Source organism: Sarcophilus harrisii, chromosome 5 (assembly GCF_902635505.1).
Source record: "Sarcophilus harrisii chromosome 5, mSarHar1.11, whole genome shotgun sequence".
Classification (NCBI taxonomy): Eukaryota; Metazoa; Chordata; class Mammalia; order Dasyuromorphia; family Dasyuridae; genus Sarcophilus; species Sarcophilus harrisii.
In genome coordinates, this window is record NC_045430.1 from 244,135,311 (window position 1) to 244,402,443 (window position 267,133).

At 35.4% G+C, this 267,133-nt stretch overlaps 3 protein-coding genes across 9 annotated transcripts; 1 reads left to right on the plus strand and 2 right to left on the minus strand.

Annotated features, from left to right (window-relative positions):
• Positions 1–9,212: 9,212 nt before the first annotated feature.
• Positions 9,213–35,708, minus strand: LRRD1 (leucine rich repeats and death domain containing 1). Of its 2 annotated transcripts, XM_031940001.1 has the most exons (6): positions 34,971–35,034; positions 26,844–29,049; positions 24,395–24,593; positions 16,481–16,642; positions 11,805–11,922; positions 9,213–9,452 (listed from the first exon to the last, which is right to left on the minus strand). In XM_031940001.1, exons 2-6 carry the CDS (start codon positions 28,902–28,904, stop codon positions 9,266–9,268), a joined length of 2,727 nt encoding a protein of 908 aa, XP_031795861.1. In that variant the 5' UTR covers positions 28,905–29,049; positions 34,971–35,034; the 3' UTR covers positions 9,213–9,265. The 2 variants fall into 2 exon arrangements, with proteins under 2 accessions (XP_031795861.1, XP_031795862.1); XM_031940002.1 differs by lacking the exon at positions 26,844–29,049 and having other exon boundaries at positions 9,217–9,452; positions 34,971–35,708.
• An 11,761-nt stretch (positions 35,709–47,469) lies between these two features.
• KRIT1 (KRIT1 ankyrin repeat containing) lies at positions 47,470–87,118 on the minus strand. 4 transcript variants are annotated; one of them, XM_031940005.1, is made up of 20 exons: positions 86,977–87,040; positions 83,347–83,401; positions 79,975–80,089; positions 78,028–78,116; positions 76,122–76,225; positions 75,201–75,360; positions 71,206–71,298; positions 69,997–70,126; positions 68,988–69,231; positions 68,679–68,794; positions 67,827–67,970; positions 64,836–64,992; positions 62,957–63,064; positions 57,279–57,435; positions 52,838–52,989; positions 50,497–50,663; positions 49,931–50,018; positions 49,015–49,221; positions 48,126–48,242; positions 47,470–47,579 (listed from the first exon to the last, which is right to left on the minus strand). In XM_031940005.1, exons 5-20 carry the CDS (start codon positions 76,221–76,223, stop codon positions 47,511–47,513), a joined length of 2,211 nt encoding a protein of 736 aa, XP_031795865.1. In that variant the 5' UTR covers positions 76,224–76,225; positions 78,028–78,116; positions 79,975–80,089; positions 83,347–83,401; positions 86,977–87,040; the 3' UTR covers positions 47,470–47,510. The 4 variants fall into 4 exon arrangements, with proteins under 4 accessions (XP_031795865.1, XP_031795864.1, XP_031795866.1 ...); XM_031940004.1 differs by lacking the exon at positions 83,347–83,401 and having other exon boundaries at positions 86,977–87,118; XM_031940006.1 differs by lacking the exons at positions 79,975–80,089; positions 83,347–83,401 and having other exon boundaries at positions 86,977–87,057.
• A 563-nt stretch (positions 87,119–87,681) lies between these two features.
• ANKIB1 (ankyrin repeat and IBR domain containing 1) lies at positions 87,682–242,097 on the plus strand. 3 transcript variants are annotated; one of them, XM_012551293.3, is made up of 20 exons: positions 87,682–87,759; positions 130,928–131,197; positions 141,819–142,119; positions 155,471–155,653; positions 160,689–160,806; positions 173,247–173,455; positions 176,562–176,650; positions 187,377–187,521; positions 192,145–192,311; positions 202,761–202,849; positions 214,261–214,391; positions 218,374–218,508; positions 219,888–219,974; positions 220,066–220,132; positions 223,379–223,524; positions 224,665–224,843; positions 226,391–226,442; positions 233,689–233,800; positions 237,598–237,734; positions 237,962–242,097. In XM_012551293.3, exons 2-20 carry the CDS (start codon positions 131,010–131,012, stop codon positions 238,700–238,702), a joined length of 3,276 nt encoding a protein of 1,091 aa, XP_012406747.1. In that variant the 5' UTR covers positions 87,682–87,759; positions 130,928–131,009; the 3' UTR covers positions 238,703–242,097. The 3 variants fall into 3 exon arrangements, with proteins under 3 accessions (XP_012406747.1, XP_023360884.1, XP_031795863.1); XM_023505116.2 differs by having other exon boundaries at positions 233,707–233,800; XM_031940003.1 differs by lacking the exons at positions 87,682–87,759; positions 141,819–142,119 and having other exon boundaries at positions 131,048–131,197.
• Positions 242,098–267,133: the final 25,036 nt, after the last annotated feature.

Sequence of the window (267,133 nt, forward strand, 5' to 3'; positions counted from 1 at the left end):
AGTAAGGAAAAGTCCATTTAGCCCCATGTTTACTAAGTAGGCTTTTTTTAAATAATAGAAATGAGTATTAGATTTTATCAAAAGTCTTTTCAGCATCTATTAATAAAATGATTTATATATGTGTGGTCTTCCTTATATTAACAAACACTGCATTCTTGGTCATGGCATATAATCCTTTTAACATGTTGTTATAGCCTCTTTGTTAATATGGTCCTAGTAGAGAGATTTAAATGGAATATTGTTTTGAAAAGCTCTGACTCCCAAATCAGATAAATTCCCAGGGGAGACAGAACTTGTTACTTGTATAAGTGACAAGCTTGTGTAAGGTGTCAACAGGACGGAAGGGGCCTCTAATCTATGGCTGGCTGGAGCCCAGCAGAGCAGGCTAGAGTCAGGAGAGTCAGGAATCAAACAGAAGTTTTAATTTCAAAGTGAGAGGATTGGCAAGCAAACTACATGTGCCAAGGCCCTGTCCTAAATGGGGGGGATAAGAGGGGGGGGAGAGAGGGATGAGGAGGGGGGTGTGCAGCTTTAGGGTAGCTGAGCTTTGATTTATACATTTGTGACTAGACAAAGAATCAGACAGTGTAGGGTAACAATAGTAGTGAGGCCCAGCAATGATGTCTGGTGACAAAAATTCTGCTCACATCAGGCTTTGGTGTCTGAACTTGTTGCCGTTTGCCCGAGTTCAGGGATCATCGGTTCTAGAAGGTGAGCACAAAGTTGTTGTGCCAAAGTCAGTCTTACTGGGCTTTAGCTGTGGAAAACAAGGTGTCTCCTAATATTTTGGCTTTTTTCCCTTTTGGCCAAAGGGAAGAAGTCTAAAAGAATCCCTTATAGCTAATAAAAGAGAGGAAGAAATAAACCAAGATGTCACAAGAGGCCAGGTAAGCCAGGAAAGGTTTCCTAGGGGCTCATGTTGAAGGGACCTAGGCAAGAATTGTGTTCCAGGTGTCATTGCTAGTCTTTGTTTGCTTGCAAGCAGAAAAGGGATGGGCCAAGAATGGAGTCAGAGAAAATACCAACCGGTGCTTGAATCAGGACACATAATGAAAAGGAAGAGGAGAAAAAAACAAGGCTAATATTCAGCCCTTATCTGGAATCTTGGAACTGTAGTGTCATGGATATTGGCTTCATGGATATTGGCTTCGTCTGAGCCTGTATTAGATAAACTTTGAGGTTCCTGGAGAGTTCTACCATCCACTCTGAAGCAGCGGCTTTCTTCAGATGATCCAGGAGTCCGCACCCATAAGTTTGGCAGCTGTGGAAATAAATCAGAAGGACCTGGCAAGGTCCCTTAGAGAAAACATATCAATTTCTTTTCTTTTTATTATAGCTTTTTATATATAAAACATGTATGAGTAATTTTTCAACACTGGCCCTTGCAAAAACTTGTTTCAACTTTTCCCCTCCTCTCCACCCTCTCCCCTAGATGGTAGGTAGTCCCATGCATGTTAAATATGTTAAAGTCATATCAATTTCTGAATCTGAGTTTCTGATCATTATAACCTAAGTATTTAGTTAAGAGTATCTAAACAACACTGAGAAATGATCCAGTTTCCCAGTCACACAGGACTAGGTTAAACAATAAAGTTTTCCTCATAATTGCATAATATTACATTAAGTCAGGTACAGACAGATCAAACTACTTAGAGATTTTACAATTGTTAGAAACACGCTTGATACCGAAATTCAGGTATCAAGTTAAAGTTTGTGACAGAGAGTCCAAAAGAATTGGATATTTCTGGCCAGAAGTGGACTCCACCCTTCTTTAGGAAGAGGGAGAACTGGATACAGAAGCAAGACAAGCTTTATGCTATTAAGTTTGTCATAGTTCTCTTCCTTCAGAAAACAGATTAGTCAGTTCTCTTCTGGGTTACAGTCTTTTTAATACAGCTGCTTATGTTTCCCCAAAATATGTATAAGCATGTCCCCCTGCCCTTGTCATCTGTCCCATGTTCAGTTAATGAGGCTCTAATTTGATGCAGAATATGTCATATAATAGGCAACGAGCCTATCAAGCAAGCGCAATAAAGAAAAGTCTTCTTCTGATCATTGACCCTGGCCAGTTTAAGCCAGTTTCTACCCTGGACCCCTTTATCAGAATTTTGTAGCTAAGTTAGTTTCTCCTTCTGAAAACTCATTAGTCAGCAGTACTTATTATCTTACATTACCTTGAAGTTTGCAACATTCTGTGGAAACCTAACTTTTCAGTATTTCCCAAACAGTGGACTAGTTCTGAAAAGGGAGGATTGATATGTCACCAAGATAAAAAAAATTTAAACATAACTGAAATCAAGTCTCTTTGTACTCTAGTGACCCGTTCTCAATATCCATTTAACCAGCACATTTTGAGTCCTACATGTCTCATGTAGCGATCTGATTTCTAGATAGTTTTTCTTGGACAGTAGGCTCTATTCTCTGAATAGCTATAAAGGGGGCTTTGCTTCTCTGATTCCAAATCTAGGGGTTCTGAGATAATTATGACAATATAATTTAGTACAATCACTTAAATTTCATTCTTCAATCTTGAAACTTCAGAGAATTTCAGTTTATATACCATTTGTTGTTTCTATTCTTATCTAAATCCTATATTGGATATAAAAATCTTTTTAAAAATTTATGAAGATCTTCTGAGTTATGGGACCCTGCCGAGAGGGAGTACTGAGGCCACCTCTACCTCTGATGCACAGGAAGTCTTCTGCCATGTTGCAGAAACACCCTTGTTGAGCAAGGAGCAATGATTTGTTGTCATGGGAATGAGTGTAAGCAGAGGGTCACAGCCAGTTGATCCGGGAGCAGGGATTCATGAACAGGGCCTCTCCCCTGTGAGTGAGTTGCTAAATTGTTGCATGGGCTCTCCTCCCATTGGCAGATATCACGAATATACAAAGGAGCTGCTTCTTTGAATGGTAATTGGGGATTGCCTACTATTCATTTTTTTTTTTTTTTTTTATTTAATAGCCTTTAATTTACAGGATATATACATGGGTAACTTTACAGCATTAACAATTGCCAAACCTCTTGTTCCAATTTTTCACCTCTTACCCCCCCCCACCCCCTCCCCTAAATGGCAGGATGACCAGTAGATGTTAAATATATTAAAATATAACTTAGATACACAATAAGTATACATGACCAAAACATTATTTTGCTGTACAAAAAGAATCAGACTCTGAATTATTGTACAATTAGCTTGTGAAGGAAATCAAAGATGCAGGTGTGCATAAATATAGGGATTGGGAATTCAATGTAATGGTTTTTAGTCATCTCCCAGAGTTCTTTTTCTGGGTATAGCTAGTTCAGTTCATTACTGCTCCATTAGAAATGATTTGGTTGATCTCGTTGCTGAGGATGGCCTGGTCCATCAGAACTGGTCATCATATAGTATTGTTGTTGAAGTATATAATGATCTCCTGGTCCTGCTCATTTCACTCAGCATCAGTTCGTGTAAGTCTCTCCAGGCCTTTCTGAAATCATCCTGGTTGGTCATTTCTTACAGAACAGTAATATTCCATAATTTTCATATACCACAATTTATTCAGCCATTCTCCAACTGATGGACATCCATTCAGTTTCCAGTTTCTAGCCACTACAAAAAGGATTGCCTACTATTCATACTGATCACACTAGCAAAAATGTTTGTCAACAAGGCTGTACAGCATGATAAACTGGAGCTCTTTTCACACCCTGTGAGTGTCCCGCCCCATTCATCTCGCCTCCGAGATCAAAGGACTCATATGCTATGAGCTCTTAAAAGATGGTGGCAACAAGGGTCCAACCATAAAATGAATTCTTCTGCCTTTTAAAAGTGTCAGACAAATACTTTAATAATGAGAAAAGAATTTCACTTTCTTTACCATTGTATAATTTATGTGTAAAAAAGCATATTCTAATTTTGAGAACTTATTACTAAACATACTCAAAGTCTGAATTTCCATGATAAATAAATTTGGAAGCCAATCATATAATCCTGTTGCTTTCTCAACATTTATTTCATTTATTTTCAAAACTCTTAGGTTACATCTTTGTCTTATTACTTTGTCTAATCTCTCATAGAATACCATCATTATATTATAATTTGAAGGGTTAACAAGAGGTTGCTAAAAGGTACAACTTACCTTTTATTTTTCTCTTCACTCTAGGATTACTTCTAAACTAGCTGCCTTCCTTCATTGCCCTAAAAGAATAAGGCTATTAACATTTACTTTTAAAACTTTAATAAAATCCAGTCCTTATTTTTTTCTTTAAAAATTTTGCATAGTTTGATGATCAATTCTGACGGACGTGGCTCTCTTCAACAATGAGATGAACCAAATCAGTTCCATTTGTTCAATAATGAATAGAACCAGCTACACCCAGCGAAAGGAGTATGAATCACACTATATAGCATTTCCAATCCCTCTGTTTTTGTCTGCTTGCATATATGATTTCCTTCTCAGGTTAATTTTACCTTATTTCAAAGTCCAATTCTTCTTGTGCAGTAAAATAACTGGATGGATATGTATACATATATTGTATTTAAAATCTACTTTAACAAATTTAACATGTATTGGTTTACCTGCCATCTGGGGAAGGGGGGGAAGGAGGGGAAAAGTTGGAACAGAAGGTTTTGCAAGGGTCAGTGCTGAAAAATTACCTATGCATATATCTTGTAAATAAAAAAGCTATAATAAAAAAAAAAAAGAGAAAGAGAAAAATTCTACATAGCCATATCCCAAAACTCATTAAGATATTTCAGAAAGGGGTGAGGCTCAGGAGTTCTCCCCTGCAAACTTAAAATGATTAATGTTTAACCTCCTTAATCTGCTAAATTTTTAATAATTTTAATGTTTTGTTAGAAAACAAATAGCAAAGTTGATGTTTTTAGGAGTTCCACAAACTTTGATTTTTGGGTTTTATTTCTGTAATTCCAACATAGCCAAAGCTGAAATGGAAGAAAAAGTGTCTTCCAGATTTTTTTTCCCTTTTTTCTTATAACCTAATCTTCCATGTAAAGTCTAAAATGGAAGTTAGTCCTGCCTACCAAGACAATTGTTTGAATTATGAAAATTCATTAATCTTTCCCAGTGTTCTAAACTCTCTGGCTATAGCTTTTAGAAGTCTTTCTGGCTTTCTACATTTTAAATTTTTCAAGGTAATACAATCTCGCTGCCAACATAAACATGACAGACATTTTATTTTTTACAAAGACACAAATACAGACAAAATGACAAGACAGATACAGACACAGATACTTTTAACAAAACATGCCGTTACAGTCTATACAGTTACAATCCACACGGTTACAAGGGCATGCAATTTCAATTTTACAGAGGCGTACAGTTTAAAAAACAGCAGAGGCACACAGAGGGACAAGAAGCATGTAGTTACAATTTTACAGGGGCATGTAGTAAAAGAAAACAAAAAACTAAACAGAGGGGTGCAGTTTAAGAAAGGATGTCCTTACCAGAGTGATCCAAGACAAATCAGGTCATGAGAGAGCACTAGAGTTTTCCTCTCCAAGAATGCAAAGTTGAACCAAAACAGGAAGACTGAAGCAGAGACAAGGGCAGATGACTCACCAGGGGAGGGGGATTGGATTCCAGAGAAATAAATCTCCTGCTGGTACCAGAGTCCACTGGCCCTATTCCATGTCCACCCCACCGCTGCCACCAATTGAACTGAATCAGCTTCTAATCTGTGGGTGGTCAGATCTGAACAGAGCAGGCTGAGAAAGGAAAGACAGGAATCAAACAAAAGTTTAATTTCAAAGGGAGGGAAGTGGCTTGCAAGCAAGGAGGTAAAGTGGTTCTGCCCCTAGTGGGGGGACCCACTTTAATGTGCCTAACAACTAACATCATCATTTTCATGCTTCTGTTTTACGACTATCTCTTCTGCTATGTGACCTTGGGGATGTTGCAGGGAGAAGGGGTCAGATGGAAAGAAATAGTGTGGAGGCATAAGAGTTAGTAGATGATTGGCCACATAGGCTGGAGGAGATGGAGGAGATAAAGAGAAAGCCAATGTTGTGAACCTGAAGCACTAACAGATTGATGGCATCTTTTGTAAAGACGGTAGAAGACCTCTAGAAGAGGGAGGTTTGAGATGTCTCTTTTGGTGTTCATTCGTTTCAATTGTGTCTCACTTTTCATCACCTCGTTGGGTATTTTCTTGGCACAGGTATGGGAGTGGTTCACCATTTCCTTCTTCAGCTCATTTTACATTAGAGGAAACTGAGGCAAACAAGTTAAGTGACTTGCCCAGGGTCACACAGCTAATAAGTGTCTGAGGCCAGCCTCAACTCAGAAAGAGAAGTCTTCCTGATTCCAAGCTACTGCTGTTTACTGCTCAATATGGAAACATTCAGTGAATAGCTATTAGGTCCAAGGCTTAAAAAAAAACCAAACAAACAAAAAACCCTATTAATCACATCATCAACCCCTCTACTGCTGATTGGCTTTTTCTGTCTATAAAGTGGGATAACTGCCAAGAAGGGATAGAACAGTGTTACATAAAGAAATCTATATTCCTATGGCTCTGTTCTTTTTCTGGCAATAAGACATTTATCAGTGTACTATGGAGCCACCTAACAGTCATCTAGTCTCAGTTTGAGCACATCCAGTTCAAGTGCACTTATTTTTCTTGAGGAAGCCCATTCCACTTTTGTATGACTTCAATATAAATACATAAATAAATTTTCCCTAATATCAAGCTCAACTTTGCCCTTCTGCAGCTTTCACTTCCTGTCCAAGGTTCTGCTCTGGAGCCAAAGAGAAGAAGGGTAATCTTTTCATGAAATAGTCCTCATGTGAGATGGACCTAAAGAACAAAGTGTCCATTCTTCCTAGATCTTCTGCCATGTAATGCCAGAGAAACTGAGCAAGATAAAGATTAGAGAGTATTTAATAGTTTATTAAATGGAGAGATATACTGGAACCAAATGGTTCACGGTCTGGTCCCAGGGTTGAATGAGGCTATCGTCTCCAAGAATCCAGCCAACAATCAGAGTTCTCAATGACATATATACATGCGGCTCAGATGCAAAGGGTAGAGGCAGGGACGGAATCAGGGTACTGAGAGCTGGAGGGGGATTCTGACAGGGTGGGGTGAACCTTGGGAGAGGGGGATGACATAATCAGGGGGAGGCACCCCAGACATGGAGAAAGGCATATTGATAAGAGAGTATCTGGTGTTCTATCTAATAGCTTGGGATGAGGAAAGGAATTCTGATATTCTAAAACATAAGATCGTTTATCCTTATCAAGTATTCTGATAAAGAGGGATGGGAAGTTTTGCAGAACTGAGAAGCAGGGAAACTGAGGCAGGATAGGGAAACTGAGTCAAGATAATAAAAGAGAACTGTGGCATAACACTACTATCACCACTACTACTACTACTATAGATATCTTGAATATATAAGTCTTATAGGAAATGAATGCCTACATTTTCATCAAATTGTTGCCTTCCGGATATTTCATCCTAAATGGTGATAGTGACCCTCTACAATTGCTTTAGGGTTTTTTTGGCTACTGGGAAACTGGTAATTCACATGGAAATTGCAGCAGAAAAATGAACAAGGTCTCCTTCAATTTGTTCTTGCAAAGTTGATTCTTTTGAGCCCAAGCACAAAATTTTATACTGATCCTATTGAATTTCTTTTTATTAGATTTGGCCCCAGCTTCTAGATTTGCAAGTTCATTTTGTATCCTGACTCATCATCTAAAGAGCGGCTCTCATTATAAAGAAGGGAAAGGGACCTGTATGTGCACGAATGTTTGTGGCAGCCCTTTTTGTACTAGCTAGAAACTGGAAACTGAATGGATGTCCATCAGTTGGAGAATGGCTGAATAAATTGTGGTATATGAATATTATGGAATATTACTGTTCTGTAAGAAATGACCAACAGGATGATTTCAGAAAGGCCTGGAGAGACTTACACGAACTGATGCTGAGTGAAATGAGCAGGACCAGGAGATCATTATATACTTCAACAACAATACTATATGATGACCAGTTCTGATGGACCTGGCCATCCTCAGCAAGGAGATCAACCAAATCATTTCCAATGGAGCAGTAATGAACTGAACCAGCTATGCCCAGAGAAAGAACTCTGGGAGATGACTAAAAACCATTACATTGAATTCCCAATCCCTATATTTATGCCCACCTGCATTTTTGATTTCCTTCACAAGCTAATTGTACAATATTTCAGAGTCTGATTCTTTTTGTACAGCAAAATAATGTTTTGGTCATGTATACTTATTGTGTATCTAATTTATATTTTAATGTACTTAACATCTACTGGTCATCCTGCCATCTGGGGGAGGGGGTGGGGGGTAAGAGGTGAAAAATTGGAACAAGAGGTTTGGCAATTGTTAATGCTGTAAAGTTACTTATGCATATATCTTGCAAATAAAAGGCTATTAAATTAAAAAAAAAAATAAAGAGCGGCTCTCCCTCTCAGTTTTAATTCCTGGACAAATTCTAGAATATAGTTCAATCATGGTAAACTCTGGTTTTATAAACAGTTATGCAGATGGATAGATTGAGAGATAGATAGATGTGAGTGTATAATTATGGCCCTATTTTTATTTCACTTTGCATCAGTTGCTACATATATTTTCATATTTTCTCATATTCTTCATAAATTTATCTTTTTATGGTGCCATAACATGAGGAGAGAATCATAAAATAGCACAGGATAAATTATCTTTTGAGGTTGTTTTTATTTTGTTAAAATTATGATAAAAAAATTTCTGGAAAAAAAAAGACTGACTTAATTTTTTTTTTTTTTTTACCACTATTTACTTAAGATGAGCCACTTATTTTTCCCCTGTGCATCTTTGATTGTATGATCAGCAGCAGTATCTAAGTAATGGATCTTCAGATAATATGCATCTCAAGTGTATGCATCCTTTAATATGTTTTTATTTTATCTGATTCAAGACCTAAGTGGTTCAGATTTGTGGAGGTAGTTTTGAAATCTGAGTGTTGATTTATGGTCATTGGTTACAAAGAATAAAATTTCCCATGGGTAAAAAATTTCATTTAAAAACATCCCCTCCCCTAATTTTCAAAGCAACATAGCAAGTAAAAAGAAAACACTACATGTGCAGCATTTTATCATGGTTGCTTGAGAAGTTATGCCATCAGATGTTGATAGAGCCACGAGCTCACTAAAAATATTCCATTATTCTAAAATAAAGTTACAGTGCAAATATTCATTTTTATAGACCCAGTGACACAAATGTTTCATAAGCTTTCATTTTATTTCTATATATACTTAGAATTTGAATAACTTGGTACAAAGCTTTAGAGCTGAGACTTTATCAACCAGTTCTTGTACCCCTGTAATAGTTATTATTCTTATAAGCTGGTCTCGCAATACAACAGGATGTAGAGGTGGATCTTTTTCTACCCTCCATATGTTGAGTGCTTCAAGAATGGCTTCTTCCAATTTAGTATTAATCCTAAAGTTGAGAAAAAAATCTTTAATTTTTATTATCACAAAATTATGAACTAAAAATCATTATCATCATCATCTCCACCATCATCATACTTGATCTTCTTCCTAGATCTCCTGCCATGTGTTCTTAGACAAGTGCCTTTTTTCTGCACTAGATCTCAATTTTTCCTACTACAACTACTACTATAAATATCATGAGTTTATAAGTCTTATAGGAAACGAATGCATACATTGTCATTAAATTCAAATGCCACACTTTTTATCCTTACAAGAACACACTAAACTTAGCACTTGTCTCAATAAGTATACACACGCACACACACACATATACACATATGAATGTGTGTGTATTAAATATAAAAAATTTTAAATAAAGAAATTCAAAATTATTGAGTACAAAGTGGTTTGGAGAGAAGGCACTAGCACTTGGGGATATCAGGAAAGATTTTATCTAGAAGATCATACTTAAGGAGAGAAAGGTTTTTAGGCAAAGGGAATGGTTAAAGTAAAACCATGGAGATGGGAACTGGAATGTTATATGTAAAAAAAAGCTATTTGGGCTTACTTTAAGAGTGGGAGGGAAAGGGAGTAATGTATAGTCAGGTTGGAAAAAAAAGGAAATAAGCATTTATTAAGAGCCTACTATGTACAGAACTATGCTAAACGCTGTACAAAGATTTCATATGATCTTTACAATAAATCTTTACAATATGGGAGGAGAAAGTTTGGAACCAGGCTGGGAAGGGCTTTAAAAAGTTCATTTTTTTTTTTTATCCTGGAAGACTAGGAAGCCATTGGAGTTGACAGAGTAGGAGAGTCTTATGGTCAGGAAAATTCCTTTGGCAGCAGTGTGTGGAATGGACTTGGAGTGGTAAGGGACTTGGAGGAGATGATCAATTAGGAGGAAGCTACAATTACCTAAGGAAGAAATGTTGAAGCACTAAACTAAGGGAACGTGTGCATGAAGAAAGAGATGGTGTGGAGGTGTAAGAGTTAGCAGCTGATTGGCTGCATTGAGGGAAATGGAGGAGATAAGGAGAAAGTCAATATGGGAACCTGAAACATTAGCAGAATGATGGTCCCTTTTGTATTCTGTATTTAGAGACGGTTAAGGAGAGGGAGGATTTGGGGGAAAGGATTTGCTTTTTTCATTCAGTTGTTTCACAATCCTGTCTGCTGCTTTGTGACCCCATTTGGGATTTTCTTGGCAAAGATACTGGAATGATTTGCCATTTCCTTCTCCAATTCAGTTTACAGATGAGATAACTAAGACAGAATTTAAATGGGTTGCCCAGGCTCACACAGCTAGTTAGTGTCTGAGGCCAGATTTGAACTCAGGAAGAGGAGGCTTCCTCACTCCAGGCTCAGTACTCTACCCACTACACCATCTAGCTGCTCTGAAATGTCTCTAAAATTGCCATAGGGTAAGGGTACTAGTGTCATCCATCACCAGTAGAAGTACTATAACTGCTGTTTGATGCCTTGATTATATAGCCTAGGTATAGGCTAGAGCACTGATCTTCCCAAACATCCCTCTTTGCTCTTCTGACAGTTTATCTGCCTGTTTCTCTGATATGCTTTGTGTTTTAAAATTTCAAGTTACCAAATAGCTAGTACAATATTATTATTGATATCTTAGGCTAATGAAAAGGTTTCTAAATTGGAACATCCTATTATCTTAATACTATGCAGATCACAAAATTACTATTCAGGTTTTATGAAATTAAATTGATAGATTCTCCTGTTCATACTTCAATCAAAAAGGATAATAGTTTAGTGAAACAGAACTATTCCTCCCTTGAAAATAGTGAATGAGCTTGGCTCCTTGACAAGCAAGATTTGTGAAATGCAAACATTCATGTGTAATGCAAAATATCATTAATGACCTATAAGTAAAGCACAACCTATTAGAGGACCAAAAAGCAATTGGTCAATTTATAAATTGTTTTTACTTTGTTTTGTGGCATGCATGCATATATGTTATTGTTATTTAGTTGCTTCTTTCATGTTTGACTCTTCATGACCCATTTGGGATTTTCTAGGCAAAGATACTGCCATTTCCTTCTTCATCTCATCTTATGGATGAGGAAAATGAAGCAAGCAAAATGAAGTGACACAGGGTCCCACAGCTAGTGTCCAAGGCTGGATTTGAACTCATGAAGAATCTTTCTGATTCCCAGCCCAGTGCTCATTATTCATTGTATCACCTAGCTGTATTTCAGATATGTATATCATTATAAAATATTTGCCACTTATTTAGTAGTCTAAAGTTTGCCAGGTGTTTTATATGTATTATCTCATTTATATACATGGATACATGAAAGGGAAAACTATAAATCTTATTATGCAGAAGTACTTCTTCATCAGAACGTCAATCACTGGCTTCTTCATTTGTAGCTTTTGGCAGAAAAACTCAAAGTACGTTTTAGGGAGATTTCGAGAAACTATCCTGAACAATTTCTGCAAGATTTTCTCTGGAAAAAAAAAAAAAAGGAAGTTTTAAGTTAACTTCATTTGACAAGGATTTTAGTTTTAAATCAACATCATATATAATTTACTAAGGAATGTTTCTGTATCTTATTTTATTAACACACATATGTCTGATGTTCACAATAATTCAAACAAAAAGCAGAGCCACTAATCCACAGTTTCTCCTATCCTGTGACCCTGCTTAATTTGTCTTGGCAATAACGTCTTTGTATAACTTTAGCATTAAAAGATACCTCAGAGACAATCTAATCCAAGCCTGCGCCCTTCTCCACTCCATATTCTAGTTTAAGAATCTGAAACATAGAAAGGTTAAGTAGCTGACCAAATTTACACAGAATTAATCCCTGAGCCAGGATACTGATCTCAAATCTTGTGATTTTTCCACTGGTATTTAAATAGAGCTTTTTTTCTCTTTCTCAAGTAATCTCTGACTGGCTTATGCTGTTGCTAACCAAATTTGAAAGTCATTGTTCTCAACCTTCTACACTACTTGAGTTTTTCATTTTCCCCATTTAATTAGGAGTCACCTTAGTTTAGCTGATCTTCAGCAAGGATTCAATTTTAGAAGACAGCTCTGAAGTAGATGATGAATGTAAATGCAATTTTTTAAATTAAAATTTTGGAGAATGAGGAGAGTGAGAAGGGATAGGAATAGGATTTTAAAAATGGAAAGAAAAAGAATGAGAGCTATTGAGTAGCTTATTTTAATTTAAAGAGAACAGAAAAAAGACCAGAAAGCAGAAACAAGCTAGACGACTTAAAAAAAATAACAAGTTGAATATATATGCCGGAAACAAAAGCAAGCTGTACATAATAGTGATCTGTAGTTTTATATACAATCCTCTCTTTCTCCTCTATTATGTATATGGAAATACCCATTTTATTTGGGATTTGTTAAGTTCAAAATAAAAATAAAATACGCAAGTGCAGTGTTTTATGACTCTTTCTAAAAATCCCTAATACTGAATGCCAAATGTCATTTCTTTCTTAACAGAGGAAGGTGACAAAAGTTAATAGAATGCCTAGCTCCTCTGACTTCAACATAGCTCTGGAAACTGGGAGATAAATCGTATTAGGAATTGGGACATCAAGATCCTAATCTTGGCTACTTTGAATTTCGAATGTGTTTGCCTAGTTACTTGTGAATTGTGATTCCTTTTAGGTGTTTTGCATTTTCTATAACATAGAACAAAAGATATCCTAGACTAGATATGTATATTGTAACCTCTAATTCTTATATAGGATCTGAGTACTTTGCTACAAATGCACATAAGCCACATTCAAACTTTGTAAAAGATATATTCAGAGATTTTCCTGTAAGAAAACTTTGGGGAGGGACAAAATAAGCCAAAGAGACACGACTTTGGGGTTCAACCACCAAGACTGAATTTGATCTGTGATATTTTAGGGAGTTGGACTATGGGTTCTATCTATAAAATGGGAGGATGGGACCAGAGAATGCCATGATAGACTTGATTCTCAGGCCTCTTCAAGAGCTTAAGTAGCAATGATTTACATCAGAAGGTAGTATTACCCTGGCCATAATCGGGGTAGTCATCCCACTCCCCTGTTCTCCTTTCATGCTTTGGGCTTGTAAAACCTCCTTGTTCCACAGGAAGATCTTTTAAGAGGCTTCTCAGTTCAGATCAGTACCCTATCTTACCTCTTATAAACTGATTAATGAAACATTTTATCTCTCTCCTGAGTGGTGGACTATAGGGACAGAATGAGGTATGTCCTGTCACACATATTTTGCTTAATTGTACTTCTTTGTTACAGGGAGGAGGAGTTTGTTTGTGTTTGTGTGCATCAGTGTACCTCTGAGTATGTATGAAATGGGGCAAGGCAATGGGAGTGGCCTTGGAAAATGACAATAATGTAAAAAAACATCAAATCTATATATATTTTTAAAAGCTGTGAGGAATAGGCAGCAGCAATAGAAAATTTACACAGGATGTTAATATTAACAGATTTTGTAGCCAATGGGATGTTATTTCAGGAAGAACTAGTCTCTTTCCTACAACTGTTGGACAAGAATAGCTCTGGTCCCAGTATTTTTAGTATTATACAGATCCAATCTCTTGCTGTTTCTTCCCTTGTGGGAAGTCCTGTTACATAGGATTTATCAATATATATGGTGGTTGTAGAAGTGAACAAGTGATAGCTAATCTGAAGTGTTCCAAAATGAGCGTGAATGAATCAATGAATGTGTCAGTGAGATCCTTGAATGGAAAGAATCATTCTTTAAAAACAAGGAAAAAAAGTTTTACTGATACTCTTTTTTCACATTACTGTAACTTCCAAATGACTATTTTCCAATTCACCTCCTAATAGAACCCTTCCTTATGTGTGGGACAGTATGGTCCACAAAACAGAGACTTTCAGAGTAAGAAAAAGCAAAAAGAGGTTTACTAAGATCTTGCAAGAAAGGGCATCTTCCATCTGACAAGGTGGTTTGTCAGCAAAGAAGTGCAAAGCATAACTTTGAAACATAAAATTAAATACCCCGAATGCAGAAGCCCCATTGTTTGGGGGAGTCCAGGCTTATATTCTAATCTCAGAAATCTAACCCAGAAATAGTACAAGTCAATAATAATAAACTCTTAATTTAAATTACTCTAGAGAACTGATATATAAGGCAGATATAGAATTCAAAGCCATTCTCCCCTTTAAAAGAAATACTTAAATGTTAATTGAGAAGTGGTAGGAAGTAGGAGAGGAAAACACTTGCAACTTTTTAGCTGTAGCTCTATTATAAAGTCTCAAATCACAATTTTGGTTTAAAGCTATATTCCCATGAGAGTGTGTGTCTTCACTGAGTTAATTCTTCACACTTAAAACAAAAGAATAAAGGAAAACCCCCTAACACACTGACCACATCTAATGATATAAGCCTCATTCCACACTTATGGTCCATCACTTCTCTAACAAGAGGCAAGAATCATGGAAAAGAATCATTCTTCCTTCTCCAGTGGGCTCTTCTACTTTTTGTACGTATTAGTACAGATCTTAAGAACCAGAATTATTGCTATTATATTTTAAACTCATATAATAGGGAAGACAGGGATGATCTTATTCTTATTACTTAGTTGTCTAAGCAACTAGCATTCATTAAGCATCTACAACTGTTGTACCACAGTTTCCTTTTATTGTTCTGCCTCAGTTTCTCTAAATTTTCTGCCTCAGTTCCTTGAATTGTTCTGCCTCAATCCCCCCGGTTGCAAATCCCCTTCCTGATCATTAGGACTGAGATAATTAGGGCTGGGAGCCTTGACCATTAGCATTCCATAGGGAGATAAATTACTAAGAGAAATGCTTACATATCTCTTGTTCCAGACTTTGTCTCTAGTGACTACGCCCCCTTCACCCCCAATTTATCAGAATTTATGGTCTTACCCTCAACCTGTCAGAACCAAATTGATCGTCCCTTCCTAGAAATTCCTGCACTCACCAGTGTTTGGACTCTACCCTTTGCCTTTGTCTCCCTGATCACTTAGAGCCATATATAAATCACTGGACTCTCACATTCGATGCTGGATTCTTTGAGATGAAAGTCCAACTCAGCCTTGGAGGCAGAATGGATTCTTCTCTGCCTCCAGACTCTCTCTCCTCAGAAACTCAAATAAAATATTAAGAACTCTCAAATCTCTATCTTGCCTCAGTTTCTCCAGCATTACACAACTATGTATCAGAAACTGCAGCCAGGCACTGGAGATACAAATAGAAAAGAATTTAAGTTCTCTGGGAATTGAATGGGACCAAGTGAAGATGTCTCAAAAAGTTTATGAGATGGATTAGGTCAGGCCCTAGGGCTTAAATCACCATCCTTATTCCTAGAGGGCTGTAGGGTAAGAAAGGTCAGACCCTAGGTCTAAGCTCTGGGGGAAGTGAAGGAACCCAGGAAGTAGACAATGTTGTTTACCACTGGTCAATGATTTTTCAGTCCATCCAATGAAGAGACTTGGGTCTTTTGCTATTTAACCAGATTCATTATTTCCTGCTCCCCTAGGGCCAGGCACATGCTGGGAGATGGGAGTAAGAAGCTCTGGGTCTGCTCAGCTGACTTGCTCCTTACAAGGATCTAAGAAATGCTTCCTCTTTGTATCTGAAGATGCCTCTGACTTTGAGTCAGAGACTCCAGTACCCATCCCACACAGAATACTTATGTATGTTCACAGATAAATATGCAAAAGATATATAAATACACAGTATTTGGGGAAGGGAGGGGGATATTCACACAGTATTCACACCTAAAAGAACCAAGTATAATCTCTAAAAGGCAAAATAAGAACTCTTTAACTAGACCTTTGTTATTTACAAATGATAGGTTCATTGATTCAGTCAAGAAGCATTTAATAAGTGCAAGCTGTTAACTGGGCTATACTCTGAGAATATGAAAAGAAACAATTCTTGCCTACAAAAAGGTTACAATGAACTGAGAGGCAGGAGTTAGGGACCATTATATGCACAGAGGAGGCAGGAGTAAATATAGACAAAGTCATCTCAATTGAAACTCTTACTGAGTACTTATTCATCACCTACCGTCTCTGTCCTCGGCTTTCTGGAGATAATGTCCAATGACATTTAGTACCTTCCCTTTACAGATTTCAGCTGGAGGCTTAACCAAAGGATTCTCATCAAAATTTATTTCCCTCAGTGAAGAAAGATTATTGAGACTATTAGGCAATGTTGTCAGACGATTTCCTAATAGAAAAACATCAGTATTAAAATTGTTCCTTCAGTGAAAGAAAGTTAGGGAGACATTCAGTGAATAGTGTTAAGTACAAGTCTAAAAAAATTTGAACCAGCCAAGAATTTGAACTCAGGCTTTCTGAACCCAACTTTAGCAGACGTATATAAAGACTTGATAGGGTGAAGGACTTTGGAGGGTTTACTCAGTGAGACTGTGAAATCCAGAGTAAGAACATATATCCCAAGTACATGATTCAGGCCTCTGCCCCTGGTTGCTTAATGACTATTTCATGGAATCACCAAAGTTTGGAATTAGAAGAGAGCATACCAGTCCCAAATCCCAACCCTGAAAAGCACGCCCTCTGTGGCAACAGCCATCCAACTGTCATCCAGTCTCAGCTTGAGCAATCCAGTTCAAGGGCACTGCCCTTCTTGAGGAAAACCATTCTACTTTTGGATGACTCCATTTGATACAAAATATTCCCTATTGTCAAGCCCAACTTTGCCCTTTTGCAGCTTTCACTCACTGTGCCAGGTTCTGCTCATTAGGGCCAAAGAGAATGGGGTAATCTTTGTTTCGTGTCCTAGTCTTTCATATGCTTAATGATACTTATCATATTGATGAAATATAGCTTCTAGGGGAGACAGCAGTAGGAAGGTTCCATTGACCTCAGAGTGCTTCTGTTCTAACAATCTAGCCATCAATGATTGTATGATTGTAAAAAGTCTTCTGGCCTAGGGATATAATACTATTTCTTCCCTTAGACTTTAGGGAAGATACCTTAGTAAATCCTAAATGCTAACCTTAAGAGTGCTATTGTTCTGACAATCTGTCAATGGTTCTAAAGTCTTCTGGCTTTAGGATAGTCTTAGATCTGCTAGTGAGTGATAAACCAGATTCCTGAGACCATTCCTCAGTTCTACTTCTAGGCCATAAAATTAGTATATCAATGATGTGAAGAACTGGATAAATGTCCCAACTCTAACCCGACTCTAACCCTAAATGCGTTGCCCCTTGACTTTGATATGGGTTCAAGCCTGCAAATTCTTTTGAGATACCTCTGGATACAGGTCCCCAACCTTTTTGGGATCCCTTCTGTGCCTCAACATTATCTCCCTCTGAATCTTTTCTTCTTTGGACTAATCTTTCCATTTCCATCATGTGAGACAGACCCAAGGAACAAGTGTCCATTCTTGTTGCTTCTGGATATTCCATCCTTAAAGGTGATGGTGACTCTCAGAATTGAACCCCATCCTCCAGAGGACTGAAGAGAGAAGCACGATTAGTCATTCTTTCCTGTAAGATGAATTATTACTCCTAATTCAGTCTACAATTGCTTTAGGGTTTTTGATGCCCTGATTCTACTCTCATGGAAATTATAGCCTTCTTTATTTTTCCCAGGCAAGCTGTTTAGACAAGACAAGACAGACAAGCCTCCCCCAATTTGTTCTTGAACTCAAACACAAGACTTTGGATTGATTCTAATGAATTCCTTTTATATGACTCAGCCATTGATCTCTTAAAGGTCTTTCCTCAAACCTTTTTTTCCTTCACTTCTCTGCAGTCTTCAATATTCTCTCCTCCTTGACACTTGCTTCTCTCTAGGTTCATGAGACACTACTCTCTCCTGATTTTCCTCCTACCTATGTGACTACTCTTTCTCAGTCTCCTTTGCTGGATTCTTCCTACAGCTCATGCTCTAGGATGATAGGTGCTTCTCAGGATTCTGTTTTAGGTCCTCTTCTCTCTCTCTTCCCTCAGTTATCTCATGGATTTCATTGCCATATCAATGATGATTATTCTTAAATCATAAATTGAGCACAAACTCTCTGCTGACTTCTACTCCCATATCTCTAACTGCCCTTTAGGCATCTTGACCTGAATTCAAGTCAGTTCCAATGGTCATATGATAGAGAGAGCTATCTACATCCAGAAAAGGGACTAGGGAAGAGGGGGAGGCACTGAGTGTGGATCACAACATAGTATTTTCACCTTTTTTGTTGTTGTTTGCTTGCTTGCTTCTTGTTTCTCATTTTTTCCCTTTTTGATCTGATTTTTCTTGTGCAGCATGATAAATGCAGAAATATGTTTAGAAGAATTACACATGTTTAACCTATATTGGATTATTTGACATCTAGGGAAGAGGGTTAGGGGAAAGGAGGGAGAAAAAACATTTGGAACGCAAGGTTTTGTAAGGGTTAATGTTGAAAACTATGCATATGTTTTGAAAATAAAAAGCTTAAAAAAACTAAAAAAAGAAAAAAAAAAGATAACTTGTCCAGTAGATTTCCAAAACTTAGTATATACCCAACTCCTTATCTTTTCCACTAAACTTTCCACCGCCCCCTTCTTATCTTCTCCTTACAGTGGAGGACCACCACAGTAGGAGTCGCCTAGGAGTTATCACCCTCAACTCTTCAGTCTCTCTTGCCACTCCCCCTATATCTAGGCTGTTGCCAAGGTGTATTGATTTTACTTTTGTAACATCAAATACATCCACTTCTCTCTGATATGTGCCAGAGGTACTATAGACCCTTTTTCTCCTCTTGCCTCAATACCGGCAACAGCCTGTTGATGAGTCTGCCTGCCTCAGGCACTCCACTGCAATTCTGCACCATTCAGCAAGTGATTTTTCCTAAAGCACAGATCTGATCGTATTTTTCTCTTCCCCCACTTCCCTAATCAATAAATTCCGATGGCTTTCTATTGCCTGGGATCAAATATAAAAACGCTCTATTTAGCATTCAAAGCCTTTCATAATATAGCCTGCTGTTACCTTTCCAGTCTTCATACACCTTATTCCCTAAGATGTAATCGGCAATCTGGGACACTGACCTTTTTGTTTTTCCACTATCAAGAGGCTTTATCTCTCAGCTCCAGGCATTCTCTATACTCCATTTCAAGAACATTCTCCCCCAGTAGCTCCAGCTACTGACCTGTCTGACTTCCTTTAAACCCTACCTAAAATCTCACTTTTAATGCCAGTGCCTTTCCTCTGTTAATTATATTTTATTTATCCTGTATAGAGCATGCTTTATATATATGTTTGCATGTTGTCTCCTCTATTAGATTGTAAGCTTCTTGAGAGTAGAGACTGTTAACTTGGTTGACTGGTTGATCATGTTATTCAACTCTCACTATTGGACAGTTTTGATTTGTTTTATTACTCTTGAATTGATTCTTTAGCCTTTTCTCAGCAGAAGTTATTCCAAATCTCTTTTCTCCTCAAACTTTTTGCAGAAGACTTCTCCTCTCTCTCTCTTCTCCTATTTGAGGATCTTGCCTTTTTACTAAAATATTGAGGTCAGTTAATGTGAGCTCTCTCTTCTCTTTCCTATTCTCTTCATCTCAAAATCCTCTGGCCCCATCTCTTACGCTCTTTTCCTTTTCTCCACGGTCTATCAAACAGGCGGCTCTTCCTGCCAAAGTCATTCTTCCACATGTGTATGTGATTCCATTCCCTCTTAACTTTTCCAATGGATTATACTTCCTCAGTCATCTCCTTTCTCTAGAATCTCTCTTTACTGAGGCCTTCCCTATTGGCTTCAAGCACATCAAAGTCTCTTCTGTTCCTAAAAAACCCCACAAAACCTTAAATTGATCCTATCATCTCCTCAAGTTAATGTCTGCTTACTTGCTCAATTAAACTCCTGGGAAAAAAATTGCTTACACTCAGTACTTTCACTTACTTTCATTTTCTTTTCATTGACTCTTTAATCTTTTCCAATATGACTTAGGATTTCCTTACTCGAAGAAAACTACTCTTTCCAAAGTTATCAACTGACAAATCTCAATCCAGCTTCAGTTACTAGCTGTGTGATTCTAGACAAGTCACTTAATCCTATTTGCCTCAGTTCCTCATATGTAAAATGAGCTGGAGAAGAAAATGTCAAACCAGTCTAGTGTCTTTGCAAGAAACCCCTCCCCCCCATGTCTATGTAATTATGTTTGTTATCTTCCTATGTAGCTATCTAGGTCTCTATCATTGATCTGTCTATATAACTATCTATAAACCTATGTATGTATGTATGAATCTACCCATCTAGGGATCTCTCTGTCACTATCATCTATCTGTTGGTCTCTCTATCTGTGTAACTATCTATTATGAATATATGTGCATGGATCTGCCTACCTGTGTATTTATCTATTCATCTACCTATGTATCTATGTATCCATTATCCATTTTTCTATCTATCGCTCTAATTTCTCCCTTGAATTTTGGTTCTACATCACCATTTCAAATTGGTTGTCCCATCAATATCTTAAATTCAACACATACAACATAGAATTCAATTCTCTACTTGCCCTTCTTGTCTTCCAAAGTTCTTTATTTCTGTGAAAGGTGGCACCCTTTCTTCCAGTTCTCAGTTTGAGAAGTCAACAAGTATTTTTGAAATGCTTATCATGTGTCAGACACCGAACTAAATGCCTTACTCTCACCTTACTGCACATCCCCAAATCTTGTTTCTTCCTCCATATTTTCTGCATCCAACCCTTCTCTCTACACAGCTACCCCTTAGTTTCAGGTTTCTATCACTTCTCATCTAGATTATTGTAACAATCTCTTAACTGCTCTCTGAGCCTCAAGTATCTACTTAAGTCCATCATATGCACTGCTGCCAAAATAATTTTCCTTAAGCACAGATTATTACTCTCATACTCAACAATTCCAATTTTTTTTCCTATTGCCATTAGTTATTAAAGCCGTTTGCATTCTGGCCCTTACCTATATTTCCAGTCTCTTGGGTTATTAATCCCCCTCTCATATTCTTTGATCCAACCTGACTGGCCTTATTTCTGTTCCTTATACCTGGCCCTCCATCTTCCAATCTCCATCATTATTTCACCCTCTTTGTCCCATGTACCTAAAACATACTCCTGCCTTATCTCTCTATCTCAGAGTCCATGTAAATAAAGATTGTTTCATTTTTTGTACTTGTATCCCTAGTACAATACATAACACATGGTAGATGCTTAATAATTGCTGATTATTGGATGTGCCAAGCACTATGCCAGTAGTTCTCAAACCTTTGTCCTTAGTATCTTCAAGTTGTTAAAAAAAGACTATTGAGGATCTGTTCAAAGAGTTTTTGTTCACATGGGTTATATTTATAGATATTTATTATATTAGAAATAAAAATAATTTCGAATCTGTAGACCCTCTGAAAGGGTTTCAGAGACCCCAACAATTCTTTGGGCTACAAGTTGAGGACCACTGCACTATGCCCTCCAGATTAAGAATACGAAACAAAACTGCCACAGTCTTGTCACTCAAGGATTTACATTCTATTGGAGAAACACAGCACACAAAGAGAAAGGAGCTGAAAACAAAATATATTATTTGTGAATGGATGCACAGAACATTTCTAAATGTTCTGTGAGAATCATTTTGCTGAATTTCTGTTAAGGTATGTTGTAAAACTTCTTTTTAAAAATATTTTGGTGGTTCATATTTGTTTTCTGATATTATGTTAATAGCATGTGCACATCTCCACTTATTGCACCTTTAAAGTGTTTCCTGTTTATTCTTTTTTCAAACGGACACCTGGATGAATATGAGATGATTCAGGGGGGAAGACATGGAACATCTGTCAGTCAATATTTATTGTAAATATTTAAATCTTGGGGAATGCAGGAGAAGAAAAAAAGAGAAATGAACACTATAGAAATGAACTTTTTATTTGTGTGTGCATATATATGTGCATGAAATAAACACATATATACAACCCATGTAAACATACATATCTGTATATGTACATTGTACATCTACAAATGTGTATATGCACACATATGTACAGTATTTCAGGTCTCTTAAGAATTACCCTGAACTTGTCTTTTTGAGTTGCCATATTTTCCAGGAGTCCCTGAATGTGTTGACATAATTGTTGTTGTGCCCCAAGTGTCCTTGGGAGACGAGATAGTCCCCAGACAGTCTGTGCCAGGCTGGGATAATACCTGTGCAGCTGGGGTCCTTTGCACATAAGCGACCCTCCTCTCTTCATAGTCAAGTGGTTCCCAAAGGAAAAGAATGTGGCTTTTGCCATGATCTTGCCCCTTCCCTTCGGGAAGGGTTTTGTCCTTTTCCGCATCTTTCCTTTCCCAGTCCCCACCTCTCCCCTTCCTGTTCTCTTCTTCTCCTTCTGTCATAAATAAGCACACTTCTCTAAGGATTATGAACTCTTTTTCTTGTAGTGAACTAGATTTTCACTTAAGTTTTGTAATGTTGTGATTGCCTATTGATGAAAGGCATGCTTTGTTTTATTGTGCTTTGCTTTATTGCATTTTTTTTTTTTTTACAAAATGAAGGTTTGTGGCAACCCCGTGCCCAGAAAGTCTATTGGCGTCATTTTTCCAACAGCATGTGCTCACATAGTATGTCTGTGTCAGACTTTGCTAATTTTACAATATTTCAAACTTTTTCATTATTATTATCTCTGTTATGGTGATCTGTGATAGTGATCTTTGATGTTATTATTGTGATTATTTTGGGAAGCCATAAACTGTGCCCATATAAGACAGTAAAAGTAATCAATAAAACATTCCCCAATAAATGTTGGGTATGTTCTGACTGCTCCACCAGTTATACCCCATCTCTTTTCCTATCCTCAGGCCTCCCTATTCCCTGAGACACAATAAGATCAAAATTAGGCCAATTGATAACCCCACAATGGAAGGAAGAGTCAATCCAGGTGCCTACCTTCATTGCTATCTTATTGTAAGAAACTGCCAAAGCCACCCCAGTCTTCAACAACCACCACCCTGAACTGTGAGCATCCATCAACACAGAGGCAAGACCTTCTTTCACCATGAAAAGATGACAACTTTCCCTGACTCCTCAGACAATGATTAGCCATTTTATCAATAAAGTATTTTTAAATTAAGGTATTTACATTTTAAAAATATAATACTACTAAAGTGAACTAGAATATAGTTTAAACATAACTTTTATATGCACAGAGAAACTGGCAAAATCATGTGACTTGCTTCATTATGATATTTGTTTTCCTCCAGTTCTCTGCAGTATCTCTGAGGTATGCCTCCATATGCACACACCTCCAGTTTCTCCAGTTCCACATACAAAATTTCCATCTTCATATATGTACGAAACATATATGTACATACCACACACATACCTGTGTGAATACATTCAGCTTCTCCGGCTGAGGCACATATATTTTCAGGTCAGGAACTAAATCATATTCTTTCTTTGTATCCCTTAAACGCATGTCCATTGATTTCACATTTTCTTAAGAATTTAAGAGCTTGGGGCAGCTAGGTGGTGCAGTGGATAGAGCACCAGGCCTGAAGTCAGGAGGACCTGAGTTCAAATCTGCTCTCAGACACTTAAACACTTCCTGGCTGTGTGACTCTGGGCAAGTTACTTAATCCCAATTGCCTTAGCGCAAAAAAAAAAAAAAAAAAAAAAAAAAAAAAAAAAAAGATCTTGAAGAAACTTTGGCAGTTATTTAGTATGATATCATCAGATTACATCTGAGGAAACTGAGACCTAAAAATGACCTGCTTGAAGTCACACAGGCGGTTAAACAGGACTAGGGATGAAACTCTGATTCTCTGACTCAAAGCCCAAAGTTCTTGCTTTCCTACCATTGGTGGTCCATCTGGTTGGATTTTTTTCATTTCTCATCTTCAAAAGTTCTCCATCTAATCTACTCTTTATCTCTAGCAGACATTTCTAGAAGAACACACCTACCATACTTAATCTCTTTTTTATTTTCTTCAGGACAGAAAGATTCAATACTCACCACTCATGTTCAGATGCTGGAGCTTGTTTAAAGATTCAAAAGATAATGGAAGAAGACCTATCAAGTTGTTATTGGCTTTGAAAGTGACCAAATTTTTTAATTCTCCAATATTCTTTGGAAGTTCTTTTATAGTATTATGTGAAATATCAAGGATTTCAAGCTGAGTCAAATTAGACAGTTCATCTGGAACTTGGGTTAACTGTAACAAAAATTCGATAAAAAGTTACACTTTAGAAGTCATCCATATTATTTTTTTTTTCCAAAAATAGTAAAGGATTGGCAAGGAGATATTTTTAGAAGCAATTATGGGGAGCAGATGGACTCCTACTATTATGATTCAATCTATTATAAGCAGAGGTAATAGCAAAGTGGGGAAAGGGGAAAGGAGTTGCTCTATAATGGATGTATTTGGATATATGTATGGAAAATTATTAGCTTTGATCCATACCTCAGCCCATATAAAATCTGCAATTATTTCCAGGTGGTTTAAATTACTAATATAAACAAAGTTCACAAAACATATAGCATAGAGAAGCAAAAAAACAAACAAACCCCAGAAGAAAACATTACAACATATATATATATATATATATATATATATATATATATATATATATATGTATACTAGTTTTTAGATGGGAAACATCTTGACTACTAAATCAAAAATAATTGATTTAATCAGACTCAAGATGGATGTATTCAAATATTAAACAAAAAATAAATTCTTTTTCCAACAAAATATAATGTACTAAATATCTAAAGGAAAGCAACAAAACAGAGAAAATATGGGGTGACCTGAAAGCTTTAATAGCTTGAAACTGCACCAAAGATTTTAAAGCATCCTGTATGTGTGACATATACAACTAATAAAGGCTATAAAATGTGCTAGAAAATATAAAAATATACAAGATTAAGCTTCTTTTATAGTGGATAAGTGGTCTAAAACAGATAGATTTTATGTAGCTGCAAAAAATGTCCTCAAACAGTGAAAAATATTATAAAGAAATTTTGAGATATTAATATGTTAGATATTAAACTAGAAACTATAAATTAGAATGGTCTTAAAACTATATTGGTAAGTATATGGAGAATCTAGTGCATTTTTATATTTCTGGGAAACTTATTTGTTTTTATAAAGGGGAAGGAAGCTAAATATTTCAACCTATAAGTCAACAGTTTCATGCAAATTATTTTTTCCTTTCTTTTTTGGGGGGGTGGGGTGGGGAGAGAGGCAATTAGGCTTAAGTGTCTTGCCCAGGCCCACACAGCTAATTAAGTGTCAAGTGTCTGAGTTTGGAGTGGAACTCATGTCCTCCTGACTCCAGGGCTCAATGCTTTATCCACTGCACCACCAAATTGCCCCTAATCCCAGAAGATCTTGACAGACTGGAATGGTGGATTGAATATAACAAAGTGAATGAATAATAGCAATAACTGTAGAGTCCTACCTCTTCAATTCAGATAAATCTATTGCATTCATACACAGGAGTGGGGAGATTTGGCAAGAAAATGGCTCAAATGAAAAAGAATTAAGGGATCTAAATTCCAATAGACTTGGTATATAGAAAATGCTATTATCCACATCCAGGGAAAGAACTATGGACACTGAATGCAGAAAAAAGTATATCGTGTACTTTTTTGTTTTTTATTTCTCTGGTTTTTCCTTTTGTTCTGATTTTTCTTTCACAACACAACTAATATGGAAATATGTTAAAAATGACTGTACATGTATAATCTATATCAGACTGCTTGCTGTTTTGAAAAAAGGAGAAATAAGGGAGGAAGGGGGTGAAATTGGAACTCAAAATGTTACAAAAACAAAGGTTACAAACTCTCTTTGCATTTATTTGGAAAAAATTACTATTAAGTTAAAAAAAAGATTAAGGTTCTAAAAGCAAGTTCAGTATGAGTTATCATGTGATATACTGGCCAAAAAAGTAATGTGGTCCTAGGGTATAAGAACAGAAGTCTACAAATTTCAGCTCAATTTATTTTTGGCAGCTATCCAACAACCATTGTACAAAAATAGGGGGAAAAAAAAGAGCCTTAGGATTTAGTGAGTGAGGGCTCTGTCCCTACAAGTATTCAAGCAAAGGATCTTTGGCAGGAATGCTGTAGAAGAGTAACTGTGTTGTGGGCTGCACTCGGAAGTCCTTTCCAACTTGGAGTTTCTATGGTTCTCTGATTTGAGAGAGGATTCCCATAAGCAGCCATTTAATATCTAAAAGGGAACCATGAAGGATAAGATGCTTTAGCTACTGACTTTAGTTATACCTGTCAATTAAGCTATTTTTTCCCTGTAAGGCTCCCTTATTAAAAGCTGGGTTTGAAATCTTTAAGTGGAACAGCAAACTGGTTTAATTTAAGTAGCTAAATGTTGTAGAACTCACTGCTGAAAATACAAGCTCAAATATTTTTTCTCTTGATGAGGGGAAAAATTTTTTTTTACCTTACTTCCATTCTTTTGGCATAACTGCAATTCCTTCAGGGTAGAGAGATGGCACAATTCAATTGGAAAAGATCCAAATCTGTTGCTTGAGAAGTCCAAGTTTTGGATGGCTTGTAGATTCCTGATTTCAGAAGGGACATACTGTATTTGGTTTTCAGAAAGATCAAGTATCTGTAGGTTTTCTAATGTGCACAGTTCTTTGGGGAAAATTTCAAAATTATTGCCATTTAAAATAAGCACCCGAAGAGAAGTCATATTGGAGATAGATGGTGGAACTTGAGATATTTTGTTCTTACTAAGATTTAAGTAATCAAGGTTAAAAAGTCTACATATGTAGTCAGAAAAGAAGGAAAGATTGTTTTGACTTAATTCTAAATGGATCAGTTGTCTACTAAATGAGAGGTCGAGAGGTATTTCTGAAAGGTCATTTCCATTAAGGTTCAAATATTCAAGAAAGCTCAGAGCACAAAGGCCTACTGGGAAATCCTGTATTTTATTAAAGCTCAAGTCCATTTTCCTTATCTGATTGCAATTTTTAATTTCAATCGGAATGCCTTTGATTGCATTTCCAGAAAATTCTAACACCTTAAGATATTTCATATGGGAGATGTTCACATTAATAGCCATGATTTTATTACGGTTGATGTAGAGTGCTCTTAGATTGCGGAGTCTGTGAATGTTACCAGGAATTATTTCTAAGGCATTGTCACTAAGGCTAAGACATTCTAGTTTAGCACAGGAGTAAATTTCCTTATTTAGTTGTTTCAATAAATTTTTGTCAAGTTGAAGGACCTTGAGCTCTTTGAAATTCTCAATGTTGTGGGAAAGAGATTCCAATTTATTGTCAAGCAGATGGAGCCTTTTTAATTTCAGCAGCCGGAATATTTGCACAGGTAAAAATGTCAGTTTATTGTGGTTCAAGAAAAGTTCTTCCAAATTTTTTAGCTGTTTGATTTCTTTTGGCAAACTGCTTATGAGATTTTTTGAGACACTCAGTTTAATCAACTTTGTAAGGTAGCAAACGATGTTAGGAAATATTGAAAATTGATTTGAGTTGAGATCGAGGACCATTAAATTTTTCATATTGGCCATCATTTCTGGTAGACGTTTTAAGCCATTTCCAGACAAGCTTAATGTTTCCAACTTTTCAAGACTTCCTAATATTGTAGGAAATTCCAAAAATTTATTATTATCCAAGAAAAGTTGCCTCAACCAAACAAGCTGTGATATTTCTGTTGGGAGGGAGGCTATGTGATTATGGCAGACATTTAACACACATAGATTAGAAAGCAATTTAATTTCAGGTGGTAGTGCTATCAATTCATTTTCTTTCATGGACAGTAATTCAAGACTTGCCATATTTGGCTCTACTTCAAAAGTTTTTATTTTGTTTTTATCTAAATAGAGATATTTTACATCCTGAGTTTTAAAAAGGCCTTTGGGGAATTTCTGCAAATTCTTGGAGATCAGCCTAACCCTGAAGTTTTCATTTTCTGTGTAGCTCTCAAATTGTAAACTTTTTTTAGTATAGTCTTCAGAAATTTGTGGAATAACCTCTATTATTGTTTCCTCTTCCTCCTCCTCTAACTCCTCCAACTCCTCCTCCTCCTCATTTCCCTCTTCTTCCTTTTCCTCCTCCCCTTTTTCCTCCTCCTCCTCCTCCTCCTCTTCCTCCTTTTCCTCTTCTTCCTCCTTTTCTTCTTTTTTATCTTCACCAAAATCATCACTCCTCAGCCTTGCTACTTCTTCTGGTGGGAAGCCTACCACTTCTTCTGATTTATGAATTATCAATTCTTCAACTACTGCTTCCTGTAATTTGTCAATATCTCCTTCAATCTCTGGAAGGTTATAGTTTTCATTTAAATCAGAAGTTCTTTGAATTGATGAACTATAAGAATGATTTTCTAGCTGTGATGGGATCTCTTTTTCAACATCATTTTCAAGATTTTCCTCAAGGTTTTGTTGTTCTAAGTCAGTAGTACTTTTATCCTTTTCTTTTTCAGAAGATAAATGTGTTGTTACAGGATTTTCTTGGTTTTCAGGTAGTTCTGAATAGGACATTTTTAAAAAATCCTTTCTAACTGTTCCCTGTGACTTCTTTCACTTCTTCAGCAGCATCCTTTCTTCAAATATACTATTTGTGGGGGAGTTTTCTGCCAATGCAAGATGGTAACTTGATTTTAATGAGTATTTTTACGGATTTCTTCTGAAAGTAGAAATTAAAAGGGTAGATGTTTTTTGACAAGAGGGAACATATAGTGAACATTTCAAGTTTATGAACAAAGTTTATGCTCTCAACTTGATTCTATATCAGTGAGATTCATTCTTTGATGAATTTAGAAAATTCACAGTGGAATCTTGGATGAATACTTTGAAGAAGGTTAAATCTATCCTCAAAAAAAGTGGCATTTTATAGTCTATGTTTCCTACATTTCTATGATCAAGTTAATCTATCCCTTTATAGTTAAGGCTAATTCTCTCTGACAATTCCTCATGTAAAGTGAAGATCATTTATACTTAAGAGCTCCTATAGCTCAGAACCCTATAATTTTATAGGGTTATATATATATTATATAATTTTATAATTCTATACACGTATGTAATCCCCTATTTACTCCTATGCATATGTACACATATATATGATTAAGGCAAAATGGAGAGATATGAGAGAGCAGAGTTAGGACAGAAGCAGCATGGTACAGTGGATAAAGAACTGGCCTTAGCATCAGGATGACAAGGGGTCAAGCAAGTTCTACTTCCAACCTACACTGGCTGTGAGATGCTGGGCAAGTCACTTCATCTCAGTGCCTCCAGACAGCTCTCCAAGATGAAAATTTGCAAAGTAGGTGCTAATCAGGATGCTCTCAAGGTCAATGAAATCAAAGGTTTGATCCAGAAAGAATCATTCATGCACACATACCATGCGTTGTGGTATGGAGGGAGGGATGACAGCTAGAGGACTTCACTAGTTCCCTTTCACTGAACATATAAAGAAAGGAAAAATCATTATATGTCCTCAAAGAGCTGGCAATCTATTTAAGCAGGCAACATGCAAACAACTTTGTATAGATAAAATAGGGTATATGAAGATAATCATATTAGGTTGTTTAGTCATTTTTGCTGGACTCTTGACTCTTTTTGGCCTTTTCTTGGCAGATAGATATTAGAGTGCTTTGTCATTTCCTTCTCAATCATTTTACGGATGAGAAATGAGGCGATTTGCCTCCAGTCACACAGCAAGGAAGTGTTTAAAGTCAAATTTGAACTCAGGAACACGAGTTTTCTTGACTCCAAGCTCAGGGATAGGTAAAGGCTTTTTGAAGAAAGTGATTTTAGCTGGGATTTGAAGGAAGCCAGTAAAGCCAGGAGGCAGAGAGGGGGAGGAAGAACATTCTAGGAATAGGGAACAGTGAAAAAAAATTTAATAAAAGTAGAACAGAAATTTGAAGGATTTATTGTACTTTACTACATATTCTCCTGCAATAGCATGTATAACTGAGCACCGACTTTACCTAAATTTCCTTAAAAAAGACTAAAGAGAAGGGCTTTGGTTTTTTAGATATGTAGTCTTTGTCTTGCTACTGTGTAGCTTTGTTTTCTCTTTCCATTTACAATTTTGGGGCTACATAACTCAGCTGATTAGAGGCAAATGGGATGGCTGAACTAAGAGTAGGAAAGGGTTTCAGAGATTTTCTTGATTGACTACTTCATGTTACAAATGAGGAAACTGAGGCCCAGAAATATTAAACAATCTGTCCAAGATTGAACATGTAGACAGGAAGTGACCAACCGAGCTGGCACTCATTCCACATCCAGTTGTTTCACGCTCCACAATCAGAGACCAATTGTTTCATCTTTTTTTTTTTTTTTAAACAGAAGAAGGTATTGTCTTTCTATCTATGATAGATATTGCCAACTCAACATGAACAGAGCATAGTTGATAGGAACAGGACTGATTTCATTGGCATAGGAAATTAACAACCAGAACTCTAGCCAGCTCTCTAAGGCTCTCATGTTGAAAAACTCTGAAGCTGTGTTTGTAGAGGGAGTTTCCTCACCTTAATTTCATTTTTTTAAAAAGATGAAACAATTTAAAAATGGCAACCTAGATAAAAAAATTTTCTTCCATGTGGTGGAATTTTAGAAATTGAAATTTTGGAAGTATAAAAAGAGATAACAATAGTGGCAAAATCAAATTCCATAGCAGTTATAGGATTTAATCTTACGTGAAAATCAATAGTAGAAATTTACACAAACCTCAAAATCCTTTAAAAAAGGATACACAGATAAGAGGTATTGAAAGAAAGAGGTATTGAAGTATTGAAATTGTTTAAGCTAGTTCTTGAGTAAAGAAAAAAGTTTAGAAGGAGAGGAGAGAGAGAGGGAAGCAGAAAGAGACAGAGAGAGACAGAGAAGACAGAGAGAGACAGAGAGAGCTGGAGAAAGGGAAGGAGGGAGGGAGGGACGGAAGAAGGAGTAGGAGAAGGAGGGGGGGGAAGAGGAGAGGGAGAGAGAGGAAAGGAGGGAAAGGGAGAGAGAGGAAGAAAGATTACATTATTGCATAATAAAGAGCCAAAATTCATCTTTCAGAATAAGAGATTACCAAAACATTTCTTAATCTGGAAATTCGAGGGTTTTATAAATTATTGTTTAACAGGGTTTATCTATTAGAATCACGAAGTGTCAGAAACTTTCAATGATCTGATGAGAATTGCAAGTAAGACCAAACATCCAGGGGGGCTCCTGCTCTTTGGGAAGCACTGCAGAAAGTAGCAATCAAGAGAATGGGAGAAAAAGAAGAAAAGTTCAGATTGTCGTTCTTTGGAACTTTCACTTGCCCACATCATCTCTATTTTCTCCATCTAGAGGCTGGGAGGATCAGAAAAGGGATCATCACTTGCCTTGCCCAGGGGAAGACAGAGCAGTCTGACTGGACCTTTCCCCCCCAAGAGTGGGAAATGACTTTTACAACAGCTTTTCTCCTGTTTCTGTGGGGATCTTCATAAATTAAGAAAGTGTTTTAAGGAAAAGGCTCAGGCCCTCAGGGAGAGAGAGAATAATGAGAAAGGTATTTTGGTACACAACACATTGAACAAAACACAGGATATGACAGATTTTGCATTAAAATATTTGAAATGAGGTTTTTGAAAATTTTAAATAGTTTCTCTAGTTTTATGTACTTTTGAAATAATTTGAAAATAAAGAGAATAAGAAAGGAAAATTGGATGGTGAGGTATTAAAGAAGTAAAGCTAACCTTTTTGTAGTGGCAAGGAAACTGAGTGGATGCCCTTTAGTTGGGAAATAGCTGAAGTTATGGTATATGAATATAATGGAATATTATTGTTCTATAAGAAATGATGAGCGGGCTGATTTCAGAAAAGTCTGTAAAAAGTTCATGAACTAATACTGAATGAAGTGAGCAGAACCAAGAGAACACTATACATAGCAACAAGATTATATGATGATCAGCTGTGATGGATTTGACTGTTTTCAACAATGAAGTGATTCAAGGTAATTTCAATAGACTTGTGATGAAGAGTCATCTGCATTCAGAGAAAGAACTATGAAGACTGAATGTGGATCAAAGCAGAGTATTTTCATCTTTTTGTGTTAGTTTTTTTTTCCCTTTCCTGTGCTTTTTTCCCCCTTTAATCGGATTTCTGAGGGGTGCAGCTTGACCAATATGGAAATATATATAGAAGAATTGCTATATCAGATTGCTTGCTGTCTTGGGGGGAGGGGAAGAAAAATTTGGAAACAAGGTTTTGTGAAGGTAACTATTGCGTGTATCTTTTTGCTTGTATTTGGGGGAAAAACGTTCTTTAAAAAAAAGATGGCTAAATAAAGTAAAAGTTGAAAAAAAAAGCTGAGGTCTGCTTCATTGCTAATATTTTAGAAAGCCAGACCCCCCAAAAGATATGGGGGCAAATGCTTTATTCTCCACTGGGTATGTCCAGTCTTAAAAAGGAAGCTAGAGATTGAGTTGAAAAATGAAAAGGAGATAAAGACACAAAAAAGGAGTAAAGGATTCATTTAAGCAGTTTACCCATGATTTTATGTAAATTTTCAAGGCTGAATCAATATTTTATGATCATTAGTGAAAGTCAAAATTTGGCTGGGACCCAAGAAATATCATGATAGCTGACCAATCCCTCCAGTAGCTTTTTGGAACAAGTTTCATTCATTGAGTTTGCATTCCCAGCTTACAGCATAGTATCTGATACAATGCTTGCTGATTGGATGACTGAAGAATCAAAATTACAGGTGATCCAAAGGGTAATGAGAGTGGCTGAGACAGGTAAGCAAATGATCCGAGCTGACTAGTCTAAGAGAAGTGATGAAAAATATATTATTATCAAACAGTTCCATTGAACGAAAAAGGTGGGCCTATGCAGCTGAACTGGTATCTAAGAATAGAAAAAGAATTCTAATGGTGGGGAAAGGCCCTGTGGTTTTTACCAAAAATACTCCTCCAGGATGAGAAGACATGGATGAGATGAGACAGACCCCTCTATGGTTTTTCTTCTAAGCATTGAGGGATCATTTTCTTAAATCAAGATATTGTTTAGTCTTTTTCAGTCAGGTTTGACTCTCCATGACCCCATTTGGAGTTCTTGGCAAAGATCTTGAGTGGTTTGCCATTTTCCTTCTCTAGCTCATTTGATAAGATGAGGAAACTGAGGCAAACAGGGTTAAGTGACTTGCCCAGGGTCACAGAGTTAGGAAGTGTCTGAGGTCAGATTTGAACTGTGGTCTTCTTGTCTCCCGGTCCTGCACTCGATCCACTGCCCCACTTAGCTGCCTTAAATAAAGACACTTGTTTGACATGTTATCCTGTAGAAGGGTTCTCCTAGGTACTCTATTTTGCCAACACTGACTTTTTTTTTTAATGTGACATTTTAAAAATTAATTAAATTAAATTAATTAAATTTGAAATTGCTGCCTGTTTGAAAAATAAGAAAATCTTGCAGTATTTTTAAGAGGGCAGGCCTCTGCAAACTTAATAATGTCTAAAAAATCTAGGATTCTAGTTGAAAAGAGGAGTGAAGAGAAAGGGGGAGAAAATGAAAAACTTAAAGTTGTCTGCTGTTTCTGAACAACCACAGTGAAGGTGGGATCAAAGGTAATTCTAAAGGGGAAGAGTATGGGGCTTGCCATGACTACTTGTCCTATATGTTAGGGGGGGTGGGGGTGGGGTGGGATTCTCTTCCGGTTTGGGTTGGACTAGATGGCCACTGGGGTCTCTTTCCACTCCAATTCTGTGATTCTTAGACCTGGAAAAGAGAAGAGGAAACATTTCACTCTCTCTCTAAAGAGGAGGAGGAGGAGGAGGAGGGCTAAGGGTGCAAAATGTTTGTTGCACATCCTCTCAGACTAAGCCTAGAGGGTGCAGAATGGGCTGTAATCTGCAGGACGTTACAGGCAGCAGACAGTTGCAGCCATACTTGTTTCCAAATTTAGAGCAGGAAGGGCTTTAGAAGTCATAATCGAGACCCCACATCTTACAAATGAGGAAAATGAGATTAAGTGCTTCCTTTTCGAGGTCTCACAGATGGTAAAATGGCAGAGCCTCCGGCCCTGAACAAGTCACTATTGTTTGCCTCAGTTTCCTCATCTGTAAAATGGGTATTTTATAATAGCAGCACCTACCTGTTAGGATTGCTTTGAGGATCCATGGAGATAATAATGATAAAGTACTTAGCACAGTGCCCGACACACGGTAAACACCTAAATGTTAGCTCTCCTCCTCCTCCTAATTATTATTACTCGGAACTCTGGCCTCCTGACTCCCTCCTATCGGGTGCTCTTTCCATTGTCCTCGGGCGGACGCTGCTTCGGCCAGGATTTGCTCCCGTTTTCCTCCGTGACAGCGGAGGATGCATCGGCTGCATTGGGGGAGGTCTATTTTGGAAAAGGGGAGCCGAGTGGAGGAGAAAGGCTGAACCTGGGGTTTCACTGGGATAGGGAACTCCCGGAAAGGGGGAAATCCCTTTACCAGTGCAGGGCCCCACCTTCTCCGGAACTTCTAGTCCTAGAGGTGACAAGTGCCGACCCCCCTGCTAAGTTAGTTTGAAAAGGGGAAAAGGCCGGGCTGCGGGCGCAGCGAGGGAGCGCGCGTAACGTACCTGGAGAGCCTGCGGAGGCCCCGGGCGCGCCCAGGTGGAGCCGGCCAGGCGCGCGCGCAGCCCCAGCGTCCGGGGCCGGCCTCGCACGCTCGGAGACGGGTAGGCGGCCCGGGGCTCGAAGCGGGGGCGCCCCTGAGAGTTACGGGCGGCGGGGAAGGCCGGAGGGCTGCGGGCAGCGGGGCGAGGAAGCCGAGGCGGCGGGGGAGAGGGGGGAACGCCGTTCTTGCGGGGCCGCCCGGCCATCGCGCTGGGCCCTCCCGGGAGACGGGGCCCCTCCCGGGCTGTTTATGAGATGGCTGTGGCGTAGGTGGTACAAGGGCCCCTGTCACCTGGCCCGGTGCTCCTGGTCATCCCGCAGCCATCCCTCGGTCTTGGCCCCGGCCTGCGCGGCTCGGCCCCACGGGAGCCCACTAGAGTTGGCGTGGGGTTCTCTTAACCATTCCAGGGTCGGGGAGTCTCCACGTGGCCTGCGGCCGATAAATGGGGTAACTTAATAGAGTGCCGGTTCTTTTGAGACTCAGTCGATCTGCTTCTTCCTCTCCCTGCTGCTCCCCTTTACTTTTCTCCTGGTTCCCGCCGGGAGAGTCCCACTCCCACCGCATCCTACTTCGAAGCCAGGACCACTGACCCCCGCCAAAGGACACACAGCTAGAAGGGGAGGTTCCCAGGGCCGGCACCCAAACCGTTTTACTCAGTCACAAAGTTCTGGCAAGAGTAACCCAATGAAGAAGAAATGAAAGCTATCATAGTCATGTGAGGGAAGAAATGTTCTAAATCATTGTGGATTAGAAATGCAAATTAAGCGTAGGTGGGAGGAAACCAAATTATCCCTCTGCAGATGATATGATGGTATACTTAGAGAACCCTAGAGAATCAATTAAAAAACCATTTGAAACAATCCACAACTTTAGCAGTTGCAGGATACAAAATAAACTCTACAGTAGCAAAGCTGGCCACATTGTTCAATGCCAAGTGTAGCTCGCCAAAAAAGTTATTTTATGGAGAACCCAGGCAGGGCATACCCTCGTAAGATGGTCAGATAAAAACCAGTACTAGGACATTCTCAAGATGTCTCTTTAGAACTTTATAATGGATTGCATGACATGGAAGACATTGGTACAGGACCACCCAGCATGGCGTGCCCTCATCAGAGAAGGTACTGTGTTCTATGAGCAAAGCAGAATTAAATGAACACAAGAAAAAAATATCAGATGCACAAAATTAAAGAAGCTACCCAAATGTTCACATGGACTATTTATTCCCCATCTGAGGCAGAGCATTCTAACCTTGTATGGGTGTGAGCAGTCACAATCTGATACACTGCAACTCTAACATAATGTCATTTTGGTCCTCTTCAAGAATGAAGGACAACCAACCAACCAACCAACCAATCAGATTGGCTAATGTGACAGAAAAGAAAATTGCTAAATGCTGGAGAAGATGTGGGAAAATTGGAACCCTAATGCACTGTTGGTGGAGTTGTGAACTGATCCAACCATTCTGGAGAGCAATTTGGAATCATGGCTAAGGACAATCAAATTCTGCATAATCTAGCATTATCACTACTAGTGACCCAGATAAAAAAAAAATTTAAAAAGACCTACATGTACAAAAATGTTTATAGCAGTTCTTTATGTGGTAGCAAAGAACTGGAAATTGAGGGGATGCCCATCAACTGGGGAATGGCTGAACAAGTTGTGGCATATGAATATAATGAAATACCATTGTATGATGAGAGATGAGCTGGAGGATTTCAGAAAAACCTAGAAAGGTTTACATGAACTGATGCTGAGTGAAGTGAGAACTGGGAGAACATTGTACATAGAGACAGTAATACTGTGCAATAATTAACTATGTTAGACTTAGCTATTCTCAGCAGTACAGCAATGGAAGACAATTCCAAAAGACTTGTTATAAAAAATGCCATCCACATCCAGAGAACTATGGAATCTGGATACAGTTCAAAGCATCCTATTTTTACTTTTGTAATTTTTCATGGTTTTTCCCTTTTCTGTTTCTTTTACAACATGACTAATGTGAAAATATGTTTACTTGATTGCACATGTGGTATATTTGTAGTGGAATGCAGGATAGAGCAATTGGTAGGGAGAGGAATCATAAACATATTGTTAAAAGTATAGGTAAGAAATTTTTTCATAGAAGGTGTATGAGTTGGTCATAGCGGAAGCGTGGGTACGATGCTCAGACTCATAGAAAGGCCATGGTAAAGAGGAGTGTTTTTAGTATAAATGAAAGTGTATTTATGTCGGAGAAGTTTGGCGTAAGGGAGGGTTTCTAGGAACGGGATGGTTGTGATGGCATTTATAGCAATAATGTTTGCGTACTCTGCTAAGAAAAATATAGCAAAGGGGCCAGCAGCGAATTCTACATTAAAGCCGGATACTAGTTCGGATTCTCCTTCGGTTAGATCAAAAGGTACTCGGTTTGTTTCTGCTAGCGTGGAGATGTATCATATTATGGCAAGGGGTCATGTTGTAATGCTCAGTCAGAAGTTTTCTTGAGTAATTGAAAGTTTTTTTAATGTAAATGACCCATTAATTAGTATGATTGATAGGAGAATAATAGCTAAGGAGACTTCATATAACCTAAATCAGATTATTTTTCATCTTGGGGAGGGGGAATGGGGAAAGAAGAAAAAAATTGGAACTCAAAAATCTTTTTTTAATGTTAATAATAATTTATATAATAGAGGGTGTTTTTATAAAAAAGAAGTCAAGAGTATTGTCCCTAAATAGAAGTGGATATGACTTCCAATGAAAAATGAGGTAGCATCAAAATATCTTTTTAATTCTTTATATGGGTGCTATCAAACTATATAATTCTTTTTTTTTTGAATTATATTTTTTATTATAGCTTTTTATTTACAAATTATATGCATGGGTAATTTTATAGCATTGACAACTGCCAAACCTCTTGTTCCAATTTTTCCCCTCCTAACCCCCCACCCCATCCCCAGATGACATGTTGACCAATACATGTTAAATATGTTAAAGTATAAATTAAATACAATATAAGTATTCATGTCCAAACAGTTATTTTGCTGTACAAAAAGAATTGGACTCTCTGATTCTTTTTGTACAGCAAAATAATGTTTTGGTCACGTATACTTATTGTGTATCTAAGTTATATTTTAATATATTTAACATCTACTGGTCATCCTGCCATTTAGGGGAGGGGGTGGGGGGGGTAAGAGGTGAAAAATTGGAACAAGAGGTTTGGCAATTGTTAATGCTGTAAAGTTACCCATGTATATATCCTGTAAATAAAAGGCTATTAAATAAAAAAAAAAAAAGAAAAAAAAAAATTGGACTCTGAAATATTAGCCTGTGAAGGAAATCAAAGATGCAGGCGGACAAAAATATAGGGATTGGGAATTCAATGTAATGGTTCTTAGTCATCTCCTAGAGTTCTTTCGCTGGGTGTAGCTGGTTCAATTCATTACTGCTCCATTGGAACTGAATTGGTTCATCTCATTGCTGAAGAGAGCCACACCCATCAGAATTGATCATCATATAATATTGTTGTTGAAGTATATCATGATCTCCTGGTCCCGCTCATTCACTCAGTATCAGGAACTCAAAAATCTTATATTGTCTTAGAGATGTTACTGGGGCACATTTACCATGGTAATGTGATTACTGACTGCTTCACTGTCTACAAGGAAATTGGATCATAAACTTCAGAGATATATCCTCATGCTAACTAGTAATACTCGTTCTTGCACTACTTAACAAGTTTCAATGTTGCTAAACCATGGGGATCCAATCTGTTATGTTTTGCTCTTCTCACATACCCACCAACCACAGAATGTGATACTTTTGTTACTGTATTCTGTTTGACAGGATACATCTAGCAATATGAGCTTTGTTTTCATCAGCAAAACTTGATTATTAAAAAAATGTATTGATGTGTTTCAAGAAGATCCACATGACTGGAGAACAAAAGTACCCCATTTTAAACTACTCCACACTCTGTAGGTCATATTAATCATATCATCCATGTCTGCTCATCCTGTGAGTCTTGTTAAAAGCTTTTGTTAAACTATTTCCCCCCAATTATCATGATTTATTTCTTATTCTCCCTCTACCTACTAGAAAGAAGAAAAGTAAACTCCTTGTATCATATGAGCATAGCCAAATAAAATAAAAATGTTTCTCATTTTGCATATTAGCCCCCCTTATCTCTGTCATGAGGTAGGGAATTTTTTCATCACTTCGCTGGAACCATGGTTGATTTAATTTACTTGAATTCTTAAGTCAGAAGTATTTGATTTTACAGTACTAATGTCATGGTATAAATTGTTCTATTGGTCCTGTTCTCTTCTTCAGTCTGTATTAATCCATACAAGTCTTGCCAAGTCTTTATTTCTTATAGGGCAACATTTTTTAAACCTTTAATTCAGCTTTATTTTCAGTTCCAAATTTTCTCCCTATTCCACCCAGAAAAAAACAGAACTCTTTACAAATTTCCATCTTAGCCATGTTTTTTAAAAAAAGGCAACCCCCCCCCAAAAAAAAAACATACTACCATCTGCACTGAGTCCATCTATTCTCTATTGGAGATAGATGGGTATATGGGTATTCCATGAGGACTAGTACCTCTGGCATGAGGGATTTCAGTTGCTCATCCATATTTGGTGTTCTCCTGATACTGAGTTCTCACCTGTAGCTCCAAGAAATAGCTACATGCCAGGAAAATCTTGGCATATGGGCTAAACCAGATTAAGGGTAATCAATAAGCCACAAACCCTTCAGTGAGTTAGAGGTGTATCTACCCCAAGAATATGAAGATTCTTCCTCCTTTCCACCTGTCCCGAAATGGGTGCATGAAAACCATTTGTTCCAATAGCCACGAAGGCAAAAGCTGTGGAGTGCTTAAGGGCTTGATCAGAATCAAAAATGCCAAGGTCATCCACTGCAACCTGGGCCTTAGGCTTGGATTGAACCTTGCAGATTGCACTTATATTTGCCTAGGGAGTTTTGCTTCATATCTCCCTGAAGCCTGAAGGGTCAGCCCATTTGTAATTACTATAGATCAACTTCACTTGCCTTTTGCTACCAGTCCCCAAAGTCCACATGGTTGATGTTGTTTTGAGTGACTTCTTTCCTCCTCCAAGAAACTAATATAGTTTGAAGTATGTGTGAACAAACTTGTGAAGAGGTTCGGCTCCCCTCGATTCCCAGTCAGGAGCCAAATGATGAAGTTTGGAGCAGAATAGGGAGTTGTGGCAACCCCCTTCTGGTGGTGCAGGTCCTTCGTAAATGAATTTACAAATGTGAAAAGTTAAATTGGCAAAGGAAGTTTATTATTAAAGATTTAGCAGACAAATCCTCTAGCAGAGAATGCTTCCAGCAGAGAAATCCCAACAGAGAGGTGAATAGGTCTTGTTAGGGAAATAGATGAGAAAGATAAAGAGGGATTAAAGCTGAAAGAGAATATCATTTCAGCCGGAAGAGGTTACAGCTATGCCAAGGGGAGAGAGAGGTGCCTTGCCATGGCATGTTAGGTCCTCTGCAGGGGATTGAGCTGAGGGAAGCTTGTTTTATGGACAGTTCTTGGTGGGAGCTGGGAGCAGTTTGAGCTGGAATCAGAATAGAGTATCTTGGAATTGAATGAGTGTCTCTGGGCTAATGTCCAACTCAATAGAGTTGGGCTAACTCCAATCCAGCTTGGGCTAAGTAGGAGAGGCCTTGGACTCAACTAGTCCTACCCAGATAACAGAATGAAACCACTTTATCTTGATTCCCTGGGATGCTTCTCTCAAGGAGAGCTTAGCGTCCCCTGCCCAAAGTCAGAGAAAGAGAGAGTTTCAGGGCTCCCCTCATCACTAGCGTTTAGAAAAAGCGATGATTATTTTGTTTACAATTCTAGAGTGCAATATGTTTATATGAACCCGATAATCACGGGTTTTTAAATAAAAAAATGAGACCTCAATTTACTAGTAATTAAATCAGATTTTTTTTTTAAATTTAAAAACATTACTTCTAATATGGCTTGGAACTTACCTTCCTCTTCAAGCTATGGATAAATTTGATCCTTTTGTTACTTTAGAATATGTACAAGTTTCCTTCTCCCTACCTTTGAGATACTAAAATTTCAGTTTCTTTAAGCTTTTATTAATACTCTGTTGATAAGTAATCTGGGGTATTTACCACCAAAGGAGAATTCTAATTTTACTTTTAATCTTTGAAAAACAGGATGAAAATCCAGCGAGATGGCTTTAAAAATACAGTCCAAATTTGGAAATATGTTTAATACGATTGTATTGGTATAATCTTTATCAGCTTGTTTGGGGAAGGAGGAGAGGAAGGAAGAAGGGAGAGAAAATTTGGAACTCAAAATCTTATAAAAAACGAATGTAGAAAACTATACATGTAATTGTAAAAAATAAAATGCTATTTAGTTGGGGGGAAATAAAAATACTGTAACATTTAATGGCATTTTTCTAAATCATTATCAAAGAGGGTTGCTACAATATACTCTCTGTTCCTGTTTCTTTCCCCCATTTATGTTTTGAATAATGTCAACCTGAAAGGCTTATTTCATAAATCTTAGTGAGATGTGGTTCTACAATTTAATGTAATTGATTGCCATCTCAATTTACTATTGCAACAAAACATACTGCTATTAACTAGAATTGGCTTTCCTATCACTTGGCATATTTCCACTTGACCAGACTAGCAATAGTATTATGTGTACAAGGTCATGAAACCAATTGATCAATCAAGAAGAGCAAAACATCAGTATATGTAGTTTTATCTTTTTCTTCAGATGAGCTGCAGCTGATTTTTTACCTTTGGTGTTATGTGGTGAATGTAAGCAAAACGTAATAATGACCTAAAGTATGGGGGTTGGGGGTGTTATGACACATCATTATAATACATCTGAAAAGCCAAAAGGAAATGATCTGTGGGTTGTTTTTGGAGAGCTCATATTTTGGCTCTTCATGTTCCTTGAGGTCATAGCTATTTGGATTTTTTCAAGTCTCAGTGCCTTGCATATATGAGAGCTGTGATGTGGTGATGTGCCATATATTTCTATATAATTTGGATAAATATTCAGTATATCTGGCAGGTTTCATTGTTTTAAAACCTATTGTCTTGGACATATTTATTTCAACTGTGTTTTTTGAGATATGTCTTCATGATGTTGATGCAAATTGTGTCTCCTTTAACTTTTGGGGGGCAATAATGGGGGTGAACCTTGAAAAACTCTCCTCTGGGAGAAGCCCACCTTCGAGGAATCAAGATAAGTATTCTCATTCAGCTGGAGATCAGGCCAGGGATATGGTCACACCCTCCATTGAGTTAAGTCACTTTCAGGAACTCAAACTCCTAAGATGAGTGATCTCTTTTCTATTAGAGGTGTAAGATCTGGCATTGTCAAAAATTGAAGGAATCTCATTCAATTTTGATTTGAAGCTGAAGCCTCAGACTGCTAATAAAGACAGCTCTGAACCCCTAATCTTTGCAGAAGCCAAAACAGTATTATGTTTGCCGAAGAAGTTCTCTTTTTGGCAAAACTGCATGCCAGGACTTCTGCCCACTGTGAAGATACTTTCTTCTCAGTGTTAACCTTTACTATCTCCCTAACAGGACCTTTTGACTAAGAAGTTCATCTTGCTAGCAAAGCTGGCTTCTCAGTGCCAAGAAAAATACCTTTTGCAACACAGATTTTGGGGTTTTCGAATTCTTTGGCATTGGTCGTTCTCTTACCAGAGGGGATTCCCCACCCCAATTCTCATATCTCATCACAACTACCACTAACCTCATTACTATCACTTTCCAGTAGAATCCCTTTGTTTCCAGCAAAGCATCATTTAACAAATCCCATCAGCCATGGCCATGACCGATGAGGTGCCTGCTTTATTCCATATTTATAGTCTACCATCTCTCTATTGAGAAGAGATACATTCCACTGTCAGTCAAGAGTCTAGATTGCATGGAATGGAGTTCTGAAGTTTTTTAAAGATCATCTTCTTTACTTTTTCATGGTTCTTGTGACTCATTGTGTCCACCCATGCCTGAAGGCATTCTGGGTACATGTCATGATTATTCTTACTTCCCCATCGTTGCACAAGCCAGTCTTGCTGCTCTTTATCTGTCCATAAAACAACTTAGCCTGGCTTTTTTCTTTTTGTGAATTCCTCCATGGACTTCACTTGCCACAGCCCTCCCTTCCTTTCTCTGAATTCTATTTTAGTCAGTACTAGATTCATTCTTTTCAGTCTGGTCTTACTCTTCCTGGCTGAGATACTGGAGGGGTTTGCCATTTCCTTCTCTGGTTGTAGCCAGATCATAGAATTTCTGGGGGATAATAAAGTAAAAACAGAAAGATAGCAAGGGTCCGAGTTGTAAATGGTCTAAATGCCAAACAGTACTTTCTTTATGGTCCTAGAGGTAAGAGACCCCCTAGCATTAACTGTCTGGCAGGGGTGATGTGGTCTGAGTTGAGGATGAATCAAGAAATGAGATACGGACCCATTAGGAGGATATTATTGCAAAAGACCAGGCAATAGGTGATGAGGAGCCTCTATAAACAAACAATAAACAGTGACCAAAAAATCAATTAAAAAAAGGTGAAAATACTATGCTTTGATCTACATTCAGTCTCCACAGTTCTTACTCTGCATGTAAATGGCACCTTCTATCACAAACCTATTGGGATTGAGGCCATTAGATTTAGCAATTAAGAGATCATTAGACTTGGGAGATGTTTAAGTTGAATGATAAGGTTGGAAACCAGAATGCAGAGGGTTTATGAAAATAGATGAAGTGGAGTAAAATACGGGATAACAGATCATGAGAATTTTTTAAGTATAGGGGAGATGTGGGGCTCATTGTAAGCAGCAAGGGAGAAAAAAATATTCTAGACTTAAGAGTGGGTATGATAGTGAGGGCAATCTGCTGGAGAAAACAAGAAGGGATATATTAAGGTTGCATGTAGAGGAATTGTCCAAGAAAGGTCACATCTTCATTGAGACAGCGGGATTGTGGCCATGGGAGGAGTGAAGGGAGATTAGGCAAATGAGTTCAGTTTTTCTGAATGAGGTTCTTAATAAGGAGGTTAGGAATGCTGGCATTTGGCACCTGGACAGGGACAACGCACAGAATTAGCCATGGTTTCTACTATAGCAAGGACATATGGGATGGTATATCTATATGTGATTGTTCCTTGATTTAATTCTTTTAAAATTTAAAATTTAATTCTTTTAAAAATATATAAGGGGGGGGGCACAGCTAGGTGGCACAGTGGATAGAGTACCAGTTCTGAAGTCAGGAGGACCTGAGTTCAAATCTGACCTCAGACACTTAACACCTCTTACCTATGTGACCCCGGGCAAGTCACTTAACCCTAATTGCCTCAACAACAACAACAACAACAAAATTATAGGGGAAGAGATGTGCTGGGAGCTTTGAGAGGAAGATGGTTTTACATGAGTACTGTGGAAAGTAATATAGGGAATTCATTAGGAAGGCCTAGAAGGCCTGTCTTGGTGCAGAAAGGGTCCTATTTATATGATCATCCCTTAACATCACTTTGCTTCCACATTTTACAATCCAGCCAAATTAGATATTGTTTCTTACCCCTATCACTTAGTTTTCTGTCTCCATGTCTTTGTAGTGGCCATCCATCATCGCCTATCCTGAAATTTGCTCTCCTACCTTCCACCTTGCCACCTTCAAGTTCTTTTTTTTTTAAAGATGTAGTTTAAACACTATCTTCTGGGAGAGCTTTCCTGATCTCCTAATTGCTGGTGCCTTCCCTCCCAACTACCTTTAACTTAACCACTCTAATGGTATGTGTAATTTATTAACTTTTGATTTATACTGTTTTATCTATTTTTATATGTACTTTCCTTCTTCCTCCTTAAAATGTAGCTTGTTTTGTCAGGATCAAATCATTCTGGGTCTCTGGATCTACAGTGTCTACTTACCACAACGTCTAATATTGTGGGCTGAGTGCAAGTGTAATTCAGTTTTCTGAATTTTTCTAACTCTATTCTGAATCTGCCTTTTGCCCTCTGGGATTTTAGGCTTTTAGAGCTGCAGGTATTACTCTATGGAGCTCAATGTCAAGGAACTGAAATACAGCTCACAGGAGAGAGGCAGTGCAATAGATGCCACTGGGTACTAGGGGTTTCCAAGCTTTATAAAGGGGTAAAGGATTGTACAAAAGCTATGAGCCATGTGGAGTAGGGAGGAAATGATTGAGTGACTTGTTTGTTATCAGGCTTCTTGTTAGCAGGAGAGGCTGTTTTATGGTTTGAATACCATAAGAGATCCTAAATCCCAATCAAAACTATTGGAAGCAGTGAATGAGAGGTTTACCTTTGTTCCTATTGTTGCCTGATCTACACAGATGGCAGGGTGAAGGCAACAGGAGATGATTCTCTAAGCCTATAGGAGCATGGGGGAGAGGATGAAGATGGGGAAATAGGACATCTATTGCATCACTGTTACATTACAAAGGCTTAAGAATAAGAAGAAAATTGGCTTTGTATTACCTCACCCTCAGCCAGTCTCTCTCCTTGTTCCATCATAGATTATACTTTTTAGAGGTAATAGAGGAAATGGCTAGAAGCTATGCATTGGCTAACAAGGATGAACATTTGAAGATTTCCTTACATTGACTGATCAGGTTTTATGTGTTAAATTTATGCAAATCTTTTCTAGTATATACGGTTATATTTTTCCTTTAAAGATCTCATTTTGGGATGGGACCTGTTGATGAGGTTAAACTATTTGGTTCAAAATCAATGGGAACTAAAATGCATAGTTTTTATGCATTTTAAACTGCTCTAAAAATAAGACATACTTAACAATCAAAAAAGAAACATGTCTTTATGCCAACATATTAAAACCTCCCAAATGATTTCTTGTATTTATTGCTCTTGTATTTATAAGCAAAAATTTTGCTTTATTATTTGCGTCACCCATATATTTCTTGCCAAAGAACATTAATAAGTGGGAATGTTCAGGAATGTATATGTATATATACATACACACACATATACATATATATTTAGATCTTTATAAGAAAAATATTTATTATGTTAATTGTGATTTTATGGATATGGCTTTCAATAGTTTATATCAAGAATCACCTGGATAACATTTTGAAATTATTGAGGAAACATGTATTTAAATACCTTAAGCAGCTTTAGCATCCTAGTGGTACCAGACAAACCTTTTACTCCAGCCAAACTAATTTACCCATTATCTCTTTTGATCACCTTTCTACTTTCCTGCCTTTCTACCTCCATTTAAAGCTTGGCTTTGGAATATTTTCTCCTTTATTGTATGTACACGAACTATTCAAATGAGATTTGTAAAATATTACAAGCTTAGGTAAGTTTGCTATATGGTATGGTTCTTTAGGGAACTGACAGATTTATATCTCCCATAACATTCAACAGTATAACTTTTATCTGATATGAATCTTATAGGCACAAATAAATAATATCTGCTGAATTAAGAATAACTTCAGGCTGAATTAAGAAATTCCATAAACTCTTTTTTTCTCTGAAAATTTAGAATTCCTTCTATAAAAATTAGCATAGGAAACTTTACACAAGTCATTTCATAATCATTTCTGACAAGTCACTACTTTAAAATGTTATTCTGAAAAGCAGAAGTTATATAAATGCATATGTATGTATGTGTGAATATTCAGACTCTGCAGAATAGCTAACACTAGCATTATTGCCTTAGAAACTTTTTTTAAGTTGTTGAAAGATTAAAGTTTCCAAATTAAGCATAGAGTAATCAAATTATTCAACTTCACATCAGAATTAATTGAACTAAGTAACTAACTTTCTGATGATACATCTATTCTGTATAATAAAAGAACAACTGATTTATAAAAAGAATTCAGGTACCAATAAAACATAATTATTGACAATCTAGTGACCATCATTTACAAAATTTGCACTTCATTTTAAAACAACAAAATTTTCCTCTGGATTCAAGAGGAAAAAAGAAAAAACTTAAACACCTTAAAAGCCAGATATACTTTTAAACCAAAGTTCTGGAAGAAAGTTAGTTACAAAATTTTCAGATTACAGTAAAATGTTCTTAAATAACACTGTTGCATGGTATGTGTGTGTGTATATATATATATATATATATATATATATATATATATATATATACACACACACTCATTTTTATTTCATTAAATTTTAAAATTTCAAGTAGTTTTTGATATAATACTTCAAAAAAGTATATTAAAAAGTTTTTAATTTTGTTATAACTACACTAAATTTTCTAATAGAAGAAACTTCTCTGTAAAGTTTAAAATTTGATTTATCTAACAATTTGCTAATAATCTTTTTTTGGTGTCAAAATTTAAATGGCATATATCAGAGAATTAAAAAAATAGTCATATTACACAAATACATAAAGTAACAGATTCTGTACAAAATAAAAAATATACATGCATAATACAACAGGCTAAATATCTTGATAAAGCTGGCAGTCAGTGAAAGAAATCTGTGTTCACAAGACTTCTTCAGAATCATTCATTTCTCTCAGTAGGCATTAACTGTCCATTAAGCTTCAAGAGCAGTTTTACGACAAGACCTGCCTACAAAAGATGTTAGTATGAAATTGATCATAAATTAATATGTATAAAATATATCTATGACAAAGTAACATTACCCATTTTTTTGAGAGCAGCCTGCTCCTTGACAGAAAGCTTTATGGAGCAGCTAAGAAATGACTGACTATTGACTAATAAGGCTGCTGAAAGTACTAATAAATGGCCCAGCTGGATGAAGCCAAAGACTGGAGGGAGAAGGAGGACATAAATTTGCAAGAAGGAGATGAATTGTTACTACTTTGGCAAAATAGCCCATGCATGTGGCCAATTAAGATAAATTGAAAGGAAAAATTAGTAGATGTTGAAGGCAAGCTCCAGATCTGCCTTTTCTAAATAAGGATAGGGCTTCATATGTTAAACAAAGGCAGCCTCTCCATCTTGTTTTTAAAACATGTTACTTTTAAGTTAAGCACTTATATTGGAGAGACTTTTTGAAATGAAGTATTAGTATTTTAGTTTCAAAAGAATGGGCTTTAACAAATATGGCAGTTTGGTTCTATCAGATATCTCTAACATTAAAGGAAGGCCTACCTGTTTGGTGTGTACTATAAAGCTCATTTTATTTTCCAGACTGTGAATCTGAAAGCAGGTATCAGCATCTCCCAACTGCCACATAAAGCAGCCATACTTGAGACTGATGAGTAAAGTCTACAACAAAATTGGAAATGATCATTGATTTTAGATATTAACACTGGGCTTTTAATTAGAAAACTTTGGAAACAAGGTAGCCTCCAATTAAGTCTCTATGGAAGAATTACATTTATAGTATAATAAAATAACAATCATAATGACAATCCTTGGTCAGCAAGAAAAAGTTAAATCATGGTCATTATATTCTGTTTTAAGAAGGATAACTTCTATACATCAAAAGGCTGTCATCATTTTAGGAAGCTTTCCATAAAAAATAGTGCAAATTTAACATATATGTGACTTCTGGGGGTATGTTTCAATTATCTGGAAAACAGGCAAACTAATTTGACTGAAGTTATCTTCTTGACAGATCTGAATTATGTAAAAAAGCTAAAACTAGTTTTTTAAAACTTTAGTTTATCACAATTATTTACGTCTTACTTTAGTGTCAAAGGCAAAACAATATTTTCCTTCAAATATACTTATTAGAGGACTCAAAAAATAAACTGAAAAGATTTCTTATTTAAAATGATGGTGCTATTGAATAGAAATGGGCATAAATACATAGTGAATAAACTTAGAGCTTCATGATATCTATTCTAATACTGAGCCTTCTCTCATAGGGAAAAAATATTGTGAGATTGATAAATGATTTAAAATTTGAAAAACTTAAGTCTTTATATATTATATATTAGGAATTTTAAAAATTAGCCTATTTGTTATTTTAACTGATATGAAAGGTGGGTCCTATTTCATTTGGACTGTCAAAAACAACTGCACATTTATTTACCTTTGTTTCCATATTAAGGAGATGTAGTCCTTTTATATTCACGCCTACATAAACCCGAATGACTTTATGGCTGCTAGAACTTGCTTTGGTAAAGACTTGTCCTGTAAAAAATGCTGCTCCATATGTAGGAACTTCCCAGCAATTCTGTAAAAACATGCGTTGAAGGTGGTGCATTTCCTTACTGACACCTTCACTTGTACTAAGATTCTGGAAGCCGAGATGAAGAGGGGGAAAAGAAAAAGGTTAAATAATAATAAAATTTCATTACGGTAACCACCACATTACAATGCCACAAATAAAACAATTTCACAAAACCAGCACTATTTAAATTTGAGAAAATTATTTGTGTCTTGAAGATTTTCTCAGATTTTGGTTGGAAATCGCCTAATAGTGACCCAGGACTATTCTCTTCTAATAGACCTAAACTATACAAGTATGTGTGTGTGTGTGTGTGTGTGTGTGTGTATGTGTGTGTGTATGTATCTATACACACACACACACACACACACACACACTTTTAACTAGATAATTAACCAGGAATTCCTCTTAAAATTCCGGAAAGTGACAATTACCTAGTTAAAAGCACATTTCTTCCTAATATGTATCTATTTATGAAGTCACAGATTTGATTGGTCGGAGTCTGTCCTCCACCAAAGTGAGACAATCCTTATTTCAAATGAGAAGATTAGACTAGATGTCTGTGAAATTCCTTTCAGCTTTAAATCTAATAACCTCTAATCCTTTAATCCCTTCTTCTCTTCACATGATTTTCCCAGTTTTGAGAATGACATGAACAGATTCACTTCATTTTTGTGGTTATGAAATTATAAAATTAAGAAAAATATTTTAAAATTCCAAGTTAATAAAATACCAAGTAGTATATAAAGAGTTTTAAATATTTCTATTAAGTGCTTACCTTGTATTCGTGAAGTATTCTATTTGTCCAGTGAGGTGCCTTACTTTTCAATTTGGTGATTGGAACTATGGATTTTAGATTTTCTTCACTATAACATAACAACATATGTCAAATAAATAATTTATCAGCAAAGTACAACAATGATTCTGTCAAACATAAAATGTTAATTTCAAGCTGAATATCTAAATATAATGTAAACAATCTTGTGTGATATAAGCTTCTTAAAGGCAGAAATGGTTTCAATTTTGCCTTTATATCCCTAACATATAACATAGTGCTTAGAATGTAAGAAGTACTTAACGAATGCTTAGTGTTTGGTCTGTACAGAATCAGAACATTCAACTTAAAAAACCATAAACCTATCCTTTCATGTTCCATTTAGAATACTGTTATTTCCTTTTGTCATTAGCTCTAATACAACCCATCCCCACTTCCACTCCAAGACGATACATGATTCTGTATCAAATCAACTTCTTGAAAATTCTCATAGGCATTATTTATAGTAACTGGAATGTGTTTAAATTAATCAGATTATCTTTATGTAATAATGTAATTTAAATACTTACTTGAGGAAACCTTGTTTGTGCTTTTTACTTTCATAATTCCCATAAACTATCTGCAACAGTAGACTTGCCAGTGTTATCAACTTAGCATCAGGAGACGTATAAAAGCCTTTCAGCAAATTATATCTAGCTTCATCAAAGAGAATAAGAATGGCTAATGGGTCTTCAATCTTTGCAAGGGAAAAGAAAAGTATGATTAACATACTACATTTTCTTATTACAAAGTCAGCATAACTTTTCAGTTTATTAATAGAAAAAAATAAAGGTACTACTTGAACATTAGTGAGGTATTGCTACTGAAATTAATGACATTATAAATATGGGTAATTTCCAATATTTAAATTAGTTGTAATATTTTGCTAACACTATACTATCTTTATACCTTATATATTGTTAAACCTCTAGAGCAGTGGTTCTCAAAGTATCGTCTAGAGAATCCTGGGGATCTCTGAAAATCTTTTAGAGGGTCTACAAATTCAAAAATAATTTTTATTTCCAATATGGTAAATGTCTATAAATATAATCCAGATAAACAAAACCGCTTTGGAGAGATCCTCAATAATTTTTAATAGGATAAAGATACTAAAAACAAAAGTTTGAGAACCACTGCTCTAGAGTATCTAAATATATCAGTTATATACAAATGTTTCTTTTTTGTTCTTCAGAATAGGCAAAGCTTAAGATAAATATTTCATAAAAATTCTAATTTATAATGATATAAATAATGGTTCTTTTTATACTGGACATAACTAAAATGAAAATACTTTAATCTAGCTAGCTAGTGATATAGTGGATAGAGTGTATATGGCCTCCAACATGGAACTAGCTGTGTGATTCTGGGCAATTCACTTTACAAACTCTCTGCCTCAGCTTCCCCATCTGCAAAATGGAGATAATTAATGATGTTCTCTTAGGCAGCAATATGGGGAAGTAGGATTTTTTTTATAAATATGGATTAGCAGGCATTTTCAGTCATGTCCAACTTTTTGTGGTCCCATTTACCATTTCTTGGCAGAGATACTGGAGCAGTTTGCAATTTCCTTCTTCAGCTCACTCTACAGATGAGGAAACTGAGGCAAATGAGGCTTCCTACTTCAGGCCCAGAGCTTTATCCACTATGCCACCTAGCTGCCTTAAGTATGGATAAAGACAGTGAAATTTTTATGGTTTGAATTTTTCGAACTTATTTGCAAATACTTTTAAAAATGAAAATCACTGTAGAAAAGAGATAAAATGAAGAAATCAGGGCTATATTTTTTGCTGCCATCAAGTTACTTGATCTTGAAATGAACTATTTTCTCCCAATTTCTACAAGTACTTTGGACCCTCATATCTATTTTATCTTCCTTCTAGTGGATCTTAGTATCAAGTCATTACCTTGCCAAATTCATCCCACATTTAGCAGCCAAAATAAGCTTCCCTGAGTGCTATTTTTAAAACTGCATTTCTATTTCTGAAATTCTGTTTAAAAAGCTCTTTAGGAATCCTATTCCAAATCCTACCTTTCTAGCTCAACAAGCAAGCAGTCCATTAAATTGACACCATTCCCCCCCAATCTAGCCAATCTTATTTTTAGTAACAAAGGCAGATTTTCTATTTTAGTGAAGTATTTTTTCTACTTTAGATGGCTATCAACAATGTTTGCAGACATCTTTTAGCTGTTTTTTAGATATTTCCTTTACCCACAAAACTATTATGTATTCTGTTCCCTCCTCCTTTTAAAAACATACCTCTCTAAGGAAACACTCTCTGGTCAGTTCTACAAAAATTATCTATACTTTATTTTGCAAATTCTCAGGTCTTATATACCTAGTGTGCAATATATTTAAATCTATAAATCGCTCTTACATTGTAGCTTCTTAATTATTGTCAAGTAGCAAAAGAAGATATGCCATGTGTGAAGAGTAGAGAGAAGGGTAGTTTGACTAGAACATAGACCTACTAGCAACTTAAGTAACGTAGTCTAACCAAGATGATACGTTGTTTATCACATTCTCACATGACACTGATTTCTTCTGGAAGAGCTGTGTATTTGGAGAACTTTTCATTCCACACAGCTAGGAGAGGATGAATATAATTATATGGTAACAGCTATTAAAATTGTTTTTAAGTTTTGATGAAAATAAAAAAAGAAAATTAAAATTAAAAAGAAAATTATTGTCTGGAATGTGAAAGTACTTATTCTGTTTATTTATATTGTTTATCCAACTACCTCATATCTCCTCTGGTTAGCTCTTCTAAATTTTTTGTTAGCTGTCCCCAAGTAGAGTGCTATATGGTAGGAGGTACTCAATAAATAGAATTACTTAAATGGAATCACTGCCATGAGGATCTATATGCAAACCTTTTTCTCAACTTCCAGTGGAAGTCTCACATCTCTTCTTAGGAAAAGCTGTGGCGTTTCCCTTTGAGGATCCAAATTTGTCAATTCATTCAATATTTCTGGCCAGTCACGAACATGTTGTAAAGGTTTGTGATAGGGCTTCAGCTGAAGGCCTGAAAAAAAAAAGCTTCCCTTTTAGAAATGATTATATAACAGTGACTCAATTTTATCTACGCATAAGAATTGCAAGGAAAATAATTAAATCTAAAACCTGAATTCATATAAATTAGAGGACAATCCTTCCCTTCTTTAAAAAAGAATTATCAATAAGTATAGAGCTACTTCAGTTTAATGTCATCTTATAAATAATTTGAAAATGCCTTAAAACAAAACAAGAGATATTAAATTTATCCAAAGTCCTTAATAATCTCAAAGCACTTTTTGATTATATTCCAATGGATAGATTTCAAAAGAATCACATATATTTTAGCCTTTAGAGAGATCACTGAGTCCATCTCTTTCATTTTATAGGCAAGAAAAGAAAAGGGAATTGTCTAACGTCATACTTAGCTAGTGGCAAAAATGGAAACAGGGTCCAGCTTTCTGCCTCCCAATCTAGTGCACTTTTCACTATATTACACCAAATGACCAGTCTAACCAGATTCAATTACTTCCCTAACTTTTCCTTCATGGTAAAAATATACACAATCAAATCAAGTTTTTAAAAAATAAAAAAAAAATACAGTTCTAACTGTATTTTGATAGAAAACTATTAAAAAAAAAACCTTGACTATGGAAAATAAAAAAAATGTAAGAGTACTTTATAAGGTACGTCACATATAAAAACAAAAATAGAATAATAGAAAATTTAAAAACCATTTTGGGACTGATGGTGTTAAAAACACACATCCTCCTTAGACAATCTTTGCTCTTTTGAAGTCACTAAAAGAATGCTAGATTGGGGAAACATGAGAGGCTAGGTTCAGATCCTTGTTTATAAATATTCTCTGTGGAGTCAGATCATAACCCTTAAACCTCTGGAGCCTTCATTTCTTCATCTATAAAACATTGATTATACAATATTCCCCAGTATATGTATATTGTAACATAATTTGCATAATGTAATTATGTAATATACAATGATATACACATGCATTATATAACTCATAGGCTTCGTAAGAGGCTCAATTAAGACAAAGACATAAAGCACTACCTAAATGCTGGTTATTATTAACAATGAATGGAGTGAATGATCTCATTACTAGAAGATTCAGAATGACAGAAATCTTTATTTGAGCTGGTTTGTTTCTCAATTCATCAGTTGTGAAGGCTGGTTTGGGTTGTGCTATTCCTATGACCATTGTGCTCCACAATTAGCCCATCAGCAGGAGAAACGAGGGCAGTAATAATTGCCCTCCAGGATGGTGTTGGGTACGAGGAGGCCTTCGAGAAACACCTTCAGGGCTCACCCCTATTCGCAGGGATATGGCTGAGTCAAATGCCCAGGTAGGCCAGAGGTGGTAAAGCTGGGAAGAGAACTTGTTTTTTGTTATTCCTAACATGAGAAGAAAAAAATTTCCATGTAGGTAAGGAGAACAATGAAAAAAATGGTATCTCCTCTTGATTTATAAATAGCCAGGCCAACCAGTATACATGATCAGATGAGATTCCTTACTGATTCATTTTATAATTAGAGATGTGATCTGACAATTGAAGGTTGTCTCTTTTACATAGGCAAGGTCTGTATTTTGAATATATGAATGAAAAAGATGGATAAAGAATTATAATTGAACTGATAGACTTGGAATGCAGATCAAAGAATATTTCTCTCACTAATCTTATTCGTGTTGTTTTTTCCTTTTGATCTGTTTCTTCTTTCACAACTGTGACTAATATGGAAATAGATTTTATATGTTAGCACATGTATAAATTAGATCAAACTGCCTACCATCTTCGGAAGAGGAAAGGGAAAGAAGGGAGAAAAAATCTGAAATTCAGTCATGTAAAAATGAATACTAAATTCATGTAATGGGAAAAAATAAAATATTTTAAAAAAGAAAAGAAAAAAGAATTATAATTTCTACCTAATTAACTATGTTTTTAATGAACTGAACCAGCTACGCCCAGAGAAAGAACTCTGGGAGATGACTAAAAACCATTACATTGAATTCCCAATTCCTATATTTATGCTCACCTGCATTTTTGATTTCCTTCACAAGCTAATTGTACAATATTTCAGAGTCTGATTCTTTTTGTACAGCAAAAATAACGGTTTGGTCATGTATACTTATTGTGTATCTAATTTATATTTTAATATATTTAACATCTACTGGTCATCCTGCCATCTGAGGGAGGGGGTGGGGGGTAAGAGGTGAAAAATGGGACAAGAGGTTTGGCAATTGTTAATGCTGTAAAGTTACCCATGTATATATCCTGTAAATTAAAGGCTATTAAATAAAAAAAAAAAAAAAAAAAAGAGAATATTCCTGTGATCTTGGGCAATTACTTTCCTTGCTCCTAAAATCAAGGAATAAATTACCACTATTAATAAAAAAAAAAAAAAAAAAAAAAAAAAAAGAAAAATGGGACAAGAGGTTTGGCAATTGTTAATGCTGTAAAGTTACCCATGCATATAACCTGTAAATAAAAGGCTATTAAATAAAAAAAAAATTAACTATGTTTTTACTTATTAGTATAATGAATTTTACTATCATGCTTTTGCATTTTTTCTATTACACAAATACTTGGACTTTTTTTTACCTGAGGCAATTGGAGTTAAGTGACTTGCCCAGGGTCACACAGCTAGGAAGTGTTGGGTCTGAGGTCACATTTGAACTCAGGTCCTCCTGACTTCAGGACTGGTGTTCTATCCACTGTGCTACCTAGCTGCCCCAATACTTGGACTTTAAAAATTAACTTGATCTGACATTTATATCTGATAGATTCTATGAATAAGATAACTAAGTATGATTTTAACAATGTGCTATTTTTTTCTTTGAGTGGCAAACTTTAAAAAATTCCTGTCTTAAGAGTGAAAATTCCTTGAAATACTATTTTATATCTGCAAAATACATGAAACATGTTTCAGATGTGATCACATTTTATATAGATTCTCTGTATATGCACATGCATGTGCATGCGCACAGACATACAGATTGTTCAAAGAGAAAACATATCTATCTGATCACATATTACACATTATTTGCAATTCTTTCTTCTTTTAAATCCAAGTTTTACCTGAGTGAAAAAAAATCTTCTAATAGTGATTTAGACATAAGAGCATTAGGTTATGTTTTCTTGTGAGTCAGAATATATTTCTTTTAAAACTTCTGAAAATTGTTGCACAAAATTCAATTTTCTCAGGAAGAAACAGTTTTCACCTTTAGCTCTTTATTTCTTTCAAAAATAGTACTACTTTAAAATTATTTTGCCTTGTAACAAAAGCAATCTCGCTTCTTTCCTTTTTATTAACTCCTTTCTAAATGAGAGAATTATGATACTAAAATAAAAATGGAATGTTTGCTAACTATAATACTTAAAAAAATAGATGATATTCTGAATAAATTATGTGATAACAGCTACTTTCCTCGTTGGCAATGTGACAATTAAAAAGTTCTAAGAGACTGAATTCCAGGATAAATTAAAATCAATTTTACTGACTACCTCTAGAAAGCAGTTCCCTTGATTGTCATTGTCCCCTCATTAGCCATCAAGAGAGCAAATCCCTTGAACTTTTGATATTTATAAAGTCTTTTAAAAAAGGATTTCACTTGAGGGTGAAAAGCAGCTCTGTCTGATTGGTTGACAAGAGTAATGAGAAGTGGGCAATAAATTAAACCAAGGATCTTGGGGTCCATGACCTGTGGCACCCAAATCTTAATTAATAGAGATATCAATTTTTACATCATTTCTTATGACAGAAAGAAAGAATCAACACTTCCTCAGACCAATCAGGAAAAACACAATGAACAGGAACACATCTCATAGCCTGAACTTAGAATTTCTTTTGCAGTCTGTTAAGATCTTGGCCTGAGTAAATTTTTCAGAGAGATTTCTTACGCTGATTTATTTCTGGATGAAATGGAAACAGGGAAAACCTTAGTCCTAAAGTAACAGTTACTAAATATAAGAGAGAAACATTCATTTCTCACAGTAAACTCCCAAATACAAACATAAGACTAATTTTTTCTCAGTAAGGAATCACACATCATTCCCTCCATTTTATAGATGGAAAGATTCTTAATATTAAAAATAACACTTAATCTTTTAAAAAAAAGCATAAATACATAACAAAAGAAATGACAAGGAGGAGAAAGTACAAAGAGCAAAATAAAAGTAGCAGATTAAGACAGGAATTTTGAAAATATTGGATTTTCAGTTTTATAACACAGTAGGCTCTCCCGCCCAAGGCATTATTTTAAATTTATCAACAATATTTACAATATAATAAAACTTTTCTTACTGAGATTTTCTGAACAGATCCAAATAGTGAAATACTGCTGTGTTTCATGAGAAAGACGCATTCCTTCCATAATCTGTTGTACTGTGGTATTGTTTCCATGTTTTAGTTCAACAGAACGGTAAGATCCATCCATTCGATATATCCGTACCTTTTCATACTACAATAAAGAATGAAATCATATGCTATATTAAACAGATTTCTAATATGGAAATATCATTCAGACTGGTTAGTGATCAAGTAAGAATTTTTGGGCCATATTTATTGACAATTATCCATTATATATACATATATTTGGTGAAGAGTACCTAGCAGCTGGTATGACTTGCTCATAGTCACGTAAAATATATATCCACAGATATATAGTCTCCTTCTTAAACTTTCTGCAAGAAATTTTAAAAACCTCAAAAGCTGGTATAGGAGAAATTTTTAGGAGGTCCCCTTTTAGTAGTCTAACTACACTGGAAAAAAAGTTTGGTTAATGACTTAAAAATCAGTAGATGAGGGGCAGCTAGGTGGTACAATAGATAGAGCACCAGTCCTTAATTCAGGAAGACCTGAGTTCAAATGTGATGTCAGATATTTAACATTTCCTAGCTGTGTGATCCTGGGAAAGGATTGCCCAATTGCCTCAGCAAAAATAAATAAATTTTTAAAAAAATCAGTAGATGATAGGAGCAGGGATGAGTGGGAGGTGGAATAGATTCCAGACTTTCCTGGCCTTGTGAGATGCAAAGAATGGAGGATAAAGGGGGTTTTAGGAAATGTGGTGTCATAGAGGAAAGCCAGAATTTCATTAAAGATGGAAACTCAAGGGTAGTGAGTTTGTGGACAGTGCAGTAGAGACTATCAGTGGAAGATGATTATGCAATGGGTAAATTGGGTTGGAATGGAACCGAGGATGAATACATTGTGTCCTATTAGAGGCAAGATAAGCATGCCACTTGTACCACAGGCAGCATGACCAATACTGGGGAACCAATACAATCAGAGGCTGATCGTTGTGGTATAATTTGGAAAATTAATTCACCCCAAAATTATAATAACTGGATTCAGAACTTTGACATTTCAGAGTATGGGCCTTCACAAGATCATCTTCTTTGGGGATGCTTTAATCCCCTTACTCCAAACTCTTGTCCCCCTAATTTTCTACCATTCTCAACAAATGAACCCTTCATCCTTGGGCAAGGTACATAACCTAATGCAGTCTTTTCTGCTTCAGGCCACTGGGCAAGGTACATAACCTAATGTAGTCTTTTCTGCTTCAGACAGAAATTCGTTTTTCATAATGCTATTCTACCACCACTTTAACTTAACATCTGAGTTCATGATCTTTACTCCATCTTAAATAAGTCTAACATGGAAGGGCAGGCAGTAGATGAATAATAGAAAATCTAGAAGAGTCCTGGGTTAGGGAACTTTTGGGAGATTAGGGAGAGATGATAATCTCTGAGAGACAAATGAAAGAGCAAGTAGAGAAAGATTAAATATGTAAGAGGGAAAGGATGACCAAAGTGAGGTCATTGGGGAATTGGGTAGAGTGGTAGCAAGAGAGCTGTCTTAGGAGGGATCAGGCTTCATGTGAAGGTTTGATTTACAAATGCATTAGAAAGCTATAAAAAAAATTATTTATTAAATAAATAAGTTTAGAGGGAAAAAATGCTATTTGGAGGGAAGGATTGGGACACAGGTTTCTGAATACAGTAACAATCATTTAGTCTTCCAAGGACGGATATTCAGTAGGTAAAGGTGAATAGAAAGGACATTCCATGCATGGGATGGAGGCAAGAAAGTGTATGCTTGAGACACGAAGTGACTAGGAGGTTTCTCCAATGTTTTTGGGGGGAGGGAGGGGAGAGAGAGGAAAAAGGAGGGGAATGAAGGGGAATAATTCCCAGTATGTGTGCATTAAAGCCCCAATTTAAAGTAGCTAGGACAGAAAATGGTTTGATTAGTAATTACAGATAGAGGCTGAAAGAATGATGGGCCCAGAGTCAAGAACTTCTGGGTTAAAATCTAGTTCATAATATTCGGCAGTTGTGACCTTAGGCAATTCATAAAATCTATAGGTACTTCCTGTAATTAAGACTCATCTAATAAGTCATAGAAGAGGGGTGACTTCTCTTGGTGGAGGAAATTCTCAGGACACAGTTCCTTTGGTTGATGGAGGATTGACTACTGGGGAAATCCAATATTTTTGCATGCCAATAACATTATTTGGGGTTAATGTCAATAACTCTGTAGTAATTTAAAATAAAAATTTGTTACAGGTCTAAGGATACATGCATAAATGTCCAGGATATCCTGATTATACATGGGAGTCTTATGTACTATAAAACATAGATATAAAGACACTTAATAAATGTTGATTAATTGCCTGGGTGTTTGTATATCTGTGTGTATGAGAGACTGTATAGTGAATATACACACAAACACATCACAATAAAATACTGCTACATAATAACAAAATACATAAGTTGTCTAAAACGAAATACATAAGTTGTAACAAAAATTCTTAGTTAGTCTAACTTTTTAGAATATTCAAAGGCTTTAAAAATATATATCTTTTGTCTTTATAACAGTCATTTCAGCCCTTTCCTTCCCAGGAGGGCAACACCCAAAGCAAAAAATTCAAGTCCCTTTTTATCATCCCTATTGCCACTAGATGGTATGGGCAAACAGCAAATCCAAAGGACGCAAGTCAAGCCCAGGATAAGCTAAATCATGCTGAGGGACTTTGGAAAGGTAAAGTGAAGGGGACTGAAAAGAATGAGGGATGCTGGTGGCTTTTTTCCTCTGGCATTTTCCTCTTCTGTCCTCTTCTCATTTCTCAGGATCTAATCTGACTGACACTGAGTAGATATTGTGGGGCATTGCTACTATGTATCTTGGAGTTACAATTTTTTCCCCAAATAACAAAATTTCTCTTCCATCCCATTGCAGGAAAAAAAAAAAAAAAAAAAAAGAAACCTCAACACTTGTAACCATGTAATATGAATTGTAAGCCTCATTAGCAGGCAAGTCCAGGAGCCCGGGCTCCTAAGGACCTTTCACAGACCCCACTCCCAGTGCCATACATAGCATGGTCAGGAAGGCTGAGGGGGTGGGGTACAGTTCTCATTTTGGACAAAAATGCTTCTCTCCTCCCTGTCAAATAGAATGTCTACTGTATCACAAAGTGATAATACAGAACTAGCTCATACTGTGAAAGAAAGAGGAGTTTGCTGTAATCCTCCCTGACCCTGACCCTTAATTCAGAGAATTAATACTGTTATCTGACAAACTAAAGTTTACAAACAAGAATGATTGTGATAGAAGGATTAAAGAATTTAGGGTTGGATAACAAGAAAAGGATAAGGAATTTTCAGATGGCTACATGGCTACAGGGAAAGAAAATCATAGAAAAGGTGTCCAAAACCAGAAACACAGCATCCTTGGGGAGAACGTGGAAGGGAGAGTGACAGCCTAAAGAAACCACAGTTTGTAAGTGAGCAACAGAGGTATGCAAGCTTAGTGTGGACACAAAATACTCCTATCACATGGTGGGAAGTTCAGAAGAAAATGGACAACAAGAAAGATGGTTGGCATGAGGCAACAGGAGAAGTGCCAAGGATGCCAGATTAAATACTGGCATCCTTTTAAATTTACCACTAGCTATATTACACTAACATCCCTTGTCCCCTTGAATTTCTAACAGAGAGTTGCAGATCAAGCTGGATGAAGCCCAAGCCCTGGTAAGATCTTGGGATTTATCCAGGATTTGAACCAGGGCTCTTTCAATCCTGAAACTAAAGGCCTTCTGTTGCTCCAGGCGCTCAGAGTCACTGGAGACATGTCACAAGATTGATTTCCTTCACTCACTATAAATTCAAAAGAGGCTAAAACTGATATATCCAGTTAGTGATCTATTTGTGGTAAAAGTTATGTTGCATCTGTGGGTAAAGTCTATATTTGGGTGTGGACATAGTAGTATAAATTCTTGGAATCAGAAATGATGGGTTCAAATCCTGCCTCTCAAAGTTTTCAGAATGATAAACACTTCCCAATAGAACCTCACTAGGTTCAGTCCAAGATCTAAATAATTAGAAATCTCCAACATGGGCCCTGAGCATCAAATTCTACACTGCACCTCATCATACATGCTGTTTTCCATATGTGTTAACCTTGTTTTCCAAGATGTACTGGGCAGGGTCACATTTTATTCTTCTGAATCCTTGAAAACACCAGCAAAACACAAAAACAAAGAGAAGACCCTCAACAGATACTTGTTGGTTGATAAAAGAGAAAGATGGGTTGATAATACTTAAAATAACAATTTAAATTTGAATTTTCTTTAGAAAGTTATTTTCGATAGTTTTCACATTTTTGACATATGAGTCTAATAACAACATTGTTCTTATTGCATATCTAAGTTTCCTCTGGTTGCTGATAATCCTTTATTCAACATTACATTGTGGTGGAAGTGAGCCCAAGTTCGGAAGAGCTACAGCACCAAGCTTTCTCATGCTATGAAAAGTGCTACCAAGAAGCTGTCCTGACAGCATAGTGTGCCCAAGGCTGCTGTGTGCTGCCCTATCTGTGGCTCACTGCCAGGCTTGTCAGATATTTGGGTCAGGAGCATCTCCTCTCCTCCTCCCAGCCCCAGGAACTTTTCAAGGCAAAGTAAATCTGTGATTTATATTGTTGGAGAGCATGCCCACAATGGAAAAATTTTAGATTATTTAAGTGCTTGAGAAATAATATAAATTAAAATCACAATAAATTTTAGTTCTTTCAGCAACATAATACATTAAATAGCAATATGATCTAGAAGTGACAGATAAGTGGCAAAGTGGATAGAGTGCTGGGCCATGAGTTCAAATCCGGACCCAGATACCTGGCTGAGTGACCCTGGGCATTTAAGTCATTTAACCCTGTCTGCCTCAATTTCCTCATCTGTCTGCTGGAAAAGAAAATGGTAAACCATTTTAGCACCTGTATCTTTGCCAAGAAAACTACAAATGAGCTTACGAAGAATCAGATAAAAATAACGAAAATAACTGAATAACAAAACTCTAGAAACATGCAAAAAGGATATATGAACATTGTCCATTCTAACAAACAACTAAATGCAATGAAACCTTACTAATTTTTTAACATATATATATAGTTGGTAAGCTACATTGAATGAATAAAATTAGTGAATTTTTAAAAGAAATATATAACTTTTAAGCAAATATAGTAACTTGAGACATAATAATATAGTATACCTTAATAGAAATCTTGCTTTAATGAAAACACAGAAATTTCTGGAGCCACTGAAGTGGTCGCTTCTACCTAAAAATAATGTTGACTCTACCAAAAAATAAAAATATTCTAAGCATTTTAAACATTCTTTCTACAAATTTTATAGTTTTGATTTGTCCCATCAATGAGAAGCAGTTGCCAAGCAAAAGCAAATGTCTATATAACTGGAAAAATCACGAACATAGAATTATCAGAGTAATGTAACGAGTGTTTACTAACATGTCAATTCTAATCACCCAGCTGTAATATCTATCTGGCCTCTTGCCTCAGATAGAAAGGGGCATACTTAATAGCTTGCCATCAGTAACCTGTGCTACCTTGTCAAAGGCTCATAAATAATAGATAAACTTAAAAACATGTAACAGCTCAAATCTGTTTAAAAAGACAATTCCTACTGGTTTGTTTATAGCTTCCTTCAACAGTTTTGCAGTCTCCTCCCAGTCATTCTGTTTGTTTTCTTCACAGACATTTAAAGGAGACCTTCCTTGTTGGTCAATAATGTGCTTCAAAGAAGGAAAAAAAAAAAGAATTGTAAGTATCAAGTTATTTTCTAAACAGAAAGTTCATTGATAACTCTTACAGCTTCCCCCAAATCTTAAACTTTGAATCTCAATAATGCAATAGTAAGGCAGTATTATTGTGCCTCAATTTACAGCTATTATTCACTAACTACTTTCTTCAGTCTTCAGTTTGTCTCTTAGGAAATTCTGAAGTACTTACTATTTTGTATATGTTTAATATGTGTCCAATGGCTAATGTTCACAAACTTTGTTCAGTATCTATTGTTTTCTGATTATAGATACAATCAAGGTTTTGCAAAAGTTATTTTATTTTTCTCTTAAGTTATTTTATTAATATGTACCCTAGAAGCAGAAGGAACCTTTTTATTTTTATTTTATTTTTTTCTTTTGCAACATGACTTTTATTTTTTTTATGATAGTTTTTTATTTATAAGATATTTGAATGGGTAATTTTTCAGCACTGACAGTTGCAAAAGCTTTTGTTCCAATTTTTCCTTTACTTGCCCCCCACCCTCTTTCCCAGATGGCAGGTAAACCAATACATGTTAAATATATTAAAGCATATGTTAAATACAATATATGTATACATGTCCATACAGTTATTTTGTTGCAGAAGAATAATATTAATGTACCATTAACCAGTGAAGGAAATAAAAAATGCAGGCAGACAAAAATAGAGGGATTGGGAATTCTATGTAGTGGTTCACATTCATTTCCTTGAGTTCTTTCACTGGATGTAGCTGGTTCAATTCATTATTATTCAATTGGAACTGATTTGGTTCATCTCACTGTTGAAGAGAACCACATCTATCAGAACTGATCATCATATAGTATTGTTGTTGAAGTATATAATGATCTCCTGGTTCTGCTCATTTCACTCATCATCAGTTCATGTAGATCTCTCCAGGCCTTTCTGAAATCTTCCTGCTGGTCGTTTCTTACAGAACAATAATATTCCATAACATTCATATACCACAATTTATTCAGCCATTCTCCAATTGATGGGCATCCACTCAGTTTCCAGTTTCTAGCCACTACCAAGAGGTAACAAATATTCTTGAACATACAGGTTCCTTTCCCTTCTTTAAGATTTCTCTTTGGGATCTAAGCCCAGTAGTAACACTGCTGCATCAAAGGGTATGCACAGTTTGATAACTTTTTGAGCATAGTTCCAAATTGCTCTCCAGAATGGCTGCATGTGTTCACAATTCCACCAACAATGTATCAGTGTCCCAGTTCTCCCACATCCCCTCCAACATTCCGCATTATCTTTCCTTGTCATTCTAGCCAATCTGACAGGTGTGTAGTGGTATCTCAGAGTTGTCTTAATTTGCATTTCTCTGATTAACTTGGAGCATCTTTTCATATGGCTAGAAATAGTTTCAATTTCTTCATCTGAGAAATGTCCATATCCTTTGACCATTTATCAATTAGAGAATGGCTAGGTTTCTTATAAATTAGAGTCAATTCTCTGTATAATTTGGAAATGAGGCCTTTTTTAGAACCTTTGACTGTAAAAATGTTTTCCCAGTTTATTGCTTTCAGAAGGAACTTTTTTATAGGAAATCACTAGAATATTGGTTAAATGTTTAATTACAAAGGCAAAACTTGCATATAAATATGAATTGTTTTCATCTATGTTTATAAAATGATGAATAACTCTCAATGTCAAGACTCTTGGAAGGACTACAACTGCATACTGTGCCATTATTATTTGTGTAGTCACTCTTTTTAAAAAGTGAAAGCAACTTACTCTGTCCACTTCTGGATGGTTTAGAAGGATTTGCACTATTTCAACATGTCCTCCTCCAGCAGCAAAATGAAGGGGAGAACTAAGCTGTCCATTTAAGAGGTTTGGATTACACTTTCCTTTTTCTAGCAGCATGCGAGTGGCCTCAACTTTTCCATACCTACAGAAAAAAAAAAAAAAAACTTATTAACTACAAAAATCACCTGTGATTTATTTTTTAATCCTATTTTTAGACAATATTGCAAAGATTGCTAAGGTTTTCTAGGACATATAACAAGGGATTAAGACATTGACGTAAATGTGTATGGTGACTAAGTTTATTTCTGAGTAGTTCTGGTTCAAGCTGAGTGTTTCTATTTCTGATGAACTGGGAGAAAACATCACTTCTAATATCAACTGAGGGGGAATGGAAAGGAGAGAAATACAAAGTAAAATAAAGTATAAGGCGTCTGCTTGTTTTTGTTCAGTTGTATCTGACCCTGGTGACCTTATTTGGGGTTTTCTTGGAAAGGATACTTTGGGAGTGGTTGGTCATTTTCTTCTCCAGCTCATTTTAGAGAAGAGAAACTGAGGCACAAAGGATTAAGAGACTTGTCCAGGGTCACACAGTTAAGTGTCAGGCTGGATTCAGGAAAATAAGTCTTCCTGATTCCAAGTCTGGTATTGTAGCCACTGAACCACCTAGCTGTTCACTTAGAAGGTAAAGATAAAGAAATATGTCAGAATTTATAAATGAGGCAATTAAAGTTAATAAATAATTAAGGACTTAATTCAATAACTACAAAATAACCTCAAGAAAAGAAGTCCATGAAAAAGGTCCACATGGTCTCACTAATCTGATGTAATTTAGGATTAACAAATTAAGACTAATGAAGTAAAAATAAAAATTAAATCAATAAATATTCATTAGGTATCTATTAGTGCAAGATATTTTTAAGGCCTGTAGAACATAGTAGTATAAGATATGTATGGTCCTTTCCTGTAATGTTCTGACTAGCTTTCTGGAGGGCCTTTGGACCAGCCTTGGTCTCAGAAAAATAATCACCAAGAGAATAGTCAGGGATAAAGTCCAAAGTCTTTATTGTCTCCTTCAGTCTCCCAGTCTGTGTTAGCAGCCTCAGCCAGCCAGCCAGTCTATACATCCAAATGTAATGTCCTACTTTCTAGAGCCCCCCAAGTTGGGGTGACAAAATTTCTAGAGCCCCTACACCGGGGTGGATTAAAACAATGTCCAGACTAGCTTTCTGGAGGATCTTGGGACCAGCCCGAGTCCTTGGTCTCAGTGGAAAAGTGATGAAGGCAGGACAGCCACTATGAGGCTGGTCAAGTCTTCCTCACCCCTTTTCCCCCCTCTTTGTGGCTGAGTTTGCTCCTAGTTTATATACTCTATTACAATTAAATCACTTCATCATACTGAGTATAAGCCAATTATTATATTACTAGGGAACCATTATTTGTTGTAAGATTAAATCAATCATACTGAACTAGAGAACTATTAATCACCATGCTAAACTAAATAATAACCATTGTCTTATCAATTCCACTGAGTTAACACCTTGTTGCAAGAATCCTTGCCTCAAGTATATTTCTTCAGAGTTCTGTCCCATTACACTTCCCCTAATGGAGTTCACAATGTGGATGGGGAAATAAGATATAAATGAGAAAAATTGAGCTATACAAGGGTTAATTAACAAGCAATACAACAGTATGGTAAATATTATAATAGAACACAAAAAATAACATAAGAGTTCAAAACAGGGAGAACTCACTTTAGTCTAAGGTGAGCAGGAAAGATTTTACTAAAGAAGCAGGAAATGAGGCCCAGTCTTGTAGATAGTGTAGAAAGTGGACAGGAGGTAAGGAAGGGGAAGGGCGTAAGTGATCTGAACAAAGTGAAGAGTCAAACAGAAGACAGAAGAGTTGATGCTTTTCCTACAATAGCCTAAGCAGTAGACACTCTCTTAATCCATATCTGGCAAAGCTACCAAAACAATTTTCTTAAGGTAAATTCTGACCATGTCAAGCCAGAGGGTTTCCTATTGCCTTCAGAAAAGACGTCCTCCCTTCACCTTTAAGATCCTTTGTAATCTGACAAAATATCTCTGGGCTTCACATTTTTCCACTAGAATCTAGTCAAACCTGACAACCAGCTGACCTGAGCCTGCATCCTTCACATCTGGAAGGTAGCCATTGCTCATCTCTGCTTCCATATATGGGCTGCCTCCTCCTAGACATTTCCTATTATACCGCAGCTCAGTATACCCTCTCTCCATGGCATTTTATCTTGACAAAATGGATCTTGATCTTCTCCTTATCACTTTCTACCTTATCTCACACTTCTCTGAGGTACTAGTCACGTCTTTTCCCATATCATCTCATCCCCTTTTCACTGGTAGAATAAAGTTTTTTGAAGACAAGCACTTGTGATATTTTAAAAAATCTCTGCATACTCAATAACTTGAAGAAAAGGCTTTTATAAGTTTACTAATTGATCTCTAATCTCACCTAGTTGGGAATTCTCTCCAGTGATACAGATTGCAACCCATCAATCCTCCCCAGCCTTTGAGACACCTGTCTATGCTCTCTCCCAAGTTCTCTGGAGGGAGTCCATATAATGAGTTGGGATCTTCCTTTCTTTCTCCAGAGGAGTATTCTGGCTGCTTACCTGTCATTCTCTGTTCTGGCCATGTGACCAGCCCAACTTCTCTTACTGTTACAGTTATTTACATTAGTAAGTAAAACTGGAATATTAATTCCAATCTTGATAATTGTCAATTCATTAAAGAACTAAAGATAATAAGTACATGGGGATACTTGAAAATACCAATTCCTCAAGACAGCAACTGCTATCTTTTGATTTTTTTAATTAATTACACAAAGCACTAGAACACTGTAGAAATGAAACAAACATTAAATAATTATAATTTAAATAACAAAATCATAATAATTACAAAAATATAGAATGTAACCATATTTTTAAAGAAAGATACTTACCAGCATGCATAATGAATAGGTGCCCAGTGGTCATTATCTAGCTGGTTTACTGAAAAACTATCATTGAGAAGACGGTTCAATAATTCTGAATCTCCTTCACAGGCACTTCGATGAAGAGGGAAATCATCTACCCACTGATGTTCTCTAATAATGATAAAAGAAATAAAATTCAAAATGTACTTGAAAACAAAAGTGAACATACCTATATTACATTTGTTAATTTGCCTTAAAAATCTGTTTTAAGTTTAAGCAAAAGAATGACTATTTTTTGGTGAATATTCATTATTATTTCATACATCATGGTTTAATGGGCACGAATCCTTCCTGTCAATGATGCAGGATGCAGCCATTCTACGACATGGCAGCCAGACTTTAAGACTGATTGGAGGAACTTTGTGATCAACCAGTTAGGCTGCTCTCTAGGTGACAAAATTCACCACTAGGCTCATACTCAAACTTTTTCCACAGCTTGTGTCTAATGGACACAAGATTCAAGAACCAAGGGTCACTTCTACTCCCCAGAAAGGAATTGAGAGGATTTCAGTAGAGTATAGAAGATGTATTTGTGTATAATTAACTTTATTTTTATTTTTTTGTTGTTGTTGCTCATTCTTTTTTTTTTTTTTTTTTTTTTAATAGCCTTTTATTTACATGTTATATGCATGGGTAACTTTATAGCATTAACAATTGCCAAACCTCTTGTTCCAATTTTTCACCTCTTACCTCCCACCCCCTCCCCCAGATGGCAGGATGACCAGTAGATGTTAAATATATATAATGAACTTTAAACAATAATTTTAGCATGGGGCTTCAGGAAAAAGAGAAAAAAAAAGAATGCAAGTAAAACAGTACTTGTCTTCTGTAACACTGCTCATGCTTCTCTGCCACTTTTCTTGCTTAGGAATCTGAATTTTTGAATAATCTGGAGCTCCGAGGCCAAAGTATGGATTTATTACCACTTTATCTACCTAGTAGAGGAAAAGAACCAAAAATTTGAACTATGTAAGTTATAAATCCCTCAAACAAAATAAGTACCAATACCTGTTATTGTGATGTGCATAACTGATAATAAAGGTTTTATAGAGAAAAACAAATGGACATTTATGGACACTGTTAAATTGCTTTGGAAAATAGACGTAATTCTTTCAAATGTTTACTTACCCTGTTTGTATACTGCAGATCTGACCCAAACAAAGGGTTATAGATACAAGTATCTGCTTTTTCCAAGGCTAACATCTTACTTTTTATTTCTAATGCACTATAGCCCATATGAAGTGAGTTTTCTATCTGGCTTGGTTCAGTGGCATATGCTGGGTTGATGACATTAGTTTTTATCCGCTCAAGAGGAGAAGGTCGGAATAAAGCTGGAATGAAATGAGATTGGGCATGTCGCTCATCTAACCACCTGAAAAACAGGAAGGACAAACCATAGTAGTCCTTGTCCAGAAGCAAAGACAAACAAGTCAATGTGCTACTTACAGAACAAGCCTTTAACAATATATATTCAAACTGCCTTGATGGAGATTTTTATTATCATTACTAATTAAGTCATTTGCTCTTTGTTTTTCTGTTGCTTAAAGCACCCAATAACATGTTTCTTTTTAATATTCTATATTTACATTAGTGATAACACCTTCTTTTAAAAAAGTAGGGTATACTTTGTAACTTTCATTATATTAATCTCCATAAACACCATTATAGCATGAGTGAGTGGCAGCCTTATTTATTTTCAGTCTTATTTTATTAATGGAAAATTAAAGGTGTAGGAATTACAGGACTTGCTCTCTAATAGAGTATTATCAAGATTGCCCCATAGCAGGGCCCTAGACCACTGTTCCATCTATGCAACTGCCATCCTTATCATCACTTTATAGAATTGAGACAATCGACTGTAAACCAATAACATCTGCACTGAGATTTGTCTAAAACATTTGTGATTCTGTTTGCAGATCCATGATTTCATTTGTGTAAGAAACTCCTGGTGTGGAAATCCTCTCTACTGGTACCAATCAATAACTTAAGAGAATTCAGAAACAAATATACAACAGAGCATGTTACATTACCAAGGTACTCTCAAAAGCTGGATGTAAGCTAGTATTTTTCATGTTTGAAGAATATTCTGAGAATATTTTAAATAACTTGAAATGTTTTTTCTAATGACATTTCTTACTTATCCAGAGCAATTAACATTCTTGCTGTAAGAGTGGCAAAGTGGGTGCTGGATTCACTACAGACTCGCATGATATCTTGTAAACAGTAGAAAACTGGACATCCTGGACTATATGAATATTTAGTATTATCTAAAAAAAGGGGATGAAAACAAGTAATCAGACTTATAAAACACAAGGTTGCCTACATTCTTCATTTTAAAATATCATTTTGTTAAAATTGCAAAGCATTCATCAAACAGCAAATCATTCCTCAAATGAATACAATATTATTAAGAAAGAAACCTGGAAGATTTGACACCAATTTGTTTCTTCTGGCTCAATGATTCAAAAGCATTGTAACTCTCGTGATCTTTTACCATCTCTTAAATAAAGGCCAAACTTTTAACTCTAGGCAAAAGAGAGTAGCTATATTCTCCTTCCTAAGGCGATCAGAATGGGCTAATAATGTTGGGTTTTTTTTTTTTTTTTTTTTTGATCAGATCTGTTATTTCATTGATATATAGAATTCCTGGAGAAAAAATGTTTTTTTCTAAAAGCCGATCAGCACTGTTTTACAATTTAGTGCCATGGATTTGTGGGGGACCCTGAAAGATTAAGTAACTTAACAAAGCCAATGTTGTAAGACATAAGACTTAAACCCAGGATTTTTTCTGAGTCTAAGGTCAGTTTCCAGCCATTATGCTAGGCTGTCTTTCTTGCTATCACAGTCAGGCATTACACAGGTTAGCCCTGTACAAATCAATTTCTAATCAGGCCTGGATTAAACACATTTTTAATAGTTCATATACTTTTTAGTTATAGCCACTGATTTTTGTCAGGTACACAGTTTCCCTTTAAGGAGGGTATTCTCTTTGTGCCTTGTATGAAACACTATATCCTATTGATTCATAAATATATGTCTGTTTCCCTCTTGTCTCTCTATAAGAAAAGTTCTTGCTTATGATATGACTGCTATAAAACTAACTCCTTAGCTGCCTTTTCTTGGGGCTACCTTCTATCCCACATTTTAAAATAAGACTAAAGAATAAAACTGTCCCAAATTTCATTTTGCTTGTCTATTACTTTCTTTAAAGTGAAACCAGAACTAATTATTTTCTTTGATGTGTATGTTTTTAGACTATAAACATCATCGTTTATATTCATACTATTTTCCCAATAAATATTAGTTTAGCATCTAAAGTTTATATGGATTCAAAAGAAAACTGTACCTTTGACAACTGATGGAACAATAAATAAAGATGCCTCTCTGCCCACTTTTTCTCCATCGAGAGGAAATTTCTTCATCAATACTACTCGTTTTCCTTAATATAAATATATAAAAAAAAAAATCAATTTGCAGGATATAGTCAACTCTTAAATCCACAGTAGCAGAACTGACAAAATATTATATTACTACAATAATAAAGGATATTCACAATAGAGATAATCAACTTAGCTAGCTTGGGGCCACAGCCTAATTCTTTAATAGGGGAATTTGGTATGTGGAACAAGGGAGTAACCTTGATCCAGTTAGGGACTGGGGTAGCTGTTTATCAGGACAAGGCTTTTCAGATTGGATATCAAGGATGCTTTTATGTTTCAAGACTGTGAAGCCCTAACAGCCTGTTCATGGAGGAGGGGACTAGAGAGTGTTGGTTGGAAACTGCAATGCCATAAAATCAGCCTTTGAATATAGTGCTGGCTGAATCTTTTTCTCTATATTCTATCTTCCTTCTTGACCCCAGGCTTTTTCTGAAACCTTTTAATTTGGGGGGGGGGTAGTGAATTTGTTGGAACTGGGGGTTAGGATGCTACTGCTTGCTTTAAATTTTAACAATATCCTATTCCAGTCCTGCAAAGAGAGTCACACAAACTTTGTCTTAACTGTTTCATCTTCAAAGATCTCTTTCTCGTGTCTTTGACCTTACTGTTCCTTTTTCATCCCTGTCCTGAAGCTGGATTAGGGAAAACTCCTTTCCCTATAACAAATGTCCACATCTTAAGAAAAGGGCCTGTGGCATAGATGCAGTCTAAAAGAACAGCAGTTAGGCTAGTCTCTGGATAAGTTACAAAGAGGACATATGGATAAATATATGTATTAAATATGAGAAATTAAAGTATATTCTTACCTAAAAATGATCTAAGTATTTTGGAAAATAGAAAATTTAACAAAGTAGAAGAGGGGATAAAGATTTTTCTAATGCAATTCCAAGGAAATGAAACAAGGACTGCCTTTGCTATTCTTTAAAAAAAAAAAAAGTTATATTCATTTTATTTTAGCATTTTCTGGAATTATTTTAATTTCAATGCAATAAGAATTCAGTACTGAAATAAAAAATAAATCTTATAAAATATTCTGTGGGGTTTTTTTTTGTATCTTAAAAATAACACTATTTTAGACAAAAAATATATATGCTAAAAAAAAAAAAATCAAATGGTATATGGTGACTACTTCATTAGAAGTCTGAGAATTCCCCAAAGGCCCTTCCTATGCCAGCCAGCCAGAGGGATTTGTGAAGCTCTATCTCAATTCAGAAAGTATGACATTCTCTATAGACTTGATCTCTCAAAAGGAAGAAATGATGATTAAAAAGTCAGAGCAGAGGATAGGCAATTCTGTTCCAGTTTCATTGTCATGGAACTCTGCTGACTTATATTGGACTGTGAACCTCCATTCCCAGTTGTTCTAGATTCTGCTTTATATTCCCTCATTTCCCATCTGAACTCTGCCAAGATCCTCTCATCCAGTATAAATTTCTGAAGCCTGAATCTTATCCCTTGATTCTGTTTCAGCTAATACCTGCCTCCCTTTATTTCCAACTTTTTGACAGTAACATCGGTAACCCAGCTGGACAAAAAGCACCTGGGAGGTTTGTTCTTTCAGCTTTGGCCAAGTATCCTGCTTCATCTGTAGATTCATGGTATCTGTATGGCTTATCTTTCAAACCTAAAGAAACCTTGCCTGTTGTGACCATTTCTTACATCATTAATTCTATGACTTGATCTTCCCTGTTATATTATTGCTCACAATCTAGTGGTGACACTTCTTTTAACTGCCCATTTTAAGCACTGTAATTATATACTGTAAATATATATTATATAATTATAACTATGAGGCAATTCAAGTACGATTTGTGGAATCAACTATATTACTAACAGTTACTATATTTTTACAAGGTTCTCTTAATTGGATCATCAGGAAATAGTTTCCTGAATGTAGTAACATATTTTCCTGTCTTAGTAAATATGGGTACATCCTGCATATACTTCACTGTTAACAAGGTGAAATGTTACAGGGAGCAACTGGTTCCACAGGAGCATGACTTTTGCACATATGCTAACTAATATGCCCACACTACTAGGGCTCAAGTTTTAATTCTAATTATTAACAATCATATAATTTAGTCTTGGGATATGACTAAATGAGAAGATGATAGAATTTTGTGATGTTAAAATAAGGTTGGTTATAATATGTTAACAAGATTATTATAAAATAATATTTTCAAAACAAATGCATATGCAACCTTCCTATAATCTCTAATCACATATTTAGAACTGAGAAGAATCTTCAGAATGATATATGGCAACTTCTTTTTTTTTAATTAAAATTTGTTTTTTTTTAAATATTACTAGCTTTTTATTTTTCAAAATACATGCAAAGATAGTTTTCAACATTAACCCTTGCAAAACCTTGTGTTCTAAAATTTTCTCCTTGCCTCCCTTCCTCCCTCCTCGAATAAGTAATCCTATATAAGTTAAACATATGCAATTCTTCTAAACATATTTCCTTGGTTTTCATGCTATTCAAAAAAAAAAATCAGATTAAAAAGGGAAAAATGAGAAAGAAAAAAGTAAGCAAACAACAAAAAAGCTGAAAATACTATATTGTGATCTACATTCAGTCCCTATAGTCCTCTATGTCTCTGAATTTGAATAGCTTTCTCCATTTCAAAATTACTGGAATGGGTCTGAATCACCTCATTGTTGAAAAAGCCAAGGCCTTCACAGTTGATCATCACATAATCTTGTTATTGCTGTATATGAAGTTCTCTTGGTTCTAATCATTTCACTTAGCATCAGTTCATGTAAGCTTTCCTGTTATTTTTGAAATAAGTTTGCTGATCATTTCTTATGGAACAATAATATTCCATTACATTCATATACCATAACTAGCCAGTTTCCATTTCCTTACACTACAAAAAGGGCTGCTAAAAACATATTTGTACATGTAGGCCCTTTTTCCTTTTTATTTTATTATTTTTTTATTATAGCTTTTTATTTGCAAAACATATGCATGGGTAATTTTTTCAACATTGACCTTTGCAAAATCTTCTGTTCCAAATTTCCCCCTCCTTCCCCTCATCCCCTCCCCTAGATGGCAGGTAGTCCAATACATGTTAAATATGTTAAAATATATGTTAAATGCAATATATGTATACATATTTATAAGTTATCTTGCTGCACAAGAAAAAGCAGATTTAGAAAGAAAAAAAAAACCTGAGGAAAACAAAAATGCAAGCAAACAATAACAGAAAGTGAAAATGCTATATGCAACTCCTTTTTAAATAACTTTTTTAATGGATGAGAAAATAGATATCCCAGAGAAGTGATTGGCTCGAGTAATAAGTGGCCAAGACAGCCTCTGGACCTATATCCTTTGATTTGAAAGCCAGTATTCTTTCTAATGGCCCTTGATCTTTGTAGTTTTCCTAGAATCTTGCCTTTCCTTCATCTCTCACATCTAACTATTAACCAAGCCTCCTTGATAATAATTCAGTAATAGTTATGGGAGCTACCTCTTATGGTATCATAGGCCCAATGCCACGACCAGTCCTCATTCACTTACACTTTGTACTTTTTTGCTTCTGTGACTTTGCTGGAATGTCCTTCTACTTGTACATGTAGGTGCTTAACTGAATTATTATTGTCATTTTAAAAAATCTGCTTTATTATTATTTGCTTTATTCACTTCTTTCCTTTCTTTCTGAAGAGTACAATGTTCATACCGAATAATTTAAATGCTCAGTGGTTCACAATTTTTGTTTTCTGTCAAAACCAAAAAGGTTCTCAAATAGCTTTGTCTTCCTGCTAAGCTTTTTTTTTTTTTCTCCTTTAAAATTTTTAGGCATTTCCAAAAAGAAAGAAAAATGGCAAAAGTTAAATTATACATTGGTTTCTGCACATTAATGTTTGAAGTACATCTCTCACAAAACAAGTCTCTTACCTTTGATACCCTGATTGGCAGGAGAAATTGGTTTGGTAGTCTCTACTACATAATCCAAAATGCTTTGTGTTATTTCACTACTTCCCTGAAGTTTAGTTTCAAGTAAAACCTTTTTCCTTTTTTTCTTTTGTCCTTCAATGGGAACTTCAAGCAACAAAATCTTATAAAAATACAAAGAAAAGTAGGGAAAAGAAAAAAAAGTTTAATATAGCCACATTATATTACATCATCACAGAAGTCCTTGCAGAATCTAGGTAATATTGGTCTGATGGGTTTTGGATAACCAAACCTACAACAGCTTCTACTAAAATCCTACTCCATTGTTTCATCTGAAATGGTGATAGGTTCTTGATATTTAAAGATTCTCCCTATTAGAGAGAGAGAGAGACCTGTGAAAAGTGATATCATGACCACAGTTTCAAATATGGGCCCCAAGATTGGACTATATGTCTATTATTGAAGAATAACCTAGCTAAGTTTGGAAAGATTCATCAAAAACTGACTAATTCATCAAAGTATTTTTGATCCTAGAAAAACATGATGATCATGTAAGAAGGCACATAAGAGCTGCAAATTATTCTGCTAGAGGAAATATTCAATCATGGATCCCCAAAATGTTATGTGACCTAGAAACAAATCACATAAATTAAATAATAGAGAGGAAAGTTGAGTGAATCTAGGATTCAACTTTCTAATGAGATTCTGAAACTCATTTCACAGAAAGATGACATTTCTGTTGTAATAAAGTTTGCCCTCCTAACCAATAAACCTAAGTGTATTCCATTTAAAAATGGCAGAAAGATAATGTAATTAGTAAGTAAAGATTAAAGAGTACTTTAAACAAACAGCAAAATAGAATTATAGTTACAATACTGTAACAACAGTATTGAAAATGACACATTTTAAGTATCAATCTCTTACTTCATATGATTTAGCTCGATATTCCCGGGAATTGAGACTGGCAGTATTCTTTGGACGAATGACAGCAACATATGCATCTTCTATATTTTCTGGATTTCCCATGACTTTATTAAAAACAAACAAAAAAGCAAAAAAGGCTCATAAAAATCAAACCCCACAATTTCTGAAAGAGTAAAATAAACAAGAAACTACAAAATTGATAGAAAGGTTTAAAGTAAAATATCTGACACATTTTCCAGACATTGATTCTGATTTTTTTATCTTCAATAATTTTTACGTTCCATTTTCTAAACTCATTGAATCAGTATATAAGAGGCATGAACAGGCAACATAATTCAGTAAGATTAGGTTTCTGTTCAATGTTCTGAGATTATGTTTCTATTCAATAAAGTAAGCCTAAGATTAAGGTTAAATTATTTTCTTTAAGGTTTAATTTCTTCATGTGTAAAGTATACATACATGAATATATTAATGGAGGTTCTCATAGGTTTTTTTAAACTTAGATTGAATTTTTGAATAAACTGGTATTAGTGATTTAATTATATTTTCTGCCTTTTTCTAAACCATGGAGATGCATTTGAAAACAGTAAATTATGGAACTGGTATTAGCATTTGCTAGCTAATTGTAATATGGTATTGTTTAAACTATTTAAAATAAAGAATAACAATACAGCTGAGAATCAGGAAGTAAGAGAGATCCTGAATCCATAAAATAAATATAATGCACTTTGTTCATAAGTGAGTTGCATGAAGCTTTTTTATACTTATTTTAAATGCAATTTTAAGTTAGAATATAAACCAGTAGCAAAAGAATGTAAGTGAATACCAAATACAAGCTCTTTTGAGAAAGTATTGTTGTCTGCAATCCCAACAACACACAGTGATTTGCTTATAGTAAAAGCTTAACAGAGGTTTGTTAAATTTAACTAAATTGGTTTCTTAGGCATGAAGAAAAGAAACTAGCAAAAAGAGAGTATAGTGCAGTTGACAATTGCTCAGAAAGCAGTGAAGAAGCAAAAAGGGGCAGCTGAAAAAGAAAAACTGAAAAGCATAGTAATTTGGGGACATTTGGTAAAGGGGGAAATAATCTTATACACCTCTCTATCTCAGAAAGCACTGAATCATAGCTTAAACAGAGGAACAGATGCTCCTACGGATGATCATGTGTCATTAATGTTACATTCAATATAATCTGTTTAAGCAGCCAGAGAAGCATGTGATCTTAGAAAGATTTCCACTCAAAATGTTTTATGGAAAAAAGTTTTGCTATACTCTTCTTTTCTATTTACATGACAGAAAATAATGTCGTAAAATTATATTTCTAGATATTACTAATACAAATTAAAAATTTGATTTTTTAAAAATGTCAAATGAGTGAAGTCAGTCACAACAATTACTATTACTACTACAATAGAAAATTGTTTATTTCTAGGAAAATAATTTTAATAATACAGTAATAGAGGAGAAATTTACATTAATTTATCATTGCTGACCAAGAACAATATCACTTTAGAAGAGCATTTCCCAAAATGCATTCCATAAGATATGCCATGAGAAAATTCCCATGCTTGTGATTTACCCTTTAAAATATCAAAATTCAGAAATATCACATGAAACAAAATTTTAATATAAAAATGGTTTTAATTTCTCCTATTTTACTTCCAAATTTCACTTACTTCTCTTTACTTTAGAAGTGGATATTATCCTAAGCTCCTAGACTAGTATCTGTGGACTTTGTCAAATTTCACACCCCAAAGGTTTTCACAGTACAGGTTTTGGAAATGCCTTCAAACTTTTGACTGGGCTTTAGACTAATATCTCTCTTCACTGGAAACTAATAATGTAGTTCATATAGTGATTCATTTAAATACAAAAAAAAAAAAACTTTATCAGATCTAAATTTTACCTTATGACATCCAGGCTTTACTTGTTCTTAGGGGAAGGTAACAGTTCTTTCTGGGACTCTCAATCCGGAACTTAATGGCATTAAATTAACTTTAAAATACAGAAGGAAAAAATACCCACAATTAAAAAAAAAAGATTTTTTTGTTATTTTTTCCCCATAATTAAGCTTACTAGATACTTAAGAACATTATTTTGAACTGAGGGATTTAGTAAAACACTAGGACACACACAACATCTCTTTTGAGAAAAAGATGAAGGCTAATAATACCTAATAATAAGCACAATTTATATGCTGCTTTAAGGTTTGCAGGTTACTCTTCAAATATTATATCATATGATCCTCAGGACAACCCTGGAAAGTAGTGCTAGCATTATTTCCATTTTACAGATGAAGAACTGAGGCAGACAGTGACATGTCTAGGATCACACACTTATTAATGTGTTTAATAAGGAATTTGAACACAGGTCTTCCAGATTCCAAATCAAGGACTTTATGCTCTGCAGCACTTATCTGCCTAATATAGTAATGTGTCTCAAAGTAGGCAAAAGAGAGGTACATTTTGCTTTGCTAAATTCAATCTTGTATTTTCAACTGGGACAATCAAATACTTGAAATCTATGGAGTTTATAAGGTTATCACTTTAAAAGGATCCAGAATTCGTGAAGGTAGACATTATACTACATAAATTCTCTGTATGTTACAATGGCAACTACAAATAATATTATTTAGATACTGCATTCGACATAGTATTTATTGAGGCACTTTGAAGTCACTATTAAGGTTACAGAAGGTCCTTTGAAAAGACCCTATTAAGGTAGGTACGAAAGGGATTGTTAGTATATTTTCCCCTTATTTTAGAAGAGTAAGACAAATTCAAGACTATATTACTGGGAAATGATTTAACACAATAAGGCAAAGAGATGATTTTTGGAAGAGATCTCTACGGTCAGTCTGCTTTGGTTCTTGATTAAGAATACCTTTCATATTCCTAAGTAATTTTGTGGCCTCTGTTTGATGACTGACAGTATGCCAGGTAGTCCACATTTGAACAGCTTGACTTGCTTCTACAGAGCAATTTCTTCTCTACTATTTTCATGCTTTAGACCCAAATACAAACTTCTCTCTTCTACCTAAGGGCCCTCAAATACTCCAAGACTGCTGTCACATTTCTCTTAAATTTCTTCTCTAGGTTTACAATCTCCTGTCCTTTCTAGAGAATGATGCCCAGGAAAAAAACCCAGTAATACTAATGTGTTCTGATCAAGCAGTGGGATGATCCTTTCCCTGATTCCAGACACAAGGTACTCTATCAGTGCAGCCTAAGAGCATATTAATTTGTTTAGATGCCATGTCATTGGGTCCTAGTGACCTTATAAGTGCATTAAAGATGCCAGATCTTTTCTATATGAATTCATCTGGTCAAAGACATACTATAACTATGCTATTGATTTTTTTAATCTAAGCATAAATCTATTGAAGTGTTATCTTTATTAATTTTAACATCATTAGATTTAGGCTATTGTCTTAGCCTGGGGAGATCTTTTTGAATATTGTCATCCAAAAATAAATAATAGCAGTAACAGCATCTACCTCACAGTGTTTTGTTAGGATTAAAGATAATATATGTAAAGTGGTTCACAATATGTTAGCTCTTATTATTATTAGTATCCAATCTATGAACCTTCCCCACTAGCTTTATTTGATCTACAAATGTGTTAATTTTAGAAAGTAACTGGCAAAAATGTTGAACAAAACATATCTTATTTGCAGCATGACATGGTAGACTTGATTTGGACCTGGTCAATCTGTGTTTAAATCCCAAATGACACATCACTACTTTTATCATGACTAGGCAAGTCAATGACTTCACCGGGGTGGGACTAAAAGTCCCTTCCAGCTTCAGCACTATAACTCTAAGGTGCTCCAGATAATTAGTTCTTGAGGTACCATGCCTTTTTCTGCTAAAAACCCGAAGCCCAGTGAAAGGAACCACCATGATTTCTTCTAAGTTCTTTTTTTAGCAGGTCCTATATAAATTCCTGTTGGCAGCTCTAGTAACAGCCTAGAAACAAACAGAGATGCTTTAGGTTTCCAAACACAATTCAAAGCAATTGTAAAATGTAATTCTATCAACAAGGAAAATACATATTTATTTGTAAAAATGTTTTTATTATTTATTGTCTCTAAATTGGTTTTGGCTAAGGATTTTGCTCAACAGATGAACTACAGTTGATTCCCAAACGTGATTAAAAAAAAAAGATAAAAACATGAAGGATGTGATATATACCATTTTTTTAAATGGCCAACATTACCTTCCCCAACTTCCCAAATTTTTAAAATGAAATATTTTTAAAGATTTAAAAACAATTATGAACATTATACCTGAGACAAAGTAGAAGGCAATGGGATAGTTCAGTTGAGATAGAAATAAGGGAGAAGAACTGGTCATCCTGCCATTTAGGGGAGGGGGTGGGGGGGGGGGTAAGAGGTAAAAAATTGGAACAAGAGGTTTGGCAATTGTTAATGCTGTAAAGTTACCCATGTATATATCCTGTAAATTAAAGGCTATTAAATAAAAAAAAAAAAAAAAAGAAAAAGAAAAAAAAAAAGAAATAAGGGAGAAGAGAATAATACTGATCACCTGGAAATTAAAAAAAAAAAGTTGTACAGTTAAGGCCAAAATTTATTTGGCAAGAGATTTTGAGAGACTATACTGAGAATGGCAAGAAAATTAGCAAAGAATGTCTGTGGTTTGTAATATTTAGCTTCTAATGACCAGGTAAATTTCATAATAGGATGAGTAGGTGAGAGGTTTAGAGTGAAAACAGAGACAAAATCATGTGTTTACTCTTCCTTCACTAGGTCTTTTCTTTTATTTATCACCTGAAGGAACAGCTCTTGCAGAATGATTAGAATGTGCCAGATGTTTTTTTGAGGGGGGAAGAGGTTTGAAGTTAAGCAAGTGGGATCAATGCCCCAGAATTGAGGTGTGGCTCTTTAGACAGATCATTATCCAAACATTTGAAGGAAGACTTTTCAAGAATGTAAATATCCCAGAAACATTTTAAAGATTAAGTGTGTCAAATTGGACCCAAATCTTTCTCTCTGGAGCCTTCCAAATTCCAAACTTCCCTATTTTTGTTGAAAGTAACCAGTATCTTTCCAATTTTTCAGGCAATCATTCTCCCAAACACCAGAAATCCAGTAAATTGTCCAATCTTGTCTATCTTCACAACTCTCTCCTAATGACATAGGTCTCCACTCATGCATCCACTGCCTTCAGGCCCTAATGACTTCCCACAACAGCCTCCAAACTCTTCTTCTTCAAGTCTTTCATCACTCTATTCCATCCTACAGGTTTGCTTCTTTGTTAAAGTAATTTTCCTTAAACACATAGCTAATTAGATGACTCCCTTATTTAATCAAGTCCAATGGCCTCTGGATAAAACAAAACAAAATAAAAAACCTTTGTCTATTTAGCTTTGTAAAGCATCATACAAGTTGGCCCCAAATTTTTGGATATTACTCTTCCTTCTGCACTCAGCAATCCCAGCAAAGTAACTTTTTCACTTCCTTATAGCCATACCATCTTCTGTCTTAAGGTCTTTGAATGGCCTTCATCTATAACTAGAATTCACTCCTTTTTCCTTGCCCCAGAGTTCATCAGTCACTTAACACTTATTAAGCATAGTTTGAGGGGTCCACAACAGAAAAACTATGTACAAATAAGCTATATACAGGATAAACTGATAATGATCAATAGAGAGAAGGCACTGGAACTAGAAAGGATCAGAAAGGGTTTCTTGTAGAAGGTGGAATTTTTAGCTGGCAATTAGGAAACCCAGGAAGTACAGAAGAGACTTGCATGCATGGGGGGACAACCCAGCATCAGATGAAATGTTCTGTTCTTAGAATGACAAAGGCCAATGTTGCTAGATTGAAGAGGATTTGTGAAAGCATTTGTGGTGAGAGTAGGGTCAAGACATTAGGTATAAGAAAAGGGGGAAGGTAGCAGGAAGGCAGAGGTCTGAATGCCAGAAGATTTGCTATTTGATCCTGGAGATGAAAGGAAGGCATTAAGAGTTTACTGAATTATGAGTGTTTGTGTGTGTGTGAGTGTGTATATATATGTATGCTGGGAAATGACCCAGTCAAATTTGTACTCTAGGAAGATGAATGGATGACAGCTTGTGGGGAAGAGACTTGTGGCAGATACAGGCTACTGCAATAGTTCAAGTGTTAGGTATTTGCACAAGGGTAAAGGTAGTATCAAAAAGGAGATTGGGAGTAGTTGAGAGATGTCATAAAGGTAAAATCAAATGTTTTTGGCAAACAGATTGGATATGTGGGGTAAGAGAGGGTGAGGAGTGGAGGAAAACACCTAGCGTTTCAAGCTTTGGTGATAGGAAGGAAGGTGGTCCCCTGAGAATTGTAACAGGGAAGTCTAAAAGGGGGGGAGGAGAGATGAATTCAATATTGGACATATTGAGCCTCAGATGTCTAAGGGTCATCCAATCTGAGATGTTCAATAAATACTGGAGATGTGAAACTAGAGGTCAAGCAGAGGGTATGGGACTGGAGAAGATTTGAGAAGCATCCACAAAGACATATTACTGAATGAAAGGGAACTAATGAGATCACAAGTCTAACATTATAGACACTGGGAGAAGAGGACCCAGGGCAGAACTCTGTTCGCCTCCAAAGCTTAGCAAGTGTGATCTGAGTGAAGAGCCAGCAAAGGAGACTTGGAAAGGAAAGAGTCAGAGTGAAGGGAGAAAAATTAAGAGACAAGTGTCATGAAAACCTAGAGTAACATTAATAAAGTAAGCAAGTGTCAAAGGCTGCAGAGAGGTCATGAAAGATGAACATTAAGAAAAGGGAACTACATAGGGCAATTCTGAGATCATTAGTAACTTTGGGGAAAACTTTTAGGTGAATAATAGGGTTTGAAGCCAGAATTTATTTATTTAGTTTTAGAATTTTAATAGCTTTTTATTTTTCCAAATACATGTAAAGATAGTTCTCAACCTTAATTTTTTAAATTAAAGCTTTTTATTTTTCAAAACATATGCATGAACAATTCTTCAACATTAGCCCTTGAAAAACTCTGTGTTCCACCTCCTTCCCTCACACCTTCCCATAGATGGCAAGAAGTCTAATATATTTAACCTTCCATTTTTGCAAAATTTTGTGTTCCAAATTTTTCTCCCTCTCTCTCTCTCCCATTCTCTCCCATAAACAGCAAGCAATCCGATATACATTAAACATGAATTCAGAATTTAGATAGTGAATAAAAGACTGAAAGGAAAGTAGAGGTACCTCTTGTAGATGGCCTTCTCAAGGACTTTAGTTAGCCAGACAAGTCAGAGAAGATCTAGGATAACAGTCACGGAGAGAGGGATGGATGATTATTTTAATTAAAGTAGGTGCTTTTTTATTAAGCACCTACTGTGTGTGTGAGGTACCTGAAATACAAAAAAAAAAAAAAAAAAGCAGCACTGGGAGGGGAACAGAGATTGAGGGATGTTGGGAGTTGCAATCTCTAAGCTGATTGGCAAAGCCCAGCACTGAGATCAAATGTGTACAGCACTCATGCAGGAACAACATTTCCTTCTATGACTCTCATTAGTGGACTACTATTTCCTATATTATTTATAATTGACTTGATTACAGCACTAAACATTATCTAAAAAAATCTGGTGACAAGAGGAATTTGGGCAAGTTAACTAGAAATGATTCCACAGGTATATTCTGTCCTAATAAAACTAATCTCTCACTGAGACAAATGATAAAGGAGAGAACACCATGGAAAGCATTGTCACTATGGGAGAGACTCCAAAGCCCCAGGAAATAATGATGTTTACCAATTTAGACTCAGAAAAGATCAGTATGTCTATGAACCAAAAGATGATTAAAGTATAACCAGGAATTGCCCTAAAGGCCTATGTACACGGTTGCAAGTCAGGGAAATAGAGGAATCAAACAATCCATAGAATTGACAAAGAAGACATAAGTAAACTAACAAAATTCACTGACATTTAACCTTAGATAACATTTACCTTTCCATTATTAGCTTTGAGTAATGTAATCAATAATTAACACTTAACCATAAAAAACTTACTCAAACATTAAATGTCAAATGTAGTTAACATATAAAGGTCAATTAGTCAAGACACATGTCTGAAGACTATGTTGACCTAAAAAAAAAAAAAAAAGTATATGATCATGATATAGTATAAAAATAAAGTCTGAAGGAACCTGAGAGAAGTGGCAACATCACTTCCATCAGTTCCTCCCTCAAACTACCCCACGACTCCTGTCTTCCTTTGATGCCAACCTATTCTTCCTGCTCAGCTCCCTGGACCTCCTGCAGAGGGAGGTTCTCTTGAGGATGGAGGATGTTTTTGTAAGCATCAGGGAGGAAACCAAGAGTAAGAGAGAGACTGAAGATAACGAAAGTAGGGATGATAGAGGGGCCATGTATTGGAAAAATCAGGATGGAATGGGTTTATTGTGTATATATTAAAAGGGTTTTAGCCTTGGCAACAAGAGTTCTCTCTTCTTGTGAGACAAAAATGAAGGTGGAAATAGCGATAGAAGGCATCAGGATAATAAGTATGAGAGGAAAAGGATGAGTTTTTCACAAAACTGATCGCAATTTTTCCCCCTGTAAAATATGAGGCAAGGTTTTCAGTTGGGGAAGGGAATGGGGAAATGAAAAGATTTAGAAAAGACTGTGGTGGGTGAGAGAATGAATTAGGGAAGCCAAGAAAACTTGTCTTGCAGCAGTGAAGGCTCTTCCTTGAAGAAGCAGTTTGTGAATATTTTCAACAGGAAGCTTTTCCTGATTCCTTCAACCAATAGTTTCTGCCCTCTCAAGCAATACTGTATCTAAACACTTAAAACAAGTTATTCTTTGCATTAGATTACCTACGATAAAGTTCCATTCAGCTCCAAATGTAAGTTCTATGTTTATGCCCAGACATGTGCAATAAGAACAGAAAGTATTAGTTTATTTGGAGAAAAAGGAGAAGTCAATAGTACTCTCCTTGGCCAGTACTGATTGGTGTGTTGTGGTCCACAAGGTCACAGTCAGACAAGAGTGAACAACAGAGTAGGATGAGCTTTATAGGTTGGCTGGCATGCAGATCATATGGAAAAGACTAGTTCGAAAAAGGAAAGCAGCACAAGATTTGGGGGGCTTTGAATGGCAGCCAAAGGAATCTGAATTTTACTCCATAGCCAAGTGAGAGTTATGGAAGGGCTTTGAACAAAGGAGTAATGTGACTAGATTTCTGCTTTAGGAAGACAAGTTGCTATGAAGAATGGTTTGAGGAGAGGTAGAGTATAGAAATGAGAAGACATTAGAATCACAATAGCATAATGTTAAGGGAGGAAAGGAAGGCGATACAAATATAGCAAAACTTAAATTTGACACTGAATATTAAAAAAGAGGGAGGAAATAGTCAAATACAGCATCAAAATTTGGAACTTATAGGACTTTGGATGAATTGAAGTGTTGATATATAATGAAGTCAGAAGAGGAACAGACTTAGGAGAAAACATAATTATCTCAATCTACAAGTTCAATTTTCAGTCCTCCTAAGACATAGAGCTAGAGGTGTTTTACAGGCAGCTGGAGATGTGCAACTACAGACCAGGAGAGGAATGAGAACTTTCAATTTCTATGTCATGACCTTTTTGCTTTTTACCTAATGCCAGGTATTAGCAGGACTGAGGTGAAGGTAAGCAAATCGAATTGGCTGCATAGGGTAAATGGAGTATAACCTGTCAATCAATAAGCATTTTTAAGTGCATTCGAAGAGGGCCATCCACCCCATACTTTGCTGCTTTTACTTTCATTGTTGCCCAGACTAGAAAGTCTTTTCCTACTTCACTTGCTGTACTCCCACTATCTATTCTTAAAGGCCAATTCAAGTACATCATCTCCAGAAAAACATTTTTGTTTTAAAACTTTAGCTGACTTTCCCCTTTGAACTTCATAAAATATTTTGTAACTTTTAGATCCTTATCAAAAAAATACATTTTGTACGGCAGCTATCTGGGTTTGATTCACCCACCCTTAAGTAGACAGACATCTCTAAGAGGGAACCAGAGGGCTTTCTTCAAAATTTCCATTTCTCCCAGCACAGGGATTTGCACCAGGGGCAGATACAATAAATACTTAAAACAAAACAAAACTGAATAGTTCCTTCGGGTTTTAAATTTTGGCTGTTTAGGAAAAGCGAGCCCCCTCTCTCCTCCCCATCCCCACTAGGTGAATTGGAAAGTAGGGACAGTTAGAACTCGGCCATCTCGAGTCACAGAGATGCTGGCCACAACGGAGTCCACAAGCTTTTATTAAGCACCTACTGTGTGTGTGAGGTACTCGAAATACAACAACAACAAGAAGTGGGAGGGGAACAGCCCCTGCTCTTCATCCCGGGGAAACAACCAAGGAGCAACCAGCCTGAGCCGGCCGCGCTGCGCGGGGGCGAGGAGCTGGAGGCGAGAGGAGGAGGAATGGGCGCCACATGTGCCCCAGGAGGCCGGCTGTCACTCCCCAAAAGGCGGAAACCCGGATGAATCACCCGCCGAAGAAGGGCCGCGCCCCGGCCCAAGCCAGGTTTGCTCCCCGCCTCCTGCCGGGGCTCTTCCCCTCCCTCTAGTCTCAGTCCCGGGCTTGGAGACTGCTTTCCCGCCCCTCCCCGTGCTTTCGTCATCCCGGTGTCTGGGGTCTGCTCCCCGCCTCCTCCCCCATTTCCCATCCGGGATCTGCTCTCTCCCAGCCCAGAGTCCGCTCTTCCCTCGACTCCCCCGTCCCGGGTTTGCTCCTTTTCCGGAGGGGATCTTCCCCCCCCCCCCCCCCCCCCCCCCCCCCCCCCACCTCTCGCGTCGGGGTGTGCTGCGCCCCCGCCAGGAGGAGCGCAGGCCGAGCGCGATTCTTACCCGAGCCGCGCGGGCAGGGCTGAGCCGATTGGGGAGGGAAGACGGCAGTCGCCGCCTTCGCATCCCCGCCCTCGCCCACGGCGACCCCAACGGCGCGGCCCGACTTCCGGGGCCAGGCCGACCGACAGCCACCGGAGCCCCGGCCCCTCTTAGCCCAGCGTCGCGTCCTCCGCCGGTGCCTCGGGCTGCCAGCTGGAACCGCCTACCCCGGGTCACCGCCTCGCCCCGCCCCGCCTCGCCCCGCCTCCTGGGAATCCGAGGAAACCACTTCCGGGGTCGCGCCCCCTACACCCGCCTGGCACGATCGGCGGCCGAGATTCAGTTTCCGGGTTGCCGGGCTGAGGCGCTGCTCCCGCCGCCGCCGCCGCCGCCGCCGTCACCGCCACCGCCACCGCCGCCGCCGCCGCCGCTCCTATTGCCTGAGCCTGCTGTAGAGCGCGGCTCGTCAGAGTGGTCGACCTCGGCGGGAGCGGAACGTGAAGGCCGGGCGGGCTGGCGGGCGGCGGCTTGAGAATGAGGCGGACTTGAGCGCGAGGCGGCGGCAGGAGCCCCCTCCCCCAGCCCCCCGAGAGGCGCGGCGGCGGCCCGGAGACATGGGGGGCGCCCGCCCTGCCTAAGGCCCCGAGCTGCGCCCCGGGCTCCCTCCTCACCCCGTGACCCAGTCCGGGACGAGGAGCGGGGGAGGGGAGGGAGGTCTGGCCCGGAGCCCCTGCCTCCGAGAGGCGGCACAAATCCCCGGCGCGGAGCCCACCGAGACCCCCGGGCCCTGCCCAGCCAGCCTCGGTGAGTTCCGTCCTATCGTTGCCGCACCGCTTGGGAGGGACCCACTATCCCATCCCCTTCTCCCCAAAAAGAGGTCGGGGTGCTGACCCCTAACGAAAGGTCGGAGGCGCTCCGCAGGAGGCGCCGGGGGTGTTGGCATCCCCGGGCTGGGACGGTGGGCTCCCGCTGCCGCGTCGGAAGAGGGATAGAGACGGAGAGGCCCTGGCGCCACATTCTCCACAAAAGCCGAGTTGCGGCCGGTGAGGCTCCCCCCCTCGCTTCCCGGGGTGCCGTGGGTCGGGCGGCCCCCGGGGCGAGGCCCAGGCTGTAGCTGCTCCGTGGCCTCGAACCGGGGCCGCAGTGGACGTCTCCCGGCTTGGGAGCGTCTCGGCTGGAGCTGCTTCTCGGGGTTTGTCCGAAACGCGCAGGTGACTGGGGAGGCTTGCAGAGGTCTCCAAAGGGACTCTCTGCGAATCCGTTCGCTTTCGTTATTTTAAGTTGTCAACTTCAGAACGGGACAATCTGGAATATGAAAGATTTTCTTGGGCAAATTGTTTTGTAGACTTCCAAGTATCTCGTCGGATTTAATACTCTCTGAGTAATAATTTATAATTTTCCAAGCCAGGAAACTCGGCTCTTTTTTTCCTTCCTAATAAACTTAGTCAGACGTCTCCCTCCTCTTCCCAGCAGATGACACATCTTGTCTTTATGCCTCGGATCCTCCTGCTCTTGTTAGGAAATTTGTCTAGGAATTGGAGACAGCTTTAGTATACAGTTGAGGAGTTTGGATTCAAATTTTTCATTCGTGTTTATAAGATTAGCTTTTCCAAATGAGCCAATGTGTGGAAAATTTTTTGGAAACTTTAAAACGCTGTAGCTTTACAAATGTCAGCGATTATTTTTGAATTCCAGAAATTAGGCGATTTTAGAATAAAATTTTGATGAATTCAGTTATGAAATGACCTGGAGACTTCATCACTGTGGTATTCCATCAGGTACTATAGGAAGCAAATTAAATTTTTATTAAGAGATAATTTGGTTACGTTAAAGACTAAGTTTTTATTCTGTTATGTAGATTACTAATATAATATCCCCCCCATGTGTAGTCGTTTGAAAATATCTATTTTAAAGATTAAAATATATGGATTTCTCTTAAGCAAGCTTTCTTGGAACTTGTAATTTCTGAATTTGTTTTACTTGGGTTTTAAGTGCTCATGATCCATGTAATTCAGTTGGAAATTGTCCTAGACGAATTATGTTCAGGAACTTAATCTTAACTATATCAGGAAGTATATTTTACTGGTTTGTTTCAGGAACAGAGAGCACTGTTGTGGGTTCAAGCCACAGGTTTGTTTTGATTTTAAATGGTGAAAATATCTAGAATCTTTCAAGGGAAAGAGGAGTAGAGTATATGTAAAAAAAAACTTGTAAGGAGGTAAGGAATCATATATGGGGGAAACATTGATCAAGAAACTTAGTTTCTACCTTCTGGATATCCACTCAGTTTCCTCTTCTCTTTTGCTAGGAGTCTTACATGTTCACAGGATGAAAACATGTAAATTCAGAATGTGCTATAAAGGAACCATGTCTGATTATTTTTTGAACTGAGTTTCTGCTCCCCATTGTGGGGGATCTGACTGATTTTGTGTGTGTGTGTGTATAGTATATGCTTGTTGATAACATTGCTCCCACCTTTGTGGTATCCTTACTTTAGAAGGAGCTAGTTTCCTTTTGTTCCTGATTTCTTCTGTTATGGAGTGGCAAGGACTTGTGCAAATGAACTACAAGGTAAATTTTGAGTTAAATGATTCAATAAATGAGTGGTCACTAATTTCCAATTTAGATTGATTTAGATTTAGATAAGCTATGTCTAGAAGGAAGCTGAGAAATCATTTCATCTAGCTTTATGACATAGGGAAAGAATGTCAGACTTCAATTCAAATTCTGGTCCTATCTTGTAGTTGTTGGACCAGTCAATCAGAAAGCCTTTAATGAAAGCTTCCTATAAGTTAGGTTCTGGATATATAAAGATAAATGAAGCAACTCAGCTTCTAAAAAGCTGAAATTCTGTTTTGGTATACTGCATGTTCACACATAAGTAAATACTAGATATATATTAAAAAAAATAAATGCAGTGAAGGGGGGAAGGGCATGAACAACTATTGGAAAAGGGAAAAGCCTTAACAGGCCAGCAATCTTAACAAGGTCATGAATTCAGTGAATCTGTAAGATTGCTTTAAATTCAGAACCCAAGAGTACAGAAATGCTTATTTTATAGCTAAAGAAATCTGCTTGGGAAAAGTCGATTGATTTCCCCTAGGTGTCAGAGCAGGCCCTTTTTTCTCCCTTTTAGTCTAGTATTTTCATTTTGTCCCTACTAATGTTAGTACTTAACACTGTCTTTCACTGGAGTGGATACTCTGGTGCTTGTCTGTTTTTTCTTTAAAAATTTTTTTTGTATGTACAGTGTTTAGAACATAGTAAGCATATAATGAATACTTTTAGAATGAATCAATTCTTGAAACTTAAGCAATCAACAGACTTTGCTGGGCCCCTGTTTTTAATCTTTTTAGCTTGGTTGGACATGATGGGTTTTGTATTTCTCTCAATGTTTTAGTGAAGCCCTACCATCAGAAGATATCAGAGGAAGACTTTAGTGTAGGCCTATGTTCACAATGAGTAAATTTTGTTCTCATTCTCAAATATGAATCAAAATGAACCTAAGTAAGTCCTAATAGCTCGATTTTGTCTACTAGGATTATTAAAACTTCTTAAGTACTTTTTAAAAGGCATTTTCTCTTTAAAGTTCATTTATATGACATTTGCAAAAACTAATTAAAATGTTAGCTTTGCCTTTTTTTAAAAAAATTATTTTTTTATTTTATTTTAAGTAAAATTTAACCCGAGGAAAATTTCTCAGTTTATGTTGAAAATTCTGAGCTATTTTATTATTTTTTTTTCTTATAAGGCATTTTTTCTTTAAAGTTCATTTACATGAAATTTGCAAAAATAATCTCAAATGCTAGCTTTTCTTTTTTTCTTTTTCTTTTTTTTTTTTCTTTTTTTTAGTAATTTATTAAGATAACCTGAGGAAAGTTTCTCTGTTTAGTGTTGAAAGTTCTAAGCTATTTTATTCTTTTCTTTTAACTATTTTAAGCAAATCAGTATACAGATGTACTGTATGCTAGGTACTTGCTAAATGTTTCTGAGAGATACAAAAAGAAGCTAATCACTGCTCTCCAGGAGTTTGTTAGCAGATCACAGATTTAGAGCTGATGTATAGCTCTTTTTTTGTCCATGCCTCTTATTTAACAGAAAAGAAGAGTCTAAAAGAAGGGATGAAATTTGCCTAATATCATACAGGTGATAAATAGCAATACCTGGACTTTTAAATCCAAGTTCTATGATTCCAGATTTACTATAGGAAATTTCCACTTAACCAAGTTGTATTGAGTCATTTTGTTTGTTTCCAATTTTTTAAATTTAATCTTCACATCTGATAACTTATTTTCTTGTTCATGTTATGACTTCTGCTTTGAAACTTATTTGATCATCTTTCTGATCTTTGAAGTAGCTACTTCAGAGGTTTTGTTCTGATAAAGCAAAAGATTAACACTAGATGCCCCTAGGCTTAACATTTTTCTTATCTTTTGAGATTCTGATTTATGTTTTTTAAAAAGATAATGTAGGAAAAAAGGAAGAAATTCTTAAGCATCCATTATGTATCAGGAGCTGTACAATTATTATTTTGTTTGATCCTCACAATAACTCTGAGGTAGGTGCTAGTATTATTCCCATTTTACATTTGAGAAAATAAAGGCAAATAAGTGAAGTGACTCACCCAGGGTCACACAGCTAGCAAGTATCTGAAACTGGACTTAAACCCAGATCTTCCTGACTCTAGATCCAGTGTCCTATGCATATAAAATGAAAAACTTGGAGAATTGCTGCTGTAGACTGCTTGTGAAAATTTCATTTGTAGTTTTCTTAAAACAATTTCAAGTTTTCCTAAAACAAAGAATTGATAACTATTATTGCCCTTTTCAATTTCCAATAGAAATTCTTATTTCTAATAAAACAAAAAGGTTAATTATCCTTTACCCATTCAGTTTCAGTGAACATTTATTTCACTTTTAACATAATATGTCAAACACTAAAAATTCTCCTCAATATAAATGTTTATTAGCCTTTGTTCTTTTTTGTGAATCTTTATTTCTTTGAATATTTTCCTGTATTATGTATATTGGTATTCTTTTACATTTTTGGTGGTTTCACTTTGCTCAGTGTTCAATAAAGTGCTATTAAGAAATAATTGATGAATTCATTATCAATTATTGTTTGAGAGTTATCTGAGAATTCATGGTTTTCCCATAATAACTTCTTCTAGATCTAGAGACTTAGCTAATTTGGGTTTTTCAACAGTCTTTTTGAGCTTATTTTTATTTTTACCCTGCTCACATTCCTGTAGTTAACTAGCATTTATTAAGCCTGGTGTCAGCTACCATGCTAGGGCAGTGATGGTACAAAGAAAGGCAAAAACAAAAAAAATCCAGCCTCTGCTTTCAGGGGGCTCATGATCTACTGAAGGAGCTAACGAGCAAACAAGGATATAAAAACAATAGAAATACAGGATAGTTTTGAGAGTAATCCCAGAGAGGAGGCTTCTTGGCAGAAGGTGGGCCTTTAGTTGAGACTTGAAGGAAACCAGGAAGCAGTGATGCAAAGGGAGAGATAATCAGGTATGGAGGATTGCCAATGAAAATTTGGAGTTATGAGGAAAATGTCCTTCCTGCTCAAGAACAGCTAGGACATTAGTATCAATGAATCACAGAATATGGAGAGGTGGAGTAAATATTAGAAAATATTAGAAAGGTAGGGAGGGGGGCATCTTTACTTTAAAAGATGATAAACAGTGAATTTTTACATTTGATTCTAGACACTGTAGGGAGAAATAAATTTATTTAATTGGGGAGGGGGTGATGTCAGAGCTTCAGTTTAGGAAGATCAATTTGATTGCTGAATGGATGGTGCTCAGGAGTGGGAAGAATCTTGTGGTATAGGCAAACCAAAAAGCAGGTATGGGCTAGAAAAATAGATAAGAATAATCTACATATAGATGAAAATTTAATCCATGGGAGCTGATAGTCGAATGAAATAGTATAGAGGGAGAAGAGAACAGGGCCTAGGACATAATCTTAGAAGGATTCCTACAGTTAGCAAGCAAGATCTGGATGAAAGTCCAGCAAAGAAGGGAAAGAGGGAACAGTTATACAGGAGAAATCAGAGAGGCCAGTGATCAGAATCCTAGAGAAAAGAGTATCAAGAAGAGACTTGAGTGACAGTGTCGGAGATTGCACAGAAGACAAGGAAGATGAACATTAATTAATGGCCAATACATTGGGCAATTAAGAAATCACTGGTAATTTGGAAAAGTGTCATTTGAAGGATGAGATCAGAAAACAGCCTGCAAAGAGATAAGAAAAAAATTGAGTGAAAAACATGTGAAAACAGCCATTGTGGATGACAATGGCTTCAAAAGGGAGGCAGGATAAGAGAGATAGCTAATGGGGACTAATGGATCTAGTGAGAGGTTTTTGAGGATGAAGGAGACGTGGGCATGTTTGTACTGATCAGGGAATCAGCTGGGAGAAAGGAAGAGACTGAAGATTAATGAGAATAGGGATGATAGAAGGAGCAGTCTCCTTCTATGAGACAAGATGAGATGAAATGGGGATCATTTATGCATGTAGAAAGCTTATTCTTGCCAAGAAGGTCTACCTCTTTATGTGAGATAGGGATGAAAGAGGAAGTAGTAAGGAAAGGCACTGAGTGATGTGAGATGAGAGAAGAAAAGAGGGACTAATTGTAGTTTTGCATGCTTTTCATCTGTATAGATTTTTTCCCCCATATTCCGTAGTTATCTCTTACAGAAAATAGCAGTCCATTATATTTATTTACCACAATTGGTTTATCCGTTTCTCAATTGAGTGATACAGTGGAAAGAGCATTGTAGTCATAGGACCTGGTTTCAAAACCAAACACCAACACTACCTATGCAATGCAATCTTGGGGAAATTGACCTCCCTCCCTCAGTTTCTTCATCTATAGGGAGAGGGAGGTTTGGCCTTGCAGGTACTTTCTAGTTCACTATCTATGATCCTGTTAGATACAATTCAGGAATCTACTTTGTTTTACAGTTCTTTGTTCTTAGAAAAAGTGCTGCTATAAATATTTTGATGTATGTGACATCTTTCTTTTAGTCATTAACCTCCTAGGGATATATGGGAAGGTAGATTTTAAGAATTGCTGTGGTCAAAAACTAGTTCACTCTGTGGTCAACCTGGTAGTGAACCTCTCCACATAGGTAGGGTATATAGTCTCTTCTTGCTTGCACCTTTCTGAATCGCCTTGGAATCGAAGGTGGTTTTTTTTTTGTTTTTTTTTTTTTTTTTAAACAGAATTGACCTTTACCAAATAGGGTTCACTAGTTTCACAGTTTGGGTTTCTTTGAATTTCTACAACTGTTCTTACATCCTGGGAAAAAAGGGTCTTTGGCTACATCAGTAATAAAAACCCAATTCAACAATTGTTTGTTTTCCCAAATTCATTCAAACCTTATTTTTGGTGTTTGTGTGATGTCAAAGAACCAGGTTAATTAATTTTTCAAGTGCTGCTTTTTAGTATCATAAAGACACAGCTTTATTCTGACTGTAAAATGAAATGGTCATGGCACATAGTATTTTTTCAGAGAATCTCAGTAGGAATATCGGGACTATCTAGACAAATCTAAATCTCAACAAGAATCTATCCTACATACTTAACTATGTCAAAACTAACATAGCATTGAAGAGTCCTTTGATATGATCAAAGCATATATTTAACACCAAGAACTAGCATTGTTTGAAACTCCCATTACAAGCAAAGGAAGGCAAGGATACTCACTATTTCTACTCTTAATTGATATGGTTCTAAATATAGAAATAAGAGAACAAAATTTTCCTTGCTTGTAGATGGTGTGATGGTTTATTTAATAACCCAACAACAAAACCTAATTTATTCAATTAATAATTTCAGCAAATATCATCTCTTTATGTTTAAAAAAATAGAAATAATAGAAATTTTCTATAATTTATAAATCAGGATCTATGTAAATCTATACACATCTAAATCAAATAATAGAAATTATTAAGAATAATTACAAAATGTATGAAATATCTGGGAATTAATATATAAAGATGTTTAAAAGATCTATATAAATACCACAACTATATAACTGTTTACAAAAAACAAAGAGAGACTTAAATAATTGGAGACAAACATCATGATTGCCAATATGATAAAAGGTGATGACACTACGAAGTTAACTTATGTATTTAATACAGTACCTCAAGTTACCTAGGGCAATGGTGTCAAGCTCAAATAGAAACAGACCACTAAACTGTACATAAGTATCCCTACAGGCCTCATATTGATTTCATTTTAAAATGTAATATTATCTCTCTTATTTTTATTTAGTTTAATTATTTCTCATTTTTAAAATTTTATTAAAGCTTTTTGTTTTCTTTCTCTCTTTTTTTTTAATTAAAGCTTTTTATTTTCAAAACACATGCATGGATAATTTTTCAACATTGACTCTTGCAAAACCTTTTGTTTCAAATTTTCTCCTCTCTCTCCACCCCATCCCCCAATTGCAATTCTTTTATATATATTTTTACAATTATTGTGCGAAACAAGAAAAATCAGATGAAAAGGAGGGGGGATCTCATTTGTATTTTAATGTTGTTATATGACACTTGGGGATGATATGGGCCATTTGTGGAACATGTGTTTGACATCCTTGACCTTTAGTATATTCTGGAGAACTAGGCAAAACAGTTGCAATTCATTTAGAATGACAAATTTTTTAATTCCAAGTGAAATTAAAAATAAAGTATGAATAGCATTCTAGATTTCAGATGATAGTAAGAAAGTAAATCTTCAAAATTACTAGTGAAATGGAGCAGACTGAAAAATGAAAATGGAAACAATCATAAATCTGTGTTTGATAAATCCAAGGATATAAATAATTAGTAGAACGACTCCCTTGGATAGCATTTGGGATTTTGTGTAAGTATATTTTATCACTTTGGAAGTCATTTTTAAAGCAAATATATAGGAGATAGTTTGAAATTAAAAAGGCTTTTGTATGTATATAATCAGTGAAGATTGTATAAGAAGTGGGAACAACCATTTGAATCAATTATCAGTGATGAGAATTTAAAATCAAAAATTGTTCAAAAATTGATCTTGGAAAATTTGTGTGACTGAGAAGATGTCATCACAAAATATCATTTGTGAAAGCTTGCCTATGCCTTCCTTTTCGCTTTCCTCAATGAAATCCTTGATATGTGTGAAAATTATTCTGAAGATTTTGTAAAGATGAGCAAATGGGCATGTGTGTTGATAGTTGTTAATATTTTCTTAAATAACTTTTTTCCTAATAATAAAGTCAGTATTTTTTCTAAATATTTCTGATCTCTTCTTTTCAGATAAGTGATGTGAGATTGCTTGTTTTTTCTTACTACTAAGATGATACTTCTTGGTCATTATAATTTGTATGACTTTTGTTTGTTACATTGTAACTTTTACATATCCTATCTATCTTGGTACCATATTGTTTGCACTGCAGCTGTTATTCTTATCTCCACCATAAAGTTTGAATTCCAGACATCAAGTTCTTAAATAAGTGAGGGTAGTATGTTTTGTTTTGTTTTGGGGTTTTCTGCCCCCTTTTTATGTATTGTCTTCTCCCTTTAAACTGTAACTTTATTGAGGAAGGGATTGTATCCACTACACAGTGTTTAGTATACATAGCTTCCATCTTCCATCCATCCATATAGCTGTATATTTATCTCTTTCTCCTTTGATTTTAATTTGAAGCCAGTAAACTTTTTGACTTATTATCACAGCATACAAAAAATATATTTTTATTTGTTTTCATTTTTAAAACATTAATACTTTTGTCTTGACACGAGAGCTTCCTAATAAAGACCTAAATATTCTGCACATTCCTTTGAAAACCATTAGCATAAAATATAAATATTGGTTGATTTTATTTTTTAATAAGTTGATTGAATATCAGTGTTATTTCTGGTTATACAGATTTACATTTTGAGGTTTATCATTGTATTTTTAAGTGAGATTATTAGATCCTCAGAATTTATTTTTCAGTGCCTTTGTAATAATACTTGCATTTAGTAATCATTATAATAATATAAATGGGAAAACCAGAATCTATTTATATGCAGTACCGTGATGACCATGTTAGTACCCTGAATACTTTAGAATCAGTCGCAGGATAAGCAGAAGTCCTTGATCTTTATTCTTTGTCAAAGGGAGAGGAGAGGAATGGACACCAGAATCTTGTCTTTTTTCTACTGCCCAGAGTCACATTCCCTTGTCCTACTCCACTCTCTAATCCCTTCTCCAAAAATCTCTCTATATGCCAACACAGAGTAGTGGGCAGGGCCGTTCTTCATCCAAGCATATGCTAATAGAGTATTGTCCACTTGGTAATTATAGCCTTTAGTGCTCTGACCTCAGTGCATCAATTCAGTTTTAGCCCATTACACAGTACCTTGTGGAAATTTACTTTTCAATTTTATTAATAATTCTTTTGTTTTTACATCACTCATATGTAGCAATATATTCTATACCTTTCATATTTCTTTAAACAAAGAGACTATTCACCAAAACTATGTAGCAATATATTCTATATCTCTCATATTCCTTTAAACAAAGAAACTATTCACCAAAACTAAGTATCAAGTCAAATCTCTTAGGGGCTAAAGCTTGGTCATAATCATTTTATCACACTGAATTGATTTGATTGCCTGTTATGTAACACTTGATTTAAGGCTTTTCAAGTAAGGAATTTAAATGCCTACCTGATGATACTGAGTAGCTATCTACCAACATGATTTAATTGAAAGAGCACTGGAGTTGGAATCAAAAGACTTAGGGTTGAATCTACTAAATGTATTTTTAGACAAATTCCTTAAACTGTCTGCAAAGGGGAAATAGTAATAAATACACTGCTTGTTTTCATATTGGAAAGTGATAAAGATTAGGATGATGAGAAAACTAGAAGGAATGCAATATGAGGACTGATTAAAGGAAAAAACTTACAAAGAGAGATTTCCAAAAGTGGAATGGATGTCTCAAAAAACTGAGTGCCCCATTAATGGAAATCTTGTAACAGGCTGAATGACTACTTGTTATCATATGGTAATGGGGATTACGATTTAGGAATGGATTTGACTATTTGAAGTGTGAGGTTCTTCTAACTTTTAAGTTTCTGTATTTCTAAACAGGACTGTTGTAAGGAAAAGTACTATATAAATGAATCATTATAAGGGAAAATAAACAAAAGATCCAGTTTCCCCTGAAATTTTCTCTGAAATAACAGGTTCATACCTGTCACTCCTGGATCATTTTATCTTTAGTACTTAGACCTCTTTTTTGAAGGATAGCTCTTTTGAGTAGATTAACATTTTTTAAAAAATTCATTACATTTAACATTGAACACCAACTCAACTAGCCAAGTGTGTTTCGTTAATTTTTATTTAAATTAATTTCAGTGAATAAGTTAGAATAATTTATAATCATTCTTAAGACCTCAATAGGATCTTTATCTGTAGATATTTATTCTTTTTTCCTCCTCTGATATGATCTTAGTGTGCATTTCATTTGAGTTCTGCTTTTTTTTTTTTTTAATATTTCAAAAAGATAAATCTTGGAGTAGTATTATTTTTAAGTGATTCAGGCTACAGGTACAGTAATGGAAGTAATGGGTTAGACATTGTGGACTATTTTAATTTTCACTGCATTTTTATCTAATGATTTGACAAAAAATGTTTTTTAAGTTTGCAGGCTCATAAGCAATGATAGATTATACCTATTTTTCCCTACAGTACCTCTAACATTGAATTTCATTGCTCTTAATTATTTTTATCAGTTTGCTGGGTATGTTAGTGTCTGATAGCCTTAATACTTGTCTATTTGATTATTAACATTTTTTTCAAGTGATTAACTTGAAAAGTTGGTTTTTTTTTTAAGTAATATCCTTTGACCATTTATGTATTGTTTACTAAGAATGAACGCCGACTTCACCAGTTCTTTCTTTTATTTTTAAACATCAAAATGTTTAATTAGCCATATACATAATTAACTATAAAGTCATGGTTTCAAGTCCTTTTCTGAATAGATTGTCAACAAATACTTTAGGTTACATTTATTAATTGAATATTTTTTCAATTTTTATTTTTAGAGGTTTATTAAATTGTGGTCTTTTTGCACATATGTAGTTGGATGTCTGATGCATTTATAATAGCTCCATTAATTTATTTCTTTTTTTCCTTGTACCTAGATAGTTTTGATTATAATCACTTTTGCCTTCATTTTTTCTTTTCATTCTTGTCCCCCTTTTTTCCCCCACTTATATTTCATTGTAATTTAGTCTTTTGTAAAGAAATTTCTGAGAATTTTAATTGATATTGTTTGTTATAATAACAATAACAAAAAGAAACAATGGAACTTAAGCACAGTGTTTGATAAACTGGAAATTATTTTTTCCTTAGGAAAAAACTGATAAAAATTTCTGGGAAAATAGAAAAGCAGTCTGGTAGAAATTAGGCTTAGAGCCACACCTGATAGCATATTTTACAGAATGTTTTAAATGAATGTCAATTTGGTATTAAATATCACACTTAAGAAAAATAGAAAAGAAACATCATATACACTTTAAACATGTATGCATAGGAAGTTCTTTTAAAATTGTATTTATTCTGAATTGAAGAAATTAAATGAGGCTGAATTTAAGAAAGAAAACAAGCATTTCTATAACAGTTGAATAGAAAAAAGTTGAAACTGGAAATTAATTTACAACTTGCTATTCCTTTTAATAGTTATCATGTACCTTTTTTTCTTTCCTCCCCCCAAGATGACTTCCATTAGATACAAATGTGTGTCTGCAAAATCATTCTGATGAGGTGCAAATGATGAGGTGGAAGAATTGGGGTGAGATTGGAGGCACAGGTCCAATAAGAAAGAATTTGCAAATCTGAAATCTCTGTGGCAAAAAGGGATTTATTGGCACTGAGAAGCCAGCTTCTGCTAGGAAAAGAAACTTCTTAGTGGCAAAGTCCTATTATGAAGATAGCAAAGGTTAACACTGAGAAGATCTCTTATAATGGGCAAAGTCCTGTTTTAGGACATCTGTAATGATGTCTGGGTATGTAGGCCTAGATGTTTTAGGGCTTGCTTTGATCTTTGGCCTAGAGACAGGGGCCAACTCTTGAGAGACAGATTTTCAATTCAGTTTAAAATTGAATGAGATTATGAGTTATTGAGAGTTGTTTGTGGCAATTCAAAGGAGAGTTAGTGACCAAGATCTCCAATTGAATGAAACCACTTAACTGGTGTTTTTTTTTTTTTTTTTTTTAAGACCTTTCTCAGCCTCTCGGAGCTCCTTGGAAGGGATACACATCTGGTCATCCCAAAAAATCTCAGTTTATATCATCCCCCTTTGGGCCTCTTCCAGAGGAGAATTTGGATAGTTTCAGGATTCACTCCCATCAATTCTATATATTTACTTATATTTTTTTCCCTGGATACAGATATACAGATAGCATCTTCCCTCATAGGTCCTTTATAATTAATTTGGGTATTCATAATAGACAAAATGACTTATTCATTCAAAAGGTCTTAAAACAATGATGGTGGTATTATATACAACATTCTCTTGGTTCTGCTTATTTACATATTTTTCTAAGATCATCAAACTCATCATTTCTTATAGCAAAATAGTAGTCTTCCATCACAATCATATACCAGTTTGTTAATTCATTCCCCATTTGACAGGTATTCCTAAAATTTTCACATCTTTGTCACCACAAAGAGTTATAAATATCTTAGAACTCAAAAGATTGTTTTCCTTTTCCCCTAATCATCTTTGGAAACAGGCTTGGTAATTAGTTATTACTGGGTCACAGTTCCAACAATAAATTAGTGTTTAATTTTTTCATATCTTTTCCAGTATTTTTCACTTTTCAATCATTTTAGCAATTCTGATAGGTATGAAATTATATCTCAAGATTATTTTAATTTACGTTTCCTTGATCAGTAATGATTCAGAGTGTTTTTAAATATTAAATATTTTAAAAAATGATTTCTTAATTGGAAAACTGCCTATTCATATGGTCATATTTGACCATTTATCAATTGGAGAATGACCAGCATTATAGACTTGATAAAAGTTCTTCATATATTTGAGATATGAAACCTTGATTTGAGAAATTATATTTAAAATTTCTTCCCCTACTTTTCTGATCTTGGCTACATTTGTTTTATTTGTACAAAATCTTTTCAATTTAACATCAAAATTATCCATTTTGCACCTTATTGTTCTCTCATTTATTCATGAATTGTTCATCTATCCATAAGTCTGATGTGTTAATATATTCCATGTTCAAATTTTCTTGCAGTATCTCTATCTGGGTCATTTTGTGGTAAGTGGTATAAGATACTGCTTTAGATGGAATTTCTGCCATATTGCTTTCCAGCTTTTCCAACAATTTTTATCAAATGATGAATTCTTATCCCCAAAATAACCTTTACATTTACGATTGTACTAATCATTGTACAATTGTACATAGTAATAGATTATGTATGGTTCAGACAGCATTTAATAAAAAAAGCTGGAGAGATCTCTAAAAGCAAAGCAAAGTTTATTAAACGTTCTCCTGATCCCTTCCAGCAGATAATCGAAGGGAGAAGGTGCCATAGGGGGCAGGGTCAATACTTTTAATCCCTAATGCAAATACTCCCTCCCACCACTGACCATCATCCTTATTGGCTGAGGATCTTACATTCTACCCAAGAACTACCAGGAACTACCCAAGAAATTGAACTTGACCAATAAGTACATAGTTGCCCATATTTGACAGAAATTGGGAGGATAACAAGAAGGGGACTTAAGTATGCCCTTAGGAGGATAGCAGGGAAGGGGCTTAAGTATGCCCTTGACTTAATGCTTAAAGTCCTTCAGGCCTACTCAAACTTTGAAATAGATGAAGGGTTACTCGATTTTCACAACTATCTTAAAAGATCTCACCTCATCTCGTTCAACTACGTGTCTGTTATGTTTTCCTGATCTATGTTCTGTTTCTTAGCTAGTTCTAGTTGGTTTTGATGATTACTTCCATATAATATAAAAGATCTGGTTCTGTGCTTAACTTCCTTATTTGATATATATTTTTTTTCATTAATTCCAGGATCTTCTGTTTTTTTCTAAATGAATTTTATTATTTTTTTCTTAACACAGTAAAAATTTTTTTTAAAATAATTATTAATTTTATTGATTTATTTTAATTTTTTCTGAATAATTTTGGAAATTGTTCTTGACCAAACAAGGGAAAGAGGCGATTTCAAAAGATAAGTTAACTTTGATTATAATCATTAGAACTATGATATGAAGGGAAGCAGCTCAAAGAGAAAATTTTTTGTCACATTTCTCTGATAAAGGATTTGGTATCTAAAATGTACCACACATCCCACCTTTCCATTGATAGATAAGTGGTTAAAGGATATATAAACAAACACTTCTCGAAATAATTGCAGACTGTTAACAATCACATGAAAAAGGTGTTCCAATTCACTAAAAATAAAAGGACAAATTAAAATACCTCTTACTTCAAATCCTGCAAATTGACAAAGATGACAAAATATGAGAATAGTGATTGTTAGAGGGACTGTGGGAAGATAAGTTCACAATTGCAGTATTGACTGATGGAGTTGTAAAAATTAATGTATTAAAACCATTTTGGAAAACAATCTGAAATTAATGAAACATTCATATCCTTTAACCCAGAGATTCTATTACGAAGTCCAAGACAGTCCCTTTTCCTACGAGACTGTTATAGCAGCACTTTATTAGAGCCTTGAATTGGAAGCAAAATGGATTGAGGAATGTCTGAACAAATTAAGTCAAATTCATGTGAATGTAATAAATCATTGAACAGAAGCCACGTGAAACAGATACATAAAAACAAGACTAAAATAGCTACTGCAATCATGTAAAATAAGTCAAAAGTTAATGTTGAAAAATTACAAAGAACAAGAATACCTTGAAATGGTCAAAGAATACGAACAATTTTCAGACAAATTAAAGCCATTTCTAGTCATATGAAAAAATGCTCCAAATCACTATTGGTTAGAGAAATGCAAATTAAGATAACTCTGAGATACCATTTCATACCTCTCAGGGTGGCTAGGGTGATGAGAAAAGATAATGATAAATGTTGAAGGGAACAGGGAGAAACTGAAACACTAATGCATTGTTGATGGAATTGTGAACTGATCCAACCATTCTGGAGAGTAATTTGGAACTATTGCCCAAAGAATTAAACAAATTGTGTTATACCCTTTGATCTAGCAATGTCTGTAACCCAAAAGGATCATAAAAGAGGGCAAAGGACCCATGGGTTCAAAAATATTTGTAGCAACCCTTTTTATAATGGCAAGGAACTGGAAATTGAGTGGATGCCTATCAGTTGGAAAATGGCTGAATAAGTTATGGTATATGAGTGTAGTGGAATATTATTCTTCTATAAGAAATGTTGAGCAAGTTGATTTCAGAAAAGCCTGGAAAGATTTATATGAACTAATGCTAAGTTCAGTGAGCAGAACCAAGAGAATAAGACTAGTTGATGATCAATTGTGGTGGAATTGGCTTTTCTCAACAATGCAGTGATTCAAGGTAATTTCAATAGACTTGGAATGGAAAGAGCCATCTGCATCCAGAGAAAGAACTAGGGAGACTGAATAGGAATGGAAGCATAGTATTTTCACCTTTTTTGTTGTTGCTTTTTTTTTTTTTTTTTTTTTTTACCCTTTTTGATCTGATTTTTCTTGAGCAGCATGATGAATATGAAAATATGCCTAGAAGTGCATGTGTTTAACCTATATCAGATTGCTTGCCTGTTTTGGGAAGGGGAAATTTTTGATACAAAGTTTTGCAAAGTTGAGTGTTAAAACTCTTTGCATGTGTTTGGAAAATAAAATACTATTTAAAATAAAAAGAATAGCTTGAAAGAGAGATGAAATATCTCTATTTCATCACCCTTTTGCAAACGTGAATTCCACAGTTATTATATTGATCATACTTTCAAATTTTTTTCAGTGTTGGTCACTTATGCCGATTTTTGTCCTTTTTTTCTTTAAAAGTACTATTTCTTATATGGGACGGCTCTCTCAGAGAAGGGGGTAAATGAGATACTAGGAGAAATTATGCTGATGTAAAAACAAGATTCCCCCCCCCCCCCCCAAAAAAAAATTTTTAAATATCTGAAGTTATCTAAAATTCTAAAATTTTCAAAGTGCTTTTACATTTATTATCTCAGATTAATTTGAAGAGCATTTTTTAACTTAATTTGATCCCTCCATGAAGTAAATAAATATCCCTTCAAATATAAATTCTTTGTATTCTAGTGAACGAGATGAGGTGAGATCTTTTGAGACATTTGTGAAAATCGAGTAAGCTTCCATCTATTTCAAAGTTTGAGTAGGCCTGAAGAACTTTAAGCATTAAGTCAAGGGCATACTTAAGTCCCCTCCCTGCTATCCTCCTAAGGGCATACTTAAGTCCCCTTCTTGTTATCCTCCTATGACATCAGTGTTTTTGTTTCAGTCAAATATGGGCAACTTTGTACTTATTGGTCAAGTTCAATTTCTTGGGCAGTTCCCGAGTTTAGAATGTAAGATCCTCAGCCAATAAGGATGAGGGACAGTGGTCAGAGGGGATATTTGTGTTAGGGATTAAAAGTGTTGACCCTGCCCCCTACGGTGCCTCCTCCCTTCGATTATCTGCTGGACTTGTGGGATGACCGATTCTTCCGAGAACTAAAAATAAACTTTGCTTTGCTTCTAGAGACCTCTCCAGCTTTTTTAATTAAATGGTGTCTGAATCACACATTAGGTAAACTAATTTTCAGATGTTTTGTAGTTTCTGATAAAATGCTGTTTGGTGGTTTTTTTTTTTTTAATTTTGTTTTTCTTGATCTTTAAATAAGATCAACAAACAAATATTTTTTTGTGGATTGATCTGTACTGCAATTATATTAAATTCATTGTTTCTGTTAATTATTTGCTTGAGGGAGTCATTTCCTAAATTTATTTCTATTATCAAGTAGTATTTTGTAATATTTTGATTGATTCAGTTCTGTTGATTATTTAATATCTTTTTCTTGTCCTGTTGTAATTGTAAAGATTTCTAGGATGATGCAAAATAAAAAACAGAGTTGGCATTTTTGTTTTGCGTTTATTTTTATTTGGAATGTTTTTCTATTGCCTCTTAGGAAAATTTTAATGGTTCAGAGAAAAGTTTCTTGTTTCTTTTCCTTTTTGGCATTTTTATTATTAATTGACAGATTTGATCTTCAGCAAAGTCTTTCTGCATCAATTGATATAGTTTTATTTTTTCAAGCAGCTTTTGCTTTATATGTTTTATTAAAAAGTGGCAGGGTGAATAGCAGAACTAATGTTAGATTTAGAATGACTTACATTGAGATATCTTGGCTTCTGACACAAATTTTCCCTTTTGATTATTTCTCCAACTTCTTAAGATTGCATTTTGTGCAGAATTCTATTTACTGATGAAATTATAGTTTTGGACAATAGACAAAATGTTGACAGGTTTTCTGACATTAAAACCAACTTTGAATGCTTGGAAGTTTTAAGCCATAAGAAGTCATGAATAAATAACTTTGTGTATTGGCTGTATTCTCTTGGTTAATTTTTTTGTTTAGTTTGCATTCCATATTAATATGATCCGAAATATTGAATATACTCCAATCATTTAAGGAAACTTGTTTACAATTTTCTTTTTTTAGACGTTTCTTGGTCAAAAATTTAACAGCATATTTGCCTCAGATATGACTGGGTAATGGGTATGTGAACTGTGTATGTGTGTGTCTGTGTTTATACATTTCTTTTTAGTGGGAATTACCTAAGATAATGATCAGAGATTGTTTTATTTCTAATATGTCCAACTGACTATTGTATTCCTAAATTTAAACTATTGGAAGGTTTGGTGTGTTTTCACTGGTTCTCTTTCATGTTCTACACATGCTCTCTCTTCATCTTGGCCTTCTGGCTTTTCTGACTTTCTTCAAGTCTCAGATAGAGCCATACTTTTTGCAAAAAGCCATCAAGTCCTCCTTAATCTTAGCACTTTGCCTCTGGGATACCTATCTGTATTTTGGTTTTGCTTGGTTGTTGGCATTGTATTGCCTTCCCCATTAGGCTTTGAGATACTTGAAAGTAGGGGCTGAATTGTTTTGTTTTGAGGTTCAGTATCCTTTTCTCCTTCTTTGCATCTACAGAGCTTATTATTAGCAAGGTACCTGGGGCAGTTTTTGTTTAATAAATTCTAGATGTTTGATTGCACTGATTCTGAATATAGGGTCAATGTTGTGGAGAACTACCTTTGCAAAATTCAGAGATTTATCACCAGGTGGACTATAGTGTGAGATGAATTTTTTTTTTTTTTTTGAAGATCATTTATTAAGTTAATGGAGAGTTGTTTTTTTCCATCAGTGAAGAAAGAAGTACTAGCACTGATAAAATTCCATATCTTTGAGATACTATTGAAGAAGGTTTGATTTTAATGAAATTCAGATCACTTTATTCCAGCAAGACGACTGGAATTGAAGAACTTATTTTATACAAAGAGTTGCCATTAAAAAACAGGTTTAATTTATTTTTCATAAGATTTCCTTTAAAATTACATTACTGGACAACTTGCAAAGCTTTTGGAGTAGTTTTGCATATTTAAAAATGATGTCACATAGGATCCCAAAATGTAGGTTTGATGTTTGCACCAATTTGTGATCTTGGGCAAATCACTTAACCTCCCTGAACCTTAGTTTTTCTGCCAAGAGACTGAAACACCTAAATTTAAATCCAGTCTCAGATATTTAATGTTTGTATGACCACCAGAGGCAAATCACTTACTCTCTGTTTGCCTTCCTTTCCTCATTTATAAAATGGGGATAAGAATAACATCTGTGTTGTGATGATCAAATGGGGTAACACTCTTAAAAGCAAGATCTTAGTTATTGTAATTGCTAAAAAGGCGTGTAAATTTTTCGATTGTTGAGATCTAGATTTGGGGTACCTAAATGAAATTAGGGTTTAGTTAAGGTCTAGTGGCAGGTTTGGGGTACAGGGACTCAAACAGAGCTCCCCTGTAACCCCCTTGGATTCGGCACAAGGATACGGCGGTAAATGAGGTCTAGTAGCAGCAAGAGTCCCCAATAAAAGCATTTATTAGCCCTAGAGCTAGATTGATAAAAGAGGTTTATTACTGAGTTTAGAAGTAGGAGATAGGTGAAGGTAGAGATAAGGAGGGCACTGGACAAAGGGTCCTCACATGGCTTTCATGTTTGGAATCTCTGCCAAGAGGGGTTCCCAGTGTGACCCTTTTGTAATAGGAGACTTAGCTCGAGGGGCTTTTGGGTGTAGCCCCAAAGTTGGCTCAGATCCGGGTGGGGCTGGGACAGGTCAGAATCTTCTATTGGAATTCAAAGGAACCAGGATTTGTGAGTCAAAGGGTAATTTACATTAATTAGGGGGGATTGGGAACAAAGATTGGAATCTTTCCCACATCAAGATCATTCAACAAACATTTTGTAACCTAAGTACAAAACATTTCACTTTTGTCCTTCACCAGATGGGTGAGGGTGGGTGATCTAAAACAGATGATTGATAAATCCAGGTGATGAATTCAGAAATAATGGGTAGGGATGGGTGGGGGGATTGGTCACAAAACCCATATACTTTTTACGACCTTACCTGGAGCCAAGACTTTTGAATTTTGTAAATGATGAAGTCTTTTTCTGATAGCTGTTATGGGATTGGAGAACTGTGGAGAGGAGCATTGAATGACAGTCTGGGAAAAATAAAAGAAGAATACCTCTCAAGATTGTCTTGATCCACAAATATTTGATAATCGAATAAAAGTCAGGAAAAAGGTGTTTAGTTTTATGGCTGGGGAGTATGAGAGCACATTTAAGGAGTAGTGCATTTGAGAGTACAACAAAGACAAAGAAATTGTCCTTGAATCCCAGCTTTGGTGTTTACCTCTGTGATGTATGGTTGATTCATTCCATAAGTGAGATGATTAAACTAAATTATAACTAAATCTAATCCTAATAAATTAATACTCATGATGCATGTCATTAAATAAATGTTAAATTATCTTCAGCATACTTAAGAAAATGATATGAACCTAGGAATGGAGGGAAATAGGGCACATAGAAATTTCTTTTTACAGGGAAGTATTTCTGATATATGATGATTCAGTGATGTTCAAGTTAAGTACTTCTAGTAGTTATATATCCAACCTCCTTATTACACAGATAAGAAAACTGGTGAGACTGAGAGATTAGCTTGTCTGAGATTACAGAGGTGGTAAATGGCTCAAATTTCAACATGTTTTCTCTGCCTCTAAACCAACATTCTTTCTATTTGGCCAAACTATTTCCTGTTTAATGTTAATTTCTTAAAGAAGAGAAAGTAGAGTAGTATATGTTGTTACATTAGACAGACAGTATTCAGAAAGTTAAATATTTATGCTTAATTTTAATGTTCTAAAGAACTGTGTTATATCTTTTAGAAATAGTTTACATAGGGTATTTCCTTTTCTGTGAGGCATTGCTATATTTTCCTAGAAATATGGACAGTACATTTTTCTATTAAATGGAATTGATCCTTGAGCTTCTGAAAGGGTATCTGTATTTGTAAAGGGTTTTAATATTAAATTTTATTAAAAACTCAAATAGCTTTAGAAATAAGGACAATAACATTACTACATAGATTCATTTTGTGTTTCACTATCCAAATAACAGTGACATTTATATTGAAACCTGTATATAGAATGGTACAGCCAGGAAAGAAATATGGGCCAAGCTCATTGCTCTTTCTCTAGACTGTTACTAGGACTGTGACATCAGAGGTAAATCAGCCAATCATCTGCCCAACTGTTGGTTAAATGATTGTAACTTCAGAAATAAACTTAGTAGGGTTCCTTTGTTTTCTGTTTCTCTTAGGACTTCCCTGTATAATAGGTAATGGTCATGACTACTTGGTTACCTGAACTTTGGATGCCCTCAAGGAAATTTGCCCAGATGTTTCACTCTCTAGAAAATTTATTTTTGTGTTTTAATTTGTAATAGCCAAGTTATTTTAAAAACAGAACAATTATACTTTACACATTTATATTGAGTGATCTCTTAATTCCAATAATGTATATTTTCCTTTGATCCTTCTCTTCACCATTCTCTTAATCCATTACATTCCTCCCTATCTTATTATCTTGTAGGATCTTTTCTTCATGTTTATTTTCAGTCCTTTGTAATTAACGAATATACCACTGTATAGTCTTCTCGCCTATAGATTGAGTTAACAAATATATCCTAAACACATGGTTGTCCATCTCTTGTCTCATTCTTGCTTAAATGATGAACTTTTCACTCTTGTTTTACATTTTCTGAGAATAAAACCATATATTTGCATTTCTCATCAAGACTTTTATATCTCATCAGTGTAAGAAATCGCCAAAGAGAAAAATCTTTTGTTTAGGCAGTCTTCAGAACTAGTGATGATAAATATTTTATTAAAAAATAGATTATAAATCATGAACATTGTAAGTTGTGCTTCATGCTATCTTCCTCATGTGTCTTTTATTCTTCCTAGGATATTCATATATCATTGACAGTATAAAGAACCAACATTATCATGAACCTGAAGTTCATCTTTCCTCAAAAAAAAAAAAAAGTGAAATTATTTTGTTTAAAAATAAAGATGATTTTTTTTTTTCATTCTCTCTCTCCCTTGGATTAGAATGAACTCCAAATTGGTATTTTCCAGAATTCTAATGAATAGGCAGATGATTTTGAGATAAAATTAGATTCCTCTAAAAGGAAATTTCTCCAAAATTGTTTGACAATATTTTTAAAAATGTATTCATTTTCAGTTGCTCTATTTCAGCAAATAAAGGCTTATTTAAATTGAGCTAAATTATTGTGCTTTAAAAATTACTAGTTTTATAAAACCTAACATCTTTACACTAAAGTTAAAAATCCCTTTTGACTACTGAAAGAAACTACATACACATTATATATAAACACATATATTTAATTTTCTAATGACACAGTAGAGGGGAAAAGGAGATATTTATACCAGCAGTCATCATGACTTTGGATTGTTGTATAAGCTCTCTATATATCTTGGCAGAATTTTTTCCTTTACAAAAAAATCTTGTTTCTTTAGAAGTAAATATGGAATCAAAACTAACTTGCTTAGTTTTAAATTGCAACATATGTGTGGATTGGATTTTTTTCCTTTTTAAAAAAATATTTTATTTGAAAAAACAGTAAGAAAAAAAACCAGAAAAGAAATACCAAAGTAAAGCAAAATAAGAGAACATTGTCCTGTGCCCAGCAGGACAACAAATTCCACATCAAGAAAGAGTGTGTGTGTGTGTGTGTGTGTGTATTAGTAGAAGAAATCATATTTATGATTGTCTTTTTTCTTTACTTCCATGTAAATTGTTCTCTGGTTCTCTGTTGCAAACCTTATTTACTTTATTCTTTCTCCCCTTTCATTCCCCACCCCCAAGCAAGCTGCAGTTAAGAAAAGATATATATTTGTGTATGTATATGTAGATATACATTTATTTACATATGCATACACAAATATATTTTATATATATATACATATACACACATCCACATACACACACGCCTTGCTGCTGCTTTAATTAAATTCTGCTCCATAACTTGTCTTGCTATTACTTAACCCCCCCCCCCCCCAAAAGATCCCTCCCTTTTTTTCTTTCCTCATCTGATATTTCCCCATCCGCCCATCCCTCCCCCCTTATTTCTTTTTGGAGAGTGCTATACCCTTCATGGTATATATGTAGTGTTGCCTATTTAACTCATTCCCAATGTAAGTTTTCAGAACTACAACTCCTCCTCCATGCTTCTGTGTCTATTCTTCCTCTGTCTATCCTCATTCATATAACATAATTACTATTTGTATTTTAACTTGTTATGCCTCAGTTTCCCTGGTGGCAATCCCCCTTCCTGGCCACTAGCATTCCAAAGAGTCATAAAACTCCAGATAGCTTATCTCAAATATTTGGGCATCATCTGCCTCAGACATCCTGGCTTCTAGGCTTTTTTTCAACTTATCAGAATTTATAATCCTTACTTCTAACCTGTCAAAACTGAATGTATGTTCCTTTCCTGGAACTTGCCGATGAACAGTGCTCTACCCCACTCACCTTGCCTTTTTTCCCTAATCGCTGGAGCCCTATAAGAGTCTCTGGAATCTCTTGCTCATTGTTGGATGCTTTGAGACAAGAGTCATATTTACCAGCTGGCTAAAATGGCTTAGCCAGTCCAAACTCTCCCTCTATTAAAATATTAAAAAACCTTTAATCTCTGTATTGTCTCAGATTCATCAGCATTATACACTCTGCCCCAATCTTTCTTTTGAGCTACCCTATTGTTGAAGTAAATGTTAAGCATGTATGTAGTATACATTTTCTAATGTTTCTCATTTAAAAAAAAAAAAAAAACTACATAAACAAGTCCATTTTTAAGCAGTTTATCCATGTTAAGTTCCTTGACCTTTCCTACTTGACTCTTATGTTAAATTTTCTGTTAAGTTCGGGTTTGGTTGATAGAAAATCCTGAAAATCTGCAAGTTCATTAAATGTCCATTTTTTTCTCATTCAAAATTATAGATAATTTAGCTGGATATGATATTTTCGACCACAGACCTAGTCCTTTTGCTTGTCTATAGATATGATTCCAAGACTTGTGGTCTTTTATAGTAGCTGCTGATAAGTCTTGTATAATTCTAATTGTGGTCCATCATATTTGAAATCTTTCTTTTTTCTTGCAATTTTTTTTTAGTTTTTCTTAAATGTCTTTCATTTGATTTTTTGAATTCTTTTTTTTAGCTGTTTTATCAATTCTCCCTGGGCAGGGAGCCATTTCACCTTTCTCTTTGGAGTAGAAGCTTTTTTTTTTTTTTTTTAAACTACAAGTGTCCTCTGAAGATGAACCCTGGTTTTTCCTGTTCCCATAGTAACTTTCTGTTACTGTGGTGAGGTTTCTGTGGTGAGGTTCATTCTTTGCGAATTAAATTTTTTTTTTTCATGAGTTGAGAAACCCCAAACCAAGAACTTCCGCCTCCTGTAGGTGCCCACAGCCAGAAGTGTTCCTGCCCCAATGCCTCTACACTATCTGCTGGGCTTTTTTCATGAGTTGTGTATTAGTGTAAGCATCTCTAATCCTGGGGTGGGAGGATGGTGCCTCAAGCTTCCCTTCAGCTCTTTACTCTTACCAGGAACCCCAAACCAAGAACTTCCCCCTCCTATAAGTGCCCACAGCCAGAAGTGCTTCTGCCCCAATGCCTCTACACTATCTGATGTTCCCAATCAGGTGAGGTTCACTTAGTTCCTTTCCTGCTGAAGCTCCAGCTACTCCTAGCTAGCCTAAGGGCCCCCATCTTGATGTATCTACAGATCTAGCCCAGAGGTGTTGCATTTCAGACAGGTTAATCCCCAGCCCAGGGCCTTTCTTCAGATCTTCTCAGACTGTATGCAAAGGCCCCTGTTCTGCCCTAAGTCTGATTTTTCTTGAGTCTATGTTCACCCTGAGATGCAAATTTGTTCTGTTTGTGGGGGAAATCTAGAAGGCTTGAAATTTACCAACCTACTCTGTCTTCTTCCCAGAATTTCTTCTCCCCCATTGGATTTTGTATTCTCTTCAGAATAGAGGTAATTTAGGGATGGTTTTTGCTACAACATGTTCCTAATATGCTAGAAATAATGTTAAAAACTTTAAAACTTAGTAATTGTATAGCAGGTTACTGTATTTATATTCAGTCATAAAAGAAGCTTCATGAATAAAAAAGGGAAATGAGGTAAATGGGATCAGATGAAGATTTTTCAAAAAGACTATGGGGTAGAGTAGGCCAGATTTTAGGCCTGAATTTCAGGAGTACATTATCCCTATTCTCAGAAGGCTATAAGGCAGAAAAGGTCAAACTTTAGGTCTAAGCTTCAGGAAGTAGACAGTGATGTTAATCATTGGTCAGTGGTTAAGATGAGGGGAGCCCGGAAACTCTTCTCTTTCTCTCTCTCTGACTTTGGGGGGAAATGCTAAGCTCTTCCCTGAGAGACCTGTCTTAGGGAATCAAGTAGTTTCATTCTGTTATCTGGGGAGGACTATTTGAGTCTATGACCATTCCTACATAACCCTAGCAGGAGATCTAGATTTCTATAGACCTCTATTGAGTTGAAAATTAGCTCAGGAGCACTCCTAGTAAACTGTCCCAATCTTACCTGAAATCTAGGCCTGGGGACAGTAATCTCATTCAGTTGAAAGATTTAGGTCTGATTTCAGTCGCCCCCAGTTTCTAGCCAATGTTTCAGTTATAAAAGGGGGCAGCTGGGCTTAATTCTTTGCAGCCCAGGCCCAAAGTAGCAATCATATCAAGGGATTCAATGCCTGCTGGAAAGACACTCTCTTTTCATCGTTAACCTTGTATCTCTTACGTTATTTCCCTAACAGGACTATGCCCTCTTTACCTTCCTGCCAGGATTTCTCTGCTAGGATAGTATTTTTCTGCTAAATACTTTATATCCCTCTGTCCAGACCTTGCCACCGAGGAATTCAGTCTTTCTAGCAAAGGCTGACTTCCCAATGCCAATAATAAAATTTCTTTTTGCCAGTTTAGCTTTTTGAGTTTGTAATTCATTTACAAAGGATCTACGCCAACCAGAAGGGGTTTCCCACAACTCCCTGACCTGCACCGAACCTCATCATTTTTGGCTCCCTGACCAGGAATCAAGGGGAGCCGAACATCATCAGTTATTTCCTTTTAAATACATCCAGTGAATTTAAAAGTCAGCAGAACGTGGGGGTTGTACTTGTGTTTTTTCTGCTATATAATCCATTCTCTACTTCCACCATGTGCCACACCCCATGCTAGACTGTCTATTTGATGTGCTTGGATTTCTTGCAAGGACTTGTGTGAGATGGGTGCTAGACCCCCTTTCCCAAATTAACTAATCAGAGACATCTTCAGGTACAAAAATAAATCATTTATTTAATCCTTGCAGGGAGAGACCCAGACACACCTGGGAGCCATCCCAACTCCCAGCCACATGTGCTGTTGGAACCTGGCCAGCTTCCACCTTGTCCAGGATTTGTTGAGGTCTAGATTTGGGTTACCTAAATGAAATTAGGGTTTAGTTAAGGTCTAGTGGCAGGTTTGGGGTACAGGGAGTCAAACAGAGCTCCCCTGTAACCCCCTTGGATTCGGCAGTAAATGAGGTCTAGAAGCGGTACGAGTCCCCAATAAAAGCATTTATTAGCCGGAGAGCTAGATTGATAAGAGGTTTATTATTGAGTTTAGAAGTAGGAGATATAGGTGAAGGTAGAGATAAGGAGGGCACTGGATAGAGGGTCCTCTCATGGCTAGCATGTTTGGAATCTCTGCAAAAGAGGGGTTCCCAGCATGGCCCTTTTATAATAGGAGACTTAGCTCGAGGGGTTTTTGGGTGTAGTCCCAAAGTTGGCTCAAATCCGGATGGGGCTGGGATAGTTCCGGATCTTCTATTGGAATTCAAAGGGACCAGGATTTGTGAGTCAAAGAGTAATTACATTCACTAGAGGGGTTTGGGAATCAAAGATAGGAATCTTTCCCACATCAGATTTACAAGCAAAAGACCCAAACCTTCTTATTGGATAGTCTAAAAGGACTTAACCATCCTTGACCCATGGTCACCAATGTTGGCTACCTCCCCACAGCCTGCACTTCCTGCAACTTCATTATCTCAGGGTTTAAAGTTCATCCCTCCAGAGATCATGTGACACACACCCTCTTCTCCGCCTCCCAGCTCTGGGAACCGGGATCATATGACTCAATACTGAGAAATAACTTCATCCAATCAATCCCATTCAGACTGAATATGTGCTTTTTTTTTGTTTATATCTGGAGTTGCCTCCGAGTAATCAATTTGGGTAAGGGAAGGCCTAGCTTCCCATCCCATACATGAAGGAAAAGGAATTGGCATTTATTGAGAACTCTGGTGTCCATAAAACCTTTCTTTCTTTTTCTTTTTTATTTATTTGCTTGCCTGTTTTATTTATTCACTCATGCATTCATTTATTTTTGCTGAGGCAATTGGGTTAAGTGACTTGCTTGGGATCATGCAGCTGAGAAGTATTAAGTTTCTGAGGCTTAATTTGAATTCAGAGCACTGGCCCTGAAGTCAGGAGAATCTATCTACTGCACTATCTAGGTGGCCCTATAAAGAAAAAGAGCTGAGCAGTTCTTAGGCCCAAGGGGCCTTAAAATGGTGTGTAAAAAATGAAGCTTGGTGATTATTTAATCAGCTTGGTTATTTGAATTTTCCTTCAATTATATAATAGTAGATTAGAAATTTCTAAGAGGAATGGGCTAGAAGCATAAAGTAATAAGATAAATTATAGGAAGGTGAGAGCAGAGTGTACTAATAAAGTTTTGCGACTTTGCAGAGAGAGAGGAACAGCACGAATTCCACAATAAATCCCAAAGTAATCACTGTTAACTTCTTTTCATCAAGAAAATGTTAAATGATGTAAATAAGACATTTCAGGAAAAAAAAGTCATCACAATTTCTTTTGGAAAAAATGTTGTGGGTAATTAATTCAGTTGTGGAAGCATTTATTATTGATATGGGGGGTGAGGGAGTGCTTGAAGAGCTCAGTAGACTTACAGTCATAGATGAGTTCAGATCCAGCTTATGTGGGTTTGGAGAACATCACTTAACCCATATTAACTCAGTTTCCTTAGCCTTTAAAATGGGCATGGTAATAGTACCTACCTTTTAGAATTATTACCAGAATCAAATTGTAGGGTCTTAATAAACATTTATTTTCTTCCTCTTCTTGCCTCCGTTGTTCACTTTCCTTCTCTTTTTAGATTCTAGGGCTATAGATAATAATGGGGGAAAAAATTTCCCTTTGCCTAATTTTTACATTACACTTTACATTTACATTAACTTATATGAATAGCCATATAATTTATTTTTTATACCAGGTAAATTAATGTTCTGTAATAAGTAGAAAGACATAATAACAGATTATCACAAAACAGCTTTGTATTCCCTTTTTGGAATGTTTTTCACCAGTAAAGTTCAGAAACCAGCAAGCAACTGCCTATTTTTTTTTTTCTTTTTATAATTGAAATATCCTGTGCCATTAGGAGAAAGGTCTGAGGATGAGTAACAAGAGAAACTATATCATTATTAGGGTCCTCATCTGCAAGCATTCGCTTAGTATCATAAGGTGCTTTTGCTAATTGTTGGTGTTACAAAGAAAGAAAAAAAGTAAGCTCCTGCCCTTGATAAATTTTCATTCTAATGGGGGCTATGTCTTGGAAACATCTATGTACATATTGATATATTCTGTGTAAATCTTAGAGGATGGGGAGAGGTCAGGAAAGGGCTTTGTAGGGGGACTCTGGATTGAGTCTTAAAGGAAGCCAGAGTTGTCTCTTAGCTTTCTTCCTGAATTTGTAGTCAACCTGTAATTAAACCTGAAGGTTCAAATTCTTCCTTAGATCCTTAGGAGTTTAATGTCAATTCAATTAGCTTCTCTTTATCCTGAGTCTTTTCATATAAGTTATTTAATAGCAATATCATAATTTATTATTCTTGAGATAGCTAAACTGTCAGGTGAATTTTTTCTGTCCATAGTATATATAACACTATTTATACTTGAATAGTACTTTTTATTTTGAATGAAGTTGAGGTAGTGGGAATAGATTAAACAAGTCTAACGCTTGAATGTAATTTTTAATGAGTAAAGTAGTTTGTTTGTTAGGTTAACTTTAGGTTGTCCTCAGCATACTTTGTCTTTGTATCCATGAAAATTAGTTCCAGGAAGTGTCTCTAAAAGTTCCATGTAATATACAATGTGATCAGTGCATCTTTAATTTTTTCTCCTCACACTTGTATCAAAACACTTCTTTACTCATTTTTGTATTTGCTTGTGGCAGCAAGATCTACATTCAGTGATTAAACTGGTGGCTTTTTCATTGATTCTTTGTGGAATACTTTTGTTTTTCTTCTGAATTTTGTTCTCTCCATAAAAATGTATCTGTTATGTTACTGTTTTAGTATAAGGGATAGCAGAATTAGAGAGACCTAGGTTCATATTATACTCAGGTCCATACCTACCTCTAACTCTTAAGAAAGTCATGTTTTTCTAGGTCTTAGTCATCTCTGAAATTTAGTTATTAAATCATAACTGGATTGAGGGAAGGAATCCCCATGCCAGAAATCCTCTTTTTAATCTATTGAATGTGATAATGTTAAAATTGTTTCCCTGATGGTGACATTCTTTGTTTTTTTTTCTTAAGTGTTCATAATTTTTTAAATCTCAAAAGTTAGACCAGACATAATTTTAATAAGAAGAATACTATAGTATAAAAATGTAAACCTGAGACAAGGTTATTTGTCTTGGAAAAGTAAGTACTGATTTTCCAAGGAGCCTGATACATAACATAAAGTTAGTGCTGTATATTTTCACATTTTATTATTGTTATTATTTTTTAGAGAACAGAAGATGAGTATAGCAGCTGAATTTTCTTCATAGGCATTCATAGGTGGTATGTATCAATGGATACTTTGAACTCTTTTCCTCTTGAAGCACTGGATTTAGAACCATGGACTTTAAGCTGAAAAAGTCTTAGAGGTCTTCCATAGCAATCCCTTCATTTTACAAATAGAGAGATTGGATATAGAATTGATATAAGAATTCAAGCCATTCTCCAATTGATAAATGGTCAAAGGATATGAAGACAATTTTCAGATGAAGAAATTAAAACCAATTCTAGTCATAGGAAAAGATGCTCTAAATCACTATTGATCAGAGAAATGCAAATTAAGACAACTTTGAGGTAGGAAGTACCACTACACACCTCTCAGATTGGCTAAAATGACAGGAAAAGCTAATGACGAATATTGGAGGGAATGTGGGAAAACTGGGACACTAATATATAGTTAGTGGAACTGAACAGATTCAAACATTCTGGAAAGCAATTTGGAACTGTGTCCAAAGGGCTATAAAACTGTGCATACCCTTTAATCCAACAGTATTTATTTCTACTGGGCTTGTATCCCAAAAAGATCATACAGGAGTAAAAGTGACCCACACATGCAAAAATGTTTGTGGCAGCTCTTTTTGTAGTGGCAAGAAACTGGAAACTGAGTGGATGCTCATCTGTTTAAGAATGGCTGAATAAGTTAGGGTATATGAATTGTTATGGAATATTTTTGTTCTGTAACAAATGATCAAGATGATTTCAGAGAAGCCTGGAACAACTTAGATGAATTGATGTTAAGTGAAATGAGCAGAACCAGGAGATCAATCACAAGATTATACAATGATCAATTCTGATGGACGGGGCTCTGTTCACCAGTTCCAATGGTCTTGTGATGAAGAGAGCCATCTGTACCCAGATAGAGGACTGTGGGAACTGGGAGTGGATCACAATATAGTATTTTCACTCTTTTTTTTGTTGTTTACTTGCATTTTGTTTTCTTTCTCATTTTTTTTCCCCTTGTGTAGGATGATATTCGTGGAAATGTGTTTGGAAGAATTGCACATGTTTTAACATACAGGATTACTTGCCGTTTAGGCGAGGGGGTAGGAGGAAGAGAGGGAAAAAATTTAGAGCACAAGATTTTGTAAGGGTGGATGTTGAAAATTATCTATGTGTATATTTTGAAGACAAAAGGTTTTAACTAAAAATAAATGGAGAAATTGGTCCCCAGACAGGTTTAAATGAGTTCCCTCTAGTCACAAAGCAAGGTGGTGGTAGAGCTGGGACCGAATTTAGGTCTCCTTGATCGTCCTCTTCTTCATCCCATTGAGTAGTATTTTAATTATATACCTTGCTGCTTGAACTGATTAGGTTTTTAAGTTGACAGAGCTGGCATGGGAATGATGTTATAATAAATCCGAATGATCCTAGGCAGAAAAAAAATTCCCTACCCTTGTCCTAAAACATAGGTCTGATTGTGTCATCCCTCCCACCTAACATTCCTATCTTCCACCTGAATCAGCTTCATTAATGCTTCATTACCATTGCGATAAAATATTCAGTCTTCTATTTGTCATTTAAAGCTCTTTACTTGCCTATATACTTCTGAACAGGGTTCTCCGTGTCAAGTCTGTCTTTACATCAACTGTCCCCTATATCTGTAATGCTGTTTCCTCATCTCCAGTTGTTTTTTATCTCTGACTTCTTAAAATCTTAGTTCAGATCACATTATTTGTAAGATGCCTTTCATGTAAGATGCAAGCTTCTTCTCTAAGATTATCCCCCATGTCATCCCTTTATCTATAATGTTCCTAATTTTTTCCCATATTGTCTCAATTAGACTGTGAACTCTTGGAGGTTAGTGACTGTTTAATAGCTTTCTTTGTGCTCTCCAGCTTTTAGCATATTGCCTGGCACACAGTAAACACTTAATATATGTTTATTCACTGACGGTTGAGATCCACAAATTTTCAATTTTATATAGTTATTGCATCACAGTGGATGGATAGGACCAGGGGATACTGCCAGAAAGTGGGCAAAGAGGCAGTGTTTAAAGGGGGAAAACATTACTCCTTTACCTTGAGTTATTGTAACAAAAATGAACTCAACCGGTAATTAATTAATAGCCCAGTAACAAAAGTTTTCATTTTTTTTATTTTTTTTATTTTTTAGGGGAATTCTCTTGAGTTGCTCTATTTCATCAAAAATAAAATAAAGAAAAAATATTTCAACAGTAAAATTGTTTTGAAAATAGGTGAATCTGATCGAGGAATTGCTTTAGACCTAGTCTTAGTCTTCTGGATCATTATGAAAATTAGTTGTTTGTAGTATTGTGGAGTAGGCATTATATTAAAATTTTTCTGGTGCCATTACATGCCCTGAAAGTGACTTTTAAAAAATCTCTTCCCCTCATGGCAAAGAGGTGGAGGACTAGCACAGAACATCACCTGCATTGTCGGATGCAGTCCCTTTAATGGATTTGTTTGCTTGGTATTTTTTATTTGTCATGAAGAGTTCATTATAAAGGGAAGTATTGAAATGATTGCAACCAAAAGACAACAAGAACCAATAAAAATATTTTTAAAAATTTAATTAAAGGTATCATTCTTTTTATCTCATTCTCATTAAGTTAGCTTGCAGCATGTTTAAGTAAATTAAACCAGTGGACAATAGCATAACTACCTTTTTGCAAATTTAATTATCAAGCTGAAACAGTATTTCCCAAGTTTTACTTTTTTCACTTGAAAGAAGGAGTATGGTTTTTTGTTTGGTTTCATCTTAATAATCCATTGGGTTCTCTGATTTTTAAGAAAAATGTTTTTAAAATATTCTCTTACCTCTTGTATTAGCATATGCCTCAAACTTAGGTTCCTTGTCAACTGTAATCACTTTTCTTTTAAACTTTAATTATTTCTCAATTATTCCTTTTTTGCTTCTAGTAATGTATTTTGGCTTCCTGTTCCCTTAGGGTAAAGTCCAAACTCCAGAGGGTAGTATTCAAACCTCTTTCCAATTTACCTCTCCCTTCCCATTTTACCTTTCTAGGTATTACTCCTCCACAGAAACTCTGCTCCATCAAATTGGTTTCCACTGTCCAAACAAATACATCTTTGCTTTCCTACCTTTGTGACTTTGTTCATCTTCATTCTTGATCAGAAATACCCTCTTTATTTACATTGGACAATGGAAATCCTAGAATTTAGATCTTAGTGTTACTTCAGAAAAAATTGATGATTTTTAAAAATTGTTTAAATTTTATTTTGACTTAAACACCGACAAAGTGAGCATTTATGTATATGTAATATAACAGAAGAAAAGGCTTTTACATGAAATTATAGGTCTCCGTTAAATATAAATTATTTTTCTTTTGAACATATAATTAATATGTAACTTGAAAAGCTTTTCCCGCTCATCAGTTTATTCTGATCTTTTTTTCTGTGTATTTTAAAAAGAGATTCTTCAGTCTCCATTCCTCCTTCCCTCCTTTGCTTCCTGTCTTCTCTGGGATGCTACCCTACCCCACCATAATCCTAGTTGAAAAAACAAAGGAAAAAAAAAAACCCTTCTAACAAATATACATAGTAAGTCTAAATAAATTTATACATAGGTCATTTTAGAAATCACTTCTCCCAGAAGCATGCTCTGGCATTAATTAGTTTTCTGGAATCATGGGCTAGTCATTGGAATGATCGGAATTATTCATTCTTTCAAGAGTTTTTTTGCTTTTTTTAAAAATAATGTTATTGTATAAATTGTGGTTTTGGTGAAGGATACTCATTCAAAAAACTGTTTTTGACTCTCTGTAAGGCAATATGCTGAATTATATAGAAGATCCAATGCAGAAAATTAATCTTAATAGCTAGGGTAACCTGGGAAGGCTTCAGGAGAGAAGTAGAATTTGAACTAGTCCTTAAAAGACAATATGGTATAATGGAAAGAGAACTGGATTTGGAATCGTAGACCCACCCCAACCCCCTACCCCCGAGTTCTAATTCCAGTTCTGCTAATCATTGCCTGATAGATCCTGAGCAAAATACTTAAAAATTCATTGGATTTCCTTACTTGTAGAAGGAGGGTGGCACATTAACAGATTATTAGTAAATTCATAAATTGGTACTTCAGAAAGCAATTGGAATCATGCCTTGAAAGTCACTAAATTGCATACTCTTTGATCCAGCAACACCCTGTACCCCAGAGATGAAATAAAGAAAAGTCCTATCTACAAAAATGTTTAGTGTAGATTTTTTTTTAAATGGAAAAGAACTGAAAACCAAGGGTTGTCCATCAATGAGGTAAGAATGGCTAAACAAATTATAGCATATGAATGTAATAGCCTCATACTGCATATAAAAACTGGTAAAATGATTAGTTTCTGAAAAATCTGGGAACACTTGAGTGGATAAGGATTCTTCATCATTTTAGGAAAATGTAATACATGTTTATGAAGTAACTTTATATTTAATTTTTCATTAATAAAATCATAATTTTATTTGAGTTCCTTAATATTTTAAATGTAATTCCAACTATGCTAATCATCATATGCTCTTTGAGTATGTGCTGTGTGTTTAACACAGGTGTAGGATGCCAATTAGAAGTAATAAGCCAGATGATAATATTTATAGTGTTCTAATTCTGCAGAATGATTTGCCTATTCCAATAGAGCCCTATAACTATTGTGTATGGAAAATATTATAGATTGGTAAGGAACCCAAGGCTCTATCTGCTTTCTAAAGAAAGTATGTATACCCTTTGTCTCTAAGGAATTTATACTGTAATTTGTTCCAAAAAAAAGAACGCACATAAAAGTAAAACAAACTGTACTTCATGTAATTCCTGATATTTATTACATGCTATATGCGTTATCACATAACGGATTTTGTTGTGGGAACTAGAGTTCAAGCCACATGAGGGTTGAGAAACTCTCCTCCCTACCACCCATATTTATTAATTTTTATCCCTTATTCTGCCCAATAATGATGTCTTACTGTAGTCAGTGGTTATTTTGTAAAGATCTTTTACTAGTTGACAATACCTGGGACATAGATACTTAAATTCTTTGTTGGTGACCAACTGAATGCTGCACTATAGACAGTAACTGTAGAAGGATGGAACTGGTAATTTTATGCTCTTACCATAGTGGTGTTTTGTATATTTTTGAGCAAGGAAGTTATGAAGCTTTGCACAGCATTCCAAGAAGATTGAAGTAAGTGAAGAGTATGTGCTTCTGATAACATAATGAACAGACTTGGATCTGCTATCCAAGCTATTTTCTCCATTACAGTAAAGTTTGGTAAAATGACAAATCATATTATTCTTGACAGAATTTGGCTTTAATGAACAACATGAACAAGTAACTTCGCTTTTCTGGGCATCGGTTTCCATTTCTCTAAGAGGTTGGATTAGATGTTCTAAATTATCTTTAGGTCTAAATCTTATGATTCCATCTTCTAGCTAAAACAGAAAATTATTTATCCTTGAAATAGTCACTTTGCACCCAACCCCACCCCTTCCTTTAAGTAAGGATATATGTAATAACATGGAAACATTTTCCCTTCTCCCTCTTTTAAAATTTTATTATGTTTTAAGGATCTTGGTAATTAAACTTCGTAGAACCAGTTGCTTTAATAAATATGGTTAGCTTGTGGCACCATCATTTTTCCTTATAAACCTAGGAATATCATCACAAATATGATGTTTTATTAGGAAGCTTTATTTTTCACTAATATACATGATAAATTGGAGAAGAAAGACTGAAAACAGGAAAGCTTGATGGGAGGCAATTGCAGATGTGTATAAAATGAGTGTAAAAGGTACAGCTAAGGATGGTTATAATAGGAATGGAAGAAAATCAAAGACTGAGAAAAACCAGGCCTTTCCAATGGGAACTTAGTTTGAATTGCTACTCTGGCAATAATCCTATATATGATCTCAGTGATTTATGGACTTAAAGCTCCTAGAATTCTTCTAATCCTACATCTATTTGAGTGTTTATTGTAATTTCAAAAAAGTTAAGTGACAACAGAAATATATGGGTAACACTATGATTTTTTACAAATGAAATGAAGAATAGGAAGAGATTTGTCCTGGCTTCAGACAAGATTACGTCAGATAATTTATATGGATTAAAAGTCCTTGTTGGAAGTAGCACAATTTTGAGAGCAATGAATGATCAAGTCTTAAGGTAACTAAAGGATGAACAATGAAGACTACTGCCCCATATTCCTAATTTCCCATCCACATAATGTTTTTAAGAATAATATATGCATAGGACATCTAGGTGACACAATGACTAAAGCTTCTATCTTGGAATCAGGAGCACCTGAGTTCACATTCCATCAGACATTTACCGGCATGATTCTGACTAAATCACTTAACTCCAATGGAAAGACCATTGAAGGATGGAAAACAATTTAAGTTCCCATTGTATTTATCATTTGTTGGGCATGAAAATGTGTTTGATTCACTAAAGGACAATATTTCTTTTTTTTTTTTTTCTTTTTTTCCTGAGGCAATTGGAGTTAAGTGACTTGCTCAGGGTCACATAGGAAGTGTTAAGTGTCTGAGGCCAGATTTGGATTCACGTCCTCCTGGTTTCAGGAATGATCCTCTGGACAGTATTTCTTTAAAGACTGAATAAGCTGCTTTCCATATGCATATCAGTTATAACACAATTTTTTGAGAGATATGACAACAGAGATAACCAGATCAAGAAACAGTTTCTCTAAATCTAGAGTTCTTAGTACTCATGAGATCTGTGTGTAAACTTCAGGGGTATGTAAACTTGGGGGGAAAATACATGTTCCCCTACTAATCTCTGCTTAAAGTGTAATATTTCCTCTTTATTTAAGAACATGCTTCTCAGAAGGGACCCATATGTTTTACCAGACTGCTAACGGTTTCCATGGCACAATACAAGTCAGTGAGATTCTCTTGATGCTTTTGTTTGAAGATAGCATTGTATTAATTATATCAAATCTTGGAATATTTAGTCTCTTAAATGAGCTGTATAAACTACTCGGAAGAGTTTAGCTATGACAGGGAATGGCATGCAGAAATACATCAGACAGCATACATAAATATACCATCAGTTCACAGTAAGGGTGTATATTCTAGGAGGACTAGCACCTTTAGTGTGAGGGCTGCCCCTCCACTTTTTGTGCCTACCTGTTCATCCAATTGTCACCTGTGGCTCCAATCAGCTGGAGCATGAGCGGCTGCCACATACCAATAAAATGTCTTGGCAGACAGGCTAGACCAGATTGAGGATAACTGCTGGGCCTCAAACTCTTCAGTGAGATAAGAGGATATCTGCCATTAAATATGTGAAGATTTCATCTGATGGAATGGGTAGGTGTGAACAGTTTGTTCCAAGGACTGTGAAAGTAGCTGAAGCAAGTGCTGTAGAATACTTAGAAGGCCTGATCAAATATCAAAGACTCCAACATCATCCATCCTTTGCCACTGCCAGTTGCTCTGACTGTTGTCTTGCCACTGGACTTTCATGACTTGGGAAGAGAGAATGGGGCAAGATGTCTTTGTGCAACTCTGCCTTACCAAATCTAATTCATGCACAAATCAAAACACCACCCCATAATGTCATTGATTCTCTTCAAAAACAAAGGACAAACTACAGCAGTAAAAAGAGTAGATGCTACTGTCCAGATTGACATGTAATTCAATGGACAACTGATAATATGGAGTTCATCCATTACTATTATATCTTGGACAGATGCTTAAATTGACAATTAGTTGGGTCAAGGATTAAGCAGTAAAATTAATAGGATGGATTTCCTTTGAGAAATTACAGCATTCTATTACTGTTCTGTAAGAAATGACCAACAGGATGATTTCAGAAAGGCCTGGAGAGACTTACACGAACTGATGCTAAGTGAAATGAGCAGGACCAGGAGATCATTATATACTTCAACAACAATACTAGATGATGACCAGTCCTGATGGATCAGGCCATCCTCAGCAACAAGATCAACCAAATCATTTCTAATGGAGCAGTAATGAACTGAACTAGCTATACCCAGAAAAAGAACTCTGGGAGATGACTAAAAACCATTACATTGAATTCCCAGTCCCTATATTTATGCACACCTGCATCTTTGATTTCCTTCACAAGCTAATTGTACAATAATTCAGAGTCTGATTCTTTTTGTACAGCAAAATAATGTTTTGGTCATGTATACTTATTGTGTATCTAAGTTATATTTTAATATATTTAACATCTACTGGTCATCCTGCCATTTAGGGGAGGGGGTGGGGGGGGGTAAGAGGTGAAAAATTGGAACAAGAGATTTGGCAATTGTTAATGCTGTAAAGTTACCCATGTATATATCCTGTAAATTAAAGGCTATTAAATTTAAAAAAAAAAAAAAAAAAAAAAAGAGGTGAAAAATTGGAACAAGAGGTTTGGCAATTGTTAATGCTGTAAAGTTACCCATGCATATATCCTGTAAATAAAAGGCTATTTAAAAAAAAAAAAAAAAAAAAAAAGAGAAATTACAGCATTCTTTTAATGACTTCAAATAATTATCTGAAACATGCCCCTCTCTCTATTTTTTGCTGAGGCAGTTGGGGATAAGTGACTTGCCTAGGGTCACACAACTAGCAGTGTTAAGTGCCTGAGACTAGAGTTGAACTCAGGTCCTCCTGATTTCAGGGCTGGTGCTCTATTCACTGCACCACCTAGCTGCCCCACATGCCTATATTTTTAATGCCAGAGTCCTAATGCTATGTAAATATGAATCACAAAATACTATAGTTTCAAAGAATTGGAATTGAGTACCATCCAAAGGACAATACATAAGTATTGTGTGGGTGTGAGCAAGCTAAGGCATATCACAAATATCTAATTATGAAGAAGAATCAGTTTAAAAGCTATCATCAAAGAAACATATGAATGAAAAAGGACAGAGAGCTGATCATATTGTAATGATAGCTAGCCCATTTCTATAGCATATTAAGATTTGCAAAATGCTTTACATATATTATCCCATATGTAACATGGGATAAAATATCAAATAAACAATTGATCTCAAGAGCCCAAGGATAGCCTACATATGCCATTGATATTCTACAAGTATCACTGTCACTTGAAGAGGGGCTGCTTGTGGTGAACTTATACAAAGACTTGGACAAATGGAACAGGACAGACAAGCTTGTATGAGTGGCTGGCTGTGTTCTTGAAAGGAGTAGTCCCATCCATGAAACCACAGACCTATTTGAATATTTTAAGAAAAGATAAATTAGAATTTATAGATTTTGAAAGAACTCTTTCCTTTGAAAGGAAAAACTGAAGTTGGAATTACTAGACTTAGGTTCATATATTCTTGCTTTTCTCTTTGGAAATTATCACAATTTTAAAAATTATATTTAAATATTACAAAAAATAAAGGATAAAATCCACCCCTTTAAGTTGCAGTGCAAAATGGAAGTACTTCATTGTTTCAAAGGTGCAAAATCAAGAAAAAAATGTGCAAGCACAATAAACACACTCAAAATAATTTAAAATAATATTTCCTGATATATTGTATTTGTATGATATAGAAATCAATTTTTTATTTCAACTTTATAAATAAATGAGGAATTTTGTTTTGTCACCTTTTGCAATTTCTTCAATATCTATAGTCTTCTGTTCTTGATCTTTTGGAGAAAACATTCTTGCTTTCTCTTTGAGCCTTAGTTTACTCATCTGTAATTGAGAAAGTTGAATTATATGTTTCACTAAAGCATCTTCACCATTTTTTTTAATTTGCTATTTTATCTTTTTTATAATTATGTAATTTTGATTAGCTGTGCCAGTTCTGTAGTAGTGAGGAACTGAAGTGTGTTTATGGACCACTAACTTAACTTGTTAAAAGAGAATTGGAATCAGGAAATTGGAAGTTGAAACGAAAGAGACCACATCCACATAAATTATAATTAAGAGATAAAATAAGCATTTTCAGAGTTATTTGGGGGATACTACTCTCTTGCCTTGATACCTCTCTACATAGTCTACCTTGAGCATATAAGAATTATATGCAGTGCTTGCATGCTTCTCTAGGTAGCAAAGTTTTCATTACCTATATTAATACACACTTTAGTGCTCAGAAGTAATTCAAAGAGGCATCATTATTTAGTAAATCATTTTGTAAATATAAAGAATGGAAGAACATACCCAGAAAGTTTTTTAAAAAAGTATTTGGGTTCTACAAGGAATAGTAAAGTAATTGTGTGCTTTGTAGGATAAATAATTGTTTTTTTTTTTTTTTTTACGTGAACAGTTGAGAAAATACTTATTCTATGCTCATCCATGCAAGACTTAATTCTTATATAAAGCAAGATTAAAATATTGCTTATGTTTTCTTAAGATTCTAAAGATTATCCAACCCTAATTATATTCTAAAAATGTTACCGCATTCTCAGGTAGGATGGTATGTGGTTTTTTTCCCCTTAAATTACGCTGTATAACTTCTTTTTGATGAGGTATATATTATTTTAGAGATAAATCTATGTGAATAAAACATGTAATTTGCAAACACAAGGCTACATCTCTTGCTTGAAAGTGAGATTAAATTATTTGTAATTCATCTTATACATAAAATATTATTTTGTTATTAGAAAAAAGAAGATAGGTCCAAACAATCTTAATGCTTTCAAACATTTAAAAGAGATCTTTAAGTGTGATTTTTCTACTGAAAAGTGAACTAACCATATCTTTCCTCAGCTTAAAAGGGTTCTAAAAACCCTTAATTAAAAAAAAAAATCATGCTTCAAACTTTTTCGAGTCTGGCTTCAGCCTCTTTTTCTAAGTTTATGACCTATTACTCTCCCCATGTGATGGAGCCAAAATGACCTCTTGGCTGTCTGATCCAGCATCTCCTACCCCTTCCTTTTATACAAGCTCTTCTCATACTTAGGGAGAGATCCCAGAGCCGTGGAGTCAAGAAACAGGAGAGCTCTGTACCTATCAATGAAAACAAAGTTAATATATGATCATTAAGAAGAGTTATAGTGGTGGACAGGAGCAGCAAAGCCTGTTTGTAAGTTATATATAGAAGGTGACATTTGAACTTTGTATTTTAAGGGGATTCTCTGAAGGAAAAATGAAGTGAGGGGGTGTGCATTTTAGGTGTGGGGAATATACAGTGGTAGAGAATCATCATGAGAAACGGAGTAGTCCAGTTAGGTTGTATTATAGAATGTGGGCAAGGGAACAATAAACTAAGGCAGGTCATATAATTTCCCTGGTGATTGTACTAGGTGATCTTTATGGTCCGTCCTATCTCTTACTCCTTGATGCTCTAAGTTATATCCCAAGAAAATAATAATTTCTTGAAGGAATGCCAAGAGAATGTTAGCCAGTTGGGGGGGTGGATTGTCTTAGTGATGCTTTTTCTTTCTTTTATATTTGTTCCTCAGTGTTTGCCTGTTGTCTGGTACAACATATTAAGAACCCAAATGGTTTTTAAATGATTGAAAACTATAACAGTCAACTAACATTTATTAAGTGCTATAATGTGCCAGGCACTATAATAAGCCCTGAGCATGGGGGGTGGGGGGGGAATAATCCTTGCTCTTAAGAAATTCATAGTCAAAAAGGAAAAAAGCATGCAAAATGTTTATGGGAATTATATTTGTATGCATTCATTCACAGAATCAACAAATTGGGGCCACCTCAGAGGGAAAACACTAAGATTAAGGAAGGCTGAGAAAGGCTTCTTGTAGAAATAGAAACTTTCATTGAGACTTGAAGGAGGCCAAGGAAATGGGGGCGGGGAGGGGAATTTGAGGCAGGGGGACAGCCAAAGAAATGTTCATGTTGAGATGTTGGCGTGTCATTTTTAAGGAAACATAGGAAGTCCAGTGAGTACATGGAATGGAATAAGGAGCAAAGATATGACTAAGGTGATAAGGGGTCAGATGATAATAGTGGTAGAAGCCAAATGGAACTTGATTGATTTTGGAGCTATAGGGAGATTCTGAAGTTTACTTATGAGAGCATGATAAAATCAAATATTTAGGTAGTGTAACACTCATGCCTAAAATTCTTAAGACAGATAATTTACATTTTGTTTCTGTCATCCTTTGCTCCCAGATTATTTGTAGAAAACTGCCTGGAGAGCTCTGTAGCCACCAACACGTTCTTCTCAGGGCCAGTTTCCAATGAGAAGTTTGTGGTCAGCATTGAAAATAACATGTATCTCAGATAACTTTGGAATTTACCGGACAAATCAAGGATCTAGAAAGTATTGGGTGTTATAATAATACCTCTGATGTGTGAATTTGTTTAAGGTTTACAACTTACCTGACAGTAATCAAGTGAGGTAAGAATACACATATTATTTTTGATGAACTCTCACAATCTAGAGGTAACAGTGCAACATATTGAGAAAACTAGATGTGATGTGATGTGATATCCTGATGTGATAATCTCATTTTAGAGTCAAGCCTGTATAATCGAGACACTTCTTTTTAGGCCTTCAGGTTCTGTTAGTCCTCATGTTGACCTTGTTTCCTATCTAGGTATCCCCTTCTAATTTTAACTTTGGCCTTATCCTTTATGTTTAGTAGTCAAAGAAATTAGATTTGTTCTATAGCTTTCTATTAGTTAAGGTAGTAAGAAGTGATTTTAAATGGTAGAGAGCTTACCATTAAGTTGTTAAGCTGTCTGACCCTTCGTGATTGCATTTTTATGGGTTTTTCTTGGCACGATAAAAAGATGCTTTGCTGTTTCTTTCTGAAGGACCCCCATTTTTATAGTTGAAACCAAGACAAACAGATTAAATGACTTGCCCAGGGTCACAGAGCTAGTGTTTGAGCTGGGCTTGAACTCAGGTTTTTCTGACTCTCAGATCCAGTACTTGTTCTTTCCATTGCCTCAATTAATTGCCCTAGCTTCCTGACACTGTCCTAAAATAATGATTTTGTAAGTTGTTCTATTGATCTTTTGTATTGAATTGTATCTCATATATTTGAACACCTGTTCTCCTTTTTTAGTTTGAGATTGAGCAGTTTTGCTTTTCTTTCACTCAAGAGTTAAGGTTTAATTCTTTACTATGTATATAAGGAAAACGTTCAGTGATTTCAACTGCATCAAATTGCCCACTGCAGCATGAGTTGTGTCCATGTGACATCAGTAGATAATTACAGGGATGTTCAACCAGATTTTCCTTGACTCAACAAAGAGACAAGTTGGAAAACTTGTATTTTAAAGTTCATTTTATGGGGCAAAGTACAAAACCTGGGCATAGTTTTAAGACAGTGTGGACATGAAATGGTGTTACAGTTTAACAGATGTGAAAGTTAATTTGTGCATCATTAAATATTTGAGTGAATTTTCTATTTAAATAAAAAAAATTTTAACACTCTGGTTTTCCTCCTGTTGTATTTTTCAAAGCTACAGTTAGTTTCTAACTTAGTTTCTTAAGGGAAAGCCTCTTTGTGAATATTACTTTACAACCTAATTTGAAATCTTTTTTTTCTTTAGAATGTGAAGCATGTTGCAAAAGTACTCAAGAAGTGGCTGAAGGGGAAAGGGACAAGGTGCCACTAGCTACCAAGGTAACATCATGGGAAATACAACCACCAAATTCCGCAAAGCGCTTATCAATGGAGATGAAAACTTGGCCTACCAAATATATGAGAGCAACCCTCAGCTAAAAGAATCCCTAGATCCAAATTCGTCTTATGGGGAGCCTTACCAGCACAATACTCCATTGCACTATGCTGCTAGACATGGAATGAACCGGATATTAGGGTGAGTGTTACTGTAACTATACATAGCGACACACATACACACACACACACACACACACACACACACACACACACACACACTTTTTGCAAAGCACATGGGGTTAAGTGACTTGCCCAGGATCAAACAGCAAGTAAATGTTAAGTGTAGGGGCCCTGATTTAAAATCAGGTTTTCCTGATCCCAAACTGGTACTCTTTCCACTGTGCCATCCAGCTTCCCTGTCTACTCCCCACTGCCCATTTTGCTACTGTATTTGAGGGATGCCTTCTGAGAATTCATAAACGAGCATTAATTGATGTTTTTTTCCTAGAATATTTAAATGATCATGTAGAAGTATTATGGTGGGGTAGATAAGTTATTGGACTTAGAATCAGGAAGGTATGAGTTCAAATCTTGTTACTGATAATCCGTGAGACTTTGAGCAAGTTGGTTTCTTTGAGTCTCTGGAAAATCCCCAAGATTTATTTGTTGAGATGTAGATAGTTGTAGTACAGTTGGGGGAAGGAGTGAGTTCTTCCCCCTAACATTCCTAGCAAAGCATTTATTTATTAAGGAATCAAAAGTAGTTTATATATTTTCATTAGATATTTAGTAAGAATTTCATTTTCCATAATACAAGTAATTTTGTATTGCAGAACATTTTAATTCTACAAAAGTAAGAGACTAAGGATTAGGTATTGAAAAGGCACTGAAAATAAAAACATATATATTTACTTCAGCTTTACTTTGATACTTTGAAGATTACATTATATCAGTGTTGATACTCAGTCTACCAGAAATATTACTCTTCTATAATTTCTTTCTATAATTTTTTGTCTGTGTTTTCTTATTAAATGTTTCCTATAGATTTTTTAAATATCTAGGGTATGGATTTTGAACCTGGGGTCCATGAACTTTAAAAAATATTTTTAAATAAATAAGCATCTCCTTTGTAATTTTGTGTTTTTTAATGCATTTAAAATATTCTGAGAGAGGTCTCTGGGCTTCATCTCACATGCAGAAGGGGCCATAACATTAAAAAGATTTAATCTATGATCTACAATGTTGAGTTACTCACGTGACTCATTTATTGTCTGTTCTCTATTCTGTATGACTCATCTACTGTGTGGAAGAGGTCATATTTGTGCCTGGTGACCATTGTGACCACTTCCCCTCTACGTTGGAGCTTTTCATTACCCTTTGAGTTATTTCAGAGCAACTTAGAAAGAACTTGCATTTTTTTGATGCTCCATTTTAATAGGATTATTTTTCCTACTGATGTTATGTGACTATTAAGGAGTTTGGGATCAGTTAAAGCAGGGTTTCTTAAACTTTTTCCACCCGTGATCTCTTTTTGCTTGAAAAATTTTTATGTGACCCTTGGTATATGGGTATACAAATAAAACATTTACTGTTCATCATAATTTTGCAATCTTCACATTCAGTTAAAAGAACCCCTTATGGAAAGGCTCATCACAGTTTTAAGAATCAGGGATTTAAAGTACTTCTGAGACTTTTCCAAATTGCAACCCAGTCATTGCTTATTTCTGAGCCCATCTGAAACACATGTCCATTTAAACACATTGATAAACTCCTCTGATGGGCTGTTCATTCTTCTTCATGTCATGCTATAACGTGAAGTTTTTGTTTGTTTGTTTGTTTCCTTTAGCATGTAAAGCACCAGTATCCCAAATCAGTAAATACATTAGAATCTTTTACCTTGTAACTTAGTTATGTAACCCACAACTTTAAAAAATCACTTGGGAAATGCTGTGACTTCTATTATGCTTTCAGAGTGCCTGCTTTATAATAATGTAAAGTATTATAAAAATATTTTGGAGATGAGAAATCCAGTTTGAGTTCATAGTTGTGGACCTCTTGAGTTACTCCCTTCTCTAATACAATACTTGGTGGTTATCTTTTTCCTCTGGTTATTTTCCCTTCTTTGGAAATAAATGTTTGTTTAATCACTTTGAAAATTGATATCTCAAATGTTTTTAAAGCTGTATTAAATCCATTGTTAATTTCTTTTGTACATAAGCCTGGTCATTCTTTTGGACTTTATCCTAAGTTTTAATACTACTCTTTGACATAGTTTGCCTGGTATATAAGTGGGAAATTACAAATGTTATGCTATTACTAGACTATTGTAGTAGATTAAGTAGAATAAGTAGATTATTGTAAAAAAGCAACAACAATGCCTTAAGACTAGACAAAGTGATTTAAATGTCCTATGAGTGATATGAAAACATTCTCTCTGTGACATCTCTATTTTCTTGGTGACCCACCCCAAAAACCTTTTCATCATCTTTTATGGTGATATCCCTTTCACTCTTTATATCCATTGAGTTCATTCGGTTTACTTTCAAAATTGTTTTTAGATGTATCTTCCCCTTACCATTAGTGTAGTTTTGTTATCTATTCAACAAGACTGGATTACTTCAGCAGGTTCCTAAATAGCTGCTCAATTTTCAGTCTCTTCTTTCTATACATAATACATGCCAGAATAACCTTTCTAAAACAGCTTTTATCAGTCACCTTCATAATGAAGTATTTATTAACTATAACACTAAATCTCTTCATGATCTGGCCCAGTTTATCCTTTCAAGCTTCACGGGTTTTCACTTATCAGCTCTCAATTCTAATCTAGTATTTCTTAGTCTTCCACAGAAGCATGGTAATACCATCCTCCCTTTCTTTTCTAATCCTAATGTTACTACTGCATTCTAAAATGTTTTCTTTCCTTTTTGACTGCTTATCCTTGAGAACCTATTTTAATTTCACTTTTTCTGTGATACTTCTTCCAATTACTTTCATTTATATATAAAAACACACACACATAATATATGTAAGTATATAGGTAAATATATATACATACATACATACATACATACATACATACATACATACAGTTTTTTAAAAATAGAATACTATTTTATTTTTTCCTATATTGTAAATTCTTATAATTCAAGAGTAGTGTCTTCTGTTCCAATTGTAACTTTCAGCATATATCGATCAAAATTTTACTAAGTTAGTAGTGATTATATTATTTTCCTTAAAATAAAGCTTTCTGAGCATAGGGACTATTTCTTTTTGTATTTTCTCTCCAGCACCTATTAGTCATTAATAATTTATTAAGCTCTCACTATATTACAAACTTGGGATTCAAAGAAAGACAGAGTTGTTCACCTTAAGTTCACATTCTAATGAGGAGGAAAACGTGGGAATAACTAGGTACACTGAAGATCTATGAAGAGTAAGGTAGAAGGTAATATAATAGCAGAGGTAGAGGTGGGGAAAGGAGTCTTTTTACAGAAGTGAGACTTCAACAGACTTAGTCTGGGAAGGAGGGAGCAGAGGGGAGACTATGGAAACAGGAGATAGAATGTCTTGTATAGGGGAGTCTCTATAGGCCATGGTAGCTGGATCATAAAGTATATGTAAGAAGATCTGAAAGGCAGGAAGGGGTCAGCTTTTAAAGAACTTCAAAAGTCAAATAGCATTTTACATCTAATTCTAGAGAAAGATAGTAGGCCGTAGGAGCAGTCATCTTCACCAGAGCTACACTAGAGAAAAACCTCCTTGACAATTGAGTGTCCAGTGCATTGGAGTGGTAGGGATCTGAGGGGGGAGTTAAGGAGATTGTAACAACTAGAATTTATACAACACTTTCATTTTTTTCAGAGAACCCTACTACATACATTGATGTTATTTGTTTTGATACAAGGATGGTGACTTGGTGAGTGGAGAAGAGGGGACACATTTAAGAATTGTGAAGAGAGAAAGATTATACTTGGGTTTCAAGTATGTATATTAAACTGCTTGGGTGGGAGAATAGTAGTACCTTTGGCAGTAATAGAAAAATTTGGAAGAATGGATGTTTTGAGAGGAAAGACAGTGAGTTTATTTTGTCCCCATTGGATTTGAGATGCTCAGGACAAATCCAATTTGAACTATCAAACAGCTAATGATGGAGGTCTGAAATTCAAGAGAATTTTTAGGGCTTGAATTAAGAGACTGTTGAATCATCTGTATAAAAATGAGAATTGGGCAAGATGAGTTGATTGTGGTTCACTAAGTGACATAACTTAGAGGGAAAAGGGAAGGGGGTCTAAGAGTTGAAGGAGAGAAATTTGTGTCGAGGCCTGGGATCAAGTTGTTGTAGGTCCTCCCCTAAAGATTGTTGGCCAGTGATTTTATGTCCTATGACACCCAAGGAAATCTATCTCACAACAAGCAGAAGAATAGGAAATCGGTTAGGAGGTGGAATTGACTTTGGGACCTAAAATGGAAAAAGTCTTGACAGATGGCTTGGTGTTGGCAATGGTTCTTGGGCTCCAGGGAAAACTGACAGGGCCTGTCCTGGCATTGGCACACAGAAGTTGGATGTCTTAAGTTTCACTTATTTTCATTGTTAAGTGAAACTGTAAATATATCTGTCCTCCCTGTCATTCTCGCAAGTCCCTTCCCCAAAAATCCAAAACCAAAACCCTGATTTCACAAGTAATGATAATGAGCCAAGCTTTGAATGATGGCTGATTTATGGATTCTCACTTATCAACACTTGATTGCCAGAATTTTAGCGTTGCAAGACTTGAGCACATTGCTTCAATTATAACCAGATAGCTAATTTGCTTCATAGGTTTCTTCTTTACCCTTAATAACTCTGACTTTCTTAGAGTTATTTGCCCTCTTAGTAGTCTTGATTGTTACTTTTTATTTACTTAAATTAATAATTGCATTGGAACAAATAATCAACTCTAGTTACTAACTGTAGGATATTCTGTTTGGTACTGCATAACATCATGACTGAGGATTTTTTACCATGTGTGCCAGCATGGTTTTACAATTTGGAAACTTCTTCAGAATTTTATCCCATGTTTGATCTTATTTTCCTTTTCCATATGAGAATTTTAAAGCTACTTTTCCTTTGTCTTGCATTCATTGTATTCATCCTGGCCAGATTTCTGAATTAGTTGGTAGTCATCCTAATTTTACCATATTTTTGCATGTGATTCATTGTCCTAGTGCTTCTGATGTCTGTGTATGGTATCAGTATGAATTGATGCCGTTTGATATGTTTGACTACTGAAATCTGAGTAGTGTGAAGGACTAGACTAGACTTGACTTCATGATTTGTTATCTGCGAAGGCAGATAAAGAAAACTATTAGACTGCCTTGTTTTCTCATAAATGGTAGTATGGCAACAACAACAATTGCTTCTGCTAGAAAGCAAATCCCCCCGCAGCATGACTGATTGTAGTAGAATTAAATGTCTGCTATTAATACCCTTCCTACTCCCCTCCCCCAAATAATATTTTATGAATATTTTCTTTCAGTGAAGATGGAGTCGACCTTAAAATAGTCTGATGTTTTAAATAAATAAATAAGTAAATAAGTGATGGCTTATCAGCTCATAGTTATAGAATTTTTTTTAAAAGGCCTTAAAAATCACCTGGTTTCACTTTATTTTTACAGATGAGGAAGTTTAGCAAACTGAAACAAGTAGAAAAGACTTTAAAATCATTCTCCTTGAAGAATGGTAGATGGCCATCAGAAACTAAGTCATTATTTGGAAACTGGTGTTCCTTTACTGCCTTCTGTGGCAAAAATTCTTCAGATAATAGAATCAATAGAGTTAGAGAGGAATGAATAGTACATTTACTTTTCCCTGATCTTTCTTATATTCAACAAGTTTCTGAATTATAGGAAAAACCTTTCTATTTTGAAATAGTAAATATAAAAATAAATGCTTACAAAGTTGAGAACTATGACATTTTTAGCTTTTTAGGTATTGGGCAAAACTGGGCAGTTGTATTGGTTCCTCCCCTCACTATCTTCCCTCTTGCCCAACCCCAATGTTGGGGAGAGTTAGTAACAACTAAATTTTGGTTCTAGTGAGCATTTCTGAATAGAATTACCCTGTGATATTTTGTAGTAATAATGACTTAGTTTTCTCTCTGTATTCCCTCATCCACACACTCCACCCCACCTCTTTTATTCCATCTCCTTTTTTTACGTTTAGATTCAATGCTCTGACTTTAACAACTTCTAGAACCCATTTCAACCCCAGGCCTAGAATGTTCTCTCTTCTGTTTCAGCTGCTGATTTCTTTTAAGTATCAGCTAAAATCCTACATTCTTCAGGAAGCCTTCACCAACCCCTCTTAATTCTAGTGCTTTCCTTCTATTAATGATTTCAGATTTATCCTTTATGTGTGCATATATACATACATGTATGTATGTACATAGCTTGCTTATATATATTTATTTGCATATTTTCTCCTCCTTTTAATTGTAAGCTCCTTTAAGGGCAGGGATTGTCTTTTTCCTTTTTCTTGTAAGCCCAGTGCTTTTTTGTGAACTGATGTGCAGCATAATTTTGGCAAAGGTGTATTAAAGAATTTTTGTAAAATCTTAGCTAATTTTCTCTTAATAATCTAGCAATTATGTTTGTTTTTTTAGAATTTGAGTGTTTTTACTTTTCATATTATGAAGAATAGAAATATATTCTAAAGAATCCATTTTGTAATGTTTTAGATTTTTAAAATTATCATCAAAAAGTCTACATAGGAGACATTTGGCATCAACAGCTATAGTGAGTGTATTTTCCACAACATAATTTGGGATGCATGGAAATTCCTTTTTAAAGAAAGTTAAAATATGCTTTCTTTTCTCCTCAAAGTCCTCTTGGAAAGCACAGAGCAAAGGAGGGCAATGCTCCTGTTCTCCAGCATCCCTAAATTGAAATTCTGTTGAGTTTGGAATATATTATACTGTCCCAGTTTTTATTTGAACAGTAGATAGTGTTAGGGTCCCCATTTTGCTCCTGGTTTTAAAATTTTCATAGTATATTAGTAGTAAATACCCCTTAAGCATTAGGAATAGTATTCGGTGTGTCTGTTTTTTCTTAGTTCTTAGTATATTGGCTCCTTTTTATTACAGTATTATTTATAAAATGTAAATGGTTTATTTTATTTATTAAAACATTTTTGGATTAATGTTATATTTTCTAAATTTTCATCTGTAAAGTCTGTTAGTGGATTTAAAATAAGTAGATCTTGTGATCAAATATATGCTCTGTGTAAAAATCTATATTATCAATAATAAAGTGCATTTGTAAGGATTTTGATTCACTTAAGTTGAAATTCTAAATAGCTTTCTGTTAAGATATCAGCACTACTTAATTGAAGCAGTAAACTTTTATTAAATGTCCATTGTGCATATCAGGTTTCTTGTTAAATACTGAAACTACAAATAAGATTAAAAAGTAGCTCATCACTTCCAGGAGTTCACAGTCTAATGAGGAAGACAACATGTAAATAAGCTATAGGTAGGATAAATTATAATCACAAAGGGAAGGCATTAGAATTAAGGGGGAATCAGGAAGAACTTCCTGTGAAAGGTGAAATTTTAGCCCAGGATATGAAGGAAGTCAAGGAAATCCGCAGGTGGAGATGAGAGAAAGAAAATTCAAGGAATTGGCAAAATTCCTTGCCAGTGAAAGTCAGTGCAGACCTAGCATCTATCCATACTTCCTTCTACTTTTCCAGCTTTGAGGTCGATATCTCAGCCTCATGGAATATAATGTCATTCACATCAGACTTTCTAGGAGTTTGGATCTTAAGAGAAGACCCTGAAGAATTTAATCATATCCCTTCTTTCTAACCACTAATACTCTGTCTGAATTTATTTCTTGATGGTTAGCATACCCCAATTCCCTTATACACCCTCCACTGACTGATCTACAAACCCCATTCTGTACTGCCCTCCTGTCTTGTTCCTGTTATTTCAACTAGAGTGTGCTGGAGATTGTGGCTATCAAGACCTCTAGTGTTCAACTTTCAGAAAGAACATTTACACCTTGGCAATTGTAAACATTACAACCAGGACTTGATTTGTTGTTTTGTTTATGGTCATAGACTTAAGAAAGTGATCAACATGGCTGATTTAGGATCCATTTCCCCCAGCTCCTTTCTCCCATCCCCCTCCAGTCACATCTAGTTAACTGTTAAGCATTTATCATCAAATCTTTAGCCTCAACCCAAGCTTCATATGTCTCACTCATTTCCACTGAGACCTCTAAAATGCCTATTCTGTAATGAACAGACTTTTCTTGTTCCTTCTACGATACCTGACCCTCTCCTTATGACCCTGCTTCCTTCCCTGCCCTTTCTAATAGAGGTTGCCTTATATCACAACTTCTTTTCATAGTCATAGTGGGAAAATTGGTCCTCATTGCCACTTCTAGACTTTTCTTCTGTTACAATAACTCACTACCTTCTCCTTTATTTTGAGGTTCACAATATACAGATTTGTTGCTCATCCAAAATCTGGTATCTGTTATTTATCAACTTCCTCACATACTCTGCTTCTTTCCTTAATGAATTCAGTACCTGATTTACAATCCTTTTCTTGAGCCCAAATCTGGCTTTCATAACTAGGGAGTTCAACAGACATACTAAAAATGCCTCAACTACTTTAACTTCTAGTTTCTTAGTCTGTTCAATTTCTATGACCCACTTCTCCACCCCACTTCCGTTACACATGTCTTTATGTTCATGAATTCTTAAAGAGCCATATTTGATCATAATCTTTTATCATTCCATTTTGCCCTATTTCTCTTTTCTTCTTAGTCACTCTGACCTCCATTTTCACCATTCTTTTTCAGTTTTTTTCTAATTATTACCCATATATTATCTTTACTCTTCTTTTTTCCCCTTTCTCTACTCCTTGGTGAACTATTTCAATCTCACACCTTAACAATGCAGATTAGGAACTATATAGTGGCTAAGAATTTTGAAGAGCCACCTAAGGCATAAGCTTGCTTCTTCATTGCTTCCCTCTGAGTAACAACACTCAGTGGATAGCAAGTTTTGGCTGTGAATCCAAGGCTACTCTTCTTTCCTTTTTGTCTTATTGTTTCTATACAATTTCATAACTCACTAACTGTTCCTCATTTTCTATTCATAAATTTCTTTAAGCTAGAAGCATTATTCAGCTGCAAACGTCACTTACTAAGTAATTTAAACTTAACTTTGTTGTGCCTGTCCAAGGCTAGCATTAGAAAAGTACTTCAAAAGTTTAGATTCCTAAGCTCCTGATAATTAAGAAGTATCTATGGTGACTTTATTCAATTAGGCAGTTGGATAATACAGGGAACAAGAGCTAGATAGTCAGGAAGACTCATGTTCAAATATAAGAGTTACTAGTTGTGAGACCCTGGACAAATCATTTAATTTCTTGCCTATTTTCTCATCTATAATGTGAAAGGACTAATAGCACCTTGAACATGCTGGGAGGATCAAATGATATGAAAATAAGTGCTACATAGATATTAGCTATAATTATAGAGTGATGACAATTTATCCTATTTCGGTCAGCAGAAATAAATGATTGAGCACCAAAAACCTTGTGCACTATCACTCATTTGAATTCTAGTCCCAGAAAGGATAAGACACCTTTAGACACCTAGGGAATTTCTATAATACTCCATTGATGAGTCTTGATGAAGAGATAGCAATTAGTTTTAAATTGACCTTTATTTTCAAAATTTGTCTTCTTTTGGTTTCTTTTATAGAAGGAATCTTTTTATATTTTTCTGTCTCATTTTTAGATGACAAAGTTGACTTCAGTGTATGATTTTGGACTGCAGGAATGACAAAACATTTTGTAGAAAGCTGTTTTATACTCATTATAAAAATAAATAATAAATAAATTGTATTGTTATAAAATAAATTTAAACTCATTATAAACACCTTATTGAGGTGTTTGAGTTTTTTTTTTTTTTTTGGTTTTGTTTTGTTTTGTTTTCATTCTGGAATAATTTGTCTTTGAAGTATAAATCTTATATAGAGATCTGCATATCAAAAGAGAAAATGGATCTATGTTTCATTTGCCAAATAATACGTGAAATACTTTGCTTAAATCTGGTTAATCGTTTAGAGACATTGCTTTTTAAGAAGGATGAGCAACCACTTCCCAAATAGAATATACTTTTTCTTGTAGAATTTAGCAGAGTCCATATTTCATTAATAACTTCTAATGGACTCATTATTTGGTTTATTTTGTTTACCTAATAGCTAATAACTCCTTTCCCCGAAATAAATTGGTTTTAAATAGCTTTCTTGTAAGTTGTTCTCTAAAGTACTAATGGTCATATTTCAAGAAACAATATTAGCTACCATGCTCAGATAATCAGAGGCAATATAAATGTCTACCATCTTGTGCCAAAGTCTATCTAATGACTCTAACTTTTAGAAGAAAAATACAACTGAAGCAAAGCAAAAAATGAAAACCCAAACTATTAATAGGTCTCGATCTTCATGCCATTGAAATTTTAATCAGAAAAATGTCCAAGATGTTTTTTCGTCATCTTATTTGTTATTGTTTAAGGATAGCCCCTTATTATCCCAAGAACTGTTATATGTAATAAAAGTTTGTGACTGCATAAATTTTTGTAATTTTTTTCATAACAAATAGTATACCTACCAACCTGCAATGAATCGTATGCTAATTTAAAATGGATATCGAATTTGAGGCCTGAGATTATCCCTTTGAATATAACATGTGTTACATAAGAAGAAAAAAGTAACAGACTAAATGCTTACTAGCTCTTGTACTTTCCCCCCTTTACCATTATAGGACCTTTCTTTTTGTTAGAGATGGAAATCCAAATAAGCGGAATGTGCACAATGAAACATCTATGCACCTGTTATGTATGGGGCCTCAAATTATGATCTCTGAGGGAGCCCTTCATCCTCGCTTGACACGTCCCTCTGAAGATGATTTCAGAAGAGCAGATTGTCTCCGGATGATCTTAAAATGGAAAGGAGCGAAGCTTGACCAAGGCGAATATGAAAGAGCAGCCATTGATGCTGTTGATAACAAAAAAAACACACCTTTGCACTATGCCGCTGCCTCAGGGATGAAAACCTGTGTAGAGGTAAAACTTTAGATGCTTGTGCTTCCATTCTGTATAGCCAAATGTGTGGCAGAGTTCATGTCCATCAACTGCCAGTAAGTTAATAGTTTTACCTGTCTTGATATTAATGGAAAGAACATTGATTTTGGAATCAGAAGACCTCAATCTTGCGTCTGATATTTACTAGTTTGTTTCTTTAAGAAAAGGGCTCCCTTCCCACTGGCAGGGTAGAGTACCAAATACAGCCACAATGCTCAAGACTTGGGAGAGGGGAAGAAATGTGAACAAAACATGCTGTCACCTCATTTTACTTCTTGTGTATTAACATATTGGGAGAAATTGCTTAGATTAAGCAAGCTTCCCTAGCAACCTTTATAATGAAGCCATGATTTTGTCTTATTAGAAACTTATCTGGATGTAAATCTTTCTGTCTGCATAAACAATTAAACCACAAAAGAACAATATAGTTGTAACTTGAGTATACTCTGGCAAAAGTCACTTTTTTGTTGTAAATGTTACCACCAGGGTACTTACCAGGGTAATGGCACTGTAACAGAGCTCCTTTTTTCCAGATATGATTCTGACAGAATTTGGTTGCTACCATGACTGCCTTCTTCAACTGTAGTATTGATGAGTTTTAGGTTTTAGGGTTCCTTTTAGTAGGGAACCAAATGATAAGGTCTAGAATTTAGGAAACCAAAATGACATTAGGATTTCTGGTGGTCAGGAAGTTAAATGATAAGGCCTAATGATAGATTTGGGATTTAGGGAACCAAATGGAGAGGTTTGGCTCCCCTGCACCCCTTGGGATTCCAAGGAAAGTTAGGAGTTTGGGAAACTTCCTTCTGGCGGTGCAGAGATTCTCTGTAAAGGAATAAGAGGTTTAATTATAGGGATTGAGAAGTAAGGTTAGAAATCCTGACAGAGAGGCATAAAGTCTCGTTAGGGAAATAGATGAGGATACAGAGAGGATAACACTGAAAAAGAATATTATCCCAGTAGGCAAAGGTTTCCTTGGCATAGCATGGCATAGCCTTGCATGTTTGGAACTTCTGCAAAGAGAGGATTTTAGTTTGGCTCTTTTATAGTAGGAGCTTTGGCTACAAGCTGAAGGGGGCTCGTGGGTGGAGTTCTACAAGCTGGATTTCAGATTGGGCTTGAATTTGAATAGAATTCAATGAGTTTCAGATAACAGAATGAAACTGCCTTATTTGCTTTCCTTCACTGAGGCAGAGTTGAAGGAGATTTTCTCCTTCAAGGATTTTTAGAGTTTCGGGGTCCCTTCTTTAATATGGACACATTTGGGAGGGGAAAAAATTTCTTTGTAAATCTTAAAATGATAGCATGCTGGGAGGACAAAGAGGAAATTAAAAACAATACCTGATCCGAGTTTTCCCTTCTGCTGTGGATGCAGCATTTATAAAGGTTAATAAATGCCAGATAATTTGAAGAGGGAAAGAGCACTCACAATCCAGAAGATGGATCAAAAATCATTCCTTTTCTCCAATAGCCCACATTCTATTAGGGACTTGCACATAATTGTGTGTATACAAGATATTTTCTGGGTAAATTGGAGGTAAGATTTCCCCTGAATAAGATACCTGAGTTGTGCCTTAAAGGGAACTTAGGAATTGAAGAGAGGACAAAGGAGTGCATTTTGGCAATTCCCAGTTGTCCAGGAATAATCCCACAAGAAGTTTCCATTTCACTTGATGGGGAGGAGATAAAACCTAGCCAAAAGATTTATGGGAAAAGTTTCAAAAGAGGAAAAAATGTTTGCAGAAGCAACATCTTGGAAGCCGGGAGTAAAGTACTGTTTTGAGAATAGCAAATAGTTCAGTTTAATTGTAGTCAAAGAACTTAAGTGCCAAGCTTAAAAGGGGTTGTCTTCTATACAAGAGTCAGTGCTTGAGCAGGCAGTGATATAGTTAGGCCTGAACTTGAGGACCCTCAACACAGAATTGAAAGGCGAGATCAGTTAGGCTGGCTCAGACTAGAAGTATAAGGCACTCACCAAGGATGGTGACTTTATAAACCATAGGTTAGTGCTTGTGGTGGTAGAACAAACAGAACATGGTAGTTGACTGGATATGTGGGTTGAGAGCAAATGAAGAGTGGGGGACAACCATGAGATTTTGGCTTTGGGTGGCAAAGAATAGTGAGGTCATAACTATCATAAGTTCTAACTTTTGACACAGACCAGAGAGAATGCAGAAGTTTGTGTTGAAGGTGCAGTTTTCATTGACTTTTAAACACTGATATGTTTCCCCTATCTTTTAGAAAATGCTGTGTCAGTAGCTATCCTTGATGCTGTTGTGGAATTCACTGTTTTAAGTAGGATTCTTTCCTAGGATATAAATGCATAGTTGAAGCCACCTAGGTAACCTGCTCTGCCATAAAACATCTCACCTGGCTCTTTGTAACACAGTTTGTTCTGCAGGATTAAGAAACAGTTTAGTAAACATTGGTTCAGAAGCCTGTATTTAGCTTTGTTTTCATATTTGAATTTTTTAAGAGACATTAAATGAGAATTCTCTTTTTTATTAGCTTATTATTATTTTTTTTTACTATATATGCATAGGAAACTAAGAAGAGAAACTGGTATCCTTTTTATGCTGCATCAACTATTGCCTTTTTACACCACATAGCAATTACTGTTTTGGTGACCAATATTATAAGTTGCTTTATAGAATTCTTACAAATATTCTGGTTTCCAAAAAAGTGTGCTTCAGTTTTGTCTGAGTTTTCTATTAATTCTAGCACCTTCTTGGCCTGTCCTTCATAATCTCACTTGGCTACAGCCACATTCATGCTAGATAACTATAAAATTGGAGGAGCATTCTTTTCTGCCTTTTTCTTTGCAATCTTCAGGGTTGAGAAAGCCAGTAGTCTTCAGCTCTTGTGCCTTGGAAGGAGTGAGTTGATTTCCCAATCCCTGAACTTCTTGATAAACTACTCTCTTTAGTAATTTATCACATTGTTTTCTGTTGTTGCCATCAGCCTCCCTAGTTAACTATTTGTAGCTGACTGATGATGTATGTCATTTGCCAAAGGCAGTTCAATGGGGGAGAATTGCAGATTGTTTAGAGCCCGATTTACAAGTATATTGCAATGGTTTTTATTATTTATTTGTCTTAAAAATATACTCTTTTAAAATAGATCGTTTTTAATTTTTTTTTTTTTTTTTTGCGTTTTTCCAGATGTACCTCTGTATCCTACATCTATCTCCTCCTAAAGAGACTATCTTATATAACAATTTTTTTTTTACTTTAGCTTTTTATTTACAAAACATGCATGGGTAACTTTTCGACATTGACCCTTGCAAAACCTTGTGTTTCAACTTTTCTCCTTCTTTCCCCCACCGACTATCTCATATAACAAAATTTTTTTTATTATGGCTTTTTATTTACAAAACATGCATGGGTAACTTTTCGACATTGACGCTTGCAAAACCTTGTGTTTCAACTTTTCTCCTTCTTTCCCCCACCTCTTCCCTAGATGGTAGGTAGTCCAATAGATAACAAATAATTTTTTTAAAACATGTATTCTTAAGAGTATTAAAATTTTTTAATTATATGATATGTAATAGTAAAGACTCAGGCCCAACATGATCTACAACTGCTTTAGTGAATGAATTAAGAAGTTTTTTAAGTGATTGTTTTGTATCAGGCTCTGTCCTACATTTTCATAGTATAAATACAAAAATGAAAACAATCTACCCTTAAGGCATTTGAATCCTAATAAGGAAAAACAGTGAATACAGGGTAGTGATAGCCAGAACAGATATTTTAGTCTTAAAAGTAACAGAGATGATGAGTGGAGTCATAGGAAAATTGATCTGGCATGCCCTTTCCAGGAATGGTTGTATTGATTTGATGATTGTTCCCAGAGCCAGGAAGAAAGCAAGGTAAATGATAAATTGGAAGAAAAGATAAGATAAAGATGCTGCATTTAGATACATGAATTTAATAATCCTGCCCATTTAAACGAACTGTATTCTTTAAAAAAATTGACATATAACTAGAGTAAAAACATTGGCTTTGGCTAATATCATTTTTTTTTTTTTTTTTATAATTCTTTAACTGATACATGATTCACCACAATAAGATGGTTGAAAAAGCTAAGAAAACATCTCGTCTTACAGAAACTTGATCCTTATAAGGTACAAGATCGCCACCAAGGACAGCACTTCTTTAGTATACAAGCTTATTTGCAAAATACCGTGGAGGAGGATAATGGAAAGTTAAAAGCAATATTGCTTTATAAGAGAACACAAGCAGTTGAAGAGAAAATTAGCTTGAAGAGAGTTTGGAATACTATATAGACTAAAACAACACATTCTAAAAAGATGTAGTAGTGCAAAGTGATGTGTGAACTGAAACAGAACTTTTGACATTTTTGCAAATTGATCTGTTTTCATTGATGATGATATTACATTACTGCTTGTATTACTGTGTCACAAAATGATAAAAGATATTCATGTATTTAAGAAGATAAAGTTGAGTAGGAGTTCACCCTGATCACATAGAAGAAATCTGTACTATACAGATTCCAGAAGAACAAAAAGTTCATATCTAAATATGTAATTAGTTATCTATTTTTAAGGTAATTTAAACAGAGGATTCCAAAAGAATAAAAAAGATCATAATTCTTTTATATGTGACCATGAAGAACATAGCAGCTACCATTATATATTCCTTCCTGTTCTTAGTTTTTGTAACATTTTATGAGAATAATCTACACAGAAGCCAATGTATTGATTGATTTATTTTGCTTATATTTATTTGGTACAAAGGAGAATTTCTATTTTGAAAAAGAGGGCGAAAGCAGGTTTATTCAGTGGGCAGCTAAGTTAATAATGGAACTATTTCACAACTCATTTCTTGCCTATATAAAAAAGTTCAATAGCATTTTCCCTCCTTTTGTAATATTTCCAATAAATCCTTTTGTCTAGGTTTTGTTCCTACCAACCAAGATAATGGTTCTTCTTAGATAACTGAGAATTCCTCAAAAGTCTAATCATGAGTTCAGAACTCATGTCACCAGGGCCCTGGCCCATAGGCAGGCATTCCTTACTCTTTTTATTCAGATCAAAAAGTGAGACTTTATTGATAAGCTCCTTTAGAAGATAATCTCACGTGCAGCCTAGCTGAAGATTCATGGAATCTCACCTTCACTATAAGTTAAACATTGAATTCTGTTTCCACTTCTTAATTTTGTGATGTCAATTCTTGGCCAGCTATTAAGAGAACATTGTAGCCAATGTTAACAAATGAGCAGAAGAGACTGATTACTACTTCTGTAGTCTCTGAAATAACAGAAGGAATTCATCTTTTAGACAGGGATTGGACTAATGGGCTATAATTTCTTCTATCTTATCCCTAAGAGTATTTAATTAGAAAAAATTAAATTTAAGAGCACTTATTCTCCACCACTTCTGATACATGTCAAATAACCCAGAGGCCAACTTTATATTTAAATATAGTACAGCACATTATCAACAATGTTATACCCAAGAATTAGCATTAAAAACAACATAGAACACATATGACAAGAAAAGTAGGCAGACTGGACCTCTAACAATGATAAAAGACAGATTGACAGGCTAATAGATACATCTCTTCCTTCGCTATCCCTACTTACAAAGTATTTCTTTGAGAGGTTTATGAAGCAATTACAGCTTAAAAAAATGCTCAGAATGAAGCAACATGGAGGGTTGCAGTCTTTATTGGTGATAGGAATAGTCACATGTAATGAGATCATAGATCATGAATGGACTTGTATAGATTTTATCTCACAGGTTACATGAAATATTTGACCAATAGTCAGTGATTATAAAGAACATAATATTTTCCTTAAAGCAAGAATTTATAATATTTTCTGCCTTAGTAATTAAATCAACCTTTTCAATAATTATTTCACATGCAACTTACCACATACTCAATCATTTATACTTTAAAAGTCCTGGTCTCTAAGACTACATTTAAAAAAATATTTTTGGTATGCCACATAATTGATACTAATGAAACCTTCCAAGAAATGTAATATGGTGTGTGGTAGGTCCATTCTAAAATAATTAATATAATTAGTCTCTCATACTGACTATCGAGTAAATATAAAAGGACAGAGTGCCTCTGCTTTCCTATCCCTTCCCATATGGTTTCTACTTTGTCTACAAGTATATCATGGCACAAGATAAGGTTACATGCATGAGTAGCAGATTTAAGAGACTGCTTTTCAATGCTGTTATCCACAAAGAACATCTTTAGTTATATATAAAGTGCTTTTGGTAGGATCATATGAATTATCTTAGCTACCTTTATTAAATACAGCGGTCATTTCAGCTTACCTTATTGAAAAAATTGGCCTTAAATAGCACTCCCATCAATTTTAGCATGGACTTTGCCTCACATTATACTTTCTTTCCTTACATTTAGCAGTAAGTATAATTTAATATTACATTTTGTTAAGCTGAGTTTTACAGAGAAAGCATATGTATGTGTAATTACATGCAAACATTGGTTTTCAGATTCCTTATAACTTCAAACTTGATTGAATAAGTTGAATAGAATGAAATATGACCTGTTATGTAACATTCATAAAATCTTTGGGAGGAAAGAAATCTTGAGAAAATCCCACACAATCTTCTGCTGAAAAGAAATGGAAGAGACTCAGAGACCTATCAGATCTCTCATGACTGGTCTTATCATCAGTTTGCTTTTATTCAGGCAACTCCCTTTTTGTTACTCCATTTTTTGTTGTTCATTCGCTGTGAATGTTAAGTATGTGAATAGGAAGACTTGAGGCTTCAGCAAAGATTTTATTTTTCATTAAAATAAAATACATTTCAGAAATATCAACATTTTATTTTGTTTTAAAAAGTACATAAAAGGAGATTCTAAAACTGGGCACTAGTTCTATCTCAGTCACTATCTCTTTTAACTTCAGCTAGGCAATTGAGCATTTCTTCCTCAATTTTGTCAAATTTAAAATGAGAATGTTGAATTGAGCAATCTACAAATCTCTTCTGGTGCTAAAATTGTGTGATCTTATGATGATACCATATGTGGTATCATAAAGTAAAATACTTAACACTTTAAGTACTTTGATTTGAATAAAATCTTTGTTGGTTAAAGACAGAAAATTCTGTTTCAACATATCATTCATTGATTGGCATATAATATATATATTTAGTGATTCTTAAAGGATGGTCTTAATTGACTAAGGATTTTGATTTAGGGAATTAGAATGCTTGGTTTTTTTTTTTTTTAAATTATATAATTTTCATTGTTAACCTTGTTTTTAAATGCCATATTCACTTTAAAGTATCTCCTTTTCTCAGCAAGCTATCCTTTTGTAACAAAGATGTTAATTATTTTAGAATACACCACATTGCACATTGAGTTTCTTGAAATGTTTCATTTGAAATGCTTACATAGTAAGCAGGCAATGATAGAATAAAAAGAGCATGTGTATACTCATTAGCTACAATACTTGGTACAGGGCAAGAAATCTTTAATCAAAAACTTACTACAAAAGTTTTTTGGGGCAGCTAGGTGACACAATGGATAGAGCACCAGCCCTGAAATCAGGAGGACCTCAGTTCAAATCTAGTCTCAGACACTTAATATTTCCTAGCTGTGTGACCCTGGGCAAGTCACTTTACCCCAATTTCCTCGGGAAAAAAAATTTGTGAAAGAAATATTGAAATGAACAAAATTTATAGTGTGATTGAAAATACCTTTAGAGTCTACTTTCTTTTAGTGTCCATGTTGGACATAAAATATCTGTGGACCAAAGGAGTAAGGTCTAAGCAATTTGTATAGTGGTCTATTCTTTTGTCCATTGTTTCTTTGCCAATTGAAGTCGAGTGGGGAGTTCAGAGAAGGAGTTGGCCAGGCTGGTGATAGATGAACTGTGATGTAAGAGATAACAAAAGTTAGTGCTGACTTTATCATCATCCCCACTTTCATAACATTCAACTTTTATTATTAATTATAGAACTATAATATTTTTGCTTTTTGACATACACCACATTGCACATTGAGTTTCTTGGAATGTTTCATTTGAAATACTTACATAGTAAGCAGGCAATGATAGAATAAAAAGAGCATGTGTATACTCATTAGCTACAATACTTGGTACAGGGCAGGAAATCTTTAATCAAAAATTAACTACAAAAGTTTTTGGGGGCAGCTAGGTGACACAATGGATAGAGCACCAGCCCTGAAATCAGGAGGACCTCAGTTCAAATCTAGTCTCAGACACTTAATATTTCCTAGCTGTGTGACCCTGGGCAAGTCACTTTACCCCAATTTCCTCAGGAAAAAAAATTTGTGAAAGAAATATTGAAATGAACAAAATTTATAATGTGATTGAAAAGTGATACCTTTAGAGTCTACTTTCTTTTAGTGTCCATGTTGGACATAAAATATCTGTGGACCAAAGGAGTAAGGTCTAAGCAATTTGTATAGTGGTCTATTCTTTTGTCCATTGTTTCTTTGCTAATTGAAGTCGAGTTGGGAGTTCAGAGAAGGAGTTGGCCAGGCTGGTGATAGATGAACTGTGATGTAAGAGATAACAAAAGTTAGTGCTGACTTTATCATCATCCCCACTTTCATAACATTCAACTTTTATTATTAATTATAGAACTATAATATTTTTGCTTTTTGACACCTTTGTTACTTGTGCTCTATGAGGGAGTAAAAATTGCATTAAAGAAGAAAAGAGCCAGGAAAAGCAGTTGAATCAGAACTAGATATGTGGATGGAAAATCATGCGAAAGGCAGCATAATTTCAAAAGTAAGAAAGGAATTGAATTTTCAAGGTAGCCAAATGAAAGGAATGATAGTAACAGATCTCTGGCAGCAGTGCTCAAAAAAAAAGATCAAGTTTGTAACTAAAACTCACCAGCCTCTTCTGTCATGCCTGTAAATTCTTGATGAGAGTGATAAAACACATTTTTTGATAGCACATCATGTGGAAAGTCTTCTACTTGCCTGATAGGTATAGAAAATCCAAGATTATTATGTTTTTCTTTTTTAAGTTTTTGGCATTACAAATCAAAGCCTTAAAATCTGTTCTTTATCAAGTTGTGTCAAATGTGTTTTAGAAAAACAGTGATGAGTACATCAGATTTGTGTGCTTACCACTGTCATACATAATGTCACTTAAATGCATATAGAACACCAGATCTTTTAATTGCTCCTTTTTGCCAACAGCATCATAGGGAATCCAACAAATCCCAGAATATTATAGACCTCCTTAATGAAATCCTTGACTGACTCAATAATTCATATTGCAAAAATCAGTTGGATGAAAATTTTCTATTGTCTAGGTTATTATTTGCAATTGGATAATTGGCCCACTAGTACATGTGTACTGCTTATGAACAGTGGTCTGAACCTAAAATTAAATACAAAAAAAAAAAAAAAAGAGATTAGGTTGGATTTTATTTGGGAAACTGCAAATTACCTTCAAGAATCTCAAGCATATCCCTGTCAGTAAAACCTAACTTTTTAACATCTATATTCTTTTAGTGTGATATGTTATACAGCTACAAATTATGCAGTGTCAGAATATCTTAAGAATTAAAACTGTAAATGGTCCAAAGACTGTTGTGGTAAGGTTTTAACATATGCCTTGGGGTGTACAGGGGAAAAAATTTAAAAAGGTTTAGTCCAAGAAATGTGTAATCATTAAAGGATGTGGGTCAATTATGTAATGAGTACAAAGTATTACAGGCAGACAGCCTGGGTGGTTCTTTGGTATTCACAGAATATTAAAATACTTAGAGAAAGGCTAGTCATACTGCATATGGATTTTCCTCTGGAGATGATAGAAAAGAATTTTATTTGATGAGAAAGTATAGTTGAGATATAGTTTGTACTATTTGGAAATTGGTGTGATTGTTGTTATAATTATCTATTGAAGTACAAGGTTTCCCAAAAGTCTTAATGCAGTTTTAATCAGTAAAGTTTTATATTGAGTAAGGTCTAAAATTTGGTACATGAATAACAATATTATTCTGTAAAGAACTGCAAATTCAGTAGTATGGGAAGGCATGAACTGATACCTACAGAATTGTTAAAAACTATATTTGGCTACAACATATAAATGGAATACATAAATTAAAAATTGAAACCAAATATATGAGGTAGTTATAATGACCAAGTCTTTTTTTAAAAAGTTGTTAAAAATGGCATCTTCCTTTCCTCTTTGCAGAGAAGGAAATGTATGTGGAATGTTGCCTTTCCAATTTTACTCTCTAATTTACTCTCCAATACTATAAATAGGTTGACTTTGTTCAGTTACTTTTTTCCTTTTTTTAAAAATTTATTGTTACAAAGGAAAGGTCATTGTGTAGGGAAAGGGAACATAATACTCATGTGCAGATGACATAAGAAAAATGGAATATTAATAAAAGTAAGATAAAAAAGGACAAAGAAAATGGAATAATAAAAAGTATAGCGAAATTGCTTAATAAATCAAGGACCCAATTTCATCCACTTCCATTTTTGTAAACAGAAGAAAACAAAAGGGAGAGAATTCAGCAAAGAAAACATTTTTCTTTTTCTTCCCACCCATCCCCTTTTTTCACTTTTTTAAAAATTAGATTTTTTTTGTTTTTTTAAAAACTGAGTCATTTTATCTCCCCTAGGCTAGCAGTATAGGGCCTAGTTCTGGGTATGAGGTTAGTTACTCTAATCAGCCCAGAAGCTTTGACCTGCTTTCTTTTCAACCTGAACCATTTTACCCCTTCTTAAACAACATTGTTACCCATTGTTCCTTGGGGCTTTCTATTTATATTAATGCTGTAATTAGTATGTATAGCTAGTTATCTTAGCCCAGGATTACTCAGAACACTTCTGAGCTCAAAAGATGCACTAGCAGGGTAGCTACATGTTGCAATGGGTAAAGCACTGGACCTGAAGACAGGAAGACTTAAGTTCAGATCTGGTCTCAAAATACTTAACATTGTGTGACCCTGGACAAGTCACTTAACTCCAGTTGTCTTCTCCCCCCCCCTCCAAAAAACCCAAAAACCTCAGTCTTCGCAATACCTGGAATTGAAGGCATGAGCTTCCATAGATAGCAAGTAAAACTTTTTAAATCATTTTTTTAAAAAATGTACTCAGACTGAGACAGGTAAAATAGAAAGAAAAATACTACAATATACATACATACATACATATATGCACACATCTAGTTTCTGCTCTATTCGCTTTCCCTTTGACAGCATGAGATACTGATTTTTTCTTTAAGACTTAATTGCTTATCACATTTTCATTTGTTCTTTAGGCTTTAAAATCTGCAACTAAAATTTTTTCCATATTGATGAAATAAAAGTAAAGCAGATTTAGGGCCATATACTTTAAATTTGTTCTAAACTCGTGGAGTAATTTTGTTGGGGATTTAAGACCAATTAATTAAAACATTTCTGTTAGCCATCTATTACGGAAAAGTTACTGTATTAGGTGATATGGTATATACAAATATTAATGGAACATGTATCCTTAGGACTATGCTGATAAAGTAACACAAATAAGTCTAATAGGAGGTGGTAATGTAAGCCTTTTATCATTTAAAACCATAATTTTTATGTTTGGAATCCCAGAAAGTAGACAGACATGTACTAGTATGAGCCTGTTTGTTTTGCACATTGATTTTTGTTTTTGATGGGTGTGTTTTTTGGTTTGTTTTTGTTTTTAAATGCCTGGCATTGTTTGGGACTTTGGGGAAGGTAAAATAATCCCTGCAGTCCCTGTGTGACAGTGGACTTGCAAACTAAGATCCAACTGACTGGGTATCCAGGAAAGCAGTTTAGAGCTGAAAAAACTGACTGCCATGACATTTCAAAGGCATAATAAATATTTTCAACATTCAAGCATTAGTCTGCTCAATACTTATCAGTAATACATTGAGTGACCCAGATGATCCTAGCCCTCCCAAGGAGTCATCTACTGACATATATCTGCTATAGGTATTAAGGGTACAGAGAAGAGAAACATAAGAACTTTGTGCTATACTCTTTTTTTTTTTTTTTTTTAAGTATGATCAAAAAAAATTTTCAAATACTTACGAAAAAATCCAGTATTTACTGTAATTTTGTTGGGCTTGTATGTAGCAAAATTCCTTTCAAATATTGTGCTTTACCCAGTTTTAAAAATGCAATTAATGGTGTGTGCTAAAATTTAGGCCTTTCTTGTTCCCACTCCTTCTCCATATTTCAGTCAAATTGAGTATTTCAGCATTAACTGGCAACTGCAGATTATGTATGATGGATCATAAACAAATTGATCTACGCAGTATATTTGTAGAGTATGAGAAGGGATTAATCCCTAAGAAGAGAAAAACAGCTGCTAGGGCTTGAAGGCTGATTTCCTGGGTGGGCGTAGGGTTAAAGTAACTAAAGGAGGTGAAAGCAAGGCCTAGTTTTTTATTATTAAACTAGTTTAGACTAGGGTAGAAGCTGATTTCTCCCCCTTCCAGAAGCTGTAGTTAACTTGTTTGAGTTGTGTCCAACTCTTAGTGAGCCCAATTAAGATTTTCTTGACAAAGATACTGAGGTGTCTTGCTAAGTGACTTTGATCTCAGTGTCATAGCTAGTAATAAGTGTCTGAGGCTGGATTTGAACCGAGTCTTCCTGGCTCAAGATCAACACTCAATCCTCTGTACCACCCAGTTGTCCCTGGATAACACATTGAATGAGAAGTATAGTTTATGCAGTTGGGTCTCTTGGCTCCTAGGAACCTACTAATTATATATCCATCCTTCTGAGCTAAACTTAAACTTATGAGGTTGGAGATCAGGGTTTTTTAACTTTATGACCTCTTAACATTTAATATGATGTCTTACACATACTAGATGCCCAAGAAATATTTGTTGTATTACTAGGTAGCTTTGATAATGATAAGCCCTTGTTATAGCTGAACAAGAGGTATAATGACAATGGTCTCAAGACTTTTCATTTGTTATAGGGAACTCTAAAGATTTCCATCTACTAATGGAGACCAACACATTTCTCTATTATTTATAATCTTAGAGAATTGCCTGGGACACACAGGTTGTGTAACTGGTCCAGAATCACATAGCTAATATATAGAGAGGTATCTTTGATTTCAATCTCAGCTATGCTGTCACTTCTCATATCTTACACTTAGTAGAGTCTTAATAAATACTTTTAAATTGGATTAAAAATAAAATTCTAATATTGATGTTAATTGCCTAGATGTATGTGTGTGGGTATGTAAATATACAATAAATGCATAGAGATTGCTTTTTCAAACTTTTTAAAGGACTACTTGAATATCATGTGTGTTTTTACCTTCATTTAAAGTCTGTTATTGATTGATTTTAATATTTTTTCCAGCTTTTAGTAAAACATGGTGGAAACTTGTTTGCTGAGAATGAAAATAAAGATACTCCTTGTGATTGTGCTGAGAAGCAGCATCACAAAGACCTGGCCCTCACTCTTGAATCTCAGATGGTTTTCTCAAGAGATCCAGAAGCTGAAGACATAGAAGCTGAATATGCTGCTTTGGACAAAAGAGAGGTGATCTCATTCAGAGAGAGATCATTTTTTTTTTTCTTTTTATCAGGATGTGTATTTTCTCATCTTACTGCTATAGCAGATAATAGTCATGTTGATGGATAACCTTAATTTCTTTAAAAAATTTTTTTAAAAGTGTCTCCTTCCTTTTCTCCCCACCATGTACTAGGAAGTCTACCATTTGACATATAGATACATGTGATACTATGCAAGTTTCTATTTTTTCTGTAGTGGTGGTAGCATCTTCCTTCATGGGGTAATACTTGGAATAGCTTAATCAAAGTCTTCAAATAATATTGCTGTTACTGTATACTATGTTTGCTTGGTTGTGCTCATTTCACTCTTAATTGTTTCATACTTATTGATATTTTTCTAAAATCAGTCTTTTCATCATTCCTGCACAGTAATATTCCATCATAATATACCAGCTTGTTCAACCATTCCCCAATTGATGAGCATCCCTTCAGTTTCCAGTTCTTTGTAACTACAAAGAGAGCTACTATAAATATTTTAAAACATAAAGGTTCTTTTTCTTTTTCTCTGATCAGCCTGAGAAGCTGACAGTGGTATTGCAGGGTCAGAAGATATACAGGCTTATAACTTTTTGAGTATAATGCCAGATTGCTCTCCAGAAAGGTTGGCTAGGTTTACAATTCTGTCAGCAGTGTTTTAATATACAAATTTTTCTATATTTCCCTTCAACATTTGTCATTTTCCTCTTCTATCATTTTAGCCAATCTAATAGGTATGAAGTGATAACGCAAAATTGTTTTGATTTGATTTCTCTATAATCAATAATGATTTAGAACATTTTTTCATTTGTCTACATATAATATTGATTTCTTCATTGAAAAACTGCCTTTTGTATACTTTGAATATTTAGCAGTTGGGGAATGATTCATTCTTAAAATTTGATAAAGTGAAAGATGAGACCTTTATTTGAGATGCTACAAAAAATTTTCCCCCAGATTTCTGCTTTCTTTCTAATCTTGGCCACATTGGTTTTATTTACATAAAACCTTTTAAATTTAATGTAACCAAAAATATGCATTTTATATCTGACAATGCTCTCTTTTTATTCATGAATTCTTCTCTTATCCAAAAGATAGTAAGCTTAAATCTTTACATTTGTCACATATGAAGTTACTATGATCATTTACTGTATGTTAATGTGTATCCTCTTTCATTGATCCACAGTTTTATTTCTATGGCCAATGGCCCTTATAATATTACATTTTAGTCTTTCCTTTACATTTTTTAAAAATTCCTTTGATATTTTTGACTTGGGTTCTTCCAAATGACTTTCATTGATTTTTTTTTTTCTAATGCAATAAAATAATTTTTTGACAATTTAATTGGGATGCCATTGAATAAATAGATTGGTTTAGGAAGAATAGTAATTTTTATTATATTGGTTTTACACACCCATGAACAATTAATATTCTTGCTTCTGATTTTTATTAGAAAAACCTTGGCATTTTTCTATTACAGCTGTTAACTCTTGATTTTAAATATTTATCATGTTAAGAAGTTTTTCTGTTTATTACTATACTTTGTAGTTTTTTTAATTTAAAGAGATGTGTTTTGTCAGAAAAAGATTTCTCTGCATCTATGTAATTATTCCTATTGTTATGTCTTTTTTCTGCTGAAATTTTCTATTCTTTAGAATTGTGTTACTTAGTGATTTTTTAAGTCATTAAGGGCATTTAATTGAATATAATTCTGTATTGTAAATGTGATGTTTAGCATTTCTACTTTTCTATATATTTTCTTTACAACAGTAAAATTTTTGTAAAGGTGCTATTTACTACTGAATATATTATTATTCATTAATCATCAGGTAGCTCTTAATTTCTGTTAAGTTCTGTTCATGTTCTTATATACTCTCTTGTTTGTGTTTTAGTCATTTTTGTTTACATTTCAACTAATGTTCCCTAACTGTAGTTTCACTTTTTTATTTTTCCTTTTGACATTCACTTAAATTGTTAATGTATTTTTTCTGTTTATTTCTTTATATCTTGTTATTTCTGATATTTTTTAGTTCAATTTCATTTCATTTTCTCATTTGTTTCAATCTCTGTGCTTCAAGTATATTTCTTTTAAACAACATATTGCTACATTCTGCTAATTGACACAGTAACCTGGATTAGCCAATTGTCAGAAGATCTGAATTCAACTTTGACCTCAGACACTTACTAGCTGGGTGATCCAGGGCAAGTCACTAAACTTTTTTGCCTTAATTTCTTCAGTTGTAAAAAGGTATTAATTCAGATGAAAGTAAAGTTAATGAGAGATCCTTTTCCCTTCAGACCTGATGTTCTATATTCACTCTGTGGTAGGTGCAATTATTATTACCATTTTGCAAAGGAGGAATTTGACAATCAGAGAGTTTGTGATTCAAACCCTCATACTGTTTTTCAGACATCTCAAACTGGATGTTCAGTAAGTATTTAAACTACGTATATCTAAAACAACTCATTATCTTGCCCCTACACACTTGTCCTCCTTCTCCCACCTTCCCTTCTTTAGTACTGCAAAGTGTAACACCATCTAGCCAGTCTCTCAGAGTCAGGAGCTAGAAGTCCTCCTGGCTTCCTCATTATTTCTCATACTTTCCCTCATCCTCAATATCCAAGCTGTTATCAGGGCCTCTTTATCACTTTTCCAAAATCTCTTGAATATATCCCACTTCTCTTCACTAACACTCCTCACCTCACTCTCACATCTGGGTTATTGCAATATCTTCTGGTGTGTCTGTTTTCCTCAGATCTCTCCCTATGGTAATACATCCTCCATTTATCCACCAAAGTGATTTTCCTAAAACACAGTTCTGACCGCCACTCAATAAACTCCAGTTGCCCCTTCTTGTATTCAGGAACAAATATAAAATGCTCTGTTTGGTATTCAACTCTTTATATCCTAGCCTCCTTTTTTCTAGGCTTCTTATACATTACTTCCTTATACCTACTCTTCAGTCCAATGTCACCGATCTATTAACTGTTCGATGAGCAAGATCCTTTATCTCTCGGCTCTGGGTGTCTTCTCGGCCAATGCCCCATGCTGGCAATGTTTGTTATGACTGCTGATCTCACTGATTTACTTTGTTTCAACTAAAATCCTTTTCTTTTACTTTAAGCCTTCTCCGACCCTTCTTAATTTTAGTGCTTTCCCTCTGTTAATTATTTACTATTTTTCCTGTATACAGCGTCTCTTGTATATATTTGTTTGCATGTTCTCTCTCCTATTAGATTGTTAAATTCCTTGAAAATAGGGATAATTCTTGACCTTTTTGTGCCCCTGCATTTAGCATGGTGTCTGGCACATAGTAGGTGCCTAATAAATATTTATCCATTGGTTTCTCTTTCCTCTCTCACATGCATCTTTTTCTCATCATAAAACCAACTTTCACTTGATCCTGCTATTCCTTCAATTATCAATCTAAATCTTTTCTTCCTCACAGCCAAGCTCAGAGAGAAAAACTTCCATTGGTAATCAAATCCTAACTTTGGACTTCACTATAAAGGCCTCAAACTATACACTTTCATGTTACCAATGATTTCTTTCTTAAAAATTTATTTTTTTAATCAAGAACTGAATGAACATGATCATTATCAATAATAACTTAATTGCTACTTCCAATAATCTTTTCTTATTCCTCATTCTTCTTTTCCTCTCTACAGTGTTTGTATCCTATGGACTTTACAGATAGGTATTTCCTTGATATTCTTAATAATTCTCTTCCAGTTCTACCACCAGTCAGACCACTTCTTTGACGGATTATAATCCATATTCCTAACTGTGTGTACCCCCAAGGAGGGCCTCTTATACTTCTTAGTTTAGTTATTATCTCTCTATTAACTACCAGTTTGATTAGTCAGCTACTGTTGGCTTCTTTAGCTTTGTTTACAGACACTTGAGGGGAGCATCCCCCTTTTTGGCTCTCCCCTCTGCTGAATGATTTAGTAAGCTTATTTCTAAATTATTTCAGTTTAGAATCTTCATGGCTAAAAGGGTTATTGTGAGGACTAAATAAGACACCATGTAAAGTACCATGCAAGCTTATAAAAATGCTACATAAATGTTGCCTCTTAGAACTACTATGACTATATTGCTACTATCACCAATTTTTACATTGTCTCCTTTGTGGATATTATCCTCTATTCCTTTTTTCTATTGTACCTCTCAGTCCCAAATTCCCATAATCATTTTGTTCTCATTTGCTGTCTCCTCTTACTTTCATGCCCTTATAACATCATCCTGCATTATAGAGTTTGCTCCTAAGAGCTAAAATTTCCATTTTTCTTAGACTTAATGTTGTTCATAGAAACAAAGTCTTCCTCTGCACCAATATCCTATAGATGATAACCATTGTAAGGTTTTTATATCCTATTACAAAATATCCCTCTCTTCACTTTGTGAATATTCTTTAGTAGGAACATTTCTCCCTATTGATTCAAGATCTCTTCTCCTCCCTCCTTCAGTTCTCTCTTTGTCACCTTATCCTTTTCCCTATAGCTTCACTTTTTTTTTTTCCTGAGCACCACAGAAATTATCTTCCCTCATTGTTTGCTCATGAACTTGATTTATATAATTCTACATTCACTTTTCTCTTTTCCTTTTCTTTTGATGTACCTTCTCCATTCTTTAAGTTTTTAATTTTAACTCCAACTTTTATTGGTTTTGCTTGCTGTTGCTTTCTTTTAACCTAATAAATGTTTTTAAAAGGTTTTTCCCAATAGTTTCTAGGAATGATAAAATTTATTTCATTATTCTGTATTTGGTAATTGTTTATTTTTCTTGTGTTGCTGTTTTGCGATGTTTGTAAATCATATATTTTTAAAGGATTTTTGAAGGACTTGAAACAAATTGTCTTGCCTCAAAAGCCTGTTCTCTTTCTACTACCACATACTGCCTCCTATTCACAATAGGAATATAGAATAATAGTAATATTTTAGTGAATAACAAAGTTTTGTTTTTGTTTTTTTTTAACTTCAGTTAATCAACATCTGACTTACTTTTGATTCTGTTCTTTTCACAGCCATATGAAGGATTAAGACCACAGGATCTTCGAAGACTGAAAGATATGCTGATAGTAGAATCTGCTGACATGCTTCAGGCTCCATTGTTCACTGCTGAGGCTTTACTCAGAGCTCATGGTAATGACAGAAATATAGTAGCTTTCAGATGATTTAACTACTTATATGAAGACCTGAGTAAATATATGCAAAGATATTTTTTATTTTTACTAACAGCAAATCAAGCTTTAGGTAATAGATTAGTTAGAGAATCAACATGTATTGATTATGTTATAGATTCAAATGAGGGAAACTGAAAAGTATACATTGGATTTTGTGGTTTGTAATCTGCTTTCATAGTCATTTACAATGCCACATTTTAGCAAAGAGTATAGTTTAAGCGCAGTTTAAAAAATAGTTTCCAGAGTCTAGTCCTCCTTTTTTGGAATTACCTTCCAACTAGAAAATGTTGATGATATATGGTACTACTTCATTAAAATTTTTAAAAGAAAATGGTTCCAAGGGTGTTCGTTTTATTTTATGTGAGTTATTTTCTATCATTAAATTATAATCACAACTGGAATTTATTTAGTTCTATAAGATTTTAGTTCTTTAAAATTCTTTATAGATAATATCTCATTTGAACAATACTATTACCCCATGAAATAGATTCAGTAAAAAGAAACAGAATTGAAGAGGTGATTTTCACACATGGAATTTGAACTGAGGTCTTTGTGTTTGTACCTCCTATATTCTTTACAACAGCTTATCAAGATTTACACTTTTTGAAATGACTTTAAAAACTTTAGAGTTTTTATAGACAAAATTTTTTTGAATCTCTTAAGAGGGTTAAATGGCTTATTTAGGATTGCATAGATTTTTTTATTCTGAATTTGCAAGATTACAACTTTAGAGTTGAAAGCTCAGGAGTAGATACTGGGTCCAACTGCCTTATCTTATCCTGGGAGGAAACTTAGCTTAGTAAAGCTAAATGATTCCACTCAAGTCCATCCATCCACGTGATAAATGTTAGAGTTGGGATTTGAATGAAGAATCACTCATTAAACAGTTATTATTTGCTGTATAGTGCATTGACTTCTAGAGATCCAAGTACAAGAATGAAGGCAGTCCTTTTTCTCCCTCAACTTGTGTTCTAATAGAGGGAAATAGTAGTAGTAGTAGTAGTAGTTGTAGTAGTAGTAGTAGTAGTAGTAGTAGTAGTAGTAGTAGTAGTAGTAGTAGTAGTAGTAGTAAAGAAGAAAGATCAGAGCCAAAACAAAATCGATTGATGCGGCTTTTGCAGGAGTAGGGCAGAAGTGGCTTTCATTATGGCTCCAGCACTAGAAAAGGGAGAGGCCTGAAGGTGAGGATCAACGTGGCTTGTGGTAAAAGTTGCAGAATCCAGCCAGGGCCATGGATTCACACAGGACTGAAGCTACCACTACTCAAGTTACAGTGTTAAAAGGGATTTATGCTCTAGGGTTTAGTTCCTTAGATTTTGGATTTCTGATTTCTAATTTGAACCCAAGCCTTGAAGCAACCCAAATTCTCTAAATACAGAGTATTCTGAATACAGTACTTTTTAAAAATGGAACCAATATAAACCAATAGTTCTCATTTTATATATAATCTTTTTAATATTATTCCTCTTGGGAAATTATTTGATTACTGATTGCTATAACTCCTTGTGATTCTTTACAACTAAATAAGCATTGTTTATTTCTTCACTGCTCATTAAATGTTGGGCATGGGGGAAAGGTAGCCTCTCTACTCTCAAGAAACTTCTAATCACTAGTAATCACAACTTATTTGATTTCATCCTGTCTTCTCCAAGAGATTGTCTTCAATTTCTCCCTTATTGACTCATTTCCTACTGCTTACAAAGATGCCTGTGTCTCCCCATTCTAAAACAGAGCCCTCACCTGATCTTTCTATCTCTTCTAATTCTTCTATTTTTTTCCTACCTTTGTAACTAAATTTGAAAAACCCATCTATCATAACTACTTCCTCTTTTCTCCTTTTACTCTTCTTAACAAATTAGTTTGACTTTTGACTATTATTCCACCGAAACTGCTGTCTTCAAAGATACCAGTGATCTCTTAGTTGCCAAATCCAGTGACTTTTCTTTAGTCTTTATAATCCTGGATTTCTCTTTGACACTCTTGATCATTATCTCCCCTTCCCCTGATAATCTCTTCTCTGTACGTTTTCAGGAAACCTCTCTCTCCTACTTTTCCTCCTACCTATCTGACTTTTTTTTTTTTGTCTCGTCATGGATCCTTCTCCAGATCGTGGCCTCTAAGTATAGCAGTCCTGTGTTTTTAATTACTCTCTTTATGGTGTAGATTCTCAAATCCACATATTCTGTCCTAATCTATTTCCTGACCTCCAATCTCACATTTCTATCTGCCTTTTGACATCACAAACTGGAGCATCAATTAGTCATCTTAAATTCATGTCTAAAACATAACTTATATGTTCCTTCTCTCTTCAGACACTACTGCTCCTCTGGCCCAAGCCCACATCACCTCAAGCCTTCAGTTATTGCAATATCTGTTGGTGGGTCTGCCTTCTTTAAATCTCTTCCCACTTTAATTCATCTTTTAGTCAGACTCTAAAAGTGATTTTCCTAAAGCACAGGCCTGAATATGTCATCTTCTTGCTCAATAAACTGTAGTAGCTCCCTGGTACCTCTAGAATTTTATACGAAATGTTCTGTTTTAACATTCAAAGCTCAAGACCACACTCATACATACATCTGCTTTTTCTAGTTTTTTTTGCCTGAGTCTTTCCCTTTCCCCTGCCTGCCAATACTCAATCCAGTTTAATGATATTGTATTCCATGACATTCAATGAATAAGACACTCTATCTGTTCCTGGCATTCCCTCTGGCTGTCCTCCCATGCCTGTAAACATTCTCTCCTCTGTTCCAGCTACTGACTTCCCTGGCTTTCTTTTAAGTCCCAGATAAAATTCTGCTTTCTATAGGAAGCTTTATCCTAATCCCTCGTGATTCTGTACCTTCCTTCTGTCAGTAATTACTTGCTATTGATTCTGTATATAGTTTATATATTTGTTTATCTGTTGTTACGCTTCTAAAGAAGTATTCTTGAAATATAATCATGGAATATAAGAGAAACCTGGAAAAATAAATACACAATGAACAATCTAAGAGCTAAAGAATAATTAATGCTTATATTCTAATAGGAGAAAAGATCATTGAACAAAGGTCATGGGTTTAGGTTTTCTTTATTCTTCATTCCCTTCTCAATGCTTGTAGAAATATAAATACTTAATCATCATTTAGCTCTTCTTTTAGATTGTTTACGTGTATTTTCCTTTCTAAGCTTTTCTGATACTCTGTTTGTATTTCAAGAATGCTTCTTATTTTTTTTCACCCTAATAGTAGTAGGTAAAAGTGACCTTTATTAAAGACCTATTTTCCATTATAGAATTATACTGCATTTTTCAGGATAAGCTTATTTGCCTACAAGTCTCCAGTTATAAAAATAATTTTCTATTGGTGTTTTATTTTGACATATTTCTCATTGAAAATATTGACATTTTTCAAACTGTCTACTGTTTGTGTGTGTTTTTCTATTTTGTCAGCTTAGTTATATATTCTTGTTCCAGGAGGTAATTTTTTTTATTTCAGATTTTCCTTTATTTCTTAGAACTACATTTCTGGGTGGTGTGGCTGATTTCCTCTCTATATTGTATTGTCTTATGGGAAGTTACTTACTGGGGAACCTTGCCTCCTCCTGCTGCCCTAACTTGAGATGTGAACAAACACACATTTTTCACCTTCATTGTAGCCACTCAGTTCTTTTTTCCTCAGTTCTTTCCCTGGCTGTACTTTGTTTCCTTCCTCATCTTGACCCCTCAATGTACCAGTTTAGTTCTTGTCTCATATTCTCTGAGATTTTTCCCTACCATGCTTCAGTCTTAAATGATTCCTACAACTTGCTATTTTTGCTCCTTATATGCTGCTGAATGAAACCAGAAAACCATGAAACTGCTGTGAAGATCCATTGCAAAATTATGTTACATAAAATAAATGAGGCCATCTGTTTACATCTTCTTAATCAATTCACTTTCCTATTTGCTATAATTGCTATTCCAAATCTTTATTCATCCTTAAACTCTTCCATATCTCTCACTACTACCAGTTTTCTTGGCTAAGAATCTGGTTTTACTATTTTCCTGAAGAAATTGTGAAGGCACCAAGTTCTTCCTAATCTCACATTATCTCAGTGCTTTCTCCCATTATTTTCTCTTTCATACCCGGCGTCACATGTCCTTCCCAAAGAAAAACTTCGTGTTTGCAAAAGTGATCCTTTCCCCTCCTTTCTTTGCTAATAGATTGTTCCCACTTTCCCTTATGTTAACTTTTTGCATTCTCGTTAATAATCTCATCATTCCATCAAAACTGCATTCTCCAAAAGTTAGAAAAGATCTATTTGCAAAATCTAATGACCTTTCCTTAGTCTTCATTCTTCATTTTTCTGCAGACTTTTGACACTTTTCAGTCTCTCTCTTTTTTTTTTTCTCTTCTCTCTGTTTTCAGCATAATGTTTTCCTGATCCTCCAACTAACTATATGACATGTCTTTTTCTGTTTCTTTTACTGAACATGTCTTCACCAGCATCATACATGCAAAGATTGTCTTTTCAGATATTTTTCTGAGTTCTCTTCTCCATTTATATAATTCCCTTGGCTTCATTTATCTTCTCTTTGCAAATGATTCTCAAATCTATTTGTCCATTCCTCTTAGAGAAAGAGATATATACCAAGTATATATCTCCAACTGTTTTTTAGATATCTCATCATGTCTAAAAGTTGCCCTTAAACTCCATTTCCTCCTTTTAACATTATTACAGGTGTTGAGGTTATCACTATTCTCCCAATCACCCAGGCACTCCTCATATTCCATGTATCCAGTGTGTCGTCAAGTTCTGTTGATTCTATCTTTGTAGCATCTCTTGTATACATTTTATTATCTCTTATGCTGCTGTTATCCTTTTTCAGGCCCTCAATACCTCTTAATTAAATTATTCCAATAGTCTTGTGGCAGCTTTTACTGCTTCAGGTCATCTCCTACTCCAGACCATCTTCCATGTATCTTTAAAATTTTTCTTTCTAAAGCACTGGTCTGACCATGTCATGATTTTAGTCATGACCAAAATCTTCTTTTTGTTTTTTATATCCCTCAGTAACCTGACCTGCTTCTGTCTTTCAGTTCTTGCATCTTACTCTTCCTCATGTTTTCTTTGGTTCAATGATATTGTCGTCCTTGCCATTCCTTACAGATAACACCCCATTTCCCAAATCTGCATTTTCATTGGATATCTTCCATGCCTGGAATTCTTCCCCTTATCATCTTCACTTCTTTCTTTAAATCTGCCAAAGTCCCACCTTCTACCTGTGAAGCTTTTTCTGGTCCTTTTTAATCTTGTCTCTCCATTGGATTGTGAGCTACTCGAGTAGAAACTGAGTCTTGTCTTTCTTTGTATCCCCATCACCTACCATATGGATGATACAGTAGGAACCTAATTAATGCTTGGGACTTGACTTGATATGCACATCTCCAGCACACACATTCAGTAAATCTCTCAGGACATTCCAGAATGAGAAAGAACATTAGGATATTGGAATGTACAGATCCAAAGCAGAAGACTATTTGTGATTGCTCACAGACCTTAGCCCAGAGCAATGACTACTCCTTTCCTTAAATCATTTCACTGTAAACGAACCAAAAACTTAAAGCTGCCCACAATTAGCTCTCAAAATAGTGATATGAAAAATCAAAGCTTGAAACAGTGTCCCCTACACTCTAGCAGAACCCATCTTTAACATTGAATTACAAGTTAAGGAATAGGTTGGAAAAATAAGCAAGAACTAAACCAAACTAAAAGAACCTGTCCATAAAAACCTACTATGGTCACAGGGAAGATCAAAATGCAAACTCGGAAAAAGATAACAATGTCAAAATAGCTAAATAACCTCAGAAAAAGAATTTTTGAAATCAATTAAGAGAGGTAGAGGAAAAAAATAAAAGAAATGAGAGTGATGCAAATCATGAAGAGTCACCAGCTTGGGAAAGGAAGCACAAAAAACATGTAGGAAAATGTACAGAACTTTCACGAAGAAAACAACCTTTTAAAAAGTTGTGGTGGTGTTCAGACAGATCCAACTCTTTCTGGCTTTAGTTGGGGTTTTCTTGACAAAAGACACTTGAAGTGGTTTGCCATTTCCTTTTCTGGTTCATTTTACAGATATATGGAAACTGAGGCAAACAGGGTTAAGTGACTTTCCCAGGGTCATACACCAACTAAGTGTCTGAGGCCAGATTTTAACTTCTGAAAATGTACCTTCTTGACCCTAGGGCTCAGCTCTATCTATTATGCCACCTAGTATAAGTGGCCCAATGGAAAAGAAGGGACAAAAACTCACTGAAGAAAATGCTTTAAGGATTTGTGGAAGCTATTGATTCCATGAAATCAAGAAATTATATCAAAAGAAGGAAATGTGAAATATCTTCTTAGAAAAGAGATGGAGGAGAAATAATTTAAGAATTATTGGACTACTGAAGACCATGATCAACTTGATATCATATTTTAAAAAAATCTTTTGAGGAATACTGTCCTAATATCGTAAAACCAGAGGGCAAAGCAGAAATTGAAAGAATCTATTCATCTCCTAAGAGACCCCCAAAATGAAAATTCTCAGGAATTTTTTAGTCAGATTACATAACTGCCAAGTCAAAGAGAAAATATTGCAAAGAGACAGAAACAATTCAAATACTGTGGAATCAGAGTCAGGATAACTAGATAATTTAGCAGTTTCTACATTAAAGGATTTAGAGGGCTTGCAATATGGTATTCTGAAAGACAAAACACCTAGGACACAACCAAGAATCACTATTTCATGAAACTGAGTATAATCTTTCTTCGGGTTAGAGGGAGGGAATGAATATTTAGTGAAATAGAGGACTTTCAAACATTTTTGATTAAAAAAAGACTAAAGCTGAACAGAAAATTTCATTTTCACGCACAAGACTTAGGCATGAAAAGGTAAACAGAAAAGAGAAATTACAAGGGATTCTGTAAGGTTAAATTATTTATATTCCTACATAGTAAGATAATACTTGTAACTTGTAACTTCACCAGTATTAGGAAAATTAGAAGGATTATAGATTGACTATGATGAGGTGATATTCAAAAAAAGCCAAAATCAAATGGTGAGAAAGAGGGATGTACTCAGAAAAGAAAAGGAAGAGGTAGAATGGAATAAATTATATCAAGAGGTATAAAAGAGCTATAACAGTGGGATGCAGATAAAATGTGGACTTTATTCTAATTGGAATTGGCTCATAGAAAGAATAACAATAACTTCATCTGTCCTATCCAGTGGGGAAGGAAAACGGAAGGAAAACTGGGAGAGATGGTAATGAAAACTAAAACACTTGTAAAGAAAGAGAGTGAAAGAAGAGATGAGGGGAGGGAGCAATAAAAAAAAAAAAAGAATAAAATTGAGGGGAATATACAGTAATCATACCTAAATGTGAATAGTAAGAACTCACCCATACAACTGAATAAGTAGAGTGGATTAAAAATAGGAATTTTAAAATATGTTGTTTATAAGAAGCACATTTAACATACACAATAAGAGAAAGGGGCATGTGCAGATCTGTTATGCTTCAGCTGAAGTAAAAAAGGAGAACCAGTCATGATCTTGGACAAAGCAGAAGCAAAAATAGATCCAATTAAATATAAATGAAATAAACTATATCTGGCTGTAAAAGGTATGATAGCCAATGTAGTAATATCAATATTATTCACATATGAATCATGATATAGTATTTGAATTCTTAATAGAAAATTTAAATGAGTCACGGGAAGAAATAGACAGCAAAACTATGCTAGTGGGTGACCTCAATTTTCTCCTTTCAGAAATAGATAAAATCTAATTAAAAATTACATAAGAAAGAAACTGAGGAAATGAACAGAATTTTAGAAAAGTTAGGCATAATGTACCTCTGTAGTAAACTGAATGGTAATAGAAAGAAATATACCTTTTTCGTAACAACATAGACAGAAAAATTGAGCATGTATTAGAGTATAAAAATCTCATAAGCAAAAGCAGAAATATTAAATGCATCTTTTTGAGATCATTTTGCAATAGAAATTATTCAATAAAGAGCCATGGAAAAATAGATTAAAAATCATCTCTAAATGCTTATATCAATAAAATAGAGAAAAGCAGATAAATAAATTGCTCATAAAACTAAAAAAAACCTAGAAATGGAAGAAGTTAAACATGCCTAATTATATATAGAATTGGAAATCCTGGAAATCAAAGGAGAGATTAATAAACATTGGATGAAAATTATTGAACTAGTAAATCTAGAATATGGTAAAACCTATTTTATTTAATTTTATGCCAGTAAATCTGCATGAAATGATTAAATATTTACAAAAATATACACTGCTCAGATTGACAGAAGAGGAAACAGAATATTTAAATAATTCCATATTTTGAGAAGAAAAAATTTCAACAGTCACCAATGAACTTCCTAAGAAAAAATCCTCAGGACCAGATGATTTTACATATGCATTCTACTGAATATTTAGGGAACAATTAATTCCAATACTATATAAACTGCTTGGGAAATGGGCAAGGAAGGAGTGCTGTCAAAGTCCCTTTATGACAGATAATATTGTTTTCATTTACCTACTTAAAACAAAAAGAGCAAAACGGAAAACTAGAGACCAATTCCCAAAATGAAGATTGATGCAAACAATTTAAAATGCTAGCAAAGAGAATGCAGGACTGATTTGGTATTAGGAAAATTTATCAGCATAATTGACCACATCAATAAACCAAAAGGAATCATGTTTATCTCAATCAATAGATGAAGAAAACGTTTTTGACAAAATATAACTTCCATTCCTATTAAAAATGCTAGAGAATTTAAGACTAAATGGCGCTTTCTTTGAGTAATATTTATCTAAAACCCTCAGCAAGCATCTATAATGGGATAAGCTTGAAACCTACCCAGTAAGGTCAGGGATGAAAGAGGCCTATTATCAGCACTGTTATTCAGTATTGTAATTGAAATGGAAGTTATTGCAATAAAAAAAAAAAAAAAAAACAAATTGAAGGAATCAAATAGACAATGAAACAAAACTGTCACCATGCATGTAATATAATGATATACATAGAGAATCTTAGAGAATCAAGTAAAAAAGTTAGTTGAAATAATTTTACAGTAACATTATATGATATAAAATACACATAAATCCTCAGCATTTCTAGTTATTACCAATGAAATTCAGCAGCAAAAGATAGAAAAATTCCATTTTAAACGATAGTTTTAAAAAATGAGAATAGTTGATTGTTGTCCTTTGTTCTCAAAGAGGACCAAAATAACACCACTGTATTGGAATCAAGTTAGTATTTCTGACTCTGACTTATTGGACCAATACAAGCTCAGAATGCTCTGCTACCGATCAGAGTGTCAACATTTGGGGTGGATTCTCTAAATTTGAGCATCTCACTTCTGAGCTAATTCAATTCTGCTTCATTCATAGAGCACAGCGCCTTTTCTGATGTGGGGGCACACCATGCTCGGTGGTCCTATGTTAGTATCTCATACAATTGGTTCCAAAGTTAGTGGTAGACAATAAAAAATACTTTGTAGTCTACCTGCCAAGAGAAACCCAGGAACTTTATGAGTACAATTATAAAAGTCTTTATACAAGACTTTTGTAATTGTACTCATAAAGTTCCTGGGTTTATATACAAAGTCATTCTAAACAGTTGGGAACATATTAATTGCTAGGCAATATAATAAAAATAATTGTACTCAATCTGCTTTTAAACTATCAAATTATTTTACAGCTAGAAAAAAAATAATAAATTTCTTCTGGAAGAATAAGAGATTAAGAATATTGAAGGAATTAATGGGAAAAAAATGTGGAAATGCAAATATCTCAGTAAAGTTGTCTAGCTGTACCAGATATCAAACAGGATTATAAAATGGTAATCATCAAAACAATCTGGTACTGGCCAAGAAATAAAGCGATAGATCAATAGAATAGATTATGTACACAAGACAAAATAGTAAATGACCATAGTAATTTGTGTTTGATAAAGCTAAAAAAAAAATCCGAGGATTTGGAACTCACTATTTGACAAAAACTGCTAGGAAAACTACAAAATAATTTGGCAGCATCTAGTTATACAGTATCATCTCACATTGCATACCAAGCATGAGGTCCAAAGTAGTACATGATTTTTATGTAGACAAGTTAGGGGAGCCTGCAATAGTTTACCAGCTGAATATATGAATAGCGGAAGAATTTAGGAACAAAGGACAGAGAATGAGCATTACAAAAATATAAAGTGAATGCTTTTTTTTTATTAATATTAAAACGTTTATACAAACAAAACCAAAATAATTGAGATTAAAACAAAAGCAGAAGAGGGGAGGAGGAAGGATTTTTTTTTCCTTTAGCAAATATCTTAGATAAAGGGTTCATTTCTAAAATATATAAAAAGTGGAGTCAAATTTATAAGAATGAATGTAATTTCTAACTTAAATGGTAAAAGGATTTTGAACAAGCAGTTTTTTAGGCAAAGAGATCAAGGGTGCTTATAGTCATTTGGAAAAATAACCTAAATCACTATTGTTTGGAGAAATGCAAATTAAAACCATCTTGAGATATATACCCCCTTATACCTTTTAGATTGACTGTGACAGAAAAAGAAAATGATGAATGTTGGATAATTGGGACATTTATGCATTGTTGATGTAGTTGTGAACTCATCTAACCTTTCTGGAGAGTAATTTGGAGTTATGTCCTAAGGGCTGTAAAACTGTGCATACACTTTGACTCAGCAATATCACTACTAGGTCTGTATTCCAAAGAGATTTTTTTTTAAAGTCAAAAGGATCTGTTTGTATGAAAAAGTTAATAATAGCTCTTTCTGTTGTTGGCAAAGAATTAGTTTGAGTCCATACTTTCAGTTGGAATGGCTGAACAAGCTGTGTTGTATGCTTATAATGGAATACTATTGTACTGTTAGAAACGAAGACCAGAATGATTTCAGTAAAACCTAGAAAGACTTAGATAACCGATGAAGAGTAAATTGAGCAGAACCAGAACATTGTATACAGCAGATCATATAATTATGAATTATCATTGACTTAATTATTCTCAGAAATAGTAATGCAAAGAAGACAGTTCCAAAGGATTTGTCATGGAAATCTCTACCTACCTCCAGAGAAATAAGTGAGGAGGTCTGAATGAATATGGAAGCATACTGTTTTATTTACCTTTTTAATTTTTATTGGAATCTGTTTTCTTTATAACATTACATGATAGTAAATATGGCTTAGATGATTGTGCATGTATATCCTCTATCAATGTGCTTGCCTTCTGAGGAAGGAATGAAGAAGAGGAAGAGTATTTGAAACTCGTTATTCTTAATGTTAAAAATTGTTTTTCCATGCAATTGGGGAAAAAAATAACATTTTTAATAAAAATAAAATCCCCTCAGTAAAAATGATAATGACATTCTTATCTCAGGATTGTTGTGAAGATCAAATGAGACAGTATTTGCAAACTGTTTTGCAAAGCATAAATTGCTGCATAAATGTAATATCATCAAAATTCTACTACACTATATTAAAAATACAAATATGAAATGAAGTTCCATTGGACTTATATGTAAACCGGAATCTTGAATATTTGTAGTGAATTTTTTCTATATTAATGTTATGTGTCAACATAAAGACATTCTTCAACATGTCCTGACTTAGTTATAGAAAGGTAAACTGATTTAGAAGTATTTTGGAACATCCTGAAGTTCAAAGACCCTAATATATTGTACGATAATATGTCTCCAATAAATAAAAAGCAATTGGATTCTAAGTCTGAACTGTCAGGACTAAGTGAATCTCCCAATTAACTAGGAAGCTAGCATTTTGTATACTGATTGAAAAGAAATAGTGATAGTGTGATATAGTAAAGAATTTAAGTTCCATCATTCCCACTAAATGTATGTTTCATCATTATGTAAATATTTCTGTACAATATTTTTACTTCCAAATATTAATAATTGAAGTATCCTTTACAATTCAGTTTGCTTTTTTTTTTTCTTTATTGGTGAAATGAAGGAGTTGATCCAGATCATCTTTAAACTCTTTTCTTGATATAATCTGATTTCATGAACATAATATTTTCCTAATGGTTTGATACATCATATATAGTATACATACATATATAAAACAGCTCATTTATTTAGTGCTTTAATGTTTCAAAATATTTTTCTTATTCTGTTATCCTCATTGTGTAAAGAAGTGAGTCTCTGAGAGGCTGGATGATTCTCCTAATATAAATATTGTGGTGACCTGGATCCCACTCTTTTGATTCCATGAATTATTAGTGCCTATGATATATTTATGTGTTTACATTTGTAAAGAATCTTAGTCTTAAACCTCATTCAGTATGAAAATTTTTAAAAACTACCCTATTTTATTTTTACTGAGCATTATCTTTATTATTTTTGTTAAGACTGGGACAGGGAAAAATTACTTGAAGCATGGATGTCTAATCCAGAGAACTGCTGCCAACGTTCAGGTGTTCAAATGCCAACCCCACCTCCAAGTGGATATAATGCCTGGGATACACTTCCTTCTCCTCGAACTCCAAGAACAACTCGCTCTTCTGTCACTTCTCCAGATGAAATTAGTTTATCTCCTGGTGACTTGGATACGGCTCTGGTATGTATTCATCTTGAAACTGATGACTGCCCTTCTTGAACTTCTAAATGTTTGTGATTTCCTTCTTTCACGAGTTCTTCCAAAAAAAAAAAAAAAATGCCAAGTCAGAGTCCATGATATATGCTGTGTTTGACAGGAAAAGTTTTATTGACATGGAATTTATTCTTGAGTCAGATTACAGTTGGACCATTTACTCCTTAGAACTAAAGTCAGAATGAATCATTTTTAAGACCCCAAGAATAAAAATGAGAAAAACACAGTGTACATTGGAAATGCACTCCCTCTGACCGACAAAGCAATGAGTGCTAATTAGAACTTGTCAGATGGATTCCAGAATCTCCATCACCTTCAATCTTGAGTATAAGAGCTTTGTACAGAAGTTGGTTGGGTTTGGCAGTGGCAGTAAGGTGACACACTCAGTGGATAGAGAATTAAGGCTAGAGTCCAGGAGACCCAAGGTCAGTTCTGCCCTCAAACACTTAGTAGCTATGGGATCATGGGCAATTACTTCACCTCTGTTTGCTTCAGAATTTTTTCAACTGGAAAATGGGAATAATGCTAGCGTCTACCTCCCAGGTATTATTATATTATTATAAAGATTATATGGATAATATTCATTAAGTATATAGTATAATCCCTGGAATGTTGCAGGTGGGATACAAATGCTAGCCGTTATTATTATGGTTATAATTTATTAATTGTGATTATTATTTACAAATAGTAATATATTACTTGCCTCAATAAGAAAAGGAAGTAGTCCCCTAGTAAGTCAGTAATCTTTAAACGTTTACTATATCCCAGTATTAGAATATTCAGAATAAGCAAGCAGCAGTCTCTACTCAGTAAATACCTGACTAAGTAGAAAGCCATATATAAACTTTGTATTACAATTAAGGATGAAGAATAATTATGAGCAGTATTGTCTGATATGGAGAAGTAAGTATAGGACAAAAGTAGTTTAAATAAAGCTCCAACTAATGTATATGTATATGTATATATATGTTTTGTTAATGTATATTGTTTGGGGATTTTTTTTTCTTTTAAACTTTCACAGTATCATTGGTTGGTTGGTTTTTTAATAGCTACCACTAATTTCCCAGCCCTACAAAACCCTGATTTTTAAGGTCATCTTTGATGCTTGTTTTTCCTTTACTTCCCACTTAAGTCAGTTTCTAAGAATTGACGTTTCTTCCGCTACAGTATTACCTAGCACACATCTCCTTCTCTCCTCCTCTTAAACTCCTCTTATTATCACACTAATTCTGGCCTTCACATCTCTTGGCCTGACTATTAAATTGCCTCTTTCTCCTTCCAGTCTCATCTATCCTTCAGTTTTCAGAATTACTGAATAACTATACTCTTAAGAATATGTACTCTTAAGTATATATTTAAGAAGTTTTAAGAAACTTTTAAAATATATACTTCTTTTCCTATTATTTCACTATCTCCCTTATCTAGACCCAATTTGTCTTTTAAACATAATCTCATTCTATGGCCACTTATATACTCTAGATTCCAATCAATCTAGGAAGTTTTCTCTTGATCTTGTTTTGCCTTCTCTCATCTCTTTGCCTTTGGTCATAGAATCATTAGGATCCAAAGCTGTAAAAGGAATTCTAAATATAATCCAGTCTTACCTTTTTTACAGCTGAAGAAGCAAACTAGCAAATTTAAGTGATTTGCCAAAATCACAAAATGCCAAGATTAAAAGCTAGCTCCTTCTTTTGTATAACCAGCTTACAGCATATAGTAGGTATTTACCTATTGGTTGGTTCAATTGTATATTTAATTTTTAAAAAATTGTTGTGCCATTTTCTGCATTTCAAAAGAATATGCTAATGTTTAACCTCTAGGATTGCTTGCTGTCTAGGGGGATTGAGGGGAAGGAGGAAGAGAAGGAAAAAAATTTCTAACAGTTTTGGGAATGTTGAAAGCTATCTTTGCATGAATTTGGAAAAATAAAATAATCTTTTTAAAAAAAAAACATTCAGTCCATATAGTGTATTGAATAATTGAAATTATCTTTTTTGCTTTTGCTGAAGCAATTGGGGTTAAGTGACTTGCCCAGGGAAGTGTTAAGTGTCTGAGAACAGATTTGAACTCGAGTCCTCCTCACTTCCGAGCTAGTGCTCTATCCACTTCGCCACCTAACTGCCCCTTGAATCTTTTTTTATATAAAAGCATCTTTGAGAAGTATAATTCTGCTTTGTTCATTCTTCAGTACTTATTGATTCAGAAGGTACTTTTTAATACATAAAATGAGAAAAGTATAACAAAGAAGTTAATCTTTCTGTAGGTCATTCTGACTTCCAAAAAATGCCTTCCTTCCTCTTCCCCCCCACCCCCCATGACTCCTTTTCCTAATATACAGTTTTGGGTATATGTAATATATTAAAATTTAGATTTCATATTAAAATAAAATTTTATAATGCAATTGTGGTTAAATGAACACTTCACTTTTTACTTTTCTTATATTTATTATCTAAATAATATGTAAATATCATTTATCTAATATTAATATCTAAATCAACATAGTATCATTTTTTATCATTTTATTAAAATCATAAATTTATTATTTTAACCTACTGCAATAGAATTCCAAATTTAGGAAGTGATGTCAGTGGCTGTGTATTCGAAGTCCCAACTAAAAATGAACTAGCATTACCTTAGAACCAAAAAGCTGTCATCTAGCTTTAAGAACTTAAGGGAAGGGAGAACTGACCACATCCCAGAGCAGCCTAATTCACCTCATTTTGGATATTAAAGTCTTAATATAAGAGCATGCCCCTCTTATTGTGATTAGTAAATGACATAGTTGATATAGTGCTGGTCCTATAGTCAGAGTCTAAGATACTTTCAAGTTTGACTTTAGTCACAAAGTCACTTAAGCTCTCATAATCTGCTTCCTTTTAAAATCAGATCATATGAGATACACAAACATATATAATATAGCATCACAAGCCATAAAACAATATATAAAAACTAATTTTTATTATTTTTAATATTTAATTTCATTAATAACTTAAAATCACAAATAATATGCTTAGTAAATTTGCCAATTGAACTAAATTATGGTTTTATATAGTGTTTTTTATTTATTCTACAGTGTGACATTTGTATGTGCAATATTTCTGTGTTTGAAGACCCAGTGGATATGCCATGTGGACATGACTTTTGCCGAGCATGTTGGGAAGCGTGAGTATATGTAACTTAGTATTTTTTACCAACTAACTCCCCAATTTAGTCAGAAAATACTTTGCATTTAAAATCTTTATATTAATTAATTTTTACTGGTATCCTAATTATAATGAAATTCTTTATAACTTTAATTATCTTTTTTTTTTTTTTTAATTTAATAATAGCCTTTTATTTACAGGATATATGCATGGGTAACTTTACAGCATTAACAATTGCCAAACCTCTTGTTCCAATTTTTTACCTCTTACCCCCCCACCCCCTCCCCCAGATGACAGGATGACCAGTAGATGTATAACTTTAATTATCAAAGGTTAGAGGGTTTTTTTTGCTTCATAAATAATGGATAAATTTTTAGTACTTTGCTAATCTGTTATATTTGAAAATATTGGAAGCTCTTTTGAAGTAATGCTTGACTATATCAAGAAATATTTCGTCAAGCAAATTTAGTAACATTTTAAAGAAAAAGTATGGTCCCAAGGAAGTGTTAGGGAATAAGTGATTCCTTATATCAGAGCAATCACAGATCTAGCTCCTAACTCCTAAATGAAAATATATAAGTGTAAAAGGAGTTTTATTTACACTATTGAACTAGTTAGGTGCAAAGTTATAAAAGACAGTGTAAATGAAAAGCAAGAGCAGGGATGTTTTAAAAGCAGATGGCAAGGAATGAATACAGCTTAAAAAAAAAAAAAATTGAATATGCTAAAAAGGGAGAGAGAACTGTGGAAAGACAGAAATGACTTCTTTCTCCAAGATTGGCAAGGAATCATGAGATTAAGAGAGACATGTTGAGGCAGAAATGAGTTCATAAAATTTTCTCTTTTTACAAAATGCCAATTTTAAATTTGGTTTTAAAGTGCTTTATCATCAATTTACATTTTCCCTGATTTCTATCAATAAATTTGTGGAATTTTTTATGCAGTGAGAGAAAAATAATGTTGAATGGTAGATCAAAACAAAGCTTGAGTATACAAAGAGTAGCATGACAGTTAAAGAAATAGAAATGAAGAAAGCATTTTTGAAATTCTGGGGTTGGTAGCTGATCACAAAATAGAAAATTGTGAAGGCATTACTTGGAATAATAATCCAAAAGTCATTTTTTACTTTTGATTAAAAAGTCAACTGAATGAATTATTTTAATAACAATAATATTTATATAGCATATTACGGTTTGCAAAACACTTTTAAAAAATATCTTACTCTATTTGGGACAACAACTCTCGGGAAATAAGTTTTATTTCCTCCCTTGTTATCCCCCATTACAGGTGAGGAAATTGAGTAAGGCAAAGATTACATGACTTGTCCAGGGTTACATAGTAAGTTTCTGAGGCTAGGTTTGAAAGTCAGGTTTTGCTGACTGCAGATGCCAATATGTAGTTATTGATTAATATTAGATCTCAGTCTGGTAGTGGTTCCAAAGGTAGAGAAGAGAATACTATGTTAATGATACTATTTGTGACTAAAGAGAGAGAAGATTTTGGTAATTCTATTATTAATATTTAAATTTTACTTATTATGTATGTCTTCTTAATCAACTCCATCCCACTGGGACTAAACAGAAAGCAGTTTATAATACTTTGACCTAAAAAATTTTTAAAGATAAATTTTTCTTTCTTATAAGATTAGATTTTTAATAACACATGTAATCTGTCCTAACATTCATCCTTTAGAAAAATTCAAAACAAATACAGAAATTTTTGAATTCTACGAAGTTTTTGATAAATAATGCAATTTCTAGGGCAGCTAGGTGGAGCAGTGGATAGAGCACCAGCCTTGCAGTCAAGAGGATCTGAGTTCAAATCTGTCTTCAGACACTTAACACTTCCTAGCTGTGTGACCCTGGGCAAGTCACTTGACCCTAATTGCCTCAGCAAAAAAAAAAATGGAATTTCAGACTGGTATTCTTTAATTTAGTATAATTTTTATTTTTATTTTTTTTAAAGTTTTAAACAATGTAAGTTATTGTGTGTGTGTGTATGTGTGTGTGTGTAGAGTATGTCTTTCTTTACGACTGGTATGTAAGAAAACTAGAGATACAAAAAACATAATTTCAGTATTGAGTTTATAAAGATTCCCCAAATTATTCTTTTAAATTGTTGGCTAAATTCCCCCTTTAATATTTGATCGATTTACAACCTTTCTTGATAAAAGAAATGTATATGTGTGTGCATCTACCAGTAAGTATAATAGTTGATATAGAGGGAAAAGTCCTAATTGTACTTACAGAATTTATCATCTACAAGCTAGATAACTAAGATTTAGTTGTATAACCTTTCATTAAAACATTGGTCTAACTTGTTGCTTGAAACAAAAGGGCTAATTGTTATAAATCCTACTTGGAATGCTATAGGCGGAAAAATCCTATTTGTATAGATACAACCATACCTTAGACTGTTCAAAAATAAGGACTGTGCTGAGTGCTGAGGATGCAAAAAAGGCAAAAATATGGTCCTGAACTCAAGAAATTCATATTTTAAAGGGAAAGGCAGAATGTACACAAGTATGTACACACAAAATGTATACAAAGTAGATAGGTTATCTCATTGTAAAGGCAGTGGAAAGGAGGGAAGAGGGACCTACAACACTTTCTATAATAACACGTGAACTGAGCTCCTTATTGAATAAGTTTTTATTCAAAAATAATGGTTTCCTTTTGTATGACAAATAGAGATTTGTAAGTTGCATTACAGTATTATATTACTTTTGTTATTCACAAGCCTGTAACGTAGATATTGTAGATGTTTTTATCACTATTTTATACATGAGGAAACTTGAAACAGAGAGGTTCAAGCCACCTGCTCATGGCACTTAGCTATTGAATTTCACCTTGGGTCGTCTTGATTTCTGGGACCTGTACTCTTTCTAGTGGCTTATTTCAAGACTTAGGAGCTCAATATATTATATTGTATATATAGTATATATTTGATATATATACAGCATATATTTCATGTGTACATACTTGTGTGTACATTTTGTCTTCCCCTTTACAATAAGAATTTCTTGAGTTCAGGACCATATTTTGCCTTTTTTGTATCCTCAGTGCTCAGCACAGTGTTTAGTTAAAAAACAAAAAACTTACTGCTTTTGACTGTTAATTAAGCATCAGCAAAGGGAGATATATTTGAATTTGGTATCATTGAAGTCCTCAATTCAGATCCTGTATTGGATACTTATAGGATTCTTATTGGCTGTGTGACCCTGAGCATATCATTTTAACTTATCTGCCACTGTATTTTTTCAGAATTAGCTAAACCACTCACAATTAATCATCATACAGCATTACTGTTTCTGTGTACAATGAATTATCTCCTGACTGAACTTACTTCACTTTGCAATAGTTCATATAAGTCTTCTCAAGTTTTCCTGAATCATGTCAGATCTACGGATTAGGGAAGAATTTAGGAACAAACAAGAGAGAGAGCATTACTTTCCTTTCCCTTTCCTGCTGTTGCAATTGGGATTAATTAATTTGCCCAGGGTCACACAGCTAGGAAGTATTAAAAGTGTCTGAGGCTGGATTTGAACTCAGGTTCTCCTGACTCCGAAGTCAGTGCTCCATCCAGTGTTCCAGTTACTTGCCCTGGCCTTATTTTGCAAATAGGGAACTAAATTGGATTCATAAGAATATGAGTCATTCACTAATTGGTAAATGGTCAAAGGGCATGAAGTTTTCAGACAAAACAATCAAATTGTGGTATATGATTGGGATGGAATACTATTTTACTCATCATTAGCAGAATGGTTTCAGTAAAACCTGAGAAGACTTGTATTGTAATGCCAGAGAAACTGAGCAAGACAGAGGTTAGAGACCAATTCAATAGTTTATTAAATGGAGAGAGACACTGAAACCAGATGGATCTTGGTTCCAGGGCTGGACGAGACTATCATCTCAAAGAATCCAGCCCAGAGTACTGGGACAGCAAGCTTTTTTATAGTATAACAAGAACAGTGACATAATGGGGGAGGTACCTAGTGGGGATAACCTAATGGTGGGGGAGACCCCTAGGATGACACAATGGAGGGAGGTTACTGATATTCTAATGACATCTAAAATGGATCAACCTTTATCCTGTGAAACATTAAGAATCAATGTCTATAACCTTAAAGATATAAAATCTTCATCTCATCAACCATTTAAGAGGGAATGATTATAGCCTGGGGTTTTGGGGTTTAGAGCAACTGAGGTAGACCTTTATCTCATCAAACATTAAGAGAAAAAGGTTATAACCTGAGGCAGAATAACTAGGACAATTGGATAAACTGGGTCACGACATTAAAAGGTTACTTTGGCACAACAGTATGAACTGATGCCAGTTGAAGTGAGCAGACCCAGGAAATCATCATACAGAATAACAGCAGAATGTAGGATGATTAACTGTGACTTAACTATTCTGAAGCAATACAATGATTCAAGAAATTTGGAAGGACTTAAGAGGAATGCTCTCTTGTTCCAGAGAAAGACCTTATGGTGTCTGCATGTAAATCAAAGCATATTTTTTAAAAAATTATTTTTCCTTTTGTTTATTTTTTTGTCTGGGTTTTGTTTTGTGATGACTAGTATGTATATATGTTTTGCATGACTGCACATGTGTATGCTATATTGAAGTGATTGCTTTCCTTAATTAAGAAGGGGGGGAATAAGAGGGAAAAAACTTAGAACTCAAATTATTTAAAAAGAATATTAAAAATTGTTTTTACCTTGACTTTAAAAAACATTAAGGGGGAAAATGTGGAAACTGGAGAAAATTGAAAGATTGTTCTAAATGATCAGAAAGATAAAATATAAGATGGGACTAATAAGTGGACTAAAATAACTTCTATTCTACAGTATAGAGTATCAAAGATTTAAGTAAGGATTGTCCAAAAAGGAATGAGCTATCCTTCTCAGTGTATCAACTTGAGACTCATAAATTTAACTATGGAATGGCTTTTAAACCTTAACTACACCAACTGACCTCATTTTACAAATGAGAAAATCAAGACCCAGAGAGGGAGAAAGCGTTTTGCACCAGGTTACAAACGACAATAATATAATGTAATGCCAGAGAAACTGAGCAAGATAGAAATTAGAGAATATTTAATAATTTATTAAATGGAGAAATATTCTGGGATCAAATGGATCCATGATTTGGATTCAGGGCTGGATGAGACTATCGTCTCCACGAATCCAGCAAACAATGTGAGTTCTCAAAGACATCTCTGCAAGTAGCTCAGACTCTGGTAGACTGAAGCAAAGGATGCAGTGGGGAGAGCCACTGGAGATGAGATGACATAGTCCGGGGGGGGGGGGGGGGGGGCGGGGGCGGCCGGGGGGGGGGGGGGGGGGGGGGGGGGGGGGGGGGGGGTGGGGAGTGGGGGGAGCGTGGCACCTGGGAGATAGGGAGAGGCATCTTGATAAGACAGTATCTGATATTCTGATAGCTTAGGATGGGGAGAGGCATTCTGATATTCTAAAACATAAGATCTTTTATCTTTATCAAGTATTGTGATAAAAAGGGAGGGAGGTTTTTCTGGACTGAGCTTTGACTAAAGCAGAGAAACTGAGTCAGCACTTGGTCAGGGTAATTAGAGAGACTGAGAACTGTGGCATAACAATAAGTCTTGCTTTATCCCTCCTTGAGATCTTTAAGTAGATGTAGGATAATAACTTTTTAAGGATGTTATTGAATATTTCCTATTTTTGTGTTTATTGGACAATAATTGCATGCAGATGGCATTCTGTGTGTATTCTTAACCTCTTAGACTCCTCCTGAGTCTTAGAAACATTTTGTTGTCTCTAAAAATCATTAAAAGAATAAAACGTGCTAGTAACTTGTCAACATCTTTTTTTTTTTTTTTTTGTCACTTTTTCTTTTCTAAGGTCACACCATTGGTAGTTCCTGTACCCAAACCTGTATTTTTTTCATTCCCAACTTAGTATTCTTCCCATGCTCCAGTATAGTTGTAGTTGTGTGATTCAGAAATGGTGAGGGGTCACCATTTAATTAAAAAAAAAAAAAACAAAAAAAAGCTGGAGAGGTCTCTAGAAGCAAAGCAAAGTTTATTATACATTCTCACTAGAAGGGCTTCCCACCCATCCAGCAGACATTCAAAGGGAGGAAGCCCCATTGGGGGCAGGGTCAGCACTTTTAATCCCTAACGGAAATACCCCCTCCCACCACTGACCCTCATCCTTATCGGCTGAGGATCTTACATTCTAAACTCGGGAACTACCCAAGAAATTGAACTTGACCAATAAGTACATAGTTGCCCATATTTGACTGAAATAGGGAGATACTGCTGTCATGGGAGGATTGCAGGAAGGGGACTTAGATATGCCCTTGACTCAATCTTCAAAGTCTTTCAGGCCTACTCAAACTCTGAAGTAAATGAAGCCTTACTCAATTTTCACAACTGTTTTGAAAGATCTCACCTCATCTCGTTCATAGTCATATTCTTGACCCAGTTTGATTTTTTTTATGTTTTGTATGTAAGAACAATCTTTTAAAATGTTAGAATGCTATTTTTAGTTGTTCTGGTATATTTGCTCCCATTCTACAGTAAAAATAATTCATGATAAACTTAATTTAACAATCATACAGAGAATGAATGAGAGAATAGGAAAAAGGTGAGCTTTTTAAATAGTTTTTTGTTCATAAATGTAGTGGGTTTGGTTTTTAACATTTTGGCAGGCTAGTTGTAGTTACATCAGCTTGACTTAAAGAGGTCTTTTTCATTGACATTCTTAAGTCATAACTTTTATATTTTATATATAGATATGTTAAGTCATGATTTTATATTTCATACTTGCTTTTTCTTTTTTCAGAATAACCACAATTATAATCTTTGAAAAAATTTCATTTTTATAAAAGTCTTAGGGTCATTCCTTCCGAACTAGAAGAACCATTAGAGAAGATCAGTTAAGCCTCCTCTTTTTAGAGTAGAGGGAACTTGGATCCAGAAATTTTAAATAAGTTTTCTAAGACTATCCAGGTAATAAATAATAGTCAGGATTTGAACCTAGGTCCTTTGATTTCAAATCCAGTGTTTTTCTTTACACTGTTTCTATTTATTTGACTTCTCATCTGGGATTAGCATCACTTATGTTTATTATTTATGGTGTTTGTCTTAACCTGTCTTAACCTTAAATATTTACCTGTAATGAAAGGATTCATTTCACAGTGCTATCTGGTAGTTGTTATGATTTCTGTATTAACTGAAGTCTAAAAAAGCAGTGAATGCTTTGAGGCAGATTTCTTCAAAAATCGCCAGCTTGTAAACTCTAGAAACTGGTTTTCTTCCCTTGTTGAGATTTTCAATAATTCAGAGTAACTTGGACATAGAAAAGTAGCAGATCTGAACCAGAGTTTTAAGTCTATATCTTAAAGAAACAGAAGGAGCCTATGAATAGTGTTATCTTCTGTAAGAGCAATGGACCCCTTGCCTTATAAATCTCTGCCAGCAGAGAATCAGCATCAGGCCACACAAGAGGGCCCTAATGGCATTCAATATCTCTTCTTCAGTTGAAACTTCAATCTGAGGTACATAATCAATGTTTTCAGCATAGATTGATGACAGTCTCTTCAGAACACTATGAAAGTGTTGAAACAATTTCTCCAGGATCATGTTTATCTCTGATCAGTGTGGTTTCTTCAACGTTGAGTAGTTGAGATGCACCAGAGAGCTTTGGTCCATAAATAGTGCTTTGTATCATTGTTATCAGTGTAAAACTGAATCTCATCTGCCTTATTACTTAGATATGTCTATGTATCTCTAAGCTTTCTTTACACTTTACTTTTGATGGAGTTAAATGTTACCTTCTTAGAGACTAACCCAACTTCCTGCTAGTAAACCCTAGTAGAATTCTCGGGTTTGTTTATATGTTTTTCCCCCCTTCAGCAGAAATCCGTTCTGAATTTCCTTATCATCTTTGTCAAACCAATCCTCAAGTTTGTGAGTGTTCTGGCCAAGATGAGTAAATGCAGTGTTGTACACCAAACCTCTGAAACACTCTTTTTTGCTCTTCTTTTGCCAACTCTGTGCTGACTCAGCTTTCCCTCCAGCTTAGCAAGAAACTATGCATGAAGAAGCACTTTAATATGTTGATGATGAAGTGCTCTCAACTTATGACATTGTCTTGCCTTGAAGTCTCTGTTTTTTGTTTAGGGTGAAAAAGTTAAGTCCAGCACTTTCCACCATACATCTTCTTTATCTTATATCCTTCATGTTTCTCCTCTTTACCATGATGTAATCTGTTAAATAGCAATAAGATGTATACTTAACATTTTGTGTTTGTATGAATGTTGGTGATGAGGTCATATGATACACACATATTCCATAGAAAATGACGGTTGCTGTTTCCTCTCAGACTCTCTTCCATCTTTAATCATCTGTGTGTACTCTTGCATTAAAATCATTTAGAACTGTAAGATTGTCTTTTGGCACATTGATGATAAGGGTCTCTAGGTCTTCATAAAATTTTTCTTTGGTTTATTATGTGGGAGAATATATATTGATGATGATGATATGGCACCTTCCTGCAAGTGGTAATTATATTATATTGTCATAAGTTTGTTATTTGCTCTTTTTGGGTGGTGTACAAGCTTATTGAATAGATTAGTTTGATTACAAAACTTTCATCAGCTACACAGAGTTCCTCATCATAGCAGCCATTCCAGAAAAGTGTGTATCCACCTCCCATTTCAGTAAGCTGGCCATCTTTCACAAGCCTTGTTTCACTCAGGAATGCTACTTGAATGTAGTATCTGCCAAGTTCTCTCATAAGAACTGTTCTTTCAAGTCTGTTGGATTTCATGTGTGCTCACATTCCATGTACCAGTAGTGTGTGGAATTTCAGAGACGGGGATGCATTTGAGACTGAATCACCTGTCTGATACTTTTTTTGGCCTGACAAAAAGAGCAAGAAAAGAGATCCTTCATCAACCAGAACCACACCATCCATATGTGGAACCATTGCTTATGACTAATAGAGAAATTTGAATGCTATGGATAAGTTCACTTAACCTTTTCAATATATTTTCCAGGGATATCTACATAGATAATGAGGTTTGCATATACATTGTCACAGCTAGCTCAGGATTTGGGAGACTCCATAAGAAAGGAAAATGAGAGAGAAGAAATATTAGATGCCTCTCCAACTGAAGATGTACAAATCTACTGTACTGACTTCACTGTTGTATGCCTGTGAAACCTGCATAATCTACCAGTGCCATGCCAGAAAATTGATCTGCTTCCATTTGAATTCTTATATAGATTCTGAAGATCACCTGGCAGGAAGGTACTGAACACTGAAATCCTTTCTCAAGTTGAATTGCCGAGTATTTAAACTGCTGCAGAGAGCTCAATTCCAATGAGCTGGCCATATGATCCATATGTCAAAGTTAAAAGACTTTTTTTTCCAGAGAACTCACCCAAGACCAGTGCTCACAAAGAAGTCAGAAGAAATTGTACTAGGACTTTATCAGAGTCACTCTGAAGAACTTTATTATCAGTTATGAAAAATGAGAGATCCTGGCACAGGACTGTCCAACATGATGTGCCTACTTCAAATAAGGCTCTGTGAGCAAAGCAGAGTTACCACAGTACCAAAGTGCTCAGATATAGAGACATCTCCATCCCCAAAGTTCAAATGGACTATTTGTACTCAGCCTATGGTAGAGCCTTCCAAGCTCATAATAAATTGATCAGCCACGATCGAACGGACTGTACTCTGACCCAACATCATGATGTTATTGGTTCTCTTTGAGTATAGAGTGATGAACAATCTGAATAGCATGCAAGTCATAACCCACCATAAAAATGATTTATTTAGTTCTGCTTTGTCCAGAATCAAAATATTGTGGCAATAGATTTTTTTAGGTGATGTGTTTTGCCTAGCATAAAGAGGCACAAGATCTTAATATATGCAAGACTACAAAGCCCTCTGCTTAACTTTATTGAGCTTAGCCATTGTTATACATTTATACAGGGGGAAAGCAAAGAATGTTTATCTTACCTAAATTCATGTAGTTCTTCCTGAGGTACAAACCCTAGTAGAAAAGTAGTCAAGCAGTAAACATTTATCAAGCATCTTTAATGTGCCAAGCACTGTTCTGAATGCTGACACATTTTAGAGAAACGGCAAGGATACTGGTTCCTCTGTACATACTCCATTGCCACTATACACAATTAGAAAATGCTTCCTTGAATGCAAACTCTTATTCCAACTAAGAAGCATTGAAATCAGGGTTTTCTATCTTCCACAATCCCTTGAGACATATTACTAGGTTTTGGAAGTAGCTGGGAGAATTTAAATGAATATTTTTAAAAGGACAAATCAGTAAAGAATTTGGATTACCTCTCAGTTTTCTATTATATTTACCTCTATTCCCTTTATTTATTAAAGGTATTTATTTGGAAGTTGAATTAATATATCTTCAATCCAAGTATAATGTAATTCTTTAAAATTATATTTTAAATGGCAACTTTTTTTTTATAAAAATGGAAAGAATACTAAAGTATAGAATAGTAGAATATGTAATCATTTTTAATTGTATTTCACTTAATATTCTGCAATTTATATATCATAATTTTTTTTTATGCCTTCCACTGTTACATCATTGTTTACAATAAAGAAAAATTGATAGTATGTGCCTCCCAAAGAAACATGGTTATAAAACTAGATTCAAAATTACTTTCAGTCCTTTCTTATGTTTTCTAACAATTTAATTCAAAACTTTGATAGGTTTTTGAATCTGAAAATTCAAGAAGGTGAAGCCCATAACATTTTCTGTCCAGCCTATGATTGTTTCCAGCTGGTACCAGTGGATGTCATCGAAAGTGTGGTTTCCAAAGAGATGGACAAGCGATACCTACAATTTGATATTAAGGTAAATTAATTTAATTTCTACACACACACACACACACACACACACTCCTGGCCCTCAAGGAGCTTATAAGCTAATGCATGAGCATGTGCACAAACATGCCATCAGAGGCATTTGGCAGTGGGGCTTGGATTTTTGTACAAAATGAAAGCCTACAGAACTGCTGCTGACAAGTAGAATTCCCTGGAAGGTTGGGAGCCCCTTTGCTCCCAGTTGGGAGCTCCCTTAGCACTCTTACAAGGTGCTAAGTCACTGAAATTGATAGAGATAATAATTATCTAATTTAGCATGATACTTAACATTTCTCTAGTTCACTAATATACTTAATACTTATTAGAGTTCCACAAGATTCACATCTTTAAGAGAGCATATATAAGGAACCCACTAAAGGACAAGCTTACTAAGAGACAGGTCCATTCTCGGAGGCGGAGACAGATTCATTCCATCTTCCACCTTTGTGCTGGCTGGAGGCTGAAGCTGGCAGAGGCAAAGGATTAGCGGCAGGAACTCTTGGATTCAAGGAGAGAGATAGGCCTCTAAGAAAGCTAACCGGGCCCAAGGAAGGAGACAATAAAGGATTTGGACTTTAACTCCTGGCTGCATTTGGGGTATTTTCTGAAGTGAAACTAAGGCTGCCTCCAAAAGCCCCCCGAGAAACCTGCTCACAGAGACATTATATTTTAGAGAAGAACATTACACCCCTTTATAAGGAAGGGTTTAGGGAGAAGTTTAGTACTTCATTCTCTTGCCTTCCAGTTAAAGGGGAGAGGCAACTGAGGATGACCTGAGAAGATGTAGAGATCAAAGCCTAAATCGTATTGGGGAGCAGCTTCTCTTTGGGTGGAGCATGCTGTTCCTTGGAATCAAACTGAGATGAGCTACTAATGGAAAATAGAGTCAAAGTCAAGCTGAAAGTGATCTCAGGCATGTAATGCAACCCCCTCCATACTTGACCAACAATCCTCTTATGCTTTCTGTGACCTTGGTGAAGAGAATCCATAGCGTCCTGATATCCTGTTCCTCTTTCCTATAGCTCCAGTAGGTACACATACTCAGTTCTCTGAAGCAGTCAATCTTGAGGTTTTTCACTTTCATGTATGACACCTTAAGCTCATCACAATCCTTCTTACAATGAATATCCTGAACTAACACAGGACTCCTGACATGGTCACTCTGCCTAGTTCTGGACACGATTCGTTTTTTCACACAATTCACGATTAGTATCTATTATGGCTATAATATCATACTGTTGGTCTCATCATCTTGGTTTTTTTTAAATCCATTACTTGACCAAATTCCTTGTAGTTTCCATAGCAGTGACTCAGTCAACAAGCATTCATTAAGTACCTCCTATATATTAGGTACTGTCCTTAAGTCATTTATATTCTGTCAAGTGAAATGACACTTATGTACTAAAGTAGATTCAAAACATATAAAAGGAATTTTTGTGGTGGGGAAGGAATTTTAGCCATGCTTTGAAGTAAGGGATTTTGATTCTAGGCATGGAGGGCAACATATTAAAAGGTTCAGAGCTTGGAGGTAGAGAGGTATTATGTGTAAGAGTCCCTTTTTGGCTGGACAATCAGATCCATAAAAGGGGATGATGTGGGCTAAGTCTGGAAAGTCAAATGGTGAAGGGTTTTAAATGGCTAACAGAGGAATTTGTTTTTGAACCTAGAGGTATAATGGAGGCTACTGGAGCTTTTTCAACTGTGTGGTCTTGTGAGCAAACCTAGAATTTACAAGTGTCACTTGGTCAGTAGTGTGGAAGATTCATGTGGAGAAGAGAAACTAGATCTATGATATAATTAGTGTGGATACCCTGAGAAGATCACAACCTATCCATTTTCTCTTTCTAATCAACTTCTTAGTCATTTATTATGTATGTCACATATGACCAGTCACATATGAATGAAATAATCTTTATCTGTGATATTACTAAAGGATGTGGCATTAACATAAAGAAATAAATACATTAAAAAGTAAAATCAAGTGTGAAAATTACCCATGCTTTGAAAGATCACTAAAAACTGATTACAGCAACTTTTTAAAAATGATAATTTATTGTTATAGATGCTTTCTCTGGTTAGTTTTTTTTAATAGAAGGAATGAGCACTATTTTCAGAAATTTGAACAAATTATGTCAGTTATTTGTGGAAATATATCTTATAAATATATTCAACATATAGTTTGCACCTAATACCTGTCTAATGTGCTGGAGGGAGGCATGGGACAGGTTTGAAGAAGTGAATTCAGAGTTTAGTTCCTTCCCTCAAGCAGCTTGTAATTTATTTCATTTTATTTATTTATTTATTTTTTTTAAAATTTTTTTCCCCAAACCTACTTTTCCTCTTTTCTAATTGCTTATATTTTTAAAACAATTTTTGGGAACCCATCATTTTACAATCCCTCGGGTCTTCCTATTTGGTGTCCTTATCTCATTGGGTAAATTTTTAATTTTTTTAAATTAATAGCTTTTGGTTTTTTGTGTCATATAAATCTACCTCATTATACTTTCTCCTCCCAAAGAATTATTATTTTTTTTTTTTTTTAAATAGCCTTTTATTTACAGGATATATACATGGGTAACTTTACAGGATTAACAATTGCCAAACCTCTTGTTCCAATTTTTCACCTCTTACCCCCCCCCCACCCCCTCCCCTAGATGGCAGGATGACCAGTAGATGTTAAATATATTAAAATATAACTTAGATACACAATAAGTATACATGACCAAAACATTATTTTGCTGTACAAAAAGAATCAGACTCTGAATTATTGTACAATTAGCTTGTGAAGGAAAACAAAAATGCATGTGAAGCAGCTTGTAATTTACTCCAGTAATAGGTAGGAACAGAATTATGACTTGAAGAAAGTCAAAGGTGTTAGGATGTGGAATGGAATTAAGAGTAAATTCTTACTCTGGGGAATGTATTCACCTATGAAAGATGGTGAAAGAATCATATATGGCTGAACATGTGTGCAATTTGACTAGGAGAGATGTAATGAAATAAGATTAGAAAGATAAGCAAGAATCATATTACAGAATGCTTTGACTGTTAAATAGAGAAATCCTTATTTAGTTCTGAGGGCCCTAGGGATCACTAAAGATTTTTGAGAAGTTTAGTCAGGGACTTGTTGAGATGAAATAATTGTAATAACCTACTTAACATGGATACACAACTTTTTTTCTGCAGTATTTTGATATATATGAGTAGGATCATAGAACAATAGAGTAACCTGGGCCTAAGATTTGACAGGGCATTACTGGGAATAGGACTAGGTGGCAAGGGATTTGTGTGAGGATAGAGCAAGTCAACCATAGAATCAGAGAGCAACAAGTAGGTATAGAAGGCAATCTGAGAGACGTTGAAAGATAGATGATGATGGTTAGAAGAATTTCAGAATTCTTGATCACAAAGGTAGAATTGTTACTATTGATAATTGAAGCAGGGATCTGATCTTCCCTTTATGCTGCCAAAGCAGATTGAAAACAGAGGTGATAGAATTGTGGAGATAAGATCAAAGATGGTAGTGAAGATTCTCTGAGAGACATTAATATCATGTATATTAACGTCTCCAAGTATGAAGGCAAGGGCAGAAGTGAAAAGAAAAGAATAAGAGCCACATACTGAAATTTGAGAAATGAAAAACTTATAATTGCAATAAAAAACAGGAAGGAGTTTATTGGCAGAGGAACATTTGGAAATTTGAGTGAAGTGCATGTCAAGTCAACAAACCTTTATAGAGTTCCTCTACATGCTAGGAGCTGTGCTGAATACTGGGCATAGAAAGAAAGGCAAAAACAGCCCCTGCCTTCAGAGAGCTTAGTCTAATAGAAGAGATAACATTCAAGTAACCTATTACAAACAAGATATCATATTGGAGAGATTAGAGATAATCTTTGCTACTACTAGTGGAGATTCATTTTTCCAGCAGTCTGCCAGTTTTGTTAGTCATTAGGCAATGATCTCACTTGTATTGTGTTAATCAGTGGTTATAGAGATAGCTCCAAGCTAACTTTTCCTGCCATCCTTATCACTGAAGCAAAAGGGCCTGCCCAGGCTTGAGGGCTATCTTTGGACTTTCTTTGTTTAGACTAGAAAATTTTTTATCCTGTGACCAGCCTTCTGGGCCTGGGCTCTGTGTACTGGACAAGGCTCATTGTGTCCCTGGGGAGGAGAGCACTGTTATCATCCCTTGAGACTAGGGACTCAGCTGGAGCAATGGGAGTCTGACCTCCTTTTTGCTTGGATATAAAAATACAATTAGTTGGGCAATAATGATAACAGTTAAAGTGTTCTTTATATTAAATTTATGAGATCAGCTTTATTTAAGCAAGCAATCACATTAAACTATATCTTAAATATAGTTTATGTTTATCATTACCTGGTCTCTTGGTAAAAGAAATAATTTTATATTTAAATGATAAACCATAGTAGTGAAGTTGATTATAATTTTTTCCTTTTAAAAAAATATCTGGCAGTGTTATTTCAATTTTATTTCAAACATCTGGCTTTGTGTCGTTCGACAGCCTTTATCACAAAAGCACATACATACATGTAAAGATTTAGAGTTGATTCTTACAAATTAAAATGATTTTCTGTGTTATTTTCTTTCACTCAGGCCTTTGTTGAAAATAATCCTGCAATTAAATGGTGTCCTACACCAGGCTGTGAGAGGGCTGTCAGACTAACAAAGCAGGGGTCAAATACATCTGGTTCTGACTCGCTCAGCTTCCCATTGCTGAGTGCTCCTGCTGTTGATTGTGGAAAAGGACATCTCTTCTGCTGGTTAGTAGAATATATTAGTCTGTTAATATACAAAAATATAGATTTTAATAAAATTTTGTCTAGCCATCACATTCTAATACTTGGATTAAGCTCTTAACATTTTATATTTATGAATTTTTTTAAATATTAAGTTTAATAAATATTTGAACTGAAAACAAAAAAAAGAAGGAATATTTTATGTTTATCAAAATTATCTTTAAAATATGTATCATGGATAAAGATTTTACCAACTACATAATCTCAAAAAAAAGTATTAATTGATGGTGATTACAGATTATAATCCTAGACCTTACTATATTTGTTTCTCTGCTATCAGATTCCAGAAAGGACATTGAAATTATATGAAGAACTCTAGACTTGCTCTTACTGCTTCTGCTCCTTTCTAGAATACACTGGGGTTGTATTAATGGACCCCAGATGCATTACACTCAGCTTTAGTTACAATCTAGAAATTGATTAGATTTCTATACCCAGTAGGTATGAAAAAGGAACCAGCTTTTTACAAGTTATATCACCATCTTCATAACTTAGAGGTGTATTTCGAGCAGCCATCTAACCAGTGTATATAGCATTAAGTGTCCAGATAAGGAGATTCATGAAAGAGATGATACTGTTGCCTCCTCATATGTTGCCAAGTCAGATACAGGCTAGGGTAAAATAATAGCAGTGAGGAATTAGATTTTTTTGTTATGATTTTTGCAACCATCAGAGATGGTTTTGGTTTGGTGATGGAGAGTGAATTGGGGGATTGCAAAATGACATGAGAAGACAGTAGTAGTGAGGTGTTACATTTTTTATAATTACCAATTGAGTTGTGCATATGAGCTAAGGTCTGGGCCAGAATGAAGACAAAAATGTGTCTCTACTTAAATTCAGTAAGCATGAATTTGCTGTGATATGTATGTAACTTAAAAGCCCATACGGAATGCATAGGAAAAATAAAGGATTGAAGAGGCTTAAGGAGAATACTGTGAGAAAAATTAAGAGACTGGAAAAGAGATAAGTCTGGAGAGAATCAAGGAGAAAAAAAACATAAGCTTGTCATTTTTATAGTTCCTTCCCATTTTGTCTGACTCTGACTCATTTGTGGTTTTCTCAGAAGAGCCACTGTAGCGGTTTGCCATGTCTTCTCTAGCTTATTTTATAGATGAGGAAACCGAGGCAGGTACTTTCCCAGTGGCCAGATTTGAAGTCAGGAAAGTCTTCTCGTCTCCAGGTCCAGCCCTCTACACACCTGGCGCCCCCTGGCTGCCATAAAGAATGAAATATTTTAACTTTTCACCTCAGAACAAAGATAGGAAGTTACTTAACAAAAAAAAAAAACAAAACACAAAATCCTGAAAGTACTTTATAGAACTAAGCTCATAATCTGGTTCTACAGTTAACCAACTTTGGTAACTCTTCATCAGTTTTCAGGGTATAGTATCCTATTTCTGCTGGTGAGATATAGCATAATGTTAATGAAGCTAATATGCATGAGATTCAATTCTATTTCCTGTTATAAATTTTCTTCTGCTGAATTAGAGAATTTGAGGTGGCATCCTAATTAAGCTAAATTATTCAAATTTTAGGATTATTTTGTAAAGATTTTTATTAATAAAATATAACCTGTTAGGTGCCTCTGGGCTGAATAATTTTTGATAAAGACTGTTAATCCCAAAAACCTTTTTGTTTCAATTAGAGTCAATTCTGAAAGCATGATGGTGGGTTTGTGTGTACACATATAAGGTGTCTCTACTCAAAGTCATAAGTTCTGAGTTTTGTTTGTTTAAAAATATTACCTGATTGCTATCTATATAAAGTTGAATATCAAATATTTAGTGGGAACATTTGAATGGACTTAATTGGTAATTATATAGTTCTGGATTATGACCTTCTGGGGATAATTCCTGCAGATGAATCACTGGGAAAGTCTTCTTTCCCTGAATCACAGTACTTTGTTGAATTGGTTAGTTACTTCTTTAAAACGGTAACTTATTTTTAATAAGTGCTTTCTTCACTCATTCAGTTAGTAGAGGGAAAGAGCATTTGCAGAAATTTAAAGCAAAATATAAGCTATGAAGTACTTTGTAATTTATTCACCATGTGTATTTAGCACCTAGCAGTTGTATTACTGCTGGGGGAGCAGTGGGGCAAGGTAGGGGGAATGAATTCAAATATTAGTTCCTGCCTTCAAGCAGCTTACAATCTAATGTAGTCAGTCCTTTATTCTCATGTTTTAACTTTCTTCAAGAGTTCTTGATTTTATTAATAACCTCATTTTCACTTTTATCCAGAAAAAGGAAGAAAGTTCTCATAAAAATGTTAGTGGATCCATTCCAGAAAATGCTAAAGTGAACTCTCAAGTGAGCAGTGAAAGAATTGTGGGGAAAATGAAGAAGTGACTAAGTTTATGTGTACATGAAATGGTGGTTACACTCCCCTTGTTGGCCATCTGCCTCCCTCTGCCAGGAATCAGAGCAACTTGGCTCATCCCAAAGGAGTCTGGGGAGGTCCAGACCAGACTTGTCTAAGTTGCCCAGGCTGGATATCAGGATACTAGGGTCATGTGTGTTTTATTAGGGAACAATGCAGTGGGTAAAGAGTTCAATGGCAGGTGTTTCTCCTTTTATTTATTTTTTTATCTGGGGTTCTTTTGACATAGCAGCCCTTGTCCCACTCTCTGTCCACACTGGCATTGCCTCCTCTATGTCTGCATTTTATTGGTTGTTTCATGGTTACTATGTTAAGAAAATTATAGGTTATCAGAATTAATGTTTTGAAATAGAAAACTGTATGCCGAAAAGTATGTTTTCAGCAATCTCTAGTTAAAGAGGAAGATTACAGTATTTGGTGGTCACAGGAATCTAACCTCCTAGGTATCAATATTTGTATTTTTTACTTTCCTCCATTTTCTGGAACATCTCACTCTAGTCCTTTATTCCTCATCTTATCTTCTCCTCCCCCAAAAAGTTGAAGATTGGCTATATTTAATCTAGATTGTCTCACAGGTACAAAGACAATAAAAACTTCAACTTCATATAGTTAATTCTTATGTTTTCCTTTTACTCTTTCTAAAAAAATTTTTCAATTATCATTTATATTGTTTTTCTTGCTCTCACTTTTCTCTGCTCACTGAAAAAAATAAGAAAGAAATACAGAAGCATATTATCACCTCAGCACAATCAACCAGAACAAATTCCCACCTCTGTCACATTTAAAATTTTATTTCTTATAACTGACAGGGGTGGGAGGAGTATTTTCCATTATCATTATTCTGGAATCATGGTTTATCCATTAGTGTTCTTAAATCTTTTAAAATTGTTTGTTTTCCCAATGCTGATGTTAATAGTATACATTATTCTTCTGGTTCTGCTCATTTCACTATATCAATTCATACAAGTTTTTCCTTGTCTTTTTGAAGTCATCTTTTTTTTTTCTCATTTCTTATACTACAGTGGACATAATACAATTTTTAAACCATCTCCCTATATGGTTAATTTCCAGTTTCTTGGTATCACTGAAAGAGCTGTTATAAATATTTTTGTATATTTGGGATCTTTTATATGTCAGTAGTGTCTTTGGGGAATAAACCTAGCAGTGGTACAGTTTGTTCAAAGAACATGCATTTTTTTTTAATTGATTTTTTTTGGGGGGGGAGGGGTTAGGGGGGAAATGATTGTTACAAAGTTCCAAGTTGCTATCCAGAGTGGGTGTCATATAGGTTTTCCAGTAGTGTATCAGTGTTTCTGATTTTCTGCAGCCCCTCCTTTTTTTTTAATTATCTTTTCCTAAGTCTTATTGATATGACTTGGATTCTCAATCGCTCTAACTTATATTTCTCTAATTATTAGCAATTTGGAACATTTTTTTCATACATCTACAGGTATCTTGCATTTGAACTGCCTGTTCATATGTTTTTACCATTTATTAATGAAGGAATGACCCTTATGCTTTAATATTTGAATTAGTTCCTTTTATATCTGAAAATAATAAGACTTTATCATCTTTCAGTGGTCCTCAAAGTGTAGTCCAAAGAATTGTTGGGGGTCTCTGAAACCCTTTTAGAGGGTTTACAAATTCAAAATCATTTTTATTTCTAATATAGTAAACAACTATGATCCTCAATAGTTTTTTTTAACAACATGAAGATACTGAGAACAAAAGTTTGAGAACCACTGATCTTGGTATTTATACATGTCAATATAAATCTGCAGGAAGAGATAGAAAGATTCCATTAGAAATCTATCATATATAAGATATACACAAGAACTATATAAATACAACTATGAAGCCCCTTTTTTATGGAAGTGAAGACAGACTTAAATTATTGAATAAATATTAATTTCTCATGGAATGAATGAGCTAATATTAGAAAAATCACAGTGATACCTAAATTAATTTAATTTAATGCCATACCAATTATTTTGTAAAAACTAGGGAAAAAATAACAAAATTTCATTTAAAGGCACAAGAGTTAAAAAATCTGAAGGCCAAAAGTGGAAAGGAGGAAAAACAAATAATTCTCAAAACACTTTGGTGCAAGTTAAAAAAAAATACATCAATCAGTCGAACAAGATAAGGTATTCAACATATAGAAGCAAACAGAACTAAGTAGCTTAGTTTTCTGTTCATCTAAAGACTCCACCTACAGGATTCATTTGTTTGTAAAAAACAAAACAAAACCAAAAAAAACCTTCTGGGGAAAAATACACATCATTGTGGCAGAAATTATGTTCAGGTCTTCACCTCATATCTTATACCAAGATAAGCTTCAAAAGGATGCTATATGTAACCTATGTATAAGAAGTCATGGCATATAAACAAATTAGATCATGGGTAGGGAAATAATTCATGACTAAAGGGTTGATGATAAAATGGACAATTTTAATTATATGAAATTTAAATTTTTTGTTTAAACAAATCCAGTTTTCCTACGATTAGAAGGGGAAATTAAGTGGGGGAAAACATCTTTGCAACAAATTTCTCTGATAAAGATTTCTTGAATTTCAACAAAATGTCTTTGATTACAGACATAGTATAGATTAAAGACAAAGGTAGGTCACAAATATCAGTTTTTATGTACAATGGAACTATAACATCTTCACAAATTAATGCACGATTTTGGTTTTGTATATTCCCAAAAAAGAACAAAAATTGTTTTCCAAAGACAATAATAACTTATGTACCAGATGGCAACAGTTATTCTTTCTCAAAACGATATTTGAAAAGCTTTGGGAAGATCATTCAAAATCAGTATAGTCCATTCTAAGAGGCAATTCCTTCATCACCCCACCAATGTCTCCTACCTCTCTGTTTTTTAAGGACCTTTATTCTTTGACACAGAACCTACAGCCAAAAATTAAAGCTTAACTAAGACAGGATTTCAAACTAATCACTTTATTTGTTAGGCTAAAACAACAGAATTTGCTCTCATGACAAAAGACGCTATTAAGGTCCAACAGTCTTTTATAACAATTAACTAGGTAACATCACTTCTTGTTCCTCCTACTTGGTAGACATTTTAATGAGGATGTGGATTAATTCATTTCTTGTAGAGGTTCACAGTCAGTGGGGAAACTCTGGGTAAGGTATAAGATCCTTCAGCCCAGAGGGAACCTGCTGACAATGTCTGATTTAGCTCCCCATCTCCTCCAAAGGCTCTTGGCCTTCCTGAGAAGTCAGGGAGCAGTGACAACCTGTGTTGAGATTGAAGCAGAGTGATATCAAGTGGCAAACTCTGTACAATAGCAAGTTGTTTATGTGGTCCCACATGAGCAGTGTTGTTTTTGTTACGTTATATAAAGGGGAAAGTCCTTGAAATAAATGGACTCCATTTTTCCACTATCCTCAGGAGTCCTGCCTTATCACTTCTCCACTAAGAAGAAATATTTTAATCATGCCGGTGTGGGGGGTTTTAGAAAGCAGTGTTACATTTTGTTACCCCAACTTGGAGGCTTTAGAAAGCAGGACACAACAATTTCTGCTCATCCCCTTTACTTTCTTTGTGACATTGGAGTAATCCTGGGGTTAGTATTAGTTTGCAGACTTGGATGTAGATTCTAATGATTTTAAGTGGATTAACTTGAATTTGAATTAAGTGGGTAGCAGTTGAAGTTACCAAGGCAGACAGTACTAGGGTGGAGATTCCCTTCACAATGGAATTGAATGCTAATGATTGAATGCTAAATGTATGCTTGCTTAAAAAAAAAAAAAATATGGAGAACCAACTGGTTAGTGCTTACAAGGTGGTCAGAAAAAGCAATACAAGGACACTTTCAAGATCTCAAGAACTTTAGGATCACTTGTTTGACATGGGAGACGCTGGCACGGGACTGCCCAGAGAGTGTGCCCTCATCAGAGAAGGTATTGTGCTCTATGAGAAAAGCAGAATTGACTTAGCTCAAAAGAAACGTGAGATGCACAGAGTTACAGAAGCCACCCTAAATGTTAATAGGAACCATTTGTGTCTGACCTGTGGCAGCACATTCTGAGCACATATTGGTCTGACTTAACTCTAACATAGTGATGTCATTCTGGTCCTCTTCAAGAACAAAGGACAACATCCAATCAACTAGATAAAAAGCTCAGCTAGTTTCTTCAGGATATAGGTGGTGGATGAAGTGAGACAAGTTACTATACTAGAATTTGAAACCAGTGACTTGAACTTAACTGAATCACGAGAATAGATTTGTGAATGAATTGAGGTTACTTGAATAAAATTTACTGGGGAATTTTGAATCTAGCTTGACTAAACCTTTAAAAGAGAATTAAAATCAATTTTCAATTCTTACTCCAAGTTTAGCCATAGATTTCCTAGTCACTTTTTTCTTATTCTTCCATTCAGTACCAGTTACCTATGCTAACATATTCTTTGATGGAGCTACTACACCTATCAAATTAGTTTTCTTATTTTGCATTTTAGAACCAACTGATTCCAATTTCATACCCAATACAAGAGTCTTATATACAACATCCCTGTTAGTTCTTCCTTCTTTTCAATACTTACAAAGAGATGAATAGTTTATGATTTATTTTATAAATCAGTTTATTTAGCTCTTGTCTTTTCAACACTCTCCTAACCCTCAGTCTTTTCAACACTCTCCTAACCCTCAATATAAAATCAAAGAAATCCAGAGAATGCTAATGAACTTGAGATCATCTGCTTTTATCAATTAGTGTCTTCTCTGATCCAAACTTTCCCAGTTTCTTCTGTTGCTCCTTAAAAGATATTATTTCTAGATTTTCTCAGCATCCTTCTGATCATTTCATCTTGATATACTCAGATTCAGTAAACATAAATTAAGTGCCCACTATGTGTCAGGCACTGTGCTAAAAAAAAAAATTGGGCATATAAAGAAGGGTGTATCTTCCCCCTTCCTCCATTCCCCAAAAAGCTTTGGGGAAGCTCCAAGGTATGGTAAGGGGAGTTAATTGAAATAGGTCATTTCTTCTCCCCCCCCCCCCCCCCCCCCCCCCCCCCCCCCCAACGCAAAAGATATTTAGTTGCATTCAGTGGCAGTGTCTTTCCTTCTTGCTTTTTTTCCCCAGAATTCAAGGTACTCTTTTCTTTTATAATCCTTTTTACGTACTCAATTTACTACTAAGTATTATTTCACCTAGATGTGTCTCATTATGGGACCCAGTCCAATCCAACAAACATTTTTTAAGTGCTTATGACATGCCAAGCTCCTTATTCCATTCCTATCTCCTATGGAGATACAAAAAATAAAGAATTCTCTTCTCCCCCAAAATTGCTTACTATCTAAAGAGGAAGACAACATACAAAAAGAGGAAGGAAAGTAGACAGCATAGAAAGGACAGGACTCCGAGTTGTACCTGGCACAGAGACATCTGATTCCACAAAATTTAAACCTGTTAGAACTACAACTGGAGACCCAAGCTTTGTCCTTCTGAAAAGGCAGCATCGGGAGGAATTTGGGTCTCCATTCTCCAGTCGCAGGAAAGATGGAATCTGTCAGAGCTTGAACAGAAGCATAGTGAGCTTAGAGATGATGAGCTAAACCGGGAGTGCACCTTATTCTCTGGAGGTAAAACCAGGCTGGGCAGCAGATGAAAAGTGGAGACTGGAAATATATAAGTGCATTACTATGTTACATGCACATATAATAAAGGAACAAGCCTCCTAACTGATTCAGTGATGTTCCCAGTGATCTTATACAGCAAGAGAGCTTTTTATTCTGGCTAGACTGAGAAAAGACCTGAATTTGTCCTTGCACTGCTCATATCCTTAGAGAAGCCTGGGCCTCTTGACAAAAGAAGCATTTTTAAGAAAGTTCTAGAAATTTCAACTCTTTTAAATATTTTCCTTATTTATATCAGAACATTATTTTTGGTGTTCATACAATCTTTAATCCTATACCAAATTTGCATGTGGTAGAAATAATTTATTGTTCATTGTTGATATCCACATTTGTCTTTGTTATTGTCTAAATCAAGGCTTCTTAAACTTTTCTCACTCATGACTTCTTTTCATCCCAAGAAATATACGTGATCCTATGTATATAAGTATAAAGTAGGTATACAAATAAAACATTTACTGCTAATAAATCAGAAAGAAACTTATTTTAAAACCATTCTTTGGTATAAATATAATTTTATCCCTTATTAAAGACAAAAAACACCATCTAGTCATAGTTCTGCTGTAGTATATCTTTTAGTATAGTATATGCTAATATGAGTCAACTTAAATTTACCTTTATTATTACTATTCAAATTAGTTTCTTCTAGCAAAATTGATTGTAAATTAAATTTCTTAAATAAATACATTTTATCCCTTGACTTTGTCATAAACAAGTATTTATTAATCATTTACCATATGAGAAATTAAAATCATCTTGATTATTAGTCTTGAAAAATAGTTTTGGCTTTATTATATTATGAAAATAGTTTTGGTTTTCATTATCAATGCTAAACAGCAGTGTGCTTGGAACTGAACCTTTGTTGTATAGAAAATGAGAGCTGTATACCCATAGGGAAAAAAAGAAAGATAATAAAATGCTGGAGCTTTTGCATCATCCTACACTATTTTTCTGACTATATGACCTATTATTTGAGTTCCAAATATTATTTTTTGCCCCTTCCCTCTTCCAAAGATGGTCTATAGTTTGAAAAGGTTTATGCATGTGCTTTGTGATCTGCCATTTTATAAATAGAAATCTTCTGATGCTTAAGGTCAGGATGATTATGCATTCAGAGTTCCATAAGCTTAGTGAACCACTTCCTCCTCTTTTTTGAACCTACAAATATATAATATATTTTAGGCATGATATTCATGTGAAATTCATATTTCATACTTCATTTCTTATATTCCACACTCACACATATATCCATCTTTAACAGCATTTAAGTTGAAGACCTTAATGACATTAAACTAATTAGTATCCATTTTATCTGTTTTTTTAGTTTAAAATTCTATAAAATATAAGTTAGAGACTCATTTAATTTTTAAGTAATTATTAACTAACTGTTACATGAATAAAATGTAAAAGAGGTTATTATTATTATTATTACTATTACCTCCAAAACAACCTTTTACTTTTCCTAGAAAAGTTGTGAGTTAAGAGAAGTTAGAGAAACTCTTCCAAATGAGCACAAACATTTATTTTAGGGAATTATCATTGAATTAGACAATGGCATAATGGTTTCCCAGGTGGTATATTTGAGTGTTCTTTACTGTGGCTATCTTAGTACCAATGAGTGACTTGAGGTATTGGTTTTTTTCTTGCATTAAGAAATTTCACATTATATAATATGTGAAAAATTATCGAAATGTAAGTTATATGTGACTCCAAATTTCACTAGTGCCAATGACCAAAAAAACTCCTTAAAACTACATTAGCCTCCTAAGGTTGACTTAAATATCAATGATAGTTGAACTTATTAACCAATAAAAATTTATAGTTTTTAATCAAACAAATGGGTTATATTAATATTAGGTAATTTCTAATAATTAGGTAATTGGAGAATTTTTCAAAATTTTCTAAACTTAGAGGGTTTGATCCCTAAGCCCTTCATAGGCAGCTCAATGGCACAACGAATAGGACACTGAGCCTAGGATCAAAAAGACCTAAATTCAAATTTAGCCTCAAACACTTTTTAGCTGTGTGATCTGGACAAATCATTTAACTCCTCTTAGCTTTGCTTATCTCTAAATTGGGGATGATAATAATATTACCTACTGTAAGGATAAAATGATTTGTATGCATGGCACTTCCAAACCTTACGGTGCTGAATAGCTGTTTTTACTTTGCTAATTTGTCATGGATTTATTTTGTCGCTTCGGAACAGTCCCTCAGTCTTTCATACCTGTTTTCCTCATCTATTAATGGGAATAATTCTGACCTGTTTTCCTTATCTTTATGTTGACAATATGAAAAATATAAAATGTATTCATCTCTGCAAAAGTGCTCACATTTTTAAAATAGCTTTTTGTTTTTCCTCTGTCAGGGAGTGCCTTGGTGAAGCACATGAGCCTTGTGACTGCCAAACGTGGAAAAATTGGCTGCAAAAGATAACAGAAATGAAGCCAGAAGAACGTAAGCCAAATGTTGAGCTACTTGAGTTTATACTTGATTCTGAAGCTATAATGTGGCTGAATTCCTTACCCATTGTATAAAGATGCTTCTCAAAGTTTTTACCTTATAAAACAGTTTTCCTTGAGTCTTAAAACTTAGGTCATTGACTATCAGTTCGCTACTGGGCACTCTCCACCTCTGCTTTCTTATAGTTACAGTAGTTTCAGACATTCCAAAGAAAGAGTTACATGGAAGAAACTATCATTCCATAGCACACATCAATCCCTATTGTGCTGCTGCTCAGTTTTCTGTTCTTCCTAATAAGTCATTTAAATGACCTGTGGTAAATATTGGTTCAGTTCTGTGGATACACGGAATTTTGTTTTTATTGAGAAGTAGGCTTTCTAGCCCCTATGATTACTGTACTCTTTCTCAGCTCTTTAAAGTTTTCCATTTCCTTTGTACATTTTGAACTGGTAAAGTAAACATCAAAAGGTAAGACTTATCTGAGCTACTTATGCTACTTGTCAGGAGCTATCGGTAGAGGTTCAGTAAACTATATAGAAGAAATTTCAGGAAATTTTTTTCAATGACAACAACATAGGAGAGAATTCCTTCTTCTGGTGCAAAAAAATGTCTGTTAATTTACAGGAGTAAATAATTGAGGAGTCAGAGAAACAATACTTAGGTCTTTGGATGTCTATATGCTCATGTAAGAGGATAAGTTTAAGATTTTATTGCAAGATGTTTTCAGCCATGTTGTCAAAATTCCTTCAATGAGGACAAATATGGTATCAAAAACAGCTACTGCGCAAATAGTCAATTCTTCCACTTGAAAAGGTTACAAGGCAAAACTAAGGTGGAGGAAGTATTAGTGCATGATTTTTTCTTTGCAGATGATTGGGCTCTTAATGTAGCCTCTGAAGCTGACATGCAACAAAATATGGATTGAGTCTCTGCTGCTTATGCTAATTTTGGCCTAACAGTTAACAACAAAGAAACACAGCACCACACAGCAAATGGAGAAGTTTTGAATGCTACATAAAAGTTTGCTTACCTTGGCTGTATACTTTCCAGGGCTATACCCATTGAGAATGAGGTTGGCACAGGCATTGCCAGAACTAGCTCAATGTTTGGGAGGCTCCAAAGGAAAGTGTATGAGAGGAGAGGTCTTAGACTACCAGACTGGAAGTCTACAGAACCTTGTGCTGACTCCATCATTGTATGCTGCCTATAAAACCCAGACAGTATACCAGCTTCATGGCAAGAAAATGAATGACTTCCATTTATTGTCTGAAGATTCTGAAGATCCCCTGGCAGGATAAGACACCAGACACAGGCCCTTTCTCAGATTAAATTGCCCAGCCTTCCAGGTCTACTGCAGAGGGCATAACTTCATTGGGCTGGCCACATTGTTCGAACACCAAATATGTGCTTGCCAAAAAGATTATCTTGTGGAGAACTGATACCTGGTAAGCAATCACAAGGGGTCAAAAAACGCAATTCAAGGACACTCTCAAGGTCTCTCTTAAGTTTAGATTTGATTGTATGACATGGGAGACATTGGCACAGGACCACCCTGCATGTTATGCCTTCATCAAAGGAAGTGCTATGCTCTGTGAGCAAAGAAGAATTGAATTAGCTCCGAAGATATGTGAGATGTACAGAGTTAGTGAATCTATCTCAAATGTTCACAGGAACTATTTATGTCCAACTTGTGACAGAAGATTCCAAGCTTGTATAGGTCTCATCAGCCACAGTCAGGACACTAGCTTTACTCTAACATAATGGTGTCATTTTGGTCCTCTTGAAGATTGTAGGACAACCAACAGCTTCATATAAGTATTTCTGAAAGTGACACTAAACTCATTACTAGAACATAGCAATAGCCAAATAAATGTCTGTGCAGAAATATCCTGGAAGGGAGGAAGCATGATGAAGAGAGCTTTTAGATGTAGATAAAAAGAGGGACAAATCAAAAGGGATCATTATGAAGTAGCTAGCAGTGGTCTCCCAGAATTGTTTTGGGGATCAAATGAGACAATATTTGTAAAGTTCTGCGCACAGTGTCTGGCATATAATAGGCACTTGGTAAGTAATTGTTCCTTTTTTCCTTCCCTGATGCAAGTCCCTTATATAACACATAACCAGATAGAGGAAATGGCTGATATTATTGATACAAAACACAAAACTCTTACCAAGGCAATAATGTTTGAGAACTTATTTTACCTAATTATAATCAAGAAAGGAAGACCTGATTTCTAAAGGATAAGAAGACATAAACATTTTATTTTAGAGATTTTGAAAACCAACATCATCTATAGATTTAGAAAGTAGATTTACTTACATACACACACACACTCAAACAATTTTAAAGGGAATGATTCAAATTTCTGAAACATTGCATTCAGTAAATGTTTAATTGACTTGAAGAAGGTTCTCATGAATGAAATTCTGATGACCCTATTGTGAGTGATTCTATTAGAGGGGAAAGAGAAGCATTTTGAAGAGATTGATGTCTTTCTGTATAGCCTCATATGAAGTTATCCATCAGTATCATCACACCTTAACCACATTACTGTCACCAACACACATATGGTCCCAGGTGTTTGCTATAATGACATGTTTTCCAATCATTACTTCAATCCCCAGACAAGTCCCTGTACCTGATGCCCAGTTTGAGTTGTCTTTTGAGTTGAACTGCATATAGTAGCATACTTATATATATTTAAAAAAAATTGTAATCTTCTCTTTTGGATATTTAATAACCTAAGTAAAGATCAAGGAGGCATCAGATTAATTGTTCTACCTACGTACTTTTATAATACAAAGGATTAGAAAACAACAAAAATGAAATCTCAAAACCAGTGCCCTGTTATTTATCTTGTTCTTCTTGTCTTTTTAAGAAGATTGTTAGGAAAATTGGTTTCTAAACCCCTAGGTGCCAACTCTTGACCATTTGTTTGCCCCTCCCCTAATTGTTCCAGTACTTTGCGTTACTGTGTCCCCCTTGAGAATTATATTCAGGTGGATTATACTATCCCTACTACTGCATAGTGTAATTTTTCCTTTTGGAGGGGTTATTTGTTAGGGAACAAAACCAAAAACTCATAATTATCTCTCCATAGATTTTCATTTAAGACAGGAGATACTGGGGGGAGGGGGGAAAGGGCGAAGAATTAACCTTTTCCACTTGTCATTTCTAGTGTGATCACTGGATTTTTTTCCCCCCAATATATTTTAGCTCTGCACAGACCTCAAAGAATGTTGAGGAGTTTCGTATCTCAGATCTTTATATTTTAAGCTGATTAGCATTCCTTCTTGACTTTATTTTTTTATTTTTACCATCTATGGAAAGATAAATTCTAAACTTTTTTCATCTGAATTTTAGCCACTCAGGAATGTGTTTCATTTATTAAATTGTTATTTATATATAAAACTAATTATAACTGTAACAATTCATCTAAAGTTTGGTTTTTATTGGGAACCAATTAACAAGTGTCATAGATGTCTAAGAATACTTTTAAGAAATCTAAATGGTCTAAAACTTTGGGACACTATTAAAGGCTAATGCAAAAGCCTTTTTATCATATAGGCCATGCAAAGAAAAGATTCAGTCTAAAAAGTGTAATGTTGGTAGATGGTATTGAAAAATAAGAACTATTCATTATTTTGCTTCTTTCTTCACCATTGAGGAGAATCATTTTTTGGGAGAAAAGTAGGATAAATTATCTAACAGGAAAGCCCAGCATATTAAAAGAAAACTTCATGCCTTTAAATAAATTCAAGTTACTCAACTAAAGTAAATTATGTTTCAGAATTCTAAACTTTTATGCATGAAGAGATAGATTGTTACCAATGATCTATGAGGAATTACAGGGAATAGTAAAAATGCCACAGGGTTAGAAACAAACAGGGATGTCAATTTTTTTAAAGGATAAAAGGGTAAATTCTAGAACAAAGAGTTTATTATTTAACCCTAGCAAAATTCTATAATAGATTATTAGGCTCCTAGAAAAAAGAATCTGTCATGCCATACAAGAAGATGATAGGACCACCCAGGAACAGTTTGAAAACCCTGATAGAAGAGGCCTTCCTAGAGTTCATGGAGAATAGAGAAAGGTCAAGCACAGTCTGATCAACATTCTATTAATGGGAAGCTCAAGTGTCATTCTGTGTCTACCATTTTGTGTGTGATTAGCTTAAGATTCTTAGGATGCCTTGAAAAACAAAATTCTAAGGACACAAGCACAAATGACTCTATTAAGAAAGTAAAAGGATATTCTCAAAATAGCCATGTTTGAATAGAGAAATCTTGAATAACACAATTTTAAAAGGCATATTCAAAAGATAAAGTAAATGGTAAATAAAATGAATTCCAAAGAGTATTGTCATCTTACAAAAATAACATCAAGAATACTAAAGATCAAAACCACTTATTTCTTATCTTGCTTTGTTATCCTGCAAAGGAAAGTGATCTTCAGTTGGGGAAATCTAGGATAAAATATGATAATAACAGATCTCACCCTGAGGTATATGACATGATGGTAAGAGAACATCCAGCTTTCTTCAGTCAGTTCAGAACACCAGATCTGAAAGAAAAATTGGGTTACTATAAAGATCTTGCAAATGCTATTTCTTTGTCATTTTCAAATGCTTTTTCTGCATCTATTGAGATGATCATATGGTTTTTGTTAATTTGGTTATTAATACGGCCAATTATACTGATAGTTTTCCTAATATTGAACCAGCCCTGCATTCCTAGTATAAATCCTACTTGATCATGGTGTATTATCCTGGGGATGATTTTCTGTATTCTTTTTGCTAATATCTTATTTAAGATTTTAGCATCAATATTCATTAGGGAGATTGGCCTATAATTTTCTTTCTCTGTTTTCAGCCTACCTGGTTTAGGTATTAGTACCATGTCTGTGTCATAAAAGGAATTTGGTAGGACTCCTTCATTCCCTATTTTTTCAAATAGTTTATATAGCATTGGGGCTAATTGTTCTTTAAATGTTTGGTAGAATTCACATGTAAATCCATCTGGTCCTGGAAATTTTTTCTTAGTGAGTTGATTAATAGCTTGTTCTATTTCTTTTTCTGAAATAGGACTATTTAAGCAATTTATTTCCTCCTCTGTTAATCTGGGAAGCCTATATTTTTGGAGGTGGTCATCCATTTCACTTACATTATCAAATTTATTGGCATAAAGTTGGGCAAAATAACTTATTATTTATATAATTTCTTCTTCATTGGTGGAAAGGTCTCCCTTTTCATTTTTAAGAATACTAATTTGATTTTTCTTTCTCCTTTTTCTAATCTGATTTACCAAAGGTTTATCTATTTTATTGGTTTTTCATAAAACCAACTCTTAGTTTTATTTATTAGTTCAATAGTTTTTTTACTTTCAATATTATTAATTTCTCCTTTTAATTTTAGAATTTCAATTTTAGTATTTGATTGGGGGTTTTTAATTTTGTCTTTTTCTAGCTTTTTAAGTTACAAGCCCAATTCATTGATCTTCTCTTTCTCTATTTTATTCTCTTTGTCACTTTTAATGAACTTTGAAAAACTCTAGAGAATGAGAAAGATGTCACAGAATTGGGTGTGGAGAAATGTAGATTCTTTCAATAAGAAAATACTTTAATTTAAGTCCCTTCCAAAATTCTAGAACATATTATCAAAGCAAGAGTTTATGAGCACTAAGAAAGGGAATCATTGATTACTACAAGGAAGAATCATTTCATCCTAAAAAGCTTATGGAGAGGGTTGAGCCAAGATGGCATCCACAAGCCAGAAAGTTGCCCAAGCTCTCCCCAGTAACTCAGAAACAATGTTAAATCAAACTTCTGAATAGATTCTAGAATGACAAAACTTATAAAAAAATGGAAGGAGTTCTGGAAAAATCAGTCTGATTTTGGTTAAAGAGTAAAGTGTCTGAGCAAGCCAGTGGGAAGCTTAGTCACGGCACAGATTAGCAACCAAGACCCCGAGGTCCTGGCTCAACGAACCAAGTAGCACAGTGGATCAGCAGCAGGGCCGCCGGCCCCAGAAATAAGATGAGAAGTAACTAGGCCAGACTCCTCCAGCCTAGCAAACAAGTCATGATCACCTGATACCCCAGAGCTCAAAGCCGGTGACTCCACCCATGATGCCTGGCAAAAGAAGCTTGGAACAGCACCTTCTGTACCCCAAGAACAGAACTCAATTTTAAAAGCCACACAGTGGACCCAAAAAAGTTAACAAAAAAAAAAAAAAAAAAAAAAAGTTGACCATGAAAAGTTATTGTGGTAACAAGGAAAATCAAAAACAGTAAATCAGAAGACAGAATTCTTACTTGCAAAACTACAAAGGGGGATATGAATTAAATACATAAATAACTCCATTTTACAAAAAAAAAGATATTTAAAAAGTCATTAGTTTAGTTTACTCCTTAAGAAAAATTCTTCAGGACCATTCCAATAATATATAAAATATTTGGGGGAAAAATAGGTAAAGAAGGAATTCTACTAAATTCCTTTTAAGATACAAATATGATGTTGATACCTAAACCAGGAAGATAACAAAAACTGAGAAGGAAATTTATGGATCATTCTCTCTAATATTGATTCAAAAAATGTAAATAAAATATTAGTAAAGAAATCATAGCAATTTATTACCAGGATAATACACTTAGGACCAGGAATGCAAACCTTGGTTCAGCATTTGGAAAACTATTAGCATAATGGAACATATCAATAACATTAACCAAGAAAAATATGGTCATCTCAGTATAGCACTCATTCATATTAAAAGAGTAGAAAACATAGGAATAAATGGAGTTTTCCTTAAAATGATAAGCAGTACCTATTGAAAATCATCCACAAGTATTATATATAATACAGAAAGCTAGAAACCTTCCCTGTAAGGTCAGATGTGAAATAAGAATGCCCATTATCGCCAGTATTAATCCCTCTAGTACTAGAAATGTTTGTGTTAGCAGTAAGAAGAAAATTGTAGGAATTACAGTAGTCAACAACGAAATAAAACTTTACAGTCTTTGCACATGATATAATATACTTAGAGAATCAACTAAAAAACTACTTGAAATAATTAACAAATTTAACAGAGTTGTAGGTATATAATAAATCCACATAAACCATAGGCATTTCTATGTATTATCAACAAACCCCAGTTGCAAAAAATAGAGAAATTTCGTTTAAAATAAGAGTAGGCAGTATAACATATTTAAGGTCCTATCTGCCAAGACAAAGCCAGGAACTATATGAACACAATTACAAAACACTTCACATAAATAAAGCCAGATGTAAGTTGGAAAAATATCAATTGCTCATGGGTAGGCCAACCTTGTATAATAAAAATGACAATTTACCTAAATGAATTTATTTATTCAGTGCTATATCAAACTGTCAAGAAATTATTTTATAGAGCAATTAACATCCATTTTGAAAGAACAAAAGGTCAAAAATCCTGAAGAAAGTAATGAAAAAATGCTAAGGATCTAAAATTTAAAAATGGCAGTCATCATAAGTAGGTGATCATGGCTAAAAAATGAGTGTTGGATCAGTGGAATAGGTTAGGTACATAGGACAATAATGACTATAGTAAAATCTATTGTTGGATAAATCCAAAGGGTTCTGAGATAAGAACTCACTAATTGACAAAATTTATGGCAGAAGCTAGGGATTGATAAATATCTCATGCCCTATACCAAGATAAGGTCAAAATGAATATAAGAATTAGACATAAGGCAAATCATGAGAACAAAGAATAATTTATAATTGTTAGACCTATGGAGAATGGAACAATTTATAACCAAACAGGAGATAAAGAACATTATGAAATAGAAAATGGATAATTCTGATTACATCAAATTAAAAAGATTTTGCATAAAACCACTGCAACCAAAGTTAACAGGGAAGCAGAAAGCTGAGAAACAATATTTATAACCATTGTCTTTGATAAAGGCTTCATTTCTAAATACATAGAGAACTGAGTCAAATTTATAAGAATACAAATAATTCCCTAGTTGATAAATGGTCAAAGGATATGAACAGGCAGTTTTCAGTGAAAAAATGCTCTCAATCAATGTTGATTAGAGAAAGCAAATTTAAACAGCTCTGAGATACCATCTTACATCAGTTTAGCTAATATGACAAAAGGAAAATGATGAGTATCGAACATGATGTAAAATTAGAACAATAATGCATCGTTAGTAGAATTGTAAACTGATCCATTCTGGAGAGCAATTTAGAACTATCTCCAAAGTGCAACCAAACTTCATTATCCTTTGATCCAGCAAAACTAGTGGTTTGAACCTAAAAAAGATCATAAAAAAGGGAAAGAGACCCACATATATAAAAATGCTTATAACAGCCCTCTTTGTGATGGCAAAGAATTAGAAATTGAAGAGATGCCTATCAACTGGGGAATAGCTGGACAAATTATGGTATATGAATGTAATGGAATACTCTGGAATTTTCTTAAGAAATGATGGGCAGAAGAACTTTTTTTTTTTTTTATTAAAGCTTTTTATTTTCAAAACATTTGCAAGGATAATTTTTCACCATTGACCCTTGCAAAACCTTGTGTTCTAATTTCTACCCTTTTCTCCCACCTAAATGGCAAGCAGTCCAATATATGTTAAACATGGTAAAAAAATATGTAAATCCAATATAAGCATACATATTTTTACAATTATCTTGCTGCTCAAAAAGAATCAGATCAAAAAAGGGAAAAAAATAATAAAATAAAAATTCAAGCAAATAATAAAAGAAGTGAAAATGCTATGCTGTGGTCTACACTTAGTTCCCATAGTCCTCTCTCTGGGTGTAGTTGACTCATCATCACAAAATCATTGGAAATGATCTGATTGTCTTACTGTTGAAATGAGCTACATCCAACAGAATTGATCATTATATCTTCTTGTCATGTATGATGTTCTTCTACTTCTGCTCATTTCACTTAGCATCAATTCATGTAAGTGTCTCCAAAAGACTCAGGATGGAAAATGCTATTCAATCTCCAGAGAAACAGTTATGTAGTCTTGAGTGCAGATGGCATATTATTTTCACTTTTTTATGTTTTTTTTCTTCTTTTTTGTGGTTTTTCCCTTTTATTCTTTTTTTTTTTTACAATGTAACTAATATGTAACTATGTTTAATATGATTATACATACATAACATAAAATTGCTTGACTTCTTGCAGAGGGGAAAGGAGGAATAGAGATAAAAATCTTGTAAAAGTAAATGTTGAAAATCAAGGTAATTATATTAAGTGGAGAGGAGAAGGAGCTAATCACTGACTGTTATACAAATGGCATTCCTAAATTCCATCAGAGAATTTGATAAAATATTTCACCGTATCATTGTGGACAGTAGAAATTTCTGAGCTTAATGATAGTACAGTTGAACAGATTGAACAATCTGTCTTTTGATAATTAGTGAATTGTTGGCCTAATTTTGTTCAATCGGTAATTTAAATAACATTATACTTAATGAGTTCTTCAGATTTGTGGGTGACTCAAATCTGGAAAATATGACAGAATTGGAATTTTTTGAAAGATTTTGACAGGCTAGAAATTTAGTAAGATATTCATAAATGTAAATTCTGTGTGTTTAAAACTTTATTCAGTACAGTACAATGCTATGTTAAAAGCTCTTCCACAAAGATTTCTTCCGTGCATGTTGCATTGATCAAAATTCCTTTGAATATCTAAAAGGAAATAACTATATTTGACCCTCTGATTTTTAAGAAAAAATAAGAAATGCAACAGGATAACATAGGCTTGCCAAAAATGTTTGCTTTGTCTTAGACATGGTAGAGAATGAAGTCCAAATAGAGGATGTTGTATGTGGTAAGGTCCTTCAATTGCTCCTATTTGCAGATGATGATATGGCAATTACATCAAGCCTCAAAACATTGCAGAGCTTGCTGACATTGACATCCATAATCAAAAGAATTTCTACCATATTATCCACACATGAAAATTTAAATACATGAAAAATCCCTATTTCCCAGATAATTGTGTGGGCTTAGGTGAATGTCCCAGAGAAGTGATTCATCTGCAGAACATAATTTGGAGAGACACTTTGAATGTATAATAACCCAAACCCAGAATTGAATAGTAGACCAGGAGGCGGTATTGCATTTGGAAAATTGTATAGTATTTTCATTGGCTTGAAGCTTTTCTTTAAAACAAAGACCCACTTGATAATATTCTTGCAATGATAATAGGTAGCTGTGAAGTACAAGATACAAGAATCCAACAAATTAAACTTGTAAACCAACTTTAAGGTAATAGAGAGAAACCTAGAATGTATAAATAGGCTTTAATACATCACCATTGAACAATTTTACTGAAGTAATAGTATAAAAGATAGAATCTGATGCCTCAAAAGGACAATTTACTCATCTTGTAGTAAGAGAGAAGACTTAAGTATGGTCAAGCTGTGTGCTGCATTGGGATCCATTAAATGTTGAAAGACATAAAGAATGAGCCACAGGATTATCGGTAGAGCCCTTAAAGAAAACATATATGTAGGGATATGGATGAAAGTCTCCATATAGGGTGAGGAGACCTGACAGACTTGCATATGCACCAGTGGGGGTGTGGGATTGCCTACATCCTAGAGATCCTGAAGTGTCAATCAAGGGCATGGCACTGAACTGCTCTGAATCTTATTTCCTCACCCACAAAAAGAAAAAATAATATCTAATTACCTCCTCACAGGCTATAAAATTGGAAAGTACCTTAAGAGGAGAAATTTTTTTCCCTTGTATTTTAGAAAAGGTCATTCCTCCCTTCTCCCCTCTAAAAATTATTACTTAAACCAAACATTGGTTGGTGTGGTATTGTTTGAGAAATAAAAATTGATCAGAATCATGCAAGCAAATGCAGACTGATTCAGTTATTAAAAATTTAATATAAATGAAATATTGGCTGACACAAAAAGTGTGAAATGTTGATTCAGTTCACAAGTATGTAGCTAAGTAAAAATGCTGAAATTCAAAAAAAAGTTGCCATGCATTTCACAGTATATGTAAATTTGTGTCAATAATAGCTTCCTGTGAAGCTGATTTATGGTTTACCTTATTTCAATGAAGAAATTACTTTTGTCCAAGAAACTCAACCAGACTCAGATAATTTAACAATTTAATCAATTATTCACATTAAAGAATTTTGCTATTCTGAAAGAAGTTAATTCTTACAAATGTTCGAGAATTAATTTAAATTTAGGTTTCATAATTGTGTCTTTGAGGTGTTTTTTCTTTTAGCTCTGCTTTTATTCTGTTTTAAATAAAGTTTAAAACATTTGCTTTTGTTTTGACAAGAAAATAAATCTCTTTTAAGGGATAAAAATAATCCACATAAAGTATTTTTATGACATTTTATACCTTTATTCTTTCTATGATTTGGCATTTCAAAGTCGTGGGAGTTAGTGAAGCTTATGAGGATGCTGCCAATTGTCTTTGGTTGTTAACGAACTCCAAGCCTTGTGCCAACTGTAAATCTCCTATACAGAAGAATGAGGGTTGCAATCACATGCAGTGTGCTAAGGTAAGAGCCTGAGAGATTGTTTTATACTTTTTACATGGAATTTTAATTTGATTTGATTATACTTCTTAAGAAGGCATTTATATGCAGGTAAATCATATATTTCAGATTAGTTGTAAGAGATAGAATTTTTACCTTTTTTGGTTGTGACTATGATAAAATTAATGTTAATTATTATAGTTGGGTTAGAGTTGGAGTTTGAGAAACATCAGGAATTGATGACCAATATTTTTTGTCACTGGATTAGTTTTAAAACATTTTTTCATCTACAAGTTAGTTTTTTTCTTCTGGAGATACTTATTCCCCTCCCCCCAAAAAAAACCCTAAATATTAGTAAATAAAAATCTATAATTAGATTAAAAATCAGGATTATAAAATAAAAAGATTTTACCAAATTGGACATATTTATTCTCATAGTGATTTCTTGTTAAGTACATTAGCACATTAAAAACAATCTTTTTTTTTTTTAAAACTCATCTGTTAGTATGAGAAAAGAAAAAGTAAGTACAAGTATTATTTATCAATATTAACCAACACAGTGAAAACCTGAAGGAAGTAGTGACCAAGGACCACCCTTCCTCTGAATAAGAACATTTAGGATTTGGTGCTTCCTTTAATATGGGCTTGTTAGGTGACTTTAAAAAAAATTACTTCTTTTCTCTGTGTACCAGAAAGTTTTCTGTGACTAAAAAAAATAAATCTGCTTTATAAGAGAGGGAGTGCCCTCATTGGTATCACTGTACCCTGATGAAGCACTTAGTGGGCCCTTCATAATTAGTTATCAGTTGGTTGATTAAAATAATAGAATAAAGCATTTATTAAAAAAAAAAAGAGAGAGAGAGAGAAAAGAAAAGAAAACCTGTAACATTTTTACATACTCCTGGCTTTAAACTAGTACTTATATTGAGAACATAAATATCAGCACAGATTTACAATCTACTAATGCACTGATCATTGGCTCCATGTCTTGTTTTATGAAAAGATGACAAATTTTTGGAATTAGAGAATTTGGAATTAGATGCTTAGAAATTTAAAATTATATTTCAAATAAATATAATGATAATTGAATCAAGCCAATGTTAAACATAATTTTGAGACTGCTTATACTCTAATTATAATTTTCTCTGACACTAAAACACCTAATATTTAAGAAGCTTCAGTAAAAGAATTTTTAAAAGTGTTACCTCATATTTTTTTTTAGCATTGAAGCAGTCATCAATTTCCTATTATTAGTAGCAGTATTTCAGTTAATGACAATAAGTATGACTAGTACCATGAAACTTTAAATGTCTATATTCCTACAAAGTTCATAAACCAATGTGAGAGTGATATGGATCTATAAACTTGGAATGCAGATCTAAATAGAAAAACTCTTCATATAGACACCAAAAAACCATGGTCAAGACAAACTCCCCATTTATGCCAAATTTAAAAATTCATTTCTCATGTCATCTGGTATTAGTCTATCTCATCTGTCTCAGGGACAGGTAGTAACATTCTTCATCAACAGAGTTGTCTTTCAAAATTATTTTTATTTTGTTGTTATAGTATAAATTATTCTGATTCTCCTCACTTCTTTCTTCATACAAATCTTTACAGGTTCCTAAGAAACTGTATTTTTTTGTCATTTCTCTCAAGTAATTATTATCTAACTACAATTTAATTACAAATTAATGGGATAGTAGACATCTTTTTAGTTTTTGTTAGTAAACTGGATTTTTCAGTAATTTGTATTTGAACAGAATTGGAAGTGGCGATGAAAATAAAGCAGAAAGTGGTCCTCAAATTCAGTGAATAATATCTATAAACATTTACTAAATGACTTCTGCGTTTAGGGCATACACAGACAAGCAGTTGCATATCATGTAGCTTTGTATTCCTGTATAGCACATTTCTCACTTGGTTTTTTACAAAGCCTAAAGCATTCAGGTCTCAATTTTATATATAAAATTAAAGATTAATGTAATAAACTTGAAATCAAAATAGAGGAATCGTTTTAGTTTCCTGAGAAGTCAATATCATTAACCAGATGATGAGAGACTTTTTGTTATTCTCTCTTCTTCCCCTCTCCCCCACTCCACCCCGCCCCCCCCCGAAAATTATTTGGTAAATAATTGAAAAACTAAGTATTTTTAATAAATTTTGTTTTGTTTTTTCATAATAAACATACAATTTGAGTTGGATCTTACTTCTATCAGGGGATTATTATTCTAATCAGGGGATTATTCTGTAAACCAGAATATCTCCCCAAGCAAATTACTCGTATTTGATTATTAATAAATGTTTCTCTGGCAAATTTTAGCTGAAACAACACAAAATCATCCTATTTCTTGCATAATAGTAAGTGTTCAGGCAGATGGCTTATTTGAATGAGTTGCTGAATAAATGAGACATGGTATGGCAATGACAGGTGCTTTCCCATTTAATTTTATTTGGGCCTTAAGACAATGTTACTTGTCTGAATTGTGACAACCTAAATGTAAGGCTGTTTTATAAACTTATGTTTGTTGATTAATTATATTTGTGAAGAGGGAAAAAATCCGTTACTAGTGGAAAACTAGTAGATTCCACTTAGAGTTTAAACATAAACACCCCAAATATATAATATAGCAAAATATGGCATGTTTTATATTGAATAAAAACAAATTACATAATTAGATTTATAGAATGAAAAAATATACTTGTTTGAAATTGAAAAAGCATAAAGTAAAAGACAACTCGTAGATTATAGGATTAAATTTGAAAGTTAATTTATTTTTAATGTAATAGTATAGTAATGTTTAATATGGCATTCATGCCAGCACCAATCACATCACTTTATACATAGAGCCTATTCTGGCTCTTAGTAAATGGTTTTGTTTTGGGAATGTGTAGTTTTTTGTTTTTTTTGATTCAGTCTTATTCTCAGAGATGAGATGTAATTCAGTTATAACAATTTCTTTTCATAATTTAAATAACAAAGGGTTCATTTTCATACAGTTTTAAATAGTTTTTTTATATAGAAAAAGGGAAAAAATAATTCTTAAATACAATTTTTTAAGAATCTGTATTTTATTACTATAAGATTCTATTATTTAATGATTGTGGGTATTCCCTTGGCCTTTGTAGATCATTATTCTTCAATAGCTTCATAAATGTCCTTTAAGAATTTCATTGGTTTAAAACTTAAATTGAATTTAAACATGATGGTGACTTTCTCCAAATTTTCCTCAAACCACAGACATTTTATCACAATAACCATATTTTGAAAACTTTGCACATTAACAGAATATGCCAGAGCTGATGGCCAAGCCTTTAAGAATCAGTTCCACTTCTAACTCACAATGAGGCATTCTCTTGAAGGAATTTAAATATGTCAGACTGAAACATTCACAAATAATGTATCTTTGCCACTAGTGTTTGTTCATGCAGTATGGATGATGTTTTATGTACATATTTTTATACAATGTAATTACCTTAGGATTTGTATTCTGGTATGATTAATTGAAAATCAGTAATGGAGTATTGGAAAATAACATCCAATGAGAATCCAAGGGGAAGGAGAGTTCTCTGCAAATATTAAGCCCTGGTTTTTTTTCTCTGTCTTGCATTTCTAGAAAGTGAATGAACTTGGTGTGCATCAGTCCTTGCTTTCTGAAAACTTAAATCATAAGAGAGATTTTGGGTGGCAAGAGTAGTAGAGGAGCAGGAAAGATTTTGATCTGCTTATGCATAGAAAATAAACATGCACCTTAGGAAAGTAGTCTATCTCTGCTTTCCTTCTTGCCTTAAATTACATTGTTTAAATGAAACTTTTAATCCTATCCTTGTGTGTTTTCTACATGTATGTCTTTTTTCCTGAATAGCCAAACCCTTTCTTTCAGTCTTTATAGTGCTGCTTTCCGTATTTCCTACTCTCTTCTAATTTAGACTACAGACCCAAATCAATCTGCATGTTGTTGATATGAAAAGGTATGTGTGTATGTGTCTGTGTTTTTCCCTGAAGTGCAAATATGATTTCTGCTGGATTTGCCTGGAAGAATGGAAGAAACATAGCTCTTCGACTGGAGGCTATTACAGATGCACTCGATATGAAGTAATTCAGCATGTGGAGGAACAGTCCAAGGAAATGACAGTGGAGGTGAGAAGAAATTAAACTAAAATGCCTGTCCAGTTTATATTGGTACCTTGAGGGTATTTAAATATTTTTGTAAATTTTTGGCTCTCATTGCTCCCATGTGATTGAAGCATTAAACTGAAGACTGGATTGGTATCAGTGGAGGCCTATCCTCCATGTAAGGCCCTCTCTAAGGTGATGTTTTCTTAAGGGATGGATAGATTAGTTAAGTAGATTGGTAAATGTCCATAGACATTTAGCTGTGTATGACTATATGAATATACTAAAAAGTTCTTCAGAATTTCAGAGAGGTGTGTTTTCCTACCCATGTTTCCTCTCTATCACTTTCTTGAGCAAAGCAGTACTCCGCATGAGTTAGGTTCAGTGAGGATCAAAGTAGCATCGACCTCCCAGATCTGTTATGAGGACAAAATGATGTGATATTTATAAAAGTTCTTAGCACAGGGCCTGGCCCAGAGTCAGCAGGCTAATTCTCTTCTCTTCCCTTAGTAGAATATCTGAAGTACTGTGGCTGAAAATGTAGTAGATGGGGGCCAGCTCTGGTAGGAAGTATTCCTTAACATAGCTAAGCTGTCCTCAAAAGACACTCTCCCCCTCCACTCCTCCCCTGGCTCATGTGCCAAACCTTTCCAGTTTGGTATAAGACTTGGCCAGAGCTGGTGCCACTCCCTTGCCATAATGGATCACCATAAGAAGACTTAAGTCTTATTAAGAAATCACCATGAACTGTTTTTAAAATTTTTTTTTAAAAATCAAAATACTTCTTCAGTTCAGATAATAGCTTTTTATTCATTTTTATCGCTGCTCTCTTCCATGTTTGTCACTTTCATTCTCCATCTCTATTCTGTTAGCATACTGTCAGCTATTGACAAGCTACACTCAGGTTTTGTGGAAGTCTGATTGGAGGCAGGAAGGAGGGCTTAATATCTACACCAGTGTGAGTTTTTCCTTTGATTTCAGTTAAAAAAAAAAATTAAATAAAAAGGTCATGGCTTTAAAGAGAGGTACATTTCTTAATATTCTGAAGATTGTTTTTTATTTTTGTTAAATTGTTTTCTTTTGTTAAATTGTTTCCAGTTCTTTGTAATCCCATTTGGAGTTTTCTTGACAAAGATACTGGAGTTTTCCATTTCCCTCTCTGGTTCATTTTACAGATGAAATTGAGATAAACCAAGTTAAGTAACTTGTCCTAGATTACACAGCTAATAAGTATCTGAGGCTAGATTTGAACTCAGGACAGTGAGTCTGACTCCAACCCCAGCACACTATTCATGACAACACAGTTAATTTTTGTTTGAAGCATAGAAATTATTACTGTAATAACATACAGTGTTAATAAACTCATGGATCTTATGTAAGTTATTTATGAACTTTGTTTCTAGGCTGAGAAGAAACACAGAAGGTTTCAAGAACTTGACAGATTTATGCATTACTATACGAGATTTAAAAATCATGAGCTCAGCTATCAGGTATTTCACAAACTGCTTCAGATTAATTAAGCTTCTCTATTACCGATTCAGAAGTTGGATATGCTAACAGAGTTTTTTCCTTTCTCTTTAGTTAGAACAACGCCTTCGAAAAACAGCCAAAGAAAAGATGGAACAGTTGAGTAGAGCTCTCAGTGGAAGTAAGTAAGGGAAAGGGGGAAGGAGGAAGAGTAGAAGTAGTAGTAGTAACAGTAGAGGTAGTGATGGGTGGATGTTAACAAAAATGGGTATAAGTAAGTCTTGTGAAATAAAATTTCTTTTAAGAAAGCAAATATCTTCACACAGCTGATTATTTTAAACCTGAATTTATATTTGAAACCTCCAAAAGTCAATTCTAAATAAAATAGCTATAATAAGTTTAAAACTACATTTTCATCATTTGTTGCCATTTGGAATTTTAAGCATTAAGGAGCCAAATATTATCCCATAGCTATCCCATAGCTAAGCTATCCCTTAGCTAACTTTAGAAAGTGTGTAAATTCTTTGAGACCCTTGACATTTAGTAGCAATTATATATTACATTTTTTTTCCGTGACACTTGGCATTTTCTGATCACACTCTAAACTGCCTCTTTGAGACATGTTATGTATCAGAATCATTGTCATTATCACCTGCTTATCAGATGAGGAAACATATTCCCAGTTGAGGTAGAGCCACTTGATTGTAAGTTACACACCTAATCAGTCTCAAACGCAGGATTAGAATCCATTGTGTCCTACTTCCAATGCTGCCAGTCCAGAGCCCTTAGAGATCATCTAACCGAAATCTTTCATTTGATTGATAAACTAAAAGCAAGTAACGTGAAAAAAATTTGTCTCAGACTACATAAGTTAGTTCCACATCCCACCTTATATTTGAATTGGCTTTGTGTATGCTTTTTTACATTCTTGGATTGTCTGCTCCTTAAGGATAGAGAAAACAATTCAATCATCTTCCACAGTCCTGAGCACAACCTCTTATATATAGTGAATTCTTGGTAAATCTTTATTGCACAAATTAATAGCATATGTTTTACCAAATGAGCAGTTATAGTTTAAATGTAACATTGAGTTTGAGGCAGAAATGTCATCACCAGTGTTAACTGCTAATCTGCTAATCCCTCCTTTTACCTGTGATTTAGATATGTACACACATACTACATGGAGTAGTATAGTCAAGCCTTCTCCACCAGCACTAGTTCCCCTTCTTCTGTTGAAAGCCCCAGTCAAAACATATCTCCTACTCAGAGAATACCCACACTGACCCAAGATCCTTCTCCCTGTAGCTCTACCCCATTCATCATACCTTCTTGGCACTTTATTTATTTATTTATTTTAATAAAAATTTGGGCTTTTTCCTCCAATTACATGTAAAAAAGTTTTTAAAACTTTTTTCTTTTTAATTTTGAGTTCCAAATTCTCTCCTCTTCCTGAGACAGTAATATGATATAATTTACACATATATAATCATATAAAAGTTCCCATACTAAGTCATTTTTTTAGAAGAAAATATGAGCTAAAGCAAAAAAAAAAAAGTGCAAAGACCCTTATTAGTTATTTTTCTGAAGGTAGATAACATTTTTTATCACAAGTCTTTTGGAATTATCTTGAATCATTTTTACCAAGAAGAACTAAGTTACCCACAGAATCATTATACAATAGTGCTGTTACTTTGTACAGGATTCTTCTTGTTCTACTTACTTTGCTCTGAATCAGCTCATGTAAGTTCTTACTTCCCATCTCAACACTATCCCAAAAGTCATGGGACTTTCATGTGCCCTGAATTGAATTCTCTCTTGTACAATGTTGCCTCCAGTTAAAATATGGGTTTTTAGAAAATAAGGATTGTTTCACCTTCCTGTTGATATTTTTAGCTCTTAACAAATGGGAAGCACTTAATACAGATTTTTTTTTTAAACATTCCATCCACTTAGACTACTCTCCACAATGAGGCAAAAATAAGGTGGTCCAAAAATGTTTTCACTTTAGCTTGGCATCAGCTGCTATCCCTGTCCTCAGAATGTACATGTGTATATCAAATACACAGTCATTTAACAGAAAATAAAGCATGTGACTACTGGGAGAACTAGAAGAACTTGAACTGAATGAAGCAAAAGGATTCTCATAATCAATAAACTATAAAGTGCTTTGCACATAATAAGGCTTAATAAAAACTGTTAAACAAATTAATTGGGATTCTTGAAAATAGATGTTCAATGTCCTTTATGGTTTATATTTGCAAAACATAGCCAGTACGAAAATAAGTGATGATATTAAATATAATTCCCCCATTTCCTCAGCTTTAAATTGGGAACAATATTTGTATTTTTACAGAGTTGTTGTTGTGAGAATCAAATGAGATAATAGAAGTAAAGTGCTATGGAAATGCCATCTGTTATTCTCAGAGTGAAATGCAGTATGTCCCAGAAGTCTCAGTACAGTATTAAGCTATTAAAGTGTAATGAATTATATTTCACTCTAATCTGAACCCCTCCTATTAAAACAGCATTAAGATTTTTGAAATATCCTTTATTATGGATTTTCTTTTCTTTCCTTCCCTTCCCTAAAAAGAAGAAAAATCTGAAATGATTCTTTCTAAAAGAACAGAAATTTATATTTAAATTTAATTGTTCAGGTGTTGTGTTTTATTGCATGATAATAAGCATCTTTCTGTCCATGATTTTGAAACTTAATTTCTTTTTATTTCCACTAATTATTTAATGCAATATTTAATGTCCTCAATGTAGCTTTCTGACCTTTTCTAGTCCACACCTAGAAACTGAGATTGAATAAGTAAGATCTAATCAGATCCAGAAGTTCTTAGTGCAAAGATGGAAAGCCAAAGAAATCTATGTGATTCCCTTGTATAGAGTCTGGAAGGCAAAGATTTTAGATATTGAAGATATTTTATCTTCCCTCTTTTTGCATAGTTTTCTTTATTCTCTAGCATTATCTGTCTAGTAGCTAATGAAGAGAATTGGCTTTTTCCTACTAATAGTAGTCTAAAGCAATAGTTAAATTTTTCAGGAACTGAAAAGTTAATTGTAATTTAGAAATAATGAAGTTCCTCAAGAATCATTTGAGAGATTGTTTAATGACAGAGATAACTTGAGATTCTTAGGACCAAGAAGCCAGTAAACAAAATGCAAGATTGATTTGTAGAAGCTAAAAGTGTCTCTGGATAATTACAGCTTATTTCTTGAATTCATGCATCTAAGTAAAAGACTTACCTTGTTTAAAAAACAAAAAACCTGAATAATTTCTCTAATGAGTCCATATCAAAATTAAATATTCCTTGGACAACATTCCTTGTGTATTTTTTTTTTTTTTAAAGAGATCACATTTGCTTATTGTAATAGTATAGCTGCAGAGAAAAAGTGTTTTCACAGTGCCCGGATTACCTTGTAGCTGAAGGAGGCTGTCCAGATACAACTTTTATTGAAGATGCCGTTCAAGAGCTCCTAAAAACTCGACGCATTCTCAAGTGTTCTTATCCTTATGGATTTTTTTTGGAACCTAAAAGCACAAAGAAAGAAATATTTGAACTTATGCAGGTAAAATGAAACTTTTATTATTAAATTTATATAGTTATATTCTTAGATATGTAATGTCATAGAAAATACAAAATACATACATATGACATACATACATACATAGAAAATACAAAATAATACAAAGTAATACAATAATACAAAGTAATACAAAATAAGGGGTGGTTTATACTTGAACATCTCTAGATGGATTGTTTTTGTGCTTGGATTTTTTTAAAATTTTAATCATTAAATATAGAGAAGTTTACCAGTAAAAATGTAAAATTTTGTTCAAACCTAAAAAAATTGGCTTTTTCTGTGAGATTCTGCAAGAACTGTGGATTGTAAAGTTTTCTTTCAGAGTTTTTTAAAAAGGATACAGATAGATGGGGGGGCTAGCTCAATAATGCTATAAACAACTTCATATTGAAGGAGATAATTTAAATGAAATCTCAGAGCCAAGAAGTGGCAATTTCTTTGTAGAGTACAGTTTGAAACAAACCAACAAAAACCTCCCAAAGTAATCATAATTTAAAAGCAAAAATCTGTATTCTGTTGCCCACGTCCATCGCCCATGATCCTCACCTTAGCCCCATGTTTTAACCCAGATTGGGTCCCTCTCTTTATATATATATGTCTCTTCTCTATGACTGTATCCTCAGACATGTCAATCACAGAAAGCCCCTTTCTATAATCCTTTCTAGCCTATTTCAAGTTTCAGGATCCAATTCAAGACTTGTACTTTTTTTAGCTAACTCTGTCCTGTGGTGGGGTGATCTTTGGCCTTCTTTGTACTCCCTCCAGCACTTGTATCTCCTATCCTCAGCTGATTTATTACAAAAGCTGGGTTTGTTGTCCCCTAAGGGCTAACACTGGCAAACAAATAGAGAATGACTTTTTTGTTGAGGGAGCTCTGTTTGCCTGAATATGAAATGGCTTCAGATAGGATGCTCTCATTTGTAAACATCTGGAAAATTACATAAAATACAAAAATCACACACTTTATAAATAGAAGTCTTTCTTTGTTCCATATCATGTGAAGTCAGTTAAGGAAACTTAGTTTGAAGTTTCTGCCTTAAAATGAGATTGGGAAATCAGATTTCTGGCTTGTAATGGAACATCTGATTCTTCTTAGCATAAGATATCTTTTTCTACCTAATATAGACAGACCTAGAAATGGTCACTGAAGACCTTGCGCAAAAAGTAAATAGGCCTTATCTTCGCACGCCTCGACACAAAATCATTCGGGCAGCGTGCCTCGTGCAGCAGAAGAGGCGAGAGTTCTTGGCGTCTGTAGCAAGAGGGGTTGCTCCTGCAGACTCACCAGAAGCACCAAGGCGCAGGTACAGAACATAGTTGTGTCTAAGCTCACTGAAATCAACAGTCTTAAAACAAATTCATTGTAACCTGCATTCTTATCTCCCTAAATTCTATAAAAGTAAAACTTTTATTCCTAGGAGGAATTTATAACTAGTAATGGAATAGAAGAAACTATTAACTTTAAATGATTTTCCAGGGTATACAATCTCACTTTTCTTATATTCTGTATTATATGGTGTAGCATCCCAAGAATTAACAAGACTCAGTAATTTCATACTTAATATAAATTAATAAATTAGACTAGCTCAAAAGTAGCATCTTTAACTTGCTCTGTATATACATCCCTTCGGATGATATTAAATTTAATATACATTTATGATTCTTAGTAATTATCTGGTATATAAAAGTGTTACAGTAGGTAAAGTACGGGGCCTGGCGTCAGGAACACTCTTCTCCATTTGTTCAAATCCAGCCTCACTTGCCTAGCTGTGTGACCTTGGGCAAGTCACCGAACTCTCTTTGCCTCTGTTTCCTCATCTGTAAAATGAGCCAGAAAAAGAAATGGCAAACTCCTCTAATATCTATGCCAAGAAAACTCCATGTGGGTCACAGAGAGTAAGACATGAGAGAAATTGCGGAACAACAACAAAATAAAAAATTTTAGTCATCTTTGCTCACTTTTCAGTCAGTCTTTTTCTTAATATACAAAATATGTATGTGTATGGAGGGGAAGAAGGAAAGAGAAATGCATATTTTGAATGAGTATAAATTAGTGAGATTATGATGGAAGAAATCCTGATATATGCAAGAAATAGCAGTTACAAATTAATTTATGTCCTTTGACAAAAGAAAAATAAGTGAAAATACATTTTTTTTCTGTGATGTAATGATTTTATTTTTGTTCTCCATATTCCTAGTGGTACTTATATTTGCTTTATGCATGTTGTATCTTCACATGAATAAAACATAAATACTACTTTGCTTTGAGTACATAATAGGCATTTCTTACATTTGATGTTGTTAAATCACTTTGTCATATCCAAAGCTTCATGACGTTATGGACTATACTGTCCTAGGTTGGGGGGGAAGCCAGTTATTTTTTTGTTTTGTTTGGGGAGTGGGAGAGCAAGATATTGGAGTGGTTTGCTATTTTCTTCTCCAGTGGATTAAGGCAAACAGAGATTAAGCTTCACACAGTTAGTGATAGTTTAAAGCTGGATTTGAATTCGTCTTCCTGACTCCATGTCCAATGCTATTTCCATTCAGCCACCTCCTTATGTTTGGTACACATCTTAAATTATGTTTTTTATTTTACAAGATACATTTATATTAAATCCCAGTAGTTACACTATGTTTAGTACCTTGCATGTAAGAGGTATTTGTGGAATTGTTAGATTCAAAATTTTGATATTAGTTTATTAAATTCCAAGTTTAGTAGTTTTATTGATAAAACAAGATTGAAGCAGAAGAATATCAAAGATTTTCCTTTTTGTTAAAAGGGCAAGAGACTAATGATTTTCATTGTATAGTTCTGTTAATAAATCAAAACATATGTTTAATTTCTTTGTAGCTTTGCTGGTGGAACGTGGGATTGGGAATATTTAGGATTTGCATCCCCTGAGGTAATTGTTTTTGTAAATCTTTTTTAAAATTGCATTTTCTTTTTGCAGTCATATTTTATGCAATTTTACATTTATATCTATTCCAAATCATATCAATCTTAACTACTGTGAGTGATGCCTTCTTTTTCTTTATCATATGCAGGTAGAATTAACTTTAGCCTTTCTTGGCATGAGTTACCGTAGGACAGTGAAATTTTATCATTTTAAATTATTTTTTAGATACTACTTAGTAAAACTCTAAAAATAAAGTGTTATGTCTTTTAAATTTAAAATACCGATTCAGCCTAAGTCTTTAGGGATCATAAGTTTTGGGGGAGAGGTGGGGTTCTCATAATTTAATAATCTGGAAGATAATTATTTTATATTAAAGTTGAATGAAAAGTAATTTAGAATCCTTAATGTTATGATCTTATAATTAAACACTGAACCAAAGAAAGCGGTGATTTTTAAAATCAAGTATGAGAAGATAATTTCATATGAAAACTAATGTTTCAAAAATATGTGAAATGATGCTTTGTCTTAATATAAGCTTTTTTTAAGACTTCCACTCTATCTTTATATTTTTTCCATTCTTGATTGTTAAGACCACTTTAGTACATTGAATCAATGTATTTTTTTTTAAATTCTGAAATATTAAGTAATAGCCTGAACAATTAGCAGATAGAGTGAAAACCTTAACTATTTAATGTTTTGCTTTTCTGAGATTTGAATAGCCACTGTCATTTTGGAATATGATTTTATCTGATTAGAGCAATTTTCTGCTCACTTATGTGCTGCTCTCATTTTGTCCTTATTTGCAGAAAACCACTTGCTAATTCTTAATGTCATAGTTTATCAATTAAAAAGCATGTCTATGAACTTTGACCTTTCATTTAATTCCTTGTTAACTACAATTTATATTTTTAAATAAGTAACCCCTAGAACTTCTTAAAATCCCTAAATATGTTTTCATGAGGATTAAGAAAATGGAAACAGAGATGAATTTTCAAGGAATTTGAAATGGACAAAAAAGACATATTAATCTCTGTATTGTATCCAAATAATAGATAATAGAAGTGATCATTTTCCAAGGAAAGACTGTGGCTCATTTAAATCAGGTCTTTGACTCTGCTTAGCTTCTGAGGATACTTGCAATCCCCTTAGCTAATGACATTTAAAATGTGGTGGCATATCCAGAGAGAGAGAGAGAGAGAGAGACTGTGGGGTGTGTGTGTGTGTGTGTGTGTGTGTGTGTGTGTGTGTGTGTCTGAAAGAGAGAGAAAATATGATTTGTGTGCATGGAACTATAAGAAAGAATTTCTCTTAAGTCAATAGAAAAACTATCATAATTGTATTTTTCCTACAAAATGCATTAGACAAACTTTATTTTTACCCCAATCCTGTACTTTTCAGTGGTATTTTCTGTGATAGAATACCAAGTACAGCATCCGTGTCATTGTGATAAAAAATTCTACCCAGAATGAAAAACAATTCTTCAGCTTTCAAAAAAAAAGCAGTGAGTTTAAGGTCAGTATAAATATGGGAAACTTATATATTTCAAGGCAAGCAAGAATGATCTTTCCAAAATACTCAGTATTCTATATTACCTGTAGATCTGGAGCTATCAACTCAGGGAATTGTTAGTTATATCAGGAGTGCTGAAACCTTTTACTTGGACATTTTACTTGACATTTTGTTAAGATAACAGACATAAACTTTATTTCCATGTGGAATGAATTACTAACCTCTCCACAGTTATATTTTTGAAATATATTTTTCTACCTATATTTTCAAAAATGCTAGTTTTAGCATTGCTGCCAGAATTATTTGATTTATATTATTTTCAAAATGCCTTTGTCACTTTGAAACATCAATCTTAAAGCAAATTTTATTGCATATCTAAGAGATTACCTTAACAAGGGATATGGCAACTGCTCTGCTATGAAAGTTTCAGATCCTGACTTTATCATTAACAAGACAGACTCTTAGAATCTTAGAGGATAACCTAGAAGTCATTTAATTGTGCAGTTCCCTATATGATGTATTAACCCTTTTTATAAGACTCCTAGAAAATATTCATGAAGCATCTGCTTGAACATTACCAATGATAGGAAACTCATTATCTTGCAAAACAATCCATTATAATTTGGGGGAACTAATTTCTTCTTATATTGATCCAAAATCTGTTTCTCTATAACTTTTACCCATTGGTTCTTATTCTGTCTGTTGGAGGCACGAAGAACTACTTTATATCCTCTTCATTTAAGTTAGTGTCATCAAGTATTTCCTATTCCCTTTCCCATTCTCCCAGTCCTATGATAACTTATCAGTTCTGTGATTTATGAGCATACACTACCTACTTCAGGGTTGAAGGGAAAATGATTATAAATCCTAAACTTTAGGCAAATCTTGGTGATTCTTCTGAGTAACCGTGGGCAGTTGCTGACTCAGTGGACAGTGAGCCTAGAATCAGGAAAAGCTGCATCCAGACACTTACTAGCTATGTAACTCTAGGGAAACGAACCTTTTTGCCTCAGTTTTCTCAGTTGTAAAAGGGGAATAAGAACACTATTACCTTACAGTGTTGTAAAGAGAATCAAAAGAGATATTTATTAAAAGCACTAAGCACAATGCCAGGCACATAGTAGGTGCTTTATAAATCCTTATTCCTTCCCTTTCACTTTCTTTGTCACCAGAGTCATCTTTAGAGATATTATTATATGCCTGATAGAGTCCTGCTATATTTGTTTTCTACAGCTTTTCTTCTGATCAGTAGAGCTGTCACTTATGTCGAGAACAGAAATTATATTGCTCTATCATGACTTGTCCATAATGAACTCTTAATAGTGTTTAGCAATAGTGCTTTCCTTATTATTCATAAGGTATCTAACACTCCCTTCTAGGAATTTCCTAAACATGGAAAAGGTCATCCATCTTTTGTTTGTAAGAATTCATTCTCCCCATTTTGTAAATTAATAATCTGTTTCTCAAATACTTCAGTACTTTCCCTTTTCTCCAAGATTTCAACAAAATTATTTAGAGGGATGCATTGATTGCTACTATGAATTTTCTCAATGTCTTGCTGTGATTCCTCAAGATCAAAAAATTACAACCCATTGGAAGCTATTGGTTTGCTTTCTTAAATCTTTTGTCCTATTTTGCGTTTTACTTATTCCTGTTTTTGTTGTCATTTTCAGTATGATAATCATTCTCCTTGACAAAGAAGATCAGTCATTAAATATTAAGTACAGACTTAGTGCCAAATGCTGGGAATACTAAGACAAAAAAATTTAGACTAAGTTCTTGTCCAGAAGAACTCTGCTGGGGTACACAAAGAACATAGGAAAACATTTCAGGATGGAAGGAGATTCTAGCAACTGGGGAATAGAAGACCTCAAGCAAAGGTCATACCTAAGTTAAAGTTGCCTGCAGGTAAAGGTGAAAAAGGAGTGTTTTGCCAAGGATGGAATGTGGTGTTTGAGAGCCCAATAGGTAGGTGGGTGGTGTGGGGAAGAAGGGGGATGTGGGATTTGACTAGAATTTAAAATGAATAGGAGTCATAGCCAGTAAGCTTGGAAAGATATGCTCAGGCTAGCTTGTGAAAGGGCTTTAAATGCCAAAGAAGCAAAAGTGAACCACTGGTACTTTTTTAAACATAGAAATAACATGATCAGAACTGGGCATTAGAAATACTATTTTGGTAACTGTGTGCAAGACAGAACCCTTAGAATATTATTGGCATCAATCCAGACAGAGAAGTGATGGTACTCTCGAAGAGAAAGGTAAAGGTGCAGAAGGCATTTCAGAAGTAGAATCAAGTTGTGGAAACTGATTGGATTCAAGAATGAGAGTGTGAGGAAGAATAAAGTCTTGTAAATGACTCCCAAATTTCAAGGTTGGGGAACCAGGATATCCTGAAAAGGAGGAAATGTGAGGAAGGATAAGTTTGATTTTGAGCATGGTGGGGAGGAGGATTAAAGACTGTTCCCCTGGAAGGTGATGTGGGATTGGGAAAGACTCAGACTGTATGTATGATGCTCAGATAGATAGGATATATGCTTAGTTATGATAGACACGCATAATGATGGAAGCAAAGGAGCGGTCAAATACTTAGAATTTTCCATTATCTCTTAATGTACCATTAAGACCAGTGTCACAAAATGGTGACACATTTTCAGACATGGCAATGTATAGATTTGCTTTTATTAACCATGCTTGTTATAAAGGGGGGTGGGGGAAGGGAGTGATAGCAAAAACAAAAAAGGGAAAACAGGCATAGATGTTGTTGAATATCATGGAAGATGCATGCAAGCAGGACATTGTTGGAATTACCAGGTTAAAAGCAATATATACCTAGAAAAAACAGCAAGGTGTACTTGACAGATTTATGGTTTTATTTGCAACCCTTTTCTTCTCTTTTTTTGTATATAGACATGTTCATGTTGGTTGATTTTTTTTTTTTTTTTTTTTTTTTAAGACACTTTATAGCATCTGCTTCTCCTTCAGCTGGAGGTTTTATCCTTTCCTTTTTTTTTTGTGTGTGTGTGTGTGTGTGTGTGTGTGTGACCAAGACCTTTTGTTTTTAGTCTGGGTGCATGACATAGAGTAAAGAACATTTGATCAAGCATTTTCTTCTGCCAACACAGACAAGCAGCTTGCCCAGTCCAGGGACTTACCCCCAAAGTCATTCCCTCAGTGAGATCAGGGTAGTCTTCCTGAAAGTCGGTCTGCCCCTATTGGCTCTTTTCATGATGTATTTCTTAGGAGCCTAGCTCATTCTTGACATTTAACAATATTCTAAGTTTGTGCCTTTACTTTCATCTTTTTTTGTATTTGAAATCAATTGTCTTGAGTTTATTAAGAGCTCTTTAGAAAGGTGCAATGTTCCCATAAGCACTTTCACTGTTTCCTCATTGGCATCATCTGAGATTATATAGTCAAAACTTCATTTTAAGAGTCTCCCCTTCCTTTTCAAGCTCTTTTCCCTATCCTTTCCTGACAGTAAATCTGCAAATTCTTTAAATTTTACATGTAAAGAAATTCCTAGGATACCTTATAAAATCTATAGAAGGAATTTAACTTAGCTACTCTAAAATCAGTTAGTAAACAGATTTGTATTTTATATACAAAGTCAGTTATTTATTACTGAATTAAATTTATGATGAGCCTAGCAGCATTCTATTAGCACTACTTCCCTGTTCTACTTTTCTCCTCCCATGTTCCTCACCCACCCCTGCCCCATTTCCTAAAACCCTTAATTCTTTGTGCTTCTTTAACAGCCTCAAAACATTTGGAGTTTGTATTTTCTGGACCATCCTGATTAAAGAAACATCGTGTGCTTACTTGGAGATCTTAGGGATAATGAGAAATTTCAGATAAATTGAATCTTAGGCCTGCTGATTTGTGTGAGATTACCTCTTGGGTTTTTTACCGGAATGCATTAAAAACTTGCCATTTTTTTTTTCTTTTTTTACGACTGTTGTTAATACCACTTAGCTTTCTTTAAAGGACCTATCAATGGAGAGCTCCCTATATGGGAACTCCTTCTTTGAACATCCTTTCATTACGATCCTAGAAAGTGCCTGAAACATGTAAAGGTTAACTGATTTGCTCAAGATAAAACAGTGAGTTAAGAACTAATATATTTGAAGCTTGCCCAACACTATCCATCACTATATTTTGTCTTTGTACAGACTTTGATTAGCAATAGTTTTTTTATTTTCCCTTAATATGTCATTTTTTTTTTTTTAACCAAAACAAAAGTTCTCTCTAGATGGAAACCCATTTATTCACATTTTTCACCCATCTTTGTTACCTCTCCAAAAAAGGTGTGATCTTTGGAACATCAACAGCCAGTCTCGGCTAAAAGGCCCCTGGATGGCAAGCTGGGTCAGATGTCATCCAATCACAGAAATAAGGGAAAGAATAATTTTGTCCCAAGTTGAAAGAGAAGCCAGGAAAATCAGGGTGAATCAGTAGCTGAAGTCTACCTTTTCAGGCGCTCTCCCAAAAACCATCTTCTGTTCTGAGTCCTTCTGGAGTCCCTATGGATTTTACTTCTGATTTAAGGCATGGCTCACTTAATATGAGATTTGTGTCTTAGTTTACATAGAATATATCTGACTACATTTGCACAAAGTGGGATGACTCAACTATTTTCCCAAACCAGCTATAGAAATACTTGGAAGTAAAATATAATCTGCTTCATTTATGTTAAACATCCCCCCATATGTACTTGTAAAAACCTTCAGGAGCTCTGATTTACCACAAATCAGGTTGTTTCTATGTTTTAGTCTGATGAATTTTATAAATGAACCTCCACAGCCGCTCTTATTGTTTGGCACACCTCGAATAAGCAGATTCACATGATGCTGTGGCAGGCTCAGGGGAGATCTCCCCCAAATACCTGGAGGAATGGGCAGCCAGCGGGGGAGAGAATGGGGCAGCATTGGGGCTTTTCCTGCTGCCAGAGTAGAGCAGGGGTGATGGCTGCGCCTTTTATTAAAAGCAGCCCCCTGACCTCTCCCCGTTTTTTTTTTACCAAGTGATATATTTTGAAATGATCTTCATGACATTTTTTTGGCACCTTTTTTGTGGCAAAGATGGGCATAGTCCTGGAGTTTATAACTAGTTCATCTCTATCGTGTAGTCATTGGAGACTTATATAAATAGTCTCCAAACCTGTAAAATACAGAAATGAGATTTAAATGATCTCTATAGTTTCTTCTATCCTTCAGCCCTATGACTGTATAATGACAAAAGTTTAACTGCCCAGTAAAGGAAGTGAACTATTGGTTCTCTGTGCCTTATTTGCCTATGTCAGAGTCACACTTTGCTAGTGTTCCTCCAAAATGAATGCTTCTACTTAGTAGTGAGCCACTGGAAAACCAAGTCTGTACCCAGTGACTGTTAGAATGATGCTGCTTTCCCCACATTAGACAAGAGGGCCTTTTGGATCAAGAGTCTGGCACAACTTGCTATCCAGAACTGGAGCTTGCAAGTATTCAGGTTTCTGTGGGCCTTTTTGCTGCTTTTTCATTGTCTTTATTTGATCTGTCTTAGACTATATGGCACATCTTATTTTAAGTTCTATTTTCTTGCATGATAAAACTCCACTTTTTGTTTAGACAGGTGATTTTATATTACCAATATAAAATCACACTTTTTTTCTAGGGAAAAAAAGTGTGCTTCTTTCTTCCCCGTCCCTTTTTCTTTTACAAAAAATTTTGCATGCTCCTCTGTATTTTATAACCTTTGGTTTATGCAGGAATATGCTGAATTTCAGTATCGGAGGAGGCATCGACAGAGGCGACGAGGAGACATGCACAGTCTGCTCAGTAATACTCCAGACCCTGAGGAGCCGAGCGAGAGCACTTTAGGTCAGTTCATTTCTAAGACTTTTTCAAATTCTTGTCCTGCTGCCGGGAGCATAACAATTGCATGGGAGAAGCAGAGGAGAATGAAGTTTGGGGAAAATGCAGGATTCAAAGACAGGAACAGAGAAAGTGTGTTGTTGGGATTATCCTTTTATTCCATACATTTTTGTGTATAGTTTTTCTTCCAAATGAGCCACCTCCTCTTTGGCCTACAAATAACCCACCTGAAAAGCAAGATGTTGCATTATGTGACTCTTGGGTGCCCCACAAACATTCCCTGCCCTCATAAAACTTACATTCTAACAGGGAAAGACAGGAAATACACAGAAAATGCACATACAGTAGTCTAGTGTTTGATAAGCTTAGAGCACTCATCTGGGTGACAAAAGGGAAGAACATTGGGCCTGGAGCCAGGGAGACCCATACTCCAGTCTGACCTCAGGTACTTAAAGCTTTGATGTTGAACAAAGCATTTAATTTCTGTTTGTCTCAAATACCAGGAAACTGGAATAGTACGTAAGATCATTTGTAAGATTCCGAGTTCCAAATTTTTCTCCCTCCATATCCCCTTCACAAGACAATAAACAATATGATTATAAACACATACAATCCTTTTAAATTTATTTCCATAATTATCTTGTTATGCAAGAAAAATCAGGCTAAAAGGGGGGAAAAAATCACAAGAAGGAAAAAGCAAACAAAAAAAGTGAAAATAATACTTCTATCCACATTCATTCAGTCTCCATAGTTTCATTCATTCAGTCAGTCTCCATAGTTCTTACTGAATGCAGATAATACTTTCCATCCCAAATCTATTGGAATTGTCTTGGATTACCACATTGCTGGGAAGAGCCAAGTGCATCATAGTTGGTCATTGTATAACCTTGCTGTTGCTGTGTACAGTGATCTGCTGGTTCTACTTATTTCACTTAGCATCAGTACATCTAAGTCTCTCCAGGCCTCTCTGAAATCATCCTGCTGATCATTTATTACAGAACAATAATATTCTATATACATTCATATACCATAACTTATTTAGCCTTTCTCCAAATGATGGGCATCTACTCAGTTTTCATTTTCTTGCCACTACAAAAAGGACTACTACAAACATTTTTGCACATGTGGGTTCTTTCTCCCCTTTTATAATCTCCTTGGGATATAAAACCAGGGTTCTTATGAGAATCAAAAGGGATAATACTTTTAAAAAGCATAACATTTTTTATAGTGGCAAGAAACTGGAAATTGAGTGGATGCCCATCACTTGGAGAATCACTGAATAAATTATGTTATGTGAATGTTGTGGAATATTATTGTTTTATAAGAAATGACTAGCAGGATGATTTCAAAGAGGCCTGGAGAGACTTACATGAGCTGATGCTAAGTGAAGTAGAACCAGGAGATCATTGTACACAGCAACCACGAGATTGTGTGATGATCAACTGGGATGGACGTGGCTCTTTTCAATAAGGAGATGGTTCAAGGCAATTCCAATAGAATTGATGGAAGATGTGATGGAGAGGGCTATCTTCATCTAGAGAGAGGACTGTGGGAACTGAATGTGAATCAGCATAATATTTTCACTTTTGTTGGTGTTGGCTTTGTCTTTTTCTTTTTTTTCTCTTTCACTTTTTGATCTCATTTTTCTTGTGCAGAATGACAAATGAAAATATGCTTAGAAGAATTGCATATGTTTAACATATATTGGAGTGCTTACTGTCTATGGGAGGGAGTGGGGAGAAGGGAGGGAGAAAAAGTTGGAATACAGGGTTTTTCAAAGATAAATGTTGAAAACTCTTTGCATGTATTTGGAAAAATAAAAAGCTTAAGAAAAGAAATGTTTAGCACAGTGCCTGGCACAGAGCAGATGCTGTGTAAATGCTAATTTTTAAAATCATTACCATTATCATCATCATCATCATTTCATTCTTCAACGAAAACTGGAAAACAGTCTGGTAGAACTTAGGTATAGACTAATATGTTACAAGGTATATATACCAAGATAGCATCTAAATGGTTATATGAGTTAAACGAAGTAGCATGGAAGAAATTACCTGTCAGATCCACAGATAGGCAAAGAGTTTGTGACTAAACAAATCTGGAAGTTTACAGGAAGGAATGGTTTTGATGATATAAAACTCAAAAGTTTTTACACAAACAACACCAGTGCAGCCAAAATTAGAAGAGAAATTGCAGGGAAAAAAATCTTTGCAGCAAGTTTCTTTTATAAAGATCACATTTCTAAGATTGAGAACTGAACAAAACTTATAAGAATAATAGCCATTCCCTTGATTGAAAAATGTTCAAAGGATATGAATAGGGGTTTTTCAGAGGGGAAAAAAAAATCCAAGCTCAGTAGCTATGTGTGGAAAAAATGCTATAAATTACTAATAATTAGAGAAATCCATGTTGACTTGAGCCTTTACATTTTATATTGCCTTGTACTTTTCTAATTGATAAAGTTGACACAAAAAGGAAAGTGACAAATGCTGAGCAGCAATGGTAAAATAGATACTTAAGTATACTTAGTAGGGTTGTGAACTGGTCCAGCCTTTATAGAAAGCATTTTGGAACAATATGCTCCAAAAAGATCAAAGGGAAAGGTCTTTTTTATATGTGTGTGTGTGTGTGTGTGTGTGTGTGTGTGTGTGTGTGTGTGTGTAAAAAGATTTATAGCACTTGTTTTTCATAGTGAGAAACTGAGGGTCTGCTCAATTGGGAAATAATTAAACAGGTTATGGTACATACATGTGTATATGTATGATATATAATGAAATACCATTATGCTGTAAAAAATGAAGGGACATAGTTTTTGAAAAACCTGAAAAGACTCATGAATTACTGAACAGTGAAGTGATGTTCAAAAGCAGAACAATGTAGACAATAATAGTACTAAAAAGATAGATAACTCTGAAACTGTGGTCAATATTGTGGAACTAATCACAATCTCAGAAGTTTTGTAGTGAAACATGCTCTCTGCTTCCAGATAGAGTGCTGATGGACTCAGTGCAGGTTGAGGCTCTTTTTTGAGGGGTGGGGGAGAGATCTTAATTAATTTAGGAATTTGTTTTTCTTTCTTTCTCATTGGGTGGGGGAAGAGACTTTGGGGCTAAAAATCAAATTGAATTTTTAAAAAGACACAAAAGTACAAAAGATAGCACTTGAGATGAGTGAAGAAGTCAAAGTTTCCAAGAAGCAGAGTTGATTGGGGAAGAGTATTCCAGAGCAAAAACATCCAAAAGGGAGATGACATATTGTGCAAGAACCAGGGAGGAGACCAGTGTGGCTGGTTTGGGTCTGGAGAGAGGAGGAAGAAGGGACCAGCATGGGACCAAGTTGTACGGCTGTACAACTTCACATGCAAAATAGAGTTTATATTTTTATGGTAGAGTTAAGAGGGAGCCAGCGGCAGTTGTAGATAGGAGCAGATCCGCCTTTTGAACTTGTGTAGAGGGGGATGGGAGTGGGAAGAGGCTCAAGGCAAGGAGACCAAGGAGGAGGGGAGGAAGCCTTTGCAGGGCCCAATGAAGTTCTGTCTGTATAGATGGAGAGGCGTTATCGGAGGAGTCGTGGAGTAAGAGCAGCAAGGTTGGTTTGATTGCCTGTCATTTGAGGATCTAGGCTGACATTGAGGTCCCACACCTGAGTGAAGAGATGAAGGGTGGCATTCTACCCTGGAACTCTGGGGAAAGATTGTTTGGGAGGGAAGCTTTCGAGATTGTTTTGAAGTGCTGTTGTTCTACAACCGTCTCAGAAAGTTCTACCTGATGCCCAATTACCTTTGGTACAAACTCTTTGGCCAGATACACCAGAAGGGGGCAGCAGCAGCAGAAGACATGGAGCCTCCCTGGTGAGTTCGGCCTCCCTCAGTGTGCTGCACAGCTCTTCTGTACACGACTACACTCCTGCCAGCCGCTCCGAGAACCAGGACTCTCTGCAGGTACCTCCGGCCCGCCTTTCTTAGATCGTGTTTGTAGGAGAGTTGCAGGACCAAGGATCTGGGGAAAGATCTAGTTTTTCCTGAGTTTTTTACAATTGTGTTTTGTAGGTTTTCTGGGGGGTTTCCAAAGTGAACAAGGATAAAATTGTGATGGGATGGGAGAGCACTAATTTTGTGTGTGTGTGTGTGTGTGTGTACACACATATATAATTTTGTTTGTTTTCAAGGCACTGAGCTCCTTGGATGAAGATGATCCAAATATACTGCTTGCTATCCAGTTGTCTTTGCAAGAGTCTGGGCTTTCCATCGATGAGGAAACTAGAGACTTCTTGCATAACGAGGCTTCGTTAGGAGCTATAGGAACTTCACTCCCTACAAGGCTGGATGCCATCCCCAAGAACATAGATAATCCTAGGGCTGCTTTAAGCAGTTCAGAGCTTTTGGAACTTGGGGAAAGTGTCATGAGACTGAGCACAGAAAGTGATCCCCATTCAGCTGACGGCCTTAGTCCCCACCCTCTCGATGACGCGAGAAGTGAATTCTACCCAACCTCCAGTGACCCCGACTCGGCCAACCAGGACTCCAGCCTGAATGAAAATCTCCTTGGCAATATCATGGCTTGGTTTCATGACATGAACCCCCAGACTATTGCCCTGATTCCTTCTGCGATGCCAGAAACCAGTGAGGATTCCCAGCTGCCAGGGGCAGAGGGAGATGCAGGACAACCCTGCATGAGAGGTGCCGGGCAAGGGCTGCCAGCAGAGCGCGGCCTTTTGGAGAATGCTGTCGTAAGTGATGTTCGAGGGTCCCGAGCAGAAGAAAATGACTCTGAAGAAACGAGAGAAGCAGGACCTACATCTGGCCCAGGTGCTAGTGAAGCAACCAACAGCATGGATCCTGCGGAAGATGGTTCAAGTCAAACTGGTCAAACCTCAGAAGAATGGACCGAACAAGTGCATTTGGTATGAATTCCATGTGTTACCTTAGGAACCCAAATAGACAGCAATTACCAATGGGGATACTGTGTGCTGTGCTTATTATGGAGATTTATCCACACGATTCCAACCCTGTTGTAAACCACTGACAAGATTGAATAACTTGGTGTGTGTTCCATCCAATGGGCATTCCCTTTTCAATTTGAACCTTTCAAGGGGTTTCCTTTGCATTTCATTGGGTAGCATTTTTCCTTTTTCTCTGACAGAACAAAAAGGAATAAGTAGGCTGTGTTCCACATTCCCAAGAAAATGCAGGCTCTGTTTAGCCATAGGTTGGCAAAACTTAAATTTAAAAGTATAAATTAAAGGCTTACTCTCTTGAATCTTTTGGTGTTTTTTCCTAAGAAATAGTTTTTCTCCATTTTAGAATTTCTCTTTTGATAAACCGAATAATGTCTAGCTTTCATTTTCAAGTTTTTGTGTTTTATTGTAACATTTTTGCATTTTCATTTTTTGATTTTAAACCAGCAGCGGGAATTGAGAATATCTGCAGCTTCTCTTTAACGCTGCATCTCCAACAATGTCATGTTTTATTTTCACATAAATCAAAGATTTTTTCATGTCTATTTACAGTCCAAATGTGCCAAACTATGACTAGCTGGCTATCTAACCAGAGAGACAAGTGTTCAGTGGCCTTTAAGGCACCAAAGTAATCTCATGATTCTTTGGAGTACAAGGTGCCGAGTGGCAACGGTGATATTTTGAAATTCAGTAGGCTTTTATTGCCATGGAGACTGCATTTAAATAAATGTAGCCTGTAGCTTAAGTTAACTAAACCTAATGCTGCTGTTAAAAACAGTTTATTTTAATATTAAAATACAGTTGATTTAGCAACAGCGGTGCTGTATTTTAAGAGACACTTTAATGGAAGTGCAATCATAGTTCTTTGTTTTCACAATTTTACAATGCATTCTACTTACTAATGGGTGCAATTACTTTTAATGGTAAATATTTTATAAAATAGAGGGAAAATGGAATTTTCATGAATTATAGTAAATCCCACAATTATTTAAGGAAAAAAAGTCAATAAGACATCCTGCGCAACATGTTACTGTGCCTTTGCCTAACCTAAGTGGATAGTTGCCAGTTAAATAAGTGAGTAATTCAAATTTCAGTGTGTGTTCTGAAGTAACTATGCTATGAATTGCGATGACCTCCATAAAACCACCCATGGCCTTGCCTTTACAGTAAATATAACAACTAAATGTTCATTCAGTGTGTTTGCCTAAAGAGCAAACACTGGAGATGTATTTGTTTAATTGCACAATACTCATTTGCTGTGTGATTACTGTTTAGTGTTAAAAAAAAAAAAAAAAAAAGACTTCCTTCCTAGTTATCAGTGTCTTACTGTGAAGAAAATACTGGTCTTAGTGGTAAATAAGATACAGTGGTACAGTATGTAATTACAACTAGAGTATATTGTTGGAATGGCTGTTTTACTTATATATAATCAAAACTAGCATAACATATGCAAAATAGATGGGCAGCACTTCGTTTTATGTTTTGCTAGATTATTACCAGAGGCCAATAGACATCAGATTTTCACTATAGAATATATACAGGCAAGTTCCAGACTGGATAAAAGACTGCATAAATATTGATGAGTACTTATATGTAACAATTAAGGTTTTTTGATTGTTGTTTCACTATATATACATACCCTGCTTTTGAAATCTTTCCCCAAGCTCCTGTGGGTAGGATATTCTATTAGCTATTAAAACATTCCTCAGATTTAAAGGAATTTCCTAGCATTGACTCTTTTGGGACTATTACTTTGACACAGAAATGACAAATCCACTCTAATACTAGTTCTCTTATTAAAATATCGGTGTTCATTCTTTTAAAATTATTTTTGAGAAAAAGATTCATTTTGTCTACAACATAATAATAGATGATAATATTGATGTTCCTATTAAATTATTTTGGGAAAATATCAGTTTTATCTCTGATGAAATGCCATAAGATAACCTGAAATAGTCCATGGAAGGATTTTTACAGATTTATTTTAAACTGACATTAGATACCAATAATTTCTTTGAGTTGTAATTTCTTACTTAGAAAGTCACAGAGATCCTCTGTGTCCCACTGAAATGTCTGACAAAGCTGCAGGAAGCCTGGGTCGGAGGCTCTCCGTGATGCGAGAGCACTGCCTGGCTCGTGGCTGGCGCGGCGTAGCTGCCTTATAGGCTGTGCTCCGTCCTCAGCACGAAAACTCTCACCCAATTTGTATTTTTCTTGGTACACGTTTTAAAAACGCCACAGTCATTGACTTAATGATTCAGAAACAAGTTTGGCAAAGCCTATTTTGTAAACAAGTTAATTTTATAATGTAAAAATTACTCTAACCTTGAATTGTTCTTTGCACTTTCATAGTCTATACTTGATACATTCCCACTTTATATACAGTAGGATTCTACCAACATGTAGATGTTTGGCCAAATGAATGCTGTTAATAATATGTAAAATTCTTTGATTAAACATTTATTACTTAAAGTACTTCCATTTGTCTCATTACGTTTTGGACCAATTCATGAGGCTGATATCATGCATCTGAAGTGTCTTCCAGCATGATGGGATTAATTTGGTTTCTATTTATGAACCAATTAGCATTTTTTTTTTTTTTTATTCTCCACTATGTGGCCTATGGAGTTTTTTTTTTTAAAAACAAAAAAACAAGAACAAATAATCCTTCTAACAAATACCCAACCAACCCCATGATCTGGGGGACAGTTTGTGAAAGCGATGTGACTCTGCAGTAACCGAGCTGCCCACATTCTAGTCTCAGGAGAAATTATTGATGATTTTTCACTTTTCAAACTCTGTATACTCATGTAGGTCTCTAGCATATGAAATGAAAATTCTTTTTATCAGCATATTAATTGGCATTTAAAAAGCCATTCTCCTAGGGCAAGTAAAAACAATTTATGTTGGATGAATAGTGTCTGCTTATTCATCCAGTTTACTAATAGCTTCACTTTATGGGAGGGTCCTTTGATTTTTTTTTAATTGTGCAAACTTTTTAATTGTCTTTTTTTTTGTATTTATTTACAAGATTGTATTAAATTATAGAAGAGTTAGTTATAAATCATTAATAGGTGCTTTTAAAACCTGTTTTTATGAGAAATGCAAGTGCTCATTTTTTTGAATTGTATTAATTATGCCTTTCAGTGTGAGAAGCTGGAGCTTAACTGCTGGTATCCATATATTTACATGTTTGTTACTTATTGTAGCCATTCACCTAATCAGTTTCAGTTTGTTCAATCCTCAAAATATTTTAAAAGTACTGTTACCAGTGAAAACCTGAGATTTAATGAAGTTGGATATTCTGTAAAAAAATTAAATACAATTTCTAAGGATTAAAATCTAAATATCAAATGTTAGTATCAAGTTTCATTTTTTTTTTTTTAGGCTGAAATGCAGAAACTCCATGGAAAAAATGTGTTCTCCACAGAACTATTATGCCAAGTAGTTAACAACTCACTTAGGGTAGATCGTGTATTCTTAGCAACATGGTATATATTTCTTATTAATAAATCCTAATAAACATTTTACCAAAGTAAGAGATGTGCTGTCTACAACATAGGTAGGTCTTATCAGTTTTATGCGGAGCCTTGTATTCATTAGTCACTCACATCTTGAGAAGAACTGAACATAAAAGAGTCAGACTCCTCCTTTTCTATATCCTTTCACTTCCTATAAAGTTGATAGACAGAGTAGCCAAGTTAGATAGGTGATGTTGCGTCACTCTTCCAATTGGGAATCGGTAGTATATGCCATCTATAGTGTTCCATCCATCTGGCATAAATCATCTATCCTGTGCTTTAAAGTGTAAGGTGAAGGATCCTGTATATGGAGCTGGAAGGAGCCTCAGAGATTGTTTAGTTGAAGCCCAGAAAAGTTCACCATAAGTACCAGGGGTGAAATTTGAACTTGTGTTTGGGCTCTATATCCAAAGTTGTCCATGTATACATAAGTCAGTAAAAAAAAAATGTATGTCAGGACATTTGAATCACCAATTAATGGATAGTTCTATATATATTGAATAGAAGTAATCATCATTAAGTCCCTTTGGAATCTTTTTAAAAAAGATTTAATTATCACTATGTCTTGAATTAAATTCTTTTTAAAAATTTATGTTATATATTTTATATTGTGTACACATATAAACACACATCATTATGAGACTATCCTATTTCACTGGCTAATTTTGTTGGATTATTTATGTTTCCAGCTTGTGAAAATGTGGAATTATAAGCTTTCTGCACTTAAATATATTTCTAGAATCTGAGTGAGTTTTAGCTGTAATTGGATCACTCTTTCTGAAAATAGCTTGTGTGATGGGTTAAAATTCAGAGTTTATGCTATTAAAATACCGTAGAAATGTGAGAAAGAATATGTGTACATGTATGTGTATACACACACAACCATCCATATATGTTTTAATATTTGCCAAATTTTAGATCTATATTGTTTTAGATTGGAGCCAGCTAGGTAGTGCAGTGGATAGAGTATTGCATCTGAAGTCAGAAGACATGAATTTATATTTTGGTACTTGCATCTCAGTACGTTGATGTCCTTTGGAAACAGATATTTTATGCATTTAAATCTTACTCTGAGAAGAGCTCCTTGGACTCAAGAGGCCCATAAAAAAAAAAGAGAGAGATTAAGAACTCCTGCTTTAAACCATTCCAGAACTACAGTTATTTCAGACCTCAGTGAAGTAAATATGTTATTGTTATTTGAAGGGTTCACTAAGGAAGAGGGCACTTGGTTAATTCAAAAGGTTGAGGTATTTGATTTTGGAAAATGTACTTCTGATACATCAATATTGGTATATGAACCTGGGAATCTGCCTACAACAAAACTCAAGACCATCCTCCCTTAAAGACCATATTATAGAGGAGTTGAAAAATTTTCTTAGCTTCCTGCCTTTCCTTTTAGCTTAGCTGCTCCCCAAACTTCATCTCATGTTGAAAAGAGCATGTTTGGGCCACTGGCCTTTGTGTGCGGAGCAGAAATGCTGAAAAATCTATGAAAAGCCAAGTGATTTTTAGACTAAATTATGTTATAAATGATAGCAAGATTTGTTATATGAACAGATTGCCTAGGGATAATAGGAAATTGCATTTTTATAAAATAAGAAATTGTCACACTTTGTAACATTTGACAAAATTTCTATAATTCTCACTGTGCTAATCCTGCAGTTACCAAAATGGACTCCTAAAGGCTGTTTTTGCATCTAGTTCAATCACACTGTGGTTTCAGTCACCATTTTCCCCACCAACCCCCTTGAAACTAATCTTGTCAACTTATATCATTTCTCCTAGCTCTGTGAATTCACTTGGGCAAAAATCATTGTAAATATTTTGAATGCTACTCATTCTACATTAATTTTCCTCCAAATAGCTATCATTGTCATTTTAATATCGTTTTCCTTATATTAGAATTTTAATTTTATCCATTTCAAAGTAGCACAGAGTATTATTGATTTTCAAAATCAAATGCTATAAAATTGATCAAGTCTGCTTAAAAAAGGAGAAACCATTCTGTATTAAGGGCACATGATAATCATGTGGTTTTCAGTCATACCCAGATGAACCAACTCTTTTTTTTTTTTTTTTTTTTCCCCTTTCAGTAGCTTGACTTTTGATTCTAAATACTTTGGGGAAGTAATCCTGACGTTCTCAATCTCGAGAGCCAAGTTTGTAACTCATACTGCCCCTTGAGAAATGTCCTGGTTTTTGATCTGTGGAGTTCCTGTTTAATCTTCCAAGGTGGGACTCAAATATGTACCATCACAATTCAGTTGAAGGCTACATAGAAAATACCATAATAAGACTAGATTCCCTTTATGTGGTTCTGTCTGGATCCCAGATAAAAATTTGTTATGTGCAATAACTTGAGTTGCCCGTGATATTCTGAGACTAAATTATCCACCATCACCAAAGCCAAAACCTAATAAAAATCACTTCTTTTGGCTTTTGATGTATATGGACTTCCTTTAGGGAACTTGGAGCCCAGTCTCTAAGTATTCTCATGGCAAGGCAAATGAATCTGTTATTCCTCCTTCGTTTATTTCCTAACACTTTAAATCCTGACCACTCTGTACCTTTGTATGAGCTTAATCTCATCCACTGTCTACTTTGCCTTTGACACTCCTAGTTCACCAAGTCCCTCTGACATGAAGTCTCACTGAAGTGTTTTTCCCCCTCAGTATCTTCACACATTTTCTTCCCCTCTAGCCAAAGAAAGCATCACCAGCACTCTTAACCCAACATCTTTCCCTACTTCCAACTTCTCCAACTTTCTGCACTTATTCCCTTTTTGGTATATTTAATCTCTTCTTCCCTCATGTTTTCCCTCACACCTCCAAAAGTGTCCAGTTCTCCCTGTCTTGCAATATCTACAGCTTCTGCTTAATGAGGCTTTTCTTTCCTTTACAGTTTTCTAAATGGTAGACTGGATAGATCATTGGATTGACTTAAAACTTGGGAAGATGGGTTCAAGTCCTGCCTCAAACACTTACTATGTAGGTGACCCTGGGGAGGCTACTTAGCCTCTTAGCTCAAATTCCTCATTTGTAAAATTAAGGCTTCAAGTTTGATGGTTTCTAGGTTCTCTTCTACCTTTAAATATACAGTCTTGTGGTTAGAAATCTTGGAGAAGGAATTTCTTATAGTACAATAATATTCCATTACATTTATATACCATAACTTGGTCATTCCCTAATTGATGGGCATCCACTCAATTTCTAATTCCTTGCCATTACAAAAAGAACTGCTACAGACTTTTTTTTTTTTAAACACATGGTTCCTTTTATAATCAAAGACTATGCAAAGTTTGGGGTATTATTCCAAATAACTTTCCAGAATTTTGCCAAATACTCTTAAGGGATGGATTGGCCATTACAGGTCACGTTCAACCCCTCATTACTAGTAAATGTCTAAGTAGACTGGAATAGATTGGGTTAAGAATCACAAAACAAGCATCCTACCAAAGAGCAGTTGAGAGAGAGAAGTACCAGGGTATCCAGAAAAAAGTCATAGCCAGAGACACTCAAATATTTGGTCCTAAAGACCCATCAGTCCTTTATCATTCACAGTAAGGAAGGCTGAAATAAAAAAAAAAAAAAAGTTGGTTCAGCAGTTGACAAGATTGCTTTTTTAAAGCATGAAAACCAGAGCAAAAACTCATTTAGTTTCACCTGCATTCTCTCTAACTTGGTTTAAAAAAAGAAATCTATAGAATAGCAAAAATTCATTAAAAGGATAAAATTTCTATTGTGTTTCATTGAAATCATTTCACACTTGGTCATCAAGGGTTATGGATGGACCTGCCTTGTCTAAGATGCTTAGTGATGAAAGCGTTTGTCAAGGATTCCCTGCTTGACTTAGCAACAAATGACACCGATTTCCCAAGTAGAGTGCTCTCTACTACTAGGGATGTTAGCCAAAGGACCAGAAGAATTCTTAACACCCCTGGGTCAAATCAGTCATTTTCTTAACCCAACCTCTCTAAACGTCCCAGTCTGGTGAAGAAAAGAGAATGAATGAGGTTTATGAAATGATGTTTATTATTTAGAAATTCTTTACAGTTATTGTCAGATAAAGCCTGGATCCCACAAAATAAGCCCACAAAAACCAATGTACAGCTGATCTGTAAATTGGGAAACACTCACCCAAAAGAATTAAAAAAAAAAAATTTCTTCCAAGTAGAACCTTTATTTAAAAAAAAAACTTCCAAGTTTGGAAAAGCTAATAACCAGGATCATGGTGAAACAAGGTGTAACATTTTCCTTTTAAAAACAAAACAAAACAGGTATATGTAGAGTTAAGATGAAGTTAAACATTTATAGTTTAACAAAATAATTCTAAAGAAATATTTCCCCAATAATGTTTTGTTACCTGACAGGGAAACAAAATAAAATTGCTACTTTCTGTTCAACATAGGGTCTTTTTCTTCATGTGCAAAGAGGGCAGGAAAAAAGGTTCCAGAGGTGCCATTTGGAATGCCAGGAACCAGCAGCCACTTCATCCCCAACAGGGATGTCTGAACCCCCCTTCACTATGGAGGACTGGGCTGTTAGCCATCTGGGGAAGTTAACTGCAGAATAAAAATGTAAATATTGGTGATGTCCAGGTAGAGATTCAGGGCAGCAAAGAGATAATTCTTCAGGACGACAGTATAAGGAGTGTGTCCAATGCTAGCTACTTAAATGAAAAGGAAAAGAAGTCATCCAAATGTTTTTGCCTTTTAAATGTTTACATCATTCTTATCCCAGGAGTGTAGTTTTTATATAATGTCCTTGAGCTGGGGTGCGGGTGCTATAACATTTTCAAACAAATAAATGGCACAATGGCTATATCAAGTGCTAGATGAAGTTACAAAGACCCAAGTTCAAATCTGCCTTAGATACTTGACTGTGACCCTGGACAAGCCACTTACCCTCTCTCAGCCTGGTTTCCTCAGCTGTAAAATGGGGATAACAGTACCTAATTCACCAAGTTACAAGGACCAAATGAGAACACATGCATCAGACACTTCCTGGCTGTGGGGCCCTACTTGACCATTTAATCCCATTTGCCTTATTTTTCTTTACTGTAAAATGGGGTTAATAATAACCCCCACCTCTCAGGATTGTTGGATCAAATGAGAACAGATGTATGAAATAGTTGGCACAAGGTCTGACACATAGTAGGTTGTTTCCTTCCTGGCACAAGAGAGGTAAGAATCCTACCACCTGTATGACTGCCCATGACTGCAGTGTGCTCAGGTGCCCCCTCCTCCATGCAGTCTTTCTCACCTCCCAGATGAAAGGGATTTTCCCCATCTCAGATTTTTCTTTAGCATTTAAATCTCTCCTCTCCCAGTCTCCTTCTGTCTTGTATTCATTTGTGTTTGTTACACGAATCAAACACTTATTTAGTGCCTGCTTTGTCCCTGGGGTCTAACTAAAAAAAAAAAAATAGGGATACATATGAAGTTCTCCCCTAGAGTTAAATAAAATACTCAACTTCTCAAGTAGGAGAGAGAGAAGGCAGGGCCACAGGTCGGGGAGAAGGCTGGAGGTGCCAGCCCAAGAAGGCGGTGCTGTCCTGGAGGTAGTTAGCTCAGAGTGGCCAGTGTTTGGCCACATGCTTCGCCCTGGTCCCACCACATTTGGACCTCAGGATCTTCTCCCACATTGATTTCTGACTAATTAGAAGAAGCCGTTCTCTCCCTTACGTCTTACCTAGGTTTAATCCCCGATTGGGTATTGCCTCAAACTGAGACCCTAGTTAAAAACCTGAGCTTAAAAAGGCCCAGGGCTCCCACTGCGGTCAGGGCCATCTTCAATCATTCTGACCTATATCTGGCCACTGGGCCTAGATGGTCTAAGAGGAGGAAGGAAGAGCAGGTGACCTTGCCCAGCCCTCCCTCCCTCAAGTCCAATTCACTTGCATGTCATGGACCTCACTGAGAATAAAGGACAAATGGATATCACATTTTAGGAAGCACAAAGAGTGTATCCCAACGAGACCGATCAGGATCGTGAATGGACTAGCCATGGTCTGGTGAGGAGCTGGAAATAGTGAGTCTGGAGCCGTCACCCAAATTCAGGGCTGCCATGGAAGCTTCATTCTTTTAGCCCCCAAGGACAAAAAGTTGAAGTGAGAAGTGCTGTTGATTTAGGCTCAAAAGGAAGGAAATTTTCCTAACAAAGAGAGCTCCCCAAAGTACTTGGGGCTCCCTTGGGGGATGAGTGCTCCCTGCCATTAGAGGTCCTGTGAATGATCACTTGTCAGCATGCTAGGAGCAGGGAGTGGCCTCGGAGCCAGTACCCACTTAGGGATTCTATGATGGTTCCAAGGGGAAATTTGTTTACAGAAGTGCCCCAAAGAGTTCTCTCATCTATAAGGTAGTCGCAGAATCCGTGCTCTTTACAACACATCATAACCAGGTTGCAGGTGTATATGACTATCGGGGTTAGTAATAAACTGACATTGAGTTATCCAGAAAATGAAAATTAAGTGTGAATATAGATAGGTCACAAGTATTCCAAATCACTAAAACGTGGCAGGGCTGACTAAAACACAACCGCGATGTCTTTTCCCCTCCCCCCCTCTTTTTTTTCTGGGGTAAATTAACTCTCCCTCATGAGATGATCTGCAATGGGCCTTTCCAACCTTGTCCAGTTGTCAAATGGCATAAGGCTTAGAGTGGAGCAGAGCACACCCAGGAAGGAGGATGCCCTTGTAGGTGAAAACATCCCTGCTTTGGCCCCACCACACCTCACGCCAAAGAGGTCCGCTTCCCTACCCTTCAAAGAGGTCCTCTCAAACAGACCCTTCTCCTGCCCACTGATTATTGGGAAAATCTTTCACCAGAGGATACAGGGATCTGCCCCACATGGGAGCATCCCACAGAGATCACACAACGGGGGGCCGTGGTTGCAGCCTTCAGTCTGACAGCTTTGCCATCAGAGTTTGGGCCAGGATGCTTCTGACAAATTCTCTTCCCGCCTCGGCTTCATTCCCAGAGCCCCGAAACCCAAACAAAATAGGTCCTTATCAACCCTTTTGCCAATGATAAAATACTAAATATCATAGAGTCTAATGGATGTCATCAAGGGCCTCGTCGCTACTGAAAACAAACATTAGAGGGAACAAACCCATTGACTCCCTGGGAAGAGATTTCCTCGCAAGCTTGCTCCCGTTGAGGTCGGCTCATGCAGACATTTGCAGGATAGGCCTCTTGTTTCTAATTGTGATGGGAAAGGCACCCGAGACACTACAGAGCAAGCAGGGACCCAAAAATAAAATTAAAGATACTTTTTTTCGTTATTCTCCCTACAAGCCAATTAAAGGAAACGTGAAAAGCATGACAAAAAGGACTCGATAAAACAAAATCCCACCACAAGCATGCTGAAGCAAGGGCGTTGGGGCCGGGAAATTTTTGCTTGGAAGCTTTAACCATCCTTCCCCTCCATGGCCCTAGGTTCACCTTTCCAAGAAACCCCGAAAGTACTAAGGGTCCTCTTCTAACTATTTTGTCCCCAACCAAGTTCAAATTCATCTTCATCACTGGAGGAAGATTGGGGGGAAAACACAACCTTTGGGGAGGGATCACCTTCCTAAACCCCTCCTCAAAGGTACAGGGCGAAAATTACTCTTCCACTATAAATAACCTCTTCTTTAAAAAGTAATCATTGTCCTGAGAAAAATCGGAATCCTGGCCACAACTGAATTGACCTGTGGAACACTGTGCTGACACATTAAGTCTTTTTTTTTTTTTTTAATTTTTAATTTTTTCTTTTTTCTTTTTTATTTAATAGCCTTTTATTTACAAGATATATACATGGGTAACTTTACAGGATTAACAATTGCCAAACCTCTTGTTCCAATTTTTCACCTCTTACCCCCCACCTCCCTAGATGGCAGGATGACCGTGATTTAAATATATTAAATATAACTTAGATACTAATATACAACCAAAACATTATTTTGCTGTACAAAAAGAATCAGACTCTGAATTATTGTACAATTAGCTTGTGACACATTAAGTCTGACCGGCTCTGTACAGTCTCTCTGTCCGTCTCTCTGTCCGTCTCTCTGTCTGTCTCTCTCTCTGTCTCTCCGTCTCTCCCTCCCTCCCTTCCTCCATCCGTCTCTCCCTCCCTCCCTCTGTCCGTCTCTCCCTCCCTCCCTCTGTCCTCTCTCTCTCTCTCTCTCTCTCTCTCTCTCTCTCTCTCTCTCTCTCTCTCACACACACACACACACACACACACACACACACACACACACACACTTAATGATTTACCATTAGGTGGACGTGAGTTTTGACTAAGTTTTGACAAGTTTCTTGTCTTAGTGTCCAGGGACAGATTTGACTGTTGTATCCACTCCCCTCGGCCCGTCCCCCTCAGGAGAGAACAGAGTCCCTGCCCTATGTCTCTCTAGAGATCACATTCTAAACAGCTGGATTAAAGTCACATGCCCCCACCTCCACCCCCCACCCCACCAATATGTGATTTGTGGAAGAACTGGCCAGGGCTGGTCAGCTTCCTCACCCTCTCTGACCTGCAGTTCCTTTGCTGGGGGGAGATGGGAGACTCTGGAGCTCTGCTCTCTAAGAGGTGGAATGGGCCAGTCCTGGCCAGTGAGTCCTTGTGAGCAGACCCAGTGTCCTCACTCCGGCCTCCATGCTGCCTCCCCCCAGTCTCCTCCCTCTCGTGGCGGCCACCCCTTTGTCCTTCACTCTCTGTGTCGGGGTGTGGCCACCGAGAGAAAGAGTAGATGGTGAGAGTGGCTGGAGCTGGGCCCACCATTTGCAATTCTGCTCAATCCCATCTCAATGGACCTTCCTTGGGCCTGGCAAAGGCTCTGGTCTCCCTACCCAAAGCGCACCCCCCCCCCCCACCTCACCCATCCTCCACTCAGCTGCCAAAGTGACTTTTCTCCAGGGCTTCTCAATCATGTCATCTCCTCTTTGAGCCTCAGTTTCCTCATCTGTAAACTGGAAACACCAGTACCATCATTCCCAAACTCACAGAATCATTGTGAAGAAAATACTCTTCACATTTTCCTGGGACGACAGTATAATTATCCTTGTTATTTCTCTCTGTACATATTCATGCCAGTTTAAAAACAAGCAAATTAGTCCCTACCACTGCCACTGGTTTAAGGTATTACAATGGTTAGAGCAGGGCCTAGAGTCAGAAAGGGGCAAGTTCAAATCTAGCCCCAGACCTTCCGAAAGTCATCCCGTCCCGCTTGCCTCAGCTTCCTCATATGTAAAATGGGAAAAATAATAGCAACTCTTTCCTCCTAGAATTGTTGAGAATGAGATATCTGTAAAGCTTAGATGTTGGCTCCCTTCTTTGGGCCCTGCCCGGCCACAAGAAAACCAACATCTGGACTTCGGCAGAGCCTCATGTTGCTGTGGGCACAGGCCCCTGACCAGAAGGGTTGCTTTCCTGGGCACCACAGGTGGGCTCCCTACATGAGCAGCCAAACCCCGCTCTCACATCCCAGTGACTCACAGTCCGCCTGGGGGGGCCTCTCCCGCCCAGCTTAAGTAATCAATGCAACCCAATCACCTACTTCCTTTTTAAAGGGAGGCAGCTGGGTGGTGCAGTGGACAGAGCACCAGCCCCGAAGTCAGGAGGACCCAAGTTCAAATGTGACCTCAGATGTTTAACACTTTCCTAGCTGTGTGACCCTGGGCAAGTCACTTAACCCCAATTGCCTCAAGAAGAAGAAAAGAAGGAAGTGGTAGGATAGTCGTACAGTATGTACTGCAGCTCCAACTTCTACCAACCTTTAGGAAACTGGTTGTCGAGCCTCTTAGTATCCCTATCTTGCCTCGGTCTGTATCACTTCATCATTCAGTCAGACTCATATGAACACCAAGTCAAGTAAAGTTGGCGAGACCCTCATGCCGCTGGCACGGACTGGTGGGCGTCCCCGACTCCCCAGAATCCTGTGGTTTTCTGGACAGCGCATGTATCTCCATCCCTGTGAGTTCTTCCTAGTCAGCAGGGAATGCTGAACTCAGAGTTAGCATCCCTGGCAAACGGCATCAACTTGGCACTGGCCAGAAAATAAATAATGAATTGTTGCAGGCCATACTTGAAACCACGTTCCAAAAGACTTGGTTTTCCTTAAAAGTCTCAAGGAGAGTTCCCTTGAAAGCCAAATTTTGCAGCTTGTTGGATGGGACAATGGGTCTCAACTGTCACGTAAAGTGTGGATGGCAAATGCAACTGAAATCATGTGCATCCCTGGTCCCTCAAGGCCGGGCTGCTCCCAAGCCTTCCACACGGTCATTGCGATCCAGAACAAAAGGCCACGTCTCCCCTCGGGAAGAGCCCGAGCTGGCAGACATCTCCCCTTTTTCCTGCTCTTGTGAGATTTCACTCGATGCCCCAGGGAACTGAAAACATTTCAATCCCGTCTAAAAGATATTAGTGATCTGTCTTCTGCTGACATCCCCCAGAGTCAGACTGCCAGCAAATTTGGAGGAGAGATTTCTTGGACATTTAGACGCAGGGAAAAGCAACATCATTGACAACATTCACACTCATCATCACGCGTACACAAGCTGCGTGTTGTTCTTTGATATCCCGAACAGGTGAAAACCCAACTACGCTTTTGCTGTTTAATCCTCGGTGCTGTGACAAGTTGCCCTCTTTGCTCATCAGAGTCATCATTTTAAAGGCCGAGCCCCTCACACGGAAAAGGGGGGCAGCACAAACCAGCGTCCAGTAACTGCCCTCTATCTGAATCCGTCATGGCAACTTATGGTGGTCACATGAGCCTAGGAATGCCGTCTTTCCGAATTCTCTTCCAGAGGGACTATCCCACTCTCCCCTATTTCTCTTAAAGGTATCCTTTAAAACTCACATAACACTATCATTCCATTACACTGAGTTTACCTTAGTTACCTCAATACTTTCCAGGTGAGAATATTTCAGTGCTAACACTCTAGAAGGATCACAGTGTTATTCCATAATGCTAATATTCAATCGATTGCCAAAGAACAATACATTAGTTGCCTAAACTATTATAAACAATTTAGTCAAAAATGCATGTGTGTGATTAATGAAGGGATGATTGATGAGCATTTTTCCCCCCTGAGGCAATTGGAGTTAAGTGACTTGCTCAGGGTCACACAGTTAGGAAGTGTTAAGTGTCTGAGGCCAGATTTGAACTCGGGTCCTCCTAACTTCGGGGTTGGTGTGTATCCACTGTACCACCTAGCTACCCCTAAGTCAAAACTATCTTTACATGTATTTGGAAAAATAAAACATTGAAGGGGGGAAAAAAGCTTGGCCAAAATCCTACATTCTGCATGAAATCGTTCCTGGTCTCCTTACTGCTTTTTGGGAATAGTTCTACTCTTTCTCTCCCAGGCATATCCTATTTGTACACAGTTGCTTGCATGTTGTCTCCCTCACTAGACTGTGCGTTCTTTGAGGTCTTCTTTGCATCCCTGGCGCTTAGCACAGTGCCTGGCACACAGCAGGCACCTAATAAATATTTGGTGACTTATTGATTTGAGTCCTTAAGGGAAGTGAAAAGAGATAAAATGCTATTGAACAGTTCTAAGTTAGGGATACTTAAATAATATATTCTTTATCCTTAAAAAGAGATAAAATCATGGACCAGATTTATCAACCAAGGTAGGTGGCTGTGTTCTTGAGGGGAAAAGTTTGGTTGTGGGGGGAAAAAGTCAATACTTTTAAGCTCACAAATGAAAGGGAGTGATCAATGAGTCATAGTGTAGTCATAAATCAAAGCCAATTTATATCCTCTACACAAAAAGTAGTGGTGAGCAATGGTCTTTGTAGGGAGTAACTACATTCATCATGTATCTATCTCCTGGGTATATGAGATAACTTTTGGAGAAACCACATTTGGCACAAAAAATGCCTTTTTCTTCACTTTAAAAAAATCAGAGGATTAGTGTTCAGATCAGTGTCTGCTCTGCTTCTGGCGGGTAGGATGGAGTCAGGAAGACCAGAGTTGAAATTCAGCTTCAGACTGTGTGATCCTGCATGGTCCCCTAATCTGTGTGCCTTGGGTTTTTCATCTGTAAAATGAGAACAATAGCACCAGTTTCCCAGCGTTTAGCACAGTGGTATGTAGTAAACACTTATTAAGTGCTTATTCCGGCACTTAATAAGTGCTTACTATATACCAGTCATTGTGCTAAACACTTATTCCCCCACTACCACATTTATTTTCCTTTGGTCCAGATGAGTATCCATGCACGTGTTCACATCCTGACCACTCCTGGTCTGTGTCCTTCCATAGATTCTCCTTCATTCCCAAGATCTTCCTGTAGGTCTTTTCCCCTTTTTACTCTTTAGGGATCTCAGAGGGGCTCACAGGCTGACCTTCTCCACCATCCCTTGGTCCCGCTAAATGACTGGATCCCTCCTTCTTTTGATCCTACACATTTCTGAACATTATCCTTTCCCTTACACTTCTTGCACATACGTCATCCCAGATCACACTATGAAAGGGCTCCTTTTTGGATCTCCCTCAATTGTAATCCTTTGGAATCTGAGAGATTAAAGTTTAGGGATTAGACTATCACTGGAATGGAAACCATTGTTTTTTAAAAAAAATGCATTTGTTTCTGGGAACAGTTTAGGGGTTACAGAAAAGATTTTCCCATTTCCCACAAAGCATTCTAGTCCCCCTTTTCCATTCTAGGCTGAAATCTCATACATTCCTGATGATAAGATGATAGTTAAAAGGCTCATTTTCTCTAAGGTGACTTACTTCCATAGTACTTCCATGGTACTTCCATAGAAGCACATAAAGAAGTAAAGAGTTCCGTAGAGCATTAACACCAAACAAAGCCCAAGCAATCACAGAGAAACTGGTAAAATCAAATTGAAGAAAAATAAAATAAGACCCTCAGTTAGAATATGCAAACCCCACAGGACTTAGAGAAGTTGCTGTCAGTCTCTCCCCACTCCTGTCTTGCCTCTGTTCAGTTTTCACGCTGGGGATTCTACCTTGTCTCCCTTCTATTTAATCAACTCCACCACCCCCTAAAGTCATTATCCAGAAGCCTAGTAGTGAATGTTAGAGCATCTTTCAGTTGACAAAAAAAAAAAAAAAAGAATTACTTCCCTTCCATTCTCTCATTCGATCTTCCCAACAATCCTGTGACATAAGGAGTAAAAAGATTGTTGGCCCCATTTTGCAGATAGAAAAACTGTTCTTTCCTCCAGATCATGCTGCCTCAGATCTGTCCATTTGCAGACAAGAATATTGGTTTAAAAATGATCAGACAAGAATAACTGAGGACCATTCAAAAGAATTATTACTACCAAGAACCCAGACCTGACCACAATCACAATAAAACAAAGAGTGCTTAAAGCAGAAATCGTTTAAAATCATCAAAACAAAGTTTTAATTACCACATTATAATACAGCTATTATTTTGTTTATTTTTATTAACTCAACTGAAAAAAAATCCTTCTTTGGCTGCAACACTAATAATCCTTTCTTCCCCCCCAAAGTACTCTTTTTTTCTTCTTTTCCCCCCCGAGGAAATTGGGGTTAAGTGACTTGCCCAGGGTCACACAGCTAGGAAGTGTTAAGTGTCAGAGGCCACATTTAAACTCAGATTCACCTGACTTGAGGGCTGGTGCTCTATCCACTTTGCCACCTAGCTGCCCCCTCCAAAGTATTGACATTAAAAAATGCCCTAAAACGAACTACTCTTAGACCAGGCCTCTGGATGCTTATAAGTAGCCAGGTTTTTGTGCAAATGGGCATATTTTCTGCTTGTAAGCAAATGTGTGATATGGTATATATTTTTTTAATGCAATGGATTGAATGGGCAAATCTGAAAACATCCTAAACTCAAACCTGAATTCTTATTTCTAACCTTAAACTGATTTAACCTGGATCTCAATCCTATCTCTGACATTCTGGCAAGGGAAGAATCTCTCCCAAATATTGCTTTAAATAATCTTGAGAAAGGGGGGAAATCCAGCAAAAGTTTTTTTTAAAAAAGGTTTTGAAGTTCTTAAGGAAGGACATTCATTGTTAGCAATCTTCCTATTTTCACATATTGATAATTAATCAATTAATGAGCATTTATTAAGCACTCACTCTGTCCTAAGGATAATGATGTTTGTCCTTCATTCTCAAGAGGACCATGAATCAGGGAGGTGATACCATGACATGCAAGTGGATTGGATTTTAGTGAGGGAGGCTGGGCAAGGTCACCGGCCTCACTTTCTCCTCCAGAGCCATCTGAGTCCAGTGGCTGAAAAGAGATCAAGATGACTAGATATGGCCCTAAAAGCAGTCAGGACCCCTTGGCCTTTTAAAGCTAAGAGCTTTGAAAAGTCTCAGTTTGACTAAGGCAAAACCCAACCAGTGATTGAGGCTAGGTAAGAAATGAGGCAGAGAATGTGTTTCTTTACTTAAAAAACAAAAAAACCCTCAAAAAAACATTTCATCTAGGATGGAAAGACCCTCAGGATTTCTGGCCAAAACAATTTCCATTTACATTCACAATGGGGCAATCAGGGCCCAAACGGTTACCAAGTGGGATATAAAGAGAAGACAAAAGAAGCTGTCATGGTCCTGATGGAACTGCCATTGAGTTCCCTTCACCTTGCCATGTTTCTAGATGGTCCTCATAACAGAAAATCCAATCATACCTAATTTTGTCCTTTTTGGCAAACACATTGCCCCAAGGCTGTCCCTCCTATTGCCCACATCATTTCAGCAGCATCATAGAAACTAAGACCGAAGAAGGATGGTCACAGTTCACATACATCTGCAGAAGCTCATGCCAAGAAAATAAATATATGACTAGAGAAGGAAAGCCAAGTCTGCGACTTACACAGATACAACTCCCAGTCACAGACCTTCTACCAGAGTCTATAAGGAAAGTCATAATAAATGGTCAGGTCGGCCTACTGAGGTGTGCACATCTGGAAGGGGGAGACTCAAAATACATTTCAGGGTGAAGGCAGCAAAATTACACAGAGAGCTGCCCAGAGTTCTGCGGCTATATCCATTTCTTAGCATGCACTTAAAATGTTTAACAGTCAGAGTGATTTAAAATGTTTCGTTCTGACTCTTAGATCATAATCAGAAAGCAATACACACAAAGACAACCACACTGTAGAAAGGAAAGACAAAGGAGGGTAGAGGAGGAGCAGTTAAGTGAAGAAAATAATTCATTAAAAATTAGAATTGGGCAAGTGGAAGCTAATATCTCTATTAGACATCAAAAATCAAACAAAATAAAAAAGAATGAAGAAAATAGAAGAAAATTTAAAATACCTTATTGGAAAAACAATTGGCTTGGAAAATAGATCAAGAGAGAAAATTTAAGGATTATTAGATTACTGGAAGGCCAGGACCAAAAAAAAGAGCCTGAAAAACATATCTTTCAGTAAATTAACAAGAAAATTACCCTATCTTCTTCTTCTTTTTTTTTTTTTTGCTGAAGCAATTGGGGTTAAGTGACTTGCCCAGGGTCACACAACTAGGAAGCATTAAGTGTCTTAAGGCCAGATTTGAACACAGATCCTCCTGATTTTAGGGCAAGTGATCTGTCTACTGTGCCACCTAGCTGTCCCTTGCCCTGATATCTTAAAACCAGAAGATAAAATAGTCATTGAAAGAATCCACCAATCACCTCCTGATCCTAAAATGAAAACTACAAGGAACATTGTAGCCAAATTCCAGAATTATTATGTCAAAGAAAATATACTGTAGACAGTCAGAAAGAAACAATTCAAATACCAAGGAGACACAATAAGGACTACCCAAGACTTAGTAGCTTCTACATTAAAACATCAGAGGGTCTGGAATATGATATGCTGAAAGGTGAAGGAACTTGGATTACAACCAAAATCAACTACCCAGGGAAGTTGAGCATTATCTTTCAGAGGAAAAAAATAGACATTCAATGAAATAGGGGACTTTAAAACTTTCATGATGAAAAGATCACAGCTGAACAGAAAAATTATGTTGACCAAAAAAAAAAAAAAAAAAAAAAAAAAAAAAAAAAAGGAAAATGACAAATGCTGGAGAGGCTGGAGGAAGACAAGGACCCTAATGTATTGTTGATAGAATTGGAACTTGCCCTGCCATTCTGGAAGGTATTTTAGAAAATTGGTATTAAACCCTGTTCATCTACTTTGACTTGCACAAATCTAAACCTCTATGAAGTCTACACCTCCAAAGAGATTAAAGAAAAAGGAAAAGGATTCATGTCAAAAAAATATTTATAGCAGCTCTTTTTGTGGCAGCAAAGAATTGGAAACTGAGGGAATCCATATCAACTGGGGAATGGCTGAACAAGTTATGGTATATGATTATGATGGTATACTATTGTGCTATAAGAAAAGGTGAAGAAAATGGGTTTTCTAACCCAGGGAAGACTTGCATGAACTGAAGCAAAATGAATTGAGCAGAACCAGGAGAACAATTTATATATAACAATAATTTTGTAAACATAATCAACTCTGAAACACTTAGTAATTGATCAACACAATGATTAATCATAATCCCCAAAATCTCATGATGAAACATGCTATTTACTTTCCGATGGAAAGCTGATGGGCTCAAAGTCCAAAATAAAACTTTATTTTCTTTTCCTTTTTCTTTCCTTTCTTTTTGACATGGTTAACAGTCATTTGTTTTATATGGCTATTTCTGATGAGTTTTGTTTTTCTTGCCTTCTCATTGGGTGAGGGAGGGAGAAGAGAGAATTCCAAATTGAAAATAAAATAAAACTGAAAATACTGAATAAACAAATAAAATAAGGAGTGAATAAAGTTATTTGTCCAAACAAAATAACAATTGAAGTTCTATAGATTAGATCATACCAAAAAAACCAAGAGACAGGTCCCAATTTTATTCAAGAGAAATCTTTCTGCAAAGTCTCTAAGGGAGAGCAAGAAATCGTGGACATGTTGAGAAGTCAGCTTCTCTTACAAATTTGCAGCTTCCAAAATCTTTTTAAGTGCCCCTCTCCTGAAGAACATTCTCTCTGCCAATCTGAAGTCACAACTTGTGCACAAATTAAAAATTCAGCACAGAACTAGTATCTTTGAGGTGTACCTGCCTAAGTATTCTACTGGAGAGGCACAAAACCCTAAAACTTTAAACCGATTATATTTTTCCGTTTCACATGACTTTTTAAAAAAATACAGTCATAAGCTTATTTTATCTTTTACTGCATTTCCTCCATCACTTATCTTTGGTCCCTTTCCAGAAATTCTTACTTGATCACTGATGACCATACTGACAGTTACCCCTAGAATGGGGAGCTGGCCAACAAGTCCCAGTAGCACGTACATTTGGTGACTGCATGGGATGAAGGGACCCGACTCACCACTTTGGAATACTCCCGGGAGCTCCTGGCCCATTCTGATCCACTAACTTGATAGCTTTTTGATTGGCCACTGAGCCAGAAGGGGGCATCCATATAAAAGTTTCTCATAGGGAGAATTCAGTCCTTACCCAAATGCCTTTGAGTGACGAGGTTAGGACTACTGACTTCTAGAGGGGAAGAATGAGCTAGCACCTGCAGCAGACGCTCCCCACTCAAGCTCACATGAAGGCATGATCTCATGGCCCTACTTGTACTTCTGTCTATCGTGTCTGCTCTTTGTTCGGTAAGTTGGAGTTTTGGAAATGGTAGAGATCGGGCTGTACAATCTCATTGGATCCCAAAAGATCTGGGTGTGCGAGTCTTTGGCCAAGTTGAGCACCAGAGCAGCTCCTGGGACTCGTCTAGGGATTCAGCCCAATAGTGAATCAGTTTCTGACAGGTTAGATATCCACCAGCCTTGCCCTGGAGGATCTGACTTATCAGAACAAGGGGGGATTGGGCTAGAAACCCCCAGTTCACAAAGGTTACATACACACACACACCTTATTTATTTGGGGAGAGATTAGCTGACAAAGCTAAGAATCAGAACATCATTCTTTGTTCAACAAAGGAAGTTTTATCTACTGTTTGCTAGCAAACATAACCACCTGCCAACTGGCTGACATCCCACATTAATCAGCAAATGGATTGTGCTGCAGTTCCTGGATTCTATTTTGGATTTTATAAAGGGATTCCAGGAATCTCAAACCCCCAACTTTGGAACATCCCATACACGTGAACTCTCCTGCCCGGACTTCTACCACAGAGCCCATCCTGACACCATTTCTCCTCCATCCCTTTTTCTTCTCTAGTCTCATTCTGTTCTCCACCCCCAGCAGGCCCTTCCTCCAACTCTCCCCCCTCAACAATACTTGGCACAGGAGATGATCCCAACAATCACCAATGCTGCCTTGAACTCTCAGTGGCACCCAGTGGCCACGTCAAGTATTTATTGATACAATTGCTCTTCCTTTCCTCCATTTTCCTCCTCATACACCTGCATCCTAATCCTTTTATTACTCACCAGTCCAAGGTTATCTTTCTCCCTTGTGAGCACATCCTCTTTAATCTTCTCCCTCACTCTCTTTAATACAAGGCAACCAATATTTTCCAATCCCCTATCACAGAGAGATCCCAGTGTGAGGTGCTGAGGTTACAACCAAAAAGTCTCTAGGAGCTTCCAGCTATTACCCAGGAACCTCAGCAAGACCTTTCTCAAGAGTGTGAGAGTGAGTCTGTGTCTGTGTGTCAGTCATTCCTTATTGACCAGCTTTTCTCTACAGCCCTGATACTGTGTTCAGGTGTCTGTCAATTAAAAGAATTGACAAAACTTCCACTTGACTGCCTCCCAGTCACTTTGTGTCTCTGCTCCCTTTCCGTGCCCAATTCATTGTCATCTCTATTTGTCCATTTGGCCATTGCGGCAGTGCCTCCTTTGGACACCGAGCCTCTGCTGAAAGTCTTTTCGCCAAGTTTACAAACACCTGCTGAATCCAGTGCCCTTTTCTCAACATCATTCCATTTGATCTACCTGCAGCTTTAGAGATGAAGCCAGCAGTTCTCAAAATGTGGTCAGAAGATTGAAAGTGGGGGGATCCTCAAGAGCCTTTCAAAGAATTTCCCCTCTCAAAACTATTTTCATAAGAATATTAAGATGTTTTCATGTCCGACACAGTAAATATTAAGACAAACCAGGCAAATAAAAGCTCTTTGAGATTTTCAACAATTTTAGAAAGGTCCTGACGTTACCTTTAGAATCACTGGTATAAACAACATGCTCCTCCTCTTCTCTTGGTCTTCTCTCTTTATTTGTCTGATTACTCCTTCCTAATGGAACAATTAATATTGCTAATGAATCAGGTTTCTCAATGGGCTGGTTAAATGTATTCCCTTGCTCAGGTTCTCAAGCCCTTGAGGGCTCTGGGGTCTTCATGGTCTACCTGCCCACATATTCCTCCCAGTATCAATCAGTAGTGATCACTACCCCAATATTATTTAACCAGTTAACATCGATTAACTTTCACAAAGGAATATTTACTGATAAGATACAAGAATAGAGATATAGACATTTCCTCCCAATACTCAGAAGAGATATCCCTGGCCAGCACCCAGGTGAAGGCAAAGAAAGATGAGACATTGTAAAGGAGTAAATGACAGTTCACCAGATTAAAATAAATGACTTGCCACACTGCAAATAGGGTGATATGGGAAATGTGAAGAAGGAAAAAGATTTAGAAAAGGTATTCCCTATAAGACCAGAGAAAAGGTATACAGCTTAGAGACCAGAAAACAAACGCTTCATACAGAAACATTTACATTGTTATATAATATACAGAAATAACAGAACCAATCTCAATAGGTTTCTTTCCATTGACAATGGGAGATGCGCAGTTAAAGAATCATCCAGCAGTTTGAGAATAATAATTTGAGAACAGAGAGAAAACAAAGCAGCAGGTCCCCCCAAAATGGATGAATAAAAAGAAGGCACTTTCTAAAAGACTAAGTCCCACATTTTTTTAAGGGTGCAATCTGTTGGAAGGTCTTACAGAATTTATTAAACCTGGGTTATTTCTTTATTCTGTTAAAAGGAGAAAAGAATAAAAAAGCAACCACTTGGGTTAGATTTTTAAGACTAATGTGGTCCTCAACAGGATGATTTCAGAAAGGCCTGGAGAGACTTACACGAACTGATGCTAAGTGAAATGAGCAGGACCAGGAGATCATTATATACTTCAACAACAATACTAGATGATGACCAGTCCTGATGGATCAGGCCATCCTCAACATGCGAGATCAACCAAATCATTTCTAATGGAGCAGTAATGAACTGAACTAGCTATACCCAGAAAAAGAACTCTGGGAGATGACTAAAAACCATCACATTGAATTCCCAATCCCTATATTTATGCACACCTGCATCTTTGATTTCCTTCACAAGCTAATTGTACAATAATTCAGAGTCTGATTCTTTTGTACAGCAAAATAATGTTGTTGAGTCATGTATACTTATTGTATCTAAGTTTTATTTTAATATATTTAACATCTACTGGTCATCCTGCCATTTAGGGGAGGGGGTGGGGGGAGTGGGGTAAGAGGTGAAAAATTGGAACAAGAGGTTTGGCAATTGTTAATGCTGTAAAGTTACCCATGTATATATATCCTGTAAATTAAAGGCTATTAAATAAAAAAAAAAAAAAAAAAAAAAGAAGACTAATGTGGTCCTATCCTGAATCCCTCAGCTGAGATTCCCATACAGCTGCTGGATTCCAATCTGCCTGCTGTCCAAAGGAACAGTCGGTTTTGGAACCATCAGGGTGCAAGGGATCAAGTCCCATGGGGACAGGGATTTTTTTTTGTTAATAGCCTTTATTTAAGGAAATCATGGAAACCAGCTTCAATTTTCAATTTTCCTCTTCCCCCTCCTCAATTGGGATGGGATTGTTAAATAAAAAAATAAATTAGATACCAATTATCAAAAAAAATTTTTGCTGTACAAAAGAATCAATTTCTAAAATATTGTACAATTATGAAAAATCAAAAATCAAGTTGCTAAATTGGGATTAAATTCAAGTTTTTTACATTCAGTTCCGGGAACCAACTCCCATTGAAAGAGGTTGATCTTTGAATTCTGTCCATCAGGGCTTTCATATAATATTGTTGGGTATATATTGATCTCCGGTCCCTCTTCCCACTATTTCTTCCTCCGGCCTTGAAAATCATCCTTTGTCATTCTTGGGGTAATATTCCAAATATTCTACCCAATTTATTCAGCCATTCTCCCTGATGGACATCCATTCGTTTCCTTTTACCACTCAAAAGGGGTACAAACATTATGGTGGGTCCCTTTCCCTTCATAATCTCTTTGGGATTAATCGGTATCACTGCTGGATCAAGGGTATGCATGGTTTGATAACTTTTTGAGCATAGTTAAACTCTCTCCAAAATGGTTGGATTATTCACAACTCCACCAACAATGCATCAATGTCCCGGTTTTCCGCATCCCCCAACAATCATCATTAATTTTTCCTGTCATCTTGAATCACAGGTGTGTATGTATCTTAGAGTTTTTAATTTGCATTTTCTGATTAATAATGACTTGGAGCATCTTTTCTATGACTAGAAATAGTTTTTTCTTCATCAAATTGTCGTCTATCCTTTGACCATTTTCAATTGGAGAATGGCGATTTTTATAAATTAGTTAATTCTCTATATATTTGGGGAAATGAGGCCTTTATCAGAATCTTTGACTGTAAAATATTTTCCCAGTTTTGCTTCCCTTCTAATCTTGTCTGCATTAATTTTGTTTGTACAAGAACTTTTCAGTTTGGTATAATGAAATTTTCTTTTTGTGATTAATGATCTCTAGTTCTTCTTTGGTCATAAGACCTTCCCCTTCCACAGGTCTGGAGGTAAACTATCCTGTATTCCTCTAATTTATTAATAATTTCATTCTTTATCCTGGTCAGAACCCATTTTGACCTTATCTTGGGTACCTTAAGTATGGATAATCCTAGTTTTCCATATTGTTTCCAATTTTCCCAGCAATTTTTTATCAAACAGTAGTTCTTATCCCAAAAAGCTGGGATCTTTGGGTTTTCCAAAAGGCTAGGTTGCTATTTTGTTGACTTTTTTCCCTGAACCCTAATCTATTCCACTGATCAAACTAATCTATTCCTTAGCCAATACCAAATAGTTTTGGTAACTGCTGCTCTATAATATAATTTTAGATCTGGTACAGCTAAGCCACCTTCATTTGATTTTTTTTTCATTAATTCAGGGATTTTTTTGTCTGAAGCCCCCCATTTCCCAGCAGTCTGTAGCTAACCCCAAAAGGGCCTCTCTCATATTGCCTTTTCCCCCTCCTGTGACTCAAGCTATAGCAGTAAAACATCTTTGTTGGGGTAACTCCAAACAGGCAGCTGAGGGAGCCCCTTGTAGGAGCCCACGGCCAATTCTGGAATGGGATGGAAGGCCTGCTTGGGACTCCCCAGGGGTCAAACACAGCAGCAACAGAAGGCTTTTCATAAGCTCTGCCTATAGCAAATCCTTGAGAAGGGGGTCTACCCAAAACAATGCTAGATTTAGCTAAAGTGGCCTCCAGCTGGAAACTCAAACCTCCTGCATCCTTCCAGAGTATCCCTGCTGCCTCCCAGAATCCTCTTCTTTCCAGACACACCTCCTGTGCCACCTCCTCCAGGAAGTTTTCCTTGGTTCCTTCTAGCTGTTAGGATTCTCTCCTTCCTCAAATCTTCTAACATTTATTCATGTGCATGTTGCATTTCTTTTCTGGCCCCCCTCAAGTTACATCTGCCCCTCAGGGTTTAGTACTGGAAGGTTTGGGGCTGTTTCCTTTCTCTCCCATTAGCTCAAGCTCCCACTGGCTGTGGAAGCCATTTTATTTTATTTATTTATTTATTTGGTAATCATTTATTTATTTATTTAATAGCCTTTTATTTACAGGTTATATGCATGGGTAACTTTACAGCATTAACAATTGCCAAACCTCTTGTTCCAATTTTTCACCTCTTACCCCCCACCACCTCCCCCAGATGGCAGGATAGTAGATGTTAAATATATTAAAATATAAATTAGATACACAATTGTATACAGGATCAAACTGTTATTTTGCTGTACAAAAAAAATCAGACTCTGAAATATTGTACAATTAGCTTGTGAAGGAAATCAAAAATGCAGGTGGGCATAAATATAGGGATTGGGAATTCAATGTAATGGTTTTTAGTCATCTCCCAGAGTTCTTTCTCTGGGCTTAGCTGGTTCAGTTCATTACTATTCCATTGGAAATGATTTGGTTGATCTCATTGCTGAGGATGGCCAGGTCCATCAGAACTGGTCATCATATAGTATTGTTGTTGAAGTATATAATGATCTCCTGGTCCTGCTCATTTCACTCAGCATCAGTTCATATAAGTCTCTCCAGGCCTTTCTGAAATCATCATGATGGTCATTTCTTACAGAACAATAATATTCCATAATATTCATATCCCACAATTTATTCAGCCATTCTCCAACTGATGGGCATCCACTCAGTTTTCAGTTTCTAGCCACTACAAACAGGGCTGCCACAAACATTCGTGCACATACAGGTCCCTTTCCCTTCTTCATAATCTCTTTGGGATATAATCCCAGTAGTAACACTGCTGGATCAAAGAGTATGCACAGTTTGATAACTTTTTGAGCATAGTTCCACACTACTCTCCAGAATGGTTGGATTCGTTCACAACTTGTGGAAGCCATTTTAAAGGGGGCCAGTGACTAACACTCCAATGACATTTAAATTCTTAGACTTAGTAGCTTTTATAAAAGGATATTTAGTTCAAAGATGCTACCGCAGCAGACAGACAAACATTTTCCCCAGGACCTTTGGGACTCCTCTCCCTTACCTTGGTGTCTGGGGGAAAGCAGATTCATAATTCAGCCAAGCTCCCATCAAGTTCATGTCTAGATGCAGCACAAGTTCTGGGTGAATCCTTCCCCTGGAAGGTGATTGCCAAAGAGAGCCCCTCGTTCCCCAGGACACAAATAGCTGACAGAAAAACTTAGCCCATTCTGGGACTCCCAGAAACCCGGGAGTTTCCTCTTCCCACCTTTTGAAATTGCCTCTAAGAGTAAAGGAGTCACTGAGCTCCCCAAGAAGTGAAATGAGGCAAAGAAACAGGAGCTGAACTTGCTGGGTGTTTTTGAATGCTTCCAAAGCTATTCAAAGAGCCTCCTCAATGTCCACACCTGCTCTAGCTTCTCCAAGAGCAATGTACCTAGTATTCTCCAAGTTGAGATTTTATCTAAAGCACACTGGACGTGTTATACATGTGCATGTGCTACATATACATGTGCCACTAATATATACACCCCTATATATCCCAAATGGAATCTAAATTCCTTGAGGTCAGGGAAACTTTCAATTTTGTTCTTGTATTCGGAGCTAACACAGAATCTTGTCAATAAGAGGAGCAGAAGAAATATATGTGGAATTGAATTGTATTGAGTGATGCTCCTGTATTGACAGATAGAAATGTTTTACATTTTAATGTGAAAGTCAGCCTCTTAAGATTCCCAGAAATCCCTTTCAGAAAATCCACATTTTCCTCTTATTAAACCTATTTTTCCTTAAAACAACAATAATCTCAAAATGTCTCATCCTACATTATTTTTTTTATTTTGTTTAATTAAAACTATTTCAAATATTGCCTCTGCCATTAGCCATTGTGAATATGCAACATTTCAAGCATGTTAAAATTAAACAGATTTTTATGGGGTGACCCAGTAGGCTAAGTAACGTTTACAGCATTCTTTCTGCAAACTTTGACCCCAAAGCTTAAGCAGCAGGTTTTGATGATCCAGCGTCAATATTGGGCTAAGAAGTTTCTACTAAATTACTCTTTGGCTTGAGCCTATACCCAGAAGTTTCTCTTAGGAACCTCGCAATTTGGGTCATTTTACCCCCTACCAGTTTTTGCCTGGGGCTGACAGACTATATTT

Excerpts from the sequence above, each read along its gene's own strand:
- LRRD1 (XM_031940001.1), bottom strand. The coding sequence starts at position 28,904 with ATGTCCTATTCAGAACTACCTGAAAACCAAGAAAATCCTGTAACAACA. Across the intron at positions 24,594-26,843 it reads GCCAAAAGAATGGAAGTAAG|TTAACCCAAGTTCCAGATGA; the intron begins GTAAAAAAAAAT and ends TTTTTGTTACAG. Across the intron at positions 11,923-16,480 it reads GAAAGCCGAGGACAGAGACG|AGAAAATCTTGCAGAAATTG; the intron begins GTAGGTGATGAA and ends TTTTTTTTCCAG.
- KRIT1 (XM_031940004.1), bottom strand. The coding sequence starts at position 76,223 with ATGGGAAATCCAGAAAATATAGAAGATGCATATGTTGCTGTCATTCGT. Across the intron at positions 71,299-75,200 it reads TGCCAATCAGGGTATCAAAG|GAAAACGAGTAGTATTGATG; the intron begins GTAAGAGACTTG and ends ATTTATATTAAG. Across the intron at positions 49,222-49,930 it reads GAATACTTCACGAATACAAG|AATCTTAGTACAAGTGAAGG; the intron begins GTAAGCACTTAA and ends CTCGGCTTCCAG.
- ANKIB1 (XM_012551293.3), top strand. The coding sequence starts at position 131,010 with ATGGGAAATACAACCACCAAATTCCGCAAAGCGCTTATCAATGGAGAT. Across the intron at positions 187,522-192,144 it reads ACCTACAATTTGATATTAAG|GCCTTTGTTGAAAATAATCC; the intron begins GTAAATTAATTT and ends TCTTTCACTCAG. Across the intron at positions 233,801-237,597 it reads GCCGAGCGAGAGCACTTTAG|ATACACCAGAAGGGGGCAGC; the intron begins GTCAGTTCATTT and ends CTCTTTGGCCAG.